The following is a 288,358-nucleotide window of genomic DNA, read 5'->3' on the forward strand; positions in this document are numbered from 1 at the left end:
AAATAAGTTTTATTGTTTTAAAAGGCATCATAGAGCTCAAGAGATTGCTTAGTGGTTAAGGCACTTGCCTGCAAAACCTACAAGCCCGGGTTCAATTCCCCAGTGCCCATGTAACTCAGATGTACATGGTGGTGTGTGCATCTGGAGTTCGTTTGCAGTGGCTAGAGGCCCTGGTGCACCCATTCTCTCTATCTCTCTTTCCCTCTCTGTCTCTCTCAAGTAAATATTATTTAAAAGGCAACATACTTTCTCACACCCCCTCTTTGCTCTCTCTCTTTCTCTAATAAACAATAAAATAAAATATTTTTAAAAGGCACCATATAGGTGCTGAGAGATGACTCAGTGGATAAAAGTACTGGCTGTGTAAACATGGAGACCTGAGTTCGGATCCCTAGCACTGTGTACAATACCCAGCATGATGGGAAGCGCCTTTAATCTCAGTGTGGAGAAGGCAGAAAGGACAGATTCCTAAGACTCACTAGCTAGCAGAGCTAGACCAATTGATGAGCTCTGGGCTCAGTAAGAGACTCTGTCTCAGATAAAATAAAGCTGGGAGTGGTGGTGTATACCTTTAGTCCCAGCACTTGAGAGGCAGAGGTAGGAGGATCATTGTGAGTTCAAGGCAAGTCTGGGGCTACAGAGTGAGTTCCAGGTCAGCCTGGGCTAGAGAGAGACTGCCTAGAAAAAACAAAAAGAAAGAAAAGGAGGAGAGTGATTGAAGAAGACACCTGATGTCAACCTCTGACCTTCATACATACATGCACACATGTGTACTCACACACATACAAATATGCATGTACACCACACGCGCATATATGTCTTTACAAAAACACTATATAATCTAAGCACTAGTGAAGGTGAGCCAAGCTACATAGTTGTGATATTGCCTTAGAACATAAAAAGCCAGGTTGGAGAGATGCCTCAGCAGTTAAAGGTGCTTACTTGCAAAGCTTGATGGCCCGGGTTCAATTCCCCAGCATCCATGTAAAGCCAGATGAACAAAGTGGTGCATGCATTTGGAATCTCCTTGCTTCTCTCTCATAAATAAATATAAAAATAAAATATTTTTTTTAAAAAAACATAAAAATCCACTTAAAAGACAGTATCATTGGCAAGTATTAAAACTAGCTGCTGGAACCAGTTGTGGTGGCACATACCTTTAATCCTAGCACTTGGGAGGCAGAGGTAGGAGGATCGCTGTGAGCTCAAGTCCACCCTGAGACTACAGAGTGAGTTCCAGGGCAGCCTGAGCTAGACTGAGACCCTACCTCAAAAAACCAAAATAAATAAGTAAATAAAATGCTAAGCAAAACTAGCTGCTGGGTTTATGATGTCATTCTCTCCATTTCTCTGACACAATAAAACATCTGGGCCTTGCTGCTGGTGTCCCTTCCTCTGTGATCCTGGAGCCAAGTCAATATTATTAGAGAAAACATCTTGGTGAAATGGAGATTCAGGACTCCTCAGGGCAGGAAGAATGATATATTCTTTGCATTTCAGTTCTTACCTGTGAAAAGAAGAGTGTAGTGGTAGGGTGGGAGGCACTTTCTGTTTTTAAAAAAATGGGATGATTATATAATTTAGTTCCTCAAAAGCTGTTATTTTCAAGCCAGGGATGGTGGCACACATCTTTAATCCCAGCACTCGGGAGGCAGACGTAGAAGGATCCTGTGAGTTTGAGGCCACCCTGAGACTCCATAGTGAATTCCAGGTCAGCCTGAGCTAGAGTGAGACCCTAACCTCGAAAAAAAAAAAGCTGTTATTTTCAAGTGGATAGCAACGTATGCACACATTTGTTCTTTTATTAGCATTATAATTATGAATGTGTGCATGCATGTGCTTGATGTGTGCATGTATAGGTGCATGTATGTCACAGCATGCATGTGGAGGTCAGAAAACAACCCTACTTTCACCTTTTTTTCTTTCTTTAAGAGATTTTATTAATTTATTTGAGGGAGAGAATGGGAAAAGAGAGAACAGTTGAGTTTAAGGAGAAACAGATCTAGGAAGTGAGCTCCTTTAGGCAGAAAGATTAGGAGAAGCCAGATCATCTCTGATCTCTAGCAAAGTGGAGACTGCAGTGACAGGCTCCTTGCTTTTAAGTTCAAGGGGCCTCGTACCCCTAAACTACCTCATAACCTTGACCCTATGTCTTCATGACATCATTGCTGTGTACAGTATTACGTCCGAGACAATGAAAGACACTTCATGCAAACACTACCTGACCTTCCCTAATCAGCTAGCGAACCACATGTGCATATGGTAGGAGGCGTATGTGTGTGTTGGTACAGGTGCATATACCTGCATGTGGAGGTCAGAGGTCTACATTGGGTGTCTTCCTCAGCTACTTTCTGCCTTATATTTTTTTAAAAAATATTTTTATTTATTTGCAAGAAGAGAGAGGGAGAGTGAGAAGAGGCACAGCAGGGCCTCCAGCCACTGCAAACGAACTCCAGATGCAGGCATTACTTTGTACATCTGGTCTTACATGGGTACTGGGGAATCCAACCTGGATTGTTGGGCTTTGGAGACAGATGCATGAACTGCTGAGCCGTCTCTCCAGCGCCTGCCTTATTCTTTCTGGATAGAGGTCTCTTGCTGAACCCAGTGCTCACTGATAAGGCTAGACTGGCTAGCCAGCAAGTTGCCTGTCTCTGCCTCCCAGTGCTAGGATTACAGATGTTTGCCATTGTGCCTAGTTTTGATGTGGTGGATGGGGATCAAATTCAAGTCCTTATGTTTGCACAGGCAGCATGTGACCCCAGAGCCATCTCCTATACCCCATCCCCGTAGGTTTTTATTTTTCCTGTATGGTTTTTTTATAAAAAAAAAAACTATTTATTTGTTTATAGGAGAGAGTGAGAGAGGGAGTGGGAACACCAGGGCCTCCCGCCACTGCAGATTGACTCCAGACACTTGCACTACTTTGTGTGTCTGGCTTCACATGGATACCAGGGACTCTAGCCCTGGGCTGTCAGGCTTTGCAGGCAAGCACCTTTAACCACTGAGCAATCTCTCCAGCCCCTACCCCTGAATGTTTTAAGTGACTTAAGAAATAAAATGTTTGGGACCATTCAATTCTACCAGTGAGACTTTGTTCTTTCTGTGAGCCCTGCATCCCCTTGGCTGGTGATGTGATAATGATGAGTATAGGGTGAATTGCACAGGGGAAGGAGGCCACACTACAGAAATGCTCTCTAAAACAAAGCCATATTAAAGAGGAAAATGTCCAGCCTTCGGGAGGAGTATGAGAAACAAAATCATAGTCCTGGGAAGAACAGACATGAACTGGTGGATTAGGAAATAAACCCAAATCAAAACTCAGTGGAGGGCTGGAGAGATTGCTTAGTGGTTAAGGTGCTTATCTGCAAAGCCTAAAACCCAGATTCAATTCCTGAGTACCCATGTAAAGTCAGATGCATAGGGAGGCACATGTATCTGGAGTTCCTTTGCAGTGGCTAGAGACCGTGGCATGTCCATTCTCTATCTGCCTTTTTCTCTTCTCTCTCTCAAATAAATATATAAATATATAAATTACTTTTTTAAAAAAACTCAGGGAACACTGGGTATGATGGCAGAGGTAGGAGGATCACTGTGAGTTTGAGGCCACCCTGCGACTACATAGTGAATTGCTGGTCAGCCTGGCCTAGATGGAGACTCTACCTGGAAAAGAAAACAAAATAAACAAACATACAAAATGCCTAAAAACCTCAGAGGAGGCTGATCCAGGAAAGCAAGCAGAAGCCTGACAGCAATAGAAGGTAGCTTCCACCTGAGTGGGAACTTCAAGAAGTGAATGGCAAAGGTCACACTGAACTGACAACTGCCCAGACCCGGGGCACTGTCCCCATCTCTACCTTGTGGATGTAAAGAGAAGTATCACAGCAGACTCATATCACGTCTGCAAGGAGAATACTACAACCCCATCACTGAGATCACATATTGAGGAACTAGTCCAAACCTGCAACAAATGAGAATTTGGTCAAATCTTACGAATTAAAAGTGAATAACCCTGAGACTACATAGTGAATTCCAGGCCAGCCTAGGCTAGAGCAAGACCCTACCCCAAAACACAAACACACACAAAAAAAAAAAAACACAAAAGAGTGAATTAAGAATGTGGGGCTGGGGTGATGGCTCAGTTGGTAAAGTAACTGCCATGCACGAATTCAGTCCTCAGCTCAGTCCCCGACACATGCATAAGTGCCAGGCATGGCGGCCATCTCCTTAGCCCCAAGAACCATACCCTATCCGAAATATTGAAGGGCGTGAAAATATAAACATAGCTACTTAAATTTTATGACTGCTATTTCGGAAAAGATTTATTCCTCTAAATGCTAAATTATAGCGCAAATGGTTGTAACTTGCCTACTTCACTTCTGCTATCTACATGTGGTCTTCAAACATAATACCATTAATTTTTATGATTAACAGTGAGGATATTCTCAGAACAAAACTTACAAACATTTTAAAGGGCTTGCTATTGTCTTTTTGCTGTTATACGTGTTATTGAATTTCACAAATAGGGACAGGAATTACAAAATCAAGAATAGGGCGGTAATATACTCCCTCTTGGCAAAGCTCCAAGATAGATAGTACATTTATTGGATTGCATTTTTTCTACAATGTGTTGACTTTTTTGCATGAGTATGTGTGTGCTATGCATGCATGTGTCTGCATGTTCACTTGCATGGGTGCAGATATGTGTAGGTACGTGTGCACACATGTGCATGTATGTGTGTGGAAGCCAGAGTATCTGCCTCAAATACTCTCCACTGTATGTACTGAAGCAGGATCTCACATTTGAATTTTGGGGCTCACTGATTCTGCAAGTCTAACTAGTCAGCTTGTTTTGGGGATCAGCCTTTCTACCTTCAGAGCACTACCATGCCTGCCTGCATTTAGATGGGTTTGGGGGACTGAATTTGTGTCCTCAAGCTTATAGGACAAGTTCTGTTTTTAAAAATATATTTTGTTTATTTATTTATTTGAGAGACAGAGAGAAAGAGGCAGATACATATAGAGAAAGAATGGATGTATCAGGGCCTCTAGCCACTACAAACGAGCTCCAGCCACATGTGCCATTTTGTGTATTTGGCTTTACGTGGGTACTGGGTCCTTTGGCTTTGCTGGCAAGCATCTTAACCTCTAAGTCATCTCTCCAACCCTAGGACAAGTTCTTTTTTAAAGAAATATTTTATTTATTTGAGAGAGAAAGAACCAGAGAGAGGGAGGAAGAGAATGAATGGGCATGCCAGGGCCTTTAGCCACTGCAAACAAACTCCAGATACATGTGCCCCTTCTGTATTTGGCTTACGTAGGTCCGGGGGAACAGAACCTGGATCCTTTGGCTTTGCAGGCAAGTGCCTTAACTGCTAAGCCATCTCTCCAGCTCAACAAGTTTTTCATCTACTGAGCCACATCGCATTCCTTCATGTAGATATTTAACTTAATAATATTTGCATATTTTAAAAATTGAAGTTAAAAATTTGATCTAATATCTTGTGTCTTTAAGCCAAATTGCACAGTCTACTCTTAAAAGAAATGCCTGTTTTTTGTCCTTGGAGAACAAACCCAGAGTTCTGTCTGTAGAGTCATCCTCCTAAAAGCTGGTAGGTAGCTTACACTATTTCCTTGAATCACAAAAGCTTCTCATTTCTAAAAAGCTAAATTACTTATTAATTTTTCATTTAAATATTGCTTTTCTGGCTGTGACAATTTATTATATTTAGGAAATTATCACATATGCCTTGTTATAATTAAATGTTTGACAATTCTCCTTTTTAAAAATTAAAATAAATATACTTCATTTTTAAAAAATTACATAATTCCCTCACTACTCTCCTTTATCCCCCTTCCCACTTCCGTCTACTGAGTCCCCTCTTTTTTCTTACTATTCCATCTTCTAATTTTTTTTTTTTTTTGTTTTTTTGAGGTGGAATCTCAATCTAGCCCAGGCTGACCTGGATTTCACTCTGTAGTCCTAAGCTGGCCTTGAATTCATGGTGATCCTCTGTCTCCTGAGTGCTGGAATTCAAGGTGAGCACCACCACACCTGGTTTTCCATATTCTATTTTAATCTTTTAAAATCTTATTAGAGAGAGAGAGAGAGAGAATGGGCATTTAAGAGCTTCCAGCCACTACAAAACTACATGTACCACCCTGTGCATCTAGCTTTACATGGCTACTGGGGAATCGAACCTGGGTCCATATGCTTTGCCGGCAAGTGTTCTAACTGCTAAGTCATGTCTCTAGCCCTTAATCTTCTACTTTAATGTTGTTCTTCCCTCTTCCATCATTCACAACAACATGTTGTTGGGCCCAATAATATGCAGGTCTTATGTAGGCAAAAGCAGCAGCTATGAGGTCATGAATGTACCAGGCACTTTGTGAAATGAAGTCAGTGTTCTGAAGCATTCCTTCCCTTCCTTACATTCTTTCTACTACTTCTTATGCTATAGTCCCCAAACCATTAGAGGGTGTGATAGAAATGTCTCATCTGAGTGCTGAACACTCAACTGTTATTTTTTTCAACACTGATGAGTCCGGAGTCTCCTCAGCAATCACATCCATCTGAAAAGAGAAACTCTGCTAACCAAGTGAGAGTAGCACTAATGAATGGGCATAAAGATAAGTATTTGGGGTGCAATTTAGTGGGCATAATATATCTACGTACGTAAGCAACAACAGTAATTTCTTCCCTAGGGCTCCCCAGCCATGCGCTTTTGACTAGGTTTTTGGTATCAGGCAGGAATTCCTGCCCATGGAGCAGGCCTCAGATCCAGTGTGAGGGCAGTTGGTTACTTCCACAGCAGACATGCTACAGGTGTACTAGTGGTATATCTTGCCTAGCTGGCCAGTTATATAGCTTGCAGGGCCCGCTGCTGGCTAGGTGGACCGATGACTTTTCTCCCTCAACAGGCTGCATAGCACTTTCTAGCACTATGACAGCCAGTAGGGAGGAGGCTGCCGGCTCAGCTCTAGCTTGATTCCTCACTGTCCTGCAGGGAAGCATGTGGAGTCTTCAGCAATAGGGTCTTACCATCTAGTTCTGCAGGGCAACCAAGAGCCTTGGCAATAGCCTATAATATTTAGGGGACACTAAGGGTTCCCCTGGCCCGACACCTCACCCCACCCCTGGCACTTGGGTTATTCGTTAACAACCCATGGAGCATTCGCATTCCTAGTTACCAGCTTGGCTGTGGCAGAGCCCAGGCTGCGTCTTTTACTGTCTTTGTGGGAGCCAGCCGGCAGCACCCACATTGGATTGTATCCTCATGGTGCTTTAGGAGAAACAGCTGCTCCCCTTGATTAAGTCGAGATAGAAATAAAGATAGAGAAAATTGAGACAGAGTTTGTGCTTTATTATCCTGGCCACTGATAATAAATGAGGATTTGAGCCGCTGTTCTTGCTCAATAATTCAGAGGACATTAACCCAGAGCAACAGTTTTACACATTTCTTGGCCCAAAAGAGCCCTGCTTATTTGAAACAGCCTCTCTCAGCCAGAATTCTTTACTGTTTTGCCCAAACACTGACACATTTGCTTGTTGGGGCCCAGGAAGTGTTAGGCTAGTCATTTCTGCCCATCAATCAACCTCAAGAATGCTGCATGAATAGCATACGGTTCTGTGGGTGTCGTGACATGCAGAAGTACCAGAGGCGCTGTTTTGTAAGACAAAGGTGGCTTATTGTATGTGAGCAGTCAGGGGCAAAGACCATCTTCCAAATGGCAGAACTTCAAATGGTTTTGTAAGGTACTTTCAGAACAAAAAGTACAGCTGAGTAGCACTTTGAAAATGCCTGTATGTGCTGTAAACACAAACATCTTCAAAATGGAAAATCCACTTCTCTTAACCACACTACAGTGCAAAAATTCTTAACTTCATGTGTCTGTATGTTAGAATCATTGGTAGAGGTTTTAATTTAATCCCAGCACTCAGGAGGTAGAGGTAGGAAGATTGCCATGAGTTCAAGGCCAGCCTGAGACTACATAGCGAATTCCAGGCCAGTCTGGGCTACAGTGATACCCTACCTGGAAAAAAAAAACAAAAAACACAAAATAAATAAGTAAATTTTGAAAATATCGGGTGTGGTGTTGCACACCTTTAATCCCAGCTCTCGGGAGGCAGAGGTAGGAGGTTTGCCATGAGTTCAATGCTAACTTGAGACTACATAGTAAGTTCCAGATCAGCCTGGGCTAGAGTGAGACCCTACCTCAGAAGAACAAAATAAGAGCTGAAGAGATGGCTTAGCAGTTAAGGTGTTTGCCTGCAAAGCCAAAGAATCCTGGTTCAATTCTCCAGGACCCACATAAGCCAGATGCATAAGGGGGTGGGTGCATGCATCTGAAGTTCATTTGCAGTGGCTGGAGGCCCTTGTGTGCCCATTCTCTGCCTCTCTCTTTCTCTCTCTCTGCCTCTTTCTCTCTCTTAAATTAATTAATTAATTAAAAAAATAAATAAAGAAATCCCAGTGTCCAGTGCTGGGAACATAGCTCAGTCAGTAAATTCTGATGCATCATAAGCATGAGGACCCGAGTTTGGGTGCCCAGAACCCACATGAAAATGCAGGCATGGGGCTGGGGTGATGGCTCAGCAGTTAAAAACATTTGCTTGCAAAGCCTGGAAGGCCTTGGTCAGATTCCCCAATGCCCACATAAAGCCAAACAGCCAAACACAAAGTGATACATGTGTCTGGAGTTTGTTTGCAGTGGCAAGAGGCCCTGGTGTGCCCATGATCTCACCCCCCATCTCTAATAAACAAATAAATAAATAAAAATAAATCTTTAAAAATAAATAATCAAAACTGTATATATTTTCAAATACAAGCATGGCAGTGTGATCCTGTGATCCTAGCAGTCAAGCAGCAGACACAGGAGGATCCCTGAGGCTCCCTGGCCAGCCAGTCTCCCATGGCAGTTCCAGACCAATGAAAGTCTGTCTCAAAAAGATGGATGGTGGTCCTGAGTGTAATATTCGAGGGTGTCCTCTGCCCTCCATACACACACACACACATGCATACTCACACACACATGTACCTACACTCATAGTCATGAACACACACATAGACATGCACACACATATACACATAAAATAAATTAATTATTAAAAATTTCAGTGTTCAGACTGCTGCCTAGACCAGTTCATCAGAACCACTGAGGGTAGGCGTTTGTTATGGGTCCTAAGTATCCCCCAGAGCTAGTTTGTTGAGGGCGTGGTCAGCAGTGCAGCAGTGCTGAGGGGTGGGATATTAACAGAGGGGTGCCTGGATTAAGGAAGCTCTCAATTTCTCAGTGAGTGAACATATTGGTAGACTCACAGGTGAATGCTTAGGGACGCAGGCCTTTATTATGCAAGCAAGGTTTCCTCTGTCTTGGTGTCTCTGTCTTTCTCCTGGGTACCCTGAGGTGAGTAGCTTTACTCTGCCACATACACTTAGGGTCAGAAAAAAACAAAGCTCAGTGATCTTGCACTGAAACTTCTGAAACCATAGACCAGGATGATGCTTCCTCCTTTATTTTTTTTGTTTTTAAATGAATCAATTAATTATTTGGAAGGGGGGGGAGAGAGAGAATGGTCATGCCAGGGTCACTTGTCACTGCAAATGTACTCCAGAAGCATGTGCCACTTTGTGCATCTGGCTTTGCACGGGTACTGTGGAACTCCACCAGGGTCATCAGGCTTTATAAGCAAGCACCTTTACCCCCTGAGCCATCTCTCCAGCCCTGATACTTCCTCCTTTAGTTGACTTTCTGGGGTATTTTGACATAATGAAGACCAACTAATATAGCCCCTGTATTTTCAGAAGTCTGACCCAACCAGATGATGCCCATACTTAGCTAGCAGTAGGAACCTCTCTAAGAACCAACGTTTATCTCCACCTTTCCCTGTGCTATAAACCAATACCCAGTCTCTGCCCCCACAAGCCCAATGTGAATTCCAGGGCTGTATGGCTCTCACAACTCACTTTTTCAAGTTTCCTGTGTGATTTGATTGCTCAGCTGAGGTTGAGAACCACTGTCATCAGTTGGGAATTATCATAAAGTTTTGCATTAGTTTTGCAAACTCTCTCGGAATAGTAATGTGTCACTTACCAATGGGACACCTTCTAAGATATTTGTCATTAGCTCATTTTCTCCATGTGTGAACCTCATAGCGCATACTTACACAAACCCCAATTCCTACAACATTACTAGGTGGTATAATCTTCTAGAGCCATGCTTGTATATGCAATGATCAAAATGTCATTTGACTAAATTAAATCAAGATGAGATTAATCACTTAAATAGACCTATAACAAGCATGGAGATCCGAATAGTTATCAATAATCTCCCAACTAAAAAAAGCCCAGGCCCGGATGGATTCACTGCTGAATTTTACCAGACCTTTAAGGAAGAGCTAACACCATTGCTTCTTAAGCTTTCCCAGGAAATAGAAAAAGAAGGAATTCTACCAAACTCCTTCCATGAAGCCAGCATCACCCTGATACCAAAACCAGGCAAAGATAGAACAAAAAAGGAAAATTACAGACCAATCTTCCTCATGACCATGGATGCAAAAATTCTCAACAAAATATTGGCAAACAGAATACAAGAATATATCAAAAAGATCATTCACCCTGACCAAGTAGGCTTTATCCCAGAGATGCAGGGGTGGTTCAATATACGCAAATCTATAAATGTAATACATTATATAAAGGACAAAAATCACATGATCATCTCATTAGACTCAGAGAAAGCGTTCGAGAAAATCCAACATCCCTTTATGACAAAAGTCTTACACAGACTGGGAATAGAAGGAACATATTTCAATATAATAAAAGCTATTTATGACAAGCCTACAGCCAACATATTACTAAATGGGGAAAAACCTGGAAGCTTTTCCACTAAAATCAGGAACAAGACAAGGGTGTCCACTGTCCCCACTTTTTAATTTTAATTTTCTTTTAACTTTTTAATTTAATATAGCTTTGGAAGTCTTAGCCATAGCAATAAGGCAAGAGACACACATAAAAGGGATGGCATGATTCTATATATAAAGGACCCAAAAGACTCAACTAGCAAACTGTTAGAGCTGATTTCAAAACCTATAGCCATGTAGCAGGATACAAAATAAATACACAGAAATCAGTAGCCTTCATATATGTTAACAACAAACACACAGAGGATGAAATCAGAGAATCACTCCCATTCACAATTGCATCCAAAAAAATAAAGTACCTTGGAATAAACCTAACCAAGGAAGTAAAGGATCTCTACAATTAGAACTTTAAAACACTAAAGCGAGAAATTGCAGAAGACACTAGAAAGTGGAGAAACATCCCTTGTTCATGGATTGGAAGAATCAATATTGTGAAAATGGCAATATTACCAAAAGAAATCTACACATTTAAAAAAAAATTTTATTAGCATTTCCCATGATTATAAAAAAAATATCCCATGGTAATTCCCTCCCTCCCGCCCCCACACTTTCCCCTTTGAAATTCCATTCTCCATCATATTACCTCCCCATCACAATCATTGTACTTACATATATACAATATCAACCTATCAATCTACACATTTAATGCAATCCCTATCAAAATTTCAAAGGCATTCTTCATGGAAATAGAAAAAACACTCCAAAAATTCATTTGGAATCACAAAAAAACCTCGAATATCTAAAATAATACTGAGCAACAAAAATAAGGCTGGTGGTATCACCATACCTGATTTTAACTATACTACATAGCCATAGTAACAAAAACAGCATGGTACTGGCACAAAAGCAGACATGTAGATCAGTGGAATGGAATAGAGGACTCAGATGTAAGTCCAGGTAGCTATAGCCACCTGATATTTGATAAAAATGCCCAAAATACTCATTGGAGAAAAGACAGCCTCTTCAGCAAATGGTGTTGGGAAAACTGGATATATATGTGTAGAAGGATGAAAACAGATTCATCTCTCTCTCCATGCACAAGAATTAAGTCCAAATGGATTAAAGACCTTAACATCAGACCTGAAACTCTGAAACTTCTAGGGGAAAAAGTAGGGGAAACCCTTCAACATATTAGTCTTGGCAAAGACTTTCCGAATACAACCTCAATTGCTCAGGCAATAAAACCACAGATTAATCACTGGGACCTCATGAAATTACAAAGATTTTGCACTGCAAAGGACACAGTGAAAAAAGCAAAGAGGCAACCTACAGAATGGGAAAAAATCTCCGCCAGCTATATATCTGATAGAGGATTAATATCTAGGATATACAAAGTACTCAAAAAGTCAAATAATAAGGAAGCAAACAAGCCAATCAAAAAAATGGGCTATGGAGCTAAATAGAGCATTCTCAAAGGAAGATATATGAATGGCATATAAGCATCTAAAAAAATGTTCTACGTCACTAGTCATCAGGGAAATGCAGATTAAAACTACATTGAGATTCCATCTCACTCCTGTCAGATTGGCCACCATCATGAAAACAAATGATCATAAATGCTGGTGGGGATGTGGAAAAAGAGGAACCCTTCTACACTGCTGGTGGGAATGCAATCTGGTCCAGCCATTGTAGAAATCAGCGTGGAGGTTCCTAAAACAGCTAAAGATTGATCTACCATATGACCCAGCTATAGCACTCCTAGGCATATATCCAAAGGACTCATCTCATTTCCTTTGAAGTACGTGCTCAACCATGTTTATTGCTGCTCAATTTATAATAGCTGGGAAATGGAACCAGCCTAGATGTCCCTCAACAGATGAGTGGATAATAAGATGTGGCACATTTATACAATGGAGTTCTACTCAGTGGTAAAGAAAAATGAAGTTATGAAATTTGCAGAAAAATGGATGGATCTGGAAAGGATTATACTAAGTGAGGTAACATAGGCCCAGAAAGCCAAGCACTACATGTTCTCCCTCATATGGGGATCCTAGCTACAGATGACTGGGCTTCTGCGTGAGAATGAAAATACTTAGTAGCAGAGGCCAGTAAGTTAAAAAGGAGATATAAAGGGAAGAGAAAGGAAGGGAGGAGGGTACTTAATAGGTTGGTATTGTATATATGTAAGTACAATGATTGAGATGGGGAGGTAATATGATGGAGAATGGAATTTCAAAGGGGAAAATGTGGGGGGTGAGGGTATTACACTGGGATATTTTTTATAATCATGGAAAATGTTAATAAAAATTGTGAAAAGAAAAAAAAGCCATTTGACAGTGAATGATGAGTCAGAACTAGAAAATATACATTGTTGTGCACGTAGGCATGTGTAGACTGTGGTTATATATGTATGTGCGCACCCTGCATGCGCATGCAGAGGCTCGAGGAGAACACCAGATGTCCTTCCTCTATCTGCATGTATCCTGGAGACACTCTCAATGTGGAGCTTCGGTTTTCACCAGCCCCTGTGATTCTCCTGATTCTGCTCCCCACAGGACTGGGGTCACAGACATGCTTGGCCACATTCAACTGTTTATGTGGGGGCTAGGAAATTGAACTCAGATGTCTTGGACCCCATGCACCCTTAATTTCTGAGCCATCTCTCCAGCTTCCAAAATGATTCTTTTTCATTATTTTATTTTTTTAATCTTTTTTATTTTTATTTATTTATTTATTTGAGAGTGACAGAGAGAAAGAGGCAGATAGAGAGAGTAAGAGAGAAAGAATGATCATACCAGGACCTCTAGTCACTGCAAACAAACTCCAGATGCATGCCCACCTTGTGCATCTGGCTTATGTGGGTCCTGTGGCATTGAATCTGGGTGCTTAGGCTTTATAGGCAAGTTCATTAACTTCTAAGCCATTTCTTCTTTAGCCCAATTCTTTTTTTTTGTTTTGTTTTGAAGTTCTTATTTATTTATGATAGACAGGTTGACAGACAGACTGATTGGCTGACCCCTGATATTATGGGAATGCCAGGGACTCTTGAAACTCTAGACACATGTACCATTTTATGCATCTGGCTTTACATGAGTTCTGGAGCATCAAACTCAGGCCAGTAAGCTTAGCAAGCAAGTGCCTTTAGCCACTGAGCCACCTCTCCAATGCCCAAAAATGATTTTATTTTTAAATTTATTTATTTATTTAGAAAAGAAAATGGGCATGCCAGGGCCTCTAGCCACAGCAAGCAAACTGTAGATACATGTGTATCTGGCTTACATGAGTTCTGGGGAAACGAACCTGGTTCCTTAGGCCTTAACCACTAAACCATCTTTCCGGCCCCCAAAATGATTTTAATATTATTGGTATGTTATGAAAATTGTCAGATTCATGATATAGTGACTGATGACAACCCTGACCAAATGGAACCAAAGGGATCAGGTGAAGTGGCTCACACCTGTAATCCCAGTACTTGGAAGGCTGAGATAAGAGGACTGTCATGAGTTTGAAGACAGCCCAGGCTACACAGTGATATTTTGAATTGAAACCAAACCATGACAAAAGCATAGAAACTACCACATACTTACACAGAAAATACTTATGCAAGGATGTCTTCTAACACCTGCCTGTCCAACTGATCCCTGAGCACCAGTGTTAGCAAGATTTTTCTAGAGCATATCAGTCAGGGTTTTCTAGAAGAATAAAACTGATACAATGAATTGGGATTAAAATGGGGTTTATTGGATTATTTTATGAAGTCCAGCCATAGCTGTCTGAAGGCTTGAGAATGTTGCCCCAGTCATCCGTCTCTCCTGGTTTCCAGGAGAGCTCCTAATCTTCAGTCCATGTTGGAAAGCTGATGAAACTCGGTTCCAATGCTAAGGAAGGACAGCTGAGCCAGGCAGGTGTACTTATGAGTGACGGGGGCGGGGGGGGGGGGGCAGGGAGGATAGGCAGCCAAGTGAAAGGCTAAAAGGCTTTCAGCAGTGAGTGACACAGGCTGCCTGGTGGAAGGGGGCTGTCTTCTCTGAGAGCTCCCTTACATAAAGCCCACCACCAGGAGGGCCACCCACTCTGGAGGAAGGACTTCCTCAGTCAGTTCAGTCAATTGTTCCTGGAAGCAACCTCATAAACCAGCCAAGGGGAATGTTTGTGGATTCCTAATTGATCAAGTTGGCAACAGAACTTAACCATCAAATAGAGGAACAAAGCCGACAAAGAATAAATATGCTATGAAAGGTATTTTACTAGATTAGCTTACATTTTATAGGCTGGACACTCCAACAGTGGCTATCTGCGGGCTGGAGAGGCTGAGAAGCCAGTAGCTATTCAGTTTACAAGGCTGGCTGCCTCAGCAGGCCCTGTCTGGTGCTGAAGGCATGCAGGATTTCTAAAATGCTCTTGGTCTTCCATCTACACTGGAAGGTGGAAGATGTTGGGTTCCAATGTTGGCAAAGGATGGCAGCAGCTGGGTAGCTGCTCTCATCAGCAAGGAGCCAGGGCAGCCAGGTGACCCTGCTTTCTCCTCAGATATCTTTTATATCTGGGCCATCTGTTAGAAGGTGACCACTCTGAGTGTGAGTGTGTGTGTGCGCGCGCGCGCACACACACACACACACACACACACACACACACAGACTGGTTGTAATATTCCCTGACTTTTATTGTCTGACATCATGTGCCACCTTGGGACTCTACCAGTAAGAAGGCCATGACCTGATGAGTGCCCTAGACTTTGGACCAGAACTGTGAACCAAAACACATTTGCTGTATTACTTATCAGCTCTGTGGTTTTATGTTATTAGCACCAGAAAATGGGCTGACATGATGATATTCTCTGATTTCCTCTACTTTTACTCACTGTCAAAATGATTTATTATTGCAAATAAAATTTTTATACAGTCTGTTTTCTTCTGTTATTCAACTGCATAATACTTTTTTCCTCAGAAAACTTAAAAGTTAGACATCTGAGGTGGTAGGTTCTCTGCGTCAGCTCCCTGGATAATAGCTATTTAAAAATGTGACGTGGGGGCTGGAGTGATGGGCCAGTGGGCAAAATGTTTGCTGTAGTAAGCATGAGGACCTAGTTCAACACCTCAGCACCCATGGAAAAGCTGAGCAGTGCAGCCTGTGTCTGCACCTCCAGCTTGAGGAGGAGGCAACAAGAGGATCCCTGGGACTTGCAGGCTAGCTTGTTTAGCTGAATTGGTGAGCTCCAGGCTCAGGGAGTGATGCTGTTTCAGAAAATAACATTGATTTGTTGGGGAGCTGGCTCAGTCGATGAAGCACTGGCAAGCATGAATATCTAAGTTTGGAACCTCAGCACCCATGCTTTTAAAAAGAGAAACCTAACCCAAACCAGACCAACTCCTGCCTTCTGATGGGCAGGAGCTCTCTAAACTTTACAGAAAAAACAAAACAGGTGCTCTGTCAGGTGTTTGTCATCCCAGTCACACCAATAGGGTGAGAAGGGAAGTAGAGACAGGAAAATCTGACAAAAGCTCAGGATCGAGATGCCCTGACAAGAAAGCAGTGGTAAATAAACATAAGACCCTGCTTCACAGTAAGTGGAAGATGGTGTGGAGAGATGGGCCAGTGGTTACAGGCACTTGTTTGCAAAACCTGATTTCCCAGGTCCAAATCACCAGTACCCATGAAAGCCACATGCACAAAGGGACACATGCATGAGCACACACCCACCTACTCCGCCAACACACACAGACACACAGACACACGAGTGCACACCATATACCCATACATGTGAAGAAAATCATGGATGTGGACAAACTTGCAGGAAAGGCCAGGATTCCCACTGACCTCTGCTGCTGAACAGGAATGCAACCCAAAGTTCTTCCTTTTGTTTCTCCATGCTCCAGCCTAATGATATGAGGTTTTCTAATTTTGAGACAGATAATTACCAAGAGGCTTCAGATGAGATGGCACATTTGGAATGTTTCTACTGGACACATTTATAGTAATGTTGCTGATTAAAATATGGTCTGACTCATTTCCTGAACTACTTATCAATTTGGTTGCTTAAAATAAACCCTGCATGCCAGGCAAACTGTTGCTTTGAATCTGGTGATTCCACAAGGATCTTTCAGGAAGTGCTGGGGTTGGGAAATGAATATATCATATTGGCTCTTTGGGCCTTAGTCCAAAGCAGAACCATTTATACACTACACCATAGGGTGGAAAATTTTATATAATTACTGATTTGAAGCTATTTTGTGTTTTTCATGAAAAAAGACTTAATTTTGAGGATGAGAATGTTATGGTAGGCTTATGTTTTTAAATTAACTTGTTTCTCTGGCATTTTTTTTTTTTTTTTTTTTTTTTTTTTTTTTTTGGTTTTTCGAGGTAGGGTCTCACTCTGGTCCAGGCTGACCTGGAATTAACTCTGTCATCTCAGGGTGGCCTTGAACTCATGGCGATCCTCCTACCTCTGCCTCCCGAGTGCTGGGATTAAAGGCGTGCGCCACCACGCCCGGCTCTCTGGCATTTTTATACATATATATGATGTCATTTGATCGTATTTGCCCCCATAACCCTCTTTTGTCCTCCTTCTTCTGTTGCTAAATTCCATCTTCATCCTAACTAGTTGCACTTCTACTTTGATGCCTTTTTGCTTCTTTTAAAAATCAAATCCCTGAGCTGATACTCTCCAGTTTCTTAAAGTCATCTATTCTACTGACATGGTGGTGTGCACCCGTAACCTCAGCACTCAGGAGGATGAAGAGCAGGATCGTGAGCTAGAGTTAGCCCGGGCTGCATAATGAGACCAGTCTCTAAAAATTCATTTTTTCCATCAGTAAAAAGAGAACAAGTAAGTGTATAATTCCATGTGCATGTATATGCATCTATAGATATCTACATAAATATGTGCATATGTATATAAATGTATACAAGTTCAAAGCTACAGGAAGATAAAGATACAAGAAGAAATCTTAATAGTCTTTCCTACCCCAATGTGTATTGTACTAGAAGTTATTGCATCATGGTCAAGTTATTATATCTTTTTTTAAGGCAGTCTATTTCCAAGACAATATTAAAAGTTAAAATTTAGAAACATAATCAGAGTTTTTTAAAATCTATAAAAGCAATACAACACCATAGTAACCAAATGGTTCTATTGACCATTATAGCCTCTTAACACCTAACATTTTAAAATCATGACATATATTATACATAGGGAAATTCACAGAGCATATAAGTACTGATTTTCCAGTAACTGTTGCAAACAAAATTGTAACCTTACAGGTCAAGAAACAACATGGCCAGAGACTGGGGGAACCTCACTTTTGCCCCTCCTCCCACGTCACAGCCCTGCCTGCTTCCCGGACTCACCCTGTTCTAACCTTGAGGACTTTATCTTCCTAAGCAACATAAAGGCTAAATATTGCCCATTAAAATTTAATCAGCTGATATAAATATAATCATAATTGTGTATTTTAATATATTGTATCTTCAAACTACAAACAGCAGATAAATATAGGCTCGATGGTGGCATATGCCTGTAGTCCCAGCACTTGAGAGGTGGAGGTAGGAAGATCACCATGAGTTCAAGGCCACCCTGGGACTACTTAGTAAATTCCATATTAGCCTGGCATAGAAGAAGATCTTACCTGGCAAAAAGCCAAAACAAAACAATAAGGCCATGGTATTAGGAGGTAAGCTCTGGGAATTTTATCAGTTGGATTTTTGTCACTGTGGTCAAAGTACTAGGCAGAAATAGCTTAAGGGAGGAAGGAGTTATTTTAGCTCCCAGTTTCAAATAGTTCAGTAGGGAAGATGTGGTAGACTAAAGCAGTCTCAGAGAGCTCCCATACACATTTTGTCACAAGAAGTTGTACAAAAGGACACCCTCAGGCTGGAGAGATGGCTTAGCGGTTAAGCACTTGCATGTGAAGCCTAAGGACCCTGGTTTGAGGCTCGATTTCCCAGGACCCACTTTAGCCAGATGCACAAGGGGCAGCACACATCTAGAGTTCATTTGTAGTGGCTGGAGGCCCTGGTGCACCCATTCTCTCTCTCTCTGTCTCTTTCTCTCTCTGTCACTCTCAAATAAATAAATAAAACCAAACAAAAAAAATTAAAAAAAGAACATCCTCTATAAACTAGGAAGCAGACCCTCACCACACCCCAAGTCTGATAGCACTCCATCTTGGACTTCCCAGCCTCCAGATCCATAAGCAATAAAGTTCTTTTGTTTATAAGCTGTCCAGTCTGTGGGAACAGACTAGGGTAGGAGATGTAGCTCAGTTTGCAGAGTCCTTTCCTAGCATGCATGAGGCCCTGGATTTGATCTCCAGCACCACATATACTAGAAGTGATGGCACATGCCTGTAATCCCAGAACTTGGAAAGTGGAGGTGAGAAGAATAGAAGTTTGAGGTCATCCTCAACTATATAGCAAGTTTAAAGCAAGCCTGGGCTACATATCTCAAGAAAAACAAAATTTGCTGGGCCTGGTGGTGCACGCCTTTAATCCAGGCACTCAGGAGGCTAAAGTAGGAGGATTGCTGTGAGTTCAAGGCCAGCGTGAGACTATATAGTGAATTCCACAGCAGCCCAGGGTTCCTTGAGTAAAGAAAATGAAACAAGAAACAATAGTAACAACAACAACAACAAAAGAGGGATGGGGAAATGGCTCAGCAATTAAGGTACTTGCCTGCAAAGCCTAACTACCCAGGTTGGATTCCCCATTACCCACATGAGGCTAGATACACCAATTGATACATGCATCTAGAGTTCATTTGCAGTGGCTGAAGGTCCTTGTGCACACATGCTCTACCTCCTTCTTTCTCTGCTTCATATAAATAAATAAATAAAATTCAAATTATTGAAAAATTAGCTCATAATAGAATGTAAGCTTGACCTCCATCTGAGCTGGCTGGCCAGCCCCATACCTGCAGGTAGAGTTCTAGAAACTCAGCCCATATCTCCAGCAGCATGCCCTCTCTGAGCCAGGATCACCATTAGTGGTTAGTGCTCTCTGATTCTTCTTTCTGTGATACACATGCAAACTACTTCACCCAAAGAGATAATGATGACTTGGACACAGGCATCTCAGCACTGCAAAGTCCTGAGGTAGGTTTGTGAGGAAGGGCACATTTCTGGATAGTCACAAATCAGTCAGATGTCCTGCACTGTTCTTTCCCAAATGCTGAAAGCACTAGTGATCAATGGCTTAGTCGGGAACTAACCTTCTGTTATTTACTTACTTATGTATTCACTGGCATGTGTGTTGGTATGGTGTGGGTGAATGCCTAGTGTAGGCACATGTGTCTACTGTGTACATGTGTATGTCTGTGTGTGTACATGTGTGTACCCTGTGCAAAAGCATATGGTGTCTTCTTCTATCACTCTTTTGTTTCTTTGAATTGAAGTCTGTCACTGAACCTGGAGCTGCTGCTTTATTGATCAGACTTGCTGACCAGCAAGACCTAGTAATTCTCCAGTCTCTTCTCCCCACAAGACTGGGGATACCAGTGTATGTGACCATGCTCAGCTGTTTAAATGGGAGTTGGGGATTCAAATGAGGCCCTCTCAGGCCATCATTTTTGGGTGGCAAGTGCTCTTACTTGCTGAGCCATCTCCCCAGCGCCTGTTCTTCTGCGTGTGTGTGTGCGTGTGTGTGTGTGTGTGTGTGTGTGTGTGTGTGTGTGTGTATGTGTGTGTGTGTAGGTAGGTAGGTACATGTGTGCCACAGCATATATGTAAAGGTCAGAGGATAATATCAGGTATCGGCTCTAGATCTGGGACTGGTCAGAGCTCCGGTGTAGGTCAGCAGAGCTGGTGGTGGGAAATCGAGGAAGAACTCCTTTGCTGGGCAGGTTGTGGTAGTGCACATCTGTGACCTCACTCTGGGGAGGCTGAAGCGGGAGAATCTTAAGTCCAAGGCCAGGCTGGGATACATAGTAAGACCTCAAACTAACTCCTCTATGGACTGAGTTCTGACTCTCCCAAATGCACGTGCTGGTGCTGTAATCCAGTGTGACCATATGTGCATATGAGAAAATTCAGGTTCAAAGGCTCATAATAGTGAGGTGTTACTGGGATAGCATGTTGCCCTTCTAAGCAGAAGAAGAAACACCAGGGTCATGTATACACAAAGGAGAAGTCATGTGGGGACACAGTGAGAAGGTGACTATCTGCCTGCAAAGAAGATAAGCTTTGGAAGAAACTAACCTTGCCAGCATTTTGACCTTGGATATCACCCTGCACAGCTATGAGGAAATAAAATCTGTTGTTTAAGCCACCTTGTTTGTGGCTACCTAAGCTGAGCATATACTTTCTCTTGTCCCCTTTACTATTTTGTTTATTTTTATTTATTTATTTGAGAGCAACATACAGGCAGAGAGAGAAAGAGGCAGGTAAGTAGAGAATGGGCACACCAGGGCCTCCAGTCACTGCAAACGAACTCCAGATGTATGTGCCACCTTGTGCATCTGGCTTACGTGGGTCTTGGGGAATTCAGCCTCAAACCGGGGTCCTTAGGCTTCACAGGCAAGCACTTAACCACTCAGCCATCTCTCAGCCCTTGTCCCCTTTACTGTTACCATTCTGTTCTCTAGCTCCATTATACTCTAGGTAAGGTCTGGGAAGAAGGCACATGAAGTTACGAGTACTTTCTGTGTAGGCTCAAGGGCCTCAGTTTTATCCCCAGAACCCATGTAAAATGACACACAGACATACAGACACACACACACACACACACACACACACACACACACACACACCACCCATTAGACAATTACATAAGAAATAAGGAATAGGCTGGGAATAAATACATGAAGCTCTGGGTTCAATTACCAAGCTTGGTAGTGCACTTTTCTACTACCAGCACACAGAGTCAGGAGAGGAGGATCAGAAGTTCAAGGTCATGCTCTACTACATTATGAGTTGTAGGCCAAAGGGAAAAAAGGAAAGAAGAGAAACACAGGGTTAATTAAATGCAAGTACCACTGTACTATGATAGTTGATCTGATAACTGTGGCTCATGAATCCCCATAGGGTGGTTGGTATGACAAGATATTTCAACATATTACTCAAAATGGCTTGTAATTTAAAAGTTAGAATTTGTTAGCCAGGTATGGTGGTGCACGCCTTTCATCCCAGCACTAGGGAGACAGAGGTAGGAGGATTGCCTTCAGTTCGAGGCCACTCTGAAACTACATAGTGAATTCTGGTCAACCTGAGTTAGAGTGAGACCCCCACCTTAAACAACAACAAAAAACTTAGGATTTGTTTATTTTTGTTCACATTTTCAGGCTGCAGTTAACTGCAGATAATTGAAACTGTGGATTTACTTCATCTTTTTCCATCTTGATGGTGGTTGGGAACAGTTACATTAGACCCAAGGATGGAAGCCCTACCCTGAGACCAGCCCTGACCTATGAAAAGTCTATCTCATGGGTGTCTTTAATATAGCTGCTTGGTGTTTGTGCCAAGATATTATTTTCTTCTTGATTGTTCAAGCAAAATAATTTTAGAACATGCTTCCATTTTTTAAAAAGGTTGGAGAAAGGTTGAGGGGTTTGAGCTCGGGCCCAAGGTTCCAGGGTGCAGGGACCACAAAGATGTCAGCTTCATTGGTCCTAGCCACTGGCCGAGCTGTGAGCAAAAGGAAATAGTCCCCCCTGCCCCCCACCCTCACAGCTCTCACCCTGACACCTTCAGCCAAGATGAAACCAAGCAAGATAAAATGGCTTCTTAAAGATAAGCCTGAACATGTAGGTGTGAAAGTGGGTGTTAGCACCAGGGGCTGTGATGGCCTTTCTGATACTCTGGAATATACAAAGACAAAAAGGAGATCGTAATGAAGAAGCTTTTCCAGATAGAGTCCGAGTGTCCATCGGGAAGAAAACACATCTTTTAGGAAGAGAAATGGACTATATTGAAGACAAATTATTCAGTGAATTTGTCTTAACAACCCAAACATCAAAGGAACTTGTGGCTGTGGAAAAGCTTTAACATGTGAAACCTGGAGTCCTGGCTCCCAGCTCCCGGAGAGGATGCCCACAGAGAGCTGAAGAGTTCATGTGACTGTCATGTGCTCAAGATTTATGAAGTGTGGCCACCTTATGGGGGAAAACAAAGTGAAGCATTTTGAAAATGAAAAAAAAAAAGTCAAAGTTCTGTTTTATGTTTTCTGTTGTGTCTGTTGCTTATTTGTGTCTCTCCAGTTGCTATTGGTAACATTCTGGTAATGGCTTCATTTCACAGGTGACACCTATATCTGAAAAATCCTTCTGTGTGCATGTGTATATGATGTGTGCTGCTCATGTGCCATGGCGTGAGTGTGGAGGTCAATGTACAACCGCTGGCGTCTGTCCTTACCTTCCGTCTTGTTGGAGGCAGGGTCTCTTGTCCACTGTTGCTGTTGCAGTTAGTTTACATTGCTGGCAGAAAGAAAGCACTTGAACAAAAGTAGCTTGTGGGAAGAAAGGGTTTATTTAGGTTTATTTATAGACTTTAGGGGAAGCTCCATGATGCTAGGGGAAAGGATGGCAATAGCAGTGGTTGGACGTCACCTCCTGGCCAACATCAGGTAGACAACAGCACCAGGAGAATGTGCCAAACGCTGGCAAGGAGAAGAGGGCCATAACACCCATAAGCCCACCCCCCAACAACACACCTCCTCTAGTAAAACTCCAATTCCCAAATTGCTAACAGCTGGAGACCTAATATTCAGAATACATGAGTTTATGGGGACACCTAATTCAAACCACCACAGTTGCACACACCAGAATGGCTGGCCCAGAAACATCTAGGATCTCTCTCCTGTCTCTGCCTTCATTTTCTCTGATGGAAGGCTGGGGTTATGGACACTTATTATGGCATCTGGATTTTACATGAGTTCTGTGAGTCTGAACTCAGGTCCTTACATTTGCAAAGCAAGTGTTTAACTCATTGAACTATTTCCCCAGCCAAATCCTCATTTTATAAATGAAAACATTGGAATTAAAGACTTCATGAGGTGAAATAGCTATTCTGTAGGTAAGAAATTGGAGTATAAAGCACTGAAATACTTTACTAATATGTCAAAATAATGTAATTATTATATGTCAAAATAATGTAATTATGGGCCTGTGATCCAAAATTCTGTGTTTGAATTTATTAAGTTTCTGATATTTGATAATTCTCATTCAATGTCCTTCTTTGTAAAAAGTATTTTTATTTATTTATTTAAGAGAGATAGAATGAATGAATGAATGAATGAGAAAATGAGAGAATGGATGGGTTCATTAGGGCCTCTTCCCACAGCAAACAAATTCCAGATGCATGTGCTACTTTGTGCATCTGGCTTTACATGGGTACTGGGGAATCAAACCCAGGCTGGCAGGCTTTATAAGGAAGTGACTTTAAATGCTGAGCAATCTCCCCAGCCCTCAATGTCCATCTTGGCATTGTTGTGATGGTCATGGTAGAGTCACTTTTAAGAATAAGCGGTCTGGGGCTGGAGAGATGGCTTAGCAGTTAAGGCACTTGCCTGCAAAGCCAAAGGACCTAGGTTTGATTTCCCCAGGACCCATGTAAACCAGGTACACAAGGTGGGGCATGCATCTGGACTTGTTTGCAATGGCTGGAGGCCCTGGCATACCCCCCTCCTCTCTGCTTTTCTCTCCCAAATAGATAAATAAAAATAAAAAAAATGTTTTAAAAAGAAAAAAAATAAGTGTTCTGATGATAAATCATGTGTTGAGAATACATAAGACCCAGAGTTCAAGTCTCAGCCTTTAGAGAAAACATCACGTTTTTCCATACATTAGGGAAGAAAAATATCTATTTTGAATTTTCCACCAGGCCCTGTGCCCACTGAAACAATGGCAGTTCTCACTTTGTTTTTTTTTCTTTGATTTTTTTTTGTGCATGTGTGTTATGATGAATATGCGTATGCATGTTTGTATGGGTGTTGGCACACATGTGCCTGTCTATGGCTATGTGTGGGCATGAAAGTGTGGGTCAGAGAACAACCTTGGGTGTTGTTCCTTAGGTGTACCATTTATCTGCTATTGAATTTATCACTGGTCTGGAGCTCACCAATTAGGCTAAACTAGGCACTCAATGATTCCAGGGATCTGCATGTCTCTTCTCCCACCCTCACCCCCCAGGACTGTCATTACAAGTGCATACCAGCATGCCTAGCACTTATGTAGGTCCTGGTGATTGAACCGAGGTCCTCTGCTGAACTCAAACACTTCACCAACTGAGCTATCTCCCCAGACCCTCAAGTTTCTGGACTTTGGTGTTGTCCTAATTGTCTACAGTTATTATCTGAGGTTGTTTCATTTCATTTTATTTATTATTATTATTATTTGTTTTTTAAGGGAGGGTCTCATTCTAGTCCAGGCTGACCTGGAATTCACTGTATTATCTCAGGGTGACCTTGAACTCAGGGCGATCCTCTTACCTCTGCCTCCCAAGTGCAGGGATTAAAGGTGTGTGCCACCATGTTCGGCAGTTTGTTTTATTTTAAATAACAGGAATCAAGAGCTTTGTAGAATATATATATATATATACATGTTTATTTTCAAGGTAGGGTTTTGCTGTAGTCCAGGCTGACCTAGAATTCACTATGAAGCCTCAGGGTGGCCTCAAAACAGCAATCCTCTTAACTCTGCCTCCTGAATGTTGGGATTAAAGGCATGTGCCAGCTATATTTTATGATATACTATATTAATATATATTATATATAATATAATAATATTTTACATTATTTAAATTTTTTTAATTTGAAAGAGAAAGAGACAGATAGAGAATGGGCTCACCAGGACCTCCAGCCACTGCACACAAACTCTAGACGCATGTGCCACTTTGTCCATCTGGCTTTACATGGGTACTAGGGAATTAAACCTTAATCCTTTGGCTTTAAAGGCAAGTACCTTAACCACTAGGCTTCAGCCCCAAAACTTTTTGTTTTATAATCATAATTTACTGACCCATTATGAAGTAGTCACAATAATTACAATGGTTGAGGCATAAGCAAAATTTTGTGTTTTCACTGGGTCTGGTGGAGAAAACCCATAATCTCAGGTATCTGGGAGACTGAGGCAGAAGGACCTGTTGTTGGAGTCCAGCCTGAGCAGCATAAGGAAACTCTGTATAAGACAAAACAAAAACAAAACAGAAAAAAACCATGAAGTTTCCTAGTTGTAGTTACCTTCTCATTGCTGGGACAAAACACATGACCAGGAGCCACTTATGGGAGGAAAGCTTTATTTTAGGCTTATGGTATAGGGACAGAAGTTTTATCTTGCCAGGAAAAGAATGGAATAAGCAAGATCTTGTTAGATATTTGTGTGGAAGTAGTTGGAATGAGCTGGGTAGCTCTGACAAGCTGGGATAATAAGCCTCAAGGTCAAGTCTCCAGCAACACTCCTCCTCCAGCAAGGCTCAACATCTCAAATTGCCACCAGCTGGAGACCATATTTTCAAAACACATGAGGCTAGGGGGAATATCTCATTCAAACCACCAAAGGTAGTACAGTAAATTCCTATACTTTTATGCTGTTTTGTATTTATTTTTTATATTAATTAATTAATTAATTAATTAATTTATGAGAGAGAGAGAGGAGAGAGACAGAGAGAATGGCAGGACCTCTAGCCACTGTAGATGAACTCTAAACACATGCGCCACCATGTGCATATGGCTTATGTGGGTTCTGGGGAATTGAACCTGGGTCCTTTCCAGGCAAGCAAGCACTTTAATTGTTAATCCAACTCTTCATCCCTTTGTATTTATTTTTAAGATGAGTTTTATACCATAGATAGGACCCAGTCATCCTTGAAGGTTTCTGGGTTTGGTCCTCCCCTAGTTCTCAATGTGGCCCACCCAGGTTCTATAAAACTATCTCCTGGGGGCCCTATCCTAAGGTGCTGAGGGCTATAACTTGACCCTCTACACTGACCCTTACACCCCACTTAGATAGCTAGACATGCCACAATGACCCCCTCTAGTCAGCAGGACTCCACAAATCTGGATTCTGAAACCTACCAATTAAAACCCATAATGAGAAATGAAGTCCCTGGCCCTTGTTGAACCTACCTCTTCTTCCTCCTCTTTCCCTCCTTACCCTTCTTCTCTTTTCTCTTGTCTACTGTTTGGCCTCCTTGTCATCCCCAGAGCCTCATCTGCCTCCACAGACCTCAAATCCAAATTAAGAGAACCTGTTATAGCAACATTTTCAATACCTAGCAAAGTGAACACTGTTATCAGAAAAGAGCCAGGAAGGATCCAAAGTTTTCCTAGTCCTAACCTTTAAGAGAAATTTCCCACCTGAAATTTTATGAAAGAAACAATAAGGGTGTCCAAAGGTTATTTCTGCAGTAGAAATAGAAACAGAATTCCACTGGCTCTTTCTATTTGGATAAAAGCCAAGCAGGTACACAACCTTGGAGAAACTTGCACTTATACACAAAATGCATGACAGTAGAAATTGCGTGACAATATGCTCAAAGCGCCACATTCTAAAATCATTATTCCTAAACAGATTTTCTCTGTTGAGACCAGGCCTCAAAGTCACAGGGATCTGCCTATATCTGCCTTCCCTGAGATCTGATACTAAGCCAGGTAACAGAAAATTCTCAAGGAGTTTCTGGAAGAGCTTCAGGCTCTGAATTTCACCTCAGCCTGTTCTATGCCTAGTGGGCTTTGGCTGAGTCCAGCTCTAGTTAAGACTCTCAGGTACAGGGCTGGGAAGATAGCTAAGTGGTTAAAGGTGCTTGTTTGCCAAGCCTGCTGGCCGGGGTTCAATTTCCCAGTACCTATATAAAGCCAGATGCTTTATTTCTGGAGTTCATTTGCAGAAGCAAGTGGCCCTGGCTCCGTATCTCTTGCAAGCAAATAAAGATACATTAACCAAACAAACAAACAGAAAAAAAAACAACACTGTCAGCCAGGTGTGGTGGTGCATGTCTTTAATTCCAGAGGCAGAGGTAGCTACCCTGAGACTACATAGTGAATTCCAAGTCAGACTGGGGCTACAGTGAAACCCTACCTCAAAAAACGAAACCAAACAAACAAACTACCACAACAAAAAACCCCAAGAACACCACTGTCACTTACAGGAAAGGGTGGGCCCTTAGGTGGGCATAATGATGTAGTTTAGTTTAGTTTATCAGGCGCCTATAATAACAATCAGAGGACTCACACTGTCCTACCACTCAGTTCAGGAAAAACTAAGGAGATGGAAGATTTTCCCTCTCTTAACACAATAACCCTGCTATGGGGGGTTTTAGGTTCACACCCTTGTTCCTGGCAACTCTAGCAAGATAAGCTCCGTTACCCATCATCATCAATCAATATGCCAATTAGAGAGACAAGTGAAAATCAAAGAACTGAGATTTATTCACTGTGGCCACACTGCTAAGAGGAACCAATAAAGGATTCAATGTCTCTCATGTCCCTAATGTTACAAGAATTTAGGTTTCAGTAGAGGGCCAGAAGCATGCACCACTAAGCACTACTGGTCAAGGTGTGATCCAGCCCATTACTGTGTCCAGTCTGTTTCTGCAACGTGGTCTGACAATTTGCCAGAACTGTGTGAAATCTCTTTCTGGGAGAGAAGTCCCTCTTGCAGGCAGGCATCAGGGCTTCAGCCTTTCCCTGCCCCCAGCAAGGGATTCGGGGGAAATTCCAGTTCTTTAGGGTCCACTGTCGCAGCAGAAGAGAGGGACCCGGTTTCTTCACTCCTGCCAGGATAGTTACAATACCAGGGCATCGCCAAAGGTGTGCAGGGAGGTAAAAATCTCTTTGGGTACGTCAGACAATTCTCTCAGCACGTCCAAAGCTTTGCAACAAAGACATTATCTCCTTACCTAATGATAAGCCAGTACTGCACACGCCAGACAATGAAGTGTGGCAGGTTGCAACCTGAGCGGCTCCCAAACTGTGGCCTGGGCGTGGTCCGGGTTGAGGGGGCGTGGCCACCCGGTGAGGGGCGTGGTTAGTGGGGGGTGCGCATGCGCACAGTGCCTTGAGGGGGCGGAGCGGCGGGCGCACGGTGTAAACACACAACATGGCGGCGGCGGGCGCCCTGCAGACAGGCCGCGCCCGCCTGCTGGCCGCTTGCTGCACTCGGCTCGCCGTGGGCTGGAGGCTTTCGGGCCCGTGTGCGGTCCGGCGGCCGGGCCCGGCGGCCTGGTTGCCCACGGCGGCCGGGGGCCCCGCCCTGAGGCGGAATTACAGCTCCGAGGGGAAGACGGAGGACGAGCTGCGGGTGCGGCACCTGGAGGAGGAGAACCGAGGTGAGCAGCCCACTGCTGGCTCCGGGCGGCCACCGGCGGGCAGGTGACATCCCAGGCCCCGCCCCGCCCCGCCCCGTGTCCACGTCGCGTGGCGCGTCTCCATCCGCGCGGGCTGGGGGAATGCCTCACCCGAGAGCCAAGGTCAGCCCCCGGGCCTGCCGTCGCTGCCTCTGCCTGTGCCGGTCCTGGCTGTCACGTCATCTCAGGTGTAGGCATAGAGCTGTGGGAGCTACAGTGAGCACGCCTTTGGTTACTGCGAAGGATTTTTACATCTATTTTATCCTACAAAGTTAGTTTTGGGGGGCTGTCACACTCCAGTTAAACAATTTTGAATTCCCTCCTTTTTTGTCTTTAACTCTAGGGTCAGGATATCTAGGGTGATTCTCATCCTGCCCTTGGGCTCCCTGTCCCAGGAGCAGACAGATACTTGAACAATGCATTCCAGAGCAGAGGGTAAAATGCTGAGCACTACTGAGGCCCCTGTTCCTCCTTCAGTTGCAGTATAACCTAAAGGGGTCATGAATATGGTATCGCCCACACTGAAGCAATGGACCAACCTCTCATTTAATTGTGTTAGAAGGGTGGTGTTTGTGCGTGGTCGAGTGTGTAGGTCCAGGAGCCTGTACTTGCTACAACATGCATGTGGATGTGCATGTGGACACGAGAAGACACCCTCGGGCATTAGTCCTTGCTTTCCACCTTCTTTGCCAGGGTATCTTTGTGTCCTTTTGCAAACATAGGGATTCCTGTCTCCACCTCCCACCTCCTTGTAGGAATGCTGGGATTGTAGACCCTGGCACTAGAGAGGACGCTGGTAGGTGAATTCTGGGGATCTGAATTCAGGGTCTCATGCTTGTGCAGTAAGTGGTTTTACCCACCAGACTATCTTCCCACCCCTAATTTTGACACCCATTTATTTAGCACCATAATCTTTAATTAATATTTTTTTATTTCTAATACTTTATTTACAAGCAGAGACAGATAGAGGGAAAGAGAGACAGATGACAGAATGGGCATGCCAGGACCTCTAACTGCTGCAAAGTAACTCCAGATGCATGTGACACTTTGTGCATCTGGCTTTATGTAGGTACTGGGAATTGAACTCTGGTCCTTAGGCTTTGCAGGTAAGTGCCTTAACCACTGAGCCATTTAGTCCCAAGCACAACATAATTTTTTTTTTCCAAGGTAGGATCTCCCTCTAGCCTAGGCTGAACCAGAATTTACTATGTTGTCTCAGGGTATCCTTGAATTCATGGCGATCTACCTACCTTTGCCTGCAGAATAATCTTTTTTATTTTATTTTGTTTGGTGTGGTGTGTGTGGTGTATGCACATGTGTGCAGATGAACATGCCCTATGCACACACTTGCAGAGACCAGAGGAGAACATTGGATGACCTGTCATTCACCCCTGTGTTTCCGGGAGAAAGTCTCTCACTGAACCCGGAGCTGCCTTTTTCAGTCAGATTGGCTGACCAGTGAGTCCTGGTGATTCTCCATTCTCTACTCCCCACAGCCTGGGGTTACAGGTGTGTGCAGCCAATCTGTTTACATGTGTGCTTGGGAATCAAATTCAGGGTGAATCAGGCCCTTCCAGGCCCTCATGCTTGTGCAGCAGACATTTCTTAACGTTGAACCATCTTCCAGCCCCCAGCATGTTCTTAATGAATGCAAATTGGGTGGAAGAAGATAATAGCACCTAGAAGACAGTTTAGTAAATTCACATATTTTCAGTTCATCTGAAACGTATTAATTATTAGGGCATCCTGGCATCTTAAGACTAACCCAGCATTCTTTTGAGGTTTTGCAAAACATGGCAACCAGGTTTGGCTAATGTTGCTTTACCGTTGATCCAGCAGTAAGTAGTGAAAGAACAGTGTGAGGTCCAGTGTACTGCAGGGAAGGAGCCTCCTGGTGCCTTTGTCACAGATAAGTGCAGAATTTGATGCTCTCAGCCTTTCAGGAATTTGAGATTTCTCCTGTGTCAGAGAAGCACCAAAATTTGCAGTGGCTAGCTGGGCAGCAGTGCTGATACAGACCATTTTCATCTTGCAGCTATTGTCAGGGCTCTGTGTCATTTGCTGCATGGGTCTAATGACTATTGCTTGAGCTGTTCATTCACACTGCTGGGTTTTAGAGTAGCAGTCCTTGTCAGCAATGCCTGCAGGGCCTTCTCCACCTTAGATGCTTTTTATATTCTTTCTTCTGCTCTTTCTGCATATGTCTCCTGGGATGACCCTCCATTTCCCCCACCAACCTTCTTTCCTGCAGTGTGGAAATCTTGCCCTACAATTGTGACCAATTCCAAAGACCATTTTTATTATTATTATTTTTTTTTTTGGTTTTGTTTTTTCAAGGTAGGGTCTCACTTTAGCCCAGGCTGACCTGGGATTCACTATGGAGTCTCAGGGTGGCCTCGAACTCATGCAATCCTCCTACCTCTGCCTCCTGAGTGCTGGGATTAAAGGTGTGCGCCATCATGCCCGGCTCCCAAAAACCATTTTTTTGAACCTGTTGGGACAACTTCTAGCAGGAACAGGGCACACAAGCAAATGAATAGTGCAAAGTCACTGCTGATACTTGTTTTTCTTCCCAACCACATCTGGATTCAAAGTCTTTCCTGATACTCGTCTTTCTTCCTGCTCTGCATCTGGATTCAAAGTCTTTCCTGATACTCGTCTTTCTTCCTGCTCCGCATCTAGATTCAAAGTCTTTGCTGATACTCGTCTTTCTTCCTGCTCCACATCTGGATTCAAAGACTTTGCTGATACTCGTCTTTCTTCCTGCTCCACATCTGGATTCAAAGTCTACTGATACTTGTCTTTCTTCCTGCTCTGCATCTGGGTTCAAAGTCTTTGCTGATACTCATCTTTCTTCCTGCACCTCATCTGGATTCAAAGTCTTTCTTGACACCTTTCTTTTTTCGCCACATCTAGATTCAGAGATCTCAAGCAAAAATTTCTTTTTCTTTTTTGAGAGAGAAACAGGCAGGTAGAGAGAGAGAGAGATAAAGCGATAGAGAGACAGAGAGAGAGAGAGTGTTTAGGCATGTCAGGGCCTCCAGCCACTGCAAACAAATTCCAGATGTGTGCGCCCCCTTGTGCATCTGGCTTACATGGTTCCTGGGGAATTGAACCTGGGTCCTTTAGCTTTCTAGGCACACACCTTAACTGCTAAGCAGTCTCTCCAGCCCCTTGAGCAAAAATTTCTTTGAGCCAGTGTGGTGGCCCATGCCTTTAATCCTAGCACTTGGGAGGCAGAGGTAGGAGGGTTGCTGTGAGTTTGAGGTCACCCTGAAACTACATAGTGATTTAGCCTGTATGAGTTAGAGTGAGACCCTTCCTCCAAAAACCAAAAAAAAAAAATTTTTTTTCTTTGAAATCTTCTGTGCTTTACTTATTCCCTCCTTATCCAACCCAGTCCAGTGGGCTGCTACTGCAGAGGTCTGCTAGTATGTCTTTTTGTGCTCTAAAATGTATGTATGTATGTATGTACATATATGCATATATATGTATATATGATAGATAAATATAGATATTGATATGCTTTATGATTATGTGAATTATATATCAATAATGTTTATTCTTTAAAATTTTGTATTTTTTTTGTGTGTGTACGCATGTGTGCATAAATATATGCCAGAGATTCCTGCTGCTGCAGATGAACACCATATGCCTACCATATTTTGGTCCAGCTTTACATGGGTGCTGGGGAATTGAAGCTGGGCTGCCAGGCTTTGTAGACAACCTCCTTTAACTACTGAGCCATCTCCTCAGCCCCAAGTTTTATTTATCATTTCATTTTTTGGGTTTGCGTATGGTATATGGGTGGTGATTCGATTCACGTGTCTACCATAAACTTAGGTATTCCGAACGCCAGTCTCCCCAGCTGATGGCAATTAGAAATTAAAGCCTTCTGGAGGCAGTGTATTGCTGCAGTCAGGTCTGCATTGCTGGTAAAAAATCACCCGACCAAGAGCTTGTGGGAAAAAGAGGTTTATTTTGGCTTACAGGCTTGAGGGGAAGCTCCACAATGGCAGGGAAAATGATGGCATGAGCAGAGGGTGGACATCACCCCCTGGCCAACATCAGGTGGACAGTAACAACAGGAGAGTGTGCCGAACACTGGCATGGAGAAACTGGCTATAGTACCCATAAGCCTGCCCCCAACAATTAATATCAGATGATATTAATTTTCAAATCTCCATCAGCTGGGAACCTAGCATCCAGAACACCTAAGTTTATGGGGAACAGCTGAATCAAACCACTATAGGTGTTATAGCCAGTTTCCTCATGCCACTGTTTGGCACTCTCTTCTGTTCCTGTTGTCCACTTGATGTTGGTCAGGGGGTGATATCCACCCTCTGCTCATGTCATTGTTTTCCCCTGCCATTATGGAGCCTTCCTTCAAGTCTGTAAGTGAAAATAAATCCTTTTTTTTCCTAAAAGCTGCTCTTGGTTGAGTGATTTCTGCCAGCAGTGCGAACCTGACTGCATTAAATTGCATGTGTGTGCAGGTATGTGCTCCCTTGTGCATGTGTTTGGAGGCCAGACTAGAATGTTGGGTCTCCTTCTCTATTGCTCTTCTGCTTTGTTTCCTGGAGATGAAGTTTTACTGAATTTGGGTGGAGCTGCTCTCTTTTGGTCAGACTGGTTGGCCAGTGAGCTCCAGCAATTTTGTCTCCACCCCATCAGGACTGGAGTTACAGGTGTATGTGGGACATGCCTATCGTTTTTGTTTCTGTTTTGTTTTTGTTTTTTGTTTTTTGTTTTTCGAGTTAGGGTCTCACTTTAGATCAGGATGACTTGGAATTCACTATGTAGTCTCAGGGTGGCCTGGAACTCATGGCGATCCTCTTACCTCTGCCTCCCAAGTGTTGGTATTAAAGGCGTGCCCCACCACTTCTGGCTATGCCTGTCTTTTATGTGGGTATTGGAGCTTAAACTCAGAGGTTTCCTGCTGAGCCAGCTCCCTGGATCCAAGTTTTAGTTTAATTTAATTAATTAATTTATTTATTTTAAGGTAGGGTCTCATTGTAGCTCAGGCTGACCTGGATCTCACTCTGTAGTCCCAGGCTGGCTTTGAACTTAATAGTAATGCTCCTACTTTTATCTCCTGAGTGGTGGGAGTAGTGGTGTGTGTTGTGTTATTGTTTATTAAAATATGATTCATGTATCATAATACAGTGTTCAAAATACACAGTTTACTATTTTCATAGCCTGTAACTATCTCCACAATCCAATTTTACAGTATTTTTATACACCCCAAATAAACCCTCTAGTCTTTGGCAATGGTACCTCATTTGCCCAGCCCTGTGAATATTTACCTGCTTTGTTTCAAGAGGTTTGTTCACTTCTGACTAGGTCCGTTCCTACTTCTTTTATTCTTTTTGATGGTATTGTGAATGGAATTGTTGTCTTAATTTCATTTTCAGATCTCTCATTGATATTATATAGAATTATGTGTTTGGTCTGTGAACCTTGTGTTGTTCCCTTTGGTGAACTCATTCAAAAGAGTGTTTTCTACTGTAGTTAGGTCTTCTGTTATGATAGATCAAGTAGGTGGGTGATGATGGTCTTTAGGTCAGCTTTGCAATTCTATGCCAGCTGGGTCTGTCAGTTGCTGGTAGAAGTAAGTTCAAATCTGTAACTGTATCATGATTTGTCTTTTTCTCTTTGTAGTTCTCCTGCTTCGGTCATTACATAGAGACACATTAAGGATTTTTATGTCTTTTAGGAGAAATGACCTCCTTTTCACTGTGTAATGCCCCTCTTTCTAGTGAAACTTTTCCTTGCTCTGAAATCAACTTTCTCTGAAATTAATATAGCTGTTCTAGCTTCCATTTATTAGTGCCAGTATGATCTATCTTTCTAAAATCAATATGTCAGGCTGGGGACAAGGCTCAGTGATTAAAGTGCTTGCTTGCAAAGCCTTGCCGGTTTGGGTTCATTCCTCAGTACCCATATGAAGCCAGATGCAAAAAGTGCAGGATGTGTCTAGAACCTTCATGCATCAGCAAGAGGCCCTGGCTCACCCATACTCTATCTCCCTCTCTTCCTCCCTTCTTGCAAATAAATAAATAAAATCTATATATATCTTTATAGACCATTACAAACTTATTTTTTATATATAGTGTGATGCTGTCTTTGACTTTTGGCTTTTTTATCCAGGGGTGGGAGTGTTGGGGATAGAACCAGTGCCAAATGCATACAAGGCAAGCACTGTTTTACTGAGTTATTCCCCCTAGTGCTGTGATTTTTTTTTTTAAGTTAGTGTTATTTAGACCATTCACATTTGAAGTTACTATTAAGGTTTGCCTTATGTTTTCTGTCTTGTTTAACTCGATCCTTTGTTGCTTCTTTATTTCTGCTTATGAATGTGGCATGGTGTGTGGTATATGCATGCTTATGTGCCCTTGTGGTACCCTATGTGCTTGCTTGCCTGCAGTGGCTGGAGTGCAATGTCAGATGTTCTGCTCTGCTGTCACTTTTCTGCAGTTCTTATTTAATCCAGAGTCTCTTACTAATCCTGTAGCTTGCTTTTTTGGGGGGGGGTGTGTGCCAATGATTCCCTGGTCTCTCCTTCATACTTGCTGTTTAACTTGCTTCTGGAGATTTTAACTTGGGTGGTCACAGGTCCCCTTAGACCCTCATACCTGAGTATGAGGTATACTTAATTGCTGAGCCATCTTTTCAGCCCTGTTTTAAAATTTTTTCTTGGTCTTGCAACATACATTTCCAACTAAGTCTACTTCACAATATCAGTCACTGCTTCTTGGTAGTGAAACCAGGAAAGTGCCCAGTGTTCTTTCCTGTCCCCGTAGCATGGCTGTTGTCACTTCCTTTCTCTGAGCTGTGGTCCCTTCACTATTACGGTTATCTTTTAGGCCAATTTAAGAATCATGAATTAGGAAGAACCTTGAAGAACTTACTTTAGTAGTTTATTAAAATTTTTCATATAATCTGGTTCTGTGGACGAGCACAAATAGAAAGTATTGTTCTTGGGAAGGTACAAATACAGAATGAGGGAAGTGAGAAAGACTCTTGGGTGGGTACATTTGAATGAGAGTTAGGATAAACTGTAAGTTTGACATTATAGGTCATACATACTTCTTAGTGTTTTGTACCTAAAGAGTCTGTAAGTCTGTCTGCTCAGATCATACTTTCTAAACTGTTCCCAGGGCTTGTGGAAGAAATAGGTTTTCAGGCCTGAACAGGGTGAGTGTAAGAGAACCCTGACTTCACATGTCAGAAATGAAGGAAATGCTCAAGTGGTAGAGTATGTCAGGTTAGAGAAAGAGGCTCCCAGAGCCTCTGAGGCTTGGCCACAGGTATGAACATTTGAACATCACAATGTTTCATGATGCTTATGGACTGTAGACTTTGGGTTAAGAATCTGTGAAGTCATTGCGACACTCAGTTTCAGAGGAGGAGAGAAATTGTGTTTATAGGGTGATATAGAAAGCCCCCATTTTGGAACCACCAGTGTGGTAATAAGTGTATAATCATGTCAGCTTGAGGTATACATCCTTCCATTTTTTTCCCCATAAGAATAACTACCTATCCTACACTGAAATACCTTCATCTTTGCTCATTGAAGTGAAAAGCTGTTTTTGTTATAAAGGAAATGCTCAGATACTTGATTCTGTTTTGCTTTCACTCTGTATGTTACACTCCTATGTTACTTTGGATACCAAAATGTTTTGTTGGGTGCTAGAGAAAGAACCCAGGGCTTTGCATGCAGTAGGCAAGCATTCTACCCGTTAGCTATATTTCCATACCCTAATTGTTAAAATTCTATAAATGATAGGACTGCAACCAGTCCTCCCTCTTTCTTTCCTTTACCATTATTTTTGTTGTTTTCTTTGTTCTTGCTGCATTATTTTTTACATAAATTTTAGCATCATTATGCCTAGTTTCAGACTAAAGCAAGACTGAAACTGAGCAGGGCAAACTCCAAATCCTGCAGCTCCATATCTGATGTCTGGGACTGGTGATGAGGTCATGCTCCATAGGGCTTAGGTGGTCCCAGCACTCCAGCTCTGCTGCCCACAGCACTCCTAGCCTCTTCATGGGGAGCTTCACTCTGTGCCTGCAGCTATCTTTGGTAGGCATCCCATGGCTCTGGTATATCAGACATACCTGGGGTCTCCATTACAACTTGGGCTTACCTCTGTAGCTTCATGAAGGGGTCTATCAGGGCTTCCTTGGAGAGGCTTTGATCGTACCACACATAACATACCCTCAGCAGCTCTCTAGGCCCATTGAGCAAAACTTTATGACACCCTAATCTTTCATGCCTCCAAAACCAGTATCATATGAACAATACTGCCAAGTTCTTTTTAAAAATGTTTTATTTTATTTATTTATTTTACTTAGAGAGAGAAAGAGAATTGGTGCACCAGAGCCTCCAGCCACTGTAAACAGATTCCAGTCATGTATCACCTTGTGCATCTGGCTTACATGGGCATTGGGGAATCAAACCTGGGTCCTCAGACTTTGCAGGCAAGAGCCTTAACTGCTAAGCCATCTCTCTGATACCAGCTTGGGTTGTAGCCTGCTCTCCCTGGACCACAACTACAGCAGTTTCTGTATGTGTTCCAGGCTGACCTGGCAAAGCACATCCCTTGGTATTGTGTTTGATCAGGGAAGGCTTTCTTCCATCAAATGAATTTGAAGTTTTCTTAATTAAGGTGGAGCCTCCAGTGGGTGGGGCTTTGTTCTCAAGGCACATTTCCTATTATCTCAAGAGATTCTCTTCAATGGTGTTGATCTCATTAACAATAATAGCTGCCTTCTTTTTTTTTTCTTTTTCTTTTTCCTTTTCCTTTCCTTTTTCTTTTACCTTTTCCTTTTCTTTGTCTTTTTCTTTTTGATTTTTTTTTCAAATTTTTATTTATTTGAGAGCAACAGACAGAGAGAGAAAGAGGCAGATACAGAGAGAGAGAGAGAGAATGGGCGCGCCAGGGCCTCCAGCCACTGCAAATGAACTCCAGACGTGTGAGCCCCCTTGTGCATCTGGCTAACGTGGGTCCTGGGGAATCAAGCCTCAAACCGGGGTCCTTAGGCTTCACAGGCAAGCACTTAACTGCTAAGCCATCTCTCCAGCCCTCTTTTTGATTTTGTGAGGCAGGGTGTCACTCTAGCCCAGGTTGACTTGGAATTCACTATGTAGTCTCAGGCTGGCCTCGAATTCACAGCGATCCTCCTGTCTCTCCCTCCCAAGTGCTGAAATTAAAGGCATGTGCTACCATGCCTGCCTCATATTCATTTCTATATATATATGTTACTTATTAGAGAGAAAGAATGCATGCACCAGGGCCTCTAGCCACAGCAAATGAACTCCAGTGCCTGTACCACCTTGTACATCTGGCTTATGTGGATACTGGGGAATCGAACCTGGGTCTTTAGGCTTGGCAGACAAGTACCTTAATGGCTTAAGCCACCCCTCCAGCCCAGATAGCTGCTTTCTTAACATGAGTGTGAATGCTATCCTGTCTTGATATTTTCTCTACCAATCAAAATGAGTCCATTTTGGCTTTATTCAAGTCCTCAAGATGCAGGTAGAATACACTCCGTTTCTTTGCCAGTACATAATGTGAACTGCCTTTAGCATAGTTCCTGATAGGTTCCTTGTTCATTTCTGAAACTTTATGAGCCAGGCCTGCACTGTCTGCATTTCTCTCAGCATTTTGGCCTTTCAAATTTCCAGCAGAATGGTTCAGTAAGCTCTGATTACAGCATCCTAAGGCTTTTCTAGCCCAAACCTTTAAACTCTTTCACATTCTTCCACAAACCAAAGGACCTGGAACTACATGGCCTGATTAATTATAACCACAGCCCCACTCTGGAGTTGCTACTTTACATTGCTTATACTATCTTCTTTTTTTAAAAATTTATTTTTGTTTATTTAGTTGAGAGTGACAGACAGAGAGAGAAAGAGGCAGAGAGAGGGGGGGGGGGAGGAGAGAGAGTGGGCATGCCAGGGCTTGTAGCCACTGCAAACAAACTCCAGATGCGTGCGCCCCCTTGTGCATCTGGCTTATGTGGGTCCTGGAGAATCGAGCCTTGAACCAGGGTCCTTAGGCTTCATAGGCAAGCACTTAACCACCAAGCCATCTCTCCAGCCCTATAGTGTCTTCTTAATGGCTGTGTTCCCGGGTTCATTATGTGGGACAGAGGTGAGGAGAGAAGCCTGGGATGGACATTCAGAGAACTGTGTACAGCAAGCAAGAAAGCAGCGAGGTGTTTATAGCTGTAACACTAGCAAAAGCAAGATGGAATACTTGCATGTGACAAGATTTTGTTAGCTATACTTCTGTGCCCTTGACAGTGGTGAAGTCACCCTGTGAAGTGGTGTCCTATAATAAGGAAATTTTCATTAGGTCCTTCTCTGTAAAATTATGAATTGTGCTCACAAAGAAAATTCGAGGTTCTTCTCCCCTAAAAGTAAGGTAAAGTGATGGGAACACAAGTTTGATTTGGTAATTTGTAAGTTTCTTTATCATCCGTTTATCTATATGTCTGCCTTTCATCTATTATCTTTCTGTCTATCTAATTAAGACTTTGCTTGTGTTGGAAAGGAAGATCACTGTGAATATAAGGGCACTACTTTTGCTGGGAACCTCAGTAAGATGAAGATGGGTGGGTCCTGAGTCAGCTAGCTAGGTGTTGAAGGCTGGGTTCTCTGAACGCCTCACTAACTCAAGTGTGCACTTTTTTTTTCTTTTCCCCTTAACTAGGAATTGTGGTGCTTGGAATTAACAGAGCTTATGGCAAAAATTCACTCAGTAAAAGTCTCATAAAAATGGTGAGTGTAAAGATGATGTGTTTGCCTGTAATACTCATTGTTGACATCAGCTTGAACGTGATTTTTTTTTCTCTTTCCTTATTTTGGTTTAGTTATCAAAAGCTGTGGATGCTTTGAAATCTGATAAGAAAGTTCGGACTATAATAATCAGAAGTGAAGTCCCAGGGATATTCTGTGCTGGTATGTAACAGAGTTTTATTATCAAATTACATGATAGTCACATCTCACCTCAACAGAAATCCGTTCTGCTTCAAGGTGTTTTGTGGTGTGAACTGTTACCAACAATTCTTCTTGGGCTCTCCTTGGTAATAAAAAAGATTCTTAGCTTATGAGTATTAGAGAAAAAAAAGTTGCAACATGTGGATTGTTTTGGAGGTTGAAAAAATACTTTGAACCATTAAGACATGTATTTGTGGTAAATGAGTAATTCTTATGAAACTTCACTTGGGAAGGAAAATCAGATCTGCTGCAGCATTACATTATGTTCTTTCAGTTGCTCAAAAATAGCTTGTGTAAGCCGGGCGTGGTGGTACACGCCTTTAATCCCAGCGCTTGGAAGGCAGAGGTAGGAGGATCGGTGTGAGTTCGAGGCCACCCTGAGACTACATAGTTAATCCCATGTTAGCCTGGGCTAGAGTGAGGCTCTACCTCAAAAAACAAAACAAAACAAAACAAAACAACAACAAAAAAGCTTGTGTGGTAAATTTGCATCATCACAACTTATTAATGTAGACATTTTCTTTGAAGATTGCTGTGTGTAGCAGTAACCGTGTGGCTATGTATCCATCCATAGGTTGTAGTGCTTTTATACTGGTATCTGTAGTATTTAAAGACAAGTAATACACACCTGTTTTTTCTATTTGTGCTATGTTTCCTAAAGTCAAAGATTAAGTTCCCTTGCATTTTACTCATTGCTTAGTGTTTCTAGTTCATGATATGAAATCAGTCTATTTCCCCTAATACAAAGTAGAGATGGTAAAGATGAAAAAGGTTGATAGCATGCAGCTTCAGTGTACCTTACCAATAGGCAAAGGTGGAAGCTGAGTGAAGTATAAAAATACACTTACTCATTCAGGTGAACCACCTGTAACAGTATATCATTCATTGCACACGTGTTTATTGAGTGTGTAGAATACCTGGGCTGTTTTGAGAACAGAGAACATTGATAGACATATCTTTAGAAGCATATTAATTGTGGCTCATATTATTCAGTATACTTGATTTTTCTAATTTCAGTATGTTTTTTCCACCTTGAGACTTTGTTACGTGTATGGTATTTAAGAGTATTCAGTGCAATTGAATGATTTTTTTTAATTTGGTAAAGTTTTATTGCTTTCTTAAAATGCAATATAACATACCTGAAAGGATTACTTAGTCTCTGGATAATGTAAGAATGTAGAATTCCTGCTCTCAAATACTTGGCTTCTGCTTTTGTTTTTGTCAATGGTGGTACTGTCTGCCTAGGAAGATTGTTAAGAGACTTCTGTGTGATAATGTAGGGAAAACAGATACACTGTAGTTGGTCTTTGGTACCCCTAGGGGGTTGATTCTTAGATCTCTCTCTTTGACCTTTCCCCTCTCCTCAGTAAATACCAAACTTTGTGGGTGCTCATGCCCCAAATATGAATGGAATACTGTTTGCATATATAACCTATTATTTCACATGTATATTCCTTCTTGTAAATTTGTATTTATTTATTTGGGAGAGAGATTGATTGATTCAAGCTCCAGGGTCTCTTGCCACAGCCAACATACTTCAGATGCATGTGTCACTTTGTGCATCTGGCTTTATATGGATACTAGAGAATTGCACTTAAAGTAAGTGTCTTTAAGCACTGAGCCATCTCTCTCCCCCTTACACTTTCTGTAGATTACTTATAACACCAAATACATTGTAAATGGCTGTGCAAAGCATATACCGTATTGTGTAGGGAATTCTAACAAGAAAAATATTTCTGCGTATTTAGTATAAATGAAATTTTTTTTCCTCACATACCTTCTATCTACATGGTTGGTTGATACTAAGGTTTTAGACTCCACAGATGCTAGAGAGCTGCTATTTGTATTCAACATATGGTAGCTTTGTGCTTCCTAGGATTATTTTGTGTATATTTTGAATATTATTTTACCAAACAATATAAAGAATTTGAAGAGAATTAGGGTTCTTTGTGACTTTTAAGACCATATTAAGATAGTACTAAGGTGACTTGATGTCCTGTCATGACTGGTTCTGCAGTCCTCAGGGGCTTAGAGCAGATCATTGGGAAGCTTAGAGTTCCTTAGGGATTTTTAGGAAAGCTCAGCACCATGAGTCTTATAGGGCTGGTGATGTGTGAGATGCACATACATTGGAAGAAGCAGTACTGTCTTCTTTGAGCGGTAAGGGTCATAATGATCACATAGTAGGTTTCAAAATGACCATGCAATAGTATTCATAATGACTAGTTAATATGGTGACTAATGACCACTCTGGGCACCCTGGGTACATCTTTCACTTTATTGATTCTTTAGCCTCCATCCATTTCTATCTCTACATTAGTGATATTGTGTGCAAAGAATCTGGTGTTCCAGGTCAGCTTGTAGTTGTTTGTTAAAGGTTGCCCAAATAATGTATCAAGTGGTGCTTATTGTATCAGCAAATCAGCCCTGAACATTCTTATTCTAACTTAATCTATTGTCTATTTAAAAATTTTGTATGATTAGGATAGGTTTTTATAGTTTTCCTCAGAAGTTGCCCTGTCCCCACCATATGCACCTGTATTCGGTCAACATTCAGGGTTTGCATTGTAGACATTTTGTACAAGTCATTTATTTCAGTAATCCAGAGTTTGATGCAGTCATATTTTGTTTTCCCTGATGTAAGGTCTTACTGTAGCACGAGCTGACCTGGCATTCATTCTATAGTCCCAGCCTGGCCTTAAACCCATGGTGATTCTCCTACTTCTGTCTCCCAAATGCTGGGATTAGAGGTGTCCACCACCATACCCGGCTTGCAATCTTTTTTTTTTTTAATATATTCTTTGGAGGGCTTTCTTTTCGTTTACCTGAAATATAATACTGTGTTTAAGAAGTTTGTTTATGTAGTTAAAAGACTATTTAAGTTAATTAAAACCTGTTGTTAGCCTGTAAAAATCTTTTTTTTTTTTTTTTTTGAGGTAGGGTCTCACTCTGGCTCAAGCTGACCTGGAATTCACTATGTAGTCTCAGGGTAGCCTCGAACTTATGATGATCCTCCTACCTCTGCCTCCCGAGTGCTGGGATTAAAGGCGTGCGCCACCACGCCCGGCTTGTAAAAATCTTAATTTGGCCACGTGTTGTGGTGCATGCCTTTAATCCCTAGCCCTCAGATGGTTGAGGTGGGACTATCACTGTAATTTTGAGGCCAGACTAGGATACAGAGTGAGTTCCATGTCAGTCTAGGCTAGAGTGAGACCATGCTTGAAAACAAAACAAAATTAAATTTAAAAAATCTTAGGCTTCCCTGATCATTTATTGTGAAGAAGGCATCTTTTACATAGTGGACTCTGTTAGTTTCTATTCTGAAATGGTAGTGCCAGTGATAAAGTCTGAAGAGCAGTACAGCCAGCTGTGTAGTCTAGAGCTCCCTTTGCCCCCAAGTCAGCTTTCCTCTTCTCCATACCTACCTGTGTGCTTTTTTGTATATCTGTATCCTAGTACTCCTTTTTAATTTATACAAACTTAAAACTTTCCTCAAATTTACTGAGCATAGAAACTAAATTGTTTAGAATTCTATTTTGTGTTCCCAGAAAACAGTATGTATATAGGATCTCTGCATGAAAATGCTGAGGTTAGCAGGCAAAGTACAGAGCTCTGATTTGCATTCAGTGTGTGCTGCAGCCCAAAGCCATGCACAGGGTCTGATTCACTGTTAGTGTGTGCACTATACCTGTATGTGTGCACAGGGTGTGATTCACTGTTAGTGTATGCACTATACTTGTATGTGTGCACAGGGTGTGATTCACTGTTAGTGTGTGCACTATACCTGTATGTGTGCACAGGGTGTGATTCACTGTTAGTGTGTGTGCACTATACCTGTATGTGTGCACAGGGTGTGATTCACTGTTAGTGTGTGCTGTAGCTGTATGTGTGCACAGGGTGTGATTCACTGTTAGTGTGTGCTGTAGCTGTATGTGTGCACAGGGTGTGATTCACTGTTAGTGTGTGCTATAGCTGCATATGTGCACAGGGTGTGATTCACTGTTAGTGTGTGCTGTAGCTGCATATGTGCACAGGAGTGCTGTTAGTGCGTGTGCTGAAGCTGCATATGTGCACAGGGTGTGATTCACTGTTAGTGTGTGCTGTAGCTGTATGTGTGCACAGGGTGTGATTCACTGTTAGTGTGTGCTATAGCTGCATATGTGCACAGGGTGTGATTCACTGTTAGTGTGTGCTGTAGCTGCATATGTGCACAGGAGTACTGTTAGTACGTGTGCTGAAGCTGCATATGTGCACAGGGTGTGATTCACTGTTAGTGTGTGTGCTGAAGCTGCATATGTGCACAGGGTGTGATTCACTGTTAGTGTGTGCTGAAGCTGCATATGTGCACAGGGTGTGATTCACTGTTAGTGTGTGCTGTAGCTGCATATGTGCACAGGAGTGCTGTTAGTGTGTGTGCTGAAGCTGTATATGTGCATAGGGTGTGATTCACTGTTAGTGTGTGCTGAAGCTGCATATGTGCACAGGGTGTGATTCACCGTTAGTGTGTGCTGTAGCTGCATATGTGCACAGGGTGTGATTCACTGTTAGTGTGTGCTGAAGCTGTATGTGTGCACAGGGTGTGATTCACTGTTAGTGTGTGCTGTAGCTGCATATGTGCACAGGAGTGCTGTTAGTGTGTGTGCTAAAGCTGTATGTGTGCACAGGGTGTGATTCACTGTTAATGTGTGCTGAAGCTGTATGTGTGCACAGGGTGTGATTCACCGTTAGTGTGTGCTGTAGCTGCATATGTGCACAGGGTGTGATTCACTGTTAGTGTGTGCTGTAGCTGCATATGTGCACAGGAGTACTGTTAGTGCGTGTGCTGAAGCTGCATATGTGCACAGGGTGTGATTCACTGTTAGTGTGTGCTGAAGCTGTATGTGTGCACAGGAGTGCTGTTAGTGTGTGTGCTGTTGCTGTATGTGTGCACAGGGTGTGATTCACTGTTAGTGTGTGTGCTGAAGCTGCATATGTGCACAGGGTGTGATTCACTGTTAGTGTGTGCTGAAGCTGCATATGTGCACAGGGTGTGATTCACTGTTAGTGTGTGCTGTAGCTGCATATGTGCACAGGAGTGCTGTTAGTGCGTGTGCTGAAGCTGTATGTGTGCACAGGGTGTGATTCACTGTTAGTGTGTGCTGAAGCTGCATATGTGCACAGGGTGTGATTCACCGTTAGTGTGTGCTGTAGCTGCATATGTGCACAGGGTGTGATTCACTGTTAGTGTGTATTGTAGCTGCATATGTGCACAGGGTGTGATTCACTGTTAGTGTGTGCTGAAGCTGTCTTTGTGCACAGGAGTGCTGTTAGTGCGTGTGCTGAAGCTGTATGTGTACACCGGGTGTGATTCACTGTTAGTGTGTGCTGTGGCTGCATATGTGCACAGGAGTTCTGTTAGTGTGTGTGCTGCAGTTCACAGCCTTGCACAGAACTCTGGCAGTCAGAATCCCATGCAAAGAGCTCTGCTTCAGTGTCAGCATTGTATGCTGTTGCTCTCTGAATTGTGTCACACAGGGTTGGTGGGAAGATTGCTCAGTTGTTAAAGTCACTTCCTTGAATTGCCTCAGTCCATGTTCCTCCTCATTGATATTGTTTCTGAATGTAAACATTTGTTTTCCCTCCATCCTTTTATTTCTCTAAAATGGTATGGCAACAGATACTTATTAAATTCTGTCCATTATTAAAGGTTTTCTGCACTGTGTTGGAGGTTGGACTTCCCTTTTAAATCTGTTACTTAGAATATATGTCTATTCTACTTACATGTCATATCAAAATTTAAAAATAGGGAGATCAAAATGGATGAAAAATATGCAAAGGCTTTCTCTTAGCCTATATTCTTCCCCTAATAAAAATAATGTTAACAGTTAATTCTTGTGTCTCACTCTAGCCCAAGCTGACCTGGAATTCACTATGTAGTCTCAGGGTGTCCTTGAACTTCTGGTGATCCTCCTACCTCTGCCTCCTGAGTGCTGGGATTAAAGGTGTGTGCCACCACGCCCGGCCAATTCTCGTAATTTTTTACATGAGTATATATATGAATGCAAGTTTACAAATGTCCTCATTAGGATGTTAAAAAACTGCTTAAAGTAAGATGTAAAGGCTGGGTTACAGTGTGGACCACACCTAAGGGTAGAGAGGGTACACACAGAATGTTACACTATTATCAGTGCAGTTCAGCTCTGTGATTTGTGCATACATAAATTCATGTAGCCAGGTTGGTAGTTTCTTTTCTCCACAGTGAAACCTTCTGAAATGGTAGTTATATTTTCTTCAGCATATATATGAAGTAAATACTTTTGAATAAAATTTAAGGCATATTAGGTTATTTTTCTTGTTTGTGATGACTGTATTCCTGAGTCATTGTTAAAACATTTGATGGAAGAAAGTTTAGACTAAAATGGCACCTACTAGGACAATTTAGATCCTCTGATTTTATAAGAATCCCCATACAGTGAACCTCTCTGTTAAAGGTGATGTCCTAGCTGCGAGGTCTTCTCTTCAGTCTCAGGACAATTTTCCTTGTTATGCTATGGGTGGAACCACAGGGCTATGCACGTGCTAGGCAGGTGTTGTACTGCTGGGCTCCATGTAAACCCTCACAGGGCTTTCTTTACTGAGCATTGGTTTCTGATCTACGGTCTACAAAGAGAAAGTGCTTTCCTTATGAGCTCTTAGTTTATTCTAGTGGTTCCATAGGTTGGGCGTCATTGGTGTGTATTCACTCTTGTAGACTGGAACAGCTTCTGGGCTCTTGTCTTGTCTATACTTGTGTTTGCATGGTCAGAGTTTCTTGTGAAGCTGTGGAATTGTTTAGGCATTCACTTCTAAAGTTTATCTTTGTTTTTCTGTCTCACCCATAAGCTAAAATCTGCTACTTCAGAATGTTTAATAATTTTATTAAGAGTGCCTTAATTATGGAAATGTCTTGTTGGTTTAGGATGCCATTAAGTAGAAATATGTGGCATGGTGGCACATGTCTGTAATTCTAGTATGTAGCAAAATGCATATTCATATGCTTTATTGCAGTGTTTCAAAATGATATTTTGTGAGAAACTATTGAGATTGAAGTTTTTTCTTTGAAATTCCTAAATAACTGATAAGCGGTTCTTGGTAACTGATTCCTACATGAAGAACTCTAAGTTAGTGTTTTACTGAAGTCTTATCATTGTGGGATTTTTTTTCTCCCCCCAAAACAAAGGTCATTTTGCTTCTGCTTTTGAATTCTAGCAAATTCTGTTATGACTAAGGATTTCTCACTAAAACCATCAGCATGTGTGATTGAGTACTGTATGTATTGTATTGTTCAAATGAATACAGATGCCACAACAGGAATAGAGTGTGGGAACCTCTGATTGATGAGTTATCTGTTAAAAAGATTGTTCCATTGATATGGTGGCGTGGCTGTCCTTTAGCACTTGAGAAGTGAAGGGAGAGAGAGCACACTCTCACATTATTTTTATTGTGTCAGCAAAGGGTTCTTGTGTTGCAGGTAATTGTTTACATGCAACAAAGCATTTACAAATGTTTCATTGTGACACAAATTCCCCCTCCCTTTTTCCCCCAAGGTAGGGTCTCACTGTAGCCCAGGCTGACCTAGGATTCACTATGTAGTTTCAGGCTGGCCTCAAACTCATGACGATCCTCCTACCTCTGCCTCCTAAGTGCTGGGACTAAATGTGTGCACCACCATGCCTGGCTGAATTCCTGTGTGTGTGTGTGCGCGCACGCGTGCATGTGCGTGTTCAGTGGAGCCTGAGAGAGAGACAGAGAGAGAATTGGTACATCAGAGCCTTCTAGCCACTGCAAATCGTACTCCAGACATGTGTGCCACCTTGTGCATATTTGCAATCTTGCACTTGCTTCACCTTGTACATCTGGCTTATGTGGGACTTGGGGAGTTCAACATGGATTCTTGGACTTTGCAGGCAAGCAAGCACCTTAACTGCTAAGCAGTCTCTCTAGTCTTGCTTATTTATTTATTTTTTGAGGTAGGTCTCACTCTTGCCCAGGATGATCTAGAACTTGCTCTGCAGTCCTAAGGTGGCTTCAAACTCACAGAATGTTCTACCAATGTCTCCCTAGTGATGGGATTAAAGGCATGATATGAATTCTTGTAATGAAGTTTACCAGTTTTAAGTGTATAATTGATGAGCTTTAACAGATATTTAAAGCATGGTGATACTCATGGTATAGAAGTGTGTTTGTTGCTTAAGTTTTTTTCTTGGGCCATTTGTAGTCAAGCTCCTTTTTCCTTTCATTGTACTGACAAGCCTCCTTGTGCTCACTAAAGTTTGTCTCTTCTGGATTTCTTACACATGTCCTCTACTGTAGGACTTTGGTGTCTAGCCTCTGGTTTGCATCATGCTCCATGGTTCATATGTTTTTTTTTTCTTCATATTTATTTATTTGTAAGAAGAGAGAGACAGACAGACATAATGGGTATGCCAGGGCCTCTAGTCACTGCAAACAAAAACCAGAAGCATGTACCACCTTGTGTATCTGGCTTACATGGGTCCTGGGAAATTGAATCTAGGTCCTTTGGCTTTGCAGGCAAGTGTGTTAACTGCTGAGCCATCTCTGTAGCCTTCACCTGGTTTTTTGTTTTAGTAGTTTCATTTGTTTGCTGAGTGATGTGCTCAGTAATCTACTATGCACACTGTATTTTTACTGTTCACTAGAAGAGTAGGTGAGGCTTGCCATGTTTACTTTATGCACACTATCTGTTTTAGTCAACTTTTCATCATTGTCATAACTAAGATCATTTACTCATGAAGAGGAGATTTCAGTCCACAGTTCTGGAGTTTCTAGGCCATGATGGATTGGCCCCATTGGTAGGGGCATTACATCATGGCAGGAGTTTATGATGGAGCAAAACCACCTATATCTTGAACCAGGGAGCCAAAGTTAGTCGCACACCCCCCGTAAGCCATACTCTCAGTAACCTGAGAACCTCTCAGTAGTGCTACCCTTTAACACTAGGACCTTGGAGGAACACCCAACATTTAAATTGTGGCAGTTTCCATGATCATACATGTACAAGTCTTTTTTTGTGTGTGTGTGTGTGAATGTATATTTTTATTTTCTTGAGCAAAGAGTAGTATAATTACTGGGTTTCATCTACTTGTATTCTTAGTTTTATCAGAAACTGCATCTATTCACAAGGTCCTGACTTTAATCCCCAGGACCAAAATCAAATAAACCAAACAAACCTCCCCCAATGAAAAACACCTCAATGAACTAACATTTTGCATTTTCACAGCAGTGTATGAGAGTTCCAAGATTGTATAGCTTTTTAGTGTTGTATCAGGTTCTGTGACAGATCTGTAGTCTGCCTCATTGTGGTTTCAGTCACATTTGTCTGAACTGGACAGCTGCCTTTCTTGTGCCTGCTTGTCACCTGTTTTTTATTCTGGTAATAGCTTTAGATAGTCCCTCGCCTCTCCTCCCTTCCTAGTGCTAGAGGAAATAACTGTGCACGTTGTGCTTTAAATACGTGTATGCCCCATGCTCAGTGCTAGTGGAAGGCAGGAAGTCTCTTGCCAGCAGGTGTAGTGTGAATTGTAGTGTTGCAACTGACTAGGGTGAAAAGTTTCTCTTTATCTTTGACTCCTAGAGAATTGCTTTTGTTGTTGTTTGTTTGTTTGTTTGAGGCAGGGTTTCATTCTAGCCCAGGGTGACCTGGAACTGTATAGTCCCATACTGGCCTCAATCTCACAGATCTCACAAGGATCTTCCTACCTCTGCCTTCTGAATGCTGGGATTAAAGGCATACACCACCACACCCTGCTGAGAATTGTTTGTTTATTTTAGAAATTTTTTTTTTATTTGCAAGCAGAGAGATAGAAGAGAGACAGACAGAGAGAATGGGCACACCAGGGCCTCTAGCTGCTGAAAATGGACTCTAGATGCATGTGCCACGTTGTGCATCTGGCTTTCCAGGGGAAATGGGGTATTGAACTTCGATTGTTAGGCTTTGCAGGCAGTTACCTTAACTACTGAACCATCTCTCCAGCCCTGAGAATTGTTTTTTTTAAATCAGGAGCATGAATTCTATCAAACTCTTAGGCATCTTTTAAGAGTTGTTTTTCTTTTTTAAACCGGTTTTAACATGGTAATTTACTAATTGATTGTCAATGTTAAACCACCTTGCCATCTTAGAATGACCCCCATTGGTTGTACTATACTGCCAATTTTGCATAGTGGCAACATATCAACATTTGGTTTGTTAAGGAATGTTTGTTGTTGAAATTTTGTGTTGTAAATTTGTTTGTTGAAGAATTTTGTGATTATATTAATAAGGGAAATTGTTTTCTTGTAATGCCTAATGCCTATTTTTATTATCAGGATCCCACTGGTTTAATAAAAAGCATCCCTTCTGTCTTTCTGGAAGAGTTTGCATAGAATTTTTTTTTATTATTTCTTATTTAGTGTTTAGTAAAATATACCAACAAAGCCATTAGTCTTGGAGTTTTCTTTGTGGGAACTTTTTTTCCCAAGTATTAATGTCTTTAACAGACATAGGGCTATTTAAATTATCTATTTCTCTTGTGTGAATTTTGAGATTTGTGGTTTTTATTTTATTTAATTTATGTTTTTATTTTTTGGGTTTTCAAGGTAGGGTCTCACTTTAGCTCAGGCTGACCTGGAATTCACTATGTAGTTTCAGGGTGCCCTTGAACTCATAGTGATCCTCACCTCTACTTCTGTGTATGGATTAAAGGTGTGCGCCACCACGCCTGGCCTGAAATTAGTGGCTTTTAAGTGTTATGCATAGATACAACCACTTTGAGTCCCCATGCCACTTGAAACCAAAGCCCAGTGAGAAAGCAAGACAAGTCCCTGTTTGTGAATCTCAAAGCCACCTGAGTTAGGGCCTTAGTCTTATCTTGCTTCTAGCATGTAAGCTGAGTCATGTGGAGTAGAGCTTTCCCTTCCCCTGAAAACTTAAAAAAAGCAAGGTGCCTCTCTGGTCCTCTGACTTTGAGAGCCTGCCCCCCCCTCCTCCACTCACCTTTGGGCCCCACCATGTCATCTAGATATTGTAGGCTGTTAGGATTGCCTCAGGCCAGTAAAATTCTTTGAATTACTCTCTGCCGGATTCACCTTAGGCTTGTGTCCTTACACTAGTCACACTCAGTCACTCTGTTGACAGGAAGAGAATATTTCTGCTTCAATGTAAGCTGGGGTCTTCTGGGTGTCCATGATTTGACTGCTTAAAAGAATGAAGCATCTTGATTGCTTGAGCCTAACCAGGGTCCAATGAATACTGTGGGGGTGGATGAGGGGAAGTGGGGAGGCCAGGTGCAGACAGGGAAGGGCAGGAAGGGGGAAGGGAGTAGATGGTTGGTAGTTAAGTTCCTACTGCACACTGTCTTCATTAGGGTCCACCTAAAAAGAAAACATGAAAGTTGGGGATGTAATACAGTTAGCAGAGTGTTGGCCTAATGTTTAGAAATCACCAGGTCCTGTGTCCAGCACCCACATAAACTCAGGCATGGTGTCACACATGCTTGTTTGTAATCTCGGTGTGGTAAGAGGATCAAGGGTCATGTGTCATGGTTATATGCTACCTAGAGAGTTTGAGGCCAGCCTGCATACCTGAGATTGCCTCAAAAAATAAAAATCAAGCCAGGTGTGGTGGTGTACACCTTTAATCCTAGCACTGGGGATGTAGAGGTAGAAGAATTGCTGTGAGTTTGAGGTTACCCTGAGACTACATAGTGAGTTCCAGGTCAGCCTGGGTTAGGGCGAAACCTTACCTTGAAATACCAATCAACCAACCAAAAAAAAAAAAAGAAACATGGATTTCATTGATTTAGTGTTTATTGGGGAAGGTCTGTTATATATTGAGTACTGTCCTAGCATCTAGTGATAGAGCAGTACAATAACTAAGACAAAAGTGACCTCTGTTATTATAGAGCATCCAGAGTTGTTAAAAAGGGGCTGCTTGATCTTTTTGGGAGGATGTGTGATATTATTCTTGAGTCTTATTGATATTTGTGATGAACAATTCCTGATACAGCTTGTCCACCAAATGTGTTGAAGGCATGTGTGTGTACACACTGACAGGGAGGAAGGAGATGGTAAGGAAATGAAAACTGGAATTGGCCTGATTGTTCTCACCAATCTAAAATCTGTAATCTGTAATCTAAAAATGAAATTGTTTTCAAATTGGGGAACAGGCTACACTTTCTGTGTTTCTAGAAATGTCATGTTTCTACAAGGTAAGTGCAAGAAAGACCAAGATAGTAACGATTTATCAGAGGTGAATTTGAGGTCTAGAGTCAGTTGTTAGGAGCTGTTGCAGTCAGGTTCAGCATTGCTGGTAGAAATCACCCAACGAAGAGAAGCTTCTGTGATAAAAGGTTTTATATGGCTTACAGGCTTGAGGGGAAGCTCCACGATGGCAGGGGGAAACAATGGCACGAGTAGAGGGTGGATATCATCCCCTGGCCAACATAAGGTGGACAATAGCAGTAGGAGAGTGTGCCAAACACTGGCAAGGGAACACTGGCTATAACACCCAGAAGCCGGCCCACAACAATACACCACCTCCAGGAGGTGTTAATTCCAAAATCTCTATCAGCTGGGAACCTAGCATTCAGAACCTAAGTTTATGGGAGACACCTGACTCAAGCCACCACATTCTGCCCCTGGCCCCCATAAACCTATAACTGTACATGATGTAAAATGCAATGCATTCATCCAACTTTAAAAGACCCCATATTTTTTTTTTATCATTTCCAGAGATGTTCATACATCCTCATAGTCCAAGATATTTTAACTGAGCCATAATACCAAAACATACTTTACTGTTACAGTCAGGTTCACATTGCTGGTAGAAATCATCCAACCAAGAGCAGCTTCTGGGAAAAAGAGGTTTATTTTGGCTTACAGGCTTGAGGGGAATCACAATTATTAACTAAGTTACAAAGCAAAACCAGATTCACCAATTAGTCTCTGACTTGGAGGATTTCAGCCTATATTTTTAGCTCTTTGTATTATGAGCTATCTGACTTACAGACTTGAGGGGAAGTGCCATGATGGCAGGGGAAAACAATGGCATGAGCAGAGGGGCACATCACCCTCTGGCCAACATCAGATGGACAACAGGAACAGGAGAACATTCATTAATTTCCTAATCTCCATCAGCTGGGAACTTAGTATTCAGAACACCTAAGTTTATGGGGGACACCTGACTCAAACCACCACATTCTGCCCCCAGCTCCCATAAACTGATAACCGCACATGATGTAAAATGCAATACATTCATCTAATTTTAAAAGTCCCCATAGTTTTTATCAATTCCAATAACATTCATACATCCCCATAATTCAAGATCTTTTAACTGAGCTATAGTACCAAAAAATAACTTCAAAAAACCCATGATGGCACAGAATAAACATCCACATTGAAGAAGATGGCATTGGGCATAGCAAAGAAATATTCAACCAATTCAAGATTCAAAATAATCGGCAAACATCAAACTGTAACTCCAAGTCCAACAAATCTAGGCAATGACAAATCTCCAACTCTGATAATCCTAACCAGCAACAAGTCTCTGGCATTCCAATTCCGCCCCTCCAGCTAGGCTACTCACAGTCCTGGAAAACTTCATCGGAGCCGGCAGCTTTCCTTAGCAGCCATCTCCTGGTCCTGGCATCTCCACTGGGTCTCCACTGTAATCCATGGTTCATCCTCATGGCTCCATCGGGTCCCCACGCAGGTAATTCTGCTTCACATTACCCATGGACGTTTCCAAAACACAAGACCATGTTGCAAACTCAGTGACCCTCTCTTTCATGCATTTCTTATACTCCACAATACCAGGTAGGGTGCCAATTTGTTAATCTGTGGGGGGGGGGGATAAAACAGATTTTGAAGAACAGGACACTCCTTGAGCACTCAGTCCCCTTCAAAAGAGTCTACGTTCTTCCTGTTGCCCCAGTGCAGGTCAGCTGGCCCAGTCTCAAAGGTTGTAATTTCTCAATTGCATCTAAATGGGCAGCAGTTCACCCAAAGATATTTCTTTCTGTGCCATATCCCTCTGCCTACTCCATTTCATTTCTACGCAAAGCAGCCCTGCACAACTTCTCAGGACATGGGCATAACAGCAAGCTTCTCACACAAACTGCTAGCCCAGTCCAAGCAGGGCTCTTTCTCATCCTCATAAGCCAAATCTCACAGTCCATAGTTCTTACTGCATTCAGGTCTTGCAGCTCTGACCAGCACAGATCATCAAGCTGTACTTACAGCACTGCAAGGCATCTGTTAGGCCATGGTTTCAAGTCCTTCCTCATTCCTCTTGAAAATTAGTTCCAAAAGGCCAAAGCCACACAGTCAGGTGTCTAGCAGCAATTGGCACCACTCTTCGGTACCACGTTACTGTTGCAGTCAGGTCCACATTGCTGGCATTAAATCACCCGACCAAGAGAAGCTTCTGGGAAAAGGAGGTTTATTTTGGCTTACAGGCTTGAAGGGAAGTTCCACAGTGGTAGGGGAAAACGATGGCATGAGCAGAAGGTGGACATCACCCCCTGGCCAACATAAGGTGGACAATAGCAACAGAAGAGTGTGCCAAACACTGGCATGGGGAAACTGGCTATAATACCCATAAGCCCGCCCCCAACAATACACTCCTTCCAGGAGGCATTAATTCCCAATCTCCATCAGCTGGGAACCTAGCATTCAGAACACCTACATATATGGGGGACACCTGAATCAAATCACCACAGGAACCCATTACCAGGTTCATGCATATCAGGTAGTTAAGCAGCTTTCTTCAGATGACAGCTGTTTCTGGTTTTTGTGTACATGTGTGAGTCTGTGTACTTATGTATATATGTAATTGTAAGGTGTCTATATATATGTTTATGTGTACATTCTAGGAAAACAGAAATATAGATACAGGTTTTCTATGTTTAAATCTTTGTTAAATTACCAATAAAGTTATTTTCAATATCTTTGTGTTTTTAAGTCATTTGGAAAATGATCTACATTTATGTACAATCAAGTGCCCCATTGGCCCAGCCAGTGCAGCCTTAGCTGTTTCTCCCGAATGAGGATTTCTGAGTCATTGTTGATCATTTTCTGCAAAAGCCATGGCTGGCATTCCTTTCAAGCTCACATGGAATATGTTTGAAAGTTAGCCTCCTGCTAGACAGTGAAGCCTCCATACATTTCTGAGGACAGCTGTAATCGGAACATATTTTGTCACTATAGTAGTTAATGTAGAAGTCATTTACAAAAAGGTAATTAGAAAAGTTCCCTATAGCTTAGCAAAGAAGTCATAGTGGAAACCAGAAAATATTTAAAACCAAGGATTAACAGGAATATTTTAAGATTGTATAATACACTAAAAAGCTATCTAACCTTGCATACTATTGGAAAGGAGAAAGACTTCCCACTTCAGTGACAGAAGCAACTGCAGAGTCATGAACAGGGAGTAGGAAGGAGGTAAAGTGTGCACAAAATAAAAACATGCAAATACACCTGGACTAGTTAGCATATAGAGGTGTCTGGCCTGGGGAGATGGATTAGTGGGTACAGTGGGCAGACATGAGGACCTGGCTAACGTGGGTCCCGGGGAATCAAACCTGGGTCCTTTGGCTTTGTAGGCAAACACCTTAACTGCTAAGCCATCCCTCCAGCCTGGTAAATCTATTTTTAGCTGTCTCAGGAACCTCCACACTCATTTTCACAATGGCTGTACCAGACTACATTCCCACCAGCAGTGTAGAAGGGTTCCTCTTTTATTGCATCCTTGCCAGCATTTATTGTCATTTGTTTTCTTGGTGATAGCCATTCTGACAGGAGTGAGATGGAATCTCAAAATAGCTTTAATTTGCATTTCCCTGATGGCTAAGTGTGTGTTCCTGCGTCCTGGCTGCAGTCCTCTTCCCCCCACCCCCAAGGCGCCCAGGCAACTGGGGTGGGTGAGCGCACCGAAAGTAAAAGACTTTCGGGAGGAGTTTTGATGAACAGCGCTTTCAGCATCTGAGGGTGGGGAGAGGACCCTAAGGGGATTAGACATACCGAGTTCATTTCTGATGCCTAATTAGCATATGGGGACATTCATTCTAGCACATAGACAATGAGGGGGGCGTCAGGTGATCTAGGGTCTCAGGGAGATGGGCTGTGTGAAGGCTGATAAGCAGTTTCCTAGGCAACTGGTCAAAGGTTACAGGGCTATGGGCAGAGCCTAAGTTCAGGTGTGCTGGGCTTCGAGAGTGAGTGGCCTCCTGTAGCCCAGGTGTCCTTAGCTGTGCGTGGAAGCTCAGTCCCCTCTCCTGAAGGCTCCAGCCTGTGCCTGGCAATGCCCGACAACTCCCTTTTTGTTTTTGTAATGGGGCAGTGTCATCCAAAATGAGTTCTTTATAATTTACCATAGGTCCAGATAGGGTTAGGTGGTATACAAGGACCTGATTAGTAGCAAACTTTGCAATAGTAGTTATCTGTTATCTGAGAAATTTGATGAGACAGGGGGCTACAAGCTATAGGGTTTCTAGAATAAGGAAGGGCTAAGGAGAAGCCAAGTAACAAAAAAGGGTTAGAGAACCAGGTGGTGGGGTCCTCAAGCTTGTAGCAGTCAAGCAGTTTAACAACATTTGATTTGTTAACAAAGAAAAATATATATTTTTGTCCTAAGACCATACGTGCCCCCCAAGTTTAGCAGTAATGATCTCTAAGGCTAGATGGTTTTGAAGTACCACACCTGCAAGAAAGTTTGATTGTCTCTGGAGAGGCACCCAGAGATAGCGTCATGCCAAGGCCCACCAGCAGAGGGATGAAGATCTCTTTCAGTTGGTGCAGGCACTTGGCACAGGCAGGGTTTTGTAGATTTTTTTCTTGTAGCGATACACCTGTGAAGCAGTCAAGGTTGGGAACAATAAATGGGAGAGGAAATATTTATGCATGGGGTGATTACTCCTTTTGAATCAAAGGAGAGTGGGTGTCTTGACATAACTGGTCCTGGTTATGGAACTAGTAAGCAGGCATTCAGCTCTGGTCAGCTTAGAGCTGGACAGGCAGAGAGACATAACTTGACCGGCATCAAAGAGGGTGAGGCCTGTCCTTTGCAGTGCCAGGGACTCAGAGCACGCATGGAAAAACAGTTCTTTGGAACGGGGCAAGGGATAAGATAATTTTTCTTGTCCTTTTTACCTTCAGGGGTCCAGTCACCCTAATTCTATCCCTGTTTATTTCTCCCTCTCATGAGAAGACACTCTTAACTGCTATTAGATGGCAAAGGACAAAGACTTCAGATCCTTAATACTTCCTGCCTAGTAGCACATGAATTGGTGATTTTTTCAGTTAAGAGAGTCTCTCCCAGAGAGGGGAACTATTCTAATGGACCCTGGAGTATAGGAACATAGTCTTGGAAGAGAATATTGGGGAGAAAGAATAAAAGTAAGGAGTTAATAATGAGAAATGAGCACGCAGCAACCTGGTCCTTTTTGAGGTTGAGGGAATCCAGGTAGACAGGCTGGGTTTGTCTCAGGACCATCTGAGAATGAGCTGGTTGAGGTTTTCTTCCATAACTGTTCATGAAATGGCACAGTAGTATTTGACATGGCTTGTAAAACACATGAGATATTAGCACATTTATCAGAAACATACACACAACAGTTAACCTTGATAATAGAGAGCAATTGGGTGTCATTAAAGGCTGTACAAATATATTTTTGGTCTCAGAACTTATTTATATATTTTAAATTTGAAAATAACCCTTTTGACATCTAGAGTTGTTTTTCTTCATTATGGAGTTAGAACTATGGGGAAAAGATGTCTTAATGTTTGTTTCCCCTCTTGGAAAGCTCTTGTATTATTTAGTAGGCCATTCACATATTTAAGGTATTTTTAATCTTTGGTTATACATTTCTCTCTGAGTGTTTAAGACCATACACATAGCCAAAATTTAGTTTAGGATTAATTTTGTTGGCCACTAATGGCTCTCCAAAGAGACTTTAAGGACACAGGAGTATCCCTATAGCTTACTGGTGTTTTCTGTCTGTTAGGATGAGTCAGTGCCTTGCTGGCCAAGTGATTTTCCCTTCTTTAGGAAGTCAGGAGGACTGATTGTTTTCTCGGTTCTGACTTGTGTTTTTATATGTTCATATGCCATGTCTATTTCTTCTTGTGCGTGGATAAGAGATAAGGATCTATTTCCGTCCTTCTCCATATAGATAGCCAGTTTTCCCAGAACCATTTGTTAAAGAAGCTGTTTTTTTCTCCAATAAATATTTTTAGCATTTTTGTCAAAAATCAGATGGCTGTACTTGCCTGGATTTATATCTAGGTCCTCTATTCTGTTCCATTGATCTATGTGTCTGTATTTGTGGCAGTTCCATGCTGTTTTTGTTACTATGACTCTGTACTATAGCTTAAAATCAGGTCAGCCTTATTTTTGTTGCTTACAATTGTTTTGGCTATTTGATGTTTTTTTGTGCTTCCAAATGAGTTTTAGGATTGTTTTTTCTATTTCCACAAAGAATGCCATTGGAATTTCAGTGGGGATTGCATTAAATGTATAGATTGCTTTTGGTAAGCTTGACGTTTTATGTATAGAATGATATGATCTGAAAATAACGATAATTTGATCTCTTCAGTTCCACTCTGTATTTTTATGTGTGTCTCTTGCCTTATTGTTATAGCTAAGATTTCTAGTATTATATTAAATAAAATTGGGAGATTGGACACCCTTCTTTTATTCCTGATTTTTTTATCGATGTCTTTTCTTTCTATGTGCTAAGCATAGTATTTGCAATTTTTCTTTTTGATTTATTTGTTAGTTTTGTACTCAGTGAATATAGTCAAGTTGGTACCATTGTTAGCCTCCTCCTTGTCCTCCCCCCTCCACTTGGACTCTCCTTGTTGGGGTATATGGATCATGCATTGTGGGGTTAGCCATCAGTTATGGGTAGGAGGAAATGTCTCTGTGTATCATGACCCAATGTGTGGTTCTGACATTCTTTCTGCCCCCTCTTCCACAAATTGCCCTGAGCCATGTTTGTGTTCATTTTAGGTCTGCTTCAGTGATGAGGTCTTGGGAGCCTCTGTGTCTTTGGCTTTCTGATTTGGTAGGAGTTGATTGTTCTCTGTGTCAATCTCATTCACCTTTGTGCTGATACCAGGTTCATCCAGAAAACAGCACACTTGCTTGTTTCATCATTTATTCTTAGTCTCATCAATTATTCTTTTGAGGTGTAATGGGGTGGCTCGTTCCTTAGGATCGGCATCTACCTGAAAAATGGAAGCAGATTCTTTGATGGAGAGTAAAGTTAGCACCAGATAAATGGGATAACCTTTTTTTTTTTTTAGAGAGAATATAATAGTTGTAGGCCCTCTTATAGCCCATTATTGGTGCTGGTTTGATAATAGGGAGCGAGTTCATTTTCGATATGGTTCTGACTTGTTTCCCAGCTCCAGCTATGGGTCACTGAGCGGATCAGTTAGCCAAATCAAGAGCAGTTGGCTTCCCATCATGGCTGTGCACCACTATTGCACTTGTGTGAGCATCACAACAGGTTATTTGCTGCTAAATAGGTTAGACCATGAGTTGCTTGGACAGATATTGGTCATTTTCCCCCAGTCACTCAGGTAGCAACTTCCCAGCACTAAATGCTCTAACTGTCTGGAGACTGACTTCCAGCTTCCAGCCATGTCACTCCATGTTATGTGCCAACAGCATATGGTGTCTTCAGCAGTAGGGTCTTACCACTAACCTTTGGTGAGTCATCAAGTACTCTGATAGAAATCTTTCATTCCTTTAGGAAACCTTGTAGGTCTCTCTGATCAAAAGCTCATTGTGGATGATAGCCACCTTCTAGTGCTGGGAGTTACCGGTCAGTGCCCACAAAGAGAAGGAAGAAAAGGATAAGTAATATAAAAGAGCTAAAGAGAAGAGAGAGAGAGAGAGAGAGAGAGAGAGAGAGAGAGAGAGAGAGACACAGACACAGGTAGACAGTAGGATATTACAGTCAGTCTTCATCATACCCTCTCCAGGGCCTTGTGACTCAAGTGTTCCCCTGAGGGCCTGGTTAAGGTTCAACCATTTGGTCTTATCTTTTAGGATGTAGAATTTTATGGTACCATTGCTGCTTGAGTCCAAATTTGTTTCCCCTACCCTCTCCTTTGCCCTCCTCTTTCTCCCTGCCACCCCATTGTCCCGTCCTCTAGATGCTTGCTAGGTATGTCAGCATTTTGGTGGATTCAGTGTATGTGCTGTAGATGAGTAAGACTATGTGGTGATTATCTTGCTGTGATTGGGTGAGTTCACTGAGAATAACCTGTTCCAGGTTCAACCATTTTGCTTCAGATTTCATTGTGTTGTTTTTTTCTTACTGCTGTGTAGAATTCCATCATGTAGATATACCACATTTTAGTTATCCATTTGTCTTATGATGGGCATCTGGGTTGATTCTAGCTCTTAGCTGTTAAGAATTGAGCAGCCATAAACATGGTTGAACAAATCTCTCTAGACTGAGGCATAGAACTTTTAGGATAAATGCCCAGTAAGGGAATAACTGGGTCTGTTGGTAATTCTGTAGTTAGCTTTTTTAGGAGTCTCCATATTGCTTTCCAAAGGGGTTGTACCATCTTATATTTCTATCAACAGTGGATGAGGTTCCTATTTCTCCACATTCTCACCAGCATTTATTTTCATTTGATTTTTTAATGTTTGCTATCCTTACTGGGGTAAGGTGGAATCTCATAGTTGTTTAAGTTATTCCTGATTTTAATGGAAAAGCTTCAGGTTTTTTTTTTTTCCATTTAGTATTATGTTGGCTGTAGGTTTGTCATAAATAGCCTTTATTATTTTGAGATATGGTTCTTATATTCCCAGTTTCTTTAGGACTTTTACCATGAAAGGTTGTTGGATTTTGTCAAATTCCTTTTTTGCATCTTTTGAGATGCTCATGTGATTTTTGTCCTTTAATTCATTTATATAGTGTATTACATTTATCGATAATGCAGATGTTGAACCATCTCTGTATCTCTGAGATAAAGCCTACTTAGTTGAGATGAATGATCTTTTTGATGTATTCTTGTATCTTATTTACTAATATTGTGTTGAGAGTTTTTGCATCTATGTTCATGAGGATGATTGTTCTGTGGCTTTCTTTTTGTTTTTGTTCAGTCTTTGCCTGGTTTTTGTATCATGTTGATACTGGCTTCATAGAAGGAGTTTGGTAGTCCTTTTTTTCCTGTTCTATGGAAAAGTATGAGAAGCATTGGTGTTAGTTCATCCATGAATGTCTTGTAAAATTCATCAGTAAATCCATCTTGGCCTGTGCTTTTTTTATTTGGGAGATATTTTTGTTGTTGTTTTTCAAGTGTCTTCCTCTGGCCCAGGCTGACTTGACATTAATTATATGTTCTCAGGTTGGCCTCAAACTCATGTCAGCTCTCCTACCGCTGCTTCCTGAGTGTTGGGATTAAAGGCATGCACCACCACACCTGGAAAAACTGAGGTTTTTTTTTTTTTTTTTCCCTTTCTTTTTCAAGGTAGGGTCTCTTGCTAGTGTAGGCTGACGTGGAATTCTCTCTGTAGTTTTACTCAGGCTGGCCTTGAATTCATAGCGATCCTCTGCCTACCAAGTGCTGAATTAAATACCTGTGCCACCATGCCCAGCTGGTTGGGAGATTTATTATTACTGCTTAGATCTCCGTACTTGGTATAGGTCTATTTAAATGGCTTATCTCATCTTGATTTAATGTTGGTAGGTCATATAAACTAGGAAATCATTTTATTTTCAGATTTTCAAAGTTAGTGGAGTATATGTTCTTAAAGTGTGTCCTTAAGATTTTCTGAATTTCTTTGGTATCTGTTGCAATGGTGTCTTTTTCATATCTAACTTTATTGATTTGTGTCTTTTTTCTCTTTCTTTGGTTAGGTTTATCTATCTTGTTTATACTTTCAAAGAACTAACTCTTTATTTCACTGATTCTTTTTTTTTGGTTTCTATTTCATTAATTTCTGTCCTAACCTTTTAAAAATATATGTGTGTGGGTGTGTGTGTGGGTGTGGGTGTGGGTGGGTGGGGATATATATATATATATATATATATATATATATATATATATATATATATATACACACACACACATACACACCCACACCCACACCCACACACACACCCACACCCACACATTTATGAGAAAGAAAGAAGCAGATAGAGAATTGGGCACTCCAGGGCCTCCAGTGGCTACAAAGGAACTCCAGAATCATGTGCCCCCTTGTTCGTCTGGCTTACGTGGGTCCTAGGGAATCCAACCTAAGTCCTTTGGCTTTGCAGGCAAGTGCCTTAGCTGCTAAGCCCTCTGTCCTCATCTTTTATTATTTCTTCCTGTGTACTGATTTTTTGGATTGTGATGGTATTCTTTTTTTCCAGTGCCTTAAGATAAAGCATTAAGTTGCTTATTTGCAACCTTTCTGATTTCTTCATATGGACACTTAAAGCTATAAATTTTCCTCTTAGGACTGCTTTCATTGTATCCCTAGATTTTCATATGTTGTGTTTACATTTTTATTGGATTCTATGATTCAATTTCATCTCCTTCTTGATTTCTTCAGTGTCCCATTCATCATTTTATAATGTACTATTTAGTTTCCATGAGTTTGTGTATATTCTTTAGTTTTTCTTACTGTTGATTTATAGTTTAATCCCATTATGGTCAGATAGAGGACAAGAAATTAGTTTAATTTTCCTGTATTTGTTAAGATTTGCTTTGTGTCCTATTGTATGGTCTATGTTAGAGAATGTTCCATTGTGCTGCTAAAATGCATGTGTATTCTGTAGCATTTCGGTGGAATATTCTGTAGATAGCTGTTAGGTCTGTTTGTTCTATGATGCCATTGATTCCAGATGCTTCTGTGTTTAATTTTTGCGGGAGGACCTGTCAGTTGGCGAAAATGGAGTACTGAAGTCACCCACTACAATTGTGCTTGGTATTATCTGTCACTTTATGTCTAGTAATGTTAGTTTAATGAAATTGGGAGCACCCATGTTAGGTGCATATATATTTAGAATTTCAATGTATTGCTGTTGGATTGTTCCTTTAATCAATATAAAGTGAACTTCTTTATCTTTCTTCACTAATGTTGGTTTGAAGTCCTGTCTGATGTTAGGAGAGCAACACCTGTTATGGGTCTAGAAAACATTTTCCATCCTTTCACCCTGAGATAGTATCTGTCTTTTATAGAGAGGTGAGTTTCTTGGAGGCAACTAACAGAAGGATCCTGCCTTTTAACCCTCTTTACTCTGTTGTGGGCTCAGCTGGCTGGCTGGGTCCATGGTTTCACTGCTCTGATTGCCTGTGCTGGGTGCTGTGTTCTCTCAGGTCTCCAGTGGTTGCCAGCGCTGGTGGTTGGGGGAGGGGAGTTTGTGGGGTGTGCTTGAAGTTGTGCAGAGATGCTTAGCTGGTCCCCGTGAGCCTCTGCCTCATGAGCTGCTCATTTGGTTCTTCCTGTCGTCGTCATCTTCTTCGTCTTCATTTTCTTTGTTGTCATCCTCATCTTTATCATCATCTTTGTCTTCTTCTCCGTGTCGTCTGTCTTCTTTTTCTTCTTCTTTCTTGACTTTGTGCAGAGGCTGGTGTGAGTGGCAAATCCCCTCACCTGGCTTCTGTGGCTCCGGCGGAACGTGGTGGCCACTCTGACTAGCACTGCAGCAGGAGCTAGTTCTGCAGGTGTCTGTGGCTGCTAGATGCTCTGGTGAGTTTCTTGGAAGCAGCAAACTGAAGGATGCTGCCTTTTAATCAAGTCTGCAATTCTGTGTCTTTTGGTTGGGGAATTGATGTTGAGTTTTTATTAAAAGGTGTTTTTTTAATTTTGCTGTTCTTTTTTTTCATTTTTGGTTTTTCAAGGTAGGGTCTCGCTTTGGCCCAGGCTGTCCTGGAATTCACTCTGTAGTCTCTGGGTGGCCTTGAACTCACAGCGATCCTCCTGCCTCTGCCTCCCGAGTGCTGGGATTAAAGGCATATGCCGCCATGCTCAGCTAATTTTGCTATTCTTCTTGCTTTTATCATGATTCCTGATTTTCCTTTACTCTCTTGTATTAACTAGTATTTTAACAGGCTTTATTTTTTCTTATTTTCTCATATACATGCTTTTCTTTGTCTTTAGTCTGAAGGATCCCTTCAAATATATATATATATATATATTTTTTGTAGAGCTGGCTTAGTGTTCATATATTTCTTTAACCTGTTTTTGTGTGGAAAGATTTTTTTATGTTATTTATTTATTTTTTGTTCATTTGTTTATTTATTTGAGAGCAACAGAGAGAAAGAGGCAGAGAGAGAGAGAAAGAGAGAGAGGGAGGGAGGGAGGGAGGGAGGGGAGAATGAGAATCAAAATGAATATGGGTGCACCAGGGCCTCCAGCCATTGCAAATGAACTTCAGATGTGGCACCCCCTTGTGCATCTGACTATCGTGGGTCCTGGGGAATCGAGCCTTGACCGGGGTCCTTAGGCTTCACAGGCAAGCGCTTAACTGCTAAGCCATCTCTCCAGCTCTCTTTTATGATTTTTTGAGGTAGAGTTTCACTCTAACTCAAGCTCAGCGGGACCTAAAATTCACTATAGTTTCAGAGTGGCCTTGAACTCATGGTGATCTTCCAACTTCTGCCTCCCAAGTGCTGGGATTAAAGATGTGTGCCATCACACCTGGCTTTGGAAAGTTCTTGTTTCTCCTCCTCTCATGATGGATAGCTTTGCTGGATATAGTAATCTTAGTTGACAGTTGTTATCTTTCAGAACTTGGAATACATCAGTCTAAGCCCTTCTGGCTTTTAAAGTTTATTTTGAGTAATCTGCTGTTACCCTAATGAGCTTGTCTTTATAGGTGACTTGAAACTTATATCTTACTGCTTTTAATTGATTTCATTTGGTCTGTATGTTCAGTAGTTTAATTATAATATGGTGAGGAGAGGTTTGTTGCTGGTCCTGTTTGTTCCAAATGCTTCTTGTATCAGTATTGGCATCTCTTTCTGTATGTTGGGGAATTTTTCTTCTATGATTTTGTTGAAAATACCTACTATGCCTTTGGAGTGAAGTCCTTCTATTATACCCTGAATTCTTAAGTTTGAGCTCTTCATAGTATCTTGAATATCTTGAAATTTCCATTCATACCTTCCTATTTACTTTATCTTTCTCTTCGTTGGAGTATTCTAGATCTTCACATTTATGTTCTGGTTTAGATAGTCTGCTCTCCTTTGTCCATTATATTGATGAGACTTTCTATAGTTTTTTTTTTTTTAATTTACAAATTTTTAGTATTCCTGACTGGTATTTCTTAAGTATTCATATCTTGTATTGACCTCATTTTGTGAAGTTGGTTTCCTGTGTTTTCCTGGGATTCTGTCAGGGTTTTGTTTTATTCTTTGATATCTATGATTTTTTTCTTTGCTTTCCTTGACCATACTTAGAACCATTCTTTTGAATTCTTGGGCATTTCATCTAAATTAGTCTCACTGGAGGTCATTTATAATTTTTAGTGGATATTGTGTTGAAGTCTGGTTCGCATTGCTGGTAGAAATCACCCAACCAAGAGCAGCTTCTGGGAAAAAGAGATTTATTTTGGCTTACAGGCTCGAGGGGAAGCTCTACAAGGCAGGGGAAAACGATGGCACGAGCAGAGGGTGGACATCACCCTTGGGCCAGCAGAAGGTGGACCACAGCAACAGGAGGGTGTGCCAAACACTGGCATGGGGAAACTGGCTATAAAGCCCATAAGCCCGCCCCCAGTAATACACTCTCTCCAGGAGGCATTAATTCCCAAATATCCATCAGCTGGGGAGCTAGCATTCACAACACCTAAGTTTATGGGGGACACCTGAATCAAACCACCACATTTTTTGTTTTTCTTGTGTTATGATGTAAAGATTTTTGTATATTGAATTAATTTAGTACTTGTGTTTTCTAATTATCTGCAGTATTCTTAGAAGTATAAATCTGAAGTTAGGTTTCTTCATTGTAGGAGCCTAATGTGCCAGGTATGGCTCTGTTTTAAAAAAATAGTTTTAATTTTTATTTATTTATTTGAGAGAAAGAAGGAAGGAGGGAGGGAGAGAAAAGACACACCAGGGCTTCCAGCCACTGCAAACGAACTCCAGATGCATGCACCCCCTTTTGCATCTGGCTTATGTGGGTTCTGGGGAATTGAACCGAGGTCTTTTGGCTTTGAAGGCAAGTTCCTTATCCGCTAAGCCAATCTCCAGCCCCCCTAGGTGTGGCTCTTATATTACTGCTGTGTTAACAGCAGGAGTGACTCAATCTGTTAGATATGCCTGCAAATAACCTAGTAGCAAATTGGCAACAATGTATCTTTTGCTTTCAACAATTGCTGGTGTGCAGAAGAAGCAAGACTGGTAGAGGTATGCTAGGGTTTTGGTTAATTAGAAGTGGGAACAGTGTATTGTGAATTACCTTGAGGGTTAGTATGACATTTGAAAGAAAGATAGATGTAGCTCAGGTATCTAGGAAAGGGAAGATGGGTACTGTTAGTTTCCCAGATACTAGAAGTTGTTGAGATGTATGGAAGGTTGTGGTTATGGAGAACAAGGAGAGGAGAAAGAAGCAGGGTGTGGAGAACAGGTTGGGAAAGTAAACAAATTGTGGATAGGAGAGGTTGTAGAAAGAGTCCAATAGTAGGGTTGGTGGAGAAAAATACAGAACAATTTTAAACTCCAACTGAGCAATATACATACACAAACAAAACCAGAAAGGAGTATTTATATAGATTAAAACAAACAGCTAAACTAACAAAACCAAATTCCCTAAACTGCCTGGGTGTGTTGACTCACATCCTTAATCCTGTCATCTAAGAAGCTGAGATTTTTGGTTTGTACTGGGTTTCAGGTCAGCTTGAGTGTGACCCTGCCCCAAGAAAGAAGAAAAAAGACACTATAAATCAAGAAATATCAAAAGCAACAGAAGTCAACCCAAAAACACAAATTATTTAAGAATGGTAAAGCCAACCAAAAGTACATCAGTCAAATCTGACACATCAGTCTTTTTGTCTAAGTGGGCTAAGCTTGAATTCTTTCCCTCCCTAGGATTCTTATTTAGTATCCTTCCCTGCTATGGACATACTTCGAGTGCAGGTGTATATACCTGGTTTTGGGGCAGTTACTGCCTCAATGTAAGGCAACCTGTTACCTTTTGGGGTGGCTTCTGGTCTCGCCTACACTGAGTATCCTACTAGTGTTCCCTCTTTGTTGCACTGTGGGCTGGTTAGGTCAATAGATCTGCTCTTCAGATAGCTGTTCTAGATGCTGTATGGATGAAGGTTGCCTTAGATCCCTTGGTGTCCCAAGATCCACTTGGCATAATTACTAAGTATGTTGGTCAGAGTAGTAGTCAGTAGGGTATGAAAGGAGACTTACTTTGAAGAGCTGGTCAGATGTCATGAGAAAAGACCTCAGCCTGTGTCTACCAGAGGAGAACCAGTGATGTGATTATTATGAACTGGTCAGAAGTCAAGCAAGAAGTCCTCAGTCTTGTCTACCAGAAGAGAGCTAGTGGCAATTGGTTCAAATAAATCTCAGCTCAGGGTGAGGTGTCCCAGCTCATGCTGTAAGGTAGGGAAAAAGAGTGAATTACTCCTTCTTTGTTACTTGTTTTCTCCATGCCCTCAGTATATTGGACCTGTCCAGCTACAGTGGGCAGGCAGTCTGTTCAGGTGAGGAATGGAGTGCTAGTGTGATCTGGACACCAATCATGTCAGCACATTCTTTCAGCCAGCATAGTAAACATGATAGCACCATTTACTGGAGAGAGAGAGTGGGACAGTGCACTGCCGTAGGTGGCTTCGTGGAGGCTGACTACTTTGGAAAACAGTTTGGCATGAGGCTCTTCATTTGCGTTCCCTGGGACTTGGCAAGCAAACCTGGAGGGAATCTGGTTTGGAACAGTGGGGTCGGGTAGTGCCAGAAATGGTATGAAGCACGGCCTGTGTGCATTCAATCCTCAACCTTTCCAGACACCTCTGTAGGCTCGTGTGGAGCATGTGCCTGTCATCATAACCCTTCTGGTGCAGTGTTCAGCCAATCCTGATCTTTGCCTCATTCATTGCTCCAGGGACAGAGAAAAGCCTTTAGAGTATTAGTGCTGCTCACTTTACCTGGGATCCCTATTCTGGCAGTTTTCAGGTCTTGGCTTTCAGCATAACTTTCATACTGTTCAGTAGAGTTGTTAAGGATTGTAAGGTGTCCATGATTACTGCTTGAGTTTTCAAGTTAGCTGAGCAGAAAATGCGCTGTTGCAGGAAGCCTCTGGTTTTTATGTGGGGAGGTGAGTCCAGTTGGCAATAAACCTTACCTCATCTTAGCAACAAATAATTTCATATATGAATGCATGTAGGAGAAACAATGGGAAGATGGGAGATGGTCCTTAAGTGTAATACATTTTAATAAAAATTTACATTTACTATGTAATACTTACTAGATTTGCAGTGGAAGTATTCTTTGCCCTACTTCACTAAAACTAGTGATTAACATTCAATCTGGAAAACTACCACTCTAAGAAATTAATAAAAATTCAGTTACACATTTGCAAAGAACTATGACAGGGCTGTCAGCTAAAATTCTCAAAGCATAAGTACCAATTAGAAAAAAGTTTATACGAAAGTTTCTGTGGTTTGACCCAGAGCTCACATTATGATCTCCATTGTGCTGGCAGTGGCCTTCAAGAGATAGGCCAGTGCAGAGATGAGTGCTGTCTTAGAGGATGGGGTTCACTGCTGTGGTAGTGAGGGAGTTCCGGTTCTCCAGCTGCCTGAGAGGAAGAGTGGGCTGTTGACTACAGGCCTTCACTTGCCAGCAAGTTGAAGCATCCAGAGTACTTATTATATGCTCCTGTATTTCCCAATTTTCTTCTTCCTTTCCCCTTCCTTGCCTTCCTCGCTCCTTCCTTTCCTCCCTCCCTTCCTCTCCTCTGTGTGTGTTTTTGTGTGTACACATATGCTCATGTGTGTGTGGAGACCAGAGGTCAATGTTGGGTGTCTCCTCACTTGCTTTTCACCTTACTCTTTGACACAGGCCTCTCACTGAACTTGGAGCTCACTGATTTGGCTAGGCTAGCATGCCAGTGAGTCTCTGACCTTCCTGTTTGCTTCCCCAGTGCTGGGATTACAGGTACACACCACCATATCTGGCTTCTGTGTGGAGGCTGGGATTTGTGCTCAGGTCCTTATGCTTCTGTGACAAATACTGGTAAACACTGAGCTACTCCCTAACCCCTACTTTTCCTTTGTAAGTGCTTATTGTGCTATGTGTCTTTCTGTAATTATATTTTTTTTTCTCTTTGTAGGTTTGTTTTGTTTATATTCTTTAATTGTTTTGTTTTAAGTCATTCTTGTATAAATATGTCCTGGTGTTCTTAATTTTCCTATTGATGGAGGTTTATGTTTTCATTTTTTAAAATGTTTTTTTTAATTTATTTATGAGTGAGAAAGAGGGGCTGGAGAGATGGCTCAGCAGTCCCTTAACTGCTTGTCTTCAAAGCCTAAGGACAGAGTTTGATTCCCCAGTACCCACCTAAAGCCAGATGCACAGTGATGCATGTTTCTGGAGTTAGTTTACAGAGGCTGGATGCCGTGACATCTCCATATTCTCTGTCTCTCTCTAAAGAAGAAAAATAAAAGAAAGAGAATAAAAGAAAAAAGAGAGAGACAGAGGAAGATAGGTAGATAGAGTGAGCATTGTCATACCAGGGTCTCCAGCCACAGAAAATGAACTCCACCTTGCTTATCTGGCTTTATGTGAGCCCTGGGGACTTGAACCTGGGTTCTTTGGCTTTGCTGGCAAGCTTCTTAATAGCTAAGCCATCTTTTCAGCCCTATCTTATTCTCCTATATATGTTGCATTGCATGCTGTTGTTTTTTTTTTTTTTTTTTTAGCATTTTTGGGCTAATTGTCATGAGATTTTTTTATGGTATGTATGCCTGAGAACTTATTATATGATGGTATGTGTTCGGATAGCTCCAAGTCTCACTCCCTTGGAAGGTGTGTGAGCTCAGCACATCCCAGCTGTACTAGATATTATACACAGTCAAAATTTAAAGTGAGGGGCTAGAGAGGTGGCTTAGTGGTTAAGGCACTTACTTGTGAAGCTTCAGGACCCAGATTCGATTCCTTAGTACCCACTTAAGTCAGATGCACGAGGTGCTACATGTATCTGGAGTTAGTTTGCAGTGGCTGGAGGCCCTGGTGCACCCATTCATTCTCTCTTTCTCTTCAATAAATAAATAATATATAAAAATTTTTTTTAAATTTAAAGTGAACTGAGAGTCAACAGTCATGTATATATGTCTATGTGCTGTAATTTTACTTTGCTTATTTAAGTGAGACCACCATTTTCTCAGATCTTTAGTTTTATTGAAGCAGTGTCTTTGTTAAGCTCAGTGAGTGATCTAAGCAATTCTTAGGTGTGTTGTTCTTGTTCCAAAGTTCAAATTATGTGCAAAGTTATAATTATGAAATTGTTGCTTGGTTTACTCTTTGAAGTCAGCATTTCTGAAATGGGGTTCGCAGTCACCATGGAAGCTTCAAAGTACTGATGTGTATTTGCTACTTCACTGGCCTGGCCTTTGCTCTGAGGAGGCCAAAGCTGAACTAGATAGAATTAATTATGGCATCTTTGCAGGAACCCAGAGCTGTCACCAGTTTATACAGTTCTGACAATATTAATGTGTGTGTGATTTTTTGAAAATTGTTAGTTTCAGTTTCTGGTAGAGTAATTATGATCAGTGTGATCCAAGTACCATCTTAACTTTGAGTATGAAGGAGCCTGGGACCAGAGCAATGCACCCATTTTAGATGTATGAATAAACAAGTGTTTTATTCTTGCTAATGGTGATCATTGGGATGAGCATTTAGGTAATAGAATTCCTTTAGCAGATAATTCAATTGACATTCAAGTTTTATGTTAGTCCTAAGCAACTTTAATTCTTTGCCTTAAGTTTTTGTAACAGTATTACATTTATAAATAAAATATTTTGCAGGTGCTGACCTTAAGGAAAGGGCTAAAATGCATTCCAGTGAAGTTGGTCCTTTTGTCTCCAAAATAAGAGCAGTGATTAATGACATCGGTAAGCACCGCTCCATCCTCCTTTTCAGCATGCGAAGATGAGATGGCCACATAGACTGTGTATGTCTGTGTGTTGGGGTCAAATGCTTACATTGTTAATAATCATGACTTATTTTTGGTTGCTCACATAATATATTTAATTTAAAAAGTTATATGAAATACTTTTCAATTACAGATGCCTCCCAAGTGTGATGACGTGGCATTTAAAGTTTATAGAGTAGAATAATTTGGCATAAACCTTTGCTTCACAGTACTTCAGAAACTTACAGGTTTGTTTTTTATATAAGTGAGGTGTTTACTTAAATTATATAATAGTACATTTCAGTTTACTCTATCATGAGGTTTTCCTTTTCAGACTCATTTAAAAATTCCAGTTCTTTCTTTTTAGCCCAGACTAACCTGGAACTCACTTTGTAGTCTTAGGCTGGCTTCACTCATAGCACTCTTTCTACACTGCGATTATGGGTGTTTGCCACCACAGCCAGCCATTTCTTTCCCTCTCTCCTTCTTCCTTCCTTCCTCCCTCCCTCCCTCCTTCCCTTCCATTCATGCATTCATTCATTCATACATTTTTTGAGCTAGGGTCTCTCTCTAGCCCAGGCTGATCTGGAATTTACTATGTAATTTACTATGTAGTCTCAGGATGGCCTCCAACTCAACTGATCCTCTTACCTCTGCCTCCTAAGTTACTGAACCTTTTAAATTTTTCTCACTTATACTGAAGCAATAAGTATCTTTATCCATAAGGATAGATTTTAAAAATATTTTTATTTATTTATTAGAGAGAGCGAGGGAATGGGCACTCCAGGGCCTCCAGTCACTGCAAACAAACTCCAAATGTATGTGTCCCCTTGTGCATCTGGCTAACATGGGTTCTGGGGAATCGAACCTGGCTTTACAAGCAAATGCCTTAACCACTAAGTCATTCATCCAGCCTAAGGATAGACTTTTTTAATGTAGAGTTGCTATCCTAAACATCATTTGTTAATTTATCTTTTGTAAATCCTATCAAATTTACTGTAATAAATAAAAATAGTGTAATAATTTATATTTCTACTAGTGAGGAAAGAATACCTATCCCTTCATAGGGAATAGAGTATAAATTGTTTCTTTTTAAGTTTGTGAAATGGGGAGAAAATCCAGATGTGGTGGCACATGCCTTTAATTCCAGCACTTGGGAGGCCTAGATAGGAGTATTGCTGTGAGTTCAAGGCCAGCCTGAGTCTACAAGTGAATTCAAGGTTAGCCTATGATAGAGTAAGCCCCTACCTTGAAAAACAAACAAAAAAAAGGAAGAAGGTAAAGAAATCCAAATTAATTTACATTTTGCCAAATGACACCTTTCTGTGTCCTTTATCCTCTCATAGGATCATTTAATAAACATTTATTTTAATTAATTAATTTATTTATTCTTGTCAAGGGTGGATCTCACTGTAGCCTAGGATGACCTGAAACTCACTCTGTAGCTCTAAGCTGGCCTCTACTCACAGTGATCCTTGTACCTCACTTAGCCTCCCGAGTGCTGGGACTAAAAGCATGTGCCATCATGTTCAGCCTATTTTTAAAAGATATCATTTATGATGTGTATGCATGTCCTTATGTGTGTGAAATAGATTGAGAAAGGGAGAAATTGGGAAAGATGGAGATTGGCTTCTTGCCATTGCACATGAAATTGAGACCCATGTGCCACTTTGTGCATGTGGCTTTATGTGGGTGTTGTAGAATTGAAACCTGATCAGCAAGCACATTTAACCACTGAGACATCTCCCCAGCCTCATATTTTAAAAGACATTTAATATTAATGTTTAATTGTTTGAGGCATTATAGATAATGTTTTCTAATGTACCACTTTCATTTGTGTCTTATGAGGTTTTAAATTTAAAATGTTTATCTAGATGTTGCTGGGTTACTTTGTTAGTTATTTCCTTTTCTGATCAAAGTCAGACATGAACAACTTAAGAGTTGGAAAATTTTTCTTATGGTTTTAGAGGTGTTAGTTATTATCATGGCCAGTTCCATGTTCCTGGGCCCCTGGTGAGGCAGAATATAATGTTGTTGGGAATATTAGGGGAGGTGCCTGTTCACCTTATAGTGAACAAGAGGCAGATAGTGGAAGAGAGGCTGGGCAAGATGTTGCCCACCAGAACCTGCTGTAAGTAACTCACTTTCTCCAGCCTACCTGCTAAAGTTCCCAGAAAGTGCCCTTCCCAAAGTAGAGGCAGGAACTTCCACTTGAGCCCTTGTGAATTGTTGTATCTACACTGCTTGTTCCCTTCATCCTTCCTTTAAGGTTTTCCTTGTTGATTTTCATGTAGCAATTCTTCCAAATGGACTTAGTAGTAATAGTTTCCAAGAAAGGGAAATATACCTATTAGGGCTGTGATTGCAATTTTGTTAAGAAAAACAGAACATTTTTATGATACTGAGTCTTCATTGGTATGCATGGCTCTCAGTTTTAGGATTTTTTTAATAATATTTTATTTTTATTTATTTATTTGGCAGAGAGAGGGATTGAGAGATAGAGAGAATGAGAATATGAAAGAGTGGGCGCACCAGGACTTCCAGCCACTGCAAACGAACTCTAGATACATGTGCCCCCTTGTGCATCTGCTAATGTGGATCCTGGAGAATTGAACCTGGGTCCTTTGCAGGCAAATGCCTTATCTGCGAAGCCATCTCTCCAGCCCTAGGATCATTTTTTAATGTCCCTGAAGAAAGTTGAAAATTGTATGAGTTTCTTCACGTTGGCTTTGGTCTTAAAGCCTTTTCCCTTTCTTACATTTATTTGTAGCTGTCTCACAGCATTTATTCTTTTGAATACTATCTTCTTCCTGCTTTTGTTATAGTCTTATTATAGACCTATAGGAAAATCACAAAATTTTGTGTGTTTATTGGATATTAGGTCTGTTTATTATTGTGTTACTTGTTTTTATTATCTGGTTCAGAAATTTTTATTGTCAGCAACTACCTGTAACTAATGCAATTTTTCTTCTCTGAACATTTTAGCCTTACATATTTTCATGTTTTTCTGCATTGACTAAGTCCTGAATAAATGCTGAAATGAGTGTCCATCTTTGTCTCTGGTTAATTTTGGGGTCATTAGTGTTTTCTCAGTGATGACCAAGTTCATGTAGGTTTTTCCCAACTTGTTGGGAGTTTACTACTGTTTCTAATTAGGAAAACATTGTTAAAGTTGGTTGAATAATTTAAAAATATTCCAGGATTATAGTTGATGTGTTAGAACATACCCCATTATTTTGTAGCATAACCCAGTTATGTATGTTAATAGCATCACAGTTGCTGCACTGGGATGGTATGACTAGAAAACCTACCTGCCTGATCATTGTGATTCGGGGTGGTAGGGGTTTTTAATATGGGCTCATTTTAAATGTTTTTGTATAATCACAAATGAGATTGGTCTAATTCTGTGTGTATGCTTTTGGGTTAAAGCAATACTATCCTTGAAGAATGAAGGGAAGCTTTTCATGTGCTTCTGGATAGTAGAGAAAATTTTACTTGAAAAAGTGAAATTTAACCACTGAATTTCAAATTTTGGAATCTTGTGTGGTTTTGGTGTTTGTTTGTTTGTTTATTTATTTTTGGTTTTTCAAAGTAGGGTTTCACTCATGCTCAGGTTGACCTGGAATTCACTGTGTAGTCTCAGTGTGGCCTTGAACTCATGGCGATCCTCATACCTGTGTTTCCCAAGTGCTGGGATTATAGGCCTGTGCACTACCATACCCACCTTTATTTATTTATTTATTTTGAACAGTGTTCTGATATCTGCTGCAGTTATGGGTTTCAATGGCCTTTTCACTTTTGTCCCATTACCTTGTCTCAGGCCCTCCCAGCATTGGCTTTGGGTATAGATTTTGTGGGAGGAACCGTTCAGAAGTTAGAGTGCTTGTTCGCAGAAGATGCTGCCCGTGACTTTGTGTGCCAAGAGGGTAGCTGAGACTTGGTCTTCTTGTTGAGGTCACCAATGGTTCTTCCTGAATCTCTTTTTTTTTTTTTTTTTTTGTGGTGGGTTCTGAACTTGGACAATTTCTGGGCCTCATTTTTCAGTGGCATTTTCTTTCCTGTGATTGGGTTTTAGCCTTTGTGTTCTGGGTCTTGGCCCATCACCTCCTGTTCTTGTAGCTCTTCAGCAATTACAAATAGGACCTTTTATTATGACATTTCAGTAGACTTGAGACTTAATGTACCTTTTGTGATGGTTAGAGAGTTTTTAAGGGAGTGCATCTTGTTCCCACATCCTTACTTAATGTGTTCCCTAAAGAGATATATGGTGATGTTTCAGGCTTTGTGGCTGTATGACTACTCTTTTGCTTCTCAGCTTGAACTTCCTAGTGTGGAAGTAGTCATGGATGATGGTGAACACATGAGGATGTGTTGCAGTAAGACTGTGGATACAGACTGAAATTTGAATTTTGTGTAATTTTCATGTGTTATGAAATAGTATTTTAACTTTTTAGTAGTTTAAAAACAAAAGCCCTTTTTATTTCACTTGTTACTGGGTCTGAATCACCTCCTTTCTCTGTTTGAAATTAACTCTGGTTTTCTATTCTTATTACTTCCTTTTTTTTTAAGTCCAGGCTGATCTGGAATTCACTAGCTGGCGTTGAACTCATGGTGATCCACCTACCTCTGCCTCCCAAGTGCTGAGATTAAAGGCATGCACCACCTGCCCAGCTCTTCTGTTACTTTTTTAAAACACCACGTTTCACTTCTTATTTGGACTACTTGTGCTTGCCTGGACCTTTGTTTTTGGTGTTATATGTGTAAAGGTATTTTCATGAGTATAAAACATTTTTCTGTGTGTAAAGGTGGTTTCATATGCATAAAGATGCCAGGGCTTTGTATTGTTTGCCCTTGGGATTGTGTGGTCTGGGTTAGTCATAGGATAAGATTGGAACATAGTATTTGTAGTGAGAAGGAGGTAAAGGGATTAGTAAGAAAAACAGACCCAAGCATGCATCTAGTATTAAAAATATGTAAAGAACTTAGAATAATGGGACTGGATGTGAAATATGCCAATAGCTATCCTACATGTGGTTTGCTGATCAGAGTCACTGTGTAAGACAAAGATGGTTATCAGAATGGAAGAGGGACTTGTTTGAAAGAAGGGGTTCAGTGGAGTGGGATAAAAGAGGGGAGTAAAGAGGGTAGTGTGAGGGGATTGAGATCAAAGTACATTGTTTATATGAATAGAGATTGTCAATAAAAAAATTTATAAAGTGGGCTGGAGAAATGGCTTATTGATTAAGGCACATGCCTGAAAAACCTAAGGACCAGGGTTTGATTCCCAAGGACCCATGTAATTCAGATGCACCAGATGGCTCATGCTTCTGGAGTTCATTTGCAGGGCCTGGAGGCCCTAGTGTGCCCATTTTCTTTTGCTTTCTCTCTCTCTCTCTCTCTCTCTCTCTCTCTCTCTCTCTCTCTCTGTTTTTCTCTGATAAATAAGAGTAAAAAAGAAAATTTAAAAAGTAAATAAATTTATTGAGAGGAGGAAAAAAGGCAATTTGGGTAGCTCATTGTTGTAGACTTGAGAGGCTGAGCTCTGAATGAGCTTAGGACTCCCCAGACCAGTGGCTTTGAAAGAACTCCTCAAGGATCAAGCTAGTGGCTTTCAAGTTCTTGTATGATTAGCAATGAATTGAAAAATATAGACATGAAAAAGGGCAATTATGAAAAATTCATTTTAAGAGAGTAAAAATAGGAGAGAAAGTCTTCCAAGCTAAGAGGGGTTTCCCCATCCTAGTTGAGAGGGGTGCCAAGAGGGAAAACCTGGAAAATACACATGGCAGGTCTTTTTACAAATTAGGCATCCAATAAGGATGAGTTTCATGTCAAGTTCAAAAACATATGTAGGGGCTGGAGAGATGGCTTAGTGGTTAAGCGCTTGCCTGTGAAGCCTAAGGACCCCAGTTCAAGGCTCGATTCCCCAGGACCCACGTTAGTCAGATGTACAAGGGGGTGCACGCGTCTGGATGTTCGTTTGCAGTGGCTGGAAGTCCTGGTGTGCCCATTCTCTCTCTGTCTCTTTCTCTCCCTCTCTCTCTCTGTCACCCTCAAATAAAATGAACAAAAAATATTTAAAAAAAAAATATGTAGGTCCTTAATTGTTTTCTGTGTCCAGGAGGAGAATACAGACTCAGAAAGGGCTTGGCAAAGACAAGCCCTGGAAAGGGGGAAGAACCGGGAAGCTGCTCTCTATTACCATCTTAGATCACACTGGAGCTCTAGACTCTCCATGGGCAGGGCAGCAGCCATGTTCCTTGGGCCCTGTGTCCCTAGCTGACTCCCTGCAAAAGAAAGCTGCTTTGCTCCCGATCTGTATCAATGTGTGTGTGTGTATGTGTGTATACACACACTTCAAAGTTGGTTTATGTTCAGAGTAAGCATTAAAAGCTGCACTTATCTAATTGTATACAGCAAGAACAAGATAAAGTGTACATATTACAGCAGTGGGGAAAATTAAAATCCTGGTGTGACTGCATCATACTTAACTAGAAAGGAAGTTAACTGTTGATCAATGACCTCATAATATAGAATCAACCTTAAACATACTACACAAATTAAAGAGTTAAATACAGAATTTCAAGTAACAGGAGCTGGGTGTGGTGGTGCATTCCTTTCATCCCAGCACTCAGGAGGTAGAGGTAGGAGGATCACTATGAGTTCACCTGAGAATATTACATAGTGAATTCCCAGTCAGCCTGAGCGAGAGTGAAACCATCCCTTGAACCACCCCCTCCATCCAAAATAAAAAGAATTTCAAGTAATAAAAATTACATAAAAGAGGCCGGTTTGCTGGTGCATGCCTTTAATCCTAGCACTTGGGAGGCAGGGGTAGGTAGATTTTTGTGAGTTCAAGGCCACCCTGAGACTGAGACTGCATAGTGAGTTCCAGGTCAGCTTGGACTAGAGTGAGACCCTACCTTGAATACCCCCCCCCAAATAAATTACCGAAAAAAGACAAATGTTCATATGTGATTTAAAAGTTAAAAATCAGCTGCATCTTGTTAACAGTCATACAGCTGGTATAGTCTTCCCTCCCTCCCTCTTTCCTTCCTTTTATCCTTCTTCTTTTCTTTTTTTTTCCTAGAAGTTTAAAACTAACCTCTGAGAAAGGTGGCCCAGGTCTATCATCTCAGCACTGGGGAAACTGGGGCAGGAAGTTTTCATGTTTGAAGCCAACCGTGGGCTACAACACTGAGTTTGAGGCTTGCCTGAAAACTGAAACAAAATAACACATTTAAGACACTACTGATAAAAGGAGAGAGACAGGAGATGCAGTATGTTATTATTGCTAATAGTCAACACTTTGACATAAAAATCATTAGTGAAATCACCACAAGTGCTAAACGTTGTTTTTCAGGAATCATGAGTTTAAGCCTGTGTGTATTTAAAACGAAAGATGGAAAATACACAAATAGCATGAAATAAGTTGCTTCCTGTGGTGTGTGTGTGGTTGCTCACACCATGAGTTGACTAAGTCCTAGATGTTGTGTGCTGTGGCTGCTCACACTGTGTCCCAGCCATCTCTGTTCTTTGTGCTGTTATAGTAGAGTCGTCTTGACATTGTAACAGTTCCTGGATTGCAAGTCAGGGTCCAGTCAGTGTGCTGGGTTCCACTTTCCTTTCCTGCCATGTAATGTTGATATTTTCTACAGTTGGCAAGACTTGTTTCTGGGTATGGAAAACAAATGGATTTTCTTCTTGACCATAATGATTGCTTAAATGAAAGAGAGTTGGGGATCTTAAAGGTCCTGGAGTTATTGAAAGCAAATAGGAATCCTAGGGAATTCTTCATTTCATTCAGAGTCACTGTTCCTTTAGTGTGCTTGATTCTTTTTTTTTTTTTTTAATTTTTATTTAATTATTTGAGAGCGACAGAGAGAGAAGGAGAGGCGCAGAGAAAGAGGGGGCGGGGACAGAGAAGGAGAGAATGGGTGCACCAGGGCTTCCAGCTACTGCAAATGAACTCCAGATGCATGCGTCCCCTTATGCATCTGGCTAACATGGGTCCTGGGGAATCGAACCTCAAACCGGGGTCCTTAGGTTTCACAGGCAAGCGCTTAACCACTAAACCGTCTCTCCAGCCCAAGTGTGCCTGATTCTTAAAAAATGTTAAACAGTAACTCCAGAATCCTAGAACAAAATTCATTTGTTTAACTCTAATAAGAAAGTGGCATTTTTTTTTTTTTGAGACTTAACACCCAATGGAAATACTGATTTCTCACATTTGTAAAACACAATTTTTACGGGTGTTTCCCTTCCTCTTACATTGATACCTCTTGAGAACCATGGAACCTCTTAAGCCAGTGGCTCTGAGTTCACATCTCTTGACTTGAAAAGAGTTGACAGTTGCAGACTGCAAAAGGGCAAATTAAGAAAGATTTGTTTCAGGAAAGTGAAGGAGAAAGCGCCTGAGCCGGGATGGTTCTGAGTAGGTAGTGACACCATAACTTGGATCTTGTTTTCTTAGAACCGTGAGGATGTAAATTAGGCATAAATGTATATGGAGGACCTTTTTGATAAGTCAGGGAGAAGAGCACAGATTCTGAATGAGGCCATCTGTGTGTGTGTGGTGGGGAGGTTGAGGGATACCCACAATGAGCTCCTAGAAGAAGAGCAAGTGATTAAACAGAGGGCTGCTCCCACTGCCATCTTTTTTGTTTGTTTGTTTTCACTCTAGTGTAGGCTGACCTGGAATTCACTAGTCTCAGACTGGCCTCAAAGTCACGGCAATACTCTGCCTCCCGAATGCTGCTGCCATTAAAGGAGTGCTTTAACACATCTGGCTTTGATCAACTTCTGATGCAGCACACTAGAACTCTTCCAATCTCATCAGGGCAGGTTGAAGTCTAGGTTCTTTTGCCCTACTACCTACAAAAGAATACTACCTTGCTTCTAATCTCTGTCAGTATGAAGTGCCTGGGTTGAAAGCAATAAACTGATGATTTTGAATATTAAACTGAGACATTTCACAATTGGCTCTATTATTACGGTGTTTCTCAGTTTACCATTTTGTCCAGGGTTTCATGTAGAACACCTCCCTTCCTGTTTCTGTTGTGGTAATGCTGGGCTTGCTGTGGGGACACATGCAGAGCAGATTTGCAGCAGAATATAGCGAGTGCTGTGGGTGACTGGACAATATTCCCTGACATTTCATGGAGAGCTGGAGAACATTGTTAAGTACAACTTTTGAGGGGACAAGCCTTGAAGAATTGCTACCTAGTAATGAAACTGTAGCAGACAGATTCAGGTTTGCTGAGATGAACTTTCAGACCAAGCACAGTTATGAAGGAAGGGATATTTATGGAAGCTTACAGATCCAGGGGAAGTTCCATAAATGGCAGAAGAAGCTGCCCTGCCTTTATAGGACCAAGCAGAGAGAGAGAAGTACAAGCCAAAAAACCAAAAGCCAAACAGCAGAGCACAATTTACATATTTTTAGATTGAAATCTGAAACCTACCACCATACCTAAAGATCCGTCCAGTGACACCACCTCCAGCCAGGTGGCTGCAGATGCAAACTACAAACAATAAAGAACTGAATATATTGGGGGCCATCTATTCTATTCAAACCACCACAGAAACAATTAGTTAAAAGTAGATTTTCACTAGAATTTTAACTTTAGAATTCTAATTTAAGGGGAAGGTTGTTTTACTAAGAGATCTTCACAGTAATGCTTAAAACTGCTTGGAATTTCCAAGTTCCCATTTCTCTCTGGTGAATAAACTTTAAAAGCCTTCATTTAGTTTTGTTTTGTAAATTTGAACTAAGTTTGCATTGGAATTCAGATGATTATGTTACAAGTATAGATTATGAAATTCCTTACTTAACATAGATTCCCCCCCTCTCACCCCACATAGGGTCTCACTCTAGCCCAGGCTGACCTGGAATTCACTATGTAGTCTCAGGATGGCCTCATACTTATGGTCATCTTTTTGTCTCTGACTCCCAAGTTCTGGGATTTAAGGCATGTGTCACCACGCCCGGCAACACACATACCTTTTTTCTTAAAATCTTGTTATGAGGATTTGTAAGAAAAATTTTGAAAGTTTCCAAGTTCTCTGGCTAATTTTCCTCCTATGATTGAAACTCTACCTAATTTGTGAACATTTTCCTATCAGAAAACATCATCTGACTTTGTCAAATACCAAGAAATTTTTGTATGATAGAATGAAAAAATTATCCATGTGTGGTGGCACACACCTTTAATCCTAGCACTCAGAGTCAGAGGTAGGAAGATTGCTATGAATTCAATGCCAGCATGGGACTATAGAGTAAGTTTTAGGTCAGCCTGGGCTAGAATGAGACCCAACCCTGGAAAAAAATAGCACAAGAAAAAAAAAACAAATATATATACAGATATTATATACAATTATAATTATATATATATATATTTTAAAAATTAATTTTACTTATTTATTTGAGAGTGGTAAAGAGGCAGAATGAGTGAGAGAGAGAGAGAGAGAATGGGCGCACCAGGGCTTCTAGCCACTGCAAATGGATTTCAGATGCATGTACCACCTTGTGTATCTGGCTGACGTGTGTACTGGGGAATCAAACCAAGGTTCTTTGGCTTTGCAGGCAAGTACCTTAACTGCTAAGCCATCTCTTCAGCCCATTATATATAACTTTAAAAAAAATTTTTTTTAAATTAATTAATTAATTTATTTATTTGAGAGCGACAGACAGAGAGAGAAAGACAGATAGAGGGAGAGAGAGAGAATGGGTGCACCAGGGCTTCCAGCCTCTGCAAACGAACTCCAGACGCATGCGCCCCCTTGTGCATCTGGCTAACGTGGGACCTGGGGAACCAAGCCTCGAACCGGGGTCCTTAGGCTTCACAGGCAAGCGCTCAACCGCTAAGCCATCTCTCCAGCCCAATATATAACTTTTAAAAAGAAAAAAATACTAAAAATCCAATGCAAATTTTATGGAATAACATTTAAAATTTTTATATTTAAATTTAATAAAATTTAAAGTAGTTTTTTATTTTATTTTTGTTAGCATGTTTTGAATTTTATAATTGGAGTACATTTTAATTTTAGTATTGGAACATTCAACAGTAACACAAAATAAGTCACCAATTAATTAAAAAAAAAAACCTGCCCCATTGTAGTAGATACACACACATCATAACTTGTATCTTGGCTGCCCTCTATAGAGGATTTTATTGGCCTCAACTCTTTTTCATGCTCTAGCTTAGCTAGCTTTCATTGTACAGGCGTATTTTTTGTTTTGTTTTCAATATTTATTTTTGTGAGGTAGTGTCTCATTCTAGCCTAGGCTGACATGGAATTCACCATGCAGTCTCATGGTGGCCTTGAACTCACAGCAGTCCTCCTAACTCTTCCTCTCGAATGCTGTGATTAAAGGTGTGCACCACCATGCATGGCCTATTTTAAATACTTATTTATTTGGGTGCAGGAGAGAGTATGGGCCTCTAGCCACTGTAAATGAACTACAGACGCATGCACCACCTTGTGCATCTGGCTTTACATGGGTACTGGGGAATCGAATTTGGATACGTAGGCCATGCATACAAGCACTTTAACCACTGAGCCATCTCTTCAGCTCCATTATACTTTACTTTGATACAAGATCTCACTGTGTAGCTCAGCCTTGTCTGGAATGTACTGTGTAGCCTAGGCCTCAAACTCAGTCTCCCCAATGCTGACTTCAGACCTGAGCAAGCCCATTCCACTCAGCAGCTGTTCTTCAAAGTTTTGGTAACTCCATGATCTTCAGCTTGCAGTTACATGATGTCTTACACTATAGAGGTGCTCTTGGGATGTCACAGCATTTTCTCACAGATTGCCATGCTCGCTTTGTTGTAGATTATATTTTATGCACCATCAAAATGAGAACTCCTCTGTATTGTTTGGCATAAGGTTATTGAGGCATATTCTACTCAAGGCATATTCCACTCTTGACATGAAGGCAGAAGCTAGAATTCTAGTCTTCTCTCTGCCTGTGGCACTGTCCATGTTATCTACTATTGTAAGAATTTCAAGTGGATTTCTCTAAGTGGATTTCTCTTTCATTCTGCCTCACACCCAGCATGTTACTTGGTACTTGGTAGGTGCTCCCAAACCAATAGGCAATTTGGCTGGGGTCTTTTTTAGTATGGGCTTGTGAGCCAAACTGCTCAGACTGGACCCTTTTTCTGGAAGCACCTGCCATGCACTTTTTCTAATGTGCCTCACTGATGTTGCCCCTTGCCTATGTCTGGTCTCTCTCCTCTTGCCCACTCCCTGTTACACTTTAGGTGTCTGAGAATAATAGAAGGAATGGATGGAGCTACCTCTTACAGTGGGGTGGGAAGCGTGGTTCACAGGTAGAAATATCACATAAATAGCTGTGGAGTCTGGAGTTCAAGCATGAGAGGCAAATTTTGGAGTCTTCAGTTTGTTATTACTAGGTAAAGTCCTATTGCGGGATTTTGGGTCTAGGGAGGGATTAAATTCCATAAAGATATAGAAGATCCCAGACTTGTAGATCCCAACTTTTGGTTCCTTATCCAAGTTAGCAAAGAATTGGAAAATATAGACTCTGAGAAGGGTAAATTATGAATTATGAGGCTTATTTTAGGGAGAGTTAAGATCCAGAGGGAGGGTAAGCAGGAAGCCCAAGCCAAAAGATGGCTCTCTGCCTACCCAGATTGAGAAGGTAGAAGGGAGACAGAAAAAGTCTTCCTCACATACAGAAAAGTCTGGAGATAGACAGACAGACAGAGACACACACACACACGAAAGGGAAAGCATAAGAGCCCAAGTCAAAAGATTGCCCTCACAGCTGGATGTTGTTGTGTATGCCTTTAATCCCAGCACTTGGGAGGCAGAGGTAGGAGGATTGCCCTGAGTTTGAGACTACATAGTGAATTCCAGGTCAGCCTGGGCTAGAGTGAGACCCTACCTTGAAAAATCAAAAAAGAAAAGAAAAAAAAAAAAAAAGGTTCCCCTCACATAAAAGATCAGAGAAAATTAAGAAATAGTGGGCTGGGGCTGGAAAGATGGCTTAGTGGTTAAGGCGCTTGCCTGTAAAGCCTTAGGACCCAGGTTCTATTCCCTACTTCCCACAAAAAGCCAGATGCACAAGGCAGCACATGTGTTTGGAGTTCTTTTGCAGTGGCTAAAGGCCCTGTCATGCCCATTCTCCCTCCCTCCCTCTCTCTCTCTGTCTCCCCCCACAAAGAAAAAATAAACCTATTTTTTTTTTACAAAGAAATAGTGGGCTGGAGAGATGGCTTAGCAGTTAAAACAGCTTACCTGTGGATCCTAAGGACCCAGATTCAATTATCCAGTATCCATGTAAGCCAGGTGTATATAATGGTGCATGCATGTGTCTAGAGTTCATATGCAGTGGCTAGAAACCCTGGCTTGTCCATATTCTTTATTAAATAAATAAATATTTATAAAACTTAAAAGAAATGGTGAAGGGCTCAGAAATTAGAGATTATCTATGTAGCAAGGCAAGAAAACACTCATAAACATGGCAGGAAAGCACATGGACAAATAGAAATTCTCCCCCTCCCCCATACACATACTTCCTAGCCTGGGGAGAGAGACTTACATAATTGTGTTATAAGATGGCATTTACACATGTGATTAGGCTCCTTTATGTGGAGCAAACATCCAATTAGGATGAGCCTTGTCATCAGACTGAGGTAAGTAAGGGACAGACAGACCTGATTGGTTGGTAGACTCAAGAGGCTGACTCAGGAAGAATCCCTCTAGCCATGAGTGCTAAGCTGAGGAAGAAGCAGAGAGCTGCTGCTGGGGAGTGTTACAGCCATGGGACTGGTTGTGCTTCTGACAAGCAGGCAAGGTGGCATCTCCTTGGGTCTCTGTTGCTAGCCAACTGCCTGTTTTCTAAAAAAAAAAAAAGCTATCTTATTTCTGTTCTCCTTCAGTAACACTGGGTGAGATATGAAGGGACTTAATTGTGGAGATTGAAGAACCAGAAAGAGACTGAGAAAGGCCAGTTAAGAGTTCAGTAGTAGGGAGAATATAGTATTCTGAAAGCCTAGCAAGAAGATCTATCAAGGAGGGTTTGACAGCTGGGCATGGTGGTACATGCCTATGATTGTAGCACTTAGAAGGTGGAGGCAGCAGGATCAGGAGTTTATGGCCAGCCTCAGCTGCCTAGCAAGTTTGAGGCCAGCCTGTGTTACATATGAGACACTTTCCAAAACAAACAAAAAGCAACAAAAAAAGCTGCCAACATAGCCCAGTGGTAGAATACTTGCCTGCTATTTTTTAAAATATATTTTATTTATTTATTTGAGAGAGGGGAAGAGAGAGAGAGAGAGAACGAGCGCGCGCACACACACGCAAGGGGTGGGGGGAGGCACGCCAGAGCCTCCAGCCACTGCAAACGAACTCCAGATGCATGCGCCTCCTTGTGCATCTGGCTTACATGGGTCCTGGAGAATTGAACTGGGATCCTTTGGCTTTACAGGCAAATGCCTTAACTGTTAAGCCATCTCTCCAGCCCTGTGCTTTTTAAAATTAATTTATTTTTTATTGACTTCCAGGACTGTAAACAATATCCCGTGGTAATTCCCTCCCTCTTCCCACTTTCCTCTTTGAAACTCCACTCCCCATCATGTCCCCTCCCCCTCTTAATCAGTCTCTCTTTTATTTTGATGTCCTCATCTTTCCTCCTATTATGACGGGCTTGTATAGATAGTGTCAGGCACTATAAGGTCATGGATATCCAGGCCATTTTGTGTCTGGAGGAGCACCTTAGAAGAAGTCCTACCCTTCCTTTGGCTCTTACTGTCTTTCTGCCACCTCTTCCGCACTGGACCCTGAGCCTTGGAAAGTGTGGTAGAAATATTTCAGTGCTGAACACTTCCCTATCACTTCTTATCAGCACCATGGTGCCTTTTGAGTCATCCCAAGGTCACTGCTATCTGAAAAGAGAAGCTTCTCTGACCAAAAGTGAGAGTGGCATTAATATATGGGTATGAACATTAAGAGAAGTGCTGACTGGGCAGTTTGATAAGCATAGTATATACATTTAGCCAGATAGCAACAGACGTTACAACCCTAGGTGTACCCTGGGTACATGACTACCCCTGTTGTAGGTTTTCAGCATTAGGGATGTATACCCTCCCATGGAGCAGGCCTCCAGTCAAATTAGAGGGCAGTTGGTTTCCCCCATAATAGACGTGCTACTATTGCACTGTTGGCTCATTTGGCCTGGCTGGCCAGTTCTAAGGCTTGCAGTGTCCACTTTTGAGTATCTTCACTGGTGATTTCTCTCTCTCCCATTTGCTGTATGCAGCATGGCTTTTCCCAGCCTTTTATCAGCTGGTCTACATGGAGGAGCTTTTCAGCTCAGTTCCAACAGGATTGTAGCCTGCTATGTTAAGGCCCTGGTTCCTACCCCCAGTATGGTAGGAGTGTGTGTGGCGAGGGTGACAGGCAGATGATGCTGTCAGGCTCAAGATGAGCAATAAGAACTGGCTACTGGGTTTTGTATTATGAGTTGTTTGATGACTTGTTAAAGAGTTTATTTGATATTTGTTAGGAATGTTGGGAAAAGAGTGATGAAGCTTTGGGTACACAATGCTTTGTCTGGAAAATGATTAAAAATTCATTGTTGGGCTGGTTAGATGGCTTAGCTTGCCTTTGAAGCCTAAGGACCCATGTTTGACTCTCCAGATCCCACTTAAGCCAGATGTGGAAAGGTTAGGAAAGGGCAAGGTTGCACATGCCCACTCAGTGGTGTAAGTGTCTGGAGTTCGATTACAGTGGCTGAGGCCCAAGTGCGCCAATTCTCTTGCTCTTGCCCTTGCTCATTCTAAAATAAAATTTAAAAAATTCATTTCTTAGGAAAATTTGGGAGTCCCCTCCCCTACCCTGCACCCTCCTTCATAAACCCTTCATAATCAGATTGGTGAGCTCTTGGCTTTTTCTTGTAGGTCCTACTTAAAAATAAGAAAGAAAACTAATTACCTAAAAGATAAGAGACTACATGGTGAATTCCAGGTCACCCTGGGCTAGAGTGAGACCCTACCTTGAAAAATGAAAAGCAAAATAAAGGACTAGAGAGATGGCTTAGCAGTTAAGGCACTTGCCTGCAAAGCGTAAGGACCCAGGTTCAACTCCCCAAAGCCCAGGTAAGCCATATGCACATGGTGCCACATGCACCTACAGTTCGTTTGCAGTGGCTAGAGACCCTCTCAAATAAATAAATGAATAAAAAATAAAATACTGGCCATGGACCAATACTTTCCATGACTTTTTATAGATAAACTATCACCAAGATTATTTGGAACGTTTTCTCTAAGAAGTCCTATCTTTGTTCTTTGAAGTATAACATTATGGTTTTTTACAGTTAGGCACGTAGCTTAGTCTGAATGTGAACAGGCAAGAGAACGTGACTGTCGTCTCAGGGTAAATGAGGTGGGAGAACATTACTTCATTCTCTGGTCATGGGAATAGAGTGCTCCTCCGCTCTCAGTGTGAAAGGCAGTAGCGTCTTTACTCCAGTCTCAGTGTGAACAAGCACGAATAACATTACTGTAGCGTTGGCTTTGTCACCTCCGTAGTTAGTCATCACTTTCATCTAATTAGATGAAATGTTAAACTAGGAAATACAAAGCATAAATCTTTGCTCTTCCTCCTACTATATTAGCATTTAGAGATTCATTAATTCTGAAGAGCTGCATAAATCTTGGGCATGTATGTGGTTTTTAACCTTTACATTTTAAGGGTCATGTAAAATCCAGTCACCTACAAGTCCAAAGTTGATCGAGCCTTTAGATGTTTTACAAATCATAATTCTTGTAGGCATTTTACTTTTGTTTCACTTGATCTTATATAAAACATAGTTTTTATTCTGAGAGGACTGGATTTTATGCTTGTTAAATTTTCTTGCTCTTCTCCAAGTGATTACTTGATTTTTGTTTTTTAAACTTTGTGTTAAGAAGTTTATAGAAGTTAGGAGTGGTAGCACATGCCTTTAATCCTAGATCTGAGAGGTAGGAGGATTGCCATAAGTTCAGAGACTACATAGTAGATTCCAGTTCAGCCTAGGCTGGAGGGAGACCCTCCCTCGAAAAACCAAAACTATGACAAAACAAAATAAAAGTTCACAGAATTGACAGTCTGCAAAGTAGATCTGAAGTGTTTTTGTTCATTATGTCTTTTGTATGACTATCAGGGAATTAAAAACTATCACTAATTAATTTAGTTGATCATATGTTTTTATTTTCCTGATTTGATGTAATAACCAAAACTCGACAGTATTGAATTATGGCTGAATTGCAGGATGTGAGCGATGGACTAGTGGGTTAAGGATTTAATATTAGTTTTCTTTATCCTGTTGCCAAGAATAATGGAAAATAAAAACAAGTGTGTAGGAGTTAATTATTTCCTCGGATGAGTTGGTAATATCTCTGTCCTGTTGAATCACAGTTTGGTATGTACTTAAATGTCACCGTCTATAATGACTCACTCTTTCCTCCTTCTAAGAGTTACTGTGCTGTTTTCTCTGGGTTATTCATCATGTTGTAACTTTCAGCATTTTGTGAACAAAATCTGCTTTTAAAGCAGGAGTCTTGGGTTTGACTACTAACCTCTGTCATCCCAAAATATTACCCTAGGTTTTGACCAGACCAGAAAAAAAAAAACACTTTTTTATTTTTCTGCTATCTTTCCAAAAGTCCATAAACAAAATTTGACTGTTTCTTGTAAGCATTGAACGTTCTTCCCAGCAGCTTTCGTGTTCTTCGTTAACTCATTATTGCCAATATGCTAATTTAGTATGCACATTTTGGGACCTTTTCTTGACCTTACATGAAACATTTGATTACCTGTTCAGGATCTCTGTTGGCCTGGTTGAGTTGGGAAATGTCTCCTGTGTATTTAGCACCAGTGCATCTGCTCTCCCTTGCACCCCTGACTGCTTTGTGATTATGGGTACAGGTGTGTCATGGGCAGTGACAGTATAGTGTAGCATAGTGTAGCGTAGCATAGCACAGGCTTGGTGATTTTCACATTTTGGAATAACTTAACTATCATAGGTGATTTTTCTGGTTTGCTGTGCGTGAGCTTCATTCTAGTGTAGAATGGGCATGGCTTGGTTTGCTCTCTCTCTGAGTTTTATTTTAGGAGTGTAAATGGCTGTAGTTTTGTATTATCTTCATTATACTTCATGTAATGTACTTGCCCAGTGTAGTGATTCACACTGTAATTGCAGCACTTGGGAGGCAGAGGCAGGAGGATTTCTGCAAGTTTGAGGGCAGTCCGGTCTCCATAGTGAGTTCTAAGATATCCAGGGCTACAGAGTGAGACCCTGTCTGAAACAAACAAGAGAACTACTCCCCCCATAAAATATATAATATACTTGATATAACATTTTAGAGTTCTTTCTCTGTTCTTCTTCTCTTCTTCCTTTTGCCTCCTTTTGTTAAGGGCTGAGAGATGGCCTAGCAGCCAAGTGTGCTTCTTTCTTGCACGAGCATGAGGGTTGAGGGAGCCTGAGACCTCCAGAGTTTGAATTTTCTGATCTCATGTAAACAGCTGGGCACCTGTAACCCAGTCTCACAGGGAAGTAAAGACCTGAACGATGTTGGAGCCATGCAAGCTGCAGAATCAGTAAAGAGACTCTGGCTGAAAACCAGATTGGGTGGAAGAGTGATGGCACCAGGATACTCCACATTCCAATTGGGCCACTGTTACACTCTGGCCACTGTAGGCAAGTCTCCCATCCCTCTTAGGTACACATATGGAGAGCCACACCACACCACACCACGCTATACACATACGTAAGCAAAAAAAAAAAAAAAAAATTTAGACAGTCTCATGTAATGTAGCCCAGGCTACCCTGGAACTCACTGTTATCTCAGGCTGGCCTTGAGCTTCAGAGACTCCTGCCTCGGTCTTCCAAGTGATGTGATTGTAGGTCTGTCACCATGCCTAGCTTACTTTCATTTTTAAGTTCATTACTTCTGTCATTTTCTGTTAGTATTTTTCTGAGTTTAAATTTACTAAATCATATTGTTTCATCAGTCCTTGTTAATAAAAGATGACAACCATGGTTTGTTGTGTATAATTATGGAAGTTATCATTAAAAAATAATTTTTTAAAAAGATGAAATTAGTATATTCTTCTTGGTCTTATTTTCATGCCACTCAGGTTATATAATTTAAAAAAGTTTTATTGAAACTTGATTAACTTATGAGATACACACACAAACACACACACACACACACATTTTTGAGGTAAGCCCAACAGACTGGCATTTTGCTTTATGCGAGAGAGAGAGAGAGAGAGAGAGAGGGGGGGGGGGAGATAGAGAGAGAGAGGGAAAGAAAGAAAGAATTGGTGCTCCAGGGCCTCCAGCACTACATTCAAACTTCAGATGCACGCACCCCCTTGTGTGCCTGTGTGACCTTGCATGCTTGTGTCACCTTGTGCATCTGGCTTATGTGGGATCTGGAGAATTGAACAGGAGTCCTTAGGTTTCGCAGGCAAGCCCCTTAACCCGTAAGCCATGTTTCCAGCCCTTGATTGACTTACTACAAATTTCCCATGTTAACTTGAGAGTGCATTGCCAGCCAGGGTAATGAGTACTTAATATTTATACCTCATGTCCATTCTCCTAGATGCAGCCAATGGGCCTTGGAAGTCTCTTTCTCTTGACCCGTCTACCCTTCTTCACTTGTTCTTAGACAATTATAGAATTTACTTTCCATCACTGTAATTAAAACATTTTTTTATGTGTGTATCTATGTGCATGCATACATGTATGTATAACTGTTAGGGTCTCTTGGTGTTGCAAATGAATACCCATCTGGCTTTACGTGGGTGCTGGGGAATCAAACCTGAGCCAGCAGGCTTCCTAAGCAAGTGCCTTTAACTGCTGAGCCCCATAAATTAATTTTTGTATTTTAGATTTTTATAAAAATGGAGCTTCATATGTTAATTTTTTATGTCCTTTTTCCCCAGCCTTACTTTTCATAGGCATTGATTTTGCCGCATATACCAGTGCTTGCTTCCTTTTCTTTGCTCAGTAATGTTCCGTGGTGTAGCTGTATTATATCCTGGGTACTGGGGAGTGTTTGGTTTGGGCTGTTCTGTGTAATGCTGTTGCAGTTGTTCAGTGTGAGTCTTCACATCTTCACATTTGGTCAAGCTAACTAGGTGTTAAGGGCCTTCCTGCTGCCTCTTCTCTGTGGGAGGCTTAGCCCTGCTCCTGTGGGGTGTCTGACTGTCACTGCAGATCTGAGCTGAAGCAGTACTGGATCCTACATCCCTATGGAGCTTCCATACGAGGATTGTGGTGTGATCAGTGTTCACACTTAGAACAGGACGGTGCAGAACCCAGAGTTCCTGAAGCCCACAGTGTATATGTGTTCCTGCTGGGCGAAAGTAAATTAGTTAAAGTGTTAGCTTTTATCAAAATGATGTGACTGCACCTCCAGAGTCAGCAGTGCTAAGAACTTAATGTCATTGGAACCCTAGTCACCACTGCAAGTCACAGCTCAGTTATGTCACTAGATATAACCCTCCAGATAAAGTTGTCAAGTAGGTATGTAGGGATGGAAGCTGCCAATCTCTTAGCCTTTCTCCCATGCAGGCTGTTTGCTTGGGAATTTGTAAAAGGAGGTACTCATGGTTGACCTGCCCTACCTTTGTATACTATGCTGGGGATGCTGCCGGAAGTGGCCCAGTGGACCCATGTTCCCCCAGTTGGACCCAGTGAGTGTGCCTGTACTTCTTACAGTCTCAGTGATAGCAATTAGGAGCAAGGCACCCCAATTCAAGTCACCACCTCCCATTTCACTTGGTAACAGTAGAAAAGGAAGAGACACTTCCTATGACAGGAACAAAGTTCTCTAGACCTGGGAGCCTGTCAATCACTCACCTGGTCAGGTGACCACCTCTCACCTACAGACATGCTAAAGAGGTGGGAGGAGTCTTTTTTTTTTTTTTTTTTTAGGAAAGCCCTATAGACTGGCCTTTTGTTTTTTTATGAGAGAGAGAGAGACAGAGACAGAGAGAGAGAATTGGCATGCCAGGGTTTCAGGTCACTGCAGCCAAACTCCAGATGTAAGCACCACCTTGTGCGCATGTGTGGCCTTGTATGCTCATGTCACTTTGTGTGTCTGGCTTACATGGGACCTGGAAAGATGAACATGAGTCCTTCAGCTTTGTGGGCAAGTGCCTTAACAGCTAAGCCATCTCTCCAGCCCAGAAATAATCTCATTGTAATTAGGTATTCCAAGAGGCCCACTCACCACAGATTTTTTAATTTTTTCTACTTTCTCTTTGAATGCTAGCTGGAGTTCTAAGGCTGTTTGCACTGGTGCTTTGGGTTTTAGTTCCCAGCTCCAAGCTTCTGATCTGGCAACCCCTGACCTTTGTCTTATGGGAAATCGGCCCACTCTTGGGAGACTCTTTCTAGATTTTTCTTAATAATGTCCACTTTTACTTGTCTCACCTCCTTGTCTACATTCCTTAATTCTTCTGTGTGTATGATCAGAGTGCCTAAGCCCATCTGGTCTGAGAGAGGTCATTGCTCTCACCATTTCCCTTTTTAGAGAGCTGTTTTGTTTTTTTTTCCCCCCCTTCTTCCTGTGAATCAAGATATGGCTCAGTGGTTAAGTGTAAACATGGTTGACTGGTTGAGTCCTTTGTAAGCATGAGGGCCTGAGGGGCCTGGATTGAATCTCTAGAACCCATGTAAAAATCATATGACCAACAACGCTCTTTTTTTAAATAATGGAATTGTTTCTATCTGGACACTTACAAATAACCTGTATTACATGTTTTATCTGCTGCAAAGCAGAGAGAAGACTTCCGTCCCCTCCAGCCCCATGTTGACTCCCTTTGCCTGGGCTGGGGGTGTGATAAGGATTCCCTAAGTGTGCCATGGTTGGCATGCCACCACTTTCCTGTCTTTAAATAGCAAGGCTCTTTAATTATTTGCTTTAATTATATTTTTAGGAGCATTTCAAAGGCTCATTATCTTCTTTGTCATACCTGGCGCATTTCCTGGAATGAAACTCAAAATAGTATCTGATCCTGTTGGTTGTGTAACACACTGAGTCATGATTTCTTCTCATGCCTCTGGGAATAGCCTTGCCTTTCGCAGCTCAGTTCCTGTTTGAGTGTTGCATGCTTTCTCTGTGTCCTTCAGGTCCAAGGGTACTTACTGAGTCCCTTGTAATTGCTTTGCGCTCCTGGTAGAAGTGCTTCGTGGGAGAATGAGCCTGTAGGAAACTGTAAAGCCAGGATGAGGTTTAGCACATTTTCCTGAGAAACAACTCAGTAAGACACACACCCTGTGGGAGCAAACCAGGATTATGTTGTAGAATGGTTAATACTTAATTGCCTATTGAATAATAATTAGGGTGCTCTACTTAAATTCTTTAGTAGACCTGTTTCTTGCAGTGCCAATTTATGCTAATATTTGAGAGTAACAAGTAGTTAATCTACCAACTGATGGACTGATTGATGTAGGAATCATTTTGCCCTGTTTTCTTGTACTTTGTGCACTCCAAATTTGCTGTTATTTTGTTACATAATTTTTAAGTTTTATTACAAATTTTGTAAAATTTATTATAAAATTTAAATAAAATTTAAAAAATATTTATTTATTTTGAGAGTGATAAAGAGGCAGATAGATAAAATAAACATGCCAGGACCTCCACTGCAAGTGATCTCCAGATGTGTGTGCCACCTTGTACATCTAGGTTATGTGGGTACTGAGCAAACGAACCTGGGTCCTTAGGCTTTGCAGGCAGGCACTTTAACTGCTAAGCCATCCTTCTAGCCCTTGTTATATAATTTGTACAAGTTGTAATTTTTATCCCCTTGAAATATTTATTTTTTCAAAGTTTTACTGTCAAATTTAAGAATAAGTATTATTCCACATAACTGGGGAAAGTGGTATGTGTTTGGCTTCAGAATCAAGGACACCTGAGCTGAGGCTAATTGGTTTGAGCCTGCCTTCCTTCATCCTGTCTTATTCACTCCTGTTTCCAGCCTCTGCACCAGATTCCTGGTCATACTTGAATCCGGCTCCTTAGTGTACGCCCTAGCCATTGTTTCTTGTTACCATCATCAGTTTAGTTATTACACTGTGTCTCCCATTGAAGAGATGTACCTTCTAACCAGTCCCATCAGTGCTGATGTTTCGTCTGTCTGTGACAGGGTCTGGCTGTGTAGCCAGGTTTTGCCTTTGAATTCCAGATCCTCCTGTCTCAGCCTCCTGAGTTCTGGGATCATAAATAAGTAACCTATCACCTGGCTTAAGTGGTTTTTTTTCTATGCATGATGTATTTTTCACTTGAATATTTTATACTTCTAAAAAGATAACATGTTCTTAACTTTCTCTTGGCTAAGTGTGACATTCAAGTATATTGTTTATATGCGGATACTAGTCAATAAAAATGCAGAGTGGATCCCTGTGACCTGATTCTGTGATGGAGGCCTGCTCTTGCTCTTTTCTCGCTGTGCCCCAGCCTGGCATCTGTGTACTTCTGCATCTTACAGTCACTATTTCTTTGACCCATCTACATTTTCAACAGAGAAAACTTTCTTTCCTAGTACATATCGGTTTGTTTTCACTTTGTAAGGGAAAAAACGTAAAAGACTATGAATGAAACAGTGCCTGTTGACTATAAATGAATGGCAATTATCTGTAACTGGAGCTCAGTTCTATCCTAAGCAGTATAGTTGCTGCAGGCCTGGATTTGATTTAGAGGTTATTCACAGTCATTTTTGTTATTTCTCGTCCTTAAAGTATCAACATCAGATACAGGAAAAAAGTGTTTTTAAAAATTGTTGTGAGGCTGGAGAGATGGCTTAGCGATTAAGGCACTTGCCCGCAAAGCCTAAGGACTCTTGTTTGATTCCCCAGGACCCACATAAGCCAGATGCACAAGATGATGCATGCATCTGGAGTTTGTTTGCAGTCACTGGGAGGATCTCTCCATCTGTGTTCCTTTCTCTCCCCCTCTTCAATCAATCAATAAATAAATAGAACAAAAAATAGATTGTTACTGTTGTTCTCATATGTAAGACAACACAGAACTCTTCTGTGACCAAATGATGTGTGGAGTTTTTCCCTCATTCCACAAGTTCTGCAGTGGACACTGTCAGTGTGAAGATAGCATCGGCTATCACAGAACACCACCTCCTTCAGATACTAGCTGCAAGCAGAGGTTTTGCACCCACATAGTGAGTGTCTTATTCCAAGTAGACAGCCTCAGTGCCTTGATCTTTATGTTTCTGAACACATGGCTTCAAAAGACCTTGGGAACTTTGTAGTAATAGGATTGTTTTTCATGTGCTAACAATTTGTCTGATGTCTGGCAACCCCTCTGTGGTTCCAAGATGGGCTAATCATAGGAAAGACTAACATTATACCATACTGGAGGGAGGGGCAGTATGAAGCCCTGAAGCTTGCTCCAGATGGGTGTTCCGAGCAGCCTGGGTCTCAGTCTTGGTTTCAAATAAGACAGTGCAGCAGCATCCATAGAAAGAAGAAGAGCAGGGAGGGAGGGGGAAGAGGAGAAATAGAGGGTGCTGAGGAAACACATATGTACCATCACCTTGATAGACAAGTAGGACTAGCGGGAAATGCAGGTGAGCTTAGACAGGCACTGAGTCTCGAAAGAGGGACTTCTGTGGATGCTTAAGTAGTTTGGAGCAGGAACCCAGAGCACCTGGTATATTGTACCTTGCCAAAAGTTTGCTCTATTATCTTGAATATATGACTGTATTTATGTTTAGAAAGATTACCTTACAAAGATATGGAAGTTGCATTGGAGGGTGACAAGCTGTAGGTAAATGAGATCAACGTGGGATTTCCTGCTCATGAGAAATGATGGGGCCCTGAACTCCAGCTTCAGAAAAGAGAAGAGACTGAGAGATTTGTGAGTTGTTTGGACTTGGGAGATAGCTGCACATCAGTGTTGGAAAAGACATCTGTGGTAACTTCTGGGCATCCTCTTGAGTGACTTAATGGGAAGTATTAATAGAAATAGAATCTACAAGAAGGGTTGAGGTGATGGTTTGTACTCAAGACATTAACGAGGATATGTCCAGTAGGAAGGACTGTGCGGGCAATTCAAAGAGAAGTTTGGGTGTAAGGTAGAGATGTGAGCACCACTGATACTATAGGTGATAAGGGCACATGGGAATGAAACCTTATGGGGATTGTATGGAGAAGAGGCAAAGCATGAGAAGTAGCAAAGGACCCAGTAGGTGAATGAAGAGGGAAGTTCTAGGAGGCAGTGTCTGGGGTTGAATGTCTCTCATCTTAATGAGCACTGTAGATGCCCACTGTCATTACAATGGTGCTGTAACAGGAGCACGTGCAGTCTTGGAGGGTGGGGGATGAATGGCTATAGTGTGATGGAGTTAATTTTAGATTGTAAAGGAGGTAAGCTGCAGGATCTTAGTGGGGTGGGGAAAGGTCTTAATGGGATAGTCTTGTTATTAGAGAGGTGGTAGGTTGTTGGAAGATTCTTAGGGAGGAAAAGGACTGCCAGCGGGTACCAAGGTTGTTCCCTTTCACTTTCAGGAATGCTAGAAGATGACCTAGGGAGACTCACATTAGCCCCCCTTGTACCACTGTCTCTTTTGAGGTGAGACTCACTAGGTGTGATTTAGTAGCACATTTGCACATTTAGTGATACATTTGAGACACCGATATGCCTGATTTTTTTTTTACACCCATACACAGTGTCTTAACAAGCCCCTGCCTTCTCCTGCAGTAACCTGTAGAAAGAAAGCCCTGCACACTTCTGCTCTTCTTTCATCCTTTTCTGACCTCGATTGCAGACAAGTCTGGTGAAAATTTCCTGTGTGAATGAATGAGTGGGACTCAGTGTTCTTTGACAGATGTGCTGGATTTAGCAGAAGTCTAAGCATGAGCCTCTGTTTTAGGAAATTACCTGTCAGACTCCCAAAGAAGAGAGACTTGGGGTGGTGGGCCTTTACAGATCAATATTCAGTTTATATATTAATGTTAGCCAGCCTAGTTAGAAATACTCAGTCACACAGCAGAAAGTTTTCTTTCACAGAGTCACTAGTGAGCCAGTCAGTTTTTTCTACATTGGTTACATGTCTACATTTACAAATGTCTAGTTAAATAATACTCTTTGTAGACTTAAGGAGCTCTAATTTTAGTTTCTGTGGGTGCTGCCCCTTCCCAGGCCTACCTCTGGGCAGGAACTCAGAACCTCTCCCAGGAGGGAGTCCCCATTTGGGGGTGGAGCCTGTCTAGTGTCTGGGCAGCCCGTGGAGCTGTGTGTTCCTGTTTGAGTGGGTGCCACTTCTCTGAATGAGATTGTCATCCTAAGCACCAAGTAGTCCATAAAGGGTACAAGTTCTGCAGTGATGCACAGATTATCTTGACTTGAGTTTCTATGAGCCAGACACCTTGTTAAACACATTAGGTTTTCAGGGGATGAAGTTTCAGAATTTAGTAAAAAGCCTTGATGAGAGTCATTACACATTCATGGCCTGAACATCTGCAGTCATTACATACAGGTTTCAAAGAACTGTGGCAGTGCTGTTATATTTTGTTAAATGGTTATAAAATCTCTACATGATACCTGACTAAAATGTTTGTAGAAAAAAATTTTAAATAAATTCCATGGTTAGGTACTGACTTAACTGAAGGTCATCACCTTCATGGTGAGGTACTGAGTTAAGGACATGACTTTCTTGTTGCTGTACTGAGTTAAGATGACTTTTTTCTATTTCAGCTAATCTTCCAGTACCAACAATCGCAGCAATAGATGGACTTGCTCTGGGTGGCGGTCTGGAGCTGGCTTTAGCGTGTGATATACGGGTAGCAGGTGAGAAGTAATTCTATTAAGAACATAATTTCAAGAAGTGGGAGCTGGCTTAAAGAATTACAAAATTATGTCATTTTCATGAAAATGGATACATTTGGAGATTGTCATGTTAAGTGAAATAAGCAGGCAAATATGTTCTGTCTTACTGTCATAGACTTACACACACACACACACACACACACACATGGTAGTGACAGGGAGACTTTATAAGAAGAGGAAGGGGACCAGTGGGAAGGGACTGTAAACAAGAGAAGTGGGAGAGTGTGGCCAAAGTATATCTTGTACATATATGAGAGCCTCCTAATAAACTCGTTGTGTAATAAACACATGGAGGATGGTAGTATAGCTAAGTGTTATAGTACTTATCTACATCTGTGAGGCCCCGGCTTTAATCCCTAGTGCCAAAAAATGTGGGGGTGGGGTTCATGGTATTTACTGTTCAGATAATTCCTCATATTTTGTTCTTCTCTTGCTGTTGAGCAGAACATTGCAGATGAGTAAACACTCACCTGTTGCGCTTAATGTTTCACACTTCCACTTAGCACCATCTTTGCTTGTCTCCTGTTCTTTCTCAACAGTAGGAAGAGACACCTGGGTTTGAGTCAGACATTTGAATTTGTACCATAGGACTGCCCTGTTTAAACTTCTGTCCAAGATAAAGGAAGTAGCTATGGCTATGTACAGCTAGCCTGTTGAGCCAGTGAGAGGACATGCTTAGGCCAGTATTCAGTTAGTGTTGGTTCCAATAACAACAACCTAATCCCTTTGAAGTTTAATCTTCCTGAATGGTTTTCTGAGTATATATGAGGTAGCTGTGAAAACAGTGATTACCATTTGCCGGGTGCTGACCGGAGCCCTGTGTGCACTGGACCTGTATTCACACCATCTGCTCAGCAGCCTGGGCAATGAACTTTTGGGTATAGGAGGAAGCTGGAGCAGAGAGGGGAAGTGACTGAAATGGGATTTGACCCTAAACAGTCTGGCCCATTCTCCTGTTACCCCTTGAGCAAATGAGTATACTGCTTTACCGTGTGGATTGTTCTGGGGCACTGTCTTCCAGAGTCTCAGCAATGTTCATGGGCTCTGGCCCTGAGAGCTGGGCACAGCACATGGCAGAGGGTTGTCACTGTTCTCTTACTTCCCATGGTCACATTCAGTGTGGCTGCATAGTTAGTGTCCATGGCTGTCTTGGGACTTTTCGTTGCTATCCAGGTGCCTTTCCTTCTTTCTACTTTACTTAGACCCGAATGTCTTGTGATGAGGTCATTAGTTGCTTCTTCTGGGGCTGGGGATCACTTGAAGTTTAATGAAAAAGCTGAGGCTCATGTAGTCTATTTAGAAAGAAAGCCAGTTCAGGTCATGTGAGAAGCCATCTAAGTATAGTTGGACATGCAAATAGAAAATCATTAGGATACTGACAGAATTGAAGAAAAGAAGCTCTCTCAATAGAACCATTTGTCAGAAAATAACTGGACACTTAGAAGTTGCCATACGTTATACGTTGCAGGGAGCTGCTTGTTCTGGGGACTGTGAAGGCACAGAAAGAACTCATGCTTCTATGACACAGTTTCTCCTGTTTATGAAGAGTAATGGGATCTAAGCCTGCAAGCATTTGTTGGTAATATCAGATCTCATGATGGATTACAGCTCAGGCCTTTCACCATTGAAATGAATCCAATGCCAAACAGTTTTTAACAGAAAATGTTGTGTGATCTCCTTAGGAATGCCAATAGAGTGTTTAAGTGTTTTTATTACTAAAAATCTTTTGTATTGAGTTTTTAAAATTGTGACACAATTTCAGTGTATTTTATTTTGCTAATTTTAAAGTTGTTGTGTTTGAATGTGATGATGTGATTTCACTTAATTTTCTTTATTTCTTTCTAGCCTCCTCTGCAAAAATGGGCCTGGTTGAAACAAAGTTGGCAATTATTCCTGGTGGAGGTATGAGTTGCTTATGACCATCTCTCTCAGTACCTTTGCCCCCTGCCCCCCGATAGACTGTACAATTGGAAAGTCAGTATGTAGGATTGACACTGTATTGCTTGTACCTCAGGGTTCAAAAGTCACTCTTTTTAGGTTATGTGAATTGTGAAGATGGTGGCTTTGCTAACTTAACTGTTGCTTTCTTTTCATACAATCTGTGTCTTTATATTCTTTAAATTCTAAATTTTGGTAGAGTCTAGGTTGGCCTCACTATTTGGGTCTGTTTTTCTAAAGGATTACACAGCTGTATGGAAACTTGTGTGTATGCACTCTCAATGGACAGTATGAATACAGGCATGCCAGGGCCTTTAGCCACTGCAAACTCCAGACGTATGCCCACTGTTCATCTGGCTTTACATGGGTACTTGGGAATTTAACCTGGATCGTTAGGCTTTGCAGGCAAGTGCCTTAACAGCTAAGTCATCTCTCCAGCCCTGGAAACACTTTATACTAATTTTAAAGCTATTCTGTAAGCTTGAAATTATTATTGCCAAATAAAAAGTTAAAAAATAAGGGGCTAGGGCTTATTTTTTAACTTTTTATTTGGCAATAATAATTTCAAGCTTACAGAATAGCTTTAAAATTAGTATAAAGTGTTTCCAGGGCTGGAGAGATGACTTAGCTGTTAAGGCACTTGCCTGCAAAGCTAAAGGACCCAGGTTTCAACTCCCCAGGACCCACATAAGCCAGATGCACGTGGTGGCCCATGTGTCTAGAGTTTGTTTGCAGTGGCTGAAAATGGTACCCCCATTTTCTCCGTTTCTCTATCTGCCTTTTCTCCCCTCAAATAGAAGTAAAGTGTTTCCAGCATCCTTATACCCAGGTTCTCCAAATATGAACAACTTAGGTACCTGCAGCACTTTTACCAAGATTGCTTCCTGTGTGAACAGCTTACATCACAGTCGCCAAGATCACTTCTTGCTGGTGCATTATTACCTGCTAAGCTATGTTTCTTCCTTGTTCACATGTTACCAAGTGTCTCACAAATGCTCTTTCTGGCCTAGGCTCTGCTCTAGAACTCTGCACTGTATTGAGTTGTCTGTCTTCTTAGTCTGCTGTGGTTTAGGAGGGCTTCTCAGAGTGTGTCTTAATAACTTTGGTATTTATGAAGAGTGCTAGTATATAACTGTCTCTTTTTAAATATTTTTAAAGTTCATTTAGTTGAGAAGGAAAGAGAGAGAAGGGCAGACGAGAAAGAGAGTAAGTATGTTCATGCTAGGACCTCCTACCACTGCAAATGAACTCCACATGCATGTGCCACTTAGTGCATCTAGCTTTACATGGGTCCTGGGGAATCACCTAGGATGTCAGGCTTTGCAAGCAAATGCCCATAACAGATGAGCCATATCTCCAACCCCTATAACTGTCTCTTAATTTACATTTGCATAGTATTTCCTCATGAATGAGTTTGTCTTGGGCTTATTGCAGACACTTACAACAATGCTTAGGTCCTTCTCTAGGCATCCCTCGGGGCTTCATGTTTGGGATCTCATTGTTGGTGCTGATGCCTTCTTTGTTCTTTAACACAGTATAGCATGTTCATGTTTCATTATTTCTTTCTTTCACTAGGTTGTCATTTTTTAAAGTATTTTTAAAATTTTTTATTTTATAATCTTATTTTATTTGAGAAAGAGAGCAAGAAAGGCAGATAGAAAAAAAGGCAGATAGAGAAAAAAATGGGTCTGCCAGGGCCTCCAGCCCTGCAAGTGAATTTCAGATACCTGTGCTATCCCTGTACATCTGGCTTATGTGGGTACTGGGGAATTGAACCTGGGCCCTTAGGCTTCTCAGGTAAGTGCTTTAATCACTAAGCCATCTCTCTTGCACACGGTTGTTACTTTTTTGACAAATGCAAACTATGCATATGGCCTGCAACACAGTGTTTGATATATTTACACTGTGTAATGTCTCCCTCTCTCATCCCTGTCCTGAAACCTACTGTGCCATGCTGGCCACAAACTCTTTATTTTTTTTTAGGTATGGTCTCATTCTAGTCCAGGCTTACCTGAAATTCACTATGTAGTCTTAAGGCAGCCTGAAACTCATGATGATCCTCCTACCTTTGCCTCCTGAGTGCTGGGATTAAGGTGTACACCACCATGCCCAGCATGTTTCCAGATTCTTGATTGTCTGTCTTAGCCTCCCATGTGCTGGGATAGTGGTATGTTTCAAATATGTGTTCAAACGCTGACTTGGGAGAGGAGCTCAGGCAGTCTTTGCTTAGCACATTCTGGATTTTGGTTAGCATTACCGACAGGGAATGCTTGAAAACATTTGCTATGAACACTAAATAGATGAAGCAGTGTGCTATGTTGGGATCTTATGTAATGCTTTGGATTATATTTTTCTACCTTTGATGATGATTTTAGGCTAAAGTCATGATGGCTGTGGATCTACATCATCTTAGAATCCTGACAGGGACCTGAAACTATATGTAGTTCAAGAGTATTCAGATTTCATAGAACCAGAAACAATACTGATCCCAGGGTTGTCTCATCTTCTGCACACCAGGGTAAGGTGTAGGGACATCCTTGAATGTCACTGTAGGCTGTGTTTACTTGGTGTACCTTCCAGAAGCTCTGTTTGAAGGTGTGTCTCTAAAGTAATAACTGAGGGAGTGTGCGTGCTGTTCTGAACAGTCACCATCTTGGAACGTTTTGTTTGTAACTTCTGCTGAAATCCTCTTAGAACTTTTACACCAGAACTTGAACTTACCTCTTGAATAGCCTCAGCAGAGTATTTTTATCCTACAGGGCTGAATTTGATTTTCATAAATAGCAGGACAGTGGACTTCCGGCATAGGAACTATGCCAAAACAGCACAGGAGAGAAAAAGGAAAAAAAAAAAAAAAAGCAAAATACACTCTTACTAAAAAGCGAGGTGTATAAGAAATTATCAACTGCGGCAGAGAAGTAGGAGAGCTCCAGAGTGTCAGAGCCTATAGAAGCAGGCAGAAGCAACTAGAGCAGTGGCGGACTATGTCTGTGTGGCTTCAGCCATAAGGCTCAGCCTGAGCTGCAGGAAAAGCCAGGTGCGGAGACTCTGTACTCACACTGAAGCCCCTCGCAAACTCAAGAAACATAAAGGGCCGGGCGTGGTGGCGCACGCCTTTAATCCCAGCACTCAGGAGGCAGAGGTAGGAGGATCGCTGTGAGTTCAAGACCACCCTGAGACTACAGAGTGAATTCCAGGTCAGCCTGAGCTAGAGTGAGACCCTACCTCAAAAAACAAACAAACAAACAAAAAAAAAGAAACGTAAAGGGAGGACAGCAGTGAAGAACAGAGGAGTAGCTTGTGAGGAAGACGATTGTGAGGACCAGCAGGAAAACATCAGCCACCATCCACAGCCTCCCTGCCCCCCTGCCAACGTAAGCACCAGCAAGCACCAGGGACCTGGGGAAGGGCGCTCACCTATACAGCACCGGGCAGGTGATCAGAGCAGTGATCCAGTGACCCAGCCAGCCTACCTGAACCCACAGTGCAACAAAGAGGGACCCAAGCAGGAGTGCAACAAAAATAAGGCTGGTGGTACCACCATACCAATTTTAACCTATACTACACAGCCATAGTAATAAAAACAGCATGGTACTGGCTCAAAAGCAGATATGTAGATAAATAGCAGGACATCTTTCTGTGTCAAATCTGAACAGAAAGGTCATATGGTTTCAGGAAGGCGAAACATATAACAAAAATAAGATTGGCTTTTGTTAAAAGACTTGTGCACCCCGAAGCCTTCTGCCACTGCTGTAGGGGCAGTGCAGGTGGCAGGAGGGCTTCCTGAATACCGAGCCTCACATGTACATGCACCAACACCCTCCGTGAAACCTTGTTTCCTTTCTTACTGAATTCAAGTACTGTGAATACTGCTCTAACTTAGGGTGCTTTGGGAGCTATTTGTATATTTCCTGCTATGTGTAGGGTACTTTGTTAGTTTGGGGGGAAGAAATGTATTTGTAGCCCTTAGCAGTGCTCCTTGAGCAAGGGGAGAGGAAGTGTGTTTGTCTTCTCTACAGTATTATGATGAAGTTTGTAATCATACAGAAACACGAGAACTTAAAACCAGCCATCTTGAGTTTAGAGAAAATGGCATGGATCCTATCAGGCATAATGAAGGAAGAATGGATAGGCCATAGTTGGCAAGGTCTACTGGTGGCCCTAGCCAACCTTCACTTCACTTAACAGACATACTGAGTCCTGCACTGATCCGAATATAGGCTGGAGCTAAAAGAAGCCAGATAAGATGCAATGCCACCGAATACCCTCCATCTAGCGTAGGAGCAGGGGACACAGCCAGAGAGGACTACGTATTGGCAGAGGTGGACAGTGCTGTGGAGGAGAGAAAGAGGAAGAGCTCAAGGCATTGCACTAGAAACATGGCCAGAGGGTCATACGAGAGTTGAGGTGTAAGGGATTTGAGCAGTTGGTCATGCAGATGCAGAAGACCGTTTTAGACTGCGGAGCACCCAGGAGAAGGGCTAAGGAGGGAGAGTTTGTTTGAATTATCCTTCATTACTGGCCTTGAGCCACAGCAGGAGGGAGGAGCTTGACAGCTGGGGCCATACAGAAGGAATAGGGGGTCAGTGTGTCATCGCACTATCAGGACATAAGCCTCGACTGTGAATGAGAAGGGGATCCACAGCAAGTGTATCAGCAAGGTGACATATTCCTCCTTGTAACCATTGTGCTAAGAGGGTGTATCAGCAAGGTAACATACTCCTCCTTGTAACCTGACCATTGTGCTAAGAGTAGACTGCAGTAGGCTTTGGGTTTTAAAGATGGAGTCTAGACTTCAAAGACTTTCCTAGACCCCAAGCACCCCATTACACATCAACTTAACTGCATTTAATTAAAAATAATCTGAACCACATAATAAGAGTCCAAAACAATATTCTTGATGGTTGCTTCCAAATCTACTTTCACCATAGTTTTCTATATCTTGGTAGAAGGCAACTTCCCTTTTCAGTTTCTGCAGCCAGAATTCCTAGGATCATTCTCTGTCAGCAGACTGTCTAGACCCCATCCACAACATATTTTGTATAATAGCCTTTGGGAGTATACCTTTTTAAATTTGTCTTGGGGGTAGCCATGGCCAAAGGTTCATACCATAGATCCATTGGGTGTCACTAAGAGTTGTACAAATATGTTTTTGGCCTCAGGTCTTATTTAATGATGTCCTCACACAAGTTAGAGATTTACCATTGTTTCCAGTGTAAGGAAATCTTTTGAATTAAGTGATCCTTGGTTATAATCATCCATGTATATTTTAGATTTGAAAACCATTTTGACATTTATTACTTTTTAATTATAGAATTAGAACTATTAGAGATGGGGATACCATGTATTAAGGCCTTGTTAAGACAAGAGATAAGAAGTCATATCATATCATATCTCTGGTTTCTAGCAAGTGCAAACTCTCCTGTCCCTTTTTTTTACCTTCAGGGTCCATTCACCCTAACTGTACTCCCCTCTCAGACAGTTGTAAAATGTCATGAAAACAGTCTGAGCTGAACATAGAGCGATGGGATTCCCCCTAGCACCTATCAGCCTGGTGTAAAGTCAACATGAACCCAGAATTAGACACTGACATTGGTGAGCTTGATAGCACCTTGTCAGTTACACTTGCAGCCCATAGGGGGCACAGTGAACATACAGGCTGTGGTAAGAGGCTTCAGGTATGGAGAATCTCGTAACCCCTCCCCCCAGTTCTCCATGAGGGCATAATTGTTGTCTGGATCACTCTGTGTTACTTACCTGTGGATAAGCGAGAACTCCCCATCTTCTTGATTTGTCTCCTTGCTTGTCTAGGACCCATCATGAGAGTAGAGAGAGATCTTACAGTGGGCCATTTGTAGGCCTCCCTGTTTCTTAGCTGCTAAGGCAGCTCATCATGCAAGGCCTAACTTTGGACCTTACTTAGCATGTTATGGATGCTCTTAGAACACATTGAAATGTAGTCTTAATAAGTAAAAGATACAAAGATACAAAAGGTTGATTGTCTCTTAGCCCAAATGGCTAGGGTTAAGAGTGTTTCTTGTGTAGGAGGTTTTCAGAATTTGGAATATTTGCATAGACTTATCTGAAAATCTGAAGTATTCCAAAATTGCAAGCTCTGGACATCATATTAGTGCGTGAAAGACTAGGATCTTAAAGCCTTTAAAATTACTTATATTGGAAAAAAAAAAAAGCCAGCCTCAGCACTGTGGAGGCTGAAGTAGTATCCCTGGGAGTTTGAGGCCAGCCGGGGGCCACAGAGTTAAGTCCGGTTCGGCCTGGGCTAGAATGAGACCCTACCTCGAAAATGCCAAAGCAAAACACAGAACAGGTTACTAGGGTGTTCAGTCTTTCTCACCACACAGAAATGCCTCTATTAACACCAGTCTCATGCTGCAAAGCAAACCCACCATGTTAGAAAAAGAAAAATGACAAGTAACAATATCTACAACAGAGGAATTAGACCACTGGGGAGAGTTTTAGTCCTAGTGCGACATCACAGCTCAGCAGTGGAGACTCTGGAAATGTGAGGTGTCCTAGCATGAGGGGAGTTGTTGCAGTCAGGTATGCATTGCTGGTAGATATCTCCCAACCAAAAGCAGCTTGAGGGAAGAGGTTTATTTTGGCTTACAGGCTCGAGGGGGAAGCTCCACGATGGCCGGGACAACGATGACATGAGCAGAGGGTGGACATCACTCCCTGGTCAACATAAGGTGAACCATAGCAACAGGAGGGTGTGCCAAACACTAGCAAGGGGGAGCTGGCTACAACACCCATAAGCCTGCCCCCAACAATACACTGCCTCCAGGAGGTGTTAATTCCCAAATTCCCATCAGCTGGGAACCCAGCATTCAGAACGCCTAAGTTTATGGGGAACACCTGAATCAAACCACCACAGGGGTTATTGTCCAAGGAGGGGAGGATGGGAGAAGCATTAGCAAGTGTGAAAAGCCATGGACTTCTTTGAACTCCTTCGTCTGAGATTGCCATCCAGGTAGTGACTCGCCAGGGGTTTTTAAGGTAGCAGGGGCCAGTCTCCAGATAGACTTATTGGTGTCTACCAGTAGAATGCTAACTCACATCATATGGACTACATTACTGAGTAGTGATGACGGAAGGAAAAGTGAGAACCTGCAGCTAGGCCAGTTTGCAGTCTGTACCATGGAGGAAAAGTAGATAAATGGAGTGAGCCTCAGATGGTACTGGAAGTTTAACATGCTTCCAAAAGTTCTAGGAAGAGAGGAGAAAAACTATTTCAGAAAGAAAACAAACAAAAAACCCCAAAAAAACTAAGTGACTGAAATCTTCCAAACTTGGTGCTGAAGTAGACAAACACGTAGACACTAGGAGTCAGGTTCTACTGAGCTGAAAACCTGAGTGAGTTCCAATAAGACGAACCCAAAGCTATCCACCCAGGCATTTGAGTGAAACCTGGAAGTAGGAGCACCATAGTCCATCTCTGTAAGGCTGTGTAGTCCTCCAGTGATCTGCCTCTCTTTGCCTTAAGTAACTAACTAACTAAATTAATTAAAAAACATGTAGTCCAGGAAGGAACGGAGCGACATTGTAAATGGCTGGAAGGAGAACTCAGCCTGGCATTCCACACTAGAGAAGATGGCTGACTGCCAGTACAGACACGGAGATGTGAAGATTGCTGTTAGTTGCAGGCCAGTCTGGACCCCTATTACTCAGTCCTTATTCCCATACCCCTTCCCCCAAAAGAAAAAGAAATAAAACGAGGTATTTCTCAGATTAGGAAAACCTACTAGAATTCATTGTCTGCAGAGTTGTGTGCTGTTGGTGAAAGGATGGGCATTTAGAGTCAGCGGTGTGCTGATCACATGGGCGCTGGGGTGGTGGCTCAACATTTAGGGTGCTTGCTGTATAAACACGAGGGTTGGGGTGGGCCCGAGACTGCTGGAGTTCCATTCCCCCAGAACCCACATTAAATCCTGGGCAAGAACACACACATTTTTAACCCCAGTTGAGTGGATTGGGGGGGTAGTGTTGCTGGGGCTTGTTAATGAGAATGGCAGTTCCTCATGAAGGAGAGACTCTGTCTCAAGGAAGAGACATTAGAGCTAAGTGCCCAAAGTTTTCCTGTGGCCACTGCATGCATGTGCATAGCTCATCTGCACACATATGTGCATACAGCACACATGTGCCACACTATTACCCCCCTACCCCTAAAAACAACCTGGAGTAGCCAAAGCCGCAGAACTTCAAGGACAAAGTGTGCTGATGGAAAATAGCTCAAATAGAACATAGACATGAAAGTACAGAGTTTTAGAACTTTTTGATGTAAAAAACTTAATTTCTGTAGTGGAAAGACCATAAGGGATGTGGGTCTCTAGTAGGCGCTGTGCATGTTCCTGAATATGTGAGCTAGGCTGGAGAAGGCTGAGTTGGCTTCAAAGTGAGTATCTGCAGTGGATTGGAGTGATAATAGTATAGGAAGATGCTGTTTTTTAACCTGTGTGTTTTATTAAAACTAGACTTACTGTTTTATAGTTCCAAACTGTGTAAGTAGTGAAATGTATTAATTAAGTTTTAGTAACCTCTGTTAATGTTAGCACCTGCATTCGTATTTGTTTTGATTTTTTTCTAGTTTTTTTTTTTTTTTTTCTTTTCCAAGGTAGTGTCTCACTCTGTAGCCCAGGCTGACCTGGAATTCACAGTGATCCTCCTACCTCTGCTGCCTGAGTGCTGGGATTAAAGGCATGTGCCATCACACCTGACCCTTTTCTAGCATTTTTTTTTAAACAACTAATAACTTGATACTTTGAAAACAGATTATTCATTTTGTGAGTAGTATGTTACATTCCTATTGTGCAGCTATAATCATGGTAGCTTTTTGATTGGTAATACAGTGCTTGATGTGTATATCAAGTTAATAAGTGATCTTGACAATCATTTGAAGTACTATATAAAGCAGATATTATAGATCTAGCCTTGTCTTAGTAAGGAAATGAACATGTACAAAGTTAATAAAGAAGGGCACTGGAGAGACTGCTCAGTGGTTAAAGGCACTTGCTTGCAAAGCCTAACAGCCTGAGTTTGGTTACCCACTACCCATGGAAAGCCAGATGCACAAAGTGCTGCAAGAGTTTGGAGTTCTTTTACAGTGTAGCAAAAGGCCCTGGTGCCACTCTCTCTATGTCTTTCCCTTTCTCTCTCTCTTAAATAAATAAATATATAGGAAAAATAAAATTAAAAAAAGTTAACTAAGGAAAGTACATTAGTTCCGTCTTTAGTTGGTTGCTTCCCTGCTCAGTGCCAGGGGTGGATCCCAGAGCCTCATGCACATGAGACATGTGTTCTATCCCTGGGCTCTATCCCCTGGCCCCTTGAACTATGGTTATTTATTTATTTATTTATTTTTAATATATTTTTTAAGTTTTCCGCTGCCTGTAATATAAAATACAGTGTGTGAGCTGTTCAGACTTAGCTCCAAGGGATGTCTTGGTGTACTCAAAAGCATTTCATGTGAGAACTTGAAGTCTGATTTCATGCTGACAAGAATTCTCACTTGGCGTAGGAGAATTACAAGTACATTCCTTTGTAAAAACACACATACCAGCCCAGCAGTAACATTATGATTTAATTATCTCATGACTAGCCAGCCATGTCTGCCTGTGGAGTATGGTCATGCCCACATCCCTACCCCAAAGTTGTTAAAACTGACTAAAATGGAATAGGTTTGGGGTGGTTTTCTTTTGGTGTATGTGCGTGCATGTATATTTTCATTCATATGTATAAATATGGATTTGTATATATCTCCACACGTGTGGAGATCAGTGTTTTTTTAAAACTAACTTTATTTATTTATTTATTTGAGAGAAAGAGGCAGAGAGAGAGAGAGAGAGAGAGAGAGAGAGAGAGAGAGGGAGGGAGGGAGAGGGGGGGAATGAATGGGCACACCAGAGCTTCCAGCCCCTGCAAATGAACTCCAGATACATGGGCCCCTTTGTGCATCTGGCTTACATGGGTTCTGTGGAATCTAACTGAGGTCTTTTGGCTTTGCAGGCAAGTTAACCGCTAAGCCAACTCTCCAGCCTGAGGTCAGTGTTCAGTGGAGTGCTCGGGATTCAGGAAAGTCCTTGAACCCCAAACCCTAGGTTTGTTTCTAGTTTTAATCAAAGAATTGAACAAAAAAAGACTGAGGATAATTATTAAATTACTATATTTATGGAGGGAAGTACAGAGCCAAGGAAAGGCACCCATGTGGCTAGAGATTCCATGTGGGGGGCCTGGGAAAACCATGAGAAAAAAATAGGGAGAAAAGAAAATTTATTGAGCTCCTGCCCTGTGGGGAGTTGGAGGGGATAGTAAGCCATTATGGAGAGTAAGGGCTGGGGGCTCTCCCCTGTGCTCAGCCTGGCTGGGCCTGGGTTGAGCCCAGACCCAGCTGAGGGAAAGCTCTCACCCACAGCTAGAAATTCTTAAGTGGCCAGGCCTTCCCTTCGTAAAGATATTTGTAACCTTATGGTGGTGGGCCTTGTCCTCTGGCTCAAGTGAAACAAAGGGACAGCTGATTGGTTAGGTCTGGGGGCTGTCTCAGGAAGAGGCTAGCCAAGTTCTGGTGGTTGAACTTGACCAACTACAATGGTTAAATCAAAGACATCCTTCGCAGGGGGGGGCCCAGGTTGCTTGTGAAAAAATAGGTCTAGGTAAGAGATAAGAATTTCAGCAAGTACAAACCATCCTGCTTTATTTTTACTTTAAGGGGCCCAGTCACTCAGACTGTCTGCGCCCTCTCAAGTGGACAACTTTGGATATCGGTCCTTACAGTCCAACCAAATTTGAGATGAAACAGGTTGGTCTCTCATTGTTGACCACTGTGTTTGCCAGGTGGCTGGCCCACAGTTTCCCTAGAGATTCTGTGTCTCTGCCTCCCGTCCTAGTGAGGCATGCTGGGATTACATATACTCTCACTACAACTTCTGGCTTTATGTAGGTGTTAGGGATCTGAACTCAGGTCCCTATGCTTATGGGGCCAGTGCTTATACTGATGGAGCCACTTTCCAGTCCTATTCTTATTTTATTAAAAAGAAATTTTATTATTAATTAATTTGTGAGGAGAGAGGAAATGGGTGCACCAAAGCCTTTAGCCACTGCACATGACCACCTTGTGCATCTGGCTTACATGGATCCTAGGGAATTGAATCTGGGTCCTTAGGCTTCACAGTCAAGTGCCTTAATTGCTGAGCCATCTCTCTGCCCTATTCTTACTTCCTTAATTCCTATTTTTTTTTTCTACTTAATTAGCAATCTTTGTTTAGGGTAGGTTTTTTTTTTTTTTTTAAACTCTCAAATTACCTTTGGTGTTTGTTGGGAAGGATCTCTAGCATCTTACACAGGTTCCAAGGATAGTTTCAAGAGCACTGAATCAGCATGAAGTACTTGTGTGTGGCGATTGCATTGTTATGTTGTAATGGGGTACTTGGAGTTCAGGAAAATTCTTGAACCCCAAACCCTAGGTTTCTTCATAATTTTAATCAAAAATTGAATAAAAAACTGAGAAGGATAGTTATTAAATTATTTTATTTATTGAGGGAAGTACAGAGCCAAGAAAAGGCACCCATGTGGCTAGAGATCCCACATGTAGGGCCTGGAAAATCCATAGAAAGAAAAGAGAAAAAGAAAGTTCAAAGAGCTCTCGCCCTGTGGAGAGCTGGAGGAGGTCAAGAGCCCATGTGGAGATTAAGGGCTAGGGGTCCCTTCCCCTCCCCTCTGCTCTGCTCAGCTGCTCAGCTCAGCAGAGGGGAAACTCACCAGCAGCTGGAGGTTCCCAAGTGATCAGGCAGCTCAAGAGAGTGTGTCATCCTCTCGCAAATGAATTTATAGCCTTGTGGTGGTGGGCTCAGGTGAAGCAGGGGAACTGTTGGTTGGTTAGAGCTAGGGGCTGTCTCAGGAGGAGGCTAGCTCTGACACCAAGTTAGGGGCAGGGAGGAGAAGACACTGAGACACTGAAACTGAGCAACAACAATGTTTTCTAGGAAAGTCCTCCCTCCCAGGAGGGGGCTCAGGTTGTTTGTGGAAAAACCGGTATAGGGGACTAGACAAGAGGTAAGAGTTCTAGCAAGTGCAGACCATCCTGCCTGCCTAGCTCAAGAAACGTAGCTGCCTACTGTGTCTTTTGTATTTTAGTATCCTGTGTTGTTGGAATTTAGCGACAATTTATATGTTATATTTTATATGTACCTTTTTGTTTTGTGATCATTAGGAAAGGTGGGTGTTGTGTTGAATTATTTATTTGAGGTTGCATTTCTATAATTTTTTTTAATCTCATGTTATTTTTTAAAAAAATATGTTTTTATTTTATGAGAGAAGTGGGGGAGAGAGAATGGGTATATCAAGGCCCCAGGTGCATGTGCCACTTTGTAAATCTGGTTTTATGTGGGTACTGGGGTATTGAACCTGGGCTAGCAGGTTTTGCAAGCAAGCACCTTTAACTCCTGAGCCACCTCCCAATCCCCATTTTCTAATGAATGTTCTCATTCCATGTTGTTGTTTTTTTTTGGGGGGGGCTCTTCTGTTGTTTATTCTTTGATTTTTTTTTTTTTTTTTTTAATGTAGAATCTTGCTCTAGCTCAGGATGACCTGGAATTCACTCTGTAGTCTCAGACTGGCCTCAAACTCACAGCAGTCTTCCTACCTCTGTCTCCCAAGTGCAGTCACCACAATGCCCCGTGGTTTATTCTCTTAATCTCTATGATAAACTCTTGGTTCCTCTGGAAATGGTTCTACCCTAAATTCTGTGTGCTGACTGGTGCTGTGGCACTGACTCATCTGGCCATCATTTGCTCATGCATCTGTACCCAACCTTCTGTTTTACTTTGTTTGTTTTGAGATAGGGTCTTGCACTGTAGGCCAGGCTGACCTCTAACTCGTGGTCCTCGTGCCTCTGCTTCTAGAGTGAGTGCTGGGATCGTAGTCCTGTTGCCACCACATTAGCCGCCCAGCCTTATAAATTTTCCACTTTTGAGCTACAGAGGTGTATGTCTCACAGGTAGGTGTGTGTAGAGTTTTGTGTGTGCTTTGTAGTACATTTCTTCCAAGGGGTAGTGTTTTCACATTCTTTACCTGAGACACAAGCCATGGACGAAATGTGTACAGGCCCAGGCTCTGTGTATTGTTCCTCCTTGGTGTCTTCAGAAGCTGTGCTTTTGGAGCCTTGCCAAATGCATTGTGCTTGATTTTGTTGGCATGCTGCTGCTTGCACGCTCAGTACTACTTAGTATTGTTTTATGGTTGTTTCATCCTTTGTATTTTCCTTCAGCTGTAGCACTGAGTGAGCTAGTAATTTGTCTTAAGCTTTTAAAATATATATATTACTTATTTATTTATTTGTTTGTTTGAGACAAACAGACAGAAGGAGGCAGAGAGAGAGAGAGAGAGAGAGAGAGAGAATGGCACGCCAGGGCTTCCAGCCACTGCAAACAAACTTCAGACATGTGTGCCCCCTTGTGCATCTGGCTAACATAGGTCCTGGGGAATCGAGCCTTGAACCAGGGTCCTTAGGCTTCACAGGCAAGTGCTTAACTGCTAAGCCATCTCTCCAGCCCAAGTTTTTTTTTTTTAAATTAAAGTTGTATTACTCAATAGGTGTGGGTAGCCTAAATTAGAACTCATGGTGATAACAATTCATGTATGTAAGTCAGTGGTAAACATTTTTGAAATTATGCATGACACTGAAATGTAAATATTTCATTCAATCTTCAATATTTATTTCCTTCCTATTGTGAAAATCTAAATACCATGTGAGAGGCAGCACTAGCTCATAGATTACAAAAGGCAGTGCCCATTTGGTGTTGGCTGTAGTTATTTATTGTGCTGTTGCATGGAAAATTATTTGATTTCAGAGGCTAATTGTGAAGTCTCAAAGGACAGATTGACATTCCTTCCCTCTCTGATAAAGCTAGGTGACACATTTCCATGCTGCTAGACTTAGAGATATGATGCCATAACAGCAAAGCCTTCATGGAAAGAATTTCCAGTGCTTTGGAATTCATGTATTCCTAGGCCTTTAGTAATTACTTGGTCACAGTCATCTCAGAGGCAGAGAAAGCCTCTGGAAATGGCCATAATCACCCTCTGAAGTGATGAAGTCACATGGAGGCTTGGCTGAAATGGTTGACATTTGGTGGGAACCATAGGACATCTCCCTAACACTGTAATAGGACATGATACCTGGAGGACTTAAAAGCACACTAGATAAGACAAATATTTTGTTTTACTATATTTCCCCGTGGCCACCTTTAAATATGCTTAGTGTCATTCATTGTTCCATTCACTAGCCCAAAGCAGGTGTTCACAAATGCCCAGTAACTCTAGGGTTCTTCATATGTTAATTATCTGTAGGTCCTTCTGTTGATTTATATTGCTGTCACTGTAACATTTGATAGGACTTGAATCACCTGTGAAGAATTACCTAGATTAGGTTAGCTTCTGGGCATGCCTGTAAGAGAGTATCTTGATTAGATTAATTGAGGTGGGAAGACCCACCTTGACTGTGGACAGTGTCATTCCGTGGGCTGGGGTCCTGGACTGTATGAAAAGGAGAGTGCTGGCTGAACAGCATTCATTGCTCTCTGCTTCCTGTCTGTGCTGACTGTGACTAGCTTCTGCCCCCAAGCCTTCCCTGCCACGAGGGACTGTAACCTTGAGCTGTAAGCTTGTAAACCTTTCCTTCTTTAAGTTGTTTCTTGTCAGGTATTTGGTTACATCAGTAAGTAATTAATACAGCCCTGTAAGACTTTAATAATGCTTTGAGATCAATGCCATATCCACACAGTGTTACAAAAAGCAGTGTAGAAAATGTGATTACAGAACCACTCACCTGGCTCATTGTGACCTGGGGCTTTGGAGTGGGTGGCCTGGGTCTGAATCCTGCTCTGAGGCCTTGAAAATGTGGCTAAACTCTTACTGCCTGTCCTCAGGGTGTACAGTAGCCATGCTTATTTCATTTGACCTGTGAGGGTGATGGCAATGGATGCAGGTACGAGCACCGAGAGGGTTCTGGCCTAAGGTCCGTTGTCATTGTCACTGTCGCCTAGTGTGTTCTATGTGTTTTTGCTGTGTTGACATCCCTGCCTCTACCTTTCCTGAGAAGTGGTTAGCCTCAGATAACAGGTTTTAAGAATAGCACCAGGAGGTGTCCTTCTCAATGGATTAACTGTATCCCCTACCTGGGCATAAGCATCAGAAACTTTCAAAACCAGCATTGAAAGATGAAGCAAGTATATAGTTGTGGGTTTTCCTGTCTTTTCCTTTCTTCTATTCATCTCTTTATTAGATACTCTTCTTTGAGTTTTCTAAACTTTATCTTCATCTTATGATTGCTTTTAGCTGCCATACAGCTTTATTAATATGATTTGAATCCTGTATTCTTAAGAAATACAAGTTGAATGCCAATCTACTTTTATTTCATTCTCTTCAATTTTTGTAAACTTGATTTCTTTCTCTTTAAGTTTTTGAGGTAGGGTCTCACTCTAGCCCAGGCTGACCTGAATTCACTATGTAGACTCAGGGTGGCCTTGAACTCGTAGCGATCCTTCTTACCTCTGTATCCCAAATGCTGGGATTAAAGGCGTGCACTACCATGTCTGGCAACTTGATATTTTAATTATAAAAAATTTCCAATTATCATAGGGTTTGTAATGAATATTGGGAATTCACTGAAAAGTAAGAAGTTGTAAAATTTGGAAGGGTTTGAGTTTTCAAGGCAAGTCTTTTGGTACTAAAATAAGTGTATTATAAGTTTATATTTTTAAATATGTACCTGTATAAAAGAAAAGATCCCAGTACTTGAGAGGTTGAGATTAGGGGGATTGCCATCAGTTTGAAGTTACCCTGGGTTACCAAGTGAGTTATAGATCAGTTTGAGCCAGAGTAAGATCTACCTCACACAAAAAAAGGAGAACCTTATGCTATCCATGCCCCTGGAGCTTGGGGTTCTGTTTCTCTCTTTCAATGCTAGCAGTGGGGTTATATCTGAGCCCCACTCTCTAATGCTTGTCATTTTGGTGACTGTTGCACTCTGGTTTGTATTGCTGGCAGAAATCACCTGACCAAGAACAGCTTTTGGGAACAAAGGATTTATTTTGGCTTATAGGCTGGAGGGGAAGCTCCATGATGGCAGGGGAAAACTATGGCATGAGCAGAGGGTACACACCACCTCCTGGCCAACATTAGGTGGAGAACAGGAACAGGAGAGTGTGCCAAACACTGGCAATGAAACACTTACTATAATATCCACAAGCCCGCCACCAACAATACACTGTCTCCAGGAGGTGTTAATTCCCAAATCTCCATCAGCTGGGAACCTAGCATTCAGAACACCTAAGTTTATGGGGGACACCTGAATCCAACCACCACAGTGACTAATTATTCTTTGCTGATTTGTCTCCTGAATATACACATATGTGCACATTAATTTCTGTCTTAGGAAGCATTTTATTTATAGTTTTTATTTTGTAAGACCTTAAATACACATTTTTTAATATTTTATTTTTATTTATTTATCTGACAGAGAGAGAATGTGAGAATGAATGGGCTCATTAGGGCCTCCAGCCACTGCAAACGAACTCCAGACGTGTGTGCCCCTTATGTATCTGGCTAACATGGGTCCTGGGGAATTGAATCTGCTACATATTATTATTTTTGTTTGTTTGTTTGTTTTTTGTTTTTCGAGGTAGGGTTCCACTATGGTCCAGGCTGACCTGGAATTAACTCTGTACTCTCAGGGTGGCCTTGAACCCATGGCGATCCTCCTATCTCTGCCTCCCGAGTGCTGGGATTAAAGGCGTGCACCACCACGCCCGGCTCCTACATATTATTTTTAATGCCAGTTGATACTTCAGGCAGGTAACTTAATTTTCAATGTGTGAAATGTGGCAGATTAGTTTTTTTGCCTATACTCACCATCATGCTAATTAGCCCACACCTTCCAAGAGTAGTTCAGGTAGGAGTCTTCTGTCCTATAACCCCAGGAGAGCTCTGCATTTTGAGTGATCTGATTAAGTTACTGAAAGAGGCTTCCCTGTAGGTGTGTACCAAGTGAAGGTGTGGTCCACTCTTTCCTGGTTTTGACCTTGCTAGCACCTAGCACCCAGCACCTCCTCTTCCTAGAGTCTGAGCCTTTTATAGGTTTGGCTGGCTGCCCATGAGCACTGCTGGCTTTGTTTCTGCTGTGGAAGTTTGTCTGCAGCAAGGCTTCATGAGGCAGGCCTATTTCGCAGCCTTTGGGGGAAATAATCCTGGTCTTAATCTTTGGTTCCTTCTGGTCTTTCATAACAAAATTCTTTAGCATTTCTGGCAGGTCTTGTAGATCTCTTCTCTCTGTAAATCTCTCAGCCTTGATTCCCACTGTTTGCCAGCTGCTGAGGGGCTTTTTGTTCTGCCCCATTCCATCAGTCTGTCAGGGAGTCTACTGAACTCTGAGCTTTGCTATTCTTTATCTGTAGTGTTCTGTGCTTGGAGGCACTTGCCTTTTGTCTTGGTTGCTAGACCTTACAGAATCATGTGTATTGAGTATTTCATTGTGTACCACGTATGTACCGGACCCTTACGGTAGTAGCTAGAAACAGAGCAGCAAACAAAGGGGGCAAATATTCCTTCTTGAATGGAGCTTGTATCTGAGAAGGTCGATAGATACACAGGACCGATGACATGTTAGATGGTGATCATTGAGGTGATAAAGAAGACAAGGAGTGTGAACTGCAAGGTTAAGACAGCTGTGCTCTAAAAGATCCTGATGGTGTCCAGACAGAGGTGGTAGAGTGCTGGGCCCTCCCTGACCCAGAGTTCTCACAGCTGATCAGACATGAAGATACTATGTGTTAAGACAGCAGCTATCGGAAGAATTGGGAGTAGTCTAGGTTCACTTCAGCAGGTGTATTTGCATTTGCTGTGGAACAGAGGGCTAAAGTACATGTTCTAAGCACATGGTCTGTTACTGAGACCATATGCTTCTTGTCTTGAAGTCTATTTTACCCCTCAGCAAGAATGGGTATGCGCACCAGGCTTTAGAGCCATGTCATCTTCAAGGGCTGCTATTTGTTTCCTTGTTCAGCACACAGCGGTGATCAACAGATGCTCAAGAATGCGATGTGAGTGATAGATAGTGGAAGTCCAGGAATTGTAGAAAATTAGGAATAAGTTGGAGGGACTGTGTTTTTATCATGAGAAGACTAATGGAACATTGTTTTACAGAAACTGCATGTGTGTGAGTGTTTGTTTAAGTGTCATAGGAAAAGTCCTACTGAACCTATCTCTTCTCTCTTCACCTATACTTTTCACTAAAGTCTGATGACTATTTAGTCACTGCAGATATTGCAGAAAAGCTAAGCAGAAGCAATCTTAGTATTTTGTTGGTTACATTCTAGAAAAAAAAAATAAATGACAGAACATTAAGGTTGATTACCATTTGCTATAATTACCCTGTGTGAAGTGTAACTGGTAGCTGTCAAGCTTTGATTGAAATGTACTGAACATTGACACCAGCTGTGTGCATTAATTGTCCTGTAAGCAGTGCATATGACACTGTCACCATTTGGAAGCAGACAGTCTTGTATTTAATTTGTAGTAAAGTGTCTTATGACTGGATGAGGATGGGTGCTGCTGTGTGTTCAGATTTATGGTTTGCTTCACTCCCTTGAGTATCTCTTGAAAAGTTTTCCAACATTTGGAAAAGGGGAAATTTGTATTTATTTCAAAGAAGTTCTATATATATATGAATTCTAATGCATACTATATATATATGTATGTATGTATGTATGTATGTATATTTTTTTGTTTGTTTGTTTTTGTTTTTCAAGGTAGGGTTTCGCTCTAGCCCAGGCTGACCTGGAATTCACTATGTAGTCTCAGGGTGGCCTCAGACTCATGGTGATCATCCTACCTCTGCCTCCCAAGTGCTGAGATTAAAGGTGTGCACCACCACACCCGGCATATAGTAGTATTTTAATAAAGTAGTATTAAAACATTCTTTTTCTGTTTCACCCAACTTGCAGTTGGATGGTTCTATAATTATTACTATTATTATTTTGGTTTTTCAAGGTAGAGTTTCACTCTAGCTCAGGCTGACTTGGAATTCATTGTGTCTCAGAGTGACCTTGAACTCACAGCAATCCTCCTTCCTCCTACCTCTGCCTCCTAAGTGCTGGGATTAAAGGTGTGCATCACCATGCCCAGCTGTATGTAATATTTAGTCTCACAAGTTTAGGTATTTTCAGAAGCACTGTGGCATACCTATTACTGTCTGTAATAGCAAAGTGGTGAGTACTGGTTTGTGACTTGACTTGGACTGAGCACAAGGATGTTGTGGAACACGTGTTTAGTTGCAGCATCTGGCACCAGGCAGTCTGCACTGTACCATCTTGCAAATAGATTTCTTGTTTGTATTGACCACAGTCTTTATTTAGCAAAGATTCTAGATGTGTAATCCTTTGTTGTACTATAGGGGTCATCTTTTTACAATTCTAGAGGAACTGAGTAAAAAAATCAGAGAGAAGTTTAGCATAAATATGGTTTAAATTTATTCACATACTGGGAAGCACTTCAGCACTGCTGGACTGCTGACTTTTGGTGATCTGTAGTAGACAGTTGATGCCTTTTGACAGTTCAGCATCTCTAGCCCTTCCTGAAAATGCCACAGTTTCTGGGATGAGGGGCATAGTACCTGTTCTGAGGAGTATGGGGCCTGGTCCCACTGGGCTTGGGACCAAGGCCCTCTTTCCTTCCCCTTGCTGGGCCAAAGGAACCTTGCACTCCTCCATCTGGATCTTCCAGTGGACTTTGCAGTGGCAGAGTTCTCCATGGGGTGCTGGCTACCCGCTGAGCTCTGCACTTGGTCGTCTTATATTCTACCCATTGTTAAGGTTTCCTTGGATTCTGAGAGCCTTCCAAAGCTCTTTCCAAGTCCATTTTCATTGCTTCAGTCTTCTCAGAAGCTTAACTTGGCTTAATAAATGTGTCCTTCCAAAAGCCAGAGAGGCATGGAGGTCTGGGCTAGAGTGAGTTCAGACTTCCTACCTAGGGAGAGAGAACACCCCCAGTGTGCCAGCAGACACAGGCAGAGGTAGAGCAGTTCTCGCTTCCCATGCACTCTCTCTGAGGCCGACATTGTGTGGTGTAGGAGTTACCTTCTTGTTACTTAGACAAAACACCAGACCAGAAGCAGCTTACTCCAATGAGCATTTTGTTCCATTATTGAATATGATGAATTGTCTATAAGCAGCTGTCTGTTGAGGGGACATGGGCTGTAGACAAATGTAGTCATCCTATAAAGTAGACTTGAAATGCCTTGAGTCTGGTGACTCATCTATGGTAGGCTCAAGGGCAGGTCTTCAGAATCCTTCCCAACATTGTATTCCAAGCACTATATGGAAAGAGAGGATGTAAACTAGATACTAGACACAGTAAATTTGACAGCACAGAAATAGGAACTATCTGAACTGTTGCTGAGGTGATGGCTTATTGATGAGGTGCTTTCCACACAACTCTTAATACCTGAGTTCTGATCTCAGGTCCCACATGAGATAGAAGCCATTTAAACTAGTGCTGGGATATAGTTCACTGATGACCTGCTTGTCATGCACTTCTAACTGCCCGAGTTCTGATCCATAGGTCCCACATAAGAGCCAAAGGCTGTGGTAGCTTTGAGTGGTCCTAGTATGCCAACAGCTAGAAGGGAGGCAGAGACAGGAGAAACTTTCTCAGAAGCTCTTCAGTGGAGACCCTGCCTGAAAAAGAGGTGTGAGTGCAGACCAACCCAGAGGTTATCCTGTGACCTCCTCACGTGTCCCATGCCCTAAACACATGTGCCTGTGCATATGCACACACACTAAATAAATTTTAAGAAGCTTTTAGTTGGAAAAAAAGAGAGATCTAGAGTCAAAAAGGCAGGAAGAAGAGTTTAGAACCACTCCTACCTCAAGGACAGTAGGCAGTAAAATAAACTATGCCAGAATAGTAGGGACATCCAAGAAGTTAGAAAAGAAAAATGTGTGATACTCATAGCTACCATGAGTCAGGAAAGAAAATACAGATCCCAGTATTAGGGTTGGGGTGGCAGGCCACCACTGCTTACCCTCTAAGAGAAAACACAGGAGCCAGTATGAGGGCCGGGGAGGCCAGCCATCATTGCAAGCACCCTTTATGGTGTCAGCATGTTTGCCAGCTTTCCGGGCACAACTGTCCACCAGTATGAGGAGAAAAGAACCTGACACCTCTATGCTTTCATAAGAAGTTGCATTTGAAATTGTCCATAAGGACAACTGGGCACAGATGGCTTCATTGGCAAATTTTGTCATCCTTTTAATGTGACCATTTTACTCAGATTCTTTCAGTGACTAGGAGAAAACTTTGCAAATGGTTGTATAACATCAGCGTACAGCCTTCTTCATGTGAGAAAAGAAATATGTACACCAGCTTTCTTCATGAAAGTAGATGTGAAATTCCTAAAAGTCAATTCCAGTAATATGTAAAAAGATAAAGTGAGATTTACTTCATTTATAAACCACTATAGTTTGCCATATTAATATAATGGGAAAAATAGTAAAATATCTCAGTATTTTCAAAAACAAAAATTGACAATTCACTATTGACTCATCATTAAAAAAAGAAAGAAAGAAACAAACAAACCAGGGTCTTCCTCAGCGTGACAAGCATGAGGTCTCAGCTCTCACCATTCTCTGCATGGCATATGTGTGGTTCTGGCTCAGTAGTGGCTCCAGGGCTGCTCCCTGAGGTGGGTGTCCCACCCCTCTTGCTGTCCTCCTCTGCTGTGACCCTTCATGGCAGAGGCTGCTGCTGTCCTCAGATACTGACTGTGGTGATTTGATTCTGGTGTCTCCCATAAACTTAGGTGTTCTGAATGCTAGGTTCCCTGCTGATGGAAATTTGGGGATTAGCACTTCCTGGAGACAGTACATTGTTGGGGGCAGACTTATGGGTATTATAGCCAGTGTCCCTTTGCCAGTGTTGGCACACTCTCCTGGTGGTACTGTCCACCTTACGTTGACCAGGGGGTGATGCCCACCCTCTGTTCATGCCATCGTTTTCCCCTACCATCATGGAGCTTCCCCTCGAGCCAGTAAGTCAAAATAAACCTCCCCCCCCCCCATAAGCTGCTTTGGGTTAGGTGATTTCTATCAGCATTGTGAACCTGACTGCAACAGTAATGTTGGTACCACGGAGTGGGGTTGCTGCTAGACACCTAACTGTGTGGCTTTGGCCTTTTGGAGCTGATTTTCAAGAAGAATGTGGAAGGATTTGGAACCTTGGCCTGAGAGCTGCCTTGTGGTGCTGTAAGTACAGCTTGATGGACTCTTCTGGTTAGTTGAAAGACAACGCAGTAAGAACTATGGACTGTGAGGTTTGGCTTATGAGAGTGAGAAAGAGCTTTGCTTGGACTGGGCTAGAGGTAGTTTGTGTGAAAAGCTTGCTGTTATGCCTGGTATCTGAGAAGTTGTGTAGGGGTGCTTTGCTTAGAAATGAACTGGTGTGAGCAGAGGGATATGGCACAGAAAAAATGAAATCTTTGGGCCTAAACTGGTGCCCATTCACCTGCAAATTGTTTGAGAGACTACAGCCATTGAGATTGGGCCAGCTAATCTGCACTGAGGCAACAGGAAGAATGTAGGCTCTTTTGAAGGGGCCTGAGTGTTTAACAAGTGTTCTGTTCTTCAAAGTCTGCTTTATTCCCCTCTGGATTAACAAATTGGCACCCTACCTGGTATTGTGGAGTATAAAAAATGCAGGGTAAATAGGGTCATTGAGTTTGCAACAGTGTCTTGTGTTTCGGAAATGGCCATGGGCAGTGTGAAGCAGTTTTGCTGGATGCCTCCATGGAGACTGCATGGGGCCATGAGGATGAACCATGGATTGCAGTAGAGACCCAGTGGAAATGACGGGACCATGAGATGGCTGCCAAGGAGTGCTCCCAGCTCCAGATGAAGTTTTCCAGGACTGTGAGTAGCCTAGCTGGAGGAGCAGATTTGGAACTCCAGAGATTTTTTGTTGGTACGAAATACTGGACTTAAGAGACTTGTCACTGGCTAGAGTTGTTGGACTTTGAGCTGGAGAGTTTGATGTTAGCCCTGTTTAAATCTTGTATTGTTTGAATATTTCTTTGCTATGCCCAATACCATTTTTTGCAGTGTGAATATTTATTCTATGCCATTATGGGTTTGGGGGGATTTTTTGGTATTATGGCTCAGTTAAAAGATCTTGGCTTATGGGGGTGTTTGAACATCATTAGGATTGATAACAACCATGGGGACTTTTAAAGTTGCACTGAATATACTGCATTTTACATCATGTAGGGTTATCAGTTCATGGGGGCCAGGTGTGGAATATGGTGGTTTGATTCAGATGCCCCTATAAACTTAGGTGTTCTGAATGCTAGGTTCCCAGTTGATGGAGATTTAGGAAGTAATGCCTCCTGGAGACAGTGTTATTGTTGGGGGTGGGCTTATGGGTATTATAGCTAGTGTCCCTTTGCCAGTGTTTGGCACACTCTCCTGTTGCTATTGTCCACCTTTTGTTGGCCAGGGAGTTATGTCCTTCCTCTGCTCATGCCATCGTTTCCCCTTGCCATCATGAAGCTTTCCTCTCAAGCCTGTAAGCCAAAATAAACCTCTCCCCGCCCCCACAAGCTGCTCTTGGTTGGGTGATTTCTACCTGCAGTGTGAACCTGTCTGCAACACTGGCTCTTCCCTTCCTCCTCAGAGCTGTAGCACTGTGAATGGTCCCCAAGCTCAGACCCAGCTAACTCAGAGCAAGCCTTCTAGCCTGTCCTGCAGCTTTTGAGATTGTCCTGTGGGCTTGGTAGGGAAAACATTGTCAGTCCCAGCAGGCAGCATTACTTTGATTGATGGTTGGGACAACAAAGCCAGGCCTGATAGGAGGGTCTGACCCTGAGCTGGTGACTTCCAGTGGAATTTGGGGCACGTGGTGGCATTTGCTCTTGGCTTGAATCAGGTGGGGCAGCAGAGTAGTCTGCATGTCCTTGCCGTATAGGAAGAAGAACTTCAGATCATTTTGGTCATGGTCTTATAACAAAGGCCATTTTACAGCAAATTTCATGGAGTGTTATTTTATGCCACAAAATCAAGAAAGCTTAAGAATGTTTGCTGCCATCTGGGGAGACATACATTTGTGTTACAGTTGAAGCCTCACTAACTGACTTAATCGACTAACAAAAGTAATTTCAAACACTTCAATCTCTCACAAGTGATAGTGTGTTGTTTGTAATATAAAATGACTGAAATAAAATGTTTACATAGTATCATTTAAATTTGATTCTTATAAAGTGGAAGATAAAATTTCAGAACTTTAAGCTTATGCTTTAATTATTTTTAAACAAATCTGCATCACTCTTCCTTAATTCTTAAGCAAGTAGCTTGTTTTTGAAAGTGATAAAAAGATATTTTCTAAGTAAATTCACATTGTACTTGCTTTTAAATAATAAGAGTCATTTCTCAATGATAAGTTCCGTGCATACCAAGTTTAGCACTTGATAGTTTAAAATTAAAATCTTCTTTTATGACTCTATTAACCTGAAGGGATACTTAAATAGCTTTCACATGAAGAATGTGTACATGTACACGCATAGACATATTTAATCATTGAAAATTGCTTGTCATGACAGTCATGGAAATGTCCTCTGTAACAGTTTTCTCAAATCTATTTCAGACGAATGTCTGTTCCTATGTTACCTTTAACTTAGCCCATTCGTGCTGTAAGGTTTGCTTATGTTATTGAAGCAGCTGTGCGGAGCTCCGACCTTCTGTAGTGCTGCCTTCGTGCTCAGGTCACACGTACAGGCCGGTGAGCAGTGGCGCTGGGTGGGTCCCTTCACAGAAAGTCTGCCATTTGGGACAATTCCAGTAGGAGGTATTGCATATTTAGAAATTATCAAAGCTGTAATCAGGAGTGTGGGTTATTATTCTTTGGTCATTTTCAGGATAAAATTGCCTTTCTGAGGGCTGGAGAGATGGCTTAGCGGTTAAGCGCCTGCCTGTGAAGCCTAAGGACCCCGGTTCGAGGCTCGGTTCCCCAGGTCCCACGTTAGCCAGATGCACAAGGGGGCGCACGCGTCTGGAGTTCGTTTGCAGAGGCTGGAAGCCCTGGCGCGCCCATTCTCTCTCTTTCCCTCTATCTGTCTTTCTCTCTGTGTCTGTCACTCTCAAATAAATAAATAAAAAATTTAAAAAAAATTGCCTTTCTGAGGCTGAGCCTAACAACGGTGGCCCTCACTACTGCAAGACAGGTGCTGGCTCCTGCTCTGCTCTGATGCAGAGAAGTGCAGAAACAGCCATGACTGACAGTGACTCTAGATTATTAGGAGCTTGAAATTCCAAACCTGAGGCTAATTAGGGTCTTTTGGTATATAGAAACTTTTATGAGCCTAAGCTTAAACCTCATTGCAATGCCTGGGTTTCAGGTTGGCATACTTCCAGGTGACATTGTCTTGTGGCAGGTCCTAGGCTGTGAATGGATTTGCTATCTTTCCATCAAACCTAAAGGGTATAGTACTCCTCTAGCAGAGAGATGAGAACTGAGTCTAGAGCTTATCCCAAGGTCACATAGGTGACTAAGGTATTTGATCCTAGATATATTGATGACACCATTCTGGCACTAGGACTTTCACTGGGTCGTAGCAGTGCTGTGATGTCAGGGCAGCAGTCTGCACAGGCAGCATCCTGCTTTGATGGCACAGAGTGATTTACACTTATGCTTTGTACCTGAACTTTTCAGTACCTGAAGGTGTACTGCACTGTTGGATGTGTTTAGGATTCACTGTTATTAGACTTAGAGTAGCTGCCACCTGAGCTAATCCCACATCTAGTAATTAGAGTTTGGATTCTTACTCTGTCTCCAGGACATGAGTGTCCATGTGATTCCTCTTTAGTGACTAATCCTATTTACAGAGAAAGCATGAGCCTGTCCTTGCACTGGATCTGTAGCTTGTTTCCCATGTGAGAACCCTCCATTGGTAGAAGGTCTTTCCTGTTAACACACCTTGCTTGGCTCCCTCCCATAGTCCTTTGCATGTGCCTTTCTTTTGCCCCTGATCTTTAGCCATGTATTATAGATGGAGGTACTACAGGGATATCTGAGCTGACCTTTTCCAGACATCTGAAGCTTTTCCTGCTACTGTGCTTCTGGAATAGGCCTGTGTGCTCAGGACATGCACAGTTACTTTATAGCACTCTTTCTGCTAATTGGATAATGGGTGACGCTCCAGGTATGGCAGAAAGGATGTTGGTATTATTTCCATTTAAACAATCAGAGTATGATTACTTCCCTTTACTTCCCATACTTGTTAACTTCTTACAGCACACACACACACACACACACACACACACACACACACACACACGTGTATATATAGAGGGAGGAGAGGAAGGGAGGAGGAGAAGAGAGAGAGAGGGAAATACATTCATTGAGTCATGCTGAATTTTCTACCATTAAAATAGGATTGGTATTCAGGGAAACTCTTTGCTTTTTTAAAAATCACTCCCTGTGGGTGGGCATATGCTATATATATGTGTGTGTGAGTGGAAGTGAGAGGATTCTGTCTCTACCTCCCTTCTCTCCAAAGGACAACCAGGATTCCAGATGTTCACTTACTGTGTCACACTTTCATGTGGGTTCTGGGGAATTGAACTGAAGTTATCACACTTTCACAGCAAGTGGTTTACCCATTCAAACATCTCCTCAGCCTGGGAAATTCCTTTGCTTAACACTGTTCTCTGAGGTGTACACACATTATCTATTTCATGGTGATATATTTAGATATTCTTAATGGGTTAATCTGAAAGGAGGTTCAGAGTGTTAAGAAGATGATACGTACAAGGGAGAAGCACTCTGCCTCCATGAGCAGCTTGCAAAGCCCCTGCTGGCTGCAGGCCTCCCTGGAATTCAGGATCACATAAGAACCACACAGTCATGTAACCACCTCCTCCCAGCATACAGAAAGGTTTGGTTCATAAGCAAAACGGCCCTTCTTCTGGGCCAGGGACCTTACTACAGGCATTGTGCCCTTGTTACTGTGAAATACTAGTTTTGTATCTCTTCGTAAGGCTTTGGTGATAACCTGTAATTTACTTCCTGCTGTCTTAGAAGTTCTGAGGAATATGTTTGTAACTTGACATGATAAAAATTATTACTTACATGCTTAGCTTTTATCTTGTAAGCCAAGACTTACCAATAAACCTGGACATCTGAAATCAGACTGTCTGTAAGTTTCCCTAGTCCTAGTTATTCGCTCACTTCATGTTATAGCATGTGGGAAGCCCAACTCTATTAAACATGAAAATGTCAGTTGTCAAATTGCTTTGCCAAAGTCCCCTTGAATAAGAGGTCACTTGCCATATGTCGTCTGAGGTTGAAATACTTACTTGGTACAGGCTTGCTTTTTGTTCTGTATTTCTGAAATTGTTGTAGAATCTTAGCAAACTTTGTCATCTTAAGCAACGAGTGGCCATTTTTTAAAGATTATATGGTTATTTTCTAAAATATAATGTATCCTAGTTTACTTTTAAAATTAAAAATCATTAGGTTGATTTATCTGTCTGTCATCTATTTGCATTGCTGGGGATGGAAGCGGGGGCTTTGTGCATTTAAGCCACTGCTGTTGCACCACTGAGTCGAAGCCCCTATATTGGATTTAGAGGAGAAGAGAAAGATAATCAGAAAACAATAGTAATAACTACTAAAGACACAGAGTTTGTTCTACTTCAGTATAGCTCTGCACCAAATGTGATTACAGTCTACTAGTGAATAAGGGGAAGTAAGAGATTGCTTTGACTGTGGAAGGGCCCATATTGATGGTTTCAGGTATTTGCCATAGGGCCTTATGATACTTTCGTTCTGGTCTAGTCAGCACATGAAGTGTATACCTAACCATTGGCTTACCTTCTGTAGCATGGTTCTTCAGGCAGTGCTGCTTTTTGTTTCCAGGATGTCTGTGGTCATCCGATTGTCCCCTGCCTATTAGGCTCCAAGACCTGTGGATTAGGATTCTGCAAGACAGCCTCTTGGCTCTGTCATTTTTAGATAGAGAAAAGAGGTAGCACAGTAGTCGTGGTGGTGTATGAGCCCTCAGTTTGCTGTGCCTGCAGCTAGGCCCTGGCCATCTTTGCCCCCACTTTAAGGCCATTAGATGAATTTGTAGGTTTTGTTTTTTGTTTTCTGTTTTTCATTGTCGAGTCTCTAGCCCAGGCTGACCTGGAATTCTCTGTGTAGTCTCTGGGTAGCTTCAAACTCACAGTGATCATCCTACCTTTGCCTCCCAAGAGTGCTGGGATTAAAGGTTTGTGCCACGCCTGGCTGGATTTGTAAGTATTTAGAGCAGAATATGCCACGTAAAATGCTATAGATGCATGTCCTTTTTCAGTTGCTTTAGGCTCTTTTCCTAAGCACTGATCCATGATCCTATGTAAATGCATTTTCCTCAAATAAAGAAGGAAAATAGAAAGGAAAGATTGGTAAGTTGGTAGATTTTTTTCAGCAGCTTTTGTTGTTCAGCTAGACATAAAAGTACCATTTAAGCAGATGTTAAAGAACTGAAATATGGAAATGGCCTAAATACCTACCACATTGTACCTACAGTTATCCTTGAGCTTGGCTAGGGATTGGTTCCAGGATCCCTTCTTCTTGCAGTACCAAAGTTGGAGGATGCTCATATCCTTATATACAATCGCATGTTTACACATTGCCTGCACATACCCTCTTTTACGTGTTACATCAAGTCCGGATGATGCAAGCACTATACAAATTGTTGTTGCACCATGTTGTTTAGAGAATAATGATAAGAAAAAGCGACATGCATATTCAGTAGAGATGTAGCTTTGTTTTCCATTTGTGGTAAGTTGAGTCTGTGGCTGCAAAATCCATGAATGCAGCGGGCCAGCTGTATATAGCTGCAGCACTTAGGGACAGTGTGAACCATTTACTTGATCTGGGTAGAATCAGGGAATGAAAGAATGTTCAGGAATTCAGGAGGAAGTGGAAAGTCCCTCTGCCCTGGTATGTACTCCACACTTGGCTCCCTTTTCCTCTTTCTTTTACAGGCTCTTTGGGAAGCCACAGCTTCTGGCTATTGTAATGAATACTTGATCAGCCACGATTGCCTTGTATTTACCACTCTCCTGTGGCTCCTCTCAGAAGCCCAGCTCCTTTGTAAGTAGTACAGACCTGACATGAGTGAACTATCTTCCCATCAGTGTTCACACAGGAAACATGCAGCAAGGCCGTATGACTTCCCACCATGGCCTCTACACAAAAGGAAGGACCAATGAGGAGGCCGAGCATCCTCCACCCTCCCGGAAGAGTGCTGTTTTTCAGGGAGAAGAAAACATAAATGTTTCTTAACTCTTTTTTTAGTTTTTTAATTAGTAGAACAGGAAGAATCTTTAAACTACCAAGTTGCTTCAGACTTGTAGCAGCTACAAATACTAGAATCAAATACTAGCAAATGGATAGCTGAAGCTGCTGGTTCAGGTATCTGGCTATTCCCTGGGACCTGGGAAGCCCACATAACTATATGGAAACTACAGGGGCCAAGTCTTTTGTCCTGACTGGGCCCCAGGGTATCAGAGCATGGAAACCCTGAGTAGTGTGTCCACTAAGTTCAGCTAATGGGGCTGTGTGGAATGGGCCTATGTGAGTAGTATCAAAAGAAATTTTCAAAGGCATTAGAACCTGCACCCAGTTGGCACAGGATGGGAATATCCTGAAGAGTTGTGAGGTGAGTGTGGTGGGAGGATCCTGCAGCTCCTGTCTGAGGCCTGCCTGCCTCAGAAAGCTTGCAGCCCTGTGCCCTTATGCATTTGGCCTGGGCACATTTTTTTTTAAATTTCTTCAGTTTGGGGGCTTTTTGTTTGTTTTTTTTTACTTGAGAGAGAGAGAGAATTGGCACTCCAGGGCCTCAGCCACTAAAATCAAACTCCAGACACTTGTGCCACCTAGTGGGCATGTGCAAGCTTACACTTGCCTCACCTTTGTGTGTCTGGCTAGTATGGGATCTGGAGAGTTCAGCATGGGTCCTTGGGCTTCGCAGGCAAGTACCTTAACCGCTAGACCTTCTTTCCAGCCTTTCTGTTCTTTTTTGTTCTTTCTAAAAGCAGAAATCAGTGGAGACTTGAATGTGTGTTTTTTTTTGTTGTTGTTGTTGTTTTTTTGGTTTTAGGGGTTTTTTTTTAATTGTTGCTTTTGAAACAGGGTCTTACTAGTCCAAGCTAACCTGGAATTCACTCTGTAACTCCAGGCATGCCTCGAATAATGGTGATTCTCCTATCTCAGCATCCAAAGTGTTGGGAGTAAAGGTGTGACAGGCTGAGACTCTCGAGTTTGAAGGAACCCGAGTTACATTCTTTATTTTATTTTAAAAGTTATTTAAAATTTGTCTAAAATGAAGGCAAGGGTAGTTGACAAGCACATTTCAAATGTTTGTAAGTGTGCAGAAGAATGAGTGTGGGGTTTACATTGTACAAGTAATCTAGAGATATTTGTAAGTGTGCAGGACAATGGGCATGGGTTTACATTGTACAAGTAGAGGTTCTGAGATGAAGTTTCTGAAGTTTACGTCTTTATTGAATGAGTGAGAGGAGTGGAGAAAGGAAGAGAGAGAGAGACAGGAGGGGACATAGACAAAGGGAGATACAAAGAGGAGGAAGAGAGAAGAGAGATGTGCACACCAGGGAGAAAGCACAAGGATGCAAGAGAGGAAGAGACCAAGAGGGAAATAGAGAGGGAAAGATGGGAAGAGAGAAAGAAATGAAGGGGGGGTCCATGTACTAGGGAGCAAGAAAGGCAAAGAGAGCCAGAGAGGGTCAGAGAAACGGTTTTATGGTAAGAGGAGGGAAACTACCCTTCCAGGGAGGGTTCTTGGGTGGTGTACTGAGGTAGAGGCTTGGGGGAAGTAGTTTTTCCTCTTCTTATCTCAGAAGCATCTTCAGCTACAATAACAGGTGGTGTTTCTAAAATCCTAGACTATATGGCCAGGTGGGAGGTGGGAGAGAACTCTGAGACACTTACACAAAGCTCATAAAGGACTTGTACCAAAAATGTGCAAAGAGCTCTTGAATCTCAGTACTAAGAAAAGTAAACAAACTAGTTGAAAAATAGTTAAGAGATTTTAGCATATTTTCCTAAGGAAGACGTGAGGGCTGTAGATAAGTATGTGAGAAGATCCTGGACATCAGTGTGGAGGGGCATATAAACTAAAGCCATCGTGAAGCCTCACCCATACCTAACAGACCAGCAGGAGTAGCAGTAGAAAGGTGATGACCCTCGGGTGTCTGGAGCTCCCATATGCTGCACATGAACTGTGAAACAGTTTAGGAAACAGTTTGGCATTTTCTTAAAAAGTTAAACATACACCTGCCATATGTGCCATATGGTGAGCATATGGTAGGATAGGGTTGCCGTTTGTGTGTTTCTAACACATTTATTTTTGCAGCTGTGTAGATGTCACCCTCACTTCTTCCTTCTCCATTGCTGTCATCCAGTCAGGCTGCTCCCTGTTGGTACACATGGACTTATTTTTCTTCTTTTGTTATTAAAATAATGCCACAATGAAAACTCATGTACTGTGTCCCAGTCTATCTTTAAGAAAGTCTAAGAGTGAAATAGCTGAACCTTAGTGAACTGGTATTCTGGGAGATGGCCAACCTTCCCCCCACAGAAGTGTAGTGTTTTGCCTTCCCATAAGCTTCTGCCATCACACTCGTTGGTACTGGCTGACTGATGAGAGGGTACATTGGAGACTACATAGTCTACATAATTCTATTAGTGAAATGATTGTATGTCATGTGTAAAGACCATTGAATTATTATCTGTCCCTTTTCCCACTTTTATTCAGCTAGTCTCAATTTTTAGGAGTTTATTTGAGAGAGAGAAAGAGTGTGTGTGTGTTTCATATGTTTCCTGTCTGTGTACAGGTGGATCTGTACATTTTGTATGGGTTAGAAGTTGAGGTTGATATTGGTGTCTTCTTTCATTGCTCTCTATTTATTTATTGACTTTTACACAGGGTCTTTTACTTGATCCTAGAGTTTGCGTTGTTGGCCTGCAATGCCCAGGAAACGGTGTTTGTGTGGGCAGGTTAGCTGTCCACCAAGACCCTAGGACACAGCAGAGCTTCATTCCATGGAGGAGCTTGGTGCTGTGCTGGTAGGTGGTTCCCAGCTCTGGATTTTTTTTTTTTTAGTTAGGGTGTCACTCTGGTCTAGGCTCACCTGAGTGTTTGATTTTTAAGCTCTTTATTTGTCTTGGATATTAATCCCCTGTCAGGTGAATAGTTAACAAGACAAAGATTTTCTCTCATTGTGTCTTTGTTGCTGTACAGAAACTTTTTAAAGTTTTTATATGCATATTGTATTGTAGTGTGTGTATATTGTAGTGTGTGTGGTGTCTACACATGTATGTGTCCTTGAGATACCCTATATGCTTGCTAGAGTGGGAGTGGCTCACCTTTAGTGGCTGGAATGGAATTGCCAGTATGCCACTTCCTACTTCCATCTGCTCTGCCTGGTCTTTTTTGAGCCCGTGTCCCTTTTTACTGTTTCTGGTCTGTTTTGGGTCTCTTTCCCTTCCAATACTGGGGTACAGGTGCACATGGTCATGTGCATCTGTTTTATGTGGGATCTGGAGATCTGAACTTGGACAGAACCGCTGAGCCATCTCCCCAGCCCTGTTGTGTAGAAACTTTATAAATTTGAGGTAATTTCATTTGTCAATTCTTGCTATTATTTCCTGGGCTATTGGATTCCCCTTTAGAAATTCCCTCCTTATAACTATATCTTGAAGTGTTTTCTTTTAGTAATTTCAAAGTTTTAGATCATACCTCTATTTGAATTTATTTTCATACTGGGAGACACATAAAGACCTAGGGTCATTTTTTTCTCATGTAGATATGCAGTTTTTCCCACACCATTTGCAAAAGAGGCTATCTTTTCTTTAATCTCTATTCTTGGCACCATTGGTGGAAGTCATATGACTGTAGCTGCATGTTTTTCAGAAATAACTGGGTTCTCTGTTCTGTATCTGTGCTGCTTACCATGCTGTTTGTATTCAGATGGCTCTCGCATAATTCAAGAGCAGTTATTGTGACACTTCCAGCACCATTCTTTCTACTAAGAATTGCCTGGGCAATAAGGAATGTTTTGTACTTTCATATGATTTTAAAGGTTGTTTTTTCCAGTTCTGTGAGAAATTTTGATGGAGTTTGTGTTGAATCTGTAATTTGGTTTTAGAAGCTTAACCATCTTCACTATATGAACTGTGCTAATCCATAAAGCATAGAGGTCTTTCCCATCTCTCTTTCTTCAGTGTATTATAGTTTTCATTGTAGAGACCTTTTACCTCACTGGTTGGGGTTATGCTGTGTTCATTGGTTATGTATTCAGAAGTAATGGGATTGTTTTGTCTTTCTCAGCTTGTTCTTTTTCTTTGCTGTCATTGCCACTCACTTCTCAGAAATTTTCCTCTCTCCACCTTCCATCTCACTCTCAGTGCCAGCATGCTAGTTTCCAGAAGCCTGCCGCAGCTTTGGGTGTGGGATGTGGGGATTGAACTTGGGTGTTCCAGCTTGAGCGGGGAGCCATCTCCCCAGCTCTCTAGCCCTCTAAGCATTGGGTGGGTATGGAAAAAATACGCATCATGTCTTGGTCCTGATTTTTAGAGGAAATACTCTCAGTTTTCTCACATCTCCTTCTGCTTTGTGCTAAGTTTGTTGTATACAGCCTTTATCGCATTAAGGACTAGCCCTGCTTTTCCTAGTTTCTTTAGGCTTTCATCATGAAGGCATGGGTAGTGAGCTTTGTCAAAGGCCTGTCGGCATCTATTCAGATGATCATGTGGACTTTTACCCTTGGGCTTGATAGTGATGGCATTTTCTGTCCTCATTTTCCAGCTTTCCTTTCATCAGATAACAAGCAAAGTGTCCATCTCACATTCATTTTCTTAATATTTTCAAATATATTTTGTTGAGAGAGGGAGGCTGATAGAGTTAGAAAATGGAGGTGTCAGGGCTCCTAGCCACTGCAGATGAACTCCAGACACCCATGCCACCTTGTCATCCAGCTTTACTTGGGTAACGGGGAAATTAAACCTGGGTCCTTTGACTGTGCAGGCAAGCACCTTAACTGCTAAGCCATCTCTCCAGCTCACATTCTTTTAAAAATATTTTATTTATTTATTGAGAGAGAGGTAGACACGGAGAGTGTGGGTGTGGGCACACCAAAACCTTCTGCCACTGCAAACAAACTCCAGAAGCATGTGCTGCTTTGTGCATCTGGCTTTACGTGGGTACTAGAGAATCACACTCCTGGCTTTACATGGGTACAAGGGAATCAAATCCAGGCCATCGGGCCTTGCAAATTAGTGCCTTTAACAGCTGAGCCATCTCTCCAGCCCTTCACCTCACATTCTGTGGGACTGCCTGATGGGAAGAAGAACCTTGTTTCTCAAAGATATTTTGGTATTTGAATCTTACCTGGGTCCTTCCATACTACTTTGAGTGTTGACACTGGCAGTTTTCAAGATTTTGTCCCATGGTCATGTTTACCCTCAAGCTCTCTGAACTGTCTGGCTGGGAATCCCAGCATGCTGTATCCAAGCTAATGCCTGCTGTGTATGTGTCTAACCCTGCTCCACAGAACCTGTGCTGTAAGACTGAGCCACTTCCTCTTATAGGCTTTTTGTTCGCAGCACCTCCACCTTTCATGTTTCTTCAACTAAGTCCTTCATGAGATCTAAAGAGAGCATAGGAATTAGCTGTGAACTGAGTGCCCTAGAAGGATCTCTAGTATACATCTTAATCATATAATTAGCGTATATACAATGTATAGTTTCCCATTGAAATATAGTATGGGTTAATTTTCATCTCACCCATTTATTTGTTAGAGAAACTCTGATAAATGAATTGATCCCAGCTTGTTTGTGTCATCATGGTGACAGACTGTCACTGTTCTCACTAGGAAGCCATCCAGTGGGTCCCACCATTCCCTCAATGCTTGCTTAGGACAGTGGAGCACAGAGATCGCCATGTAGCCCTGCACTTGGGGATATAGACCTTTGAGTACACAGCTGAATAGAGGAAAGGGACTCCTTTGCCTTGCCTATTTGTCACCTACACACAGTGCACACAAGAAGTTGGCTGTGAGATGTGGTAGGAAGGAAACTGTATCAACATTTAGACAGGTTGATTTAAGAATAAAATTTACTCCCAACTGTGCCTTAAGATAATTTGAAATTTCAAAGTGCCAAGAGTGCATAAAAACATGTGCATTGATGCTTCAGTGTGAGCTTGTGTTTATTAGTGAGCAGTCCTGTGCCTAGGAGTTTATAGGCTTATTAATAAGCAGACTTGTGGCTAGAAGTCCATAGGTTTATTAATGAGTATTCCTGTGCTTAGGGGATCTAAAGATTTATTAATTATTGATCTTTTGGCTAGGGGTCTATAGATAGCAATTGTGGAGTTCCCCATATCTCACTATGACCAGGTGTTTTGGGAGGGTGTATATATATGTATGTATATATGTTCATGTGCCTGAATATAGGGGCATATGTTCCACAGCACACATGTGGAGGTCATAGGACTTTTGGGTGTCAGTCTTCATCTTCCACTTCGTTTGAGGAAGGGTCTTTCATTCTCACAGTTGTTCCACTGTGTTGCTGAGCTAGATGGTCCACAAACTTCCAGGAAATTCTTTTGTTTCCACCCCTCTTTACCTGGCATGTGAGGGTTATAGAAGCCTACCATAGCTTCTGGCTTTTATGTGGGGTCTGAGGATCTGAACCCAGGTACTCATGTTTACATGACAAGTGCTTCAGCCACTGAGCCAACACCCAGCCCTCACCATGACAGTTTTGACTATTACTTCAATTGATACTCTGCACAGTCACTGCCTCTTTTCAGAGAGGGATCTGTAATGGGATCCCCGGTGTCAGCCCGAAACACAGATCAATTCTCTGAGCTATTTTCCTGTCTGTGCATTCCTAATATGAAATTTAACTTACAACTCAGGCACAGGAAGAGATGAGCATAGACAGGAGCATGATGTAATAGCATTGTGTATGTGAGTGGCCCACTAGCATGGGCCGGGTGGTGAACGTGGTGTGGACACACTGGCTGGAAGAGGACTGGGTGATTTGCATCCTGGCCAGGACAGAGTGTGGAGGCTTGAGATTTCATCACTGCTCACTCAGCAGTTTTCAATTCATCAAATATTTAGTTCTGAAATTTTCTATTAATATTTTCAAACTGTGGTTAATCGTGGGTGACTGAGACGTGGGAAGGGGGAAACCAAGGATATGGGAGGCTGTGCCACAGAGAACACTGCACTGGAGTGCATAGGACAGCTTCTTGCTAGCCAGCAAACCTGAAAGGCAGCAGGTAGGGGAGGGTGTCCTCCTGCTGTCATGTCATATGGCTTCAGATAAGGCCTCAGGGGGGTTGTGGTATGTCTTGTTTTTATTTTTGGTTGGACTAGGAGGGAATGTTATTGGCTTGCTTGTCTGTTTTTCTTGAGATATAGTTCAGAGCTTTGAAAAACTGTTGCTGGATATACTTTACAAAAACACTTTGTTTCCAGTAAGTCAGCGTTGCTTCATCTTGCTTGACTATGCCCTGGAGAACAGCTCTCCCCACTTGCCCAAAGCACAACAATTTTTGACTAGAATCTTTTCAATAATGTTTTCTTGTCCTGGCATCTTAAAAATGCTTGGTGGTTTCCCAGTAACCAGTAATGCACCCTTATATTTCTAGTCACTGTCAAATGTCATCTTGTTTAACTTTGCTTATTTTGCAGTTTTTTCAGTTTAAAATCATAACAGTTACTTTAAAGTGAGCATTTTCATATAAGCTGGTCCTAAATAGTCAACTTCAGAAAGCTCATGGTGACAGTGCAGTAAATGTGCCAAACCTTAAAACCAGGGGCTTCTGGAGGTAGTGTGTGGCGGAGGAGAGAGCAGAGCAGGGGTAGACCTGTGCCACGCCAGAGAGGATGGCCACGTGATTCATATCTCCCTGGCACTACTTGCCTGCTGTCAGCTGACCACTGCATGGTTCGCTTGAAGCTTTCTGCCCCATACCAGATGAGATAGGTCATTTCTCATTTTCCTTTGGCTCTGCTAACTGTGGCTTTGCCCCAAAGAGGAGAACTGTAGTGAGCTGTATAGCCCTGGCCCCTGCTTGTGGAGGTGGCCGCCTTCAGGGAAGGTAGGGAAGCTTTGGAAGCAGATGGACTGGCTTGCCCCTCATTTACTTGTGGTGTGCTCTGAGCCCTGTTTTTCTGATTTGTTAAATGAGGATAATAGCACTAGTGACCTGATAGGGTTTGTTGGGACATAAGAAACAATGTGTGTATTTCCTAGTACATAAAGCCCTCTCAATGGACATTGGTTATTTATTCATGCTACTGATTTTCACCATGTGACCTACCTTTGATACAGAATGTTAAAATTTTTCATGTCTTCTTCTCTGTCAGTGTTTAGTACCTCTTAGGAAGCAACAAATGTTTTTGCATGTTTTTCATTTATATTTTACTGGCTATCTGAGAATATTTGATAAGCTGTGGAGAGTACTTATATAGATGTTTGCTTTTTCCAGCAGAGAGAAGGAGTCTAGTTGCTGAGGATGTCACACTTTGTCTTAAGTCCTGTCTTAGACACTGGTTCAATGAAGGCCTCCAGGCTCAGTTGTAATGAGATACAGTGTCGTTCTTGTCACCATTAAAATTACACAGACACATGTAGGAAGGAAGATAAAACTCCTTACGTGTGCAGGTCACTTCCTTTCCTCCTCATTGTAGTTGGCAAGCATGGTGGATTTTTCTAGGTGAGCTTTCCAAAAGAAACATTTTCTATATTGTTTTCTTCCTACTTCTCTGCCTCTGATCAGCAGTTGACATGTTCTGCTGCCTCTTCCTTGACTTGGAAAGAATAGAGATGATGTTGATCTTTTGGGAAATACATGTTAATGGTACTCTGGATAAAATACTGCCTTAGAGAAAGATCCTTGCCCAGTGAGTGTTGTTTGGTCAGTCTTGGTCTTGTGGTGGGCAGCTCCGGCGGTGGTCCCTGTTGGGGCTGGGTCTGCTGCCTCAGACACAGTGGATGACACCTCTCAGGGAGGTTAAGGCTGTGGCCTTCCTCTCACCTCTGGTCTTTCTTGAATCACTCCACCTGGCCATGCCATGTCCAGAGCCTCTGACCTGCCTGGTACAGGGCCCTGATGGTTGACCAACAGCAGGACAGGAGCCTGGGAGCATGCGTCTCTGGTCCCCAGAGACATAGAGCCAAAAGCAGCCGCATATTTTTCCAGCTTCCTGACCTACATAATTCAAAGTATAAGAAATATTTATTGTTTTAATTGTGGTGTCATTTGTTTTGTTAAATATATATGTGTATATGTGTATTATTAGTTATGTACACAGTGTATAATACACAATCATGTTGGTACCTCCCTGTCCTCCCCCCTCCACAAGGACCCTCCTCGTTGGGAAATATGGGTTGTGCATTGTGGGGTTAGCCCTCAGTTACCGGTAGGAGGAAATGTCTTTGTGCATAATGACCCAACATGTGGCTCTGACATTCTTTCTGCCCTTCTTCCGCAAATTTCCCTGAGCCATGCTGGGTTCATTTGAGGACTGCTTCACTGATGAAGTCTTGGGAGCCTCTGTGTCTCTTGATCTCTGGTATGGTAGGACTTAAGTATTCTCTGTGTCTGTCTCCTTCATCCTTGTGCTGGTACTAGGCTCACCAAGGAAGCAGCACTCTTGCTCATTTCCCCAAATACTCTTAGTTTCAGCTGGGGCCCTTTTGAGGTGTGATGGGCTGATTCTATCCTTAGAATCTGTGTCCATCTGAAAAGAGAAGCAAATTCTCAAACAGAGGGTGAAGTTAGCACCAGATAAATGGGATGACCTTTGTTTTTTTAAAGAATTTAATAGGTGTAGGCCTTCTTGTAGTCCTTGATTGGTGGGGGCTTGATAATGGACTCATTTTTGGACATGGTTCTGGCTTGATTCCCAGTTCCAGCTGTGGGTTTCATTCCACTGAGCAGATCAGTTAGGCAAATCAAGAACAGTTGGTTTCCCACCATGGCTGTGTGCCACTATTGCACTTTTGTGAGCATCACATCAAGTTGTTTGCTGCTGAGTAGCTTAGACCACAAGTTGCTTGGACATATGCTGGTCATTTTTCCCCAGTCACCCATGTAGCACCTTCTGGCACTAGATGAGCTAACTCTGTAGGGACTGACTCTCTTCCAGCTTCCAGCAATGTCATTGCTTGTTACTTTCCAACAGCATATGGTGTCTTCAGCAGCAGGGTCTTACTACTAACCTTTGGTGAATCAAGTTATTTGTAATGCACAGTGACTAATGCAGTACCCTACCATTTGATTGTTAGAAATGTTGCCACCACTTTTTTAGTAAAGAACTTTGTAAAGACCATGTGGCTATAGTGGTGGCAGCTGGGGATGAAAATGGATCATCATGAACCATAGCAATACTTCAACTAGTTTTTGAAAGTAAGACTATATTCACATGATTATAGTGACATGCTTTTCAAAAGTTCAGAAATATAGAAAAACAAATGAAAAATGGTCCTGGGTTATGGCTGGGCTGTGGCTTGGTGGTAGAGTACTTACTTGCCTGGCATATCCAGGGCCCTTGGTTGGATCCCAAGCAGCACAGAAACAGAAGTTAAGATAGATATAATGATACTTCAGCAAATATTATCATAGAAGACATATAAGCACTTACAAAATACACATAACTTTGTGTGTAATGAACAAAACTTCAGTGTATCTTTCTCTGACAATGTATGGGGCAGTAGTTAAAAAGGTTTGCAACAACAAAAAGAAAATGTTGCATGGGCTGAGGAGGTGGTTCAGCATTTAAAGCCACTTGCTTGCAAAGCCTGGTGGCTCAGCTTTGATTCCCCAGTACCCACATAAAGCCAGATGCACACAGTGATAGATGCATGTGGAGTTCATCTGCAGTGTTAAGAGGCCTTGGCATTCCTCCTCCCTCCCTTCCTCTCTCATCTTTCTCTTTCATATATACTTTTTAAGTTTTTTTTTTTTAAATCATTTATTTATTTGAGAGGGAGAGAAAATGGGCAAGCCAGGGCCTCCAGACACTGCAAATGAACACCAGATGCATGTGCCCCTTGTGCATCTGGCTTACATGGGTCCTGGAGAATTGAACCAGTTTGCTTTGGCTTTGCAGGCAAAGAGGCCTTAACTGCTAAGCCATCTCTCCAGCCTCAAATAAATATTTTTTGGAATGTTTTCCTTCGAGGCAGGGTCTTACTATAGCTGAGGCTGACCTGGAATTCACTCTAGCCCCAGGCTGGCCTCAAACTCCTGTAATCCTCCTATCTCAGCCTCCCAAATGCCAGGATTAAAGGCAAAAAAATACTTTCTAAAAATGCATTTGCAAGATCTAGGTTGAACTCTGTGTGGAGGGTTTTTCTTTTCCTCCTTCCCTCGCTCTTGCTTTCTTAATGCTTTTTAACATGCTAAAAAGCCTCTGAGAATAAAAGTATTATAGTACTCTAAACAATATTCACAAACTGAAACTAGATATTTTTATGTTTTTTGTGTAATTGAGATAGTCTGTAAACATGCCCTGATTGTGTACATAGCTCACTCCTCTGACCATGGGTTTTTTGTTGTAAAAGCAAGTTGTTTGTTTTGTAAGTAATCCCTGAGCCCTGATCTACACATGCCTTGACAGAGCCCTCCGACACAGAGCTTGCAGGGTCTGTTGCAAAGAGCATCATAACCCAAAGCCGTGTTTCTTCCTGTCATTCACAGAGGACATGATCTCAAGTGAGCTGTCTGAGATAGGGGGTTTTAAGTCATTCAAAAGTCACATTAAAAAAAAAAAAAAGACATTTAGTCCTAGAAATTGAGGTCAGTGCTAATCATCAGTAAATGCCCACCATATAATGTCTATGTGATTTTCAGTCTGAAGTAGTTGTTCAGTGTCCCCTTTTGTTAGTATGGCTACTTTGTCCATGGAGATCCAAGAGAAGGCAAGGTGAGGTTCAGACATTTAAAAATATGGTATTTTATTTTACCTTTTAGTTATACTAAAACATACGTTATAGCTAGAATTGTTATATTAAATTGTTTACATATTGTGGTATAATTGATTGTGAAATGTCAAAACTCTCCTTAAATTACTGTGAGTGAATAGCAAAGGGACGTAACACTGTCTGCCACACTGACTTGAGGGCTTTGGTCTAGGGGAATTGCTAGAGACCTCAGATTATCAGAGCCAGCAGGGAGTACTGAGGGTGGGGATCTCCTTAGTGGAGACATTACCTTCTCATCTGGCAAACACTTGATCTGCTTAAGCCTTTGCATGGCCACACTACTGCTTTAAAGGCTTTAAAAAATGTATTTATTTATTTATTTGCAGGCAGAGAGAGAGAACAGAGATAGATAAAGAAAGTAGGTGTGCCAGGGCCTCCAGCTACTGCAATGAACTCCAGGTGCATGTGCCACTTTGTGCATCTGGCTTTTATGTAGGTACTGGGGAATCAAGATCAGATTTGTTAGGCCTTGCAGGCAAGTACCCTAACCACTGAGCAATCTCTCCAGCTCCCTTTAAAGACTTTTTTAATGCAGTATAATGTAAGACGTCTATTCTCTAGGAATTGTTGGTGTCTTCCCAAAATGTTGGGTTAAGTGATAGAAAAATTATAAGCAGCTGTTTGACATTTCAAGTATATTTTCATCCTGTCCAAATAACAGGTGTCAGGTTCATGTGCCCTGTTTCTATAGCTAGGTATGGGATCCTGAGCCCCCCCCCCAAAAAAAACAGTGGACCATGTGCCCTGTTTCTACAGCTGGATATGGGATCCCAAAGCCCCCACACAATGGCCTTTATAACTGAATAAAGGCAACACATCAGACTGTGGAGGCTTTAAATCAGGGTTAACTATTTTTGGCAGTTTGATTTCTGAGGGACTTAATTAACTGCCCTATCAGTATAAAGAGCAACAATAGATATGTATTTTGTTTCATGACTAAATCAATTTTGCCACATATAGTAGTGATTGCTAATTCCTACCCATTTTCACTTTTCTGGAAAAAGAGTTTTATCCCCTGTGCTGTGACAAACACATAGCAAGTAGGCATTTCGTAGCCTTCTATGATGACATGTGATCAAGCTCCAGCCAGTGAGATCCAAACAAAGGTTGTTGGCCCATGTTTAGTCAGTGTCTTTCTTGGCCATTCTTTCTTTTTGCCCATTCCTTGGTTTACAGATGTGATGGTAAAAGCCTTGAGCCTTTTGTACCCTAAACAACCCCCGAAGACAGAAGATGCAGTGTGAGTGGAGCAAAGGAGAAACAATGAGGGACTGGCTTTCTGACTTGGCAAAGCAGCCATATGTGATTCTTGTGTAGCTTGGAGAATAAAATGATACCAAAATTTTGTTCTTGACCTCCCATGTTTCAAGAAAGTGGCTAAATCAAAGTAGTTAACATTGTAGAACTCTGAAAGAGGCTGGACTTAGGAAAGCAGGCAGTGAGAAGGTGGGACCTTTGCTGAGATCGGTAATGATGTATTGACTCCTGAAAACTTGACTAGTGCACAGCCCAGAGGCGGATGACTGTTGAAGCCTTTGAAAGAGCCTGGGGAACATACATATGAAACTGAAGCTCTGAGTCAGTGTGGGCTCGTTATAGCAGAAGGACAAGATGGACGTTTTGTGATACCAGGTTTGTGAAGGTAGCAAACACTCCAAAGGTCTTTCAAGACTTCAGAGCAAACCCACCTTACTGCTGGCCAGAGATGGGTGGCTTAATCTTCAATACAGATAACTGCTTGGAATTGTGAAGCATCTCTTAGGTGAAAATTTGTACGATCAATGATTTTCAATGGTTAGAAAGTTGTTAGTCACCTTTGGAGGATGCTGGGAAACCACCCTGTGGCTAGGAAAGCAGCCTTTAAAAACCACAATTATGAACTCATTGTATGGTTGACAGATCCTACAGAAAAGGCCCATTGGACTGGGGTTCAGAGCTGTCCACTTTGCGTGTATCAGGGAGCAGAGAGCGTCTGATTTGAGTGTGTAGTTTGGGGCAGCTCAGTCCTATACGCAGCCCTATAGTATGCCCTGTTGCCAGTGGCAGAAATGACTTATGTTTCCTCAGTCTTCCACCACCAAATGTTCATTAGATGAACAGTTAAAATTCTCTATTGATTTTGCTAAGCATTACTGGCAGTCACCATTTATTTGTAGCATAGTTTATTGTTTATTTTTATTATCATCATTAACTGTTTAATGTCACTTAGAAGAAAACAATTTCCCATAGATTTGTTTTTTGTACCCCATCCATGAATACAGGAAATATTAAATACCTAGATAATTGGAGTTCAAAGTGGTAGGTATAACATAGCAATCATGGTAGCCATTCAGTAGCATTTTTCTCAACTGTTTGTTGATGTTTAGAAAAATTGGTGGAAACTTTTAGATGGGTTAGGAATACAGTGATTTTTTTTGTCACTTAGAATTGTAGGATCCTAGTGTCCAAATATTTGCTGATTAGTAGGTTTTTAAAACTAAAAAAAACTTACTATAGAAACTCTGCTGAAGTCTTGTCATTACTGTGTGTAGTTCCCACAACTGACTTCCGGCACTACAGGACCTACACCTTCTCCGTGCCACACCTAGGTGCTCTGCCCATCACACACCAGCCCCTGGCTACTCAGTTCTCCGCACGCGTCACTGTATCATCAGGTCTATGGGCTCCCCACTGTCACTTCCCTCCTCCTCCCTCTAAGCTCAGCTCCAGCCCCACAGTTCTCTGTGGTGATCACTTCCTTTCAGAGCACCACAGGTACCTCCCATCCATCTCATAGAAAGCAGACAGATTACTGAGTGAGTACTCATAAGACACCTAGGATGCTTATATAGAATAATTAATCCATGGCATCTGCTCAGTAAGTCAGCATGGACTATTACACAGCTTTCCTTCTCTTTCATGCTTGTTAAAGTTCTAGCCTGCTCTGTGCCAGCCAAATAGCTAGAAATTTCTAGGAGATAAAAAAAAGAGAACCTTGCTAATTCACCTCTTGGTAACATCTCATGTTTGGTTTTGCCCAGCAGTACTACTGACGAGGGGGTGGGGGAGAGAGAGAGTGCTTCATACAGACACCAACAAACTTAGTGGCTTCACTTCTCCTTGGGGACCTCCACTCAGGTACAGCCAGGTCCTTGATGCTGGAGAGGCCACAGAAAGAATTCCAGATGAGTCAGAGTGAAACAGAGTCTCCAGTCTGCTAAGTGATGCAGCTGGAAAGGTGGGGGGGGGGGGGGCGGGGGAGAGGGAGGAAGGGAGGGAGGTGTGTTTGTCTGTGTGTATGTATGACAGTGGTCGTGTATGTGGACCCTGTGGCTTTCTGAGTTACATTTCTCAATGGATACAGTTCACAAGGATTAATGATAAAGCAAAATTAGAATTTAAAATAAAAGTAAAGTTTAAAAGCTGAATGAAAACACCCAAGCTTCTTATCTAAAAATTTGCTGTTGTAAATGAGATTGTAAGCTGGAACTGTAGACCTGCTGTGGCACCCAAAAGAGACCAGCTGTCTGATAGGATAGCCTGCACTGTAAGCAGCTGTGGAGTGGGTTGAGTACACCCCACAACTCTGTAGGTCCTCATGGCTATGAGATTCACATGTGGACCGGCTTAGGGTCAGTTCTTTCCAAGAGACTGACTGTATCCTCATTACCCTGCAGCTAGTTAGCAGAGCATAGAGCTGGCTGTAGTGCTGAAAGATGACCATACAGCAACAGCCAGCTCTAGGGCTGAAAGAGAACCAATACCACTGGCTTGCAGTGAGACTGCAGTGCTAGCATCTGATGCTCAAGTCATGGAAGTAAATACTTACATAGAGGAAAGAAACAGCCTACGTGAAACTGGTAAGACAGATCAGAAAAAGACAGATTACAAAGCTAGACTGAATACCCAATCCTTCGGCACCAAGGTGACATCCTATGCCCGTCAGCAAGATTCAGAAACTTGAGGGAGCCTGACTTGGGCTTCACAGTCTAAATGAAACAGACACAAACCCACCAAGCAGATGGTAACCTGTATCGGCGCGCTGTGCTGGAGAGCTTAAAGCAGCTGCTTAAGGAAAGTCAGGGCAACATCGAAGCAGTTCAGCCCTTGTAGTAGAGAAACCTAACCGAGATGAAAACTCATGACAAAATTAACTCCTTAAACTAAAAAATGTACTCAGCCAAGTTGGAAACACAGAAGGCATCAGCAGCAGAAGTGATCAACTCAAGGCATACTGCTTGAAAACACTGTTGGAGGAGGGGGGAATGAAGAAGGCTAATGGGAATGTTGGGGCAGCATTAAAAAGGCAAATAAGCTGGGCATGGTAGTGCATGCCTTTAATCCCAGTACTTGGGAAACAGAGTTTATGAGTTTGAGACCACCCTGAGACAACATAGTGAATTCCAGGTCAACCTGAGCTAGAGTGAGACCTTACCTTGAAAAACCAAAAAAAAAAAAAAAGGCAAATATTTACTATTTACTTTTGTTCAAAAGGGATTTAAGAATGCCTAAGCGATAGAAAGAATATAGAAAACTTCCTGCACGTAAGAAGGATAAAGATACCCAGACACAGCAAGTTAAAAGTCACCATTCATTTAACTCAACCAAGCTTCAGACACAGAAGGTTAAAGGTCACCAGTCATTTACCCCATGATATAAACTGACTCTCAAAGATTAAAGGTGAAAGTCCTCAAGGCAGTAAGAAATGGAACACAAAAGAATGGCAGACTTCTCAGTAGAGACCTCACAGGCAGGAGAGATTGCATGAGATGCCAAGAATACTCTACCCAGAAATGCTGTCCTTAAAAAAGAAGGCAAGATAAGAACACTCCCAGAGAAAAACTGAGGCTATTTTTCCACCAGCCCTGACCTGTAAAGAATGCTAAAGAAAGTTCTTCAGATTTGAAGGTGGATATTAATGAGTAAGAAGGAGGTCTAAACTGACTGCTGAGATTAACAAGACAAATTGAGACTACTCTAGTATTAATAACACTATGTGCAACAAACCTTACCTTTACAGAGAGGGCTAAAAAAAAAAAAAATCAAAGAATTAGTGATATGTTAAGTAATAAAATGGGACACCAAAAATTCATAACAGGCAGAGGAATAAAGTAAAAATATAAAGTATTTTTGCTTGTTTTCAGACAAGGTCTCATATAGTTCATGATGGCCTCAAAAATCCCTATGTAGCTAATAATGACCCTGAATTCCTTGCCCCTCTCACTTCCATCTATAAAGTGCTGGGATCTGAACAGGTGTGTGACGTCATACCTTGTTAGAGTATTTAGTTTTTTAAAAAATATATTTTATTTATTTATTTAAAACAAGAGAAAGAGAGAGAGAGAATGGGCAAGCCAGGGCCCCCAGCCACTGCAAACAAACTCCAGAAGCATGAGCTCCTTTGTGCATCAGGCTTATGTGGGTCCTGGAGAGTTGAACCTGGATCCTTTGGCTTTGCAGGCAAACACCTTAACCACTAAGCCAGCTCTCCAGCCCTAGAGTATTTCTTAATTAGTGGTTATTTTATTACTCTTAGTCCATATTTAAATAAAATGAAATATACATTAAACTTAAAACTGTACAAATGTCATTTCAGAACACATTGTTGAACACATAGATGCAGATGTGCCATCTTGGAATCTGGTCATTATTTTCTTATCTACTTTTCAGAGAGATGTGAACAAAAATTACTTCACTGTCCTTTTCTCTGTAAAACAATTTATTTATTTATTCATGGGGAGGTGATAGAATGGGCACACCAGGATCTCTGTGTAGCCACTGCAGGCAAACTCCAGATGCATGTGCCACCTTGTGTATCTGGCTTACATGGGTCCTGGGGAATTAAACCTGGGTCCTTTGGCTTTGTAGGCAAGCACCTTAACTGCTAAGCCATCTTTTCAGCCCTTACTATCCTTTTAAAGGTGGGCAAGAACTTTCAGTCTGAAGTGCTAGATGTTCAAAGGTAGAGACTGGCAAACCTGAAGTTACAGCTGCCCTCAGCTTTTCAATGGGAATAATGCTGAGGATACAACTACCCATCCTGGTTGCTTATTGTTTCTTTGTGAAAGGGTCTTGCCAGGTAACCCTGTATGGCTTTAAATTTATGGTTGTCCTTCTACCTTAGCCTCCAGAGTACAGCCCCATCCATCTTTATATCTTGGTAACTATTGCACTAGAGAAAAAATGTACTCTTTGTGGACCAAATGAACACAGTGAACTTGTGTAAACAGTAAGCCATCTATTTCCTTCCTCCCTGAAACTGGCCCCCAGGTGTTCTGGCAGCCCAGCAGCCATTTCAAAATGAGATATGGATGAATCTTCATTTTGTGGCGATTTCGTACTTTTCTTAGAAGAGAGGAACCTACACCTAAATTGCCTGCTTTTGTCTAGCTTTCTGCCTGATAAGGTCCTGACCTTTTCCCTAGGAGATACGATTGATACTATAGTATATAGAGATGGATTGGGTGAGTTAACCTCTGACTTGAGTTTACCCTAAACTAGGCTTGTTTGTTTGAGGCATGGTCTCAGACTAGTCTAGGCCTATCTCTGCCTCCCAAGTGCTGGGATTAAAAGTGTGTGCACCATGCCTGGCTAAATCAGGCCTTTTATTTTATGGTTATTATTTTTGTTTACATCATCAATATGGTTTCTTTTTTTTTAATGTTTTTATTAGTTTTCTATTCAGCAAATACAGGCAGTTTGGTACCATTACTAGGCTCATCCGTGACTCACCCTCTCCCTAATGGCCCCTCCTTGTTGATGTATATGGGTCGTGCATTGTGGAGTTAGCCCACAGTTATTGGTACGAAAAATGTCTCTGCATATCATGACCCAACATGTGGCTCTGACATTCTTTCCGCCCCCTCTTCCTCAAAATTTCCCTGAGCTATGTTGGGTTCATTTTTGGTCTGCTTCGGTGATGAGGTGTTGGGAGCCTCTGGGGCTCTGGCTCTCTGATTAGGTAGGAGTTGATTTTTCTCTGTGTTGGTCTCCTTCCCCCTTGTGCTGGTATCTGGTTCATCAGGAAAACAACACCTTTGCTTATTTTGCCAATTTTCCTTAGTTTCAGTCGGGGTCTTTTTGAGGTATGATGGGGTGGCTCTCTCCTTAGGATCTGCATCTATCTGAAAAAGAGAAGCAGAATCTCCAACAGACAGTAAGTTAGCAACAGGACAAATGAGATAGCCCTTACTTTTTTTAATACAGAGTTTAATAGGTGTAGGCCGTCTTGTACCCCATGTAAATCAGGCCTGTTAAACCACTGCATTCCCTTGGAGTTGAGGGTTAATCAGCTTCCTAAGTTCCTAAGGTTAGGAACTGACAACACCAACCCCAAGGGCATGACCCTGACTCTACCAGGAGGGTTTTCTTGGCTCCTGGGTGCAGGGCACGTCCAAATGAGTATCTTCAACGGGAGATGCCAGCAGGAGCAGTGGCATGTGCACTGCAAACATAAACAGCACACAGAAAAGCCAGTTTTCATGATAGTGGCCTTTATTTTTACTAATATAATTTTTTTTTTTTACAACCTGTTCACCATGCTGGACTCTCAGAATTTGACTTCTCAGTTTAGTAGCTTTATCTGAGCCAGAGTAGAAATATCAAGCTTGATGCAACTCTATATCCAGTGAGTGGACTTCCAGACTCCACTGCTTGTCCAGTGTGGCCTGGTGATACCTGCATGGTGCCGGAGCACTCACCAGCAACCGTCACAGGCTCCTACATCACTTAAGATGTAAAATTCTCAACTACCTCCTTGGCATGACTAATTGCATAAACTCACATATTAGATCCTTTCATCTTGAGACATAGACCTTTGGCCCTGAGCTGTTTTGTATTTTTTTTTTTTTTAATAAAGGAAACACTTCAAACTATCTCCTACTTTTCTTCTCTCTCCTACTTCTAGGGGGTACGCAGAGGTTACCCCGAGCCATAGGGATGTCTCTGGCCAAGGAGCTCATCTTCTCTGCACGAGTGCTTGATGGAGAAGAAGCCAAAGCCATGGGCCTGATTAGCCATGTGCTGGAACAGAACCAGGAGGGGGACGCTGCCTACAGAAAGGCCCTGGACCTGGCGAGAGAGTTCCTTCCTCAGGTACTTGTGACTGGAGCACTTGTTATCTTACTTTGAATCACTGCGTACCACACACCAACCTAAGGTAGCAGCGTCTCCCACACCTTAGGCATACTTGCCTTGCTGTCCAAGAGAAGGAATACATGGTAGCTACAAAACTGGGAATACTAGAGTTTCACTATTAAGGTCCTTCAAAATCAAAATTGAAATGAAGATAATCTGAAGGTCACACTGGAGCTAAACTCTTGATACTATTTCACACATATGGCATGACTTCATAACAGATACTTTTTAAATTTTTATTTTTATTTATTTGAGCAAGAAAGAAGCAGAGAGAGAGACAGAGAGGAAGGGAAGGAGAGAATGGGCATGCCAGGGCCTCCAGCCACTACATCTGAACTCCAAACACATGCACCACCATGTGTATCTGGTTTATGTGGGTACTGGGGAATTGAGCCTGGGTCCTTAGGCTTCTCACTCAAGTGCCTTAACCACTAAGCCATCTATCCAGCCCCATAGAAGATACTTTTAACTTGTTGACCAGCTAAATTATCCAACCTAAGCAGCCCCCATGGAGAGATAGAAAGATGTGTGTGGTTACACTAGACCATCACAGGTTACAACACTTTGAAGCACTGTTTGCCAGGAAGCCAGGAGCCCTCTGGTCTTTTACTCTGTTATGTCCTATAGCTTTCATTACAGTAGTTACTGAGACGGGCTTCATGAGAAGCTGTAGTTGTTGGTGCGGGGTATGTTGTTTCTTTGGTGTTTTGGCATTGCTTTCACTATTCCATACATGATGTATCTCCTCACAGATACGTTTGCAAGCTCTAGACACACTGCTCACTTATGACTGTACATAGTCCTGTCTTAGATGGTTCTTTTTCTGCTGCTCAGGCATAGTTTGCAAGAGTCCTTTGGTCTAAAATGAGTTTAACAAAGAGAAAGAGACTCCTTTGCCATATGAATGGTTAGTGATAATTTGTCCCTTAATGGAACTTGATGTTTCATGGCTCTTCTAACCATTTGTGCCATTTGTGGAATAAAAATAAGTTCCTCTATACATTAGGATCCTTACTGCAAGTAGGACTCATAACTACTTGGGGGCAGTGCATCCTTATAGACATGTCAGAATCTCTCTCTTAAAATGAAAATCATCCCTCATGGGTCCAGTCCAATGTCCTGTACCAGTCTAGAAGGTGTCCTTGGCCCTCACATGGGTCCAGTGTCCTGTATCAGTGTAAAAGTTGTCCTTGACCCTTACATGAGCACCCTTGCTTTCCTCTGACCCTCTTCCTCTAAGAGCTGTCAGCCAAGGGCTTCTAAATCACACTATCAGGACTACTTCTTTTGTTTGTATGTATAAACATATGTATGTATGTGCATGTGCATGCATGTTCATGTGTGTGCAGGTACATGTACATGAGTACGAGTGTGGGGGCCAGAAGTTGACATCTGCTGCATTCCTTACTCACCCTCCACTTCACTTACTGAGGCAGCATCTCTTATTTGAACCCAGAGCACACCACTTTATCTGGTCTAGCTAGCCAACTTGCTCCAAAAATCTTCCTATCTCTGCCTTCTGCGTGCTGGGGTAACATATTGGCTGCCACACCCATCCATGGGCTATGGAGAACCGACCTTCAGTCGTCAACTTGGCAGCAAGTGCTTTATCCACTGAGCCATCTCTTCAGCCCAATTCTTGTCCTTTCTAATCAGCTTAGGAGTGGCTGGCTTTCTCAGGACTCCCAGAAGGCACACTCAGCCTCACTCTTAGTGGGAAGAGCAAATCTAAAGATTTTGATTGTGACTGTGGTTTTTCCTAGAACATTTAGAGGAAATACCCATCTAAAGAGAAGCTAAAGGCCACGGGTATCAGGGGCAGTAATAATTTAGAAAAATACTGGTTTACTGACTTCCCTTGACTTAAAACTTTACAATCAAATCATATCAGTTGAAATCAAGGGTATGTTTAAAGAAAGCATTGGCATCTTTCTGATTCTGGCTGCTCAGGTCTCTGCTCAGTAGGAGGAGACCCATGCCCAGGATTCCTTAGCTGCTGACTTGTGTTTTCCTTAAACAAAAGTGGCAAAAGTAGTGATTGATGAAGGGATGAGAAGGACAGCATAGCTTGTACCCTGTGGAAGCCAAACTCTCAATAGCTTTCAGAGACAGATGTATTCTCCAGATGGAATTTAGTTTCTTGATCTCAGTTTAAATTAGCCACTAATTAGTGAGACAAAGACTTATAAAGACAGGTATTGAAGACCATTCAGCCTCCAACTGTATATGTACTGCCTGTCACCTCCGATGTCCAGTTTGCTGTGAACAGAATCCTGTGGAATCTGAGTAAGTTGAAATTCCCAAACTCCAGTCATTGTTGGCTATGCCATAGACCCAGCATTGGGAATTTTGGAAGTTTATTGAGCTATTCCACATAAGCACTAATTAAAATTTATTTCTTTAATTTGAATTTTAGGGCCCCGTTGCAATGAGAGTGGCAAAATTAGCAATTAATCAAGGGATGGAGGTAAGTTCCTGTGTGCTGTTGGAGTGGATAGTGGAAATTCTGTGTTATTTTGTCATGTTCCAAAATATAGTTGCTTTAATGTTGTTGTTACTGAAAGCTACTGAGGTTCCTTTTAGCATCACAGCCACAGAATTCAAGGTGTCCTGTCAGGGGCAGGGGTGGTGGAAGATGTCCTGCCACCTACGACAAACTTGTTTCTTTGCTGTTGAGTTAGTAGATTCCCTGGCTAGTCACTCACAGGAAACCAAACGACAGAGGCATTCTGTTTCCTCCGTAGCAGCATGCATCATCAAAAGCATTTCAAGAACTTCTTAGCGCCAAACTGTGTGTTGCTGTCCACCTGTTCTGTGGGATAAACACGTTACCCAGGAGCATCTGTAAGGTGTGCAGGGTCACCCCAGAGAACCTGACTATGAAGGGGCTGGGCCCTAAGCCGAGGGAGCGAGGCAGGTGAGGGCAGTGCAGGTACTTTTATGCTTTGAACAGCTTTTATATCTAGGTAAATTATGGGACTCCCAGGAAAGGTGTCTCCTCCTTGCAGAAATGAGCTTCTAAATCTGTCTGGGCTGTATGCCAGTACAGAGAGATCAGATTTGTTTGCAGGAAATTCAGTTTCATGAATTTGCGAGTATTTGATTTACTTATTTCAGTGCTTTCGCCTGACTAGCGAACACTGTAGATAGCCCTTACTGTATGCCAGGCTTTATTTTTGTCTAGTTGCTGCTTTATAAAGGCTTCATTTACTCCTCACATACCTCTATTAGCCACTTGTTTAGACATGTCTCTGGAGTACAGAGAGGTGACATAACCTTCAAGTCACATAGCTCTTGAGCGGCTGTCACCCTGCAACCCCAGGAAGCCTGGCTGGAAATCTCAAGCTGCACCCACTTCTGCTTACTTGTACTAAATCAATGGATTCTGTTGTTTGGGGATAAAAGTATTAATTTTATTGAACTTACGTGTTCTTTAAAGTCACTTCTGCTAAAATGAAGTGTGTTTTCTCCTCAGGTCGACTTAGTAACAGGGTTAGCTATCGAAGAAGCTTGTTATGCTCAGGTATGTGATGTCACAACTTCATGTAGCCTTCCAGCTTATGTGGGCTTTCCACATAATTCCACAAGCAAGATCACCGAATCCCATTCCAAGATTGTACAAATGGGTTGGAAGTACTAGTTTCTGTTGTTTTGCATGCCTGCCTGCCTACCACATAGTGATGGCATTAGAGACTGGGTTTGTCTGAAGTTCCGAGCCTTCTCACTGAAAATTCACTAATAAGGTTTTCTTTTTATTTTTCTTTTTTGAGGCATGCCCAGCAGACTGGCTTTTTTTTTTTTTTTTTTTTTTTTTTTAAATGTGAGAGCATGTGCATGGGAGAGAGAATTGGCATGCCAGGACCTCCAACCAGTATAATTGAACACTAGATACTTGCGCCACCTAGTGGGCATGTGCGACCTTGTAATTGCCTCACCTTTGTATGTCTGGCTAAGGCTAACGTGGAACCTTGACAGTCAAACATGAGTCCTTAGACTTCACAGGCAAGAACCTTAACTGCTAAGCCATCTCTCCAGCCTGAAGTTTTCATTTTATATAAAGAACAGTAGTGCTTTTAATGTTTGTTTTGCTTTATTTTCAGTGTGGATCAACTCAGGGCCTCATGCATGCTAGGCAAACCTGCTACCATTGAGATGTAACCTCACCTCATAGTATTCTTTCTATAGAAGAAAAAACATTTTTGTCTTCTCTTTTCTTACTTGAAAGATAGAACTTTATTTTAGGACATCTAAAGTGACAAAAGAATCTTATTATACTTTCTCTGAGAGTTGAAAATTCTATCAGATCCCATGTAAACATGATGGGGTTGGGAGTTAGTTACTCTTCTTCTGGTTGGAATATATAAATCACCTACCATAGATGAGAATAAGTTGTGAGTGAAGTAAGTTATACATGTGTCAGAAGTGGATGGCTTCAACTCCAAGAATATAATGCATACATACATACATACGTATATACATATACACACACGAATGTATGTATGTATAATATAAAGTATATTTGGCCAATGTCTTCCAAAAATATAGAAAGTATATTTCTAACTTATTTTTTAAAATTTATTTTTATTTTATTTTATTTACAAGCAGAAAGAGAAAATATATATGGGCACATCAGGGCCTCCAGCCACTACAAACGAACTCCAAATGCATGTGCTGCTTTGTGTGTGTGCCTTTATGTGGTTACTGGGGACTCAAACTCAGGTTGCTAGGGTTTGCAGGCAAGTGCCTTAACCTCTGAACCATCTCTCCAGCCCCTAACTTATTTCTTGAGGTCATTGCAGTCCTAGTAACTAAGCCAAATAAAGGCATGCCAAAGAAAAATTCTATTCTCTCATGGATGTGACTCAAAACATCTTTAATAAAATTGTCAATTAAATAAAAAGCTAATATATTTTTACTCTCATCCAATTGGGATTTATTCACATACGCAAAGTTTGGTCAGTTTGGTTTTTTTTTTTTCCATTTTTTCAAGGTGTGGTCTCACTCTCTCTAGCCCAGGCTGACTTAGAGTTCACTCTATAGTCTCAGGGTGCCCTTGAACTGCAATCCTCCTACCTCTGCCTCAGTACTGGGATTAAAGGTGTGAGCCACCACACCCGGCTAGTCAACTTTTGAAAATGAGTAAATGTGATCCATCACTTTAATAAACAGATAAAATTGTGTGATCATATCAATAGATTTTTAAAAAAGCATTTATAAAAGCCAGGTGTGGTGGTGTACGTCTTTAATCCCAGTACTTGGGAGGCAGAGGTAGGAGGATCGCTGTGAGTTCAAGGCCACCCTGAGACTACATAGTGAATTCCAGGTCATCCTGAGCCAGATTGAGAAAGAAAAAGAAAGAAAGCATTTGTAATTAAAAATTACTAACAAACTGTGTAAAGTAGAACTTTTGCAACTTGATAAGAATATCCATATTTTTAAAAAGTCCTAGTATTAAGCAGTCATGATCGAACTCCCCCTAAAACAAGAGTAGACAATCAGAAAATGAAAAACCCATTTTAAAAATAAGCAAAGATCTAAATAGCATCTCTCCAAAGGAGTCCTGTGAAATGATACTGAAAACACACACCACGGAGAAACTGCAGACTGAGCAGTGAGGTGCCAGTAGGACCTGTGAGAACACCAAGTGCTGATGTAGGGTGATGCACAGAGCCACCCAGTTGCTGGGAAAGTTAAATGTTTCCATTGCCTATATCCTGAGTGCACTCTTCATGAGCAAACAGTTGTGCCCTGTGGCGTTTACCCACATGGTTAAATCTGTGTCTACACAAATCTTGCATACCGAGCTCATTCATCGTCACTGAGATGTAGAGCAGGTGAGATGTCTTATGCAGTAGGGCCTGGTGGAACATGCCTGTAATCCCAGCACTTGAGAAGCTGAGGTAAGAGAATTACAGGTTCAAGTTTAGCCTGGGCTGCAGAGTGAGTTGATGTCAGCCTCAACTCTATAGACCCTGTTTCAAAAATAAATAAAAGGTGTCCTTTAATAGGTCAATAGATTATGGCACATCTGCACAGTGGAATATTATACAGTAATAGTTCACACTTTTTTAAAAATTTTGGTTCTATCAAGGTAGGGCCTCACACTACCTGGCTGACCTGGAATTCACTATGTAGTCTCAGGGTGGCTATGAGTTCACGGTGATCTCCTGCCTCTGCCTCCCAAGTGCTGGGATTAAAGACATGCGCTACCACACCTGGCTCCTCAGTGATAAAAGATAGGCGTTAACCAGCAACAAGATACATGAAGGAACCTCTCATTCAGGTTATGATGTGACAGGATTTCTTCTAAAAGTACTGCTGTCTGTGTGGTTCCAGATCATTGATACTCTGAAAGGCAGCCCCTTAAAGATATTGTTGAAGGACAGAGGTCAGAAAAGACCAGTAGACTGGCTGGAGAGATGGCTTGGTGGTTAAGCGCTTGCCTGTGAAGCCTAAGGACCCTTGTTTGAGGCTCGGTTCCCCAGGTCCCGCGTTAGCCAGATGCAGAAGGGGGCGCACACATCTGGAGTTCGTTTGCAGTGGCTGGAAGCCCTGGCGCGCCCATGCTCTCTCTCTCTCTCCCTCTATCTGTCTTTCTCCGTGTGTCTGTCGCTCTCAAAGAAAGAAAGAAAGAAAAGAAAAGACCAGTAGAGAATACAGGATATGTAGGCATTAAAACTGTTCTATAGAATGCTTATGGTGAGCATGGGACATCAGACCTTTGCAGCCCAGGGAACATGATACACGGGAAAGAACCATGAGGGAAACGGACAACTTCAGTTAGTAATGTGTCAGTGGATCCTGCATTACCACTTGTGCCAGGCGTTACCAAATGAGGCTAGTTAGAAGGGCATGTGGGGACTCTTGCTTTTTGTGGTGTGTGCTCTGTAAATTTAACCTCTGAAAATAAAATATTTCTATTTTTTTAAAGTGTATTTGAAATGGGAAAAACCATTCAGAGTAGCAATAATTTGGCTACGTTCACGGGAGGCATGTCCAGTGACTGGTAGATCCCAGTGCTGAGGGTGTTTTGCTGGTTATTGTTCTTGGGGAATACTGCATACGTGGTTACCATTGTGCTTTTAATTTTTGATGTACATGATGTTTTATTTTTCTTAGACCATTTCAACAAAAGACAGACTTGAAGGTCTTCTTGCTTTTAAAGAGAAAAGACCCCCTCGCTACAAAGGAGAATAAGAGAAACAGCAAGTCATTCAATACCCTATAATTGCTTCTGGAAGCATCTTTCAGATCACCCTATGCCTCGGCACCTGGAATACAACCAAAGTGGAAAGTGAGCTGTATGTAGTATGATAACCGCCTGGACAGGCTCAACCATGTACTCATGCAATGTGCACCATGTCGTGTTTATTCAGATTTATAAATCTCCCAGTATATATTGTCAAAACAGATTAAAATTAGGTATATGTTTATAAATATTTTCTGCATATCAGGCTTTCTGTTCTTAATTTTTTAATGTGAATAATTTATATATTGCTCTCTAGAAAATAATATTGATTTTATGTATATGTGCTGCATTAAGAAAATAAAATTATTTCTGTATACCAAAAATGTGAAGTTATACCAAATGAAATCTCTGAATGATTATTGTACATATGAACAGAGATAATGTATGTTTCAACCTGAAAAAAATAATACTCTGAGTGAAAATTACCAAATATAATAAAAATTAGTGTAAAGAAGACTTGAAATTTTCTTTTACCCATCCTTTTTGAACAAATCACTGCATGTTGGAGTTCAGAAGAGTTTTCCATCTCACAGCTCTAGAACAGTGTTGGTGGTGGAGAATTAGTCCAATCAGGCCAGGACTGCAGTGCTGTGAAGCCACGGGAAGCTGGGCTCTCCTGCCAGCACGTGGCTGGGCCCGCTAGCATGAAACGGCCTGGCCAGGAAGCAGTGGTTTGAGGCCCTGGTTAAATGAGGTAGACACTGTCCCAACCTAGCAGTCCTTCTAACAGGCCTGCCATGCCTTTGCCTGTAGCAGCCACAGCATCTCTGAAAGCAGAGTTCTGAGTGTTTGAGTGACTGTGGCTAGGCCTGGTTAGGGCTGTGTGTGAGATAGGAAGCCCACTGCTGAAATGGAGAGCAGGCAATCTCTCAGACAACTTCAGCTAGCTCTGCTTGACTTCTTCAAGCCAGCTTGATAGCTGGGCCTGGTCACCCCAAAGACAGAACTTGTCCCAGGTATTTGCTACAAACTGCAGTGTGTTGCACTGGCCTGCAGACCCTATGCTTGACAGAGGGAGGGGGAAAATATGGGTGCTCCAGGGCCTCCAGCCATTGCAAATGAACTCCAGACGTGTGCACCCCCTTGTGCTTCTGGCTAATGTGAGTCCTGGAGAATTGAACCAGGGTCCTTTGGCTTTGCAGGCAAATGCCTTAACTGCCAAGTCATCCCTCCAGCCTCAAACTTACTTTTTAACACATCACTTGTTAGTTTTAAATCTAAAATTCTCAAGAGGGGTCATGGTAGATCCAGCTGCCTGCTGGCTGGCCGTGCCTGCCCTGATGAGCACGGTGGCTGCCACTGTCCCATCCCTGCTGCCTTTGTGCCATGGTGAGGGCTGCTTCCTTATTACCTGTAGCTGAGGCTACAGACCTACCTGATAGTTAACTGATTGGTGTCATGTAAACAGAGCTTATTAAAGTTCACGCTTGGCTCCCTGGTGAGCATATCTGTTGGCATGCATGCTTGTTTACTAGTGGAGCTGCTGAGCTGTTCCTTTTGTGCCTGATAATTTGCAATAAAATGGTGACTTGTTTTCTTAGTCTTTAAAAGTTTCAGGGCCATTTTGTCCTGTCCATGTCATGCTGAAATGTCATTTCCATTTTAATTGAATACAAAATGATGATGTTAATGGGAAAGGATTAAGAAGTGTGCTTAGTGACTTTTCTCATGGATTTGTGGGCCAGTCTCCCATTGTTGGCCAATTGTTTAATTTACTAACAAGTTCTAAGTTACAAAAGAATGTATGAAAGCAGATCCTGTGGTGATTTTAGACACTAGATGTTACAAAGCGGGAGAAAGTGTCTGCCTACCTCTGTGCCTGCCTTTCCCTAGGCTTGCTTTTTCCTCTTCCCAGAACCAGCCTGCTCCTGAGGTCCTGATAAGCCCACAGAGCCCAGTGGGCTGTAATGGGGAGCCTATGAACTGTAACCTTTGTCCTTCAGCATGGAGCATCTCTCTGCTTCTCCCAAACCATGGTACTTGTGACGCTGCTGGGACTGTAGTGAATGTAGCCGTCTGTCCCAATTATGTTAAGGAAGGCACAAAAAGGAAGGATGGCCGGTCAGGTGCAGTATTCAGGAGCTGGGAGCAAAACAAAGAGGAAAAACATTTCTCCTTACCTGAGCATGACACTTACTGGCTCTGCAGTAACTTATAACTTAAGAAATGGAAAGAGGGCTCCAAGAACCATGTTTTGAGGCAAGAGAGAAAGAAATAAACAAGAGTCTGATTTACGCACATGTATTTCTAGTATTTAGGCAAGAGGAATCACAAGTTTAAGGCCAGCTTGGGTTAATGATGAGACCCTATCTCAAAAACAATAAAGTCTAAAAAAGGTCTGATTTTCTATTAATATCTGTGCCTTACAGGGTCATTTCAAGTTTCTGTATTTTGTGATAATTTGTCTAGCCATCGTTCAAACACGTGGCTCATGAGGAAGTGCCACTCTCAGCATCACTGTGGAGGATGTGTTATAGTGGTGGCATGCCATACTTGGATGCAGTATTTACAGAAAATGTGTGTTTTGCTATGCACTGATCACTGGCTGCTGGCCTTTTTCCTCACAAGTCCATAACTTCCACTGTGGTGATGTGCCCTACTTCGGCTCTTTCTTTGGGTCCAAAGATCTTGCAGACTGACATTTTAAAATAATCAGGTCATAATTGTGTGCTGAGCTTGTTAAATGTTAACTAGCAGTATGCCAGTGTTGATTGGCCTTCATGAAAATAACCATGAAGTTTACTTTTCTCATATTATACTAATAAGTGTGTGGTACACGTGTCACAAAAGAAAAAAAAAAAAACATTTGAACGTTCCTTAGCTGTGAGTATTGTGATAAGAGCCACTTTATATAAATGAAACAGGATACAGATTGTGATTTGGGCTACTTCAGGAGGTGGGCAAGAGGGCAACTTAAATCCCCCTTTAAAAATATCTAGAACATCACAAAATATTAGCTAGATGCACAAAGTAGTGTATGTGTCTGGAATTCATTTAAAGTGGCAAGAGGCCTTTGTTCACCAGTATACTCTCTCGAATGAATGAATGAATGAAGTAACAAAAATCTCCTAGTTTCTAGAATTACTTACAAATGGATGTTTGCATGTTCATAGTCCTCTTTGGGCCTTCCAGTGAACCTAGAACTCACCTGTTTTAGGTAGACTAGCCAGCCAGTGGGCCTCAGGGATTGATTCCCTGTCTCTGCCTTCCCGGTTCTAGGATTACAAGTGTGCATCACCATGTCTGCAGCATTTATGTGGGCACCAGGGATCCAAACTCGGGTGCTCATGCCTGCATGGCAAGCACTTTATCCAATGAGACATTTCCCTAGCTTGGTATATGCTTTGTTTTAAAGAGACATTTGGAGGCTAGTTATTGTCATGATAATGACTCAGTTATAAACCCTTCATACCCCAGTACTTTAGAGGCACTGTCTTACTCTCCATGGAGTCCACAAAAGGAACCTACACTGTGAGTTTCCTGAAGAGGACCCTGTGCGCTTGAGCTGGAGTAAACCCACAGCTGCTTCTCTCTAGAGCTTGCAAACACCCAGACTGCATAAGTAAAGGCTGCTGGAAGGTGTGCTGCTTTCAACCTAGAGAACTGGTTTCCTTTGCCCTGACAGTTCAATCATCTCATGACTTGGAGAGAAAAGTATGCTTATCACATGATACAGGCAGGCGGGTGACAGCTGATGCCCCTTGGCACTCCTTTGCACCAGGCACTGTATGCCTTCTTGAAAAACCAGAAACTAGGGTTGTTGATTCTAGTTTTAAGAATTGACAGAGGACAGGACTCGTGCTGGACATTCTGTGCTCAGGGGCCCTGTTTACTGACAACACTGTTGAGTGGAGCAGGCATGGTAGGTGAACCCTGTATTGACTCGTGCAGTGCTGGTCCTGAGCACCCGGCCTTACTCTCACTGTGCCTGACCCAGACCCTCTCCTGGAGCATATGTGTGTGTCTTCATAGCCACACCTCTCAAGGAGCTCTCTCTGGCTCAGAACCACCTCAGGCAGCTTTGGTTAAGAGTGACAAGTATGTCTCGCCCCTGCACCTGGTCACACTCACCTAGAGGTTTTGTCCAGTTCTTAACATTGTAGTTCCAAGTAGCAATGGGTCACTCCTGCACACAGGAACTCTTAGACAGGTTTTGGTTTCTGGCTAGCAGAGACCATGGGTGAAGCAGTGCTGTAAGGGAATTCATAGTTGCTGATCTTCGCAGAGACCCTGTATGTGGCCCATAACTTCCTGTTGCTGACAAGGTGCTGATGGTATTGTGATTTATAGTTTGAAGGACAAGGAGGCCAGTTTTACACCATTAGACAGTTTGGTGACATGACTAAGAACTTAGGCTGGGCACCTTAGGAAAGAAAAGGGTAGGGGAGCACAGTGGTGGCTGCCAGCAACCTGAAGTGTGAATTGGGGCCTTCAGAGGCTGATACAGGAAGGAAGAAACCAAAGCATCCCCTACCCCCTCAATGCTGTGGCTGTCCAGAGCCAACAGAGGTGAGGATTAAAGGAGAGGCGGCTGAAGACGCCCGTGAGATGCTCCTGCTGCCACTGTGGAGCAGAAAGTGGACAGTGTGGAGCAAGGCGGCTGTCATGGGTAGAGCTAGGGGATAGCCTTTGTGTGGAGCGACACTAGCCTGCCGGCTTAGCAGTCTGTTTTTGTGCTGTGTTACCTTCATTGATGGGTGTGTGTTGGACCAACAGTGCAGTCCTGGAATGAAGCCACCACCATGGTCCTGGGAAATGATTTTTTTAATGTATTGTTGAATTCAGATTGCAGGCATTTTAGTTGGGATTTCTGCATCCATGTTCATCAGGAAAACTGGTTAGTAGTTACTTTTTGTTCTCGCCTTATCTAGTTTGGGCACCATGACTTCAAAAAATTAGTTCAGTGGTATTTCTTCTCTTTCCATTTTATGGGACAATTTGAGGACAATGGATGTTATCTCATCTTGAAATGTGTGATAGAAGTCAGCAGTGAGCTCAAGTCCTGGACTTTCTTAGCTGGGAAGGTTTATAATTTTTTTAAAAAAATTATTTGGAAGCAGAGAGAAAGAAAAGAAATAGGCACGCCACCGCCTCTAGCCACTGCAAATGAACTCCAGATGCACGTGCCATTTGTGCACCTGGCTTTATGTGGGTATTGGGAAATTGAACCCACACCGTCAGGCTTTGCAAGCAAATGGCTTTAACTGCAGAGCCATCTCCTCAGCCCCACTATTTCAAACCTCCTATTTATTTAAGGTGTTTGCACCATTATATATTTCTTCCTTGCTGGACTGAATGTGAGTTGTTTGTACTAGCTTTTCTGATGTGAGAATAGCTGCTTGTCTCACTGGAGTTAAGCATGTGAGATCAGAATGGCCTGTAGGCAGGCTGCACTCACCTGTTTCCCTGCTGAAGTGAGTCCTTGCAGGAATCAGGCTCTCACAAGAACTTCCCAGCCCTCAGCCGGGGGAGAGTTCTCAGGATATGACCAATCTGCCTTCTTCCAGCTAGGCAAACACTGTACTGAGCTACATTCTTAGTTCTCGTCTTACTTTTTACTTTGATACAGGGCCTTCCTAAGTGTCCCAGGCTAGCCTTGAACTCACTCTGTACCCTAGACAGTGTTTGTACTTGCAATCCTCCCACCTCAGCTTTAGCCTCCTTAGTGGCTAGGATTACAGGGAGGAGCCCTAACCTTGATTGACTTTTATTTTTTACCTTTACCACCTTCACTATGTCATCCCACTGCCTTTTGGCCTGTGTGGTTTCTTATGAAAAGTTGGCGTCACTTTTATTTGGAATGCCTGTACTACTTTCAAAATCTTTGTATTTTTGACAGTTTGACTGTAAAGGGTCTCATTGTAGCTCGTTGACTTGATCCTGTTTTGATGAATTCTTGGATCCATACATTTAAATCTTTTGTCAAATTGGCCATTGTCTTTTCAAATTTCTCTTTTTATGTGTATTTGTATGTGATATGCATGTGTATGCATGTTTGCATGTGTGTGGACACATGCATGTTCACGTGCATGTGGAAGCCAGAGGTCAATATGGGTGTCTTCTTCTATTGGCTTTCCACCTTCTTTTCTTTTCTTTTTCCTTTTCTCTTGTTCTTTTAATATTTAAGCAAAGAAGCAAAAATAGTAAAAAAAAAAAAAAAAAAAAAAAAAAAAAAACACAGTTTCCTGAACATAAAATTGAAAGTTTTAAAGAAATTTGCATTTCCAGTCCTAGAAAGGGTAAGTTTTTTTTTAAGTATATACTTCGTATGGACACATCATGTGTTGATACCATCATTTCCCTTCTCCCTGCCCTCATCCCACTGACGGACCTCTTCAGTGGGATTTCTGGTATTCCCCATGGGGCCATTTTCTCCCAGCAGCTCATGTAGTACTTTCCAGTGGCTAACCATCTGGGAACTGATTTCCCTCCAGATTCCAGCCGGGTCCTTCCATATTCTGTGTTGGCAGCATGTGGTGTCTTCAGCAATAGGGTCTTAACTTTTACCTCAGGCGGGTAACCAAGTGCTTTGACAGAAGCCTGTCTTGTTTTGGAGACCCACATTGAGCAATCAACAGCTCAATGTGGATTGTCACCAATTTCTAGTACTGGGAGTTACAAGCCAGAGCCAAATGTTTTGGGCTTCATCCTACCCTTCCAACCAGGTGATCCCTGCCCCCACCCCCATACTCCTGTTGAGGGCTATGTATTTTATTCTACTATAAAGGAGGAAGGTTTCTATGGTACCAATTCATTTGGGATTTAGTTTTGTGTAACTCCCCCACCTTCCTATTCTCCTCCCCCCAAACCCTTTCATCCCTATTGTCTGTCCCTCAGGTTGCCTGTAAAATATGCCTGCAACTCAAGCTGTGCCAAGTTAGGGACACAGATGAGGGAGGACATGCAGTGTTTGACTTTCTGTGTTTGTGTGAGTCCACTGAGTATGATCTGTTCCAAGTCCATCCATTTTTCTACAAGTTTCATTGTATCACTTTTCCTTACTGCTGAGTAAAATTCCAGTGTGTAAATGTACCATGTTTTCATCATCCCTTTGTCCAGTGATGGGTACCAGGGTTGATTCCAGTTCTTAGCTGTTGTGAATTGAGCAGCTATAAACATCACTGAGCAAATATCTGCAGTGAAGAGTGGAGCCTTTAGAGTAAATGCACAGTAGAGGAATGGCTGGGTCAGGTGGTAGCTCTATTTTCATCTTTTTTTTTTAAATATATTTTATTTATTTATTTGAGAGCGACAGACACAGAGAGAAAGACAGATAGAGGGAGAGAGAGAGAATGGGCGTGCCAGGGCTTCCAGCCTCTGCAAACGAACTCCAGATGCGTGCGCCCCCTTGTTGCATCTGGCTAACGTGGGACCTGGGGAACCAAGCCTCGAACCGGGGTCCTTAGGCTTCACAGGCAAGCGCTTAACCGCTAAGCCATCTCTCCAGCCCATATTTTCATCTTTTTCAAGAGTTTTTATATTGATCTCCATAGTGGTTGTACAAGCTTGCACTCCCTCAACAGTGAATGAGGCTTCCTGTTTCTCCACATCCTTACCAACACTTATTATTATTTGATTTTTTTTATTGCTTGCCATCCTGACCGGAGTAACGTAGAATCTCATAATTGGGGTGGATGGTTTGTAGATGTCTGCTAGGTCTAGTTGATCTTATTTTCTTGAGACAAGGTCTCTTACTGAACCTGGATCTCACCAATTTGGCTATATAAACTAACCTGCAAGCCCTAGTTATCCTCCTGTCTCTGCTTCCCCAGTGCAGGGGTTATAAGTAAATGCCACCATACCCCAATTTTTCATGGGGTTCCAAACTCATGTCCGCAAGCTTGCATGGAAAGCATTTTTCCCAATGAGCATCTTCCCAGACCCTTAATATCTACCCTTTCTCATCTTTTGCCTTGAGAGACTCTCATATGTAGGCATACATAATGATATCCCACAGGTCTCTACTCATTTTCTGTTGATCTTTTCTCTTTGCTCTTTAGATTTAATCATTTCTTTTGATAAGTATGCAAGATTCCTTATTCCTTCCTCTGCTGTCTTATATCTCCTTGAGAATATCGGGTGGATTTTTTGTTGTAATTATGTAGTTTAAATTTCACAATTGTTCTTGAGTTCTTCCCCCAGCATCTCTTTGTTGCTATTCTTTGTATGGCCAGGTCATCATTGCTTTCATTCTTTGGACATACTTAAAGTCACTAAATTACAATTCTTTCTAGTAAGTTCAACATTTGGGGGTTCTCAGGCACAGTTTCTATTGACTATTGCTTTCCTTGTGTGACTCCTTGTTTCTTTCTATATTTTGTATTTCTTGAGTAGTGGGCATTTAGATGAATAGAGAAGTCAGATCTTCCCCACCCCCACCTCAGTCCAGCTCATCACTGCTATTTGCTTACTTACTGACTTCCGAGAATGTGCTCACTGAGGTCTGCTTGCTGGATGGTTAGCTAGTGACTGGCCTGAGACGCCCTAAAGTACCTGAACTGAAAGTCTCCAGCTCTCACTGGGCAGCTCCGTGGCACACCACAGTGGCTTTCAGGTCTTTGGCAGGCAGTTGAAAACTCTGCCTTAGCCTTCAGTTCTTGGGCACAGGTGGAGGTCAGAGTGCCAGCCTTTGCTTGTCTTCTTCCAGACTGTGTGTAGCCTGCCATGCCCAAGGCTTTCTAGATTCCCTGAGAACATCCTGTTGTTCAGCATCTCCCTTTAACTTTTTTGGTCAGTTTCTTACTTGCTTCAGCTGTTCTCACTACCTCAGGCTGCTCTGATGCCAAACCTCTTCACAGAGTGTTTTCCTGTTGTTTCTAGTGCCTCAAGCTTTGAATCCCAGCAAATAAACACAAGCTTGTGAGGGGGCATCCCTGTGAATCTCTAGGGAGATTCTGACAACCTCACAGGAACAGAGCTGGAGAAGCTATAAACAACCCTTCCAATGGCTGCTGATGCCTGTTCATGATGGTTTCACTATCTCCTTCAAAATGCATGTTGATACCCTACTGCCACTGTGTCCGTATTGAGATGACGAGTCACAGTCCATAAGAAGAGAGAGGACATGAAGGCTTCGCCCGCAGGAATGACCAATGCCATAGTCATGGACATGGCTGGATACTGAGGCAGATTTCTGTCACCATGGACCACGGAGGGTCTTGCCGGATGGCAGCACCACACTCTAACGTAAGCTGTGTCTGTCACGCAGTGTGTGGCGTTCTGTCATCACGCTAGAGAGCATTGAGCTCCCTAACTACGAGGCTATGGTTTTCAAGGTATGTGGCGCGGACAACACGCAGCAGAGCAAGTAAACACAGAGATTCCTGTTCTTACCAAGATTCCTCCACTTTTCTGAACAAAAGCTTCTCAGATTGTTGCAAATCTTTGGCCAGTTTCCAAGTTAAAAAAAAATTATGTTTTTGGAAAATTGTGCTGGTGTTCTCATTGCTTACAAGAAGAAGTTGATCCCTGCAAATTCTCATTGCTCCACATCCCCCTCCCCCAGCAGAACAACCCACCCCAGTGCCAGCCCAGCCAAGCATGTGTGCGTAGGCCCTTACTCATGAAGATGGAGTGCATTGGAGCTGACTTACTGAATTATTATCATCAAAGTTAAGATATTAGTATACAGAGCTGAGGAGATGGCTCAGTGGATGCTTGCCTCACAAACATGAGGATCTGAATTTGTTCCCCAGTACCTATATATAAAAAAAAATTAGGTGTGGTAGTGTGCACTTGTAACCACAGCACTGGTGAAGTGGACACAGATAGAGCCCTGGGACTTGCTGTCCAGCCACTTTGGCCAAATTGGTGAGTTCCAGGCCAGTGAGAGACCCTGACTTAAAGGAGGTGGACAGCATTTCTGAGGATGACAGCTGAAGTCATTGTCTGGTCTCTACATACACATACATGTGAACACATACAAGCCCCTGGACACACATACACTCACCCACCCTGAATATACATGAAGAAAAAAAAAACACCTTCCCGCATGAAAAGTTTTGCTATGGTCAAAAGACAGGACTTAATGTGCATTTTCTTTGCTCTGAGGACAGGCCCAGGAGGCAGAAGTGCAGAGGCCACCTTTTCACGAGATCAGATGGTGTTTGAAATGTTCGTTTTCATCCAGCACTCAGCATGCAGTCAGAAGCACCCAGTTTATAAGTGGAAAAGAAAGTCAGTCAATAAACTCAGAAGCTAGTTATTGAGATCCCAGCATTCAGTGTCTTTATGTCTCACGAAGAAAAAAAAATCCTTCTAGGCTATTAAATTTATATGGCTGGATATTTAGGTCATGACAGAACCATTCATTGATTTAAAATGATCGGACCTGGGACAGAGTTTTAAGTACCATGAGACTTTGCTGTTACTGAATCAAACAACCCCTTTTTCAAAAAGAAGAAGAAGAAAGAGCGAAGGAGAGGACAGAACGAAGGAAGGAAAGAAGGAAGGCAAATTAGTTGCAGTTTTCTAAGTTCTTATTTCTGGTCTATGTTAGAGGATCAGGTATATTCTAGTTGGTTTCTCAAGTCCATACTTGGCCCTTAAATTCGGGCTTTGGGCACCTCGTCCAGTGCAGGCAGAGAGGAGCCCTGCCCCCGCTGCTCACACGGGGCTCATTGTTGATGCCCGAGCTAATGGCTGGTGTGCTCAGTGGAGCGGTGGAGTTTGTGTTTCGTTACAAAAACAGTTTCTGCTGCACAAGCTCTTTATTCAGGCAGTAATTACAGCATATTTGTCTTAAGTGTTTCGCAAGTGTTCTCTTGGATAATGCTGGCAAGGTTAAGTAATAGCTTCTCGCCAGCACAATTACTCAAGACCATCAAACACCCCGGACTGAGTTCCGTGTATTACGCACACATCTCTGGCTCCCTCCCGGCGTCTTTGACCTTTTGCTTTTCTTACGTATAACATCATCTATTGTGAGGCTGTGTCTATTGTTTCTAACACAAATGCCAGGAAGTAGTTGAGCAAAATACTCAGCATTAGAGGATAGTTTGTACAGTGGACAAGAGTAAGACATCCAGACAAGTCATGCGTTGCCAGAAAGTGGGACTTCAAAGTCTTCCTTTTGGAGCTGTAAAGGAACTGAGATTTCTGATTCTCTGCATTGTCCAACTTAATTACTGGCAGTGAGCGGGCGTTGTCATGAAGCTCAGACCACGTGGTGTCAGCGCTGCCTCGGAAAAGGTCAGTGGGAGGCACACAGTGGCCTCTGATCCCAGGCGTGTTACACAACGCAGCCCACTGATGGATGGCTGCTTGCACAAGTTTTTCATTACTCCAACTGCAAGCATCCTGGAAATGATCAACTCTGTGACATAGCTCTCACCCCACAGACACCAGACTCCGACAGCTTCAAAATAAAGTGCCTCAGAAATAACTGTTTGGCTTTTCACCATAAGCAGTTAACAACTGTGTTTAAAGGCACCAAGTGAAAGAGAAAGCTATTTGGGTTTTTCTTTTTGAAGAATGGGAGTTTCCTGTGATTGGTTCCTGTATGAACTCTCTTGTACAGTATTTTGATTTTGGTTCTCTGTGTTCTAGTTGGATGCTGACATATCAGCTCTATGTTGTCTATGTTGCTATGCTCATCTGATGAACTAAAGATTGATGTGCAGTTGCTTTTATTAAGCACTTTTGTGTTTTAAAATATTTCATTTTTATTTATTTGAGAGAGAACGGACACACCAGGGCTTCCAGCTGCTGGAAATGAACTCCAGATGCATGTGCCGCCTTGTGCATCTGACTTACGTGAATGTGTGGGACTTGAGTCTGTGTCCTTTGGCTTTACAGGCAAGCACCTTAAGCACTGAGCCATTTCTGCAGCATTCATTGAGTACTTGTAAGATATACCTGTCATATATCCACACACAATGGAAAATTACTGCGATGACTGTTATGAAGTTAAGTGACTGAGAAAGCACACTAAATTTCACGTGTCGGCAGTTTTCGATCTTATCAATGGAGCCTGGACTGACATGCTGGAAATGTTAGGATTCTGCTGTAAGTGGCAGAAGTTCAAACAAAGTCACCTGGATCAAAGGGAATGGTACTGATTGTCAACTCTGAACAGTGGAAGGACAGGGAACAGTGTACATGGGGACAGTAGAGCTAGGTGACATGTTTTCCTAATTCACCTCTGTGTCCACAAGTATGCCTAAAATCTCTAGCTGGTGGCTTGTGGACCCCAGATAACCACTCGGCCAGCTTGGCATTGTCCCTGCTTCTACCAACAGAGTAAATGTCCTTGGCACAGTTACCTACCTATGGTTTCCCAGGGCTGTAAGAGATGTTTCACAAAGCACCGATTTGTCTAGTCACCAGTTAAGCCAAACTGGCTGGTTCTCAGAGGGTGACAAGTATCTGGCTTACTCTCATGTGGGCTCCTAGGGGAAATGTGAATGACTTTCTACTTCTGTGATCGCTGTTCTGCAGTAAGGTGATCATACTACATGAGCAAACATTTGCTAAATACCATAGCCTGTTTCCTAAATAAACTTCCAAGGAAGAGAATGTGTGGTTCTATGTCTTGGCAACAAGTTACACATCACTGAAGCTGTGTGAAATTAATTCATCACCAACAGTGCCCTGTGTTCTGGAAAGAAAAAAAGATAAAGGAGGAAAAATAGGAAGAAACAGAGTGTATCCACCTGCTTTCCACAGCCCTGGACTCATTTGTCCTAAGACAGTCTCTCCTCACCTAGGTTGTACTTCCTGTTGCTGCTCCCTGTGAAGGCTGTTTGGGAAGGCTTATGGATGAAGTGACCAGTGGCAGACCTAATATGATATTAAAATAGCAGCCCTGACTGACTGACTTTTTTCTGCCTCATTTCAATGCTCAAGGTAAGTGACAACTAAGCCCTGCATTATAAAGCAGTGATACAGTGATGTTTGGACCTCCTTGAAGGTTCCCATAAGCCTCCATGTTCCAAGCCAGAGCTGCAGGGTCCCCTGGTGGCTGGAGGCTGCCTATGTGCTGTGCTGTGCCTTGTGGGTGGCGCTGATGAGATGTCGAGCAGCTTCCTGGAACGCACACATGAGAAGTCACTGTCTGTGCTGGCAGCTCAGGCAAACAACGCTGGAACACAGTGCCCTGTGCCATAAAGTCATTAGGGACTGCTGGCTTTCCTAAGGTCTTTCTCTCTCTCTCTTTCTCTCTCTCTCTCTCTCTCTCTCCCTCCCTCTCTCTCCCTCTCACCCCCCTCTCTAATTTCCATTTGATAATAATTTTAGAAAACATAGGCCAACTACAGTGACACCTAGAGACTCCCCTTACTGAGGACATGGGTCTCTCGAAACAGGAGTTCCCTTATCTGCCTTGTCCTTGTCAGCTGAGGAGCTGCTCATGGGGATGGGTTTCTGTTGTTGTTGTCTGTGTTGTAAAACCTTAAATAATGTTCACAAGCAATTTAGCCTACAATCTTCTGTACAGAATTCTTTTGACCTGTAAGAGGAAAATGGCATTTCAGATCTAGGTTATTGGCGAGAACAGAGAGAGCTAAGTTTAGTGGAGGTTAAAAATAGCCAGGAGTTGGCCAGGACCTGCCCCTCCCCCCCCCACCAGCCTGCGAACCCCTAGCCCTTGGGGATGTAGTGATTCTAGCCCATGTGCTAATGTCAGTGGTTACACATGTCAGATTTTCGCATTCCTGCTGTATTTCAGGCTGATGTGTTTCCATAGAAAAGCATGAGTCACCACAGAGGCAAGCACAAGGGCGGGGCAGCGCCCCCCCCCCCCGGAAAGGAGGGGGCAGCAGTCTTTTTATAGATTTCTGAGTAGGCTTGCTTTTCCATAAGTTAAATTTTATCTGAACAACCCAGATAAGGTTGGATGGCCTTTTTACAAGAAAATTATTTAAATACAAGGGATTATTTGAACAGTTTTTTTTTTTCAAGAGTTAAGGGTGTGTGTGTATGTGTGTGGTTTTCAGTTTATAAATAACATAGTAATAGTTGTTTAATGAGAATTTTAAGGGTCTGTGACTATTTTCAGTGCATTTCTTCGACACTAATTCTGGTGACACAAAACACCTTCTTTATACTTGTCTCTGGGACTACCACCTTGGGAGGGTCAGGTATGCCAGCCCAGACCCTTCCAGACCCAGCCCTGTGTGCCAAACAGATGGTGACTTTCAAACTGAATGCTATTCTGGTGTACTGACTTAGGGAAAAGAGCTTAAAATAGACCTGAATGAGCATAGCCTGCAAAAACAAGTTGTCAGCTTCTTTTTTCCTCCCGCTGGGTGGAAACAAAGCTGTCAGCAATCTCTGTGCGTTGAGGAATCTGTACACTTTCTTATTTTAGAGAGAGCTTTTTCAGAGGACTGTAATTGAGTGCCCCTACATCTTCCAGCACCAACAAATGACCATCTTTTGTCCAAGGACACTCAGTTTTGGACACCTCCTTGTCTGATGTCAGGGAATGATAGTTTGTTGCTATGAGTGATCTGACTTATGGAGTTGGATGCGAGCAGAGCATATTTGCAAAAAGACACAACGGGACAGGCATGTAATGGGCAAAAGAACTATGGCCTTTTCATGAGCAAGGCAGGTTTAATGCAGGTCATTCCCTCATGTCCAGGTAGCTCCCTGTCCCAGCTCTCCCACCTGTGAGTCGTCCGACTGTCACCAGACAGGACTGCAATCCTTGAGAGGCGGTCTGCACGTGGAGAGGGGCTCACATCCCCGTGGTCTGAATGTCCCTCCAAGGCTTCATGAATTGGAAGCTTTTTCTCTATGGTGGTTGGTGTTAAGAGCTTGGAAGATTTTTAAAGAGGTGGGACCTAGTGGGAGGTGATGATTCACTTTTTATCCTTCAAAGAGACCACTGAACCTTAGTTTGTTCTCTTCAGAGTTCCTTAAAGAGCCAGGCTCCTTCCCATGGTCTCTCATGTTATCTTTCCATGTTATAACTGTTATACGTGCTCCCACAGAGATGGTGTCTACCAGAGAGGCGATGCAGCCAGAGAGGCCTCACCAGAGCTGTTACCAAGCCGATGGACTTCCATTCAGCCACCAATATTGTATGCTGAATAAACTTCTTTTTCCCTATAATCACCCAGCCTGAAGTGTTTTTTGTAGCAAGGAAAGCCAACTAATACAGACGGAATGAGCACACTTCACTATTGGTGCGCCACTCACTGACTCCCCAGCGGTGTGTGTATCTACTTGTCTGGGTGACTGGGTCAGCAGAGCCACTGGAGGCCAGAGAGAACTTGCCATGTCCCAGTTGTGTCACAGCCTCTCCCAAACGTGATATTAAAACAGCACGGTGTTCAGCCGTTCTCACAGCTCTGCGGAGTAGAACTTGGACAGGGCTTGGCTGGGTAATTTCACTTCACTTTTGGTCAGCAGGGCTTGATCTGTGGCCACATTAAGCCAGAATCCCACTGGTAGGAATGGTGAAGATGTCCTCCTTCTTCCACATGGCCCATGTGTTGAGGCATGGAAAAGAATGTAGATGTTTAATGGCTTTGAAGTTCAGAATACACAATGTCCTGAAGCTCGTGTCTGCCACATTCTATTGGTCAAAGTGTAAGTAGACTCAGGCCATCGTGGGATTAAATAGGACATGTATAGCCAAAGCAGAGTGTGTAGCTAACATTTAGTGAGCATCCTATACATGGAATCTGTTTACATTGCTGTAAGCCCTCCCTGTGTCTACCCTGCCCTTGGGAGCAAGTACTCATCACCTAGAGCTTCCACTGTGGCACTGGCCAGGGTCGAGGCAGAGATAAATGACAGCTGCTCTGAGCCACACCAAGACTCTGCTAATGCCTTATTATGGTTCAACAATCAATTGCCTGAATCAGGTCATCCTGTATGGATAGAACTTTCCTGTCCAATGTGATGTTGCTCCAGGACACCTAACTCAGCCTTGAGCCCATCTATCCTCTACCCCAGGAAGTTGTATCTGAGGTTTTGTTAGGTTCAAGTTTCATCATGTCCTGTTCTGGAGTTTCCAGAGTGGCATGGAGAATGCAGGGACTTGTCTTCAGTTTGGTAGTTGTCATATGTCACATGTGGGCCTTTGATGTCCTGGTCTTCAAAATTCTTAGGCATCAGGCCCTCCTCACAGGACACCAAACCCCATACCCACTCCTGACCACAAATGCCTCACTCCCCTTTGCTCACCCCACCGTCTCTTTCTTTCCTTCTACGGCAGCAATATCCCTCCCACCTCCCTGCCGTGGAGAGTTCCCTAGGGACCTTCCCCATTTCTCAGAGCTTAGTAGGCACTTTCTGAATAAAGGCAGCACCTTTCTGAGGGCCTCCAGTGAGCTGGTACACTTCAACTTCTGAAGCCATGTCCTGAGGTGAGGACATCCCTAATGACACTCATCCAGCTTTGGCTCTCTGAAAGAGTGGTCTCCTCAATGATGACAGATGTGGGATACGTAAGTAGGTTTTATCATCAACAAAACAAAATACCTGATATAACACAACTTAATATGAGGAAAGATCTGTCTTCACTCATGGCTTCAGAGGGATGAGTGCATCCTGGTGGGCGAGGTGTGGGGAGGCAGAGTATCTCTCAAAGTGTCAGCCAAGAAGCAGAGAGAAATGGCAACAGGAAGGGGCCAGAGCAAGACAGAGCCCTGAGGACATGGCCCACTGACCTGCTTCCTCGAACCTCTTCCCAATAGTCAATTTAAAATTTAAAGTCCATAGAGTAAGCTGTAGATTAGGTCAGAGCCCACATGGTCTATCTCGGAGTAAGCACCCCAGAGACAACCCGGGGGTGTGTTTTACTAACTTTCTGGGTGTCTCTCAGTTCAGTCAATGCCTACATCATTAGCCCTCACCAGGGAGCTGAGCCCAAGAGCCCAGCCTATAGACTTTTTAAAGGCAGGTCTCACTCTAGCCCATGCTGACCTGGAACTAACTGTGTAGCCCTGGTTGGCCCCAGACTCACAGTGGTCCTCCTACTCCAACCTCCTGAGCACTGAGAGAAAAGGCAAGTGCCATGATGTCTGGCTGAGCCCTGCCCTTTCCACCCACCAAAGAAGACAAGCTCCCAAAGAAGACAGGTGCAGGCGGCGAGTGCGTTGGCACCGTCCTGCAGCCCAGCTTCTTGGGAAGTAAGATAGAAGGGTCACTAAGATAAGCCTGAGCATCATGGTGAGATGCTATCACCAAAAATTAACTAACTGCCTTAAATTACACAGCAAAGAAATACATGTTTCATCAGTACCTGAAGTAAGCACTTGAGGCTTGTATGATAAATAAGCATGCACTTTAAAACTAAAAAGCTATTTCTAATCTCACCTCAAACAAGACTGGCTCACTGGGGAGCATGAGCGCAAGGCAGCAAGCAGTCTGAACCTATTGTACCCCAATCCACATTCCTTATAGGATCACTGGGCACTCATAGTTCTCTGTCAAAATTAAGCAACCAAGCAGTATATTCAGATTTTGGTAGCAGAACTGAAAATAGAAATAAAAGAGCATGGCGGAAAAGGAGATACAGAGGAACAGAAAGAGGGAGAGGAGAGAGAGAGAGAGAGAGAGCACAGAAACAGAGAAGGAAGTGTAGTGAGAAGCTGACTGAATTCTTGGAGCTTTGGGTGGAAAGTTGAAGTCATGAAACCAGACAGCTTTCTCTTTCTTTCCCCTAATTAATGATAGGGCTTAGCATCAAGGTGTGGGCTGGGTGTACCCCTTTTATTTTGTTTAAGCTGTGCTTGGTGGCTCGGGGATTGCATCAGGACTTCAGGTGTACTGCAGCAGGTTGCGTAAATCCCGCTGTCACACACACCACGTTTTTCCATGGAGCACGCTGGTATCATTACCTCACCTGCAGAGGAGAAAGCCAGCAGCATACCTTGTCCTCAAGGAAAAGACACTGCTTCTCTTGAGTGTTACACCAAGAACTTAGAAAAATGCTAAGCAGGCTGGAGAGATGCATTAGTGGTTAAGGTGCTTGCCTACAAAGCCTAAGGGCCCAGGTTTGATTCCCCAGGACACCCATAAGCCAGATGCACAAGGTGGCACATGCATCTGGAGTTTGTTTGAAGTGGCTGGATGCCTTGGTATCCCCATTCTTTCTATCAGCTTTTTTCTCTCTCAAACAAATAAATAAAAATTTTAAAAAAGAAAACCACAAGGAAGAAATTAAGAAATATCCAGTCCTCTCATTGCAAATGTGAACCAATACGCTATTCTCCTTTTAAATTTTTTTTTTTTATTTTGAGGTAGGGTCTCACTCTAGCTCAGGCTGACCTGGAATTCACTATGTAGTCTCAGGGTGGCCTCGAACTCACAGCGATCCTCCTACCTTTGCCTCCCAAGTGCTGGGATGAAAGGTGTGTACCACCATGCCCAGCCCAATGCTCCCTTTTATAAATGTGTGTCTGTGTGTACATGCATGTGTGTGTGCACAAGTGTGTGTGTGCAAGTACAATGTGTGTGCAGGTATACATGCATGCATGTGCATGTCTGTAGGCCAGAAGGCAACTTAAGACAACTTCATCTTAAGGGATGCCATTCATAATTTTGGGGCAGGTTCTTCCATTGGTCTTGAGTTCACCAGTTAAGCTAGGCTGGTTGACCAGCAGGCCCCAGGGACTCTCCTATCTCCACTTCTCCAGTGCAGGGGTTACAGGTACACACTGTCATGCTTGGCATCTATGTGGGTGCTGGGGCCAGTACTCAGGTCCTCATGTTTTAGAGGTAAGTACTTTACCAACTGAGCTATCAGCCCAGCCCCATTTGGTGCTTGTTTTTATAAGACAAGCCCAATGGAAAGCACCTTTTTTTTTTTTTTTAATGTGAGAGAGCAAGAGCAAGAGTGATAGCAAGAAACACACAGAGAGAGAATTGGCTTGACGGGGCCTCCAGCCACTATAATAGAACTCCAGATGTATGTACCATCTTGTGCTCATGGGTGACCTTGTACCCTTGTGTCATCTTGTCTGGTTTATGTGGGACCTGGAGAGTTGAACATGGGTCTTTAGGCTTCACAGGTAAGCTCCTTAACCACAAAGCAATCTCTCCAGTCCTCCTTTGGTACTTTTTGTTGTTTTGTTTTGAGACAGGGTCTGACTGCAGCCCAGGCTGGGCTGGAACTCCCTCAGTAGCCCAGGTCAGCCTCAAACTCATGACCTTCCTTTTTCACCTCTCAAGTGCTGAGATTACAAGCATGAGCCACAGTGCCTGGCTGGTATTTGCTATTTAGAGCAAAATAGAATAGCTCTGGTTGTGGCTTTTGTGCATGGTTGTCTGGCTTCATAAGTCAACTTAAGTGAGTCACTTGGCCATTCGCTGCCTCAGTTTCATGATGAGTGAAATGGATAAGTAGTGATGAACACTTGAAGGGATTGTCATGAGGATTAGGTAAATCCTTATACTTCAGCTGCTTAGAACTGTGCCCGCACAGGTCTCTCTGCCAGTAGTATTCCTCCTGCCTAATTCCTACGTGAACAAGAGTAGATTAATGCATGTCTGCACACACACAAGTGTGAACACATCTGACACACTCGTAAGCACACACATGCTTCCTCACAAGCAAACAATAGCGCTGTTCTCTGCCCAGAGCCTGGCTACATGCTCCTTCCCACTTGTCAGCATGTCCTGAGCATCCTTCCCACTTAGTAACCGATCCTTGCCCATGGGGCTTCTGGTGTTACGAGCTCTTCCTCACCTGACCAACACTGAATTGTCCTGAGGATTTGCTGTCATACCCTTTCTGTTGCACGCTGGCACTGTCATGGATATAGTTTTACTTCAGTAGTTTTTGCTTGTGTGTAGGTATGCATGCATGCGTGTGTGCATGTGTGCGATGTGTGGAGTGTGTGTATGAAGCACGCACAAGTATATGTACTTGCAGCACCCTATATTCGTGGCTTCAGCAGGGGTTGCTCATCTGTGGAGGCTAGAGTGGAAAGTCAGGTGGACCACCCCGTGGCTCTACTGCTTGGTCTTGTTTTGAGCAGTCATCTTTTACTAATTCCAGAGCTCGCAGGGGCAGGGTTGTGCTCCAGAGACTCTCAGGTCTTTGCTCCTATGATTCTCAGGACTGGGGTTGTGTCCATGGCCACACCCAGCTATTTACATGGGATCTCTAGATTTGAACCCAGGCACTCTCAGGCCCCCTCAGGCCCTCATACTTGTTTAGCAAGTGCACTTAGCTGCTGACCATGTCTCCATCCCAAATTTGCACAGTTTTGCTCTTCTTGCGCTCTGTCAGGTTGCTTTGCAGGGTCCACACCACCACAATCCCACTGGGAGCACCTCTCATGGTCAGAGTCTGCAATGCTGACAGCTACCAGCTGATGCTTGAGAGATTTTCTCACTGTAATCTACATTTTCGTAATGATTGTTTACATAAATCCTTTTAAATTGTCTTGTGCAAAATATGAGCACCACTGTGAATAATGACAACACATTTGTTGGTCTTTAGAATTTGTCTTTGTCCTGTAGCTGAATCTCTTTTCTGACCTGAAATGTATACAAGCAACACACAGCATACTCAGTACAATAACGTCAAATTTTCACACTTGGATAAAGAATTCTAAACTTGGGACCCTAATATTGTTCCACATGGTCATTTTTTTCTGCAGTGTTGGGAATGAAACATGGGGCCTTGCAATACCAGGCAAGTGCTCTGTCACTAAATTGCACACTCAGCTCCTCAAATTGTATGGCCTTAAGTCTTTCTCCTTTTTAGTCATGTGCGTAGGTGGGTGTTCATGCAAGCACGTATGGAGGCCAAAGTTGACATCGGGTGTCTTTACTCTTTTTGAGACAGGGTCTCTGACTAAACCCAGAGCTCATCGATTTGGCTAGACTAGCTACCCGCAAGCCCACAAATCCTCCTATTTCCATCTCTCTGGTGCTGGGATTAGAGGCACCAGGCACCACTCCCGGCATTTTACGCGGATGCTGGGGATCTGAACTCAGTTCCTCGTGGTTATATGATAAGCATTTTAACCACCTCCCCACCCCCTATTTTTAAAGTCTTATCCTGCAAACCAAATAATTAACCATGGAGTCATTCGTCCATAAATGCTTACTGAGCACTCATCTGTGCCAGGTTCATAATGTCTTTAGGCTTTCAAATTCTATCAGTAAACAAATCTTGAAAACTCTTATGCTCCAGTAGTGAGCACGGCCTCTCCCAGTTCACATGTTGGTGGGGACGAAGACTGAGGTGGATGGCCTGGGCGGTTGCTCTACTGGAACCCACTGTGGCCTGAGGTGGGGTTGCTGAGCACCGCTCCCAGAACTCCCCTCTGGGACTGTGACTGAGGCTACAGAGATGGTAGGCAGATCCACTGGGAATGACAGCCTCCACTCATGATGCCCATGGGGCCACAGGACAAGATCAGCTCAGCCAGTTAATGTCAGCAGGACCCAGACAATCAACCAGGCTGCCACGGAGCAGGGCAAGCTGGTCTGTGGACCGGTGGGAGCAGCCCTGAGCAGGTATTAGTGCCACATGCCCATTATGCCTCTAACATGAGTTGGTGAGGGCTCATCTCCCCAGCTTCTGTTTGAAATCTACCAGCAAAGAACCTTGCTGGCTCACTGTTGGTGGCGGCTCTTCCGTCTGAACCATGGCAGGTGGCAGTCATCTCTGGGCCGGTTGGGTGCAGGGTGTGACCTGGGCACCAGCAGTGTGATTTTGTCCATGCTTAGCAGGTCTTACTGAATGGTGTGTTTTGGGAGGAGAAGCAGGTCCCCAAGTCTTAGGGCCTTCCACTGAAAATGGCATCAAGTCACAGGTATCCATAGTCCCTAGCCCTGAAGTGGTCATGTGTAGGTCCGAGGTGGTACTGGGGCCACCACACATGAGCAACATGGGAGACTTTTCCTTCTCATTCATCTGAGACCAGACTTGTGCTACCAAGGGCTTAAGACACAAGTCTGACACGGGGAAGATGTCCTGGCAGAGAGCACTAGGCTGTGGGAGACTTGGGAGCCTTCCCACAGTGGCCGACCGGCGTGAGGTTCCAACAGCTGCAGTCCACACTCCCCAGCAGCTCAGCCAGCTCAGTGCTTACAGCACCATCCTGTGCGAGTTCCCTGAATGGTCTCAAGATCCATCCCTGTGTGGTGGAATGGTTGGCAAGCATTCCTACCCTCCTATTCTGCGGGCTGTCTCCGTCTCCTGTTCCTCTCCTTGGTTGTACCGAAGCTTCTTGGTTCGATGTCATGCCATCTATTTTTACTTTTGTGGCTGTGATTTTAATATTATAGCACCATGGGGGCTGGCTACCCCCGTGGGTATCCTCAGACATGGACTCATGTTGCTGGCCTCCTCCGCTTCTGTGTGTACATTCTCTTGACAGCTGGCTTGTCCTATCATAGGTGTGGTGAGAAGTGGCACACTGTGGGAGGCCATGCAGCAGGGTGTGATGTGAGCACTCAGAGCCTTCCCACAGCCATGCAACTGCCTGTGCCTCTGCTGATGGTGTGTGGGCTCCTGAGCCTGGAGCAGCCACAGCCCCTTTAGCCCCTTTCTCTGTCAGCATGTACTAAAGTTCCCTTTGCCCAAATCCACCCAACTCAGAAATTTCCCCTGCCAAACCACAGATATGATACAGCCCCATTTTCTAGCACATTCCTTTGAACTGGGGCCTACCTTGCCACAAGAGGGGCAATCATGAAGTTGAACCCACTGTTGAAGATATCAGGATTTGATTTAGTGACTATGGCATTGGCACTCATCAGAGCAATGACGGCATGTTAGACCTATCACCCATGAGTACATGACCACACGATACGCAGGCTCCCAGCAGCTGCCTGTTGAGATCACAAGAAAGAAAAAGCATCATTTCCAGTTTGCATCTGTACACAACCACATGGAAGCTGAGTTTATGGCCAGCTCAGATAAACGAAGACATTTCAGGCAGTCTTGTGATGTCTAGGAGAGATGCAGTCCTGCATTAGCAGCATGCGGCGGGGCCGGGCTGCAAGGCCCGACGAGTATCCACCACATTTTCTGTGCCGAGAGCCTGCAGGTCTGCAGGAAGATATAATCCTCAGCTTTCTCCCCCCTTGGTCATCATCCACCTTTCATTGACTCGGATCAAGCCACCTGTGGCCCTTCAGCCCAGGCACGTCCGGGTTTTGGCATTTCCTGGCATACTAATTAACACCGTCTTTGTTCACCCAGAAAGCATTTTGGAAGGTGAGAGAATAAAATAAGCATAGAGATGATCCTAGAGATATTAAAAATCTTTTTTCTGCTTTTTTTTTGGGGGGGGGGGAGGGCGGATTTTGGTGTATGTATGTGTAGTGTAGTATATGGTGTGTCAGTGTGTGTGTGTGTGTGTATAGTGTAAAGCCATGCCATGCATCCAGATGTGCATGCCCATGCATGCTCATGTAGAGGAGAGAGGAAAGCGTTGAACAGGTCACCTTTATCACACTTTCACATTGCTTCCTTGGGACCGAGTCTCTCATTGAACCTGGAGCTGTGTGCTGTTTCATCAGACTGGCTGACCAGTGAGGCCCAGCAAGTCTCCCCTCTCTGCTCCACCACCCACAGCACTGGGGATACAGGAGTGCATGGCCACAGAGGCTTTCTACGTGGCTGCTGGGGACTGAACTCAGGTCCTCTCTGGCTGTCATGTATCTGGGCCAAACTCTCTTACCCTTTGAGCCATCTCTCTAGCCCGTTTTTTTTTTCTTTCTTTTCTTTTCTTTTCTTTTCTTCTTTTCTCTTCTTTTTCTTTTTCTTTTTCTTTTTTTTTGTTGTTGTTTTGAGACAGGGTCTTATAGAGCCCAGGCTACTGTCCAACTTGATATACGTAGCTGAGGATGACTTCCTCCTCCAATCTCCACCTCCCGAGTGATGGGACTATAGACAGAAGTCACCATGCTTAGACTATGTGGTGCTAGAGATAGAACCCAGAGTTTGGTGCATGCTAGCCCAATAGTCTACCAATTGAGTCCTAAAAATCCATTTTCAATGTGGTTGTGATGTTGTTAAGTATTGCCAATGGCCATTCTCAGGCTGGATGGGGCACTGTGCATACATAACACCCGGCGTGGGAGGGGTCGGGGAGAACCAGGGCAGGAGGATGGCTGGAGTCCAGGAGCTTGTTCTAGGCAGCATGAGACTCTGTCTTAAAACAGAAAATAATGATAAAATAAACACCTTCAAAGCTGCCAACACAGGGCACAGTGGAGCTCCATGTTCTAGAACATTGTGTCATGAACGTGTGGAAGGATTAATTCCTAGTTCTCCCCATGCTGTCTGGGTCCAGTGCTTCTATAAAACACAGCAGGCTCGGATTACTAAAACTCCTCTGCTCCTCTCTGCAGGAACTGGAATGTTCTGAGCATGCATCTCAATTGCTCTCAGTTACCTTGTCACAGAGCAGCCCCTGGTAGTGTGCAGGTGGCCTGGTCTCAAACCATGCTGGCACTGGGCTGGCAGGGCACACACCACACTCTCAAGGCCTGCTCCCGTTTTAGTCACGAACAGTCTGACCATTGTTCATTAAACAAGTGGGCCTGTCACACTACCAGCCAGAAAGTCCTTTGTAAGACCGTGCCTCCCGCGTGCCATGGCCAGAAATGTGGTCCCTTCCTTAAGGGTGCTGTACTGAGGCCCTGCGAGGTCTCCCTGGCGCTGGTGATGGGTTCTGGGGCCTCAACAGCCCCAGAAGAGTCCTGTGGTGAAAGCCTTGGAGTCACTTAAATTCTTCTGGCTAATATGCTGACCTAGCCTTCCTTCCCTTTCTTTTTCCTTCCTCCCTGCCTTCCTGCTTGCCTGCCTGCTTGCCTTCTTCCCTGATTCCTTCTCTCCTTTCCTCCTTCCTTCTTTCCTCCCTCTCCTCTTTTCTTCATCCCCTCCTCCCTCCCCTCCTGCCTCCCTCCCTCTCTTTTCCCTTCCTTCCTTTCCTTTTTCATGCTGGGGGTTGAGCCCAGCTTCGTACATGCTAAGCAACTGCCTGGCCACTGAGCCCCACCTGCTAGCCCAGCACCTGATTCTTAATCATTAAAGATGGTGCATGTTGTGGATGCTCTGAGCAGAAAGTCCCTCAGCAACAGTGGAAACCACATGAAAGCCTCTGGGAAAATAGAGAGGGTAGGCCTTCTTCAGACACCACACCCAGCATGTGGTCCCAGGCTCAGCTTTTTCAGTTTTCTTTCATTTTTCTACAATTCCCTTCCCAACAGTTTCTCTAGGGACCTGGTTTCTATATTTTGGGATTCCATCATACCAATGGTTTGATTTTTCATGTTCCTTTGCTTGGGTCTAATTTAGTTTTTTTTTTTTAATTTAAATAATGTAGGGAGATGGCTCAGTGATTAAAGGCACTTTGCTTGCAAAGTCTGTGGTTCAATTCCCAGCATCCACGTAAAGCTAGATATGTGTTTGCTTGCAGTAAGAGACTCTGGCATTCTCATACACACACGGAGATTAATTAATTACAAAGTAATGGGCCATTAAATGTGCCGAGCTCTTGAGCCCACTGTGAAATTTGATGGGATGAGGCAGTGGCTGGCTCATACTGGCTCATGGAGCCATGGGGCGACAGCTGCGGAGCACGCAGGCTCCCGTCAGTGTGGACTTGGGAACTTCAGTGCTCCGACAACATTTTGCATGTGCTTTGGTGTGTGGACACACTGGTCCCATAAAACATAGTAGGACCACAGTTTTATGACTTCTTTTTATGTGTTGTGGAAGTTTTGTGACATCATCTAGGTTTGGGGCTCCCTTGGTGAGAAGGTTTTTGGCAACAAAGTCAGTTTCTTTGAAGAACAGATTCTCAGACTTTCTTCATCTTGCATCTTCTATGGCAAAGTGTACTTTCCTGCACTTTCGATGACCCAGTTTGTTGTCATAAAGTTGCTCATCAAATTATCTCATTATTTCTTTCATATCTGCAACATCTGTAGTGACTTTCTGTCCCCACCTAAAGTGAGAAGACATTCCCACTCTCCAGACTTGTGTCTATTCCTGTTTCCGTTACTAGTTACACTTATATCCATTTCTCATGCAAGCATTACCTTTGTAATTTTTCTCTAATGTTTATTTTCTACATGTTTTCTGTTTTTCCCTTGCTTTTCAGCATCTTCTTCCTGCTCCTCTTGTTTCTTTTTCTCCTCCTCCTCTTCCTAAAGCATCTTAGGTTCATGATCTTAGGGACCTCCCTCTCCTCTGTAATCCAGACAGTCCTCCAAACTTAGGACATTCCCTCTGTTCTAATGAACATCTTGAAGAGTGCAAATTTCCCTTCTGGCACTAATATAGCCTATGCCTCTCCTATATTTTGATATGTTCTGTTTTCATTACCAGAAAATTACAAGTATTTTCTAAATTTTTGTGACTTTTTAAAAAATATGAATGCTTTAGAAGGTCTCATTTGACTTCCAGATATGGAAGAGTTTCCTAGATACTTTATCAATTTCTAATTTAATGGCCTCAGGATGGGTGGGGAGAAGGGTGCCAAGAAGGCCATGGTGGGTGAGGCTTGGCATCCAGACTATGACAGTGGTTGTTTTCCTTGTGTATGTATATGCAAAATTCACAAATCAGTCAATCCATCCCATCTTCAAGAAAGTTTCCTAAACATCATCATGCCTCTGTGTGAGGATAGTGTAGAATGAAGTGGGGACTAGGAAGAGCCAGTGGTGCTGATGTGATGTTCACAGGTACAGAGTCCCTGAGCTGCATACATAAGATCAGTGTATTTCACTTTCTCAGGTCTGTAGCACATTGAATTATGATAGAATAATGTCCTGGCACATTTATTTTAAGTTGAAAATATTCAAACTTAAAAATACATTTACTACCCATCCTAAAGAACATTACAGATGAGTACACTTAGAGCACCATGGTTCCCCACTGTGACTACTGCCCAGGCGGAGCTGCCTCAGCTACCGCTGTCCACCTGAGACCTATAGTAACTACCAGCCCCTCAACTCAATCCATATATTTTTTCTTTGATTTTTCCAAAGGCAGGGTCTCACTCTAGCCCAGGCAGACCTTGAATTCACTATGTATTGTTAGGGTGGCCTTAAACTCACTGCAATCCTCCTACCTCTGCCTCTCTCCCAAGTGCTAGGATTAAAGGCATACATTACCACACACCTGGCTCAATATTTTATGCTGAGGGTATTGCTTAAAAATTTGACACAAAGATTTATTCTTTCTGCAAATCAAAAATCCATTTTGAGGGCTGGAGAGATGGCTTAGCGGTTAAGCGCTTGCCTATGAAGCCTAAGGACCTCAGTTCGAGGCTCGGTTCCCCAGGTCCCACGTTAGCCAGATGCACAAGGGGGCGCACATGTCTGGAGTTCGTTTGCAGAGGCTGGAAGCCCTGGCGCGCCCATTCTCTCTCTCTCTCCCTCTATCTGTCTTTCTCTCTCTGTCTGTCGCTGTCAAATAAATAAATAAAAAAATTAAAAAAAAATCCATTTTGATTTTCATGCATTATATTTACTGAAATGGCAAAATTAAAGAAAATGTGAAGTTCATGTCTCTCATGTTTTCAGCTGCTGCCCAGGGGAATGCTGGGATTGTGGTTCCATCTCTGTTGGTGGATTCTCTCCTCATGAACTCAGTGCCGGAGGGTGAGAACAAGGGTGAATCTGAAGGTTCACTCTAGATAACTAGATTTTTCTCCAGAGCTATAAGATGCATAATGAATTTTTAAGTTCAAGATGAAGCATTCAGAAAGCAACTGTGTGATTTTTTTTTCTTCATTTCTAAAGGCAGTATAGCCTAGGGATAATGCAAGCTCATTTCGGGCTTTCGCCCAGTTTACTTAACTAAGAGGGTCCACTTTGTGTTGCCCCTCTCCAGAAGTGCTTAGGTTTTGTTTTGATGGGGTGTCTGGAGATTGTCTCCCCTTTAGCTGTTTGGGTTGTTTGCCTCTGGCTGCATGGCTTTGCTCAGCTCTCAGCCTTCTAAACTGACCTCTTTGACCTGAACCTGAGCTGGGGTTGCTCCTAGGACTGTGGGATTTTACAGACATCATTGTTCTCCCATGGACCTAGAACTTGGTAGATTATGTGGATGGGCATAAATCAGTAGTGCCATGTGAAATGTGAAGGGTAGGCCAGTGATGAAAGTGGTAAAAGAATTTACCCAAGCATCTCACAGGAGGGGGGGAGAGAACTGATGGACATAGTTCAAGAGAGCAGCAGGTGAGCTCAGAGAGGGGATCACATAGCCAAGGGAAAAGAGAGTTCTTTTGAGAACATGTGAGGGGCAAGTTAGCTGTTCTTATCTTGTGGCCCATTTACATGAGGTCCGAATCAGGATAGATAGCAGCATTTCACAATCATGTCAAGCAGTAAATTTTATAATACAAGTTGTCTTTCCTGAGATTGGCCAGTGGGTAGGGTGCCATGGGCTAGTAGGAGTTAGGCTCAAAATGTCTGTGTAAGGCATTATGCATCACTGGGATCAGGCCGGAGTGATTATTAAAGTGTAAGAAATTTATTTATGTTTTTGACTTTTTTGTATCTACAGTTTGCCTTTCAAAAGCCAGATTTTTCTCTGGCTGATAAGAGAAAGGGGGAAGAGTAGGGGGTGGGGAGGGAATTACCATGGGATATTTTTTTATGATCATGGAAAATGCTAATAAAAATTAAAAAATAAATAAATAAATAAATGAGAGAAAGGGACTCTACAGAAAGCTGACAGTAGGCATCTATGTCTGGCTCTGAGGCAGAGGGACAAGGACCTGTGCAAGAGTGACCTGAGAGGCAAGGACAGCCTCCAGAACACAGATGACATGAAAAACAGAACTGCAGGAGTGAAATCTGGCCATTAGTGAGGATGAACTTGAAGGAGCTTCTTCCGCTGGATCTTGACTTTGGCCTGGTGAGGCTCTGAGCAGAGAGTTGAGTTGATCCACTTGGACTCCTGACCTACAGAACTGCGAGATAATAAACAAGTGCTGTTGAAAGTTGTAAAGTTTATTAGATAGTAATTGACATTTATTGTTTGTCATACAGTAATAGAAAACTAATATATAGCTATGATAAGATAATTTCAATAACGAATCATTTGCTTTACATTTTTATTGCAGTTTCTCCGGAAAATGAGTGTCATTCAACTTTTGACAATTTTCTTTTTTTTTAATTCTCCATTCCCTACCTACTGCGCAAGAGTAGCCAATGCCAAACGACACCAGGCTGGGTCCTACCACTGCTTTTAACTTCTTCCAATCTGATAAACTCTGATGTATCTTTTCTTATCCATACCCTTTGATTACTGGTGAGAGAGAACACAAATACCACAAATACCATTAAGCTTTCTCTTGATGAGATAGTTTTTTTTTAATTAAAAAAATTTTTTTACTGATTACAGTCTCTGAAAACATTTGTATAATTAGCATATTAATGTGCTGTGACAGTTTGAATTTTTGCCCTCCTTTACCTTCCCACTTCCTTAAACAGACCTAGCTATTGGTTTTTAAAATTATTTATATATTTGACAGAGTAATAGAGAGAGAAAGAGAGAGGGAGAGTAAGTATAGGCACACCTGGGTCTCCTGCCACTGCAAACCAACTCCAGACACATGCACCACTTTGTGTATCTGGCTTTACATGGGTACTGAGGAATTGAACTCAGGACATCAGGCTTAACAACCAAGTGTGCTTCAACCCCTAAGCCATCTCTCCAGCCCCTAGCCTTTGATTTTTAAAAGCTAAACGAAAAATTTTAAGCATAGCACTCTGTGTTTTGTTTGAACACGGGACCTTAAGCATGCTAAGACATTCTCTACCACTGAGATATATATCTCTAGTCCTAGAAACAGTATTTGGACTGTCTACGTCAACCCTTTTGTCTTTGCAAATAGACTTTCTGCATCTAGACATTTCCACCCACTCAGGGTAACAGGTAAGCCTTCAAGAACTCACAAAGGCTTGCTGTCACCTTTCTGATAATTCTGCCATTTGAGTTCCAAGTCCTCACCACACTGGTGAACACTGAGTGCTCAGGGATGCAGATGGAGGTGAAGAGGTGGCTTCTCTGCTGTCACTGGGCAGGAATCTTTGCTGCCTCATGATTGGACTAGGTGGGCATGAGTTTGTTTCTGTCAAAGCATCAAAAGACTGTGAAGAGGGAAAAGGACCTCAGGACCCCAGACTAGTGACCCAAGGCACCACCAGTCACGACAACACAGTTAAGAGTCTCTTGTCTTCTATGGTTTCTTCCAGGCAGCTTTGTGCCAGCCAGTCCCAAGCCAGACAAGCTGAAGGTGAGGGACTCCAGAGAGGACACAGCAGGGTTGATGTGAACACTCTCTGTCCTGCTTCAAAGTCCTGCCCTCCCACAATTTTATGTTTTAGTTATGGATCACTGTTCCACTTTCTAAATCCCTATGACGACTTAGGCAAAGCCTACCTTCTTCCTATTCAAAGTGTGGCTTATGGGACAGCTATAGGAGCCTCATCTGGGCACACAAATAATGTAAATCTGAATGATCCTAAGATTGATTAGAAGACTGTGTCACCACACCTGGTTTATGCAGCTCGGGTGATTAAATCCAGGGCTTCATGCATGCTAGGCAAGCACTCTATCTTCTGTCATTACAAAAGCCCAGGCAGACCACAAAGCCTACAGGGAATGGGAACAGGAACCTAGCGAGACACACTAGCCATTCATCTCTACCTGGTACAGATAGTGCTGGCCAGGCTTCTCAAGAGAGATAGAACCAGATCTGCAATCCTCTGATTGTTATTGTTTTTCACTTAAAAAATAATTTATTTTTATTTTGAAAGAGGCAGGGGAAGAGAAAAAGAGAGAGAGAGAGAGAGAGAGAGAGAGAGAAAGGGTACACCAAGGCTTTCAGCCACTGCAAATGAACTCCAGATGCACGAGCCACCTTGTGTATCTGGCTTATGTGGGTCCTGGGGAATCAAACCTTTGAATTTGCAGGCAAACGCATTAACCACTAAACTATCTCTCCAGCCCTAATTGCCATCTTTTTATGGCCTGGTCTACAATGCCCCTGGGCCTTGGGGCTCATTACCCAATGCATAAAAAGGATTGATTCTTTAGACCACAGTGCAGCCCATCACTATCTGAATGCTGACAATTTTATACTTAGTATAGAATGGAAAATTCTACAACATGAAATGGCTTGGTGAGCAGTTCAACGTGGGTAGGCAGGCCCACCTCAGGGGTTTGGTGCTGCCCTGTCTGCCACTCCTTGTCTGGCACCATATTGTCTTCTTCTCACTTATTCCTTAGAAACAACCTCATGAAAGTCAGGCACAGGACTACCTCCTGCCTGACTTTGAGGGAGAGATCAATGGATAGAAAGTGTAATTTCCTTTCAATTTGAGAGTAGGAGACTTTAGTTCTCAGGAGAGGAGCTGAGCAAGCCTTGCATATCTAGTTAGCTGGTGGGATAGCGGGCCTCACCACTCCTGCCTCCCCCTACAAGGCAGTTCCTTCCCATGTCTAACTACCTGTTTCTGCCCCCCCCCCATATAGTCCTGTGGGACAGTTTGCTTCACTCCCTTTCCCCCACCCCCAAATGACCTTCTCTCATTTCTACTTATCTGTCTTTGCCTCTTTTCATATTGTCCTGAATCTTCCAAACAGAAGGCAGCCATGCTTCCAAGTTCTCCATTGTTTCTGGGATGGCCCTAATGTGGCTCCCTTAGTTTGTGTGATGAAATCCTAACCTCTAGTATGACAGTGATAGGGAGGAGCTGGGGTTTTTGAGAGACCATGAAGTCATGAAATGGAGGGTCAAGGATGGGATTAGGAGATATATATATATATATATATATATATATATATATATATATATATATATGAGAGAGAGAGAGAGAGAGAGAGAGAGAGAGAGAGAGAGAGAGAGAAGAGAGAGCACATCAAAGCCTCCAGCCACTGCAAATGAACTCCAAATGCATGTGCCCCCATGTGTATCTGGCTTACATGGGTACTGGGGAATCGAGCCTTGAGCTGGGATCCTTAGGCAAGTGCTTCACCACTAAGCCATCTCTTCAGCCTGGGATTAGCAGCTTTATAAAAGAGACCCTAGAGCTGGGGAGCTGGCTAAGTCAGTAAAGTGTTTGCCACATAGGCATTGAGGGCCTGAGGTCGGATTCCAACACCCATGTATAAGCCGGGCATGGCGGTGCCTGAGTATAATTCTAGCACTTGGGAGGCGGAGACAGGAGGAACCCTGACTAGCTAGTCTAACTGAATTGGTGAGCTCTAGGTTCAGTTAAGGACCTCATCTCAAAGAAATAAACTGGACAGTGACTGAGGCAGGCCCCTAATGTCTACGTCTCACCTCTACATGCACACACTCACATGTGTACATGCACCCACACCCATTCATCTATAAAGGCAGATATACAGATACATATGTGCATTCTACACATAGAGAAAAAATTAAAAGGGCCCCAAGAGAGTTGCATCCTTCCTTACCATGCAGGGCACAGTGAGAAAGCACATGTTTGAGTCAGGAAGCAGCCCTTCCCAACACAAAATCACCTGGCCCCTTGACTGTACGACTTCTTGGCTTCTAGAACTATATTTGTATCAGTATATTGTTGTTCACAAACTGCCCTGACATATGCCTTTCTGGTACAGCAGCCTGGACAGTGTCATCTCTGTGCCTCTGACATGACAGTTCTAGGCTTCTAGTGTCACACGATCATATTGGACTTGCTGGATGTGCTCCCTATGTTAAAAGTTCTCAGATCTATCACATCAACAAGGTCCCCTTTTGCTATTCAGTGTGACATACTTAGGCCTTATTACATGGCTGGCTGCTCTGGTGGTGACACCCAGATTTGGGAGAGGTACCCCTGAGTGTGTGTGGTATCAGATTCACATCCTGGGATGAGCCTCCAGACCAGACACAGTTATGGGAGGAAGGGAATTTATTTGAAGCTTACAGATCCAGAGGATGTTCCACAACAGTGGAAGAAGCTGTCCCCCTTCCACAGGTCCATGAAGAGAGAAATACCATCACTAGTACCACAAGCAAGCACACTCCAGGAGCCCCAGGCAGAGCTCAAGCACTCAGCATATATTTAGGCTGGAATTCCAGATTTACCCCCGAATACATTTTAGGGCTGGACCCTAGGATCTGCCCACAGTGACACCTAGTTACAAGCTTTACTAAAACTGATTCTATCTGGGGACATCCATTCAAACTACCACATTCTGCTCTGCTCCCAATAGAATAATAACCATTATACATTTACTGTTGCAGCCGGGTTCATGCTGCTGGCAGAAAACACCTGTCCAAGAGCAGCTTGTGAAAGGAAAGGGTTTATTTTGGCTTATAGGCTTGAGGGGAAGTGCCATGATGGCAGAGAAAATGGTGGCATGAGCAGAGACTGGACATCACCTCCTGGCCAACATTAGGTAAGTAACAGCAGCAGGAGAATGTGCCAAACATTGGCCAGGGGAAGCTGGCTATAACACTATAAAACCCATAAGCCCACCTCCAACAATAATCCCCTCCAGTAGGATCCAGTCCCCAAACTGCCACCAACTGGGAACCTAGCATGCAGAACACATGAGTTTTTATGAGCAACTGTGGCCTCTGTGGGAGGGCACAGCAGCATTGTCTGCAGAGTGCAAGGACACTCCTCATTCTCCTCCATGACATGGCTGAGGAGCTTCCAGAAAAAAAAAAAAAAAAATCCTGTTTTTTTTCTGCCCCTAGGGCGTGACATAGTTGGTGAATTTCTGATGAGAAAACCATGAAACCCATGAGCTGGGGTCACAGTGTTCCATGTCATTTGGAGAAAACAAACAAACAAACAACACCCAGGCGGATATCTTGTGTTAGAGGGGTAACACATTCTTACCTGGGGGCCATCAGGTCATGGGTATGTGAGATGCACTGAACAGGCTAAACACACACAGTAAAATGTGGTCACAGAGTTGTGCAGAGTTGGGGGACGCCCAAGGTGAAGGAAGCAGAAGCCTGCGGTTGATAGTGGTTTCACAATGACAGATGATGTTTCTCTAGAAAAAACTGCAACTTGGTTACACTGTGCCACTGGCTACCTCCAGGAGCCAGCTTGGCTGCGGTTGGAGCAGTAGCTTCAGTTGTCGAGAGGTGATTTTCTTGGGACGAGGGAATGTTTCCGTGATCTGCTGCAGTGCAGTTGACCCACAGTGTAGCGGCATGAAGGAGCCATTTCACTATCTCTGCTCTGGGGCAACTCAGAAGGTGGGTCCTGCTGCACACGTGCCCACGATAACTGTGAATGAACTCTGACTAAATGTGTCTGTGGATGGCAGCGTTGTGTCTCAATGTCAAAAGGTTGGGCACCTCTGACAGACTGGCAAGGTGGCTTTGTGGTCTCCCAATTTTGTTTGATATTAATATTTTGATTAAATGTGGGATATCATAGAACAGGAAGTGAAAACCCATAGAACCAGTTAGGCACCAGAACTTCTATGCCATTTCAATGGTGACAAATGTATGCAGAAGTGACCATGCAATGGGGGAAGGATTGACATTGAGGGGGGTTCAAGTGTAGAGAGGTAAATACTCAGAAGGTAAGGTTATCTGGAAAAGGCCTGTTCTGAAGACGGAAGCCTGCTATACTCTCTTCCAGGGGACAGAGTCACCTTTATAAAAGGAAAGTCATGCTGGGTGTGGTGGTGTATACACCTTTAATCCTAGCACTTGGGAGGCAGAGGTAGGAGGATCACTGTGAGTTTAAGGCCACCCTGAGACTATATAGTGAATTCCAGATTAGCCTGGGCTAGAGTGAAACTCTACCTCAAAAGAAAAAAAAAATCAAAAAAACAACAAAAAAAGAAATTTATGACCTGCCTTCTTTAGGCAGATGGGGGAGAACAGAGTGCACCCCCCCCCCCGAATTTCAATGTCCTACTTCACAAATAAGCCTCATGTCAGCGTTGCAAATTTTGGAGTGGCAGAAAGCTGTTAAGAGGATAACCATCTCATGAAGCAATATTTGGAAGATGAAGGTTGTGCCTGGATGTCTGGATTTAAGGACAAACGTTAAAGCTTCTAGACTAACAAACAGAAGGACTGGCTACTTTCTCTTTGGTACTGGATCAGAACCCAGGGCCTTGTGCAGGCTAGGCCAGTGCTCCCCCCGAGCAGAGCGCTTCCCCCTTATCTGCCTTGGAGTGCTGCTCCAGTTAACAAAACCCTGGAATGAGGACTTGGCGGTGGCGTGAGGTGTCCTCTACCTGTTTCTTTCATTCTCTGTTTCAGTCAGAGAACAAGAGTCAGAAACGAGACTGCGGAGAGGCTCCGGGTGAGAGTGCCCGTCTTGAAAAAGCCAAGTTCCATGCCAGCACCAAGGTAAAAAGCTGGGCATCGCCTGTTACCCCAGTGCTGAGTGAGGGTGCAGAGACTAGAGAACCACGGGGCTCTCTGCTCAGCCAGACTAATAAAAAAACAGAAAAATGGAATTTCAAATGGGAAAGTGTGGGGGGCAGGGTATTACCATGGGATACTTTTTATAATCATGGAAAATGTTAATAAAAATTGTGAAAAGATAAAAAATAAAATAAAATTATATATTTAAAAAAAACAGAAAACTGAAGGTTCAGTGGGAGAATCTGTCTTGGGGAGTAAAGTAGAAAAACCGTAAAGAACACCTGAGACTCTCTTCTGGCCTCCACATATGTGTACATAGGGTGCACATATATGCACATTTACATGCACACACTATATACATACAAAGACACCAAAAAACAACAAGAAAAATGTCATGACAGGATATCGTGGCCATTCTACCCGTTACCGCTTGGCATCTTGGGGTGAGAGATTGTATTATATTTCTGTTTTGTACCCCGTGTTCAGGTTTCTGCAGTTTAAGGTCTATCTGTAGGGATGCCTTGGGGCCCAGGGGCTGCAGAAGAAGACAAGGCCTTCCCAGGCTGGGGGTCACACGCTGCGGCCTTGCAGGAGCCTGACAGACCCGAGACTTCCCCCAGCAAATCGCCCAGCGGCAGCTCAACAGTCACGGGAGACCCGCCCCCAACACGCCTCTGTTAACTGGCGGAGCCAAGCGTGACGTCACTGATGCTGACCAATCACGATCTCCCTAGTCTTCTGTCTCTGGTCCTTCAAGGCAGTCACTGAAATTGAGGCTCCCTCCATTACTTGTGCTGCTCTCCACACCAGTTCTCTGTCCTCAATCAGCTCCTGTGCTGAACCCGTCAGAGTCCTGCACGGTGTGTGGAATCCAGACACGAGCAGACCCACCGAGGGATCCAGCTGAGCCCCAGGTCTGAGGTGCTCCAGGCTCTGGCGCAAATGGGCAGAGAGTGACGTCACCATTCCTGACACACGCTGCAACCTCCAAGTGCTCCTGCCTCTGGGCTGGTTGCTCTACTGGTTTAGTGGCTTCCTAGGTGAACAATTGAAAGGAGGAGGGAAAGGAAAGAAGTAGGAAGGAACATAAGAAGTGAGAGAGTGAAGAGGAAGGAAAGGAGAGAGGAAGAATGGAATAGGGCTAGGAAGGAAGAACGGGAGGAGGAAAAGGAGAAGATGAAGAAAGGAAAGGAGGGAGAGGAGGGAGGAAGAAAACTAAGGAAAGAAGGGGAGAAGGAAGTAAGACAGGGAGGAGAAGGAAGGAATGAAGGAGGGAAGAGTGAAGAAGGAGAGCAGAGGGAAGGATCAAGGAAGGAGAGGAAACTTATTGACATTTTCTGGATGATCTCAGTTGTCTTAGCAACAAGTGTAACTGAAAACGTTTGAGTTGCTTCTGACCTTTCATGACTCATCTCTTGCCAGTAGTTTGTACTGGGTTGAAAGATTTCTAACATAAGTTCTTAGGTCATGTGTTTGCTTTCCATGTGAGGTGTATGTGGGGGTAGGGGTGTTTTTACTGCGCTTGGTGACCCAGGGGGCCAGAGCTGATGACCCACCCTTCTCCAGATCTTTGTCACACCTTTTTAGGAGTGTCACCTCCACAAGTCCCTGGGTCTGGCAGCCTGAGGTCCCGCTGAGGCCCTCAAAGTCTGTGAACACCAGCTCCATTTCCTCTTTGTCATTTGTTTTCCACAACATAGACTGTTGAGGGAAGGTCAAGTGCGGCTCCTGAGGTGACATCTCTCCCCATCAGTCTGGCACTCTTCCTATGGCCCCATGGCCTGAACTTCTTCCTGCTGTCCACCACACTGCTTTGGAGGTGGGTATTCACTTGTCCCTCTGCAGAGCACTAGTGGACCTTCTGATCAGAACAACAGGACTCCCCATGCAAGACTGTTTGCTTTCTGTGTGGTGACCCAGGGTATTCACTTGTCCCTCTGCAGTGCACTAGAGGACCTTCGTGTCAGAGTTTCAGGACTCTCCATGCAAGACTGTCCCACCTTGCCTCCCTTCTGTGCAAGTCTCTGGCTTTGCTGTGCAGGGTGGCCCTTCAGCCCTTCAGTGGCTAATAGCAGCCTGCAACCAGGCCTTACTTGTTCAGTCAGCACAGATGTCCTGGGGCCACTAAGGACACACAAAGGTTTGCAAGTGGGAGAAAGATAGATGTTTCCTCTTACTGCACATGCCCACTGAGGATAACCAGAGAGGCTTTGTTCAGTGTGACAGCCACATGATCCTCAAGGCTGATGGAGTGTGCACTGCTGAGCATGAGCCTGGCACAAGTGGATCATAGGTGTGTGGGCACTATCCTGTCCTAGAAACAGCACTACACACTGCGTTCTTCCCGCTGGCCACATGGAGCATCCAGGCAGCAGGAACTGCACGTGCCTTCCTCAGTGCAGACAGCTAGAGCAGAAACAGACTGGCAAAGAAAGATCCATGCTGCTGGAGGTTCCATTCCTATGTCTCCCAAAGCCCATGTGTTAAAGGTTTGGTCCCCAGGGTGGTGATGTGGGGAGGAGTTGGGAATCACAGGAGGTGGGACCTAGTTTGAGGGTCTCTTGGTTTATTGGTGAAGTGATATTATAATGGGACCTGGTGTCCTTCTTTTCTTCTTTTCTTCCTTCTCTTCCTCTTCTTTCTCCTCTTCTCCTTTCTTGTCCTCCTCATTATCTTCTTCCTTCTTGCCTTTTCCTCCTCTTCCCTTGTGGACCCCTGGTTCCTCAAGGGGTGGAGACAGTTACACCAAAGGCCAGGCAACCATGATGAGCCTGTGAAAGAATCACTTTTGGGAGACAGTCTCTGTGAACAGCTCCATTTTATCAATGGAGAAATAGGTTGATAAGCAGTTGAGGGTCCTAAGGGGATTGGATGTACGAGGTTGCTTGCTGATGCCTAAGTAGCATACATTCTAGCACTTAAGCATTGGTAGGATAAGGTGGGATGTCCTGTGCGAAGGTTGCTGGCTGATACCAGATAAGGAGTTTCCTAGGCAACTGGCCAGAGGTCACAGGGCAAAGCCTAAGTTTAGGTGTGCTGGGCTTGGAGAGGGAATGGCCTCCTATAGCCAGGAGATCTTTAGCTTTGCCTGGCAGCTCAGGCCTGTCTACTGAAGGCTCCAGCCTGTGTCTGGTAGTGCCCGACACTCCCTTTCCTTTCTCTTTTCCAGGCCATGAGGCCTGCAGCTTTGCTCAGTGTGGTGTGCCGTGGTTCACTGCCCTCTTGGCTTCTGTCAGTCATCCCGCTGTGAACTTGGTTGTGAACATAGAGCTTCAAGTCTGTACTGTCCCTTCTCTGGTGAAATCTGGCAATGGAATGGTCAAATTGTGTAATTCCTATGATTAATGTTTAAAGGACTGTTCAGAGTTTTAAGATGTTACTGGCTTCAGAGATGACAGTATGTCCTTTAAATTGTGCTCAAGGTGACAAATTTTGCCACTTGGAGGCTTGTCTGTCTTGTATGTATCTGTACCATCTATCTATAATCTATTGATCTATCATCTGTCTACCTCTATCACTTAGCGTCTAACTATTTATCTTGATTATATCCATCTATCAGTTATCAACCTAGCTACTATCTTTAATCTAATCCATATCCTAGGTGAACATATTCCTAGGTGAACAATTGAAAGGAGGAAGGAAAGAAAAGAAGTAGGAAGGAACAGTTCTGATCAAACAGGGGGAGGGTAACTTAGGGGTATGATCGGTGGGGAAAATCTAGATATGAGCCTTACTTTTTGTAATGTGCTTCCCAGGTAAAATGAGTATTGCTAACTCTGTGGGCACTATTACTGCCCATAAAAAATATCCTCACGAGGAAAGATCAAGAAAGGCTGAGGGGCTCAGAAAGCCAAGCGGCACATGTTCTCCCTCATGTGTGGATCCTAGATACAGATGACTGGGCTTCTGCATGAGAATGAAAATACTTAGTAGCAGAGGCCAGTAAGTTGAAAAGGAGACATAAAGGGTAGAGAAAGGAAGGGAGGAGGATACTTAATAGGTTGATATTGTATATATGTAATTACAATGATTGTAATGGGGAGGTAATATGATGGAGAATGGAATTTCAAATGGGAAAGTGTGGGGGTGGGGAGGAGGGAATTACCATGGGATATATTTTGTAATCATGGAAAATGTTAATAAAAATTCTTTTTTTAAAAAAAAGAAAGGCTGAGGAAGTGGACACTTCCCATTCGCTTCAGGCGATGCACATGGAGGCTCGCTGAGACCCTCGGTGGCACACAGGGCAGAGGCTCAGCAAGGCTGGGCTGCTGCTCTCCTGTCGCAGAGCAGAACAGGAGGATGCAGGCCTGGAGAATCGGGGCAGAAACTGTGTCAGAGAAAATGCCTGCAGGTGCCAGAGGGGCCATGGGAGCTCCTCAGCCTGCGTGTGGCAAAGGTCCTTCATAACGATGGCTTCATGGTAGACTGGGTGTGGTCAGGACAGCTGGTGAAACCCGGTGTTGAGGATGGCATCTGGGGGTGAAGTGCTGAGCCCTTTTCTCTTTTTCCTGCCTTCTGTCTCCCCTCCCTCCCTTTCATTTCTATTAATGATACTGAGTACCAATAAGTATTTCATGAGAATGAAATAGAATAGTTCCCTTCCCTCCCCTCCCCTCCCCTCCCCTCTCTGCCTCTCTCTCACACACACAAATAAAAAGAAAGTTCCCTTAGATGAGATTACAGTTACTGGTTTCTGGTGGCCAAATGCTGGGCAGGTATGAATGTCTGTCCAGGAGGGACTGGTTGCCTCAAACACACTCCAGCTCTGTCATAGAATGCTGGAATGGAAGTTAGGGAGAATTACATATCTATATCCAAGAAATGTCCCGGATGGACTGTTAGGTGAAAATGCAACACTCAGAACAATACTTGTGGTGGGAGGCCTTTTCTTTGTGCAGACCAGCCCAGAGAAGCACAGGACGGGGCAGGCTCCTGACAGGTGTTAATGGTAGCTGCCTCTGGGTGGGAATGGACTGTGGGAGGATGAGTCACAGTTTGCTGTTTCTTTATGCATGTTCTTCCTTTGACTTGTGAGGGTGAGCACGTACCACTTGTCTCTCTATGAACCCAGAGCAAACCACCTAAATTTGTCACAAATGGCAGTACACTGGCTGACTGCTTCCCAGCTCTGGCTGGCACTGGGTGGGATCCTGGGTCACGGAGCAGGGTTTAGAGGAGATGAGCACTCAAGCTCTGCTGACATGCGAGTGAATTTTCCTAAACATGTCTGCCTGAATACCTTAACTTATATTAACATTGAACTTTTGATATTTGTGGCCTGTAGGACATTGTAAACAATAAACCAGAATGATCATAATACTTCATCTGACAGATTAGAGAAACAGCATTGGCACAATGCTGTAGCTATACACACAGATCATCCATCCCATTGTCCCTTATCTGTGATTTGAATGTGATTGAGACATATCTCCCAATGGTTCACACATTCGAATCTTGGTCCCCAGTGTGCGGGGGTAGAGGTGGCAGACCTTTTAAGAGGTGGGGCTATATTTGATGACCCACTCCTGTCCCCCCAAATCCATGTGGTTAGGCCACCAGTGAGTTCGGGTTGTCTTTCCATTCAGTCTTTGTTCCCAGGGCTGCTGTCATCCGGGCATTGGCCATCTACTACTGCTGATCAGACACTGATTAACGGTGCTCCTACTTTGTAACTACTGGGGAGGTTAAAAACTTGTCAAGGTGCTGAGGAGTGATAGCTGTGTGTTCAGCACTAGATGATACATTTCTATCACACTGTCTAAGTCAAAGGGAACATTGCAATAGAGGGGTCAGAAAATATGTAAAGAGTCAGAGGATGGGGAGAAATACTTTGGGTCACTTTCTCCTGGTTTTGTGTCTAGTACTTTGTGACCTCACACAGCTGCCTTCACTTCCACAAGATGCAGCTCATCAACATTTTGACATGGATGATGGCAGTAAGCAAAACAGAGTCATCTAAACAGTCACCCACCTGAGTGATGTCTGCTGCCGGTCTCAGGAACGGCTGCACTCCATACTGAAGGGTGGAGAAAGCTCCAGAAGGACTGAGGCTTGGGAGGCCCTTCCCACACGTGCAGGAAAATGGAAAAATACAAACAAACTTTGTCCTCTGGCTGCTGGATCCACCCCGGTTCTGGAGATGAGTGTTAGAATGAGTTGCTGAGGACCTAGGCTTCCGCATCTGTAGGCGCATGATCGGGTTAGGTAATCCATGGCTATGGGGAAACTGACCCCTGGCTCAGAACGAGTCCCTGCTGAGGGGCTGGCTGCTCATCCTGTAGGATGCTGTCCCCATGCAGGCAGAAGTGACCTGTTCCATTGTCACTGTCCCCTCCTAGGGTTGACAATATTGTCCTGGCAGCTTCCCTGCCTTGCTTTCCTTCACACACTGGGACAGCGTTTCTCACAACTGGACCTCATACAGGGGCTTCTAGAGGTGGGAGGGGGAAGAGAGTGACTGGAGGGCAACTCTTCTCAGAGTATCACTAACCTTGTGAGGACCCAACCCACCACCTCACATTTGTTTGTCCTTGCTACAGTAAATCACACATCACAGGCCCACGTCTCCCCTGTGTGACCAGAAGTCCTGTGGGTGTTCTAGGGACCTCATATGAATGGAATGACATAGAAATCCTTTTATTATTGGCTTATTCCTGTTAGCATAATGCTTTTGAGAGTCAGCCATATGCCAATATATGTCAGAATTGCCTCAGGTTTAAATTTTTATTTCCCTTTTTATTAATTGAGCACTTTACTGTATGACCATATTGCATATTGTTTGCCTGAGATTTTAAAATAAGTAAAATTTCATGACTTGTTCATCTCACATTTTAGGTACCCATGTTTTGTGGGTACAGAGCTTATTTTTAAAAAGTGACTTATTTACCATCACAGATCCTCTCTATGTGTAATTAATGGAAAATTATTTACAAGATGTTTTCCATTTTTAGGGCATCATATTTTATACCATGAGAACACCTTTAGCTCAGGTTCAGTTGACTCTAATGCATGGTAGCCATTTACTGCATGGATGCTAGGCTTCTAAACCCTGTAAGCTCCTCTTCCCAGAAGTTACACTGGTGTCCTCGTGGGGGAATGTGGCCTCCTGGTGGACAGGCTCATGTCACCTTCTGTGTGGCTCCTCACATGTGGCTGGGATGGGTGGTGTCCTCGTTGGTCTAAACAACTGGTACCTTCATTGCGCCAGTGCCCAGCACCTGTGTTCAGAGGCTGTGGGCAGCACGGGGATGGCAGGAGTGCAGGGCAACTATTGAGTTTTCAGTCCAGTGTACATCAGAGTGGCTTTGTATGACGACATTCCTGACAGGCATCATGCCTGGATCCACTAGGGAAAGGTGAACAGCCCCTTTGCAGGTGTGAAAACTGCCCCAGTGTCCTTTTATTATCAGTTCCTTTCTTATTCCTAATGCATTTTTGTTATGATCCCCACTCAGTACTTTCTTTGCTTCCCATCTCCCTTCCCCTGAACCCTTTTGTCTTTCCATTGGGTCCTTCTTCTGTCTTATTATCACTGTGTTCTTTTTGCCCTCCACCATCACACATGACATGATGATGGGCCCAACATTGCACAGGTACTGAGAGCTGCTGGGAGGTCACGAATACACGGGTCACTTTGTGTCAAGAACCAGCTTTCCTAAGCACTCCCCCCCCCCATATTACACTCTTTCCAGCTCCCCTTCCTCAATGCTCGCTGAGCCGTAGTGGACGTGATCGAGATTTCTCATGTAGTACTGAGCACTCCCGTGCCATTTCTGCTCAGCACTTTGATGAGTTTTGTGTTTCCTTAGTTGTTTCCACTATCTCTGTAAAAAGAAGATTTGGGGGCCAAAATGAAAGTAGCACTATCCTATGAGCATAAACTTGAATATTTATAGATCAGTTTGATGGGCACAACATACACATTTGGATAAAATCATGACATAGTCAAATGTGGAAGAGCTCATAAAAGTGAAAAACAGAATGATTTGCACTGTCATATAGTTGAAGTATTGTTACCGGCACCATCACAACTCTGGAACCACTGGTCCCCATAAACATAATAACCACAGACACCACACACAGCATATGCATGTGTAAAGAATGAGCACATACGTACATGGCACAGTTGGGCCTGCAGGCCTATGTTCTTCATGAGCTGAACTGAACGCCACTCACTTCAGAGTTACCCACTTCCCAGGACAAAAAGAGTGGGGAGGACTGATTGCTGAGTAAGCCGTTAGGCATGCTCCCAAGATTGACAAAACAAAACAAAACAAAACAAAACAAAACAAAACAAACAAGATACATAAATTGGGCTAGCATATTTCTCTCCTAACTATGCTTGCCCCTTCCATTCCCACTTCATTTCAAATGCAGAGTGTTCACCACAGATAGAACAAAAAGAAGAGTTTGCTAAATTTTAAAATTGAAAATGTACTAATACTCTTTAAAATCAAAGGAAAAGTGGGTAGTGGAGCATTCTTCTTCCTCAGTGGGGCGCCCCATGGAGACTCAGAGCCTGAGTCTATGGTGTTACATATTCAAACTACCATAGGTAGGGAGTACGAGCTGCATTTGGGAGCATTTCTGGTGCTATAAGTTAGTCATTAGTAATGCAATTAAAATGGAACCTGTGATACTTGAGTGAAATAAGCATGTCAAGGTGAGGACTCATGACAGAGCATCTTTACAGAGCCAATACTTCACTTTATTGAAAACCTGTATTCATTCATCAATCTTTACTGTAGGTCGAGACCTCTGTGTTGCAAATGGACTTGTTCATCAGCTTCTGTGCCTTCCTGCTCACACACACATGTGTGGATCACTATCAACAGCTTCTAGTTTTGATTTCTTCTGGCATAGAAGGAGAATGCTGAGACACGTACTTTAGTTTGAGTGGGGAATGTGTCTCCCTCTGAGCAGACTGAATTGTAACCTGAGTTTCAGTCTCTTGGGCACCTTGTTAAGAAGCACTGTGATCAGGGGTGTGGAGGGGCTTTGACTGTGGCATGTGTAACCACCTGCAGCTATTGGTCTAAACACGGACACATGTGCCATCCTGACCCACTCATTGTTCCAAATCTGTGCATTTCATTCTTAACCGTTACTATGGTTAGTATGGTTACTCAACTCTACCCCTCCTGCAATTCAAATTAGTCTTCATAATCATAAAACTCCTCTATTACACTTAGTTTATTGATTTATGAAATATACAGGTGATTTAAGTAACTATAAGAGACGTACTTGTAAGAAATAAACAAGGAAGCAAACACAACTGTGGGCTTACAAGTGTGAATTTACTTCATGTGTGTGTGACAGTCACTTTTCAGTTGTGATCACTGAAAATAAGGAAAGCTTTATTTTGAGAGTTGCAGAGATTTCCATCCACGTCTGCTTGGCTCCACTGCCTGAGAGCATCATGGTGGGAGGGCGTGGGCAAGCAAAGCTGCTCACCTCATGGCAACCAGCAAGCAAGGAAGGGTCAGGGTCCCAGTATCATCCTCATGGCCACACTCTCAATGACCTCACTTCCTTCCACTAGGAGCCACATCTTTTTTAATATGTTTTTTATTGACAACTTCTATACTTACAAACAATAAACCATGATAATTCTTCCCCTCCCTCACATGTGAATGGGTATTCACAACTCCACTCTCCATCATATCCCCTCCCTCTCTCCACTAGTCTCTCTTTTATTTTGATATCATCACCCTTTTCTCCTATTATGAGGGTCTTGTGAAGGTATTGCTAGGCACTGTGAGGTCATGGATATCAAGGCCAATTTCTGTCTCCACAGCTGCATTGTTAGGTACCTTTCCTAAGGCTCTTACATTCTTTCCACCACCTCTTCTGCAATTGTCCCTGATTCTTTGAGGGTATGATAGAGAAGTTTCAGTACTGGACACTCCTCTGTCACTTCTTCTCAGTACTATGTTGCCTTTTGGGGTCATCCCACTGGTCACCACCATCTAAAAAGAGAAGCTTCTCTAACCAAAAGTGAGAGTAGCATTAATATATGAATATGAACATTAAATGTACTGCTTACTGGGCAGTTTGGTCAGCATAATATATGCCTTTAGCCAGACAAGAGCAGGCTTTACACTCCTTAGGCTCATAACCTCCCCTTCCATAGGCTTTTAATTGGGTTTTCAGAACCAGGTATGTATTTCTTCCCTTAGAGCAGGCCTCCAGTCCAATTAGAGATCAGTTGGCTTCCCCTAGAGAAGACATGCCACTATTTTGGCCTGTCTGGCCAAACTTGAGGCTTCCAGTGTCCACTGTTTTCACTGCTGATGATTTCTGTCTCCCATAGGGCTGCATGCAGTCTATCTTTTTCCAGCTTTCAATTGGCTGGTCTACAGGGAGAAGATTCTCAGATCAGCCCCAGTTTGATTCCTCAGTGACATTGCTGCCCAGACCTATGAAGTCTTCAGCAAATAGGGTCTTACCATCTGTTTCTCATGGGAAACTAAGGACTTTGCCAATAGCCTGTAATGTTTTAGAGGCGACAGGGACCACCCCAGCCAACAACTCACTTGAAGGTATCCCATCCTGGCCCTGAAATTTTTCTAGTAACAGTCTATGGCTTCTCGTTGTGCCATTATCCAAAAATGTAGGCTTTCATGTCTTATTCAGAATATCTTGAATTTTGATTGACTCTCCCCCCACCCTTCTCTTACTCCATCTCTTCTACTGGCCTCACTTAAGTCATTCCACTCCCTGTAACCTGTTCTTCTACTTACATACATACAATACCATCCCCTTGTGTCCTTCCCTCTCCTGTCTCCTTTATAGCCTTTTCCTGGCTTACTTGGCTATGCTACCCATTTTTTGTTCCAGCTCACATACAAGTCTAAACATATGTAGGTACAATCCATATATGAGAGAAAACATATGATGTTTGTCTTTCTGGGCCTGGGTTACCTCACTTAGTAAAATCCATTCCAGATCCATCCATTTCCCTGAAAATTTCATTTTTCTTTACTGCTGAATAGAATTCATTGTATAAATGTACCACATCTTTATTATCTATACATATGTTGAAGGACATCTAGGCTGGTTCCATTTCCTTGCTATTGTGAATAGAGCAGCAATAAACATGGTTGTGCAAGTATCTCTAGGGCAGTGAGAAGAGTCATTAGGATACATATCTAGGAATGCTGTAGCTGGATCATATGGTAAATTATTTTTAGCTATCTCAGGAACCTCCACACTGATTTCCACAATGGCTGTACCAGAAGACATTCCTATTAACAGTGTAGAAGGGTTCCCCTTTTTCTGCATTCTTGCCAACATTTATTGTCATTTGTTTTCTTGATGATAGCCATTCTGACAGGAGTGAGATGAAATCTCAAAGCAGTTTTAACTTGCATTTCCCTGATGGCTAAGGATATTTGTATGCCATCTGTATTTCTTCTTTTGAGAACTCTCTATTTAGTTCCATATTGGGCACTGCCGCACACAGTCTGGAGCCTTCAAGAGGTGGGCCTGAGCTGCCAGGCATGGCTAAGGACCCCCTAGGCTACAGGCCACTCCCCCTGTGGCACACCTGGATATCCTGAGACTTAGGTTTCCCTCATAGCCTTGTGACCTTTGGCCAGTTGCCTGGGAAACTCTTTATCAGCCAGCAGCCTTCACACAGCCCTTCCCCGTGATCCTCTCCTGCCACAATGTAGATCATCTGATTCTCGCCCTACATGCTGAAATGAACATTCCTAGGCATCAGCAAGCAACCTTTGAGCCCACCAATCCCCTTAGAACCCTGTTTTCACTCTCAACTGTTTATAAAAACTCAGTCCCCTGACAAATAAACTGAGCTGCTCTCTGAAATCGTCTCCCAGGTGTACTTTTCTTGGCACGCTCATTGTTGCGCAAGACCCTGCTCTTCACAGTTGCCTGGATGCCTTCTGGGAACCACAACCCCAAGGATCCAGGGACCCATAGTTCCATAGTCCTTTTTGTTGTTGTTGTTTTGTTTTTGTTTTGATGTAGGTTCTTACTCTAGCTCAGGCTGACCTGGATTTCACTATGTAGTCTCAGGGTGGCCTCGAACTCATGGTGATCCTCCTACCTCTGCCTCCCAAGTGCTGGGATTAAAGGCCCATAGCCCATTTTTTAATTGTGTTGTTTGATTTATTATTGTTTTGTTTTTTGTAAGTTCTTTGTATATTCTGGATATTAATCCTTTGTCAGATGTGTAGCTGGCAAAGATTTTCTCCCATTCTGTAGGTTGTCTTTTTGCTCTATTCACAACATCTTTTGCTGTACAAAAGCTTTGTAATTTCATGAAATCCCAGTGGCTGAATAATGTTTTTATTTCCTGAGCAATTGGGGTTGTATTCAGAAAGTCATTGCCTATGCCAATATGTCAGAGGGTTTCCCCTACTTTTTCCTCTAGCACTTTCAGAGTTTCAGAGCTTATATTAAGGTATCTGATCCATTCAGACTTGATTCTTGTGCATGTAGAAAGACAAGGATCTAATTTCATCCTTCTACCTATAGCTATCCAGTTTTCCCATCACCACTTGTTGAAGAGGCTGCCTTTTCTCCAATGAATATTTTTGACATTTAAAAAAATTTTTATTAACATTTTCCATGATTATAAAATATATCCCATGGTAATTCCCTCCCTCCCCACCCCCACACTTTCCCATTTGAAATTCCATTCTCCATCATATGACCTCCCCATTACAATCATTGTAATTACATATATACAATATCAACCTATTAAGTGTCCTCTTCCCTTCCTTTCTCTACCCTTTATGTCTCCTTTTTACCTTACTGGCCTCTGCTACTAAGTATTTTCCTTCTCACGCAGAAGCCCAATCATCTGTAGCTAGGATCCACATATGAGAGAGAACATGTGGCGCTTGGCTTTCTGGGCCTGGGTTACCTCACTTAGTATAATACTTTCCAGGTCCACCCATTTTTCTGCAAATTTCATAACTTCATTTTTCTTTACCGCTGAGTAGAACTCCATTGTATAAATGTGCCACATCTTCATTATCCACTCATCTGTTGAGGGACATCTAGGCTGGTTCCATTTCCCAGCTATTATAGATTGAGCAGCAATAAACATGGTTGAGCACGTACTTCTAAGGAAATGAGATGAGTCCTTTGGATATATGCCTAGGAGTGCTATAGCTGGGTCATATGGTATATCAATCTTTAGCTGTTTTAGGAACCTCCACACTGTTTTCCACAATGGCTGGACCAGATTGCATTCCCACCAGCAGTGTAGAAGGGCTCCTTTTTTTCCACATCCCCGCCAACATTTATGATCATTTGTTTTCATGATGGTGGCCAATATGACAGGGTGAGATGGAATCTCAATGTAGTTTTAATCTGCATTTCCCTGATGACTAGTGACATAGGACATTTTTTTAGATGCTTATATGCCATTTGTATTTCTTCTTTTGAGAACTCTCTATTTAGCTCCATAGTCCATTTTTTGATTGCCTTTTCTCCAATGAATATTTTTGACATTTTTGTAAAAAAAAAAAAATCAGGTGGCTGTTGCTGCCTGGATTAACATCTGGGTCCTCTATTCTGTTCCATCGATCTAAGTGTCTGTCTTTGTGCCAGCATCATGCTGTTTTTGTGACTATGGCTTTGTAATATCCCTTAAAATCAGGTATGATGATACCACCAGCCTTATTTTTTTGTTGCTCGAAATTGTTTTGGCTATTAGAGGTTTTTTTGTGCTTCCAAAAGAATTTTAGGATATTTTTCCATTTTCCTGAAGAATGTTATTGGGATTCAATGGGTCTTGCATTAAATGTGTGGATTGCTTTTGGTAAGATTGACATTTAGGACCCCTCTCTTAAAAGTGCCACAGGTCAGTGATCAGACCTTGGATGCATGGGCCTTGGAGGACAGTTAAGATCTAAACCATAAAACCTAGGAAAGCAGAAGGTAGAATTACATGGAAAACTATGCTACTAATCTAGAAGAGTATGAATTTATTGTAAGAACCTTCCATTTAAAAAGTCTTCACAAAACTTGCAAGGAATAAATAATGCTCAATTTATGCATATACATGAGACATATATCCCACCACGTTGTTTGAAGTGTGTGTAGTACTAACCTGAAACTGGATAACAACAAAAACCCCAACATACTCATTTTACTTAATAACCTGCATTTAAAAATCACAGATAAAGAAATAAAATCTCATGAACAAGTACAGTTTACCTAGAGCATATGGATGGCTCAGTAACAAAAAATATATTGACACAATTTATCTCCTGTGAGTGGACAAAGTGAACGCTCCTCTGTTACCTCAGGTGATATAAATGTATGTGTTTTTGTGTACTGACAATTGAACTCAAGGCCTATAATATTCTAAGCAAACATTGTACCATTGAACTATATACCCATGCCATAAAATAGTTCTGAATATTTAACACTTATCCCTAATTAAAAGAATATTCCCCATTCACTTATTTCCTCAAACTAATACAGTCCATCTACCAGAAATCAACAGTTGATCCTTAAGTAGCAAAAAAAGTTTTGAATAACTGGGAAGGCAGGAATGGGAATGTAGCTCAGTTACTAGGGTATTCACATTCAGTAAGCTTATATTCCCTGGGTGTTAAGGTTCACATCTGTTATATCAGCACTCAGGAGGTGGAGACATAAGATCAGAAGTTATAGGTCATCCTCTGCTACATAGGAGTTCAAGGCTATCTTGGGCTTGAGATTGTTTAAAAAAAATTCTTAATCCAAATGAGTATTTTTAAAGTTAGAATTGGCAAATTCCAAGTCAGGTTTGGAAGTGATGCTTTGACACATTTGAGAAGCGTGGAAAAAGAGATATAGCAGGTAGAGAAGTATTATCCCCAATACATAAAGAGTTCCCATACAACCACGAGAGCAAGCCAAGAAGTAGTACCCTGAATACATAAAGAGTCCCATCCAACTTGGAGCAGAATGCAAGTAATGGAACAGAAAACAAACAGGAAATTCACAGAAATCAAAATACAAGGGGTTAAGAAACAGATAAAAATGCCAGCCTCAAGGAATTGCAAGTTTAAATGAGGGTTTACTTGTTTTTTTTTTTTTTTTAAACATTGGTTTGGAAACAATGGGCAAATTTAAAAAAAAAAGAAAAAAGCATTGCATTTTTTCTTTCAGGAAAGCAATAGGCACACAAGTGTGGAGGATGCCAAGAGCAGAGGTGAGTGCAAGAAACACAAACCAGTGTCACATGATCCCCGCATAGGGCCATCAGCCTGGGCCAGGGAGCAGCAGCTTTGCAGCAGCTGGGCTAGGCACAGGCTCTTGTGCATTTGGCCCAGGAAATGGTGTGTTGCTTACATTGTGGGCACAAGGACTATTTGCAAATTTGTACCAGAATTACCCTTGCCAGAACAGAATGCTTTATATGTTATTTTCTTCTTAGGAAAATAGGAGAAATGATTTGGCTTTTGTTGTTCCCTTGAGAGAGCTGTTCAGTGTGTAGATGCTTCTTTCTGAAGCTCAGCCCAGAACTGCTAAACACCCCAATGTGGCATGCTAACTCCATAGAAAAACAGCATTGCTGTGTTGTTGCCATTTTCAAGGAGATGGCCATATCATCCACATGGCAGTCTTTGTTGTGTGTACACAGGATGAGTGAGGGCACAGGACCCGTAGATGGAACTGCAGTCCTACACTTTACATTCCCCAAACCCAGAAGCACAGCATTTGGAGGCCTGCCACGCTCCCTGGGTAAGACAAGTTCTGGGATAGCCAAACCTTCCATGAGAACCTGGACTGCCACCTTACCAGGGGGAATCTCAGAGGTTATCAATGATCAGTGAGACAAACTAGAAGCAGGCGGACCAGAGAAGACAAGTTCAGAGTTAAGTAGTACTCAGGGCAACAATTGCTTTGATTCCCTTCACCTCTAACTTTACCATGGAACAACCTGAGGTTTGGATGCAAGTATCGGAATTTCCTGGCCACTCCTGGGCCTTTAAATACTTAGCACTTTCTCTCCACAGAAGTAAAGAGAACCCTGGATCTGGAGGAATTGAGGGGCTGGGCAGACACCAGACTGTGGCTTTTGTCTTCATGAAGAGGATCAGACTCCCATTTGCAAATCAACAGACTGAGCCCCTTCCTCCTGAGTGTCCTTCACTTGCAGAGCTCATGGAGAGAAGCCACCTCTTTAAATTTTCTCCAGAGCCCCAGAGGAGACAACCAGGGAAGGACATTGACAAGGTCATCCCCTGCACCAGTACACAGGTAAATTCCTTAGCACTTCTGGGGTGAGCTTTCCGATTAAGCCTGCAGTGCTGTGCCCAGATTGAATTGGCCTTTGTTGTTTGCCTTTAACCCAAGATAACACAAATGGCATTTTTTTGTACCATTAAAATTCATTCTAATTTTATTTTTTTCTCTCTAGAGCAAAAGAAAAAGAAAAAGGCAGACTGTTCTTTAGGCTTTCTAATGGGCACATCTCAACATTCCTAGTATTCAGAGAGGCTCTCAAAATAGTATAAGAAATGAGGCTTTAAATTAGAGGCAATAGGAATTGTACTCCCTTCCCCTTGCCCTGCCCTCTTTTCCTGCATGGTGTTGCAAACCGGAGCTTTGCACACTTGCTGAGTATTAGAGGGGCTTGTTTGGAAGGTCCTGCTATTTGAGGTACGGACAGAAGCCTCATGCCTCAGAAACCGTGGGTCCCTCAGAGCCCCAGTACAGTGGATAAACACTGGCGTTTCAGCCTTCATATGAGGAAGGTGGGTATCTAAGAAGGAAAATAGGTTTCATGGAGAGATTTATATTTGCCTGGAGTCTTTGGTTGTGGTGACCTGAGCCCTCTAGATGAATGGCCAATGGGTGGCATCACAAAGTAAAACCACCTCTCCTACATGCAGAGGGACCATGGCCAAGTCCGAGAATGGTGGTGGAGGGAGGCATGGCAAGGACTGTGCACAAGGGTAAGGCACACTGTGCTCTGGAGAAGCAGGGAGATGCTCCTCATATGGTCTGGTGGGACCTCACCTGAACCCAGTCTAGCCGCTACCTTTAGAGCTCTGGACTTGGTATTTGGGCAGCTTTACTGGGCTAGCAGCTAGACTTATGGGAACCAGAGCCACTTGTTTATTTCTTAATTTTTTTTTTTTTTTTGAGGCAAGACCAACAGACTGGCCTTTTTTTTTGTTTGTTTGTTTTTTAATGAGCGAGAGAAAAGAAAGGGAGAATTGGCAAGCCAGGGCCTGTAGACGCTGTCATTGAACTCCAGACACATGCAACCTTATGTGCTTGTGTCACCTTGTGCATCTGGCTTACGTGGGATCTGGAGAGTTGAACATGGGTCTTTAGGCTTCACAAGCAAGTGCCTTGACAACTGAGCCATCTCTCCAGCCCAGAACCACTTTTTAGAGTAGTACTAGCCAATAACTTCATGCCTCCATGACACCCCAGGTATAAAGTGCCATGAGTATACCATATATCCACCCCTGCAGGTCCAGTTGTCACTCCAATTGCAGCTTGGGCACAGTTGGGGAAGGCCAACCAACTCATTTAAATGGCCTGGATGAGCCTTCCCCACTTGCTAAACAGTCTGAATGTTCCCCAGTTGCACTCAGTGAGAAAGACAGGCCAATGTGACCTCATAAAGTGTGGAGGAGCGTTCAGGAGTGAGGAGGTTGTAAGGGCAGCTCTGGAGGAAGAGAAGTTCCTACACTGCCCATCTCTTTGCTCTCCGGCTTCCTGTCCAGTGAGGAAAACACAGGCTTCCAGGCGCCTCTTAGAAGTGGAAGGAGATGTGGCACATGGGCTCTGCACCCGGTGGTTCCTGGAACTCTGACTTCTAGCCTCCAGAATTGTGAGAAATGTTTTTCTCTTGCCTATAAATTACTCAGTCTTGGGCATTTTGTTATAAAAGTATAAGTTGATTCTAACACTTCTCTTTCCTGATCTCCGGGGACAAGTTCCTGATAGGTGTGAGGGCACAATGGAAAGCTGATGCCAAGCTGAGCTTCTAAAGGAATGAGACTTCAACCCTGTCCTGTGGTTTCCATTCAGTCTTAATCTCATGATGGAAAAGGAAGTTGTGGGCCACAGCTGCCCTTGGTCTCCATACTGAACCCCAGAATCACCTTTCTTATCTATTTGCAGATTCTTGGTGACATGAGACTCAGAAGGGGATGTCCATTCAGTGTGGACACAACCTTGTCCCCTTCCTTCCTAGGATGTCCACATTCAGGATGAAGCTCAAGGTTATGTCCCACTAAGGGGCTGTTTCCTCCCGAGTGTGAGTTTCCAGCCCTTGACCATCCAGATGCTGGCTGCAGGACGCACACAGGGCGATGCATTCCTGCATGAGGGATGACACCCTGTAACCACACCTGATGCATGGGGAGTGTTTCCTTCTTATGTGTCTCCTCCCTCCAAGCTTTATGGTATCATGTACAACTTAATACAAAATCACAGACTGGGGTGTTTTTTTCAAAGCTCTTCTTAGGATTAGAGAGATTCTCTTAAGCATGAGAAGTTGTGTTTGGTCCCCAGAACCCACATTGAAAAGTCCAGGCACATAGTGCATGTGTTCCTATTCCTGTTGCCGGGGAGGCAGGCAGATGGCTGGGTGTCACTGGCCAGCCAATCTAGCCTAATTGATGAGTTCCCAGTCAATGAAAGACCCTGTCTAAAAAAAAAAAAAAAAAAAAGTTGCTAGGGCTAGGGAGGTTGCTAAGTGGTTTCAGACACTTGCTGTGCAAGCCTGATGACCAAAGTTTGGATCTCGAGAACCTACATGAGACTGCATACCAATAGCGCACATGTCTGTAATCTCTACTTGCCTATAACATGGCAGGAAGAAGCAGCAGAATCCAGATGTTTATGGGCCAGCTCATCTGGTATTTTCATCAGTTAACAACAAAAGACCCTGTTTCAAATAAGGTGGAGGATGAGGACCAAAACCGTGTGCTTATCCTCACATGCGCGTGCGTGCGCGCCCGCACACACACACACACACACACACACACACACGCAAAGTGGACAGCACCTAAGAAATGACACCCAAAATTGTTCTATGGTCTCCACATGCATATGCCATATGTGTACACTCATGTGCACCCCCACATATGTGTATCCCTCAACACATGAACACATGAATATACATACAACTCCTCTTGACTAACATGTTTGATATCACACAAATGATGAAATGGGATCATGCTCTCTGCTTGCTCACATCTCTGGCTAGTCCCACCTCCAGTCACATCCTCATCTCCACTAGCTCCTTTCTAACCCTGGTGTACCCTGGGTCCTGGGAGTGAGCTGTTGGTTTTTGAGAGGGTGGGCTGCTGTTTCAGGGCCCTGTGTCATTTTTCATAATGTGTCTGTTATGAACTTTGTATATTTTTCTGTTTTGACTGTGGATCTCACAGGTTTACATTCACATTATTTTAATCTTTTTTTTTTTTTTTTCCCGAGGCAGGGTCTCACTCTAGCTCAGGCTGATCTGGAATTCACTATGTTGTCTCAAGGTGGCTTCGAACTCAAGGCAATCCTCCTACCTCTGCCTCCTAGTGCTGCCTCTGATCTTTCTTTTTTTTGTAAGATAAGAATTTATGTAGCTGAAGCTGGCCTCAGACTGGTTATATAGCTAAGGATGACCTTGATTTTTTGATCCTCCTACTTCTACCTCCTCAGTGCTTGGATTTCAGTCATGAGCCACCACATCTGGTTTGTGTAGCACTGGGGATTGAACCCAGGATGTCATATATACTAGGTAAGCACTCTTCCAACTGAACTATATCCTCAGTTTAATAGTATTTTTTGTGTTCCTAAGCAGTATTTTAACAAGCTGAATATTTTTCACCTTTTTTGAGATTGTGCTAACTATTCCAGGCCTTTAATACACATTGAAATAAGTGGGTTCTGCCTTTGGTTTAGAAATAATGAGAGCCTGATGTCCTCTGTGGTGGTGCATACTTTTATTCCCAGCGCTTGGGAAGCAGAGGTAGGAGGGTCTCTGTGAGTTTCAGGTCAGTCTGAGACGACATAGTGAATTTCAGGTCAGCCTGGGCTAGAGGTAGACCCTACATCCAAGAACCAAAAAAAAAAAACAACAAGAAAAAGTAATGAAGTCATTCCAAGACTTAAGTTGCCTAGAGATGTCTGACGTGGTTTGTCTTTTGTGTATGTCATTTCTGTCTTTGGATACATGTATGTAGTACTGGCATTGAGGGAACTCCAACAGATAGGTGGTCTGTGTTTGTCCCTACTGGGCTAAGGAACTGGAAAGAATGGTTTTCTGTGGTAGGAGGTCTTTGCTGCACACGGCCCTAGCATTCAAGCCACAGAACTTGTTTTTGGTCTGACTAGTTGAATGACTATTTGAGTATGTGCACATGACCTTAGAATCTTATGGTAGTTTGTATGTAGAATTTCCCTAATAGACTCGTGCATTTGAATATTTGATCCCAAGTTGGTCACACTGTTTTGGAACTTTTGGAACCTTTAAGAGGTGTAGTTTTGCTGGAGGAAGAGTGCCCAGGGCTAGGCGGGGCCTCGTTGTGGCATAGTCCAGCCCTGCTTGCGTATGTTTAGATTCTCTACTTCCTCCCTGCAGGTGGGAAAAAGTGATGCAGGCTGTCTGCTCCTGCCATGCTTTCTCCACCGTGATGAAGCTTCCCTTCAAAACTGTGAGTGACAAAAACCCTTTCTTTCCATAGCAATGAGAAAGAAACTGATATAATTCTGTTTGGATTCATTTTGTTAGCCCCTAAGGCTGACATAATTCTGCTTTGTTTTGTCTCATTTTTCTTCAAGGTAATCAGGAGGGTGAGAAGCAGCCCTGCCTGGTGGAGTTGACTAGTTCAACTCCAACTGGTTGAGCATGTCTGAACCTATCTCTTTCTGTAGCCAACAGATAGGCTTTTGGGGCTGACAATATCAAAACTGGCCTATGCTTAAATCACTCATCCTTTCAGATTACCAAGTTTATAAGCATGGGCATAAAATATTTCTCACTAAGTCTGTTGTAAAACTGATGCACAAGGGAAGATGTGGGTTCTGAACACATGGATGTTTTGGACACTGTCCTCGGAGCATGATTGTGGCATAGCCATTGTCCTCCTTATCACTTAGAAGCTATTATTAATCTATTATTAATCTGTGACCTGCATAAGATAGGATCCATTATAGTTACATTATGGGGCAGGGGAGAATGTGCACATGAGTTCCAGCCCCACCTCTAGGGACAAAGTAGGCAGTTAATGGTTCCTAGGCAGAGGGCCTCCACCACTCTCATAGAATCTTTATGGAGTTCATAGTTGCTAAGGGAGAGAGGGAGAAAGGGAGAGAGAGAATGAAAGAAAGAAATTTCAGTGATACAGCTACCTGCAAGTTGCCCCTGCTCCTGTAAGTAACCTGTCACCCTGGATCCTGTAAGGAACTCCACTTACATTCATTCATTCACCAAGCTACACTGGGATGGAATAATTTCTTTAGAGTTTCTGTCCTTTGTATCATATATGGGGTGAGTATACTTTGTTTCCTTCCTTAGGGAAAGTTCACAGAGTTGCCACATGGTTTTCTCTCCTCCACGAATGTCACACCATATTGACACGGGGAGGAAACCTCTTGCTACCAATCTCAGTTCTCCTTCCTCACTTCTGGATCCTAGCATCACCCACTTTCACCTGACTATATAAACCACTGATTATCTGATCTCCCCCTCTCTCTCATCCTGTCTATTTCTGTTTTCTTATTTCAGCAATTAAAATGTTCAGATCTCTCTCAAGCCCCCCCAGTTCCCCACATAGTCCCAAGAAGTACCTACTGTTCTCTTTTCTTCATCATCTCAGTCATCCACATTTGATTGTCTGTTCTGCCTATCCCTGTTCTTGCTGCAGCCTTCTCTCAGCAGGCCAGCTATAAGGCCAGAGTGATCTCCAGACCTCTTCCTAGCCAGCTTCCAGACAGGGCTCCACTCTGTCCATCCCTCAGGGGCTTGGCTCCTGGCCTTTGACTCTGGTTTCCTTGGCTTTTGCTCAGCCATCTTTCTTATTTATTTCCACAGAGTATGTCCCAAACTGTCTTATTGTGGGTTCCCCAGACAGACAGTGAAATGAGTTGAGAGCAAGTTGATTTTTAAAATTAATTAATTAATTTTTATTTTTAGTTTATATTCATTATAACAAGTTATTATCTTTTATCACTTCGCCCCAGGTCCTGTTACTCTGCAGAACCCTCCTCAGTGGGGCTATGGTATTCACTGCGGGGCCATGAAGGTCTCAGTCAGTCCTTGCACGGTAGCAGAGGGACCATGCCTCAGGATATTTCTACCTTCTCTGTGGCTCTTGCAGTCTTTCTGCCCTCTTCCCAAAATGTTTCCCGTGCCATGGTAGGCCTGTTGGCAGGCTGATTCAGAGTTGAGTTCTCTGTAGCCTCTGTATTTCTGTTTTGATAGCTCTTGACTGATCACCAAGTTTGTCACCATGAACCTGGGGCTGGTTGTCAGGCTGGTAGTAAGAGCAGTGTTCATGCTGTCATTTCTCCTGGGCCCAGCAAGATGTGGTTGAGGTGGCATGACTCATGATAGATGGTTAGCTAACTTCTTGTCTTATTGATGGATATTGGTTCTCCTCTAGTTACTCTGCCATTTATAAAATAAAGCAGATTTTCCAAACAAGAGTGAGAGCATCTTTAGTTAGAGGGGGCAGGCAAATTTGAGAGATTTTATATATTTGTTTATTTTTGGTGTTCGAGCCTACTCTTCTCCAGAGAGCAGTTGGGCCTTCTCTGTAGAGTTAATGGGTTTCCTGAAAATGGGATTCTGGCTTAGTTTAAACTACCATATATGAGTTCTCTCCCACTGACTGGGCCCCATGTTCAATCAAAGACCACTTGGTTACCCACAGAGACTGCATGCCACTATTGCACAAGTGTGTACTTCTTGACCAGCTCGTTGATTTTGCAGTTTGTAGGGTCTCCTGCTTATTCATTCTATTGATCACTATTTTTCTCCAGCAGCTCCCATAGAGCTTTCCAGCACTATGAGGGCTAGCCAGGCAGGAGGTAGTTTCCCTTTCAGTTCCAGGATGACATTCTGATGTTCTGTATTCACAGCCAGTATTGTCTTGTATAATAGGGTATTAACTTTTAGTTCTGGCAGATAATCAAGTGTATTGGCAATGATCTACATTGTTTTGGGGACCTCATGGGTTTCCCTGGCCAACAGCTCACTGTGGGGATCAACCCAATTTTATGGGCCCTGGATTTACTGACCAGAGTCCATGGTTTTAAAGTTAAGTTTTTCTACCTTCTGTCTGGATTACCCCCTCCCTTTTTATTGGTGGCTATATCTTGTAAAATGCTAGCCAGGATGAGGGCTTCTGTGGAGCTGATTCATCTTGTTTTAAATTTTGTGTAATTCCCTCCCCATACTCTACCCCCTAATCCCTCCAGCACTGATGTTCTGTCCCTCACCTAACCTATAAGGTAACTCCACCTCTCCTCTCCCCTTATTTCTTCTCTCTCTTGGTCTCATTCTAGTTTTATGCCTATATTCCTGTTGCTTACTACCATTTACACTCCAATTGATCCCAGTTAGGAACCAGAGATGAGAGAGTACATGCATTGTTTGTCTTTCTGTGCCTGTGTGACCTCACTGAGAGTGATTTTTTTCCAACTCCATCCATTTTTCTGAAAATTTAATTATTTCATCGTTGAGGAGCAGTCCCAGACATGCCCTACTGGCATGAAGGAGGTATAAAGACTTAAGGATCTTAGTTTCCATAGGAGAATGAGATCATGAGTCATTTGATTTTGTGTCTGGCTTATTTCACTTACTGTAATGACCTCCAGTTCCTCCCATAATGGCAGTGGGAAGGGTGGAAAGATGCTAGATTAGGGCAGCCAAACAGTCATGTTCCTATCTGTACACACACACACACCTGCATACACACAACCACACACATGAACACATACGCATGTGAACATGTATACACACACGAATGAGAATCTCAGAAAGCACCTCTTGCTCCCTGTCTTTGAGCTACAGAAAGCCACAGGCACACGTGGGTACACATTCCCACATTGATTCATGCACATTGGAAGTGTTCACTTGGGATTCCATCTGGTACCGCTGGCCTGCCATCTCTGGTTGGTGCCTAGTGACCTCAGTCCTTGCTGTGGCCTGTCACCCCACTACCTTGAGTCATCCAGGGGAGGGTGAGTGTATATACCAATGGAAGTCATGATTTGTGGAGGTGGAACCTCAAGAGTGGTTCTGCTCAGAACCCCCATCCTCCTACTCCTATGATGTGCTTTGTCATTCAGGTAAAGTGCTCCCCACTATTTGATATCTCAGAATTGTTTCATCCACTCATCACACCTCACCATTTGTGATTACTTTATTAGAATATATTAAGGGATATAATATGGCCTTATAGGACAGTAGAATATAGTACTATGAGAAATATAGTGAGACTGGGGCAAGGTCTGTGTCTTTCTTACTAATAGTTCATCATTAGTACTTAGCAGGATGCTCAGCACATGACTTTGGTGACTGTTGCATTGGCTTGGATTAGTTCATCATCATGCCTTTCCCTCTGTCCATCCTAATTAGCCCAAAGGCTATGGGTATGAGTAGTACATTCCCACAGTTCATGTTTTGGATATGTTACCCCCAAGTTCATGAGTGAATGGTACTTAGAGGTGGGTCTTTGGAGGATAAATAGAATTCAATGAGGTTTGGGGACCCCGTGGTGGCATCACTGGCATTACAAGAAGAGTAATAGGGACTTGAGCACGTGAGATGCTGGCTCCTGCTTACTGTGGAGTGCCTTTGTTTAGGCTGTGATGCAGCAAGGAGACTTCTCAGATGTTCACACTATAATCTTGGACTTCTAGTGCCCAGACCTGTGAGCACAGTAAATCTCTAGTCTCCATAAACTGACTGAGATGAACCATTAGAATCCAGCACAGGTTCCTATGTGCACCTGGGCCAATGTGAAGATATGGGCTGTGGTTGTGCACATGGGCACTCTTGGGAGGGTCCTGGCCTCATCTAAACCTTCTAAGCAGCCGTGCTGGGGTGGCATGCATACTAAGCACACCAACAGCAAAAACTGAGTGCCAGGTCAGCTGGGGAGACAATAGCATATTCCCCAAGGACTGTCCCAGAAAAGACTCTTTCCCCTTGACTTTCACTCGGTTAGCTCCTGTGGGTTTAATGGCTCAGCTAGTTGTCTCAAGAGTGCTCATTTTGGGCAGAAAGAAGGGTCTTATTGCTAACCATGAACCCCACCCTGTAGTTTTGACTCCACTCACTCACTGGAGTCCCCAAGGAGCTCTGGAAAGTTATAGCATGCAGTACAACCCCCCACCACCAATGCCTAGGTGTATTGTCTGGGCTGTCATGTACCTTGGCAGATGGTAACATGCCTAGAGGTTAGCTGGCCTTTGTTAGCTTTCACAGGGCATCCCTACATTACAGGCAGTATTTCATGTAATTTTTCATAAATTCAGTCTATGCTTTTACCCAAGGTTAATCTTTTTCATTAGTTAAGCTTTTGTATTGTAAGTCACAGACTTAGAGCTTTGAGTAGATAATTAGCATGACTCCAACAATGAAATGGTTGTCCTTAGATCATTCCACAAAGTCACTCTTGCTACAAGAGATGGCAAGACATGAAAGGGGCAAAAAGTCTATGAAAAATATGAGTGATAACAGCTTATCCATGTCTGCTCAGCTTCAGTCACCCTGCGGAGGAGACTGCTTTCTTGTTGGTCAGCTCTTTGACCCGAGTGGACAGCTTTAGCTTTCTTCTGTCCTCCAAAATGCTGAACAATGGACTAGATTCTGCCCATAATGGATGCTTGCAGAAGTCGGCAGTGGAGTCTCTCTTGGGTAGGTATGTGGATGGAAGAGTTAGAGGAGCAGGAAGAGAGGGTTATAGAGGAGGTGACGACCAGCCACAGAGCTTGAGAGGTGACCTTTATTTACATGACTCTTGCTAGGTGTGTGTATTAGTCAGGGTTCTCTATAGGAAAAGAACCAGCAGAATGACTAGATATCATAAAGGGGATTTATTGGATTAGCTTACAGGATATGACTTGGGCAGTCCAACAATGATGTCGGGTAGAGTGGATATTTGGCGAACTAGGTAGTGGTAGTCTATGAGGCTGGATGCCTCAGCAGTCCATTCTGAACTGAAGGCCTAGAGCATTCCTGAAGAACCACTGGTCTTCAGTTCATATGGCAAGACTCATGAATCTGGGTTCTGAGGTCCACAAATGGTGGCAGCAACAGCATAGATGCTCACGAGTGTAGATGCAAGCAAGTGTATAGACAGCAAAGCAAAAGGCCCTGCGCTGTCTTGGATATTCTTTATGTATAGTCTACCATGGGAAGGGCTGCCCGCTCTGGGAAAGATCTTCCTCCCTTACTGGTTAACACCCTCATGGACCCGCTGAAAAGGCATGTCTGTTACTTGATTCCTAATCTGTTCAAGCTGACATTATTTGTCACAGTATGTTTGCCATCTTCTGTCAGTGCACCATCCTGCCTAGTCTGTGCAGTGCTAGGCTAGAATCCAGAGGTTCATTCATCTTATGCCAGCACTGAACCCACTCAGATACATCCCAGCACAGCTCAGGACATCTTGGTTCTGTTGCTTTGTGGCCACACAGAACAGCATGGAAGAAACCTATGTTGGAGCAGAACTGCTCATGGTGGCCAGGAAGGAAGAAGCTAGCATCCTGTTCTAGGAATCATCCCTCAAGAGCAAGCCCCCCTGCTCCTGCAATTACCTAACTTCCCACTACTAAGCTCCACCTCTTAAAGGCTCCACAATTTCCCATTCGGGTCATAAGACAGTGATCAAGCTGTCCACACATGGGCTTTTAGGAGACCATCAAGATCCCAAGTAGCATAGCAGGCATTTTGACAGGGTCTATGTCGTCAGCCATCATTGGACCTAACTGAAGATTCCGGTGACACGGGGGAATCACAGCACACCACTGCATACCACTGTCTGTGTGGGCTGCTCAGCTCAAGGGCTGGATGAAGGTAATATCCTTTTTTTTTTTTTTTTTAACCAAAGCATAAGAACTTTAGATTTTAAGAACTCAGGTTGAAATTAACTGGGTTTTATGTGTGAGAAGTAATGCATGGACAGGAAATGAAGCATTCTCACAGTAGGACTGGGTTTCATTCTATATAGATCTCCCACACTTTGGGGGTCTCCTTGGCCCATCCTATATGTTTCCTCCCTCACAGCTGTGTGCTATGGAGTGATGTGCTTGTCAATGGTGGGCTCTATAGTGTTCCCAGGGTAGGAAGGAACTGACATTTGTGTCATGAATACCAATGGATTAAATTGGCCCAGTCTTCTGTGCAGTCATCAGCTGTAGTTTGTCACCTGGGAATGGGAATGATTGGCTTTGACCTGAGTCTAAGTTTGTAGCAGGCTATAGCATCTTGGGTTGCATAAGAACACCCTGCATTGTTTGCACAAGAGATAAGTTGCCACATGGTGCTTTTCCCAGAAGTGTCCCTATTGTTGAGTGACACATGACTGTACTTTTGCTGCATCCATAACTGGCCATGAGCTTGTAAAAATGCCTCTCATAGACCACCTCACAAATACAGTATATCTGGAACTGATATGAGAGTCCGAGGGTAAAGACTGACATCAATGGACAAAGGAGGCAAAATCCATGCCTCCTTCCACGAGGGTATCCAGGAAGCTTGGTCAAGCCAGAGAAGATAGGTTTCAGGGATCCTATTGTCCAATCTGGGAGCCTGCAGAGGGGAAGCAAAGCAAGGGGAGGAGGAAAAGAGATGTGTGCTATCCAGGGATGCCCATGCCTCCCTCTCATTCACCTTTTATCAAGCTTCTACTTTCTTCCCATTCCTACTGTCAGCCCTCTCCCAGTCCTCCTCCCCCAAGCCTCTTTCCCCTCAGATCTTGGCTCCCTGGGACTGCAGCTCCCTCCCCTGTGGTTTCAAGCATCAGCACTGGTGCTTACATGCATGAGTCTCCAGTGCAGATATTTCTCGGGACTCCAACCCTTCCATCATTACTTTATACACCCCAGTGACCTGGGCCCTGAGCAGTACTAAACCTGCTGACTCTGTCTTCCATGAGCCTTCCTTTCAAATGTCACACCCACCAGAAGTTTAATTCCATCCAGTCAAGTCCCATGTTCTGCCAGTACTGCCTAAGGAAACCAGTCTGTGTCTCCTCTTTCCACAGACACAATGTCCTTCCCTCCCTGCTCCTCCTTTTGTTGCCCAGGCCTCCAGCTTTCCATCCATCCTTCTCTACATTGTCATCTCTATTAGCTACTGTTGCCTCACTAGGGTCAAATACATGGCAGAAACAAGTTAAAGGAAGGAAGATATTTTGGCTCACAGGTTCATGGGATTTAAGTCATTATATCATAGCAGGCTTCGAAGGCAGAGAGTAGGGGAACTGTCCACGACAGCAGAAGAGACAGACAGAGGCTTTTCATGCCACTGTGGACCAGGAAGCAGATGGTGCAGGCTGCCAGAGGGGCCTGTAGTGCCCCGCTTCTGCCCACCAGTTCCTGGCTCCTAAAGCCTTCAAAACAGCCATGGGACTGGGACGAACTGTTCATAACATGAACCTGTTGGGGACATTGCAGATTCAAATCATTATATCACCACAAATCAGAAATGCCTTCATTTTATTACTCTGTTTAGAACAAAATATTTGCTTCTGCCTCTATCTGAAAACAGCCTACATAGTTTAAGGCCTGTTTTCAGCATCTATAACATTCCAGGCATTTTTCAAAATCTGTGGTTCCATAAACATGGCTTGTGGTTTACTCAAGCTTGCAATTTTCCTTTTGCAATCACTGGCCATTGCCCTGTTCATGGGACCTCCCAGCCTTCTGCTCTGGCTGAGTCCTCTGACGTGGTTCTGGTGCTGCTTGAACCTGAGCCTGAGAGCAGAGGCCCCGCCCACCTCCATTGCCACTCTCAGAGTTTCTCACTGCATTTATTTTATTTTGTTCAGCATTTTAGTTTATTTGAAGAGAGAGACTATGACTGGGTGCCCCAGAGCTTTATGCCACTGCAAACACTCCAGATGTAAGCGCTACTTGGGGCTTCTGGCTTTAGATGGCTACTAGGAAATTGAACCCAGGCCAGCAGACTTTGCAAGTAAGTGCCTTTAACCAGTGAACCATCTTCCCAGCCACCTCCTCACTCTATTTTGTATGAGGAATGTGTCTGGCATTCACTCTTGGCTCCTAATTCCAGGATGTCCAGATAGCTCACCCGTAGAGATGTCCAGGTGGACCCTGTAGATCCCCAGGTCTCTGAAGGAAAGCAGAGTGAACAGGCATGAAAAAAGTCTCCCAAACTACAACAGCAGCTTCTAGTCTGGGATTCATTCTGCTGTGAGGGCTGTAGATAGTGAGGACATTGTTTGGAGGGTCAGAGCCTCACGATGTCCTGATGTACATCTGTCCTTCCACCCCTTTCTTGTCCTTGCTCCCTTTTCCATGCGCTTTCTCATGATGGGCAATCCTGAGCCTTCATCTTCAGAAGACATGAGAGGTCAGAAGCACATATCTGATACCTGTTCTCACTCTTCACAGGAAGGAGTAGATGTGAATTCTCCCAGCTTTCTGCTCACTATCTTCATTCTCTTCCCTATGGCTGGTCCCTTTCTATTATGGGTTGGGTTTACTTTGAGGCAAAGGTGTCCTGTGCAACCTTTTTGTTTACCACATTCAAAAACATCCAACAAGTTCTGCAACATATGCCACACATTACTGCAAGTAACTTTACTTAACTCAAAACAGTATAAATACACATTTAATATACCATTCAACAAGTAATGTGACATATGCCACATCTTACTGTAAGTAAGTTAATTCAACTGCAGGCAGTGTAAGTGCACATTCACGAAAGTATTTAATAAGTCATGTGACATATGCCACATATTACTTTAAGTAAGTTTACTCAACTACAGGTAGTAAGTGTTCTGAGCACATTCCAGCTATGGGTGGCTGAGCTGAGGTGTTCAGTATATAGGTGTATTGAATGTATTTTCAGGCTGGGGTAGAGCACAGTGGTAGTGTGTTTGCCTAGCATATATGGGGCCCTAGATTCAGTCTGTAGACAGACTGACAGACAGACAGACCCCCCCACACACACACATGCATATGCACACACACACACACACACACACACACACACACACACACACACGGTATTTTCAACTTTTGTTATTTTCAATTTTCAACTGAGTTTATTTTGATATAATTCCATTATCAGTTCAGCAGTTTCTGTACGTTGCTGTATGGTTGCTATAGTCCTGGGCTTTGCTCTGATTGCTTTTCTGGTATGAGAAAGCTAATATCTACACATTAGGTTATTTTGGAAGGTGTGGATGACAGAGAATGTTCCTGAATCCATTTGGGTATCATGCATTGTTTGTACAAATGTGAACTGCTATGTGAAGGTTAATATTCATTGACTGGGCTTGGAGTCACCTTGGAGAGAGTTCTCTTGGTGTGTCTGTGATGATATTTCCAGAGACACTTTACTGAGACGGGAAGACCTAGAGCCTATGGGCTTAGTAAGGAGGGAAAAGTGGAGAGAGAGCTCATAACTAGCGCTCACATTATTTTCTTCTTGACCATGAATGTAATGTGATCAGCCACTCCATGCTTCTGCCAACATGCCTTCCCTGACATGATGCACTGCACCCTCAAACTGTGAGCCACAATAAGCCCTTCCTCCCTTAAGTTGCTTTTGTCAGGTGTTTTGTTGCAGCAGCAAGAAAAGTATCGCCACACCATAGGCTTGCTTCTCTGATATATAAATGTCACTGTGTTTTCTGAATGTATTGGGAATCTTTCCTCAATTAAAGTAAGTTATAATTACAGAATGGTAAGTATAAGGTGGAGGGAACTGTGAGTCATTTTAGCATCTGAAGGGCTCATTATGGAAACAGGAATAGGGGTCCTCTGAGGGTGCTGGTAATGTTGTTTCTCAGTGAACATTCTCAGCTCATTAACTGGGAATGTGACATGTGCACTTCCCTGTGTCACCTAACACTCTGGCTGAAACACTGAAAAGTAATTGCTGACCCTTGGAGCTCAGTGGTCTGGACAACAGAGAGCATGGGTCCAATTCTATCAGTCCCAGTAAGAAACACAAGCAAGAATGCGAACAATAAGGCAGAGATGAGTATTTACTCCTTTTTATTTTAACATCTTTACTGAGAAGTTTTAAAATATTTTTTATGTATTTTCTTTCTATTTATTTATTTTATTGACAACTTCCATAATTGTAAATAATATCCCATGATAATCCCCTTCCTTCCCCCACTTTCCCCTCTGAAACTCCACTCTTCATCATATCCCCTGCTCCTCTCAATCAGTCTCTCTTTTATTTTGATGTCATGGTCTTGTGTAGGTAGTATCAGGCACGGGGAAGTCATAGATATTCAGGACATTTTGTGTGTGGAGGAGCATGTTATAAGGAGTTCTACCCTTCCTTTGGTTCTTACATTCTTTCTGCCTCCTCTTCCACAATGGACGCTGAGCCTTGGAAGGTGTGATAAAGATATTTCAGTGCTGAGCACTCCTCTGTCACTTCTTCTCAGTACCATGGTGCCTTCTGAGTCATCCCAAGGTCACTGCCATCTAAAAAGAGAAGCTTCTGTAACCAAAAGTGAGAGTAGCATTAATATATGTGTATGAGCATTAAGAAAAGTGCTTACTGGGCAGTTTGGTGAGCATAGTATATACATTTAGCCAGACCAGCCAACGTTACACCCTTAGGGCTCATGACTACCCCTGCTTTAGGTTTTCAGTAACAGAGATGCATTCCCACCCATGGAGCAGGTCTGCAGTCAAATTAGAGGGCAGTTCATTTCCCCCACAACAGATATGCCACTATTTCACCCATTGGCTCATTTGGCCTGGCCGGCTAAATATAAGTCTTGCAGTGTCCACTGTTGAGTATCTCCACTGGTGATTTCTCTTCCATTGAACTGTATACAGCATGGCTTTTTCCAGCTTTCTGTCAGGTGGTCTACATGGAGGAGGTTTTCAGCTCAGCTCCAGCAGGATTTCTCAGTGGCCTTATAGCCCAAGTATGTGGAGTCTTCAGCAATAGGGTCTTACCATCTATTCCTGGTGGGAAACCAAGGGCCCTGGTGATGGCTGTAAAGTTTTGGGGGCATCAGGAACCTCCTTGGCCAACAACTCACTGGAACATATCCCATCCCTGGCACTGAAAATTTTCTTGTAACAATGTTTGGCTCTTAAGTGTTCCATTGTCCAAAAAAGTAGGTTTTCATATGACTTATTTATATCCTCTTAGATTTTGATTAGCCCTCCCTCCATCTTTCCTTTACTCAATCTCTTCCCCTGACCTCACTTAGTCATTTTCACCCCCCATTAATCTGTTCTTCTACTTACATATACACAATACCATCCTGTTAAATACCCCCTCCCTCCTTTTCTATTCCCTTTATATCTTTCTAGCTTACTGAACTCTGCTACTGAATTTTATTACTACAGAGACGGAGAGACTGGTTGCACTAGGGCCTCCAGCCACTGCAAATGAACTCCAGATGCATGCGCCACTTTATGCTCGTGGCTTTACATGGGAACTGGGGAACTGAGCCCAAGTCATTAGGTTTTTCAGGAAGTGCCTTTACTGCTGAGCCATCTCTCCAGCCCTACTGAGAATTTTATTTATTTATATTAGTTATTTATTTGAGAGAGAGAGAACGAGCATGCCACAGCCTCTGATCACTACAAACAAACTCTAGATACATGAGCCCCCTTGTGCATCTGGCTTATATGGGTACTGGGGAATTGATCTTGAGTCCTTAGCCTTCACAGGCATGTATGTTCCTTAACTGCTAGTCTATCTTGCCCGTCTGAGAATTTCTAATACATGCACATGCTGTAAATTTGATTGTAATCCTTTCCTATTACTTTCTTTCAGATCTCATCCTTCACATCATTCCACTGAGCCTCCTCCTCTTTCCCAGCAGGCCTTCTTCTGTTTTGATGTCTCCACTTCTTGTCCTCCTCCATACTTAGTGTCAACATGTTGATGAGGTCAGGCTTGTGCAGGTCATGTGACTATAATGGCAACCACTGTGTCGTCATGAATGTCACTCCTCCATGACATGAGGGCATAGCTGCTGCCCCCAGTCACAGTTGAAGAGCAGAGTCACCAGACGCAGGAAACTCAGGAGACATGGGGGGTGGTGGATGGGAACTTGGAGCCACAGTAAAAACCAGGCATACCCCCAGGGACTAGACCAAACAGGGTGCCTGGGCACAGATGTGTCAGTCAGACATGGGCACAGCCAAGAACAAATTACCATGTCTGGAGAAAGTCTTCCCTGTGGGAGAGGGTACAAGCATTGTGGCTGGGCACGCAGCTCTGTGACTGCTGCAGCTAGTAGAAGCCCCAGGCCGCACTGAGGGCTGATGTCAAAGAGGCTGTGTTTTGGACTGAAAGTACAGCTTTTCCAAGCAGAGACAGTCCTCAGTGTATAGGGTTGGGCAAAGAAACTAGATCTGATTCAAGCTCCACATGAACCTAGCTCACTCCTTGGACCCTTCCTAGCAAAAATGCCTCAGCTACATCTGTTTTTAGCATAAATGATGCCCCAAACAAAACTACTGATTTTCTTTAAGCCAATAAAATACTTGAGCAAGAATAAAAAGGGAAGTAACTGGTCTATCAAAGACAGGTGAAGGAACTGGAGATGTAGCTCAATGGGCACACTGCTTGGCTAGGATACACGAAGACCTGGATTTGATCTCCAAAACTACATTAGCTGGGAGTGGTGGTACACATCTGTAACCTAGTAGTCAGAAGAGAGGGACAGGAGGATTAGGAGACAAGCCCCTCATCCTTGGCTACATAGAATTTGAAGCCAGCCTGGGCTACAGTGAGGCCACACTTCAAACATAATTTTTAAAAGGCAATAAAAGACCTGGGCAGGATTTAAAAGAAAGAAGAAATTGGTCAACAAAGATGGGTAAAAAATTCAAATTCCCAGCATACTCAAAGCTGACTAAAATATTAAGCATGTACTTCTCATGAAATGTAGACAAGAGAATCATGGCTACAGGGGGAAAAACCCACCAAGAAAGACCTGGAAGCACGATGTGGTAACATGACAAGCACCAGTCATCAGAAGGAAGAGAACAGGGCTCTGGTGCTGCCTCAAGAGAACATAAGAGGAGCACAATAAGGTTCCCAGCACATTGAAGGGGACACAGGGACACTCAGAGGGGCTCAAGAGGTCCTGCAAATGCAAAGGGAGGTCTGGATGTGTGCAGAAATTCCACATATGTGGCAGAATGCAAAACACCATACTGTAATGATTTAAAGACACAGCTGTCCCTTTGAATTCATGGGGGGTTGGTTCAGTACACTCCCTCCCAATACCAAAGTTGTGGATGCGTGTCTCTAATATAAAATGGCATGCTGTGTAGTTTACAAATGATGAGGACAGTGGAGGTTAAAAGCTCCAAACATAAGCAGTAAGGAGACGGAGACACCAGTTACATGCATATGATGTGCACACACTGTATGCGTGTACTGACGTATCACACTGTGCCCTGTCAATGTGTACAACTGTCATGTGCTCACAAAATATTTTAAAAAGCTAAGCAGATGCAAATACTAATTACTCTATTTGGTCATTTGATCATTACACAGTGTACAAGTATATCCATTGATCTACACGATGAAAAATTTCAAAATTTGCTAAACATGGCATTGTATTTGTATATAAGTTATGTGTGTCCCATTGCTCTCCTTAGATCACCCTTAGATTAGTTACAGGGAATATTGTGGACTTTTTGTTAGCCTGTATTGTTTAGAGAACAACGAAAAGCGGAAAGTCTGGACAGGCTCACTATGCAAGGTTTTCTAAGCATTTATAGCCTAGAATAGATGGAATCTTCAGATGCAGAGTACGGGACAGTTCCACCTCCACCCTGTGTGCACAGTCTCACCTCAGGCCTACAACACCTCTGTCAGGCTCTTTCCTGGCACCCAAGCCTGCTTTGCCAGACCATCCAGCTGCCTGGAATGCTGGGAATGAGTTAACCCCTCCTGGACCCAGACCTTCCAGTAGTGACCACGGGACTGGCCCGCACTGCTCAGCTTCTTGTTCATTGTCCACTCTGGAACTAGAGGGCTCCCAAATGTGGCTGCCATTATTGCTTTCCCTGTCCTCAGACTCACAGAGACCCTGGGATCAACTCCTAACACCCTTATCTATCTTTGGATGCTCCCCAGAGCTGGCTCCTGGGGGATCCGAGTTAAGCGGCTGGGCAGTTTGTGTGTGGAGAACACAGAAACAGCCCAAAGCAGGGTGTTCCCCACCTCACGATCAAATCCAAATCTCTCATTTGAACCTCAGTAGGTGTCAGGCTCCCCAGATAGGCTGAGCCCTCTAAGACACTCTCTCTTCCTTAGGCCAGGCATCCTGACAAAGCAGGTACTACATCACAGGAAACCACAAAGGAAGGGACTCACTTGTTTCTGTCCTTTGGTGGGTGCCCACATGGTTACCAACTCCCTATCCTGCTCTTGGGCAGTGTGTAATGGGAACCAAAGCTGCTTAATGGTCAGCTTTGTGAAAAAGCTCAGCTCAAAGATTTGGCTTGAGGAAGAAACCTAGGATGGGACCATTTACATATGGAGAGCTAGTCTCCTGCATATGGTCTGTAACTATGGTTACTCTAAGATATTCTAATGGCTGCATCTGATGGCTGGAGAACCGAGATTGGCAGTTCTGCCTGGGAAAGTTGTGCACCTGCATGTGGCTCAGTGGATGGTCCTCCTTGATCCCTGCTTTCCAGTGACCCTTGACTTTCTTAGAGTATCCAGACACTCCTATGATCCAGGGTACAGGGAGCCACTCTTCTGGGTCCTTTCTCGAGTCCTTGGGTATTCTATAGAATCCAAAAGTGACAAGAAGTCATTCAAGCCTGGCGTATAACCTGGCTTTCCTTAGGGTCCCTTCTCTGACCCAAGGGCTGTCCTGGGGAAGTAGTTCCCAATCTTAAGAAGGCCTTGGTGTCTACTCTTCCCCTACTCAAGGACCAATCTTTCCTGTGACTTCTCTAACCACCAAAGCTTCTTCTCCCTCTGATTTCTCTATGTGTGCTCTGTTTCCTCCCGAGTGCTTTCCTATCCCTCCTCTTCAGCATTTTCTGAATGCAGTTTTTGGGCCCATCTCTGGGAGCTCTGTAGCCCATCACTGTATGCAGGTGGCTATGGGATCTCAGTATTGGCTTGCAGTCTCCTGCCCACATGTGTCTGTAAAGTTCCTGCTGAATCTTTCAGGCTTCATGTGCAGCTCCAGCCGGGCTGTAGAAATCAGAATTGGTCATGGCCACACTGGTTGTAGCCTCAGCTACAACCAAACTAAAGCAAACTCCATCTGTCTGGAAGCCAGGAACCTAAGAAATAGGGGATACCAAGGCCATCAGAAATAAAACAGCAGATGTCAATCTGGAACATATGTGCAGGTATGTCAAAGGCATGTTTGAGAGGCAAAGGAAGGCAAGGGCTTCCAGAGGGAAAATGAAGCAGGTTATATAAAAGTGTTGAAACCATCCTTAGCCAGAAAGACCAATAACAAGGGTGGTGTCTGTCCAAAGTCAGCCAGCTGTTGGCAGATGTCCTGGAAGAAGTGCTCTCTGTAGAGGGGTGTGGTGGCCTTGGCAAGGCTGTGGTCATCAGAGTCCTGTGATCATCTTGGCTTCCCCACCACATTTGCCAGGGACAAGTTGACTCCATTCTGAAGCTGACGACAGTCACCAAGCAAAAGCACACCAAGAGAGATGATGCCAACCTTCACAAAGTGTGTGTGCTTCTAAAATTGAAGAAAGGAGCCAGAAAAAGAAAAAGAGGCCAGTAGGACAGTTGACAAATATGTTTGGCCATTAGGCACTGTGTTTGTTTTAATTAGGTCAATGAAGAATTTGGAAACCCTGAGCCAGGTCAGGATTTGCAGGCTGAACTGTTTTGTGTAAGGAATGCTTATAAAAATAATTAAAATAACTTGGAAGAATTTGCCTGGAAGAGAGAGAAATAGCCAGGGAGAGGCTTTGGGTGTGGGAAATGAGGCTTGGGCCTCTTAGGAGCCACAGTCAGTAGAGCAGCCAGAGATGATTAAATGCTTACTCAACTCATGATCTTAGACGGTATGTTCATTGTGGCAGCAGGAAAAGGAGCCATAGCCCATCTTTAAATAGCAAACTCGTGGCTAAATTTCACTTCATACATCAAATGCCACTGCTGTGCACTGACCTAATTTTAGCTGTTTATCAATCCCCCAGTGCCTGTTAGTTGATGTAACTTTGATCCTCTGATGCTCAATGACTTTTGTGCTGAATATAGCTAGAATAATATATGAGTCATCTGGATGGCTGCCCAGCTTATGAAAGAGAAAGAAGAGAAAATTAATTTGGGTCCTTGAAGTAGATGAATATAGATTGTGAATACAGGCTTTCTTAATCCTGGCCTATCAACTTCTCAAGCATAGGCTTATATTGCAAGCATGTCATTCTTGAATTTCTATTTTTCTCCTCCACCAGGAGTCTGCTCTCATGCAAACACACGTGGGAGGCAATAAGATGCTACCACTGCCAAGATCTGAGGATAGTGTCAATAACTGCAAGACATTTTAAATGAATGTTTTCTAAGGAAATCACTGCCTCTCACAGGGCTTTTGTCTCCATTTACGGAGCTCACAGCTGAGATGCTGTGACGGGGCTGAGTACATTCTCATAGTCCTCCTCCTAAGTTATTATGTAATAGCTTTCCATCATTTCTGCTTCTAGATTTTCATTTCAACTGAGAGAATTCTTTTGTCCCCCAGGCTCTTAGTGGAGCCCTCTGTTCCTGGGTGTGTGCGGCCCCTCTTCTGTTGATTTGCCTCAGTGGGTGTCACTTATGTCCATGAAATAGTCACAGGGTTCGTGATCTTCTGTACTTTGTGTGTTGGTTATGGGGGACCACAAGGTAGAAGAGTTAGCAAGGCTGTCTAGAACATACCAGTTTACCTGGCAGGGCGGTGCTCTGCCACCCAGGGCTTCCTCATCCAATTGAGGAGTGTGGATCTTTAATTTCTGTTATGTGTGCACAAATGTGTATATATGTATGTCAGAGATTGATAACTGATACCTTTCTCGATCGCTTTCCATTTTACTTATTGTGCATGGTCTTTCACTTGAACCCAGAGCTCACTATCAGTTTGCTCACCATGGGGATTTCTTGTCTCTGCTCTTGAGCATTGGATTACAGGTGTGTGTGTGTGTGTATGTGTGTGTGTGTGTGTCACTAGGAGCCAGTTATACAACTGAACAACCTAGGCAGCAGAAGACCTGGGAAGGACAAGGGTCTCCCTGAACTGGAATTGTTTGTGTTAGGGCCTCCAACATCAGCTAGATGCTGGTCATTGAGTGACCAAATCACAATCTGCTGGTCAAGTGTAAACTGTGATGGATTGAAGGGCTTTCCTTTCTCTCCACAAAAATGGGATAAGATGGACTGTAGGTGGAGGACCATGCTTATGAAATAATGGTAAAAGTTTCATCTACTCAGATAGGCAGCTACCGCTAAAAGAAAACTACTGCATTAACACACCTTCAAAAACTCCCTTATTTCCAGCTAAAAGTTCATGCTGCATGCATAGAGAAATTATTTTAACATTTCAAATGTCCTCCATGACCTTGAGCTAAACACTCCAAATGTGTCTTCCATCTTTTCCTTTTCATTCACAACCCTAAATTGAACACACCCAGGAGTGTACTCCTTAACGGAACATGCTCGGGAACATGCCATCATGAAGAGCTTTCCTGAAAGAATATATATATATACACATACACATACACACACACACACACACACACACACACACACACACACATACATATTTATAGACTGCCCCAGACCTCTGCTGGGGTGTTTCTCCAGCTGTGGCTGGGAGACCTACCCAGCCAGAACCTCATATTTGAAACCTACCCCAAATCACCTGATTCAGTAGCTTCAGGGTGATGTCTACAGTGAACATGCTGTGTGGTTCTCCTACACTCCAGTGGATGATGGCTACTCCCTTGGGGCTGTAGTATGTTGGTATATGGGTGTTTGCTTTACCTTTGTTCTTCCTACCCCTATGCTGCTGGGACTGTAGAAGCACTCTATTGTCCATGGTGAATCTTTTCAACCTTTCTGGATATTGTGTAGTTTTTGTTTTGTTTTGTTTTTGGTGCTGGGGATTGATCCCAGGGCCTTGAATATACTGGATATGTCTGTAAATAATTCAGTTCCAATAAAAGGGAAGCTAGCTAAATATATTCCTTTTACTATCAAGAAGCAAAGCGAGGCATCCCTAGAGACGCACAGTGACAAAGAGGCATCGAGACACTGCAGACTCCATGCTGGGAACCGTCTCTCTGGTAGTCCCCTCTCCTGGAGTGGAAGCCTTTGCTACGGGGCCTCCTGGCTACATTTGAAAAGGGACTTGTGGGCCACTTCCATCATGACAACAAGAGCACTTGACATTTCCAGAAGGCGTTGAGAGCTCTCGTTTTTCTTGTTGGTTGGGTCACTGTGCCAGGAACTTAGAATATCGGTACAGTCTTAACTGCATGTCAGGCTGATGAGATGGCACAGCTCATGAATCCACAGAGTGACTTGTTCTGTAGCATTTAAAAGGCTGCTGTGTAGCAATCTTGGAGACTTTGGCCTTTTGTTGCCATAAAATAACACAGGCAGGGAACAGAGAACTTGGCCCTGTTCACCTTCTTCAGATAAAATAAAAACAAAACAGGAACGAAACCAAGAATAACAGTGAGGACAGCCCAGCAGTAAATCTCCACCTCCCCACTCCCAACCCTGGGCTACTGGTCTGCAAGTCATTGTGCCTGCAGATTTGATCTTTTTAGCCTCTGACATGCTTAGACGTCCACAGAGTTAGGGGGCAGCTGTACCTCTGAGCCTTTTTTGGCTATCTTTGATGATGAGTGACATCCAACCCAAACAGGCGTGTGCCTATGGGAAAGACAGAGCTGGCCAGCCAGAAGAGCCCGTCATCTCCAGAGCTTGGGTTTGTGCTTGACCTGGTCAGCCCAGAGGGTGCTGGAAAGGAGGAAGGAGAGGCTATAAGACAATAGGGAGGCTTTGTCCAAACTTCCATGCTGTAGAGTGCCCTCTGCTTTTTAGTGCTGCAGCTTACCAGCAATGAAAGGGAAATTAACAAGTCTCCAAGTGAGAATCCCACAGGAAATCAAGGCTCAAGGCCCAGGACTGTCAGCTAGGTGCCTGAATACATTTGACTTGTCCTTCAAAGCTTTTGCTCCAACCTCCACATCAGTTTGGAGGTTCAATTTCATTATTTTTCTGGGGTATAGGACATTTCCATTCCATATGCTAGGGTTTGAGCATACCTCCCCCCCAAACATGTGCTGGGAACTTAGTCTCTAATATAGTAGTTCTGGGAGGTTAATAGTCCAGGAGGATAAAGCAAACAGGTTAATATCGATATTGTGGGAGTGGGTGTGTGACTGTGGGAGTACGTGGTGGTGGAAGTGCAAATATTTAGGTCCAGAAGTGTTTCAGATTTTGAATTTTTTTCATAGTTTGGAATATTTGAACATAAATGAGATATCCCCAGGATGTGCTTAGGAATCATGAGCCATGGATGTCCCACATTACCTCTGGGAGAAGTGCTGGCCTGGGGTTGGAGAGGGGTGGTTGGCTCACGGGGCATTTGTTTGCAGAGGATGCGCACAGGGCAATGATATCCCCACTATCTCCTGAGGGAGCTGAAACCAGTTGCCTAGGCAGCAGAGGACACCGTGATTTTCTTGAGTGGCTGCATATTTACATGGCGATAGAAGAAACAGTTGGAGCCAGGGTAGGAAGAGGCAAGGCCCACATGCTAATTTCACGAGTGCTTGGGAGAGCGGATAAGAGAAAACTTAGGTCAAGCACAACCAGCCTGATGTGGGTGTGGGGTGATAGCGCATGGGATGTCATTTCAATCAGCCAGCAGCACTGTGGAGAAAATAAACACTTCAGAAAGCACTTGCCCTTTTAAATGCCAACCTCTCAAATTAGAGATGAAACAGTGACATTTAGCAGGGTAGAGAGAGAGAGCCAAGGTGCCATTGGATACTTCTCCATAACAGGCATTCCCTGCTTGCATTCAGCTCCACCCTGTCACCTGGGCGGGGCTGAGAAACTAGTGTCACCTGGAAGACCTGAGGCCAATGTCACTAAAGTGAACTGAGACCCCTGTTACCTGGGGTGCTAAGAACCACTTTTCCCTTGGAGAGTTGAATCTATTACCCAAGGGAGTTATTACTGTTGCCTGTAGGAACTCACAGCCACTATTACCTGGGAAGCCGAGAGCAACTATTATCCCTGGTGTTTACTTCCTGTTTAAACCAAGCACAGCGGTTCCCTGACTGAGCTGAGAACCTCTCTTTCTAGTCTCACTTGAGACCACTGTTACTTGTGTGAGCTGACAAGGTTCCTGGTCAAGCTTTGACCATGGTAACCAGCAATGGCTCAGACTGCTTTACCTGAGAACTGCTGTTATGTGGTGAGGCTGACAACGGTTGGTATTTGTGGGAGCTCAGAACCAAACTTCTCCGGGTGCTGACCACCACTCAGGCCTGGGTGAGTTGAGACCACTCTTCAGAGCACGGAAGAGCTCAGGCAGCTTTAAAGTGAACACTCCAAGAAGGATGCTAACTTTGGGATAGAAGACAGATACGTGAGGACGGTGAGACCCGTGTTGGCAGAGAGAGCTGAGACCAGTGTGACCACGATGGACTCGGGAAAGGTGTATGTGGAAGATCTGTGATGGCTGCTCTCTGCGTGGGCTGAGGCCACCGTTAGTTGCATGAGGTGATGACCGTTGTTAACTGGGAGGGGGTTGGCAACAACCACAACCTGAGAGAGAAGAGGGCACTGTTACCACACTGTGAAGAACTACAGCTATCACAGTGAGGTCACTGGAGTTGCTGAGACCATTTCTGACTGGGTAATTGTAGTACTGGTGTCAGCTGTGGAAGCTGGGATCAGTTTCCCCTATGACCTCAGAAGGATTGTCTCCTGTGAATTGCGAAACATCCTAACATTGGTGATCTGAGACCACAGTTACCTAGTTTGTCTACACCCTCAGATTTGAAAGCTGAGATCACTGTTCCCAAGAAAAGTGGAGAATCATTGATCCCTGGATAACCAGGGAACTAGTCAAACTTCCAAGACCTTGCAATACTATTTTCTGTTTAATCTGAGATCTGCTGTAACCTGGTAGAAATGAGAAACTTGAGATTGTTTATATAACAACTGCTTCCTTTTGGGAAGATCACCACTGTTAGTCTGGGTGATATGAGATCCCTTGCAGCATACGTGCCAGGAAAATTTTTTCTTTACAGAGAACATCACTGTTAATTTCATGATCTAGTTGTAATGAAAGAATGGATTATTGTGTGAGATGGCAATCCCAGTTAACTGGCATGAGCCTAGGAATCCCTGTCTGTACCTCAAGAGCAGAGACCACTGTTACCATGGTGTAGAAGAACTACACTTTAAAAAATATTAATTTATCTCTAGCAGATTATGCTTTTATTCCCTCTCCCCTGTTCCCTTTTCCTTGTGGCCCTCCTCTGTGGGGTTATGGAATTTACTATGGGGTCGTGAAGGTCTCAGTCAGTTCCAGTGGGATAGTGGGAGTACTGTGCCTCACGGTATTTACATCTACTTTATGGCTCTTTCAATCTGCCCACCCCTCTTCCACAATGAGCCATGGTTGGCCTGTTGGCAGTCTGATTTAGGGTTGCGTTCTTGTAGCCTCTGGATTTCTCCTTTGGTAGATTGTCTATGTTCACTGTATGTGTCACCTTACCCTGGAGCTGGTTGTCAGATTAGCAGTTCCTGGAGCTGCTTCCACTGCAAGTTTTCCTGGGCACTGGTAGATATGGAAGAGGTGGCAAACCTCATGTTGGGATGTTGTTTATCTTCTTATCAATGGAGTGCAACTGTCCTCCATTTTCTCTTCCAACTGTAAAGTAAATCAGATTCTCCAACCAAGAGCAAGAGCAGCTTGAGTTAAAGGGGATATGCAAGATATTTTAGAGGGTTTTGGTATGCAAGGCCACTCTTCTTCTCCAGAGAGCAATGGGAGCGTCTATCTGAAATATGAATTTTGTGACTATGGGAATTTGACTTGGTTTTCAGTACCAGGAATGAGTTCTTTCCCGCTAAGTAGGCCTCATATCCAACCAGAGAACAGTTGGTTGCCCTCAGAGGCTGCATGCCATGGTTGTACAAGTATGTACTTCTTGACTGGCTTCTTGACTTTGCTGTCTGCAGGGTGCCCCGCTTATTCATGCTCTTGGTGACCATTTTCTTCCAGCAGCTCCCATAGAGCTTTCCAACCCTATGGGGCTAGCAGGGAGGGAGCTAGCGTAGCTTTTGATTCCACTATTGTAATTCAGTGTCCTGTGGTGTCTTCAGCAATCGGGTCTTACCTTTTTGCTTGGGCAGGCAATCATAAGTTTTGGCAATGGCCTACATTGTCTTGGGGACCTCATGGGTCTTCCTGGCCAACAGCTCACTGTGTGGGGAAACCTATCACTGGGCCCAGAAATTAGTGGCCCGAGCCTGGTTTTAAGAAGGTTAAGCTTTTGCTACCTTCTGTCTAGACTGTGGCCCCTTCCCCTTTATTGGTAGTTGTATCTTTTAGAATGCTGGTCAGAATGAGGATTTCTGTGGGTCGGAATTTACGTTCTCTTAATTTTTGTGTAATTCCATCCCCACCCTCCCTACCCTCTCCTTCAAAGTTCCCTCACTCCTGATGTTCTACCCTTCCCTAAGTTGTCGGGTGACTCCTCTTCTCCTCTCACCCTAGTTATTCTCACCACAGGTCTCATTCCAGCTTTATGCCCAGATTTCAGGTGCTGACTACTGTTGCCCTCATCTCTAATTGATCCTAGATAGGAGCTGCAGATGAGAGAGAACATGAGACATTTGTCTATCTACTAGCGTAACCGCCCTTAGAATGACTTTTTTCCCCAACACCATTCATTTACCTGTAAATTTTATTGTTTCATTTTTTTTTCCTTACCATCGAGTAGAATTCCACTGTGTATATGAACCACATCTTCATTAACAGTTGATGGGCACCTGGCCTGATTTCAATTCATAGCTATTGTGAATAGAGTAGTCACAAAGGTGGCTGAGCGAGTATCTCTGTAGTAAAGAGTGGAGTCTTTAGGGTCTATACCCAGCCAGAAGCAAGCTCGATCAAATGATAACTCTATTTTCAACTTTTTCAGGAGTCACTGCACTGGTTTCCATGGTGGCTGTACAAATTTTCACTCCTACCAGCAGTGAGTAAGGGTTCCTCTTTCCCCACAGCCTTGTCAGCATTTGTTGTCATTCACCTTTGTGATGAATGCCATCATGACTCTAATGAGGTAGAATCTGAGCTGATTTTATTTGTATTTCTCAGATAATTAAAGATATTGAACATCTCTTTAAATGTGTAATATATATTTGTATTTCTTCTTTTGATAATTCTCTGTTCAAATCTCTACTCCATTTTTTGAGTGGGTTTGATTTTTTTTATTGCTTTGGTTTTTGAGTTCTTTGTAAATTTTAGATATTAGACCTTTGTTGTAGGCATAGCTGGTAAAGATTCTGTGTGTTGTCTGTCAACTTTGTTGATGGTTTGCTTGTCTATAAAGTAGCTTTTTAGTTTCAAAGGTACTAGTAGTCTATTGTCGATCGAATTACTTGTGCTGAGGTTTTATTCAGGAAGTCTTCCCCTATGCCTGTATCATGGCATGTACTACTTGGCTTTTCTTCTAGTTTTATAGTTACAGGTATTATATTGAGGTCATTAATTCATTTAGAGTTGACTTTTGTGCAGATGAGAGAAGTGGGTTTAATTTCATTCTTCTATGTATGGTTATCTAATTTCTCCTGCACCATTTGTTGAAGAGGCCATCTTTTCTCCATTGAGTATTTTTGGCTCATTTGCCAAAGATTAAGTAGCTGTGTTTGCTTAGATTCAGAGATGGGTCTTCAGTTCTATTCCTTTGACCTATATGTCTGTTTTTGCACCACTGCCATGCTGTTTTTATTATTATGTCTTTGTCACATATATACTTTCAGATATATTTCTTTTGTTGAAGCTATGTTTGGCTACCTGAAGCCTTCTGTTTTTCCATATGAATTTTGAGACTGTTTTTTCTATCCATGTGAAGAATGTTGCTGGAATTTTAATTGAAATTGCACTGAATCTATATAATAGTTTTGGTAGGATTGCCATTTTCACAATATTAATTCTTCCAATCCATGAGCATGGGAGGTCTTTCCATCTTCTCATATCCTCCTCAGGCTCTTGCACAATGTTTTTTGTTTTCATTGTACAGGTTTTTAACTTCCTTGGTTAATGATTTTCTATGGTATTTAATTTTTTGTGTTTATTGAAAATGGGATAGTGCCACTTATATCTTTCTCCATATGTTTATTTTTGGTGTTTAGAAAGGCTACTGATTTTTGTGTATTGATTTTGTGTTCTGCCACTTTACTGAAAGAAATTATCACTTTTAGAAGTTTTTTGGTGGAGTCTTTTGAGTCACTTATATATAAAATCATGTCATCTGCAGATAGGGCTAGTTTGAGTTCTTCCTTACCAATTTGTATCCATTTTATTTTATTTATTTCTCTTGTCTTATTGCTCATTGAAACTTCAAGTACTATGTTGAAAAGCAATGGTGAGAGTGGACACACCTGTCTTGTTCCAGACCTTAATGGGAACACTTCAAGTTTTTCCCTATAGAGTGTGATCTTGGCCATAGGTGCTTTATAAATAGGCTTTATTATATCCAGCCACTGCAAATGAACTCCAGACACGTGCGCCCCCTTGTGCATCTGGCTAACATGGGTCCTGGAGAATCGAGCCTTGAACTGGGGTTCTTAGGCTTCACAGGCAAGCGTTTAACTGCTAAGCCATCTCTCCAGCCCAGATCTAGTTTTTTGATCTAGCCTGTTAACCTGTGTCTTTTGATTCGAAAATTGAGGCCACTTGCTTTCAAAGTTATAATTATGAGGTGTGAGTTAATCCTGGTCATGTTGATGGTTTTATGGAGTTTGGTGTTGCTTTTATGAGCAATCTAGTTCTGATTGTTTCTTTTTCTCCCTTCTTGTACATATTGGTTCATGTACTGAGTGTGGAGCATTCCATGCATAATTCTCTGTAGAGCTGGTTTGGTGCTCATGTTATCCTACAGCTGGTTTCTACTGTGAAAGGCTTTCTTTCACCTTCTATTATGAAGGATAGTTTTGTTGGGTATAGTAGTTTTGGTTGGCAGCCATAGTCATTTAGTTTTTGAAATATTCCCTTCCAAGCTCTTCTAGCTTTAGGAGTTTCTGTTGAAAAATCTGAGGTAATTCTGATGGTCTTACCTCTGTGTATTATGACCTGTTTTTCTAACATGTTTTAGTACTCTATCTTTGTTTTCTGTGCTTAGTGTTTTATTATGTGCTGTGGGATGTCTCTTCACTGGTCCTGTCTATTTGGTGTCCTATGTACCTTCTGCTTTTGGATTGGTCTCTCTTTCGCAAGGTTGGAAAACAATTTTTTAAATGATTTTGTTGAGGATATTCTCTATGCCCTTGACCTTTATTTCTTCCCCCATCTGCATGCCTATGATATAAATATTTGCTTTTATAAAGTTGTCCCAGTTCTGTTCACAGTTTTTTGAACTTGACAATGTTTTTGGAGTCCCAATCTAGTTCTTCTGTCTTGTCCTCAAGTTCTGAAATTCTGTCCTCCATGTTGTCTATTCTGTTGGTGAAACTTTCTTGGAAACATTTTAAGAACATTATTGCATTTCTGTTTTCTGCTATGTTTTTCTTTACCATTTCTATCTCTTGCTTGAATTCCATTTTAATTTCTTGATTTGACCTTTTATTGTCTCTTGGAGTTCATTCCTGCATTTGGATATGTCCTTGCAGAGCTTGTTCCATTGACCCATGAGCTTATTTATTTGTTAGAACTCTTCAGATTCCTTTAGCTTTCTGGTGATCTCTTTTGGATTGTCTTTAATTTATTAAACCATCTATGGAGAACTATTTCCTGATTTTCTTTGGTTTCCTTCAGCCATTTATTATGATGTTCTTGTTGACTAGCTTCATTTTCTTCATCCATCCTTTGAGTTATTTTTGTTAATTTTCTTCCAATTCATTGAGCCAAACTTTTATTTGTATTTTGAATTCTTTTTGTTGATTTTATTCCATTTCCTTCAGGAATTCCTATTTGCATTCCTGTTTGATTACTCTTTTTCCAATTTCTTCTTATTCAGCAAGGGATTTGTTCATAGTTTCATTAAGTTCATTTAAAATGCTTGTTGAGACTTAATCCTGTTCTATGTTCTGGGTTTCCTCTAGACTTTTCTTTCTTTTTTTTTAAAATTTTTTATTTATTTATTTGAGAGTGACAGACACAGACAGAAAGACAGGTAGAGGGAGAGAGAGAGAATGGGCGCGCTAGGGCTTCAAGCCACTGCAAACGAACTCCAGATGCGTGCACCCCCTTGTGCATCTGGCTAACGTGGGACCTGGGGAACCGAGCCTCAAACCGGGGTCCTTAGGCTTCACAGGCAAGCGCTTAACCGCTAAGCCATCTCTCCAGCCCTCCTCTAGACTTTTATTGGAGGCTTTCATTGAGGGAGTAGGTAATATTGGGGGGATTCCACTGCTGGGTGTTGTAATTTGTTTGGTTTGTGTTGGGGTCTTCCCATCTTGAGTTCAGCTGTCTCACTGAGGATGCAGTAATAATAGCTTGTGTATAGCATGTGTTGGGTAGCCTGGTCTAAGTTGATCAAGGTGGGTGTGGGATTGAACTCTCCACTAGACTGGGTTGGGTATACTTGAGCCTGAACAGGTTCTACTTTGAGTGTGGCTCCTCTGGGCAATCCTGGATAAGATATTGGAAGACCTGGCTTTCTTAGTGTCTGAGCTGTGTGCTTCCTATCCAGTTTTATTCACTGCTTGAATTTTGAATTGAGATCCACTTCACGTTTCTCCTAGAGGCTGATGCTGGTACACAGTGCCCTGTGCCCTTCTTCAGATAATTTTATCTGGGAAGTGGGCTTGGAAGATAAACGTGAGAAGTAGGATCCAAGTTGGTTGATTGCTTCCACCTGGTTTTGCTCTCAATGGAAGCTGCCCAGGGATGTCTCTACCCCTATTGTGTAACCCCTTTCTTAGCCCCATCTTACAATGGCCTATGGCCCAGTTCTGCTCCCAGCATCTCTTGTGCTGGTTTGGCCCTCCTAGTCAGCTTCTTAGGAATGGCTTACCCATGGCATACAACCCCTAAGCTCAGCCCTATCACATAATGGTGTGCAGCACAGCCCTGCTCCTAGCCTCTCTTGTACTGGCTTTGCTCTTTCAGGCTGCTGCCCAGTGATTGCTCTGTCCTTGGTGCATGAAGAACTATAGTTTAAGCAATGTGGTGGGACCACTGCCCCTGATGTTACTGAGACCTTGTTGCATGAATGAATAAAGTCAAATAGGCAGAGAGAATTAGGATGACAGTCATGCTTATAACCTCAAAGAAGTAGAAATCTTTAGAATCGAGGAACATCATAAATTAGTGAGCTAATACAATGGTTATGTTATGTTCTTCATTTCAATCACTGTGATCAGAGTTGACGAAGACCATTGTTCACAATATAAATTGAGAAACACATCTACCTGAGAAATTAGAGGAGTATAGATACCACCAGTGTTATTATGACATTGGTGAACTGGTCACCACACTTACATGAGTGAGGTGAGACCATTATGAAGAGGATAAAGTAGAAATGTTTTTACCTGGGAGCAATTAAATACTGTTAACTTTGTGAGCTGAAACCTTATTAATGTGGAATCAGTGTGAAGAATGGTATCCCGGGAATCTGAGAAGTCAGATCCATATGGGTGGGGAGAGTAGTGTTATGTGGTGGAGCAGAGACCACTCTTATTATGGCCTGGGAATTATCTTCATGGATGATTTGAGATCATGGTGATCTGGAAGCTGACACCAGAGATTGTGTATAAAATGCCCAATGCTGTTGCTATGGAGAAACAACTGGTAAGATAAGACAATGTTACCACTGTTACCCAAACTCCTGAGGTCATTATCACCTGCATGAGTATTGCACTCAGGTAAGCTGTGGGCACAGGAGTGCCTGTTAAGTCAATTCCCTCACTAGGATTGTTCCACTTGAATGAGAATGATTATGACATTGGTGAACTGAGACCATGCATACCTGGTTCACCTGCTTCCTGTGATCTGAAGTAGTTGTTGTCTCCTTCTCAAAGGTGAGTTGATATTCAGTTTTATTGGGGAATCATGGTGACAATGACTTGCTAACATTTGAAACCATAATGTCCTGGTAAGTGAGATCCTACTTCTCCCTGGTTGAGCTGAACATCTGGTCACACTTTATCATAGACAACGGGTTTTTCATGGGCTGATTACCAGTTTTATTAGGTTGATGTTAGACCTGTATTTGCTGTTTCACCTGAACATAAATCGTTGCTAACCAAACCACCATCATCTATTTACCAAAGCGAGGCAACTTTAACTTGGATATATTGGGACAAATGTGTCATTAGAGGTACAAGAAGAACAACCCATGAAGATGCACATCAGTGCTACCTGGGAGAGCAGAGGTTCCAGTTAGCATGGTGGTCTGTGAAGATATATATCAGTTACTTATATCATTTTTACATGGATTAGCTGACATCAATGTTAATTTTATGATTGTAAAATGGAATATCACTGACCAAAACTTTAATACTATGAAGAAGACAATGCTATCACTAAAGTATCAAAGAAAAAACATTGATTGCAGGATATCAATATCACTCATAGTTGCTGAGGTCACTCTTTCCTACATTACTGAGAAGCAGGATTAGCTATGAGATGGGCCATCTACTTCCTGTGAGACCTCTGCCTGATTCTTTCTATTGAAAGGAGGAGCATTGTAACCTTGGGGAGCTGAAAGCACAGTTACTTTGTTTAGTTTTGACATGTGTGATCAGAAATTACTAAGACCACTGGTCCCAAAGTAAATAGAGAAATACATTTAACTCATAAATTGTAGAAGCAATGATGCCAGTAAGATATGATAACACAGCCAGGCATGTTGGCACATGCCTTTTTTGCCAGCACATGGAAAGCTGAGGTAGGAGGATTTTTGTGAGTTTAATGCCAGCCTGGGTCTACAGAGTAAGTTCCAGGTCAGCCTGAGCTAGAATGAGACCCATTCTTAAAGAAAAAAAATGGAGGTACAAGACTACTATTTTGTGGTTGTGCTAGAACTTTTGTCATCTTATGAAATGAGAAAATAGTTCCATGAGAGAACAGACCTTTGAGCTGGTCACCACACATTCATGGGCACGTTGATGCCACTGCTATGAGGATGAAGCAGAAATGTTTTCATGGGGAGCAGACAGACATTGTTAGCTTTGTGAGGTAAGACCTTATTAATGTGGAAAAAACATGAGGATTATTACAGGGATATGAGATGTCAGATCCAAGTGGATGGGAAGAGTCCTATACAGACTCTATCTGAGAATACTCTTACTAAGATTGCCTGGGAATTCTGTCCATGGATGATGTGAGACCCTAATGATATAGAAACTGTCATCATGGGTCATTTTATAAAATGCTCAACAATGTTAATGGGTGGTGGTAGAAAACAATGGAACTTGACAAAGAAGAGTTCTCCATTCTATGGAGAAATGGCTCTAACAAAATGAGATTATTGTACCCTGGACTCCTAATATCACCATCACATGCATGAATTCGGAACTCAGATAAAATATGGGGATGGAGTGCTTGTTAAATCCATTCCCTCACAAGGATTGTCCCTTTTGAATGAAGAAGATCATGACATTATTGACCCAAGACCATTGATAGTCATTGTTATATGTAATATCTAGGGGGCAGTTCCCCACTAACATTTGAGAACATGATGGTAAGTGCAGTATTACTATTACCTGATTGAGCTGAAAATAGTGTCACATCTTGTCATAGCCATGGGCTTTCCTTTGGGGCATATTATCAGTTTTATTATGGAGATTTGAGAACTATATTTGCAGTTCTCCCAGAAAAGAATTTATTCTAGACCAGACCACCATTATCCTTGTGCCAAAGCAAGGCAACTTTAACTTGGATATCTTAGGAAAATGTGTTTTTGTAAGTACAAGAATTCAGATCTATGAGAGTGTGCCAGTACTACCCAGGAGAGTCAAGGTGACTCTTAGGCTAGTGTACTGGGAAGTTGTATATAAGTACAGAGATCATTGTTTACATGGATGAGCTGAGACTGCTGTTAATTTCATGGTATGGCTGCAATGTAAACTGGGACATCGCTGACTGCCACATTAATGTTGTAGAGAAGACAATGCTATCACCACGGTATAAAAGAACAATCACTAAAACCAGAACATCAATGTCACTGACAGTTGTAGGAAACACTGTTTCCTGCATTAGCTGAGAAGCCTGGTCCTCTGTAGGTGGGCCATCTGATTCCTAGAGGAGTTCTGCAGGAGTCTTTTTGTGGAACAGAGGGGCATCATAAACTTGCTGAGCTGAAAGCACATTTACTTAGATCAATGTTTGACCTGCATGATCAGCAGTAACTAAGACCACTGTCACCAATGTAAATTGAGAAACACGTTTATCTCAAAATTGAAGAAGCAATGATATAAGTAAGATATGAGACCAGAGCTGGGCATAGTGGCACGTGCCTTTAGACTCAGTATATGCAAAGCTGAGATAGGAGGATTGCAGTGAATTCAAGGCCAACCTGAGTTTACAAAGATATTTCCTGGACAGTAAGGGCTAGAATGAGACCCTGTCTTGGAAAAGAAAACAAAGGCATGGGACAACTATTTTGTGGTTGCGCTAGAACTACTTTCATCTGATGAAAATAAGAAAGTTCTGTGGGATATCAGACCACCAGGGTTACTTTAGCTCTAGTTACAACATTTACATGGGTGAGCCCAAACCATTGTGGTGAGGATGAATCAGAATTTTTTTCAATGGCAAGCAGAAAGATATTGTTAATTTTGTGAATTGACATCTTATTATTGTGTAAACAATGTGAAGGATGTTACCTTAGAGATCTGAGATGTCAGATCCATGAGGAAGTGGAAAGCCATGTTATGTGGTCAAGCTGACACCAACCTTACTAAGGTGGCCTGGGAAATCTGTTCATGGATGATGTGAGATCCTGGTGATCTGGAAGATGTCTCCATGTGTCATTGCATAATGTGCCCAACACTGTTAACTCAATGGTGATGGAGAACAACTGGAACCTGACAAAGAAGAGATCACTGGTACCATGCTCTGAGTAAACAACTGTTCATACAATGAGATCACTGTCAGCTGGACTCCTGGGTCCACAATCACCTGTATGAGTTTGGAACTCAGGTAAGCTGTGGGTGCTGAAGTGCCTGTTAAGTTCATTCCCTAAGCAGGATTGTTCCTTTTGCATGAGAAGGATCATGCTGTTGATGAGCAGAAACCATGCATGCCTGATTCATTGGCTTCCTGTGATCTGAAGTGGTGATGTCACCTTTTATATGGTAAGTTGACCATCTTCCTTATAAGGAAATTCATTGTAACAGTGACTCACTAATACTTGAGACCATGATCCCTAGTAAGAGGGAGTCTACTGCTCCCTGACTGAACTGAATGTGTGCTCACATTTTATCATTGACAAGGATTTTTCTCTTGGGGATAACTAGCAGTTTTTATTAGGTTGTTGTGAGTCCTGTTTCTGGAGTTACCCCAGAACAGAATTCATTGCTGGTCAAACTCCCAACATACAAGTTCTGAAGTGAGACATCTTTAACTTGGATTTGTTGGGACCAATATGTCCTTGCAAGTACAAGAAGATGGATACATGAGGATGTGCACTACTGTTACATGGGAAAGATGAGGTGCCAGTTAGGATGGTGTTCTGTGCATATCAGTGACTTATATCATTTTTGCATGTATGAGCTATGATCAGTGTTAATTTCATGAGTTGGCTACATTATAAAAAGGGAATTGCTGACCACAACTTTACTGACATGGAGAAAATAATGCTATCAGCAAATATCAAGGAATAAAATTTGGTTTCAGGATGTCAATGTCAACCCCTGATTGTTGAGGGCACTGCTTCCTTCATTAGCTGAGAAGCAGGGTCAGCTGTGAGGTGGCCTTCTACTTCCTGCAGGATTCTTTTCTGTGCAGTAGAGAAGCATCGTTACCTTGGTCAGCAGAAATCACAGTGACTTTCAACAATCTGTGACCTATGTGGTGATTATAAGTGACTAAGAGCAGTGTTCCCAGTGTAAACTGAGAAACACAATTATCTCAGAAATAGGAGAAAGAATGATGCCAGTATTTTGTGAGATCACAGCTGGCTATGGTGGTGCATGCCTTTAGTCCCAGTGCATGGGAGGCTGCAGTAAGAGGATTGCTGTGATTTCAATGTCAGCTTGGTCTAGAGTGAAACCTTGTCTTTAAGAATAGTATAAAGGTATGAGACTACTATTTTGCAGTTGTTCTAGAGCATCTGTCATGTGATGAAAATGAGAAAGTAGTTCCATGGGAGAGCAGAACACCATTGTTGTCTTTGGGCTGTTCACCACTGTTATATGGGTGACGTAAGCCCATTGATATTCAGATGATGCAGAAATGTTTTCATTGGTGAGGAGACCGATATTGTTAACTTTTTGAGCTGAGACCTTGTTAATGTGTTCACAATGTGGAGAATGTTACCCTGGGGATCTTAGATGTCAGATCTATGTCAATGGGGAGTGTTGTGTTAAGTTGTCAAGCTGATACCACTCTTACTAAGGTGGCCTGGGAAATCTACACATGGATGATGTAAGATCAAGGTGTTCTGGAAGGTGTCACCATAGGTCATTGTGTAATGTGCTCAACACTGTGAACTCGGTGGTTATGGCAAACAACTGGCACCTTGTAAAGAAGAGGACATTGTTACCATACTATGGAGAAACAACTATTAATACAATGAGATTACATCAGCTGGACTTCTGAGACCCTATCCCCCTGCATCAGTGTGGAACTCAGGTAAGATGTGGGTGCTGGAGTACCTATTAAGTTTATTCCCTCTATAGAATCGTCCATTGGAATGAGAAGGATCATGAAATAGGTGAGCTAAGACCAGGAATAACTGGTTCATCTGCTTCCTGTGATCTGAAGTAGTTGATGTCACTTTTCAAAGGTAAGTTGATAATCATCATTTTGTGAGAAATCATTGTTCCAGTGACTAACAACTACGACCATGATGTCTTGGTAATTGGGACATACTGCTCCCTGGTAGCACTGAAATTAGTGTCCCATTTTATCATAGATAAGGGGTTTTCCTTTGGGGTGTTTTATCAGTTTTTATTAGGTTGATGTCAGACCTGTATTTGGAGTCATCTGCAGAATTCATTGTTGACCAGACCACCACCATCCTTGTACCTAAGCACAACTTTCTTTAATTTGAATACATTGGGACAGATGTGTCTCTGGTGCACAAGAATTCAGGTTTATGAGAATGTGCACCACTGTTACCTGGGAGAGTGGACGTGACTCTTAGGATGATGGACTGGGAAGCTGTATATGAGTACAGAGATCATCGTTTATATGGATGAGCTGAGATTGTTGTTAATTTCATGATCTGACTACATTGTAAACTGGGACAACACTGATCTCTATTTTAATAAGATGAAGAAGACAATGCTATTACCAAGGTGTGAAAGAATAATCATTGATACCAGGACATCACTGTTACCCCAGTTGCTGAGACCACTGTTGTCTGCATTAGCTAAGAAGCAGGATCATCTGTAGGTGGGCCACCTGCTTCCTCAGGACCTCAGCAGGATTCTTTTCTGTTGAATGGAGGAGTACAGGAACATTGTTGAGCTGAAAGCACAATAAAGCTGAGCAATCTTTGTATGATCAGAAACATGTTTACCTTAGATACTGGAGAAGCAATGATGTCAGATATGAGACCATAGTTAGGCATGGTGGCACATGGCTTTAGACACAGCACATCAGAGGGTGAGGCGGGAGAACTGCTGTGAGTTCAAGGACAGCCTGGGTCTCCATAGACATCTCTTGGCCAGCCTGGATTAGAGTGAGACCCTCCCTTGGAGAAAAAAAACAAATGCATGAGGCTATTAGTTTGTCGTTGTGCTAGAACCACTTTCATCTGATGAAATGAGAAAGTAGTTCCATGGGAGAGCAACCACCAGTGTTGCTTTCAGGCTAGTCAGCACATTTACATGGGTGAGCCAAAACCATTGTTATAAGGATGAAGGAGAAATATTTTCATCATTGAGCAGTGAGATATCATTAATTTTGTGATCTGAGTTGTTATTATTGTATAAAACATGGAAGGATGTTACCTTGGTGATCTGAGATGTCAAATCCATGAGGATGTGAAGAGTCATGTTATGTGGTCAAGCTGACACCAACCTTCCTAAGGTGACCTGAGAAATCTGCACATGGATGATGTGAGATCCTGGTGATCTGGAAGATGTCTCCATGGGTCATTGCATAATGTGCCCAACACTGTTTACTCAGTGGTGATGGAGAACAACTGGAACCTGACAAAGAAGAGATCACTGTTACCATGCTCTGAGTAAAAACTGTTCATACAATGAGATCACTGTCAAATGGACTCCTGGGACCACAATCACCTGTATAAGTTTGACATGTTTGTATGAGTTCATTCCCTCAGCAGGATTGTTCCTTTGTAATGAGAAAGATCATGCTATTGATGAGCAGAAACCATGCATGCCTGGTTCATCTGCTTCCTGTGATCTGAAGTGGTTGATGTCACCTTTTCTAAGGTAAGTTGATAATCATCCTTATATGGATATTCATTGTAACAGTGACTCACTAATACTTGAGACCATGATCCCTAGTAAGAGGCAGTCTCCTACTCCCTGGTTGAACTGTTCGCTCACATTTTATCATTGACAAGGGATTTTCTCTAAGGGCTGACTAACAGTTTTTATTAGGTGTGAGTCCCATTTCTGGAGTTACTCCAGGACAGAACTCATTGCTGATCACACTCCCACCACACATGTAATGAAGGGAGACATCTTTAACTTGGATTCGTTGGGACCATTGTGTCCTTGCAAGTACAAGAAAATGATATACACGAGGATGTGCAACAAAGTTCCATGGGAAAGCTGAGGTGCCAGTTAGGATGGTGGTCTGTGAAGATGCCTATCAGTGACTTATATCATTTCACATGGATGAGCTGTGATCAGTGTTAATTTCATGGGAGCACTATATTATAAAAAGGGACATTGCAGACCACAACTGATATGGAGAAAATAATGCTATCAGCAAATATCAAAGAATCGAAGTTTGTTCCTGGATATCAATGTCACCCCTGCTTGTTGAGGCCACTGCTTCCTTCATTAGCTGAGCAGCAGCGTCAGCTGTGAGGTGGTCTTCTACTTCCTGTCAGACTTCTGCAGGATTTTTTTTCTGTGCAGTAGAGAAGCATCGTTACCTTGGTCAGCAGAAATCACAGTGACTGAACAATCTGTGACCTATGTGGTGATTATAAGTGACTAAGAGCAGTGTTCGCAGTGTAAACTGAGAAACACAATTATCTCAGAAATAGGAGAAGCAATGATGCCAGTATTTTGTGAAACCACAGCTGGCTATGGTGGTGCATGCCTTTAGTCCCATTGCATGGGAGTCTGTAGTAGGAGGATTGCTGTGAGTTCCATGTCAGCCTGGTCTACAGTGAAACCTTGTCTTTAAGAATAATATAAAGGCACTAGGCTGCTATTTTGCTCTTGTTCTAGAGCATCTGTCATGCGATGAAGATGAGAAGGTAGTTCCATGGGCGAGCAGAATACCATTGTTGCCTCTGGGCTGTTCACCACTATTACATGGGTGAACTGAGCCCATTGTTATTCAGAGGACACAGAAATGTTTTCTATTGGGGGAGCAGCCAGATTTTGTTAATTTTTTGAGCTGAGACCTTATTAATGTGTAAACAACCTGAAGAATGAAGAATGTTACACTGGGAATCTGAGGTGTCAGATTAATGTCATTGGCGAGAGCAGTGTTATGTGGTTGAGCTGAGATCCCTCTTCCTATCTTTGCCAGAGAATTCTGTTGATGATGTGGTGAGATCATGATAATTTGGAATATGTCACCATGGGTCCTTGTATAAAGTGGGTAAGCTGTTAACTGAGTAGTGATGGAAAACAATGGTCACCTGACAAAGAAGAGTGCGCTGTTATTATGCTATGGAGAAACAATTGTTAACACAACAAGATCACTGTCACCTGTCCTCCTGAGATCACTATCCACCTACATGAGTTTGTAACACTGGTAAGCTCTGCTTTCTAGAATGCCTTTGAAGTTTATTACCTCAGGAGGATTATTCCTGTTGAATAAGAAGGATCATGGCATAGATGATCTGAGAGCATGCATTTCTTCTAAAAAGCTTCCTGTAATTTGAAGTAGTTGATGTTGCCTTCTAAAAGTTGACAATCACAGTATAAAATCATGGTGACATTTACTTGCTAATACATGAGTCCACGATATTCTGGTAAGTGAGGGTCTACTACCTGGTTGAAAATATTTTTACATTTTGGGCTGGAGAGATGGCTTAGCGGTTAAGTGCTTGCCTGTGAAGCCTAAGGACCCCGGTTCGAGGTTCGGTTCCCCAGGTCCCACATTAGCCAGATGCATAAGGGGGCGCACACGTCTGGAGTTTGTTTGCAGTGGCTGGAAGCCCTGGTGCGCCCATTCTCTCTCTCTCCCTCTATCTGTCTTTCTCTCTGTGTCTGTCGCTCTCAAATAAATAAATAAAAAATGAACAAAAAAATATTTAAAAAATATTTTTACATTTTATCATACCCAAGGATTTTTCTCTTGGGGCTGGTTATCTTTTTTATTGGATTTATGTAAGAACTGTGTTTAGAGTACCCCTAGAACAGAATTCATTGCTGACCAGACCACCACCATTCATGTACCAAAGTTAGGCAACTTCAGCTTGGATGTATTTGTACCAATGTGTCCTCAGACGAGCAAGAAGACAGAATGTATGCACCAATGTTACCAAGGAGATCTGAGTTGCCTGTTAGCATGGTGGATTGAGAAATATATATTAGTGACATATTTTTATATAGATGAGTTATGACCACTGTTAATTTCATTATCTGACTACATTTTTTACTGGACATCACTCACCACAACTTTAATGCTGTGGAGAAGACAATGCTATCACCAAAGTATCCAAGAGTGTCACCCATGGCTGCTGGGGCCACTATTCCTGCATTAGCTAAGAAGCAGTGTCAACTGTGATTAGCACTATCTGCTTCCTGTAGAACCTCTGCAGGATTCTTTTCTGTGTAGCAGAGGACTATTGTAAATGTTGGTGAGCTGGAAGCAGAGTTACTTGGTAAATCTGTAACCTGTATGATAGAAAGTGACGAAGAGCACTGTTCCCAACATAAATTAAGAAACACATTTATCTCAGAAATAGGAGAAGCAATGATGCCAGTAAGGTATGAGATTACAGTTGAGCATTGGTGGCATACACCTTTAGTCCCAGCTCGTGGTATGCTGAAGTAGTAGTATTATTGTGGGTTCAAGGCCAGTCTGGGTCTGTGGAGAGATTTCTAGGTCAGCCTGGGCTAGAGTGAGACCCTGCCTTCCAGAAGAATACAAAGGCAAGAGACTACTATTGTGTGGTTCTGCTAGAAGTACTATCATCTTTTGAAAATGAGGAAGTTTCATGGGAGAGCAGAACACCATTGTCGCCTTTGGGCTGCTCAAGATATTGACCAGGGTGCCGAGACCATTATTAGGAGAATGAAGCAGAAATGTTTTCACTGGAGAGCAGGCAGGTGTTGTTAACTTTGTGAGCTGAGACCATGTGAAGAATGTTACGCTAGGAATCTGAGATGCCAGATGCGAGTGGGTGTGGATAGTCGTGTTATGTGGCCGAGCTGAGACTACTCTACTAAGGTGCCCTGGGAATTCTGTTCATGGATCATGTGAGATTATACTGACATGGGAGCTTTCACCATGGATCATTGTATAATGTGCCCAACACTGTTTACTTGGTGGATGGAAAACAACTGGAACCTTACAGAGAGTGGGCACTCTTACCATGCTATGGGGAAATGATGGTTAACACAGTGATCTCACTGTCATCTGGACTCCAGAGATTACTATCACCTTCATGAGCTTAGAACTCAGGTAAGCTCAGGGTACTAGAGTCCCTTTTATGTGGATACACCATAAAGAATGTTACGTTGGGAAACAAGGATGATACACGGAGTTGATGGGACTAGTGTTACCCAGATGAGCTATAGAATCAAAGTCTTTGTCTCTTGTATGTCTTTGTCGACATTTTGTATCTCCATTAATAATGGTGCAGAACTGACCATCTTTTTTTCAGATTTCAAGACTTACTTCTGCACTTAGTGGGTGAGTCATGCCTGTCAAAATATTAGAATATTGTAATTGGGTTTATACAAAGTCCATGATGTTTGGCTATCAATCAGCATGTATCACCATGCCTGGCTAATACTCTGTAATTTTAAGATGGTTCTTGTCTTGTTCATGCTGGTTTTGCTATCACTGAGGTTATAACCTAACTCTTATGAAAGTAACCTATTGTGAAAATCTACTGTATACAAACAGTGTTAATATAGTTTGTATAAGCTTCATGTAACAGTCATAAATATTTCTTTAGTTAAGCCTGGAAAAGTCTGATATTAAAAAAAAGTAGAATTTACATAATTAAGGGACATGAGGCTATAGAGAGTAAACTATGAGCAAAAGATCTTCTGACAGAATTTAAAATAAATAAGAAATCTATATTATGTAGTAACATTTTTGGCTTAAATATGAAGATATAAAAATTTTTATAATTTTTTAAAGTTCATCAGAAGTGGGATACCTTTATATAATATATGTATATATATTTTATGAGGAGTTTTAGTACTTTTAAAAACTACATAAAATATCCATTAATCTATGTTAGTTTTTGAAATTAATTTAGCTATATTTAACATACCCAAGAATAGAGGAGCTGGATTAAACTACAATAATCTAATATAGAAAGGAGACATGTCTCATGGAAAAGAGAGGGACTGCGCATGCCAGAGCCACCTGTCACTGCAAACAATTTCCAAATGTATGTTTCACTATGTGTATCTGACTTTGCAAATAAGAACTTTTAATTTGCTGAGACAAAAAGAAATATTTTTATCTCTTTCAAATCAATTTTATAGAACTATATTGAATTTTAAACATACACAAAATTTTATAACACAATCTATAACTATTTGAACCTTAACCAACTCTATTAATTCTGTCAGTGGTACTTTGGCAAACTTGTTCAGTAATGACATAAGTTAAAATTAAAGTATTAAGCCTGATTATTGGAGGAATTACATCTTAAATCACAACGTAACTTTGTTTAGAATTTTTTTTTTACTGTACAACATAAGGTAAATAGTTTTCAAAAGTATCACAGATAAATACTGTATAGGAAAAAAAAGAGTAAATAATTCCTCTGTGAGATTTTTTTAAGACAGGGTTTTAGATATAATAACCTTAAGATTTAGTTAAAAGGTTGACAAATAGAGACACCTAGTTAACTTGGTTGGGTACTCTAAATTCAGTCTTCCATGACCATTATTATGACCAGATTGACATCAATGAGTCAAAGTTAAGTTCACAACCTGAATACCGTAGCACCTGCTACCAGCCCGGGCCATGCTTTGTTAGTCTGATGCAAGCCCTAGGCTAATAGTCATTCTATATCTCAAGAAGTCTGCCATCTGACTAAGTACTTTGTCTTTAACCTTCTGTTTAAGCTTACTCATATCTTCATCTACATACTTCACTCATTCTTTCATGTACATACTTTTACCTCACAATCCATGTACCCACTCTGTTACAATCTTTTTCATCAAACATTTAACATCCAACATACAAAGTTTTCTCTCAAGTTTATCTTTTTCAATTAGTTCATCTCATAACTACCAACAAAAACTTTTATTGTTCTTACCATAACACTTTTAATATGACTAATTTTTCTCTAAAGGCCTTTTGAAATAACTTTTTGAAAGAAAAAGTAGATCACATTTGACTCATGCTATTTACCCAGAATAAATATATAGATTTTGGAACTTTGTTTCTTATAACTTTCCTGAAACACATTTAAAAAAAAAATATATATATATATATATATATATATATATGAAAGAAGATTTAAAGATTATTAGAAATTTTAGAAAATATTTTTACAAATTTAATATTGAGTACTTCTAAATTTTTTTAAACTTTAACTTTTTTGTTTTTGTTTATTTATTTATTTGAAAGTGAAAGACAGAAAGAGGCAGAGAAGAAAGAGAGAGAGAGAGAGAGAGAGAGAGAGAGAGAGAGAGAGAGAGAGAGAGAATGGGCATGCCAGGGTCTCCAGCTGCTGCAAACGAACTCCAGACGCATGTGCCCCCTTGTGCATCTGGCTAACGTGGGTCTTGGGGAATCAAGCCTCGAACCGGGGTCCTTAGGCTTCACAGGCAAGTGCTTAACCACTAAACCATCTCTCCAGCCTGAGCACTTCTAAATTTAAATATAAATCTTTAGGTTGCTGTCTGTTAGTAGTTCCATAGAAGCACAGGAAGATAAAGTAAATATAAAACAGTAACACGTTTCTTGTAAAAACTTCCCATCTGTTTATAATGACTTGGCATTTTCTTGTCTTCATGCTGGGGCCAGGATCCTCGATTCCCCGTGCTTTCAGCCCTGTAGCTCTGCAAGGGAGGAAGCTAAGAAAGAGTCATTTATTTTCCCTAAGTTCCAGGGAGAGTTCCCTCAGGGCTACAGACTGCTTTCCACACCTGCCATTTTACAACCTGTAAGAGTAGGAGAATCTTGTATATATATATTTTTTGCCTATGATCTTAATTACTTTTAGTGTTCCTTCTGGTGGACACTCAACAGTAAAAACTGGCTGCACTGTCTTGTATATCCCCACAATGAAATGGCACTGTTCAGAACAGAAATCATTTTGTAGCCTTAGAGCTGTGAACCACTTATATATTCACACACACACACACACACACACACACACACACACACATTCATTTTAAGTGTATTTTTCATGTAGACTCTAGTCAACCATTTCCCTTTCATACATTCATTCATTCATTTATTCAGAAGTTATGCATTCCCATTTTAAATTTCTGTTCTAGGGCTGGAGAGATGGCTTAGCAGTTAAGCACTTGCCTGTGAAGCCTAAAGACCCCAGCTCAAGGCTCCATTCCCCAGGACCCACATTAGCCAGATGCACAAGGGGGCGCACGTGTCTGGAGTTCATTTGCAGTGGCTGGAGGCCCTGGTGCGCCCATTCTCTCTCTTTGCCTCTTTCTCTCTCTATCACTCTCAAATAAATAAATAAAAATACCAAAAAAATTAAAAAAAATTTCTTTTCTATTTACAACTCCAGAGACTAAATTCAAACCTTGTTACCAGGCAGGGCATCAGGAGAGACTGAGAAAGCTGGAGGAGCCAGAGGAGCTGTTGGGGAGAGGTGGCTAGAAGGACCTGGTGAGAAAAGCAGGGAGAGCAGAGAGAAAGCCATGTATGCAGAGTGAAAAATAGGGTATTTTGGATCATTTGCCTGTACAGTGGCGTAAGTTTTTTTTTTATTTTTTAATTAGTGAGAATTTAGAAGTCAAAAGTATCATTTTCAGGTCATTGGACCCATTGTCCAGCTTATATTGTGGCCAGGCAGAGTTGCAGAGAAAGATAAGATGTCATCCAAGAGTCGTAGAGGCTTTAAGTTCTTAAGGAGACAGGGAAACAGCAAAATGGGTGAGAGAAAAATAAACCAGAGCTTAAGCTGGGTTTACACAGAAGACCAATATGAACCCCTAGCTGATTAGGGTGAACAAGTCCTGCACCTCCCACACGGGCAGAGGCCATACAGGTTGCAACTGTCAGCTTTTTAACCTGTCAGTGGGCAAGGAGGGCTACTATGATCCCGATGGCAAAAGCAGCTGGCTGTGGAAGATGAAAGTGGCTGGCAGTGGAAGATGAGAGCTCAGGAGGGAGAGGAAGAGGAGGGAGGGAGAGGGGATGTCCCAGGATGGTGCAACCTAACCAAAAGGTGCACCTTAGGGCATGGTAGACCAGAGAACAAGAGACGTGAGGTGTCCAGAGTGTGTCTTTCTGGAGACCTGGGGTTTGGGACCTAGCAGCCGAGAGGTGTAGCCTGGCGTGCTGGCACAGCTTCCATGAGGATTTTTGAACCCCAAGCACAGGCCAACCAGAGAGAGAGGGACACTTACTGAGAATGAGAGAGCAGATGGGAAAAAAGTGGGGTTGAATTGTGGTGGGTGTGAGAGTCTGTATCAGACAGAGATGGTCCTAGGCCTTCAGAAGGTCAAGTGGCAGCTCGGTGGTCTGGTTAGGGAAAAGAAGGTCTGGCCACCCAGAAGGGCAATCGGAGGCCTCCTATTCAAGTCACAGCACCTGCCAACCGCTGTAGTAACTGGAAGTGCATAACCTGCCCCCCATTCCTGGTGAGAAGCAGTTAAGTACCCTGTGTCTATGTTTTAAACCCTTATCATCTAAAGAATGGGATAGGAATGGAATCAGGCTACTTATAATACCTAGTACAATATGAATGCTAGTAAGCAGGTGTAATTTTGTTTTCTTGGGAAGAGGAATCAGCAGACTTCTGTACACATTCACTAGAGATCCAAGACTCAACTGCAATTTTTATCTTCATTCAGTTGGACTTGGCAATCTATAACTATGAAAAGCTGGCTATCTCTACAGTGTGTACTCTTCCAGGAAGTCTGATTTTACAACAGGTTTTTATTCTACTGAAAAACTAATAAATTGGCCTGCAGTGGTTTCCTGGGTGCAGATTAATTTCTTAGCTGCAAATAAAGCAAAAGGTAGATTCTGGGCACAAGGTAGGAGACGCAGGACAGCTGGTTATGGCAGCACTTAATAGTAGTCAGAGTGAGCACTGCTGTGCTGGTTCCTGAGCCTCTGTGTGCTCCACAAGCTATAGTTTAAGCAGGAAGTCTGCAGGAGGGTTAGAACTGATGAAAGCTCTAAGTAGGATCCCTACCCCAGTGGGAAGGGCTCTTTTTCTCTTCTAAACATCACTGGAACAAAGGCTCAGATAACCCTCAACTTTGACAACTGCCAAACTGCCAAACACCCCTGCAGATCTGTCTCCCAGAGGAAGTCTTACTCCATTGAAATAGAATGATTATACTGAATCAATTCCTTCTCCCAATTTTGCAAGCAACCATATATTCCCAGTATGACTATTGCCAAGTCGTATGGCTCCAAGTTGTAGGCATGGAGACACAAGGCTTGGCTCTTACTTCAAGAAGACTTTGATCATCCAGTCTTCCATGAATCCTGCTCATGCTATAGGCTTTTTCTGGAACAGGCCCGGATCATTTAGAAAAAGCCCTATTTTCCTATAAGCCAACACCCTCCCTCAGCACAAGATGTTCCTGGACAGCCAAGGCTTCAAACCCCCAGGGATGACAAACCCCAGTTCCCCGAGTGGTTTTACAGCATGTGTTGGCCCGCACCTCTAGATGGATTGAAGTTTAGCAGGTATGAGCATGCTTTCAACACCATCCCATGGCTAGTACGGTTTCTCTGTTTGTCTCCCTTAAGGATGACCACAACTCTGTGAACTGCGATAGGTTTCTGGGTGAAAATAAAGGAAAGTGAAGGGTGACTTGGCACAGTGCCCTGACAATGATGTCGTCAGTCATGAGTATGCTTGCTCAATAAAACCCTCCCTAAAACAGCCCACATTCACCCCCTCAGTCTGCTCCCGCAGCTCTGCAGAACAGCCCGTACTTGCATGCAGCGGTGTTTCTCAGCTCACCACCCACACTCCCTGGCACATGCCCAGATGGCCTTTTGGTCATTGGTCTTGTGCCTCTTGGCCATGACCATGACTCATGCCATGGTCTGTGCCTCCATTCTTCTTTACACATGTGTGTCAATTGTTTTAAACAAAAAAAATGTGACTGTGATTGTGACTATGATGATTGAATCATTTCATATTTTGCCTTTCTCCCTCAATATTTTATTGAAAAGATTTCCTTACTGCTCCTAAAGATCTTCAATTTATCTCTCCTATTGTAAAATATTTATTATACTATTCTAACATGGGCCATAATTTACTATACTATCTCCTTTTTTTGACATTTAGGGTCTGGTAAAAATTATGCTATTATAAGTGATGCTACAGTGAGTCTCATTTGACATCAATCACTGGAATTGACTAGTCTTGGCCAATAAACCCCCTGACTGGACAGCTATGAGAACAAGAAATAACCTGTGCTATGCTAAGCAGTTGGGATGGGGCTGTTTGTTGCAGGCTGGGCTTCAGTCGGATACTGAGGTGCGGAGTTAAAGAAGCACCAACATTGTGATTCACAAATCAGTGTCACCATAAGAGAGTCCTGAGCAGGGGACGACTCACCCTTGGCCTCTTTCTTGAGTATGTGACGCTCCTCACTTGTATTACTGGCCATGTCAGTCATGCTGGCCCCTGTGAAGGAGGAGGGTGTGGGGTGCATTCTGTGTATGTGTCCAGTGAACACAGATGAGAACAGGGTGTTTAGCAATGAAAATATCTCCAGTGTGTATGACGGTATCACTTTCACTCAGGATGAGTCTCATTAAATCTTGGGAACCATTACAAAATATTTTCATGTATTTATGAGGAGAAAGTGAGAGAGAGAGAAAGAGCAAGAGAGAGGGACTAGGCACACCAGCGCCTCTTCAAACTGCAAACGAACTCCAAATGCATGCACCACTTTGCTCACCTGGCTTTATGTGGATATTGAAGAACTGAACATGAGCCAACAGGCTTTGCAAGCAAGTGCCTTTTACCTCTGAGCCATCTCTCCAGCCCAAACTTTGATAACTTTTTAAATACTAAGTTTATAACATTTTGGTGGGAGAGGAGACAAGGTCACATGCAGCCCAGGCTAGCTGTGAACTTGCTGTGTAGCCAAAAACGATCTTGAACTCCTGACCAGAAATTATAGGCTTGTACCTTCACACCTGGCTTACATAGTGTTGTGGGTCAAATTCAGGGTTCTGTTCACGGTAGCAAGTATTCTACAAACGGAGTCACACCCCAGTCCCTAAGTTTAAAAGCTTTGTATATCAGCTTGTGTTCTGCACCCCTGACATGCCACAATGTCTCAGCTCTTACCACCTTATCCTCATTGTTGATCAAAGTAAATATGCTATCTTTTTGATGTTTGTTTGAACTAAATTTGAAATTTTGCATTTGGCATTGTTGAAAAGAAAGATTCTTTCCAGAAATACATTGTTCACTTGTATTTTTTTAAACTGGCACTGAATAGAATTCAGGGTCACGTGTGTGCTAGGCAAGGGTCTGCCACATTTCCATGTCCTGCCACATTGTGACAAAGACTGCAGCAACTCTCTCCTCTTTCTCGAAGGCGGTGCTTGCCCTGGAGGGCTTTTGCCTCTGGGAAGCTCCTGCCTCTTACTGATGAGTTCCTTGTCCTTGGAAGAGTTTGGGCCAATAAACCTCAACCAAAACCCACGCCCTACAGCATGGGATCCATGGAAGGAATGGAAAGTGTAGGGGTGCCCAGAACACTGCAGTGGAAACTCTGGGTTTAGTGGTAAGGGAAGGGCAGTTAGAACATGACATTTAAGAGTACCCCAGTGTAAGCTTATTAAAAGAAAGATCCTAAAACAGGGAGGGTAGAGAGACGGAGATGGACTTCTTGTAGGGGAGAGGTTTATTGAGGAATTATTATGCCATGAAAGACATGGAGGGATCCAAAGCCAGAGTAAAAGAAAGTGACAGAGAGGGAGGGAGAGAGAAGGGAAGAGAGTCCTCAGGAACAAAGTTAGGTGTTTCTTCTTATAATATTTTTAGTGGGAAGTGAAATTTCCGAGTCATGTGACTCAGCCTACATGTTAGGGTAGGAATGGGGAAGGAGTCAGGAAGGTACTACATACAACGCAAGGCCACAGTTGCAGGTGGTTTGGGGACCCTGACAACAGGAGGCTAGTCTTCCTTTCCCGTCCATCCTTGGCCCCTAGGCAATATCTGGCCTCTTCAACAGGACACATCTGTGTGCTCACATCCAACAATGCCCAATGGCTACATGTGGAATTCAGCCCCTTCTAGGCTATAGGATTGGATTCAGCTATCACCCATGAACTTCAGCAAGAGGGACTTTTGGAGAAAGGTTGTTTGCTAATGACAAACACAGTGAGCAAATGTACAGAACAGATGCCGATAGAGGCTAACTGGAAGAACCTGCGCTTTATTTTCAAGGACATGTGAGATATGGATAGCAATGAGGCCTGTCCACAAAGAAGTATTCATTCCTCAAACGTTTAGTAACTGCACAGATGGCTTTCTGATAATGACTTTCTGATTATTATGAAGTTAAAGTATCAGTATAGTGTTTACAGAGACATTTACAGTCAGCCTTCTGTACCCTGTAGCTCTGTGTCTAAGGGTTCAACCAATTGTGAGTGGGAAATATTTGTAATAGATTCCCATCTTTATTGAATATGCACAGGTACAAAAAATAATGCAAGGTAACCAATAATAACATAGTGTTTACATGGTATTGGGCACTGTGATAAATAGTCAGGAGATTATTAGGAGGCTGCTTGTAGGTTCCATGCCAATAGAACTTTATGTGAGAGACTTGAACACCATGAATTTGGGTATTTGTGAGGTGGGATACCTGGAAAGAAAATCCTTAGGATATCAGAGTGTGATATCATATGCATGTGGATATTTAGGATACAAACAGAATATACTAGATATTAAAATGTCTGAAGTGCAGCCAAACCAGTATTTGGAGATAAAATACTTTATTGTAGAAGAAGAAATGCCCAAAGTTAATGAACAAAACAAAAATTCAGAAAGTTTTTTTTTTTTTTTTTCGAGGTAGAGTCTTACTCTGGCCTAGGCTGACCTGGGATTCACTATGGAGTCACAGGCTGGCCTCAAACTCATGGGAATACTCCTACCTCTGCCTCCCGAGTACTGGGATTAAAGGCATATGCCACCATGCCCGGCTCAGGAAGTGTTTTTAATGAATAAAAATATATACTGATATATAAAATATAGAGGATCAAGAAATCCAGCATGCTATGCAATATTAAGGAAAATGGACCAGCTTAGATAAAATAGATTTGAAGGGGAAAGAAGAAAAAGTAAGAAGAAAAGCAAAAAGAAGTAAAAAGAAAAGAGAAGTTGCATAAGCTACCCTGAGAATGGAAAAAGGCACACGAGGCCAGGAGATGCTCAGATGATTAAGTGCTAGCTATGCAAACATGAGAACCTGAGTTTGGAACCCCCAGAACCCAAGTAAAATCTGAGTGTGGCATCATGCGCTGGTAATCCTGGTGTCAAGAAGAGGAGAAAGGGAAGTAGGGGCAGGAGGATCCATAGGGTTTCCTGGATAACTGGAGTAGCTCATTCTCTGTGAGCTCTGGGACCAGTGAGAGACCCTGTCTCAAAAAATAAGGTGGAGGGATGGAGAGATGGCTTAGCAGTTAAGGCACTTACCTGCAAAGCCTAAGGACCCATATTCAACTCCCCAGGTCCCACATAAGCCAGATGCACAAGGTAATGCACACACAAGGTCACACACGTGCACATGGTGCATGCGCCTGGAGGTTGAGTACATTGGCTGGAGGCCCTGGCACGCCAGTGCTTTTTCTGTGTCATATAAAAAAGGCCAGTCTGGTAAGATTTCCTCAAAAAAAAAAAAAGCAACCATAAAGTAGAAAGGAGCTGGGGAAATTGCTCAGCAATTCAAAAAGCTTGCTTGCAAATCCTGCCAGTAGGCATTCCCAGGCCAACCACATAAAAGCCAGACACAGAAAATAGCATAAACATCTGGCATTCCTTTGCGGTGGCAAGAGACCCTGGTGTACACACACACACACACACACACACACTAGAAAACAGCACAGTATGTGAATAGAGAAGAGCTTAAACATAGGAGAACTTTCAAACCAGGTGTGTGGTGGGGCACACCTGTGATTCCAGTACTTGGTGGTGAAGGCAGGAGGGTCAGAAGCCCTAGGTTCTCCTCTGTTTTATAGTGAGTGTGAGGCTTGTCTGGGCTACATGAGATTCTATCTCTGAAAAAAAATGTGGCAGGAGGGGGAGAAAGAAATGAAGAAGAAAGAAGGAAAGGTAGGAAGGGAAGAAGAAAGGAAAGAAAGGAGGGAGAAAGGGAGGAAGAAAGGAAGGCTGGCTAACAAACAATAAGAAAACCCATAAGACCAGAGATGGATGACGAACTCCCAAGACTTAACTAGGCCAATCTCAAAAACAAAGTCGGACTACCTATAGCCACTAAAGAAGTGGTTTCAATGGTCTACAATCTTCTCTGTTTAATGCTACACAAAGTGTCAGGAGCAGATGGTTCCCAGATAATTCCACCAACCATTCAAGGAACAGTTCTCACACAGAATGCTCCAGAGAAGGGAGAGCCTGCTGTCTGACTCACTTTCAGAGGAACTTTGTTTTTCTATGAAGCACACAAGGGCAGCCTAAGTCAAAGATCGCTGTCCCTGAAGGCAGACATGGAATTCCTAAGCCACACCAGCAGTCAGAGTGCCCAACAAGGAGGTCATGACAAACCTGGATCATCTAAGGAATGTAGGACTGGCTGTAGATTGAAAATATTCAGGTAATTCACCACACTGAAAGTTTAAAATTCTAGATTCATTTATAGTACACACTTATACGTGATGTTTGGAATAAAAGTAAGGCCTCTTACTCTTACAGAAAGCATCTACCAAGAGCCCTGTAGCCAGAGCATACTGACAAAGCATTAGAATAGGTCTTTTTTGATGGTATCAAAATTTTAAATTGATATTCAGAAACATAAAAGTTACACTTATTTATGGATTGCTATGTTACCTGTATCAGGCTAAATATGTATACTCAGTTATTACTTGTTTCTGGTGAAATCATTAAAATATTTTCTTCTAGCTGTAAAAATTATATTTAATTGCTGTTACCTGTACTATCTTACTGTGCAATTAAATAATTGCACAAGAGAGCACCTTACTCTGGTCTGTAAGCAAACACCCATTGGTCCACTCTCATCCTATATCCCTTCCTCTACCCAGTTAATTAAAGTTGAGAAACTTCAAAGTTGAGAAAATCCAACAGGGCATACTATCACTCTTTCTTTCAATATCTGACACACAAGTGAGAGTGGCAGGAATCTCCAAGGCAAAAGCAAAACTAGATTCGCTGTAGATAGTAAGAGTGGGGAGAACAAAAATTTAGGAGAATCCACTCTCAGATGATTAGAATCAATGAGAAGACATGTACAAAGTGTGTGAAAATCAATATCATCTGTTGCAACAGACAGAATAAAGTGTACCTTGAGTACTATGTCATTTATGGTGACAACAAAAATATAAAGTATGATGCTTCTAGCCAAAGCTGTCTCAGGTCTCTATGGGGGAAATTTCAAAATGTTACTGGAGTCTAAGAAAGAAGGTTTGACTAGATGAGACCATGTGAGACAGTCACTGGGAAAATATGCAAATAGCACAAGTACATTAAGTTTCTCAAATTATTTCAAGAATCCATTAAAATTCCAAGACAAATCAGCAGTTAATCTTTACAAATTAAGCAATTGGATTTTTAAAAAGGCCACATGGAAAAAATAACAGAACAATCAGAATTGATATTCATGGAAGACTTAGTTATCAGGTATTAATGTGAAAAGTGAAATTGAAAGGCAAAATATTTCAATGTTTACAGGTACACATATGAACACACATGTACACCAAAAACTTCAGTTGACTGTCGTGTGTGAATTCATCTGTGAGCTGTGTACACTGTTTCATTGGTCTAAATGCCTTTTACTGAAAATAGTTTATTTATTTATTTATTAGAGGGGGAGAGAGAGGGGGGGGGGAGAAGGGGTTCACTAGGGCCCATTGCCACTGCAAATGAACTCTAGACACATGTGCATCAGGCCTATGTGGGCTCCAGGGAATTGAACCTGAGTCCTTAGGCTTCACAGGCAAGTATCTCAAATGCTAAGTCACACATGCTCTGCAAAGACCAGAGGAGATCATCAGTGTCTTCCTCCATTGCTCATCTGTGTGTTTTCTTGAGATGGAGTCTCTCACTGCACCCAGAGCTGCAGGATTGGTTTTTCAGTCAGATTGGTTCAACACTAAACCCTGGTGATTCTCTGGTCTCCACTCCATTCCACTCTGGTGTTACAGGTGTGTATAGCCATGTCCAGCTGTTTATGTAGGTGGTGGGGTTCCAACTCAGGGTGAATCCAGCCCTCTCAAGCCCTCATGCTTAGGTGTCAAGTGTGTTATTCACACTATTCACACCATCTCCTGAGGCTCTCCGTCCCCTCCCATTCAAATGGCAGTATCATACTGTCTTACTGCTATAGTTTTGTGTTGTATGGTGAAGTCAGAAAGATGCCCCTAGCTTAGTTCCTCTTTCTCAAGATTACTTCAGCTATTTTTGGTCTTTGTGGTGAGTTGTAGGGAGTTTTCATTTCTGTAAGGATTCCATGGGGTTTCAGCAGGGACTGCATTGACTCTAGAACACTTTGGTGATATGGAGGTTTATCAGCATAACTTTCAGATCCATGAACTCAGGACACCATTCCACTGCTTTATTTCCTCTACCACTGTCTTATAGTTTTCAATGTACAAGTCTTCCCTTCCTTGGTTAAATGTATTACTAAGTTTTTATTTTATTTTTATTTTTATTTGAGGGGGGGGAAGAGAGAGAATGGGCTTACATGGGTCCTAGGGAAGGGAGCCTGGGTCCTTTGGCTTCGCAGTCAAGCACTTTAACCACTAAGCCATCTCTCCAGCCCCTAAGTACTTTTTTAATGATAATATAAATGGAATTTTTCTTAATTTCCTTTTTGGATAGTTCATTGCTAAAATACAGAAATGAAGGTAACTATTTGTATGTATTTTATATGTTGCAAGGATACCAAATTCATTTACTAATTCTGATCATTTGTGTGTGCCTGTGTGTGTGTGTGTTTAAAGTCCTTGACTTATGGGATTCTGTCATCTGAAGAAAGAACTTTTACTCCTTCCTCCAATGTGAATGACATGTATTTTGTTTTCTTGCTTAATTGCTTTGGCCAGGACTCCCAGATAGTAGACTGAATAGAAGTGATTTCAGGTTTTCATTGAATAGGATGCAAGCTACTTACTTTACATGAGTGTCCTTCATTAATGTTGTGGTGAAGTCATTCTATACTGAATTTGTTGAGAGTTTTTATCATGAAAGATATTTTTTTTTTCTTTTTGATGTAGGGTCTTCCTGTAGTCCAGGCTGACCTGGAATTCACTCTGTATTCTAAGGGTGACCTTGAACTTACGGCCATCCTTCTACCTCTACCTCCCAAGTGCTGGGATTAAAGGTGTGGCCACGATGCCCAGCTCTCATGAAAGATTTTTTTTTTAAATTTTTGTTGTTGTTGTTGTTAATTTTTATTTATTTGAGAGTGACAGAGACAGAAAGAGGCAGATAGGTAGATAGAGAGAGAATGGGCATGTCAGGGCCTCCAGCCACTGCAAACGAACTCCAGACGTGTGCGCCCCCTTGTGCATCTGGCTAACGTGGGTCCTGGAGAATCGATCCTTGAACCGGGGTCCTTAGGCTTCACAGGCAAGCGCTTAACCACTAAGCCAGCTCTCTAGCCCTCATGAAAGTTTTGTTGAATATTTTCAAATAGGGCTTTTCTTTTGTGTGTGTGTGCCCATGCACGCACATGTGCCCTCCTGCTGGCACAGGAAGTGTTCTTAATTGCGGAGTCATCTCTCCAGTTTTCAAATAGGTTTTCCTATATGAACTATTCAAATGACTTCTACTTTCCATCCTCCTGTTATAGTGTGTTGCAGCTATTGGTCTGTGTGCGTAGAAGCATCTTTGCCCTCTGAGAAAAATTCCACTTGGCTATAATGTAAGATCCATCTAATATGCTGCTGAATTCAGTTTACTAAGATTTTTAGAAAGTTAACGTAATCAAATTCATATAAAATTGTACACACTTATGGGATACTATGTGATGCCTTGACATATGAGTACATTGTTCAATGTTCAAAGCAAGGTTGGGTTTGCTTAATACTTTGTTAAGGAATTTAGCATCTACTTTATTTAGATAAACAAAGTTAAAAGGCTTTTTTATTTGAATGTCTTTTCTGGCTTGGGTACCAGATAATGTTGGTCTCAGAAAATGAGTCCGGCAGTGTTATCTTATCTTCTTTTCAGGAATAGCTTAAGGGGTTTTGGTGCTGATTCTTTGCTAAATTGTTGGCTCTGTTTTATTTTTAACTGTTTAATAGAATTTGTCAGTAAAGCCATCGGGTGTCATCTTGTGGATTTATTTTCCAGAGCGGGTTTTGATTATTGATTTGGCTCATTATTTTATATACTCATTTTTTATTTATTAATGATTCATTGTTTGGGTTTAGGTTTCTAAGAATTTGTTCATTTATACCAAATTATCCCATTTGTTGGCATGTAACTAGTCACAAGACTCTCTTGAGGTCCTTTTACTTTCTCTGGCATCAATTATAAAGTCATCATTTATTTCCTGATTTTATTTCACTTTTATTGCTCCTTTTTTTCTAGTTAGACAAGTAAGGGTTTGCTAATTTTATTTATCTTTTCGAAACACCAACTCATAGTTTCACTACTATTTTTTTATGGCTTTCCTACTTTCTCTTTCATTTACTTCACTTTGGCCTTTGGTGGTTCCTTCCTTCTGCTTTCTTTTCTTTCCTTTTTGTCTCTTTTTCTTTCCCTTCCCTTCCCTTCCCTCCTTCCCCCTCCCTCTTCCCTTCTCTATGCTTTTCCTTTTCCTCAGTCTAGGCATTTCTTGACACACACTTCCCTTGTAGAACTGTTTTTGCTGTATCTTAAGCTTTCATTTTCATTTGTCCTGTCTTCTTTGATCCAGTGGTTGTTGGGAGATGTGCTATATGATTTCCATACAAGCAGTGTCTGAAGGCAACCAGCATGTGCAGAGTGGCGATGCCAGCCCGCGGTACTCGTGAAGTTTCATCCTCCTCCTCTTACTGTTTCTAGTTTCATTTTCCTGTGTTTTGAAGGAGTACTGGCTAGTGGCTCAGCCTCCTTCAGCTTGTTAAGCTTGTTTGTTTCACTTATATGTGACCTGCCTGGGAATGCTCTGCTGCTGTTGGGGAATATTCTGAACATGTCAATTTGAAACATTTGGCTTTCTATATTGTTTAACACAACTCTTTTCTATGTATTTACTTAGTAAGGTTTATACCTTCTTTGTTTTCCATGTACATGTGTGAGTGTCTACTTGTGTGTGCACACACATGTAAGGGTGGATGGTCATGCACATTGTACGTGTGACATCAGGTGTTTTCCTTGATTGTTCTCGACATTATTTATTGAGGCAGAGTCCTTACTTGAACCTAGAGCTCAATTTTGGCTACTCTAGCTTGTCAGCCTGCCCTGGGGCCCTGGGGTTCCCCTTTCTCTGCCTCCAGAGCACTGGGATTACAGGTCGCTGCCACACCAGTCACACATTTCCATGAGTGCTGGAGATCCCAATTTGTGTTTTATGTTTCCCTAGCCATCTCCCTAGCTCCTGGCTGTCTTTACAAATGAATTCTCTCAGGTATTTCACAGTGACAGACCTCAGGCTCTGGGAAAAGCCCACCTCCATCCCTCTCTCCGATGACTCAAGTGCAGATATGCAGGAGAGTTTTGAGCATGTAGGTTTGATGAGTGACACCCTTTGTCAACACTTCTCCTTGTTTCATTCAGCTAGACAGCTACACATTACTGATAAAGCACAAGGGATTCTGTAAAGTTTTCAAAGAGACTCAAAACTGAAATTTAAGTATGGCAGCAGGTTAAAAAGAATGAAAACCTGCAATTCATTTCCTTCCTTTGATGAATTAGATTTGAACTTTAAAGGAAAGGAAACCAAACTGATTTCTTTCTTCTGAAGTCGCTCTTATCCATACAGAAATCTTCATGGTGTGGAGAGTGAAAGCGCTGGTGCAGCCCAAGTTGCCTGGGTCTGAAGCGCACTTGAGGCTGTGCACCGCGGGCTGGCATCGCCACTCTGCACATGCTGGTTGCCTTCAGACACTGCTTGTCACAGTCCCGTTCCTGTGAGAAAATGCCTGAGAAGAAGCAGCTTAAGCAGGCATTACGTGAAATTCTCCTGGGAAGACAGCAAGTATCTGTTCATCTCAGGTGCAGCACCAATGAAACCAAACACACACACACATACACACACACACACACACCATTTCCACCCAAGTGTAGCTCGGTGAACCAACACGGACTTAATCACAGCAGCAGAGGAGAAGTGCTATTTGTAGGAGCATGGGCAACTTACAAGAGGCGCTGAAGACAATGTGTCTCTCCCCCTAGCAACCCTTAACTGTTTATATTATCGTCAGCGAGGGTGTGGTACCCTGAAGCCCCTCCCTGCCTCCCTGATGGAACATGAGTGGGCCTAATCTTGGCAGTCTCATGTGAGTTACCACTGCTGCCGAGGGCAGATGGGGAATGGCCAATTTGTGCGTGGAGGGCAGTGTTCCATGACACACAGAAAATAAGTTTGCTTTTGGCCCAGTTTTGTTGCTTAAGATCATGACAGAGCGGCTCTTGTTTTGGGCACCTCCTGGTGGGATCATGTGGAGGAGGAATCACACTTGTCTCCTGACCTGGCACAAAAGAAGGAAGAGATAGGGCTTCCACAATCCCCCAGGGGCATACTCCCAATCACCTCACTTCCTCCACTCATCCCCATCTCCTAAAGGCCCCATCATCTTCCCATAATGCCTTGGGCTTAGGATCACATCTTTAACACATGGACCTTTGAGGTACACTTCTGATCCAAATGATAGCAGGGTGTTCTGAAGCACCATATGCCTCATCTGTCTTAGAGGATAATCACCCTCTCTGGGTTATCATAACATGAAACAAGTAAAAACACTGAGTTGCCACAGAGCGGCCCTTTATAAAAATGCATCATTACAGTTCCAGTCCCAGCCAGGGCATGTCAACAGATTCAAATGACAATGTTATTATTGTTCACTCGGTGTGGGATGAGGGATTTTATAAGATTGTCTCTTAAAAGGTCACCTCACTTCAACTGAACAGGCTCCTGGGATATGTCTATACTTGCAACCTTCAAACTGAAAAACTGCGCAAAGCTGTGGGATGGATATCCTTGCTGCAGGTGGCCTGCCCATGTGTGGTTTTGTTTTTGAGGTGTGTGAGGAGGAGGACATAACAGTAGAGAAGAAAAACTGCTCAGAAATGGACATGCTGGATATAATGATGATCCCAGCACTGGGAGGCCAAGGCACCAGGATAGAAGTTTGAGACCAGCTTAAGCCACACAGTGAATTTGAGGACAGCCTGGGATATGCCATGATTTTAGGGCCATCCTGGCTTTTATAGTGATACCTTGCATCAAATAAACAAATTATAGTGAGGCCCTTACCCAAACAAACAAATGAATGAGAGGGTTTAACTGGTTATGGGGACATTTTGAAACAAACAGCAGTCCTGAGATTTCTCCAATTCTTAGAAGTATTCGTTTCAAAAAGAAAAACAACACACAGCTACTTCTGCTATGTTCCAGACTCTAGACACTGTGGTCCATGCTAGACACCATCTGTAACCCTATAGCATTCTAAAGCCTGCTCATGATTAAGTTTATAGCTCAAGATCCTGAAGGTCAGAAAGGTGATTTAAAACACCAGCCCCCCTCCCTGGCAGAGGTGACAATGCCCTTTTTGGTAAGCCTGAACAGAAAATGGACTGCTTTCTTCTCCTATTACCTGTGACCAACCATAAGGCCCTCCTGAGCCATGTTAGGTGGGGTGGATATGATGTGGGCAAGGAGCCTCAGATCCTTGGGTATTGAGGCTTGGCCAGCCTTACAAGGTGGTGCAGATGAAGGCACACTGTGGTTAAGCACACAGCTCTGGTCCAGAGTGTCAGTGTGGTTCTGAGGCTGTGGATTAGCATGACACGGATGGTGGCATCTATGGAATTACGTTCCTGTCCATCCCATCATTCGAGGACAGATCTAGGCAGAGCAGAGAACCCAGAGTGGCCCTTCCCAGAGCCGTGAGGGGAGTGTGGGCTCTGGTCTTACTCCACCCAGCATACAGTTCTTACTTCATCCATTTCTGGAAGAAGTGAAGCATACATGCTGAGTTGAAGAGACTGAAGGTATTTGATTCAGAAACAACCTGAAATGTCTTCTAGAAGAGAAGATGGAAGCATCTGGAAGGTGGGAGAAAGATGTCCACGTGAAACACAGCTCTCAATTCAAAGGAAATGAGTTTATTCTAAGCTGCATATAAGTGACCATGGCCTGGGAGCGTAGATTCAGGCTGCACGAATGACATGCTACACAGTGGAAGTGGTTGCAAGATCTTGACATTTTCACAGAATAAAAAAATATAATATATATATATATATATATATATATATATATATATATATATATATATAATACAAAGTCACAGATGGGGGCTGGGCAATGGCTCATTCAGTAAAGTGCTTACCCCTCAGGTGTGAGGAGTCGGGTTGGATCCCCAGCCCTCGTGGAGATGCTGGCTGTGGTGGTGTGCGCCTACAGTCCCAGGGCTGTGGAGGTGGAAACAGGAAGAAACAGAGCAAGATGACTAGCTTCCCTAGCGGGATGGGTGAGCTCCGGTTCATTGAGCAACCACATCTGAGCAAATGAGGTGGAGAGCAATTGGAGAGAACATTCAATGTTGACCTGTGTTCACACGCGTGAGCACACACAAGCACCCAAACACACATGTGTACCCACATACATGCAACACATATATACATGTTGGTATACTATGCATACAATCAAACATGAATGTCAAAAATCAATGTGTTTACCAAATTTGCATTTGTGGGGACAGCAGGTAGGCAGCTTAGAGCCCAGCGGGGAAACTCTGCTATAGGCCTCAGGTGCTACCTGATATGCTAAAGGATTGTATTAGTCCGTGGAAGCCTGTAACTGACTCAGGTAATTGCCACATTCCAATGGTCTTATCCAATATTCTGATATTAGGTAGGATACAGAAGTGGGTTAAAACTTGCTATTAAAGGGCTTAAAGATAGTTCTAGGTGATTGTGACTCTGGATCCACAGTGTACCCACTCTCCACAGTTACCAGGTTATAATCCACCTAAGACATGTGGCTTCTTCGGGGAACATCAGCTTGTGAAGGTGAGCAGTGGGGGTCTGAGTAAGACAGCAGGTTCTCCCTGAGCATTCTGCCGGGCTCCATGGCTGCGTGGCCTGGAGAACCACAGACTGAACAGGTGGGTCTCCAGCCTCTTCCACTTGGGAGAAACCTTGTAAACACCCCTCCGCTGCATGCTTTCATCTTGCACTCCTGCACCCACTAAGAGGCCACAGGGGCGGGCCACACAGTACTCTTTATTCAGGGGTCCCTTTGACAAGCAGGCACACTGGCTTCCAGATCTTCATTTCTCTTTATTGTTCCCTGTGCCAGCTGAGAGGAGGGCAGGACGTAGCACGTTCAAACACTGTGTCCCAGCCACTGCTGGCCCAGCTCCTCCTCTTACCCTCTTCCTCTGACCCCCTAGCATTTCCACCGCTCCCAGAGAGGTCACCACCCAAGTCTGCTGTTGGAGGCAGCCTGGTGACCATGCACTCAGGCCCTCCCTCTGCACAGGATGCTTGACACACCTCATTTGTATTAAGTGATTGAAAGACCTGGGAGCTACGTGAGGGACTGTCCCAATAGTGGCATTTCCATCTCTGTAGATGGGCAGGTGTGCTTTGGAGTAAGCCCAGGGATTAGAGTGAGGCAGGAGCAAAACCTAAAGGAGAGGCCAAAACTTCACTCTGAAATATCAATAGTATTTTATGCAATGTTAAAAAATTCCAAAATAATACAAAATTCCACAATGGTTAAGGAAAGACATATTCAGCAGAAATGCCCAGGATAAAAGGAGTTATAAGCAACAAAAGGAAAATGATTCCATGCCTGACCCATAATTAATCCAATCAGGAAGAGCATCAGATGAGCCCAAATCAGACTTCAAAATGGCTACCTAGTTCCCTGCCAGAGACCAGGGTATTGAGACCTTGGCAGACACAGGAGCCTGCCTGTTTGGTGGACACAGCAGAAGATGGCTTATACTCCTGATGTCCTAAAACAGAGGAGGACATTGGTCAGGACACTGCTGAAGTTCAGAGCAGAGCTAGAGTTGACTGTGAGTAAGTTACCAATGTCAGTTTCCTGGCTTGGATAATTCTCCCATGGTTGTTGGAGATTCTGATGGGAGGGGAACTTCTCTATCTACTAGTCTATCTGCTGGGGCTCTGGTTTGAGACCCCCACCCTCTGTGAATAAGTCCTTGGAGAGTACTGAGTCCTTTGTGCACTATGATTTTCCTCTACATACACACATATCTATGATAAAGTTTAATGTCTATATTAGTTTCAGGAATAGGTTAACAACTAATGATAACAGCACAATCATAATAATATGCTATAATAAAAGTTATTTCTTATTCTGAAATTTTTCATAAAATATTTCCAGACCTTGGTAAACCTCAGTTCATCAAGTGTAGGAAGTGAGGTCACATGAGGAATTCCTGGAGTGGACAGCCAGGTCATCAGGGAAGGATGCATATCTGCAGCCTAACTCTGCCAGGCTGTCTTCCCCACAGACTTATTCACACTCCTGCCACCAAAGCCAGGTCAATGTGACTGCAACACAGTGAACTCCCAGCCAAAGGCTGCCCTAAGTCCAGTGAAGGAAGGTGTGTGTTGTCATGGACAGTGTCTGGCACTGCTGACCTGGGAGCTGAGACTCCTGCAGACCAGCAAGAACCAGAGGAAAGCACCAGTAATGGGGACTCAGGTGAGGCCTCATAGCTTCTATAGAAAAGGGCACTCCTGTCTTATGGCAGCCCCTTTGGCCACACCAAAGCTCATAGGTCGGACTTTCAGCATACTCCCACATCACACACAGTCACACGCATTTTCAGACACACCACATTCTGTGCACACACATGTAGGGTATACATATACTCATGAGCACAGTCCCATCACATGTACTCACATCAGTCACATGACCATTACATTACACACCTACAAGTACAACACACACAAACACTGACACACTCACAATCCCTTCTGTAGCTTCACATGGCCATGGCTGTGAGACTATTTTTACCAGCAATAGAGGGATCCCTGTGCCATACTTCCATGGGACTCTAGTTTCCCATGTGCAAAGCAAGCTCTGCCATCTGAAGGTGGAACCTATGGGTGGCATCACATGGGCTACAGAATGACTACAACGTGGTTTCATCATGTGAGGTCCCAGGCCTCAGAGACATGGGCTTGCACAAATTTGAGATGGCAACTCTACATCTTTTGGCCATGAATCCCTCTGCAGGGTGTTCCAGAGCCCCTTTTCCTATCTGATCCTGCCAAGGAGACTTTGACAGCATTTTTATGACTGCTGGTGCTGCTCCTGTTTGTAAATGTCCTGGCAATAAAGCTGGTGTAAGTGATCTTCTTTTCAGGCACCATGATACCTTCTGAGTCTTCCCAAGGCCACTGCCATCTGAAAAGAGAAGATTCTCTACCCAAAGTGAGAGCAGCATTAAAATAAGGGTATTACTATTAAGAGAAGTGCTTACTGGGCAGTTTAATAAGTGTAGTATATACATTTATTCAGACATCAGCAGAAGTTACAACCCTAGGACTCACGACTACCCCTGTTTTAAATTTTCAGTATCAGGGATGTATGCCCTCCCATGGAGGAGGCCTCTAGTCCAATTAGAGGGCAATTGGTTTCCACCATGATAGATGTGCCACTATTGCACCCGTTGGCTCATTTGGCCTGGCTGGCCAATTATAAGGCTTGCAGTGTCCACTGTTGAGTATCTTCATTAGTAATTTCTCTTTCTCCCATTGAACTGCATGCAGAATGGCTTCTTCCAGCTTTCTGTCAGCTGGTCTACATGGAGGAAGTTTTCAGCTCAGTTCCAGCAGGATTTCTCAGTGGCTTGCAGCCCAAGTACGCGGAGTCTTCAGCAATAGGGTCCTACCACCTATTCCTGGTGGGAAACCAAAGGCCTTGGCAATGGCCTGTAATGTTTTAGGGGCATCAGGGTCATCTCTGGCCAATAACTCACTGGAAAGTAGCCCATCCCTGCCACTGAAAATTTTCTAGCTGCAATCTATGGCTCCTGAGTGTTCCATTGTCCCAAACTGGAGAATTCTATATGATTTATTTATATCCTCTTAGATTTTGATTAGCATTTCCTCCACCTTTCCTTTACCCAGTCTCATCCCCTGACCTCACTTTGGGTCTTTTCACCCCCCAATTAATCTATTCTTCTACTTACATATATATAATACCATCCTATCAAATACCCTCTTCCCTTCCTTTCTCTTCCCTTTATATATCTTTTTTAGTTTACTGGCCCCCGCTACTGAGGTTTTTCCTGCTCATTCAGAAGCCCAATCATCTGTGGCTAGGATCCACATATGAGAGAGAACATGCAGCACTTGGCTTTCTGGGCCTAGGTTACCTCACTTAGTATAATCCTTTCCAGATCCATCCATTTTCCTGCAAATTTCATAACTTCATTTTTCTTTACCACTGAGCAGAACTCCATTGTATAAATGTGCCATATCTTCATTATCCACTCATCAATTGAGGGACATCTAGGCTGGTTCCATTTCCCAGCTATTGTGAATTGAGCAGCAATAAACATGGTTGAGCACGTACTGCTAAGGAAATGAGATGAGTCCTTAGGATATATGCCTAGGAGTGCTATAGCTGGGTCATATGGTTGATCAATTTTTAGCTGTCTTAGGAACCTCCACACTGATCTCCACAATGGCTGGACCAGATTGCATTCCCACCAACAATGTAGAAGGGTTCCTCTTTTTCCACATCCCTGCCAGCATTTATGATCATTTGTTTTCATGATGGTAGCCAATCTGACAGAAGTGAGATGGAATCTCAAGGTAGTTTTAATCTGCATTTCCCTGATGACTAGGGATGTAGAACTTTTTTTTAGATGCTTATATGCCATCCGTAGGAAATTATTTATTTTTATTAGCATAAAGAATTAGGCTTCCCAATGTTGTATTTCAAAATTTGCTTCTTGTTATCCTTCCCTCAGCTTTCCCTCTCTCCCCATCTTGCTCTCCCCCAACATGGCCTCTTTTCCTCTTTCACACGTTTCATTTTTTTCTGTCCCCCCTTCTCATATTCCAGAGCAGGAAGCTGTGGTCATGGACCACTGCCCACATCAGTCATGTGGTTTATAGGGAAATAGAGAAGGAAGTGTGTGAGCTCAGGTTGCTACTGACTTCGTAGATTGAATTTTGTGTGTGTGTGTGTGTGTGTCATGCTTAAATGAAACCCCTCGGGCTAACCCCCATGATCACCTTGACTGGTGTTTGGATCACCTAGGACATTGAGGCATACCTCTAGATGCCTCTGTGAGGGCATTTCCAGAGAGGATTAACTGATGAGGGAGACAGCCTGAATATGAGCCACACCATCCCATGGGCTGGGGGCCTGGATGAAGAAAGAGAAGAGAAGGACAAAGCTTCCTGACACACAGCCTTGCCTTTTCTCTGCTTGCTGGCTGTTAGATCGTGAGCCGCTCTGTTCAGCCACACCTGCTCACCATGATTGACTAAAGTCTGTGAAACAATGGACTAAAATAAATATTTCTTTTAAGAATTTGTTTGCTTGCTTGGTGTGTGTGTGTGTGTGTGTAAGAGAGAGAGATAGAAAGACAGACTGTGGTGGTTTGATTCAGTTGTCCCCCCAAATTTATGTGTTCTGAATTCTAGGTCCTCAGCTGGTGGCAATTTGGGAATTGAATCCTCCTGGAGGCAGTGTATTGTTGGGGGCAGGCTTATGGGTGTTATAGCCAGCTTCCTCTTGCCAGTTTTTGTCACACTCTTCTGTTGCTGTTGTCCATCTGATGTTGGCCAGGAGGTGGTGTCCACCCTCAGCTCATGCCATCATTTTCCCCGCCATTATTGAGCTTCCCCTCGAGTCTGTAAGCCAAAATAAACTTTTTCTCCCTCCACAAGTTGCTCTTGGCCAGGTGTTTCCTGCGAGCAATGTGAACCTGACTATAACAGTGACAGAGAGAAAAGACAACAGACAGACAAAAGTGGGCACATACACACCCCCCCCACACACACATGCGTGGAGTTCAGACATCCCAGGTATCTCTCCTTGCCTTCCATATTATTTGAGTCACTTTCTCTTTGTTTTTCATTGCTGCGTCTTCCTGAGGAATTGACCAGGATTCTCCTGTCTCCACCTCCCATCTCACTGTAGGTGAGCTGGAATCATTGTGTCGAGCTTTATGTTGATTCTGGGGATCCAAACTCAGGTTCTCATGCTTGCTTAAAAAGCACTTTTATGGGCTAGAGAGATGGCTTAGCCCTTAAGGGGCTTGCCTGCAAATCCTAAGGACTCATGTTCAACTCTCTCGGTTCCATGTAAGCCACATGCACAGTGATGCAGTGTGCAAGGTCACACATCCACACGGGGAGTACACACAACTAGAGTTTGATTGCAGTGGCCGGAGGCCCTCGTGCCCCAATTCTCTCTCTCTCTTTCATAAAACAGGCAGTCTGTTGGGCTTGCCTCAAAAGAGACACTTTTTACCACTGAGCCATCTCCCCAGCCCACAAATATTTCGGAGTTCCTTAAAATTTTTTCTTCCTGTCAGATGTTTTGGTCACAGCCATGCTAAAGTAACCCATGGAGAAGGGATTGTGTGGACATACTATCATGAGCTGATGGTGGAAGCATTGAGTTTTTCAGTCCTGTGTGTATAAAAAGCTGTGCAAGTCAGGTCCCATGGCACTGTTTGACACCAGACAGAGCCAGAGAGCCTGTGGAATGGCATATATGGGGGTTCAGACCATGGGCTGACAGACTTCCTTAGGCACTCAAGTAAGTTAGGAGAGCTTGGGAAACCCCAGTGGTGAGCCAGAAGCTAACGGGTACCTCGAGAGTGGTGTGTAGCCTTGTTCTCACCCTGAATCATTAGCACTCATGGGTAATGTGGTGAAAATATCAGAAAAGCAAAGTGGGGATGTGTCCTACTTGTCTGGCCCTGGGTGGAGCTGACTGGAGTGTCCATGTGTGTGCTGGCATGTATACAACATGTATATTTCTTTGTTTATTTTTGGAACTTGCAGCTGTACAATGTCCTCTTTCCCTCCCTCCTTTTTCCTCCCTCCCTCACTTTCTCCCTTTCCTTTCCTTTTGCATGTGTATATGTGGTGGTACATGGGTAGAGGTGTTTGTACATGAGTGTATGTGCACAGATGTGTACACACATGTGTAGGGCCAGTGGACAACCTCAGGGGTCATTCTCAGCCTCACACAAATCTTGGTGTCTCAAAGGCACAGAAAACACTGCATTGTCTTTTGTGGTGTCAGGAACTCCAGAAGGACCCACCAAGTGGTTCTGACTTGAGTTCTCTTAAGTGGAACTGCAGGAGCATCGTGGTGGAGCGGCTGGCCGGGCATCTTGCTCCACAGCAGGCTCATGGCATCTCCTTGTGGTGTCTCACATGGCCTGGCTTAGCATTCCTCACTGCGTGGTGGCTCTGCTGCCTGCAGAAGCCGGCAGAGGCCACATCCCTTTGTGACTAGTCTCAGGTGTCCAACTCACGGGAGCCACCAGCCGCTCAGGTTTAAGTCGAGGGAATGAACAGTCCCATTCTTGATGGCAGAAGTGTCAAAGTTACTTTGTCATGGAACACTTTGCATGGGTGATTCCACTGGGGTTATGTTGGAAAATTCCATTCCATTCCGTGGGGAATTACAGACGGGCCTCTTCTAAGAAGTGGGTGGACGGATACTCTGTGTTCACAAAATTCTGACAACATGGGTACCAACTAATCAATAGACTTTAGGGGCTTCAGGCACTGTCCTGGTTGGCTCAGAATCATCTTTGCCACCCCGAGGAATGCCTGGAACTCCTGGAAGCCAATGGTCCCCCCCACCAAAGTTTACCCTGCCCAGTTTGTTATCACCCCATAATCTACTCCACTGTATCTCTCTCTTTCCTTCTCTCCACTGCATCTCTCTTTTTCCTTCTCTCTCTTCCTGTTAAAAAGAATGAACAAATGGTTAGCTCTGTTTCTTAATAACTATTGTTCTGAGTAAAAGGCGTCATTTACCCCACGGGGGCTGCAATGCAGAGACCGGCCTCCAGGCTCGCCGGCAGTGAGTGCGCGGGTTGGGACCTAGCTGTCTTTTGTGGAATCAATGTTTTCCCTTCTGAGATAAATTATCCAGTAGCAGCTGGCCAGGGACGAGTGTGACTGTCATTGTCGGGAAGCAGAACAGTGGGTGCTGTGTTTGGGGACCGAGGGCAGGAATTGGTTGGTGGGGTGAGTCAGACTGCTGGGAAGTGATGAGCTGACCTGTGCTTGGGCAGCGCGTGCTCCTCTGCCCTCTAGTGGCCTCCAGTGCCCCGTGCAATGCCGTCCTGAGCCTTCTGGAGAGCCTTTGGTCCACATCCGTCCCTCAGAGCTCTCCTCTCCAACTTTATGGCTTGTGGCAGTCATTTATCTTGTTAGAACTATTGCATTTAGAAGTTTTACTGAGATGCAATTAATTTACAATAAGGCACATATCCAAGTGTACAATTTTATAAAAGCTGACATATATGCCATCAGAAGTCCCTCACCACGGAGATGTAAGGAACATGGGATCAGTCCTAGAGTTCCTCTAGGCTGCTCTCCATTCCTTGGAAATCACTGGTGTACTTTCCATTATTACACTTCAATTTACTGTTTTCTCAAGTAAACAGGTTCATGCAGTATACTCTTTAAATCTCTATTTTTTTCTTTTATTCATCTCAATTATTTTTAAAGAATCCTTTTAGCAACTGTGAAAATTACTATAACCACTATGGAAAACAGGAAGTGGATTTTACAAAAAAGAATCTTAAATATGCAGTCAACAGGTCATCCAGAAATGCTAGTAGGGGTGTATATCTAATGAGAATGAAATCAGAATGTGGAAGGTAGCTGCAGAGGGTGGTGGGAGGGAGTGACATAACATTCCATAAATTTTCTTTATCAATTATTTTTATTTACTTATCAACTATTTTACTTATTTATTTCAGAGAGAGAGAGGGGGGAAGAAAGAGAGAGAGAGAGAGAAAATGGGCACACCAGGGCCTCCAGTGGCTGCAAACTCCCGACACACGCACCACCCTGTGCATCTGGCTTATGTGAGTACTGGGGAATGGAATCTGGGTCCTTTGGCTTTTCAGGCCAGGGCCTTAACTGCTAAGTCATCTCTCCAGCCACAAATTATTTTTTTATGTATTTGCAAGGAGAGAGTTAGAAAGAAGAGAGAAAGACAGAGAGAGAGAATGGGCATACTAGGGCCTCCTGCCTTCACAAACAAACTCCAGATGCATGTGCCACTTTGTCCATCTGGCTTTATGTGGATACTGGGGAATCAGACCCAGGTCATTAGGCTATGTAGGCAAGCACCCTAACCACTGAGCCATCTCTCTAGCCCCAAAGTGTTGTTGTTGATTTTTTTTAATTAAAAAACAAAGGAGACAGCTGTACTTCCACTTGTCTCAAAGCACTCTTCACAGTAGCTATTCACAAGGGGGAGAATCAGCCTGTCTTCAGCCTGGATGAGTGGACGAAGAACACGCGCATGTCATCAGCACAATGGGGGACTAGTCAGGGGAAAAGAACTGAATCTTGTTATTTGTGCCATAGTCAGATAGGAAGAACGTTCTGTGTTTCATGCCACAGTAAGGTGATGCATATTTTCAGAGAACTAGAAAGGAAGCTACAGAATGTTCTTGCCACAGAGAAATGATACACGCCTGAGGTAATGGATATGCAAGTCACCATGATCTGATCATTACACAATGTAAGCATGTATTAAACTTCACAGCATACCCCAAATGTGTGCAATTAGCCTGTATCAATTATAAGTAAAATTATCAAATGAACCCTGTAGTCCATAGTTCACCCCTTTTCCATTAACAACATATTATACGGACATACTTGAATTTTTAACCACTTACTCGTTGATGGAATTTGGGTTATTCCACCTTTTGGCAATTACAAATAAATTTACTGTGGCCATTTATTTTTGAGTCCTTGTATACACATATGTCTTCTTTTGTCTTTCATAAATATCTAGGGATGAAACGGCAATGTTGTATTGTTTTCCTTTTTAAATGGGGTATGTGTTTAATTTTTAAGTAATTACCAAGGTGACACCCGGAAAGTTTGTACCATTGTACATTTCCACTAGCAATGAAGCCAGTGTGAAGGTCCCAGATAATCCACATCCCCACCATCACTTCAATGGCCTTTATAGTTTCAGCCATTAGAAAATATGTGGCAGTATCCCATGGCAGCTCTGAGTTTTTGACCTTAATAATGCCTCGTCCTGAGCTTTTTGTGTTATCTGTGTGGGTCACCATGCCTGGCTTATGTGGTGCTAGGGATTGAACCTGTAGCTTCCTGCATACTGAGTAACACTTCCCAGCTGAGCGGCATGCCAAACCTACCTTGATAATTCTCAGCAGCTGATTTTGTCATGCCTTACCACTGCTGCATCTGTCTGTTGTTGCATGACAACCATGCCAAACGTCATAGATGAAAGCATGACTCATCCCTCCCCATGCTTCCTCTGCGTCAGGTGCTCTCACAGGAGTAATGGGGACGCATGGAAAGCTCACAGTGGTGTGGCTCCTGCCTGGTAGCTCACCGAAGTCTCATAAGGAGCCTTGTGTTTCTCCCCACTTTGCCTCCTTGGTTGTCTCACAAAATGTCACCTGGACTGTGATTGCATGAAGTGAGGGCAGAGGCTGCCTGACACTTGCGACCAGGCCTGACATCTGCTCAGGATCACCTCTGCCACACTCTGTGCCTGGCTGGAACAAATCTCAGAGGACACAATAAAGATTCTGTATGTTCATGGGTATAAAGAGAAGCTCTCATTCCAATAGAAAATGCAGCATTAGGGACACAAGACCCATTGTGAACATTTTGATTACAAAATGCACTGTGATGCTCGTAACTTTTCAAATCTTTATGTTCATGTGCTTGTGATACATAGTTGTGTACATGTGTGCTCATACGCTTGTGGTGCATAGGAGTGTACATGTGTATGTGTGTGTTCATATGTGGTATATAGGTATGCACATGTGCATATGTGTGTGTGTTCATACACTTGTGGTGCGTAGGAGTGTATATATGCATGTGGAGGTCAAGGTTAATATCATTTTCCACCCTATTCTTTAAGGCAGGGTGTCTCATTGGATGGAGCTCATCAGTTTGGCAAAACACTGTCAGCAAGCCCCAGAGATCTATGTTTCTCCACCTCCCAGCACTGGGATTACAGGAATGTGCCACTATATCTGACCTCACATGGATGCAAAACATGGATTTTTCTCAAGTTGAATAATTTAGTACATAATTATTTACTCTTGCTAACTGGTCTAAGGTTGGGCAACCTTCAACTAATTTTAGCATGAGACTACTCTGGAGCAACTACTGCTTCCTGGCACATAATTGAATACTTCCACTTTATACTTGAGGCAACAATAATAATAATCATTTTTCATACTTGAAGCCTTTGCAAACACCATAGAAGATGATGTCCTTTGGTCACCCCAGAGACACATCATTTCTAAACTGGCAGTGTGGACAAAGGTGGCCCTACACAAAAGACATCTTTCTCTGAGACACCCTGGAGCATTCTTGCCCAGTCCTCTCTGAACTTCAGGGTGTCCTTGCAGAGTAGGGCAGGATGGATGAGCAGTTGGTGCCTGTGACTGCTTACTTAAACTCAGGAACTGGGCTCCTGGCATGCCAGGTGCATAGGCTTAGTTCCACCAGGGATCTTGTCATGGTAATGAGCTACATGAATCTTCTGAGTATAAATTTTATTTAGCTTCAAAAGTTCATTTTTATTTGTTTTCATAGAGCCACTTAAAAGTGCTTTTCACAGAGCATAAAATTGATTTAAAAATGCAATGGCAATGTGACAGATTGTTTGATTGTTAGGAGAATTGGAATGCTTTCCCTGAAACAATGTTTTCTGCAAATACAATTAGTGACCTATGCCATTTTTGACAGAACACGGTCCTTCCAAGAAGATGTTTATTCAGGCTTTTGTACTGCTCTGTACACTGAGAAGGAGATTGTAATAGAAAGTGTTGTTCCAAGAGAGCATGCACAAAGTCAGTAAAACGTGATTTCCATGTTACCCAAGTCATGGCGGATATAAAAATAGAAGAAAAAATCTTATGTGTTTTATATTTCACTCATTTGAATAGTAAAACTTGACTTTGAAAACAATTTAGTCACAGAAACAATGAATCAATTACATTTGTGAATATAGATGCAAAAACTAATACATAAATAATGACAAAACCAGGAAAAAGTATCTCCTTAAAATAGTACAAACTATTAGTGGCTTAGGAAAATAAGTTTACTAACCAAAAGTAAGATTTATTCTAGAAATGCAAACATGGTTCAACACATTTAGCAAACACATTATATGGACACATTTAAACTTTTAAAAATATTAATAGATTTTAAAATAACATGAATATTTTTTAGCTATTTGTAACAAAAACTACAGGACTAAAAGGAAACTATTGGAAGATAATGATAGCAGTTTGTCAAGGGTCTGTATGCTAGGGATAGGGAGATAGCACTGTCAGTGAAATGCTTGCTGTGCAAGTCTATGGACTTGAGTTTGGATCCCCAGAACCCATGTAAAAGCCAGTGGCAGAGGTGTCCAGCTGTAATGTCAATGCTGGAGTAGTAGAGATAGGAGGGTCCCTAGGGCTAGGTACCTAGCTTGTTTAGCTACATTGGTGAGCTTTGGTTGTAGTGAGAGACCCATTCTCAATAAATAATATGGTAGAGAGTGACTGACAAGGACACCCAACATTATCCTCTGGTCTCTACACTGTTGTAATTGCTTTCACATGGCTGGGACAAAACACCTGACCAAAAGCAGCTAATGGGAGGGAAGGTTTTATTTTGACTTATGATTTTGAGGGGAAGCTCCATGCTGGCAGGGAAAAGATGGTGGATCTGAGGCAGGACATTGCCTCCTTGCCACAGAAGGTGATAAACAGCAGTAGGAGAGGGAGATGAACTCGAGCAAGGGAGAACTGGGCATAATCCCCCTAAACCTTCTCCCAACCATACATACCCTCCAGGAAGGTCCTACCTCCCAAGCTGCCATCAGCTTGGAACCAAGCATTCAAAACACACGACTTGCCAGAAATCGTGGTGCATGCCTTTAATCCCAGCACATGGAAGGCAGAGGTAGGAGGATTGCTGTGAGTTCAAGGCCACGCTGAGACTACATGGTGAATTCCAGGTCAGCCTATGCTAGAGTGACACCTACCTAGAACCCTCTCCCTGCCAAAAACCCCACATGAGTTTATGAGAGATACCTTATTCAAACCATCACACTCACATGTGTGTATACACACCTGCACACACATGTGAACCCATACACATATGAACATGTGAACCAACACCAATATACATATACACAGAAAAAAGGAAATGAAATAAAAACTCAACATACTGTAAAATAAGAAGCAACTAAACTGTGAAATGTGACTATACCTCATCACCCCATCACATACAGTATTATTACTACTGATGACATCACTTTGGAGGGTTTCAAAAATGGAACAAAATGAGAAAAAGGAACTAAGACATATCAAGGTGAGATAAAGAGATTTAAATTCTTTTTAGACAGGTGTGGGGCACACTTGTGTAATCTATGCACTTGGGAAATGGAGACAGGAGGACCAGAATTTATAGGTCATTTTCTGCTACATAGTGGGTTTGGACTCATCTGTGCTACATGAGCTCCTGTGCTGTCATTTCCTTTCTCTGCCTCCTCTCCATCATGATGTGAACTGATCCGCTCTGTAATGCCCTCCCTGTCATGAAGATGGAACCTTCTGAAACTGTGAGCAAAAATAAACCCTTCCTCCCTTAAGTTGTTTCTGTCAAGTATTTTTGTTATGGTGACAAAAATCTAACTAACGCCAAAAGTTGATAACAGGAGTGGGGTGATTGTTGTGCCTAAATCTGACCATGTGGTCCTTTAGCCTTCAGAACTGATACGTAGGAGGAGTTTGGAAAAGTTTGGAGAAGTGTGGATATGTTCTCAAATACTGTAAGCAGAGCTTAGTGGGTGATTCTCAAAAGATCCTAAGGCTTATGAAAATAAGGACAGTCAAAACCAAGTTCAAGACATTTTGGATTCCCATACATACAAAGGACTATATTAGGAATTGTGGCACCTTTTGGCAAAGAATATGTCTACCTTTTTCCAATGTCCTGAAAATGTGAGTATGAATTAATTAACAACAACAACAAATAGACTAATTGATTTGATGGAGGAAAGTTCAAGAATTAAGGCTGGTGCATGCTTACTGATAGTTGCTGTTAATCATCATAAGGATTGCATCAAAGGCATAAGAGAAGGTTGAGAAAAACATGCTGTGTGGCCAGAAAAGGAGCTCATTTAAAATTGTAGCCAAAGTGATTGTAGCTATTAAAGGGATTCATGTCACTAAGTAGAAGCCGAGCACTCTGTACTGTGATAATAGGAATGGTGCCTGTTGAAGACATTTTAGGAAGTACTTACCACTTTAAAAAACTTGGGGCTGAAGATATGGCTTTGTGATTAAGGTACTTGGCAACTTTCCTGTGAAGCCCAAGAAACCAGATTCAATTCCCCAGAACCCACGTAAACCAGATGCACAAGACCACACATGCACACAATGTGGCGCACACATCTGGAGTTTGAGTGCAATGGCTAGAGAGCCTGGCATGCCAAGTCTCTATCTCTTAAAAAGTTTGTGAGAACTTGAGTATATGAACATACTGCAAATTGGTTGTATTCACATCAGGTTATCCCCTTTTGTCCCCTCTCTCCCTCTCACAATCCATTGAGAGTCCTCCCCAGTGGGGATATTGGTAATGCCTATGAGGCACCAGTCAGTCTCTGGGGTGGGCAAGGCCTCACAGTACAACTTCCCACCATAAGGCTTTAACAGTCTTCCCACTGTCTCTTCTGTAATGTTCCCTGAGCATTGGATTGTGTTAGAAATCTCCATTAGTGTTGAGCAGCCTCTTCTTTTTTTATTGATGAGTTGTGAGTCTCCTTAGTGCCTGTCGCCATCTTACTGGAGGAGGTTCTCTGTCTAGCTGTGAGAGCAGCACTCATATTTAACCCACCACTTTCTCTGTAATGTTTTCTGCATGCTGGCAGATGTGATAGAGATGTTTTGTCTCATGCTAAGGACTTGACTTTCTCTTCCTGTCATTCTGCTGGCTCTGGCTCTCCCTGATATTTGCAGCCATTTGTTAAAAGCAAGTTATTTAATTGAGAGTGAGAGCATCATTGATAAGGGGGATAAACATATACATTTAGAAAGTTTTTAAATGAGCAGAACTTCGCCATTTAACCAAAGAACTCCTCTGCAGCGCAGGGATCATAGGCCTGGCTTTTATGTGGGTATTGGGAATGGAACTCAAGTTCTCATGGCTGTGAGACCAGCATTTTGCCCACTGAGATTTCTCACAATCTAGTTTATAAACCTTAATTGGCTTTATTTGCCATTGGAGAATTTGGCTAGCCTGTGTTCCATAAACTAGAATGAGCATGCTAGTATGCTGAGCAGAGGAGATTGGTTTTGCAGCCAGAAGGGGCTGAAGAAAGCAGAAGCAGAACACTGGTTGGTTCTGTTGCTTATTTCTTTCTAAAGTGAGGCTGGGAGGTGGGACAATAGGAAAAAGTTGATTGAGTAACACCTGTTTACCTCGGTCTACATTTTGTAAGGATTAGAGGGAAATTCATCATAATGCCAGATTATCTTGATAACTGGAGCTTTTATTTTTGCATATATGTATGTGATGTGGGCATGTTTGTTTGTTGGTATGTGTGTAGGAGCACATATGTCTATGGGTGGGTCAAGATCAGAGATCAACATTGAAGGTCTTCATTAGCATTCTGCCTCATTCTTTTTTTTTTAATTTAATTTATTAGTTTTCTTTTCAGTAAATACAGTTTGGTACCATTACTTAGGCTCATCTGTGATCTACCCCCTCCCATTAGACCCTCCTTGTTAATGAAAATGGGTCATGCATTGTGGAGTTAGCCCCCAGTTATTGGTATGATAAATGTCTCTGCAAATCATGACCCAACATGTAACTCTGACATTCTTTCCGCCCCCTCTTCCGCAAGATTTCCCTGAGCCATGTTGGGTTCATTTTTGGTCTGCTTCAGTGCTGAGGTGTTGGGGGCCTCTGAGGCTCTGGCTCTCTGATTTGGTAGGAGTTGATTCTTCTCTGCGTTGATCTCCTTCCCCTTTGTGCTGGTATCCGGTTCACAGGAAAACATCACCCTTGCTTATTTCGCCAGTTGTCCTTAGTTTCAGTTGGGCCCCTTTTGAGGTATGTTGGGGCAGTTCTCTTCTTAGGATCTGCATCTATCTGGAAAAGAGAAGCAGATTCTCCAACGGAGAGTAAGTTAGCACCCGGAAAATTGAGATAACACTTAAACTTTTTTGATAGACAGTTTGATAGGTGTAGGCCCTCTTATACCCCGTGATTGATGGTAGCTTGATATTGTAGAGTGGGCTTGTGTTTGGGTATGGTTCTGACTTGTTTCCCAGCTCCAGCTAAGGGTCTAGTACCACTGAGTGGATCAGTTAGCCAACTCAAGAGCAATTGATTCCTCACCATGGCTGTGTACCACTATTGCACTTGTGTGAGCATCACATCCAGTTATTTGTTGCTAATTAGGTTAAACAATGTGTTGCTTGGACAGATCTTGGTCATTTCCCCCAGTCGCCTATTTAGCGCCTTCTGGCACTAGACACGCTGACTGTCTGGGGACTGACTCTCTCCTGGCTTCCAGCCATGTCATTCCATTTTATGCGTCAGCTGCGTATGGAGTCTTCAGCAATAGGGTCTTACCACTGGCCTTTGGTGGGTCATCAAGTACTCTGACAGAAGTCTGTCATTGTTTTGGGAAACCTTGTAGGTTTCTCTGATCAAAAGCTCATTGTGGATGGTAGTGCCTCATTCTTTTTATAAAAATATTTTATTTTTGTTTATTTATTTGGGAAAGGGAGAGGAAGAGAGAGAGAAAGAGAGAGAGAGAGAGAGAGAAGCAAATATACAAAGAGAGAATGGGTACACCAGGGCCTCCAGCCACTGCAGTCAAACTCCAGACACATGTACCACCTTGTGAATCTGGCTTACATGGGTCCTGAGGAATCAAACCTGGGTCCTTTGGCTTTGCAGGCAAGAGCTTTACTTCTAAGCCATCTCTCTAGCATAGCACTCTATCTCACTCTTCAGTGAGGCTCTCTCCCAGAGTGGAGGTCACTGAGTTGGCTAGGTTAACTAGCTATTCAGCTTCAGGGATTACTGGTCTTCACACCCGCAGAACTGGTATCACAGGAGTGCACCATCACACCTGACACTTTACAGTGGATCTGGAAATCTGCATTCAGCATCTCATGCTTGTGTGGCAAGAACGTTACCCACTGAGCCACCTCCCTAGCCTCTGTAACTCTCTCTCTCTCTCTGTGTGTGTGTGTGTATGAGTATGTCATGTGTATATGATGGACTTTGCTGACAGTCACTTATGTGGAGCAGGATGGGTGAGGATCAAAGCTGAACCTCTTCTAGTGGCTTTGTCTTATTATTATTATTATTATTATTATTATTATTATTATTATTATTGACAACTTCTGTAATTATAGACAATAAGTCATGGTAATCCCCCCACTCCATCATACTCTTTCCCCCTCTCAATCAGTCTCTCTTTTATTTTGATGTAATCATCTTTTCCTTCTGTTATGATGGTCTTGTGTAGGTAGTGTCAGATACTGTGAGGTCATGGATATACAGACCATTTTGTGTCTGGAGGTGCACCTTATAAGAAGTCCTACCCTTCCTTTGGCTCTTACATTCTTTCTGCCACCTCTTCTGCAATGGACCCTGAGCCTTGGAAAGTGTGATAGAGATGTTTCAGTGCTGAGCACTCCTCTGTCACTTCTTCTCAGTACCATGGTGACTTCTGAGTCATCCCAAGGTGACTGCCATCTGAAAAGAGAAACTTTTCTAACCAAAAGTGAGAGTAGCATTAATATAAGGGTATGAAAATTAAGAGAAGTGCTTACTGGTCAGTTTGGTAAGCATAGTATATACATTTAGCCAAGAGCAGCAGATGTTACACCCCTCTGGTAGCTTTTCATGCAGAGCTACTTATTCAGTGTTACCACAAGGCCCCTCTTCTGACTTCTTGACTATCAAAAAGGCTCAGAGATGTGCTGGGGCACTATAGGAATCCATTCTGGCTTCATTGGTGACCTCTGAGCCCAGTAAGCCTCACAGTTCCAAGAGCCATCCCAAGAGTCATAGCCTGTTTCTTCTGTGATTTTGTTAACCTTTAATTCCAAATATGAAATCTTTTCTTAATGACGTAACTAGTGATATCTTGGCTTTCTGAACTGAATCCAGACCACTGCATGCCTCTGTCCTGTGTACCTGTCACATTTAAACATCACAGGCTCTTCATCTGTACCAGTCCTTTGTAATATATGCATTAATATGACACGTAAATAAAAAATGAACGTGGTGCTAAGAACTCCACAACACTTATTTCATAAAGTAAGAGGCCAAGACTATCTCACATGCAAAATATTGAAAAAAAATTGAAAATCCTTTTAAGTATACTGTGGTTGACAATTGCCAGGCCCCAGCCTCTCTCTAACTCTGCAGTTCTGGCCACAGTGGTCCACTAGGGTCAGAATATCACAGGCTGAGGAAAGAGACCTGCTATCTTCACCTTCTGAGAGCTCTATTCTAAGGCCCTTTGCTTAAGTATGAAGGTAGATGAATGAAGTGATGTTTTGTTATGCAACTTGGCTTCCTCAGGAGGCTACCTGGCTAGTAGGCTTGATGTGTATCATTGGGCTATCTCAGGGCTAAAATGAGTGGTGGCTCCAATCAGGAAGGAACAGAAGGTGACACAATGGGAGTCCTTATCACTAGATAGCATGGCTCCCATTGCAGGTGATGATGACCAGACATTGTTTGCTGAGTTTCCCTGGGCAGGGGCAGGAGTTTGGCTGTGTGTGAGAACATAGCCATGTGTCCCTGGTGCTATGACATGCTGCAGCTTTTAACACAGCCCATAAATGCCACTTCCCTACCCTAGAATAAGAGGTTAAGTTTCCTCCACCACCTCCCAGA

General features: G+C 42.8%; 1 protein-coding gene and 1 pseudogene across 2 annotated transcripts; both read left to right on the forward strand.

The window, feature by feature from the left end:
- The first annotated feature begins 22,442 nt into the window (after positions 1-22,442).
- Positions 22,443-22,895, forward strand: LOC101599521 (annotated as a pseudogene).
- Positions 22,896-28,883: 5,988 nt separating this feature from the next.
- On the forward strand, positions 28,884-158,049 carry Auh (AU RNA binding methylglutaconyl-CoA hydratase). Of its 2 annotated transcripts, none has more exons than XM_004668347.2 (10): positions 28,884-29,112; positions 39,852-39,919; positions 40,012-40,099; positions 71,143-71,229; positions 97,991-98,083; positions 99,968-100,024; positions 149,073-149,260; positions 151,719-151,769; positions 152,778-152,825; positions 156,422-158,049. In XM_004668347.2, the coding sequence occupies exons 1-10, from the start codon at positions 28,884-28,886 to the stop codon at positions 156,497-156,499; spliced, it is 987 nt and encodes a 328-aa protein (XP_004668404.1). In that variant the 3' UTR covers positions 156,500-158,049. The 2 variants fall into 2 exon arrangements, with proteins under 2 accessions (XP_004668404.1, XP_044987102.1); XM_045131167.1 differs by lacking the exon at positions 28,884-29,112 and adding an exon at positions 30,517-30,639 and having other exon boundaries at positions 156,422-158,047.
- Positions 158,050-288,358: the final 130,309 nt, after the last annotated feature.

Source organism: Jaculus jaculus, chromosome 12 (genome assembly GCF_020740685.1).
Source record: "Jaculus jaculus isolate mJacJac1 chromosome 12, mJacJac1.mat.Y.cur, whole genome shotgun sequence".
NCBI lineage: Eukaryota > Metazoa > Chordata > Mammalia > Rodentia > Dipodidae > Jaculus > Jaculus jaculus.

What these genes read in the sequence shown, in the direction of transcription:
- Auh (XM_004668347.2), top strand. Translation starts at nt 28,884, where the DNA reads ATGGCGGCGGCGGGCGCCCTGCAGACAGGCCGCGCCCGCCTGCTGGCC. An exon ending in CCTGGAGGAGGAGAACCGAG is followed by an intron (nt 29,113 to 39,851) that starts GTGAGCAGCCCA and finishes CCCCTTAACTAG; the next exon opens with GAATTGTGGTGCTTGGAATT. An exon ending in AAGAAGCTTGTTATGCTCAG is followed by an intron (nt 152,826 to 156,421) that starts GTATGTGATGTC and finishes TATTTTTCTTAG; the next exon opens with ACCATTTCAACAAAAGACAG.